This window comes from Phoenix dactylifera, chromosome 8 (assembly GCF_009389715.1).
Source record: "Phoenix dactylifera cultivar Barhee BC4 chromosome 8, palm_55x_up_171113_PBpolish2nd_filt_p, whole genome shotgun sequence".
NCBI classification, from domain to species: Eukaryota; Viridiplantae; Streptophyta; class Magnoliopsida; order Arecales; family Arecaceae; genus Phoenix; species Phoenix dactylifera.
Genome location: NC_052399.1, coordinates 29,200,896 through 29,488,188, shown reverse-complemented (window position 1 = coordinate 29,488,188; position 287,293 = coordinate 29,200,896). Strand labels below are relative to the sequence as shown.

Sequence of the window (287,293 nt, the reverse complement as noted above, 5' to 3'; positions counted from 1 at the left end):
TTTAAAACAGAAAGAAGCAGAACCAGCGGACTACAGGGATTAAGGCGTTCCTTGAGTATCATCTATTGGTCCAAATCGATTAGCCGGCCACCAGAATGAGACAAGTGGAATTAAGGAACATGGTGAATACGGATACGGCTAGGGTCACCGAGATCAATCTATCGGCGGAGATCGGCAGCCCTGGTATCCCGGAGGAGATTGGCATAAAGAAGTAGATCACCAGCAGGCCAAGGAAGAAGACTGTGAAATTGGCAATCAGAATCATCATCTGGAATATAAGCCTCGACTGAGCGCCCGCCAGCAAGAACCCTCCAAAGGCGACACAGAGGGCAAACATGGCGACCGCCACCAGCCTGCGGCGGATTGTATGCTCCGTCGGAGCTTGGCCGGGGAGGAGTCGTTGGGCGAGGTCGTAGGCGGCCATCGGACCCCCTGAAATGAAATGAAAGAAAATGAGAGAGAAAACAGACGGGAATACCAGAAGGTCTTGAATTGAGATTGCTCACGACCATCGCCTTCCCCTTCGAGAAGCTTATAATGGAGGAGAAGCCCAAAACCGAGGGGATGACGACTGCCCGTGACGACTGTCCCGTGACGACTGTCCTACAAAATGAATGTATATATTTCAATAAAACCCTTCACTCCTTCTCAGCCCATAACTTTGATTTTGGCCAAAATCGCGACTTTGAAAACCTTGCACCACGCACGTTCACGCCTGCATGAAGCCTGCTTCACAATGGAGCAAGCTTGGGCCTGTGGTTCTTTCTCAGGATAAAGCCGAAATGGGCTCAGCCCATGTGGCCCATTGACACTCCTCTTATGCATGAATTGCCATGAAAATGAAGGCACAGCTGCTGAAAACTACACATGCCTAAGTCCATACCTGCATTATAGTGTGCTAATTAACAAGCTTTTGTGTTACTCTCCCCTAGATTACTTCAACCATCATTCATATTACATCAAGCTAAGTCGAATAGACTCGTCTTAGGGTGGAAATAATATTCGATTAGCGATGCTTACTATTACAACACGAAAGATGCCCCAAAATTCACCTGCTTCACGTTTCGGGACACAGTTCCTAAAGGAATTTTCTTGTGGTTGGTTTTGACGAACAAACTTCACATAAAAAAACATTGGCCAAGAAAGGATAGAGAGTTGGCAATAGTTGCCTTTTATATGGTGCACGTTTAGAGATGCCTTTTATTTGCTCGAGCTGTTTGGTCGCCTCTTGTATCATGTCTCCATATTAGGGGTTTGTCTTACAATCTTCAGATTTTATAGTCATCATAATGGAGAAGAAACGTATAGTCTACCTTAGGGAAAGGATGAGATCATTTGTTCATGGCTCTAATGTGGCATATTTGGCATGAAAGGAATTTCAGGTTCTGTCATAAGCGTAAGTCTCCAGCTTCTTCTGTTCTTCATAAAACCCTTCACTCCTTCTCAATGTAGCATTACTTATGTTCAGCTGAATCATCTAGAAGTCACAAGACCCTTTCTATCGGATTGTCTTCCCTCCTTTAGTTACTCACTTTATGTTTCATTTTCCTATACTCTCTTGTAAAACATCACTATACTTTCTATTACTTTTAAAATACATTGGGGGAAGTCTCACTTCCTCCACTTGCTTTGGAGGCGCAAGAAGAATTATAAAAGCTCTTTAATCTACTAGCAGAATAACAAGAAGCACTCGAGTCCAATACCTACAAGTATGAGAAGAATAAGATTTAATCTGACATGAGTTGAGCTGATATGGCAAGTCAGACATCCTTTACAAATAATCAATGATGGAGAAACTGACTTTTTAGTAGTTTAGCATTGCAACTTGCAATCTTAGTTGCATTATACGCACACAAGATGAGGTTGCAAAGAAGCGCTCTAAAGTGGTCCAAGTAGGGATGGGGCAGTACCGACAACTACTCGAGCAAGAATTTTTCCAGGTAGTGTAAAAAAAAATTCCCACCTCGTAAAAGTTGGTTTGGGCCATGGGAGGTCTTCAATGAGGCACGATGCACCAGAGAAGAATCTGATAACAGAGAAGTCGAAGAAATAAAAAAGGACGGAGAAGGAAATGAGCCATTAAGAAACCTCATTAGATTATGACCATGAAGAATAGGAATAAGTTGGCATTATTGCTATAAAAAAGATACTTTTGCAATCAGGGTGAGTAATGTTGGGTCGTGAAAGGAGTAGAGATTGGGGTGGTCCAAAGTAGAAGTGGAAGATGATGCCATTAAGAAAAAAAGAGAGTAAGAGAGACATTGGTCAGAAGGCTCTAATACAATAAAATAACTAAGGATTTAGGAAGATCTCACTCTTTGACTTGAATTGCGAAGAGGATATCTGTATTTGTACTTGAGCTTGAGTAGTTACAAAATAAGGATAACATGGAATGTTATGAAAAAATGAGGGATGGGGAGTACGTTCCAACAAACTATAGTTTGAATCAAGATGATAGGAATGGGAGAGAAAGGAATAACACAGTGGATGCTAGAAGTCCAAAGCTCACCCTTCTCTCCTTGCATAAATAGTAGAGCTAAGAAATTAATTGCCAAAACCCTCCTAATAATCTCGCCCGTACGTTTCAATCTATATAATACAGGCAATTTTGACACAGCTGATCATTTTGATGGTCTGACAAAGCACACGGATCCTTCAACTATTTATCGAGATATATGCCGAGCGCATGAGGTTGAGCTAATGATGTTGGACTCAAGGATCCTTCCCCATGGATGTCGAGCTCATAATGTCGAGCTAATAATCCATACTTTCATGCATCTCGAGCATGATTCACAAGCCTATGTTATCAGTCCATCAGTTAATCTGATGGGTATCGTATCAAACCAGAATGAGTAAATACTGTAATAATCGATGCTTTAAATAGATAGAGGTGATGAAATATTACATTGATGTTTCATGATTTGGATCCAACAAAACAATAGGCCAACTGCTTTCAATATGTGCATGTCATATGCACAGGTTTGCAATATGTGCCCCACTGACTTGAAGGCGATTGTGTTTTAACTCATGGATTTAGAAGCAGCCAGCATGAATCTCAAAGCCTCATGGAAGGCACCTGTGTCTAGCAAGAGAGTCAATACCACTATTTATCATGTCCAACAGATATTCGTTGACTCTAGTAAATCCTTCTCAAACATTTCTACTAGATGCTTAAGATCTTGAGCTACGGTCTTTGTTAACAACTTAAACCACACAGAGATTACCCACGACTTGCTAATGTGTCAGCCAGAACCTTAAGATCTCTTTGAAAGCGTATAAAGTTGTGGGCTGGAGTTTAAAATGATCTTGTAGCGTAAACTACTTAGATACATCATAATCAAAGACAACGATGGAGCAGAAAAAAACAAAAAAGAACTAATCGTGGTTCAATTGCTACGCTGTTTCTCCTGATGTTATCAACGGTATAGCCTTTGATATCCTCGTCCCACTATTCGTGCTCTTTCATTGTTTGAGCACAAGCCTAGGATTTCTCCTCCATGGACAGGCCCTCATGGGAGAGGTCTGGTTTCTCATGATTTTGGACTAGACTGAGGCTAAGAAGCTACCACACTCCATATGAATCTATGTCCATTTTCTGTTTCAAAGTGGCATGGAGCGCACAGTGATTTGCCAATCACCTTATAGGTCGTCCCAACTTGTTGGTGAAACTTGAGAGAACACTTGTTTCCAGTAATTAGAGATTTTTTTAATGGAAGGGGAGGCAGAAGTCATCCAATCTATTAAAAAGAACTAAAAAGAATTACATGACAATCGATATGTTACAGATAAGAAGCAAATATATGAACAAAGAAAAGGAAAATAAATAAATAAATAAATAAGAGGAAGGACAGAATAGGGGAACAGCAAAGGGGAGTATCCAAATAGAAAAAGACTAGGATTAGAATAGCTTCACAGAAGGAACAATCTGATGCTTCGATCCCAGTTAAGCCCCTGACCATTCTACCTAAGGTTTCCAAAGTCCTAGAGCAGTCCAATCGCCTCTGGTTCAGACGACTTCAGAAAGATGACTTAAACTCAAGCCTGTTATTCTTGCCTTAGAGGTGATCAAATCCCTCAAAGTGCCCTCCATCTTTTTTCCATCAGATAAATCTCTTAGTACAGTCTTTAGCTTCGCTCAGACTTTGTTGTAACTAGGAAGGTCCTTTAGCTGAAGAAGAACCAGCCAATCATTAAACAGATTGAGCCCTCGCCAAGCAGTGGATGCTGCAGAGGAGACCTTAGAAAAGCCTAGACTTCCTCTCCTTCTAGCAGGACCAGGAGATTGCGGCAATAAGCATGAATACAGTTATCTGAATATCCTTTGCAAAATATTTCTGTTTCCAATCTATACAAAGATCTGAGAATTTAGATGGTGGATGTGGTACTTCCAACTGCTGACAAACAACAACCTAAATGGCCTTGGCCTAATCACACTGGAGGAAGAAATGATCCACTAGTTCTGTCGGTCAATGACTCCTACATATCTCTCTAGCTTCCTCTGAAGATTTTCCCTAGTACTGAGTTTATTCTTTAAGCACAAGAGAAAGCCCTTAACTACAGATACATTGTAATAAAAGTTGCATGCAACTGAAATTGCAGCAATTACATTTGCATACAGCTGAAATTTGTTTGTTTAGATGGATGAAACTTTAATAGCTCCAATTTAAATTTTTCTTTTGCAAAGTTGCAAATGATATTGCAATGGATTAACCAAATGAGGTGGGATCACCATTTAGCCGATACCGATATAGTACCAGGAAAGCATTATCTGTGTCCTCGAATTTCTAGTGCTTCTTGATGAGAGATGTGTCGATGAATATATAAAAACTGGCACCGTGGGTCTTGACCACACGCCATGGATGGCCTTGCAAATGCTCAACATGGAGATGGAAGCACAGGCCTTCGATGGCCATGGGTAAAGCAGTTGGGGCAGTTGTGGGGCAAGGAGCGGCGCGTATATGGTGGAAGAGATGAGAGGCTTTGGGCCATTGGTGGGTGCAGAGTGGGCCCACAGGATGGCACTCTAGAGAAAGGTGTTTGCATGAGGGATTTTATCAAGCAGCTTGCGAGCGGACTCGCGATGGACGAGTTGCCATAAGCTCAGTGAGCCAGGTAACGAAGAAGCAATGGGGATGACGAGGCCGGTTTCGGAGGATGGCACCGAGGATTAGTACCAAATATGGATATTTGTGACTGAGGGAGTTCTAGAAAAACAACTTCTTTTTCTTTACATGAATCACATATAGAACGTATTTGGTATTTGGATATTATCCATATCAATGACCTGGTGAATTATTCACGATGCGATGAGACTTATGAATAGAATAGAAATGATCTATAAATGATCAAGAGAGAAAAAAATTCATGAATTTTCATTCTGAAATGCTCATTGAAGTAGTGTAGTGGTTGAATCAACTGAGTAGTCAAAAATACATAATTCTAATCCACCTCTTCATCTCACCATCCGCCATATATTATGATTATAATACATAACAATTTAGATCCTTTCCCGCAAAGAAAAGGAAAGCAAGCAGCATTGCAGAATAAAGGGTGTACCATAGCAGGGCCAAAGTGATATCATTACTTTGGCATCTAACCCCGTGGAGTGCAACTTCAGGTATTGGAATATGACAGACGAAGGATGAAGGGAAGTAGTGGGGAACGGCCTGTTAAAAGGTAATTTGCAACAGGAGGAAAGATGACGCTGAAAGAAAGCAACAGGAGGATGTCATGGCATGGGAGGATGTAGTTAAGGATCCATCACGACTAATCTCTAGGTTTCTAGAAATTGAAGATGTAGCTAAGAGTGACAGAATTTCTTTTACTAATTACTCACAGGTTGTTGGAAGAAACATCTTATAGAGGCCGAATCCAAACTTACAATTAACTTTCTGTTGAACCCTCCATTATCCTTGTTGTTAATCACAATATTCCATCAATAACATGATTCACATATTAATAAATTAGAAGTTCTATAAGCGAACTTGGGCATTTCTAACAATTCATAAATGATAATTCATGTGGACAAAAGAACGAACAAATAGCAAATAGAACTTCAGCAAACAATTTATGAGCATATTGTTCTATCTCACAATTCCAAACTAAGCTTTGATAAAAAGAAAGAACCAAGGGAGAAAAAAAAGGCAGAGAGGCATAACAGAAAATGTAAGACTAAATATAAAACAGACAAAACATTAGAAAATAAATGTTAATCAATGAGTAATAGTGCTCTTACAACCGCAACATTAAGAACAATATTGGTCATGGAAGAGCATCATCCTAGAAGTGCATATTAGTTAATTCTACCTACAGTATTTTAGAGGCTTGCTAATAATTTCCAATGATGCTTTAAATCGCTTGACAGATTCAAGATTATGTTGTTCCTTCCTACATAAAGAGTAGTGTTTCCTCTGAAGAGAGGCCTATTTCCAGATTTTGTTTGTTCCTCTGGTATCTGGCATAACCGCATTTACTCATGAAAGTTGTGAGATAACCAGCAGGTATATCTTCACAAGGGTCCATAACTACATAGTGTAATTTAGCTTAGGCAAGAAAGCAATTCGTGTAGAACCTCGTCTCTCCAAGACTCAACAGTCTCTTAAGAGCACACAAGAAGAGGATCAGAAACCATAAGTAAAAGCTACTAGATGATCTGCAACGTTGGTGAAGATACATGATGCAGTTTACTGTGTATAACTTTCAAAGTCAGATTGTAGTCAAAACATCAATAGCAAGAAATACTGCATCAAAAAATAAGCAGAAGTATCAGAGTTCAGAAATATCAGGGGGGGCAAAATAGTGTTAAAAGAGTGTTTACCGAGTATGACAGGTTTGTTTCTCCAGACCAACAACCATGTCTACATGGATGTTTTCTCATTCTGACTGATTTAAAATAGTGTTATTTCAGTTAAATGTGATAGGAAGCATGGACACCAAAGAAGTTACTATCTTTAAAATTTAATTACCGCCCATTCAACTTCATAGATCTCTATTCATCATGCACCTCATACTTTGCCTTCAGAGCTTTAGCTACCCTAATCTTTCAAACTTGTTATAAAGCCATGCCAATCTTGCTACGAACTTTTTTGCAAATGATGTTCCTTCACTGCTGCTGCTGTTGTTAGTTTGCCTGGTTTAATTAATGGTGCCTCCAACTAATAGTAATTGCTTTTCTCCTACATCAATCATGCCAACACCTCGAATATAATCTAAATTGGGACAAGAATGCATCTCAATGCACAATTCAATATCTATTTTTCAGCTCATCCTACAATTATGGAACCTCTTTTCTTCTGTGAGAAAGTATAGTTCTGCAATCATAGTTATATATCTACATAGTTACGGATTCTTTCTAGTTTAATTATCATCACGAGATTATCCTTTGTCAAGGCTACATCTACAAAATAGCTTAACACTGGTCTGAATAATCCACCCACCACAGAAGAGAAAGTGGTCACAAGCAGATCAAGATACGGTCATCTCATCTACTTCAACTAGTCAAATGAGCACCATTGATGGAATCATCTCCATCAATTGGCCTGATCCAATTTTTGCTTTCAAACTGCTATCAGGGCTGGTTTCCATCCAAGTAGCGCGTGAAAGAAAAAAATAAAGACATGTGCCTACTAAAGTAAATTTGCTAAGAACGCAGGGCAACCATAATAATCTAGAAGGATCTCAGAGAAAAACTGAACTTCCCATAAAAACACAAAAATATACAAAGAAATACGATTTTTTTTTGTTACGATAACTGGATCCACGATAATCGGTATTTACATGATCTCGATACCACATGACCGATCATGGGGGTAGGATTTGGATTCCTAACTAAAAGAATAATCACAAAACCGGATCAACTTTAAAACGCCCCAAACCTTAATAAGATTAAATTAAAAGCGTTTTGGGCTTTTGAACAGATCTAAGACATGTGCAATCAAAGATGCGATAGAGGCAACTCACCGAGCCCCACGCAGTGCTCTCATCCGCGGATATTTGTGGGTTTTTGAAGGAAAACAGCGAGAACAGCCGCATCGGCGACGACGGCGGACTCGACGACCTAAGCTATCACGAAGTTCCGCCAACCCCTGCAGCCGAAGCTTGGGGGAAGGGACGCAAGGGCGGCAGCGGCCGCGGCCGCGGAACAGTGGGGGGTGGACGGCGAGAGTGAGAAACGGGCGTGGACGGGGGCAAGAGACCGGTGGCCTTCCTCATCTCGCGGCATGTGGGGTCCCAGACACACTCCTACGCCTCCTGGTCCCACTTAGGGAATCAATTGGTCACCGTTGGGCCACGCTAGTGACTGAGACAAATATTTTTGTGAGCAAAGAGGCCCCAAATTCTATGATCAGATGGTGGTTAAAAAAATAAATTTAGATTTGCCTGAAAGTTGGATGCTTTCTGAGATGGGACCGGGGTGTAGCTTTCTGAAATGCACCCTATTTTATTTAATTATATCACCTACGTACGCACGCTCTTTCTTATGATCAAAGAAAATCAACTCTCTTACTCCAGCATCACAGTCCCGCAAGAGCAACCCGGAACCGCACGCTCACCGCACACAACAGAGCACAAGCGCCCAAACATGGAACGCCGAAATTAAAGAACAAGCACAAGTTAAACTATACATTTATACATGACCAGGGAGGGCACTATTGACAAAGAGGTCCACGAAGCCCATTTCTCGACCAGCTCGAACGAAATTAAAGAACAAGCACAAGTCAAACTACACATTTATACATGCCCAGGGAGGGCACTATTGACAAAGAGGTCCATGAGTTCCATTTCTGGACCAGCTCGAAAGATTAGGCGGCCAGAAAACGGAGACGATGGCTGAGGAGCAGGGCTGTCAGCGACAGCGTGACACAGACCAAAAATTTGGCTGTGTTGGTGGAGACTAGGGGTGACGGTCCCCTTGTAGTAGCGCCAACCATCCAAAGGCATACCAGGAGGAGGCTGAGAGTGAAGAGGACAAAATCGATCGGAGCAAGTGGTGCGGTTGCGAGCATGAAATCGCCAGCGGCAACGGACATGGCGAATTCGCCGACTATGATGAGGTTCCGATCACGGCCCCCGTGGGCTCGGGCCATGGTGATGTCCTGTTCTGCTCCAGGGTTGTGCTCCATGGGGCTCGAATCAAGAGAAAATGAGGGAGGAGGGGAGGCCGGCTTGAGGAAGGAAAGGGCCGGTGAGGATAGATGATGATGAGGCCGCGAGAGACTGAGGAACGCCTTTATAGATTGGGCATGAGGACATACTGAGGACATTGTTTTGTTTGTTTCTGGCTAAGCACTGAAAGTTTTTTTGGCTAAGCTGTGAAGACGTAGTTCCAGACGTGTTCGACCCAACATAGTCAGCATCATTCCAAATTTTTTTCCCACCCGTCCGTCTCTTTCGGGCTCGGGTTGTATCTTTCGACCTCATTTTTTTATCCGTTTCCTTTAAGTCGCTAACGGCAGCGACGGGTGTGTGGCTTGGGAGTTAGCCTGAAAGTATGAACATGGAAAAGGGCCAGGCCGATTGAAATCCTAGGTATATGGCCATCTCTGTTGTGCACTGTTGATCGCCTATGCATTAGCTCAAAAATTGAATTTATTGGTTACCATTTCAGTCACTATTTAAGCTAAATCTGTGAGTTCGAATCTCCTCCTTTCTAATTATTTATTTAATTGTCTCGGTTATTATCATTATTGTTTCACTTCTTACTCATTAAATAAATTTTAAGCTCGAACTTTTTAATCATTCAATATCTTGCCATAGGATTCGGACCGAGATCAAAGCGCGGCTTGAACGGTCCTGGAGTCGGCTGAAGTCGAGCTGAGCAAGCTGGTTGAAGTGTCGGATATTGTCTTCTCTGTTGGTGGTCTGCAAGAAGTCCGCTTGCCGAAAAGTTTCAGCAAGAATTGATGTAGAACCGGAATCAACATTGTTTTAAAATTCTGGTTTGGTTGAGTCTAATTGGGTCCTTGTTAGGTTGAGTCTAATTGATTTCCAATTTAAGCTTGCTTAGGGTCTGTTGCTTAGGGTCTGAGTTAAGCCAAATTAAGAGTCTGTTTGATTAGGGATTTAGGGTTATTGGTGAAGTATAAAGGATGTAAAGAAGCAGAGGCCGCCTTCTCCTTCATTGTTTTCCCGAGAATAAAAAAAAAAAAAAGAAAACACCCAAAGCTCTGTTTGAGCCCAACTTCTCCCTGTTTCCCCTCTGTTTGGTTGTGGATTCAGCCGCAGAACAGAGGATTTTTTTTTTCTTCACCTCGCTTCCCCTCATCATTTGGTATCAGAGCGAGGATCTCTCTGGTTCGATGGCAGATGGCGGTGTGGCGAGTGCTCCTCCCGGTGATGGTGATCGTGGGATGCCGGCGTTGTGGGCGGCCGTCCGCGGCTTGGAAGGAGCCGTCCGTGACATCCAACAAGCCCTTCAAAGCATGCGCGTCGACATCAACCGGGAGCGACTGCAAGCCCGTGAGGATCTCCCTCACGGTCCACCGGTGCTGGCACGGGATCCACCCCACCGACATCGGCAACGGGTTCTTCCGGAGACGTCCGACGAGGAAGAAGAGGAAGCGGTCCACGGGGCGTTTGGTGGACCGCGACTGCATCCAGGTGACTTCGGTTCCGTTGGGGGCGAACGGGCCGGAGGACCCTTCGAGCGAGGCCTTCCCGACGGGGGAGCGGCTAACGACGGCGGCGGGGGGCAGCGCCCGCGGAGGAATCGGCCGGAGGCGTTCGACCACCGGCGAGCCCAGGTTGGGAACGGCGTCTTCAGCGAAGCCACTGAGTTCCGTGGGCAACGACCCTGGGGCAATCAAGGTCATGTGGACCGCAGGCTGATGGATTCGACCGAAGACTTCACCGTGGAGATTTGGCTTTTGACGCTTGGCCCCCTGATGAAGATGCAATCGCTGACGAAGTGCAGGAGCCATATCCACGGATGAACAGGGCCTATGCAGGAGGGAGAAATATGGAACCCATGAGAAATAGGTTCCCTTGTGGCGCTCGTGACAGGGGCTCCCCTGATTTCAGATTGAAAGTAGACCTCCCTGCATTCAACGGCAATCTCCACATTGAGGGATTTTTGGACTGGTTGGCCGAAGTAGAAAATTTTTTTGATTATATGGAGATCCCAGATCAGAAGAAAGTGAAGTTGGTCGCATATAAATTAAAGGGGGGAGCATCTGCATGGTGGGATCAACTGCAACATAACCGTCTACGGCAAGGGAAGATGCAGATCACCACCTGGCGCAAGATGAAGCAACACTTGCGTGGCCGTTTTCTCCCGCCTGACTACGAGCAGGCGCTCTACCATCAGTACCAGAACTGCCGACAGGGCCCCCGGACGGTGACCGAATACACTGACGAATTCAACCGCCTCAATGCCCGCAACAACTTGTCAGAAACAGAAAATCAGCAAGTGGCAAGGTACATTGGTGGGTTGAAGCCAGCCATCCGAGATCAGGTGGATTTATATCCGGTGTGGAGTCTGACGGAAGCTACAAGTTTGGCCTTAAAACTAGAGGCGCAGGCAACACGAAAGGCACACCAATTTCAGCCCATGACTAGAGCATCATCCTCGCGCTCCACCATGGCAAAGCAGAAGACTGTTGAAGAGGCGGCCACCTCGAGTCAACCACCACCGATATCCACATCGAGAGGAGCCGGAAATTTCAGCAGGCAGCAGGCGACCCCAAAAGGTAGTGGCAACCCCTACGAGAGACCCATGCCTATAAAATGTTACAGATGTCAGGAGGTTGGGCATCGGTCTAACGAGTGTCCGAGGCGACGGCCAGTCCATGTAGTCGAAGCTGAGGATGAAGAAGAAGTGCCGCAGGAGGAGGAGGATCATGAGGAGGGGCAGACCGACGATGAAGACGTCGAGGTGACGGCGCCGGATCAGGGAGTTCCGGCCTCCTTTGTAGTTCAGCGGATTTTATTTGCCCCGAAGAATGAAGAAGAATCGCAACGCCACAGCATCTTCAGAACTTGCTGCACTATCAACAAAACTGTGTGCAACGTGATTATTGACAGCGGCAGTAGCGAAAACATTGTTTCCTCCGCGTTGGTTCGTGCGATGGGATTGAAGACAGAAAAGCACCCGTCTCCTTATAAGATTGGATGGATTAAGAAAGGAGCTGAAACGAGGGTAGAAAATATATGCAGGGTGCCCTTGTCCATTGGGAGGTACTACAAGGATGAAGTGGTATGCGATGTGGTGGATATGGATGCATGTCATGTTCTACTCGGGCGTCCATGGCAGCATGACACAGATGTTACATTCAGGGGCCGAGACAACACATACTTGTTCCGATGGCAGGGTAGGAAAATTCTGTTGGTGCCCATGAAAGAGAAGCCTACCCCCAAAACTTCTCAAGTGGAGGGGAAGTCTTTCCTTGCAGTTTTTGGTGCGCAGTTCATGGCGGAACTCAAGGGGGCTGAAGAGGTTATGGTGTTGATTGTTAAGGGGACGGAGATGCCTATTCTGCAGCAGGTGCCCGAGGAGTTCAAAGAATTGTTGACAGAGTTCAAAGACATCACTCCTGCAGAGTTACCAAATGGACTGCCTCCCATGCGAGATATTCAGCACCATATTGATTTGGTGCCTGGTGCAAGTCTTCCCAATCTGCCTCATTACCGCATGAGTCCCAAGGAGAGCAAAATTCTGCAGCAACAAGTTGAAGATTTGATCAAGAAGGGGCTGATCCGGGAGAGCATGAGTCCGTGCGCGGTGCCTGCACTTTTGACGCCGAAGAAGGATGGGAGTTGGCGTATGTGTGTGGACAGCCGCGCGATCAACAGGATAACAGTAAAATACCGGTTTCCCATACCCCGTTTGAATGATATGCTCGACATGTTAGAAGGAGCCAAGGTCTTCTCCAAAATTGACTTACGAAGCGGCTACCATCAAATCCGGATTCGCCCTGGTGATGAGTGGAAGACGGCGTTCAAGACGAAGGATGGGTTATATGAGTGGATGGTCATGCCTTTTGGCCTATCCAATGCACCGAGCACCTTCATGAGAATAATGAATCAGGTACTAAAATCATTTATTGGGAAGTTCGTCGTCGTCTACTTTGATGATATTTTGATCTATAGTCGCAATGAAATTGAGCATAAGGAGCACTTGAGAGCAGTTTTGCTTGCTTTACGGGAGAATCAGTTGTTTGTTAATCTTAAGAAGTGTCATTTTGTTACAAAACGCTTGGTGTTCCTGGGATTTGTTGTTGGGGCTGATGGCATACAGGTTGATGAAGAGAAGGTAAAGGCAATACGGGAGTGGCCGATTCCTACAAATGTTAGCCAAGTCCGCAGCTTTCATGGGTTAGCGACATTCTATCGGCGTTTCATTCGGAACTTCAGTACCATCGTCGCTCCCATCACCGAATGTATGAAGAAGGGCCAATTTCAATGGAAGGAGCAGCAACAAGCAAGTTTTGAACTGATAAAAGAAAAGCTAACTTCTGCACCAGTACTAGCATTACCGAGTTTTGAGAAGCTATTTGAAGTGGAGTGTGATGCTTCTGTGGTCGGCATAGGGGCTGTTTTGACCCAAGAAGGACGGCCCGTGGAGTACTTCAGTGAAAAACTTAGTGAAGCACGGCAAAAATGGACAACCTACGAGCTAGAGTTCTATGCCATCATCCGGGCGTTGAAGCATTGGGAGCATTACCTTATTCAAAAAGAATTTGTTCTGTACAGCGACCATCAAGCCTTGAAGTACATCAATAATCAGAACAATTTGAACCGAATGCATGTTCGATGGGTAAGCTTCTTGCAGAAATTTTCCTTTGTGTTGAAGCATCGGTCCGGGCAGCAGAATCGGGTGGCAGATGCTTTGAGTCGACGCAATGCTTTATTGACTACTATGCAGGCAGAGGTCGTGGGGTTTGAAAATTTGAAAGAGTTGTATGCAGAGGATGAGGACTTCAAAGATGTATGGGCAAAGTGTACAAGTCATCAAGCAACTGGGGACTTCAACATTCAGGATGGTTATCTATTTCGCGGCAATTCCTTATGTATTCCCAGATCATCATTGCGAGAAAAGCTGATTAGAGATCTTCATGGTGGCGGTCTTAGTGGGCATATGGGTCGAGACAAGACCATTGCCAGTCTCACGGAAAGGTATCATTGGCCGCAGCTGAGAAGAGATGTTGGAAAATTTATTCAAAGGTGCTATACTTGCCAAACAGCGAAGGGACAGTCACAAAACACAGGATTATATATGCCTCTACCTGTGCCAAATGCTATTTGGGAGGATCTGTCGATGGATTTTGTGTTGGGACTTCCCCGAACACAAAGGGGTGTAGATTCAGTCTTCGTGGTGGTGGACAGGTTCTCCAAGATGGCACATTTCATTCCTTGCAAGAAGACATCAGATGCATCCCACATTGCAAGGCTGTTCTTTCGGGAGATTGTTCGTTTGCATGGGGTACCACAATCTATAACGTCAGATCGGGATTCCAAATTTTTGAGTCACTTCTGGCTTACTCTATGGAGGATGTTTGACACTTCATTAAATTTCAGCAGCACTGCGCATCCTCAGACTGATGGACAGACGGAAGTGGTTAACAGGACACTGGGCAATTTGATCCGTTGTATTTGTGGGAGCACCCCGAAACATTGGGATTATGCCTTAGCTCAAGCAGAGTTTGCTTACAACAATGCTGTCCATAGCGGGACCGGAAGATCACCTTTCTCCGTTGTTTATTCAAAGGCACCAAAGCATGCAGTGGATCTGGCGCGCCTACCGAAAACCTGTGGGAAGAGCGTGGCAGCGGAACATTTGGCAGAGGAGATTCAAACTATACAGTTGGAGGTGAAGAAGCGCCTAGAGGACACAAATGCTAAATACAAATCAACGGCAGATAGACGTCGAAGGCACAAAGAATTTCAAGAAGGTGACATGGTGATGGTTTTCCTACGCAAAGAAAGGTTTCCCGTGGGAACTTACAGCAAATGGAAGCCAAGAAAGTACGGCCCATACCGAATCTTGAAAAAGATCAATAACAACGCTTACGTTGTGGACCTGCCAGATGATATGAAAATTTCAAAGACTTTTAATGTCGCCGATATCTATGAATACCATAATCCTGAAGAGCATTTATATCCAAATGCGAACTCGAGGACGAGTTGAGTTCAAGTGGAGGGGACTGATGCAGAACCGGAATCAACATTGTTTTAAAATTCTGGTTTGGTTGAGTCTAATTGGGTCCTTGTTAGGTTGAGTCTAATTGATTTCCAATTTAAGCTTGCTTAGGGTTTGTTGCTTAGGGTCTGAGTTAAGCCAAATTAAGAGTCTGTTTGATTAGGGATTTAGGGTTATTGGTGAAGTATAAAGGATGTAAAGAAGCAGAGGCCGCCTTCTCCTTCATTGTTTTCCCGAGAATAAAAAAAAAAAGAAAACACCCAAAGCTCTGTTTGAGCCCAACTTCTCCCTGTTTCCCCTCTGTTTGGTTGTGGATTCAGCCGCAGAACAGAGGATTTTTTTTTTCTTCACCTCGCTTCCCCTCATCAAGAATCCTCCGATCCCTAAGTTAGAATAGAGAGGCAACAATATAAAAGAAAGAAAATGTACCAGAGTTTTGTTCTCTATGAATAATATGGCATGCATACCTCAGGTCTCTCGGGCTGCCCCTTTATATAGGAGAGTCGGATTTGTCGTTACCTAGGCTAACGTGGCGTGCACTAATGGCCTAATAACGGCCGGTAGTACGGCTGCGGCGTAGGGATCTATTTATTATTTTTTTTATCTTTGAATCATCCTAGTTGTAATCTCCAGTATATTCTCAATTATAAATATACATAATGGCTATTCATGAAGTAAGTAGAAAATGTTATCTGCAATATTTTCTTTACATATTTTTATTTTTCTACCGTGGCCAAGCCCTAGAGAGGGCCTACAAGCATGAGCCCTCCGGTGGCGATGAAGAGGGCGAAGATGCCCACAGTGATCAGCTTGGGGCCGCCAGTTTGGCCGGCCGCGGCTTGGCCCACGAGGAGCTGTTCGGCTGAGATTTTGATGACCATGGATTCGCCCGGAATCGAAAGAACGGGGGAGAGAAAACTATAGAATACTCTGCCCTCCTTCCAACCTGCGAGGGAGATCCAGTGACGCGGTTTCGTTTCCCAAACGAAATAGGTAACGAAAGTATGATGCCATCCACGTAAGCCGTACGAGAACGACGCCGTTTCTGGGCCCTGCGATGCATATGAAAGTATATCCAACGGCCACCCGTTAATTGAATCTCCCATGATAAAGTCATATAGTGTCATGTAGGGGAGTGCGGATTCTATTTTTTTTTGGCTCACCTCGTCCAAGATACCGACAAAGAGTGGACGCACATCGACGACTTCAAGGCTGTGAGCTTCACGCACGGCACTCCCCACTGCTGCAGCGGTGGCTAGGGCTGTTAACGAGCCGAGCCGAGCCCAAGCCTCCGCGGGCTCGGCTCGGCTCGTTCCAGAAAATTCCAAGCTCGGGCTCAGGCTCGGTACCGAGCCCTGTATTGAGCTCGGGCTCGGGCTCAGACTCGGGCTCGTAAGGCTCGTTTGCTCGAGCCCGCGCCCGCCCCATCCCCATCCCCATCGTTCGTCGGAGCCTCGGAGGAGAGAATAACGAAGGAAAGAAAGAAAGAAAGAAAGAAAGAAAAGAAGAAGAAGAGAAGAAAGAAGGGGGCGGCCGCGAGCACCGCCGGCACGGCCGTCGGCCACAAGCTGTTGGAGGACGTCTCTCGGCCCCGAGCCGCCACACCAAGTCTTGCACCTTGGCTCCTTGCGGATGCCTTAGAATCGTAGGAACGCGGGCCGAACGGGTAACGCCGGTTGTGATGCACTCCTTAGGACGGTCGCGGATACAAGTCAAGGGGCGGGCCTACTGGCTGCAGCTTGGCCCGGCCCTTAGCTTGTTGGGAATGGTGGACACGCTCCTTTGGATGGCCGTGGGAATCAAGACAAGGGGCGGGTCTACTGGTTGCAGCTTGGCCCGACCCTTGGCTTGAAGAGAAACAATCACTCACAAGAAGATATGTAGAGGAAAGCTTAAAGATTGATTCTATTCCCAAAATGAAGCTACAAGCAAAATATCTAGAGGAAACTATGATTGGTCTCCCCTAGCCCAAGTCCAAGAGCAAGCTCAAGGACCGAATACAATAGGGCAAAGCCCTCCCAAGCCCTAAGGCCGAATACAAGTGAAAACACTCACAAGACAATGGTTCAAAAGACTGTTCAAAAGATCCCATTCCCTCTCATTTATAATGCTCTCAAGTGGCCCAAGAGTGGCCAAGGCATAGGGGTCTTCATGGCACATGTAGGGCCAAAGGCTTGGCCAAGGCATGGCCAAGCCTTGGGCATAGGCTGCTGGCCCGGCTGGGGCCTTTGCAGGGGGCTGACAGGCCATTGGCAGGGCCTGGGCGCGGCTGGGCGCAGGGGCTAGTCGGCTGGGGCCTGGCCAGGGCGCTGGGCGCTGCTGGCAGGGCGCCTGGGCGCTGGCAGGGGCGCTAGGCGCGGCAGGCAGGGCGCCTGGGCGCTGGCAGGGGCGCTGGGGCGTGGCAGGGGCGCTGGGGCGCGGCAGGGGCGCAGGGGCGCGGCAGGGCATGGCAGGGCGCGGCAGGAGCGCTAGCAGGCCATCTGGGCGCGCGGCAGGGGGCGCTGGGGCGCTGGCAGGGCGCGGCACGGGCGCCGAGGCGCGGCAGGGTGCGGGCGGCGGGCGCAGGCGGCGCGCGCAGGCCGCTGTCGGGCGGGCGCGCGTGGGCGCGCAGACGGCGCGCGCAGGCGCCTGTCGGGCGCGCGTGGGCTCGCGCAGGCGGGCGCGGGGCGCGCGCTGTCGGGCGCGCCTGGGCGAGCGCGGGCGGGTGCGTGCGGCGAGGTTCGGGCGGCCGAACCTCGCCCGGGAGCGGGCGCGCGCAGTGCGGCGGCTGGCGAGGTTCGGGCGGCCGAACCTCGCCCGGCAGCGGGCGCGCGCGGGTGGGCGCGGCCAGCGCGCGCGGCCAGGGCCTGGGCGCGCGCAGGCGCGCATGGCCGCGGCTTGGGCGCGCACGAGCGCGTGCGGCGGGCGTGCACGGGCGCGGCTTGTGTCGCGCATGGGTGTGCCATGCCTTGGGCATGCTTGGCCGACTCTTGGCTGACCTTGGACATGCTTGGCCGAGCATTGGGAGCCTTGGCTTGGTCAAGGCTTGGCCAAGTATGTTGAGGCTTGGCCAAGGCTTGGCCAAGTACGAAGAGGCTTGGCCAAGGCTCGACCGCCCCTCCAAGCGAGGTAGTTGGCCCGGATCTTGAGTTGGGCCGTTGCACGACCCTCCTTTGGCATCATCCGGGCGCGGGCTCCTCCATGGTTGTGGGATCCGACGGTGGTGCATGAGGGGGGTCCGCAACACAAGCACGGCCGCGGGGGAGGGAGTACGGCGTCGTCATCGGGGGCGGAGAAGGGAGAGTTGGAGTCTGGAGAGGAGAAGAGAGAGCTGGATCGGGTGTACCGTATACGGCGTCGTCATCGGGGGTGGAGAAGGGAGAGGAGGAGGTGGTGGAGCTTCTCGGAGAGCTCGGGTGTATGGCATCGTCATCGTCGTCGTCCTCGTCATAGCCGTCATCGAGGAGAGGGGGGCATTGGCTTCGGGCTTGGGGGCGAGCCGGCGAGCGGCGAGGAGAACGAAGAAGAAAGGAGGGGTTGGAACTTGGAGGCAGGGAAGGTTCTGGGTGGAGCCGGGATTCGGGGGGGAGCGCCACCGTCGGGGAAGGGGATCGGGATTCGGGGGAGGGCTGGGAGAGACGGAGAGTGGGAGTGGGAGACTAGGGCAACGGGCAGCCAATGAGCCAAACAGCTCATTTGGCTCGTTTGAGCATTTGAGCGTGGACCCAAGTCAATCGCGATTCGGATTTCGGGAGGGGGCTGGGCCTGTGCGCTAGCCGGCTGGGAGACTTTATACTATGGCTCGTTTGGGCTCGTGAGCTGCTCGGGCTCGAGCTCGAGTATAAACGGGCCTCATGTTGGGCTCGGGCTCGGGCTCGTTTCACTAACGAGCCGAGCCTGAGCAACCCAACGGCCACCCGTTAATTGAATCTCCCATGATAAAGTCATATAGTGTCATGCAGGGGAGTGCGGATTCTATTTTTTTTTGGCTCGGCTCATCCAAGATACCGACAAAAAGTGGACGCACATCGACGACTTCAAGGCCGTGCGCTTCACGCACGGCACTCCCCACTACTGCAGCAGTGGCCCCAGGGCATGTGGCTGCATGTGCAAGGCCATGGACAAACCGCGCCTGGCAGTAAGATGGCACGTGCATCGCCCGAAGCCACAAACATAAGAAAAAATATTCTCCCGCAAGCCCACCAAGTGAGCTAAATGATACATTTAATTATAGATTTTTTTTTTTGCATAGATACCCTTCTAAATATCAAATTTTGCATGAATACCTTTTCAAAATTGATATTTGTATTCTCGTAAAACTCTGTTATTATACAAATGCTCATAATATAACGGTTGTTCTAACAGTATTAAAAAAATCATATTTATATTAATTAAAAATAAAATAAAATTTTAAAATTATGCTATTGCCTCCGTCATCTTCTTCTGCTATCAGAATCGCGATCTATTTACATGTCTACCCATTAAGGATATTTTAATTATTTTAATTTGCATGTCGTTATATAGCATGGATACATATGCAAAAATAAAAATGAAAAAAAGGGTAGAATGGCAAAACAAGTGTTTTACGAGAGGATACATGCAAATATTAATTTTGGAAGAATATTCATGTAAAATTTAGTATTTAGGAGAATATTCATCCAAAAAATTTTTTAATTATATCTCCATCAATGGTAATCCTAAGCAGTAGTGGTCGTCCTATAGTTACGTACGCAAACAATCCCAAAGAAATGGAGTCAACCTGTCTAGAGGATGATTTGTAATAATGGCTGTTATAATATTCTGATGCCTGCTATAACAAGGGAAAAAATGGGTTTTAATGCAATGACCATTACGTCACCGTTAGTCCGTTATATCTCCACTATAATATGAGTAATGGCTATTATTGAGCATTTTTCTGGTCACTAAGCAAAATAATTTTTAAATTCAACATTTACTCTAACCATCATTATTTAAAATCTAGAATATGTTTTCGTAAATATTGTTAGGCAAATAATCGTTGTTGTAATGTTATAGAAGTTCAAATGATGTAAAACAAATACATTATAATGGTTAAAGGTGCTACTGGAACCTTAGTCTTAAAATTCTATAAATTAGTGCCCCGATTAGCACATGATCATTCACCCCTAAGCGTAAGCACTTCAGTGCTACGTAATTCTTTCAAATCATTTTGAGGTTTCTATATTATTCTAGTATGTTTCTATTGATTTTCTATGTGATTTGCACCTATGGAATGTGACAAGCCATTTCTTGCTTGCGAGTTGCTTAGGTTGAAAGATTGTCAAATTTGTTCTATTTCCAGATCTAATTATCAAATGATGGGATGCTGTAAGATCTGGATACGAACCTCATTCCTAGTATGGATGAAGGAATGGCAGACCGGCAGCCCATTGAGGTATAGAGATGGCTTGATTTCTTTGGTTGATACAGCAATATGTCCAAAATTTTTACGAACTTGACATTGTGACCAATTTGAGGAACTTAGGGCAGGATGAAGAGAAATTATCTCTATCATGCCTTCCCCTTGTCCTTGATTTGAATTGGTATGAGATGTGGTGTTGGAGGTAGGACTAGAAGGATGTTGGCCAAGATGACAATGATACTGTCAAATAAATTTTTAATAGCAATATTAGCATTGGGCTGAATTCTATCAAGAGAACGATTTTGTTGTGATTGATAGCCATGGCTTAATAAAAAAGCTATTGTTGCAATCAAGGTGAGTAGGAATGAAGTTTGTGGTGAAAGAAGTAGAGCTTGGGGTGGTCCAAAGTACAAGTGGAGGATGATGCCATTAATATAAAAAAAATAGAGAGAGCCATTGGTCAGAAGGTTCCAATCAATAAAATAACTAAAGATTTAGGAAAATATCGCTTGAATTGCGAGGAGGATGAGGGGGCCTTCTTTTCTCTTTTATAATGCCTCGTGACGGCGTTTGCCGGAAGGGAACCTGCTGACGCCTGGGAGCACGGCGAATTCCTCCCGATCTGGGTCCGGCCTACAGGAGTCGAGTTCTCCCAGCCGCTGACGCCTGGGATCATGTTGTCTTTTTGCCGTTGGCTTTCGTGGAACGCCCTTCGGAGGGTTTCTTGTTTTTATAAAATAAAAGCTGATTACGGCAATGATGATGATGATGTTGACAATGGCTTTGGGACTGACATTATTTTGAAGCAAGCACTGAGAAATCACCGAGTACTTCCATGAGTGGTGTCATTCCTTGTCATTTTGGAGAAATAGGGAGGAATTCAATTTCTGTGGATAGAAAAACAAGGATTGGCTTCTCGTAATTAAAAAAAAAAAAAAACTAAAAGAGATTAAGGCCCCATTCAGAAAGCTGTTGTTGGCAGTAGAATTTTTGAAAGTAGAATTTTCTGAAGTAGAGTTTTATGAAGTAAAGCTTTTATAAAAAGTCGTTTGCCATTTAGTAATGCCACTTTAACATGTGTTTGGTAAACAAACTAATAATGTATTTTTGGTATGACAAAATGATTATAAAAAATATTGTATAGTATTATACAATAAAGCATAATAAAATATAATATATATTAATATATATTAGATAAAATGGAGCTTCTTCTAAAAAACTAAAACAGCTTTTCGAAATTTTTATCAAATACTTTTATTTGATCTAAAAGTGTTTTTGGAGGGCTGGAAAGTACTTTTTGACCCTCCAAAAGCTCCCCAAACGGGGCCCAAAAGAGATTTTGATTTTTTTGATTAAAAGGTGCCCTTCTACGTTTGAAATCGAGAAGGGTTTGAGTTCGACACAGCTGATCATTTTGATGATGTGACAAAGCACAAGGATCCTTCAACCATTTATCGAGATATATGTCGAGTTCATGAGGTTGAGCCCACGGATCATTCCCCATTGATGTTGAGCTCATAATGGTGAGCTAATAATCCATACTTTCATGCATCTTGAGCACGATTAACGGGCCTGTGTGATATCAGACTATCAGGTGATCTGATGTTCAGCTGCAATTGGTTTAGCATTATCTTCATACCTGGTCTGGCTAATGTTGCTTAGGCTTTAAGTGCTTTTCTATTGCCTTGTGGTGATTAACTTGAAACATAACCAATGAAGGCCATGATGTATGTCTCGAAATTGGGACCCTACGTAATTCCTTTTCTAACTAGGAGTGTGACTCTCCCTCCCCTCCCCCCTCCTCCGGTGCTTAATCCATAACCCTTTCTGCAGCCTTCGAAGCTAGCTGTTACAGCCAAGATGATGAAGAGAAAGCATACCTAAGCGGTATTGGTCCTTTCATTCCCAGGAGGCACTTGAAGGATCAAATGAAGCAAGAGCCTTGGAGCATTTTTAGGCACCATATTCTTCTTTTCCAACCTGCCACGCTTGGAAAAAGCTTTCCTTAGCTTTTCCCCTCTTACAAGGAAAAAAAAGGTGCATAAATTTGAAGCTTTATACTCATGCTGTCGATAGATCTTGTTGTCAAAATATTGGGCACAAATCCCAAATTTTGCCAAGCCCATATGTATCCCCACAACATAGGATGGCTCTGATAGATCACATCTAAGCCATGGCCAACTCTTTAAGAGCCATGAGGTCCACAATATGCCCAAACTTCAGGTCAACGTGCAGGCCTGAGTATTTGACCCAACAATTCAGATCAAAACAGCATCAGAGGATTAAGTGGATGGACCTCTGAGTTAGTCTTGGATACTTATATAAGATCAAAGAATCCGAATAGTATCAGAGCGGATTCCTTAGGACTGACCACAGGCCAATCGTGGTACTTGTGATTAGATTTGAATATATTTGAACTCTTAGTCTGACAAAAACGTCAGAGCTTAAATGGAAAGAGTATGTGAAGACTCTTATGGGCGTGTGTTTAGTCCCTATATCGGTTATTTGTTAGGTAGATCTTAGGTAATTATATAGAATCAAGAAACCTAAATAATATCTTCCAGCTAGTCTTTTTGGATGAGGTCCTGAGTTATTACATAAGATATGTGAGCTGGTTTTAGTTTGAGAAAGATGCAACTTTTTCTTTTTCATTCCAAGGAGTCTCTAGAGGAATCAAGTGAGATAGTTTTGGAGCATTTTTATGCTTGCCACCTTTGGAAAAAAGCTTTCCCTTATCTTTTACCCTCTCATGGGAAAAAGGTGCATAAATTTGAAGCTTTATACTTTTGTGAATATGACTCAACCCTCTGCCTAAATTACAGCCTCTCACTTTGTTTCGTTCTTCTTCTATGCCATTGCTTGAACTAAGACATCTGATTGGCCTGGCTTTCCAAAATGCCAATGGGGAGGGACACTATGGGATCTAATCAAACAAGAGGATCTATCAGTGTATACAAGGGAAGAAGCCCGTGGGCCCGGGCTGGCACCTTTAGTTTTCTTATCTAATCCAAAAAAACACACACACACTGAATTTGGAGTCCTTAATTAGTGTGTTTTTGGTGCTGCTTGTGCATTTAAAGAAAGAGAGAGAAGGAGAAGCTAGAAGAAGAGTTTTCTAGCTTCTCCTTTAGGTGATTTTTTGTATTATTTTCTTCCTGTAGAAACACTTTTTACATGATATTATCAAACACCTTTTTTTTTTAGGAAATACTTTTGACCTTAGAAGTTACACTATGCGCTAGTGTATCATATTTTTTCTTCGGGAAGGTTGTTAATTAGATATTTTCAGTCAAAATAGTTCTTTAATTATTTTATGGATATTTTCACAGGAAGCAAGACTAGAGTTGGTTATTATTGGAATATGTGGAGGCAAACTTTAAGCTTAATTAACACAATATGTTGACATAATCAAGGTTGTATATTAGACGGTGAGAACTGAAGTGGCAATGACAAGTTCGTTTCTCCATGCCAGCAACCATGTCTACATGGATGTTTCCTCAGCATAGGCAATTTAAAACAGTGTTATTTCAGTTCAATGTGATAGGAAGCAGGAACACCAAAGAAGTTCTGAATGAAAATCTACACCAAAGAAGTTCTGAATGAAAATCTACTATGGTTGCCAAAGTTACTATCTTTAAAATTTAATTACCGGCCATTCAACTTCATAGATCTCTATTCATCATGCACCTCATACTTCCCTTTCGGAGCTTGTTATGACACCTAAACTAACTTTACGATGAGCTTTAACTACCATGATCTTTCAAACTTGTTATAAAGGCATAGCGGTCTTGCTATGAACTTTTGCAACTGATGTTCCTTCACCATTGCTGCTGTCGTTGGTTTGCCTGGTTTAATTGATGGTGCCTCCAGCTAACAGTGATTTTTTTCTCCTACATCAATCATGCCGACACCTTGAATACAATCTAAATTGGGACAAGAATGCATCTCAATGCACCAATCAATATTTGTTTTTCAGCTCATCCTACAATTATGCAAGCTCTTTTCTTCTGTGAGAAAGTACAGTTCTGCAATTATAGTTCTTAACTACATAGTTACTGATTCTTTCTAGTTTAATTATCACCACGAGATGATCCTTTGTCGAGACTTAATCGACTGATAATGCATTCAATTATCACCACTACACTTCCTTATTTATTTTTTAGAGATTGGGGAAGGATCATTGTTAATGAGGTTGATGAACACCGGGTGAAGTTTGCTCAGGTACAAGTACAAAGATCATGTGCATCTCTCTCCTCTACTTTAACATTTATTGAAGTACCCCCCTGCCCCTCCGCCATTCCCCCCTCTTAAATCTCTCTAATAACCTTGGTCCTGTTCAATATGATAGATTGTTGTCCACCATGAGATGCTATAAATATATCTTGCTCATCTTCTTTTGCAATTTACTTGTCCATATAAAATAATGAATGGTTATCATTAGCATAATTCCGACAAGTTTCCTTGCGCTGGTCAACCTAAATTACCTTGTCCATATATTGGCATATAAGTCTCATTTGATGGCAAGACTTAACACCATTTCCTATGAATGGCCATTGTCTCTCCCTAGATAGTTTTATGCAACAATCATGCCATGCCACATCTCTTGTTCAAGTCTTCATTTTGAATCTCAATACTATGACTCTTGCTAAGGATTGGCAATGCCTGGAATTCCCCAATAGCAGCCCATAGATGTTCCAGATATCAGCTATTACAAGCCTGAACCATAGCGTATGCATGAAAAACAAAAGGCAGGCGCACCCAACTATGCACACATGCCATGCAGGACGCCAAACATAGAACCAACCAAAGTATATTCTATACTTCCGTTTATACAGAGAGAGAGAGAGATATTCTTAACTTCATTGGTGACGCTATATTATTCAAGAAAAAATACTTCATTGAAAAGGCAAACATTGAATATAATCAACTAATTCCTGTAGTTTTCATAGTTTATAAATCAGGCATATTAAACAAAGCCATCATCACAACAGCAAATCCCCAGCATCTTTGGGGCGAAATTAAAAAAAAAAAATTCATAACATTATAAATAACATGCAACTGTAAAAGAAACAAAGAAAAGGTAAACAAAAAGCCTAACCCTAGAAACCAAAATTGCAATCAAAGAAATGAAAAAAAAAAGTAAAATACAATAAAATAGAGAAAGGAAATGACAGGCAAAGCTCTTTGATCACATTTGTACCAAAAAAAAAAAAAAAAAGCTCTTCGATCACATCGAAAGATGCCCTTCCCTCTTTCCCTCTCCCCTCTGTTATCTGCCCTTCTCCTAATGAAATGGCTGCAGCAGTTGCCTTTGGCCGCCATCCGAGCTGCCTCCCCATCAATCCATTAGAATGGAAAACACCAAGAGAGGATTGAGGCTTAGGATTTTCCAAGCCCAGAAATCCAAGAACTAAGGTTTTAGAACACCAAGGAAACATAGGATTTAGGGTTCAGGGATAGAGGGTTTACCCACCAAGAATCTAAGAATTACAAGATTTAGGGTTCAGGGATTTAGAGGTTGACCCGTTCGCATATGACCATTGCTTAAAAGCTCAAATTGCATGATAGAGATGATGATCATCATCATCGTCACCCCAAAGAACTATAAATAAATAGAGAGAGAAAGAGAATAAGAGAGAGAAAGCAGAAGATGGAACAAATTAAAGAACGCAATAAAGAAAAAGAACGAAATTAAAAAATTACCTTCCCCTCTCTCCTTTCTTTCGAAACCTTCTCCTTAAGGGCTGCAGCGGTTGCCTTCGTGGCCATCCAAGCTGCCTCGCTATCAAATCATTAGGATAGAAAACAGGAAGAGAGAGATTGAGACCAAGGTTTTCAACATAACAGCAAATCCTTTTTCCCTCAAAATTTCAGAGAATATGGTTCAGATAAATGAAGGGGGCAAGAGGAAACGAACATAAAACAGAAGAAAGAGCGGGGCAGAAGCTCAGATTCACCTTTCATCATTAATTAAGATGCCCTTCCCCTCCTCTCTTTTGAACCCCTCTTCATCAAGGAATAGCTGTAGCGGTTGCCTTTTGGGACCATCCAAGCTACCTCACCATCAATCCATTAGGCTAGAAAACAAGAATAGATGGATCAAGGTTTACCTACCAAGCATCCGAGACCCCCATCACCCGCGACCGCCTCTTAGAAGCTCATCATCATCATTGCCCATGAAAACAAATAGATAGATATAAACGAGAAAGAGGAGCAAAGGAGGCAACCATATAATATGAGTTATTGTCACGTCTTTGCTCTAAGCTCTAAATTTAGCATATGATTTGTATAGCATTTCCATTTGGGGCAAGTAATCAACAGCAAATTCCAGCTTGTTGTAGTAGTATAACTTGGCAAAGAAAGATGCCCTACAAGACTATAGTACAGTGGTTGATGGAAAGTATCCTTTGTTAATACATGCTTGATTCTCTTGTACCCGTCACAAGGTGCTCCGATCCTCTACCATGCCAGTAAGTTGAATTAATTGCGCAAGTCTAGTAGTCGAGATTTAGTGAATGATAATTGTATAGGCCCTAAAATCGCCGCACAAGATGAACCCTCAATATTTTGCATCCAAGCATCACAATCTAGCATCAAAGACGAACAAACATGTCTAAGCTGGAAAAACACGAGTAGACAGGAAACAGATAACATAGACCACTATGACAGGAATAAAAGAACCACCATACATGCATGTCCAAAACTTTACTCCCATTAAAATACATCACCAACAGTCCAATGCATATTTTTTTTGCCTAAAAAAAGAAAAACATGACAACAAAACATTGACTTAAATTAAGTCTAAGCTGGAAAACCACAAGCAAATAGGACAGATGACATGAATCACCATGACAGCAAGAAAATCGTGCAAAAGGACTCACACCTTCCTTCGCACACATTCACAATGGCATCAAGCAATGGTCACTTTGAGATCTATATAGCAATAAATGGATATAATCCAATGTGCTTTGAGAGTCGGGTGCGATCCAACAGTTGACGTGGCAAAAGAGATCAATCACTCTTTCATGCAAAAGATACAACCCAAAACGCCATGCAAGCACGACCCAAACTCTCGTCACCTTAAAATACAGCAGTAATCATCCATTTGAAAAAAAAAGGAGAGAAAAAGAGAAAGAAAAGCATGGAAGAAGAACAAAATACCTAGCGAAGTATAGAACAATGGATAAATATTAAATGTGTCTACGTTGAAGAACCACAAGCAAACAACAAACTAATAATCATAACGGTAACTACGGTACAACGCCCTTCCACAGGAACAACAATCAAACTGATTTATCATATTCGATCTATCGATCCAGCAGAGTGCTTTATGCCAAAGTAAAGGGAGTTACACCCCAGCCAGCCCCTGGCAATAAAGAGAGTTGAAAACTTCTCACACAGGTCTTAGTTCGAAAAGTTCAAGATCAAATGTTTTGCAGCAACGTGACAAAAAAGAATAGACAGCCATGAGAATTGAGTTGAAACTAAGTAATAGTAGTGTACCTTCAAGATGACTAGACTACCATAATAATGGAGGATATCATGGTCTGTCTTGATAGGGCCTCTGTGAAAGGCATCAAACTGTAGCCTTTACGAACCAGATACCAACCATAATTGACAAGAAATTATCTCGATGTAATTCTTTCAGAAGCATGCTTCCAAGAAAAGATCAAACAACATATAAATCCCAAAACCTAAAATTCTAAATCTTTTAACAGTTCACAGCCATCAATGTCATGGCAAGGCAACTAATGTTCACGTGTTAATGAAATGGTAACCAAAAGAACATTGATAAAAGAATACAAAAAAAATAATTAAGGAGGGGCCAAAATAACCAACCTCGGAAAGAAACACCAAATAAATATTTTTGTAGCAATATACTAGACCCCACCTATCACAAAAGCAAACAATGTGTATGCTAGAATTCTTGCACAAACTACATTATATTCAATAGCATGAACCAAAAGGATATTCTGTGAACAAACTTCAATTTTTTTTTTTTTTTTTTTTTGGGGGGGGGGGGGGGGGGGGGGGGGGAAGGTGCGGAATAAGAACAAGATCACCTCAGTTACAAATTCAAAGTTTGCAATCTACCCTAAGAAAAAGGAATTTGTAGATTCTACATAAGTCAAATTGGATTACCATGACACGCTCTCAAGAGGCTGCAAAGAAACAGAAAACAATAATCAGCCTTGGTAAGAACACTACTAAATAAATGGCATTTAATAAAATATGCATACTAAACTTTAAGGTAAAACCTCCTTCATCAGAATTATAGCTTCAGCCAACCACTTCATATGACTGTATCAGTCAATATTGTCGCTGCAGAAATTTGCTGATTGATTTAGCGCACTAATTGAAGTGGATCACTTGGCAATAAAACGTGGACATATTAACCATAGTACATGATAAAAATAATGGAATTGATGATGCAATCTTGTTAACAGGTAACTTCAAAAAATCTAAAGAAAAAAGGAGAACCTTGACTCCAGGGGAAGACAAACAAAGCTCTTTGCAAATATCCAAACCCAGAATTTCCAAAAAATTAAAATTCCTAACAATACTCTTTAGATTGCAGCCCAAGGTGTGCATAAGGATCCACATCTGTTCCCGGATCAAAAGACGACATATATCACCAAACATTTAGATCACTGAAGCATTGAGATGATAGAGCCCAGCAGAGAAATAATACCAACATTCAGTAGCAAAAGGTCCCCCCAGTGAAAAGAATCTGCCACAGCAAAACCTCTGTGAAATTCGAACAAGGATATTAAATTCTGCCCGCCATAAAAACTGAGAAAAGTATTTTGATTGATCCGCACAACAAAGATAAGAAGCACCCTTAGTTGAAACATGAAACATAACATGAGCCAAGAAGGAAAAGGAAAATGGAAGGCGATGAATCGAGATGCCAACATGCTAATTAAAAGTGACTTACTAAACACTTGTATCCACCAACTTCCATGACAGCCATAGTTCTGGTAACACACTAATAGAAAAACACTATACCAATGTCCAGATCCCTGGAAACTGCCAACTACATTGCCCATATATCTAAGATAACTAAGAAGTAAAAGCTCAAATAGATGAGAGAGAATATAACCTAAAGATACTTCAAATACAGTCAAACAAAAGCAATATATCGATGATTCCCAAGATGCTCTGAAAGCACAGTGCCAAGAAGACTTTATCGATGTCCAAATCCCTGGAAACTGACATCTAGCTTGCCAAGATAATTTATTCTATCCTACAAACAGGTAAGATAACAAAGAAGTGAAAGCTTAGAGAAATGAGATAGAGAATACCTAAAGACAATTTAAGTACAGTCAATATCTCCAACATTGCATGATCTTCAGCAGGCAACAAAAAGCAATCCAAGAAGTCGATGCTCCCTTTTCCATTCCATCTTGACCAGCTACAGATTTCTAACAATGAATTACTTTCCAGTGAAACCTTGTCCTTACCCTTCCCTTTCTGTCTCCTGTATTAGTCCTTATCCTTTTGGCTGCATTCAGATACAAATGATACAATTCCAGACTCTCCATCAAGGTCAAGTCCTGTTCATAAAAAAGGAAACTCCTTTCAGACGAAAGGAGCCTGGAGGTTGAGAAGACATGAGGCTATTCCATCAAAAATCACCTCATAACGAGGAAGGATGCCCTAGATGAAAAGGCAGGAGTCTCTTAAACTATACTTATTATATGCCAGCCCAACAAAATCGACAGCTTTGTAGTATACAATTGGTGGTTTAATCAAGATACTTGTCAACGCACTAATATGAGTAAGAGCGCCATCTAGCAATCAAATCCCAAGGTATCATACATGAGTACCAGTTGGTAACTAAACCAAGGAGACTAAACACGAGAGTGATAAAACTAATGATGAAACCTTGGCAGCAGATGATTCTTTCGACTCCAATTTACTTCTCCAAATATCAGAGATGAGATGACCTATCGAATCATCATGACGATAAAATCATGGACATAAACTACATTCCAGCAAAAGAATCCCTTCAGCAAAATATGCAGTACTGATACTAAAGTAGAGACCAAATTTACATGATCCACAAAAATTAATAAAGCGATCCTGCTCTCTTAATTGTAGATGGCATCTTAACCTCACCCCCTTCTATGTTGTTACTCTACCATGTTGTACTGCTCTGGCAGGTCATAAACAAATCGAGCTTGCTGGTGAAACAGAAGGCTGCGCAGCCAAAAAAATATCCAACTTTAATGACAAATAAATGAACCATAACCTAGAGCATACTGCAAGTCAATGAAGATACCTAACTTAAACTGATTCGATCCAAATCACATATCAAACATCATGATTTGAAAGCCCAACTTATGTCCAAAATAAACATTCAACGTTATCTCAAAATAGAGTTTTCCTATCATAATCACATGATGCTCCTGCATCAAATAAACATTCCCTGTCACAACCCTGCCACTCGCCCCGACACAAAAAACACACTGACGAACCAAAAGAAAAATTAAAAGCATGCCAAAATTCCCACGCATACTGCATTATACAATGGCATAAGTCATAAACTAACATGAATGCCAAAAGCAATTCTTCAAGAACCTAAAAAGCTGACAACCATAAATGAGAACCATGAAAATTTGACAAGGTCCTGCCCCCTACAAAATATGTCTCCACCACTACAAGCCCAGGCAGGACTGGAACTGAAGAAACAGTGATCACTACATGCCCTGAGTAAGCAACCTGGGAAATATATCATTTCATATCTTCGCAGCAGGATGAAAAATGTCGCTCATGGAAAACATATACGAAGCCAATCCATCCACCAAAGCCATATCCTTTCATATCTTCTCTATAGGATGAAAAACCTCACTCATCAAAACCATGCATGAAGGCAACCCAAGCACCGTAGCATTATCACTAATGAAAACTGATGACTGGATCAGCATGCTGATGAAAGAAACAGAAGGAAAAGAGAACCTCATATATAAGAAAAGGAAATGAAGCTCGCTGCAACCATATCTCAAGCCTACCCATCCACGTAGCTGTACCACCAACGAGTGTGACTGGATCACAATTTTGATTACAGAAACAGAAGAAGAGGAGCAGTTGCCCGTCATATAAGAGAATGAAACTCATTACAATCAACCAAATCCAGACGTTCTGAAAATCTCCTTCAGCTGTGACCCAATATGTAAACTAAACACAAATTACTGCATCATTAGACAATCAAAGCTGGAACACAATAACCGCAACATACAAGATAACAAACATTCTTCAAAAAAGAATCCTCTTGAGCAAAACCTGGGATTCCCCGGAAAAAAAAAATCCTCTTCAGCAAAGCCTCCTGTGAAACTGCAATAAAAGCAATGATAATATTCTTGCCTGCTAATGGGACTCAAGAAAATGTACTACTTTATGTACATCAGTATCAAAGATAGGAAACCCCTGCATTGAAGATGAAATCTTGACACTAGCACCTATATATCATTGCTTTGGCTCATGGCACCAAATCAGTGTGTTATTCTTAAAAAAAGAAGGGGGAAGGGGGAGATACTGAGCAACAAACATCATTCCATTGCTAAACATAAAGCAACAAAGATGCTGATTAATATCATTTACCTAATACATAGATAGAGATTTCACCACAGGAAAAATAGAGAAGAAAAGCCTGAACAAAAGAAATTTGAAAAAGCAAGCCTCGAATATAATCAACTAATTCCTGTAGTTTTCATATTTTATAGATCAGTCGTATTAAGTAAAACCATCATCACAACAGCAAATCCCCCAGCATCTTTGGGGCGAAATTAAAAAAAAAAAATCATACATTATAAATAGCATGCTAATGCAAAAGAAACCAAGAAAAAGGAAAGCTGCAGTTAAAAGTAAACTCTTGTCATAACATCAAAAACCCTAACCCTAGAAACAAAATTGCCATCAAAGAAACCAAAAAAAAAGTAAAATAAAATAAAATAGAGGAAGGCAATGAGGGGCAAAGCTCAGATTCACCTTTCTTCGATCACATCCTACGATGCCCTTCCCTCTTTCCCCCTCCCCTCTATTTTGAGCCCTTCTCAAAGAAATGGCTGCAGCAGTTGCCTTTGGCTGCCATGCGAGCTGCCTCCCCATCAATCCATTAGAACGGAAAACACCAAGAGAGAATTGAGACTTAGGATTTTCCAAGCCCATGAATCTAAGAACTAAGGTTTCGAACCTCAAGGAAGCATAGGATTTAGGGTTCAGGGATATAGGGTTTGCCCGCCAAGAATCTAAGAATTACAAGATTTAGGGTTCGGGGATTTAGAGGTTGACGCCGTTCACATACGACCATTGCTTAAAAGCTCAAATCGCATGATAGAGATGATCATCATCATCATCGTCACCCCAAAGAACTATAAATAAATAGAGAGAGAAAGAAGACAACAAGAGAGAGGAAGCGGAAGATGGAACAAATTAAAGAACTCAATAAAGAACAAGAAAGAAATTAAAAAATTACCTTCCCCTCTCTCCTCTCTTCCGAAACCTTCTCCTAAAGGAAGGGCTGCTGCAGCGGTTGCCTTCGTGGCCATCCAAGCTGCCTCGCCATCACTTCATTAGGACGGAAAACAGGAAGAGAGGGATCGAGGCTAAGGTTTTCATGATAACAGCAAATCCTGAGAGTATGGTTCAGATAAATGAAGGAGGCAAAAGGAAACGAACATAAAACAGAGGGAGAACGGGGCAGAGGCGCAGATTCACCTTTCCTTGCCCTTCCCCTCCTCTCTTTTGAACCCCTTTTTCTAAAAGAATGGCTGTAGCGGTTGCCTTTGGGGACCATCCAAGCTACCTCACCATCAATCCATTAGACTAGAAAACAAGAAAAGATGGATCGAGACTTAGGGTTTCCTAAACCCAGGAATCCAAGCAGTTAGGGTTTAAAACCCCAGGAATCCGAGATCCCCATCACCTGCGACCGTCTCTTAAAAGCAAGAATCATCATCATTGCCTCTAAAACCTAAAAATACGTAGATATATAACAAGAAAGAGGAGAGCAGAGGAGGCAACCTTCCCAAAAAACCAATCCTCCGTCGCTCTCCCCCGGTCCTAAAAATAGAAAATCTCAGTTAAACAAATGAAGAGGAAAGAAAAGGAAAACATAAAAGGGAGGGAGAACAAGAAGGGCAGAGGCTCAAATTCGCCTTTCATCGATCACATTATAACATACCCTCTCTCCCCTCTCTTCGGAAACCTTCTCCTAAAGGAATGGCTGCAGCGGTGGCCTTCGGCGACCACACGAGCTGCCCCGCCATGATCAAAAACAACATCAACTGTCTATAGATGAGCTAGATCATTACTGGAAAAGGGAGGCCCGGGTCGAGTGAGTGCAATCCACCAACCAAGTCCATGACGTTCGATTCCGGCCTAGTCCAGAGCTGCACATCAATTTGCGAAGACGACGAGATAAGAGCCGAGGGCGAGGGTGACAGCAGACATGAACAGAGTCACCCACATCGTGATCTTGCCGCTGCGGGTAGTGGTAGAATCCGAAGGAGCCACAATTGAAACGTACATCAGCAAGAGCCCCAGAATGAAGGTGGTGAGATTTGCGGAGAGGTAGACCTGGAATGCCAGGTCCAGGTGGTGGTGGCGTCGTCGGCGGCGACCGGACCCCAGCATGAGACCACCAGCGCCCGCGAAGAGGGCGAACTTAGCCACCAGGTTTCGCTTGGGGCCCGTGGTCCTGGAGGTTTGGGGCTCGGCAGCAAGAAATTCTTCCAATGAGATTGGAGCCATGGATATGGACACGCTGAGAGAGAGAGAGCTGAGAATAGGTTTGAGAACAGTGCATAGAGAAAACGGTGGGGTGCGGGGGCCGGGGACTTTTATTAACCACCGAAGGTGCCAAAGTATGGATCTAGGTAGTATGCCGTGTCTGCACTAAACCCGGCACCTCACCCAGTCCAAAAGAAAAACGATAAGGCACAAAGGGCTGAAGTGACGAGGAGGGTGGGGCTTTCAAGGTCGCTCGGAAGGCTTGGCAGTTGGCTCAATGCTTATTTTTATTTGGAACAGTTCGGAAATTCGGAGAATCCGTTTGAAACTATCAACTTTGGTTCTAAAATTATCTCTAAATTAGCGAAATGTTCCTATAATTTATTCTTTATTTAATTATCTCACCCTTACGCACGCAGAAACACATCAGCACCCACGGTGAGAGAATATCGTGATGGATGCATACATAATGACAAACTAGTCTAGCACGACCCACCAATTGGTGGTAACGAAAAAATATTGGGAACTTCGGTCTCTCGCTTGGCTGACTTTTCTATCCTCAGATGAAATCGAGTCGAATAATTTTAGCTCGATGAACGACTTTAGCCCTAATAACCGATCATAGAGAACTCGCAGCGCTTCCATGCTTTGCAATGCCGCGCTCTAACCTTCCAAAGATCGTTGCAGAGCCTCGAACCTACTCCACCGAAGCAGCTTGCCATGCCTAGAGACAATGAGCGGTTCAAAGCGGTTCAACCTGCTCACTCAATAGGTGCGAGCATTGACCATGGCAGTCCGAGACCTGCAAACAGACAATGACGGGGCTAGTCCAACCAGAACCTAGCTAGCACAACTCCCATTCTCAATCACCATCACACTATGTGCCTCGGGATAGCTATCACTCTCAATATCGGGATCCTAAGCAGTAGTGTCAGAGTCGGCATACCCGATAAAGCGACCCCGCTTGACACAGGAGACGACACACTCCAAGCCTCCATTCCGATGTGGACTTCGTCCAGAACCTTTCACATGCTCATCCCATGGAGCCCTCGTCTCAGTGGGGAGTCAACCTCGATAGGAGGATCAAGAAAACAAGCCGCCAAATCTAGGCCCTCAAAGGGCAGGCTCCGAAAGCGGGCAATGATCTTAATTTCTCTTTAAAGCCTCCCTTCTCTCGGCAAATCATGAGAGTAGGACTGTGATTCAGATGCTGAAGCCTTGGAGCTACTCCTTAGAAGGTCCCTAGCAACTAGTCAAGGAAGCTAGAAAGCAAGAAGGCCAGTACAGAGAATATCATAAAATCAGTATGAGGTTTCCACTTTCCGAAGCGCAGATCTTCTGAACATTTGGACATTCTCAAGGCTCATGATCTGACTAAGAATATCAAAAAGTTAAGGAGTTGGTGTAAATTTGAAGTCTCGATATTTGTTTGATCAAGTGCTGATTGATCTTGTACTCTCTTTATTGCTATGTCCCTTTTAAACAAGCTCTTTATTCATGTAACTCAGTTTCGACATCATGACCATCAAGCAAGCGTCCATCATTCGCTCTTTTAACATGAATCTAATGCGAGCAAACACACACACTTCTACTATAATTATCTAAACTCTTTTATGAAGGATATCAGATCACACCTCATAGAGATGTGCAGGGAGCTTTGGCTCAATGACCGCCTCGAGCGGCACCTTCCTAGGTGTTGACAGCCCATAGATCTCCTCCATGCTCAGCTCCTCGACCTTCACCCCCTCCGGCAGCTTCCATGCAAACCCATGCAGCAGATTGGCGAGGCTCACCTGGATCACCTTGAGACCGAGGGCATACCCGGGGCACATCCGCCGCCCGGAGCCGAACGGCAGAAGCTCGAAGTCCTGCCCCTTGATGTCGACGCTGCTTCCTATGAACCGCTCCGGGCGGAACTCATCCGGTGCGTCCCATATCGCGGGGTCTCGTGCGATGGTCCACATGTTAACCAGCACGCGAGTCCCGGCAGGGATGTCGTAGCCGGCGACGGTGCAGTCCTCGCGGGCCAGCCGTGGGGGAAGTATGGGTGCAACAGGGTGCATTCTCATGGTCTCCTTCATGATGGCCTCGATGTAGGGGAGTTTGCGCATGTCTTTCTCCTCCACCCACCTGTCTCTCCCGATCACCCGGTCTAGCTCCTCGGTGGCCTTCTCGAGGAGTATGGGATGTTTCAAGAGCTCGGAAATAGCCCATTCTACGGTCATAGCCGAGCTTTCTGTTCCACCGGCGAGCAGGTCCTGGACCAAGTGCAGAAAGAGAAACTATTAGACATTGAGAGAAAAAAAAAAATTGATCAATCTATCTTCTTCTTCTATATTCAACTCAATTCCAGTTGAAATTAACCCATGAGAATTTACTTATATATTTAACTGTGGATTCTATAAGACTTACAAAGCTAGATCTAATAAAACTCATCCAACAAAGCAAAATCTTTTTGGAAAATGCTTCGGCCTTGTTCTTGCTGACAGCAGAAATTCACTGAATCCACAAATATTGACTTGGCAATTTCATAATCAACCGAATTTGGTGTTTGGCAATAAATCTCATGAGTTATGCTAATTTTCTTGTAATATATATCAAAAGAATTATTGGTGCACGCACAAAAATAGCTGTGAAATTCAATGACCACGGCATGAAAGAACTTGGGATATAATACCAGAGAGTAAGGATTAAGAAAACAATGGAGCAAGGGCAGCGAGTAAGTGCCTTGGAAGACCTCAAGCTCCTCGTCCACTTGTTTGAGAACAGGGAAAGTAGTGTTCTGGTTTACGATGAGTGAAACGACCACGTGGTGCGACGGATGCGGCGACACCTAACTCCTACGTAAAGCCCGCTTTCATGTATTAAATAAGGCTGGCCCCAGCGTGTCTCTGGGTCAATACTTTGATGATCCCACTCCTTTATTTTTTAAAGATTATAATACGATAACATGTGAGAAATAATTGGTATAGTCTTTTCTAAGATTAAACTTAACAAAGTCAACTACGCTCGTGGCTTGCAGTTGGAGCCATGTACATAAAACAAAAATAGATAAGTTTAGAATATAGTAATATATGAGAAATGCTAGGTATAGTTGCATGGGTAGGTCCACCATTTTAATAGTTTGCGGTGGGAGCTATATTATGAGCTGGATCTCGAATTTATTTTTAGTCTTATATAAAATTTGATATTTTTTTTACCTAAATTTGTTCAAAATAAGCTCCTAAATAGCCGAGACACAGGCAAATTGTCCCAAGAAGCTATTTCTAAATAGCTGTTTGTGGACAGAGAGTTTTCGATAAACATCTATACAGGCAGGCAAGTTAAATGTTATTCTTCCTAAAATACCGAGAAAAAAATGTTATCATCATAAACTGTATCTACTCCTCGTTGCCATGTTGAATGGATGAATTGACCGAATGTTGATTAGTAGAAATACTTTTAGAAAATATTATTTATTCACTGTCCGTAAATCAAGTTTTTTTCATCGTTAGTCAAATCTGTTGGATATTATGATTTTTTTATTTTTTAAATTTCATGAGAGGCACAGAAACCGACAAACTCTTCTTTTGGGCTAGGCCCTCTGAGCTGTGTGTCGTCGTGCCTCTTTTTTTTTTTTTTTTTCGTCGTGCCTCTTCCAAATGAGGGTGGCACGAGAGTACAGGCATGTTGGTAGGTAAGTTCGTTCCAAGACGCTGCTCCTCAAACGGTTAATTGGAAAAAAAAAGAAACAAGGGAAACCAAGAAAAAAAGAAAGGGAAAATTTTACCTGAGTGAAGGCCTTGACGCCATGCCTCTCGATCTTGACCTCCAAACTTGGATCCTCGGCTTGCTGCAAGAGCACATCTACCATGTCCTTGGCCACAAAACCCTCCCCCTCCCTCAGCCTCCTCTCATTATGCTCATCGAGTACGTGCTCGAGAAATATATCGAACTTCTTGCTAAGCTCCTTCATCCTCTTGATGTACCCTTGCAAGTCCAGGAAATCCAACCAGGGTATATAATCTCCAGTGTTCACCACCCCATTAAGCAAGAACAGCTCCTCTATCATCTTCCTGAACTCCTCCGCGGACTCTGAATCGTCCAAGTACTTCCTCCCTAGCACCATCCTGCTTATAACATCAAGACTAACAGTGGAGAGATAGTCTTTCAGGGTGATGGTCCTCCCCGAGGCCTGGTAGAGGTCGCGGAGGAGCAACCGCATCTCCTCGACTCTTACGTACTCATAGGAGTCGAGTCGTTTGGCACTGAAGAGCTCCATGAGGCATATCTTGCGAGCTTGGCGCCAGTAGGGGCCATAGGGGGACCAAGTGATGTCGGAGTAGTCGTAGGTGGTGTACTTGCCGGCGGCCAACTTGGGGCGGGAGGCGAAGTTTAGGTCATGGGTTTTTAAGAAGAGTTTGACCATGTCGACAGAGGAGCCGACGACGACGGGGACGGAACCGAAGCGGAGCTGCACGATGGGGCCGTACTTTCACTACCAGAAAACACGCGTATAGTGACGGGAAATTAGTGACGGACCGTTATCAGTTACTATTTGTGACGGATTAGTGACCGACAGAAATTTGGTCACCGTGATGTAAACTTAGTGACCGTTTAGTGACAGACCGGTCACAGAATGCGCGGGTAGGATGGGCGCCAAACCTTAGTGACCATCATAGTGACGGGGTATCTGTCAGCAATATGATAACCAAAATTGCAACCAGACAGTGACAAATGCAGCCGTCACAAATATAGTAACCCTAGTATTTATAAATTTTTAAAAGATTATTTTTGGCAGTAACAGATTATTGACAAAAATTTCTGTCACCAAATTTAATTTTTAATTCCAAAAATATTAAAAATATTATTTTTGAGTAAACCTAAATTAAAAGAAAAAATAAAAGGAGGAATATCCAAAATGAAACTAAGTGTGCCCGCCGTTCCGCCCAAATTTCTTCGATAATCCAAATTCCAATCGCTCTCTATAAAACTCAAATTTCTTCTTCTCATTTTAAAATCTCATGGTGTCGGCCATGACCCATTTGCACCCCTATTGCAAGTTTCCTGCTTTATAGAATTTTTTTACCATACTTTATAGTTCAAAAATATTTTTGCCTTGCAAGTCCCATCCAATCAGCCTTATAAATAAAAAAAAAATTTGATATGAAATTTGGCTTGCAAACCGATTTAGCCCAAATCACGATTTAGCCCAAATCAGCCTATATACAATTTGGCTTGCAAACCGACTTAAATACCAAAACCCTAACCTTTCCCTTCCCTTCCCTTCCCGTCCCTCGCTGAGAGCAGCCGCCGCCCCCCCCCCACTCCCTCGCCCCCCCTCCCTCGCTGAGAGCCGTCGCCGCACCCCCTCGCTGAGAGCCGCCGCCGCACCCCCCCCTCCCTCGCTGAGAGCCGCCGCTGCCACCCCTCCCTCGCTGAGAGCCGCCGCCGCCGGCCCCCTCGCTGAGAGCCGCCGCCGCCCTCCCTCGCTGAGAGCCGCCGCCGCACCTCCTCGCTGAGAGCCGCCGCCGCACCCCCCCTCCCTCGCTGAGAGCCGCCGCTGCCTCCCCTCCCTCGCTGAGAGCCGCCGCCGCCGGCCCCCCTCCCTCGCTGAGAGCCGCCGCCGCCGCCGCCCCCGCCCCCCCTTTTCCCTCGCTGAGAGCCTGATAGCCGCCTCCTCTCGGTGTCGTCGCCTCTTCAACGACCGGCCGGCGGCTCTTCGCGTCCTTCTCCCCCGGACGGCAACCTCTGCGGCTCCGGTCACCGACTCACAGTCACCGGTAAGAGTTTTCTCCTCCTCCTCCTCCTCTTCAAGCTCGATCCCGGTAGATTTTGCCCAAGCCCGGAGAGAGAAAGAGAGAGAGAGAGAGGTGGTGGGGCAGCGAGACAGCTCGGAACAGTGGGAGAGTGGGGAGTGGGGACAGTGGTTTTGTTTTGGGTGGAGACGGGAGACAGAGAAAGAGAGGAGGGATTTTTTTTTTTTTTGCTAAAATAGACGAAAGAAACTTTGATATATCTGAGTAGCTGCTTTTATTATGATACTTGGACACATCACTTGGTTGGGTAAATCATGATACGGGCACTGTGTCGAATTTACTGTTGCTAAAATAGACAAAAATAATGTTGTACTTGAGGAGCTCCTTAATATTATGCATTTTTATTCTGACACATTTGTTAGTCCTACCAATGGTTTGCATATATTTAGACTGCTTCACTGATTATTGTTGTAATTTTGAGGGTTGATGGGTTGGGATTATGTAAAGTTCATGGATTTTAATTTTTTCGTCATGTTATTCATTTTTACAATCATTGTTCATCTGCAAGAAATAATGGAAAGTGGTGGAAAGTGGTGTTGCTTCATGGTTGTGAGTTATTTCCAGTGTGCAATCAAGAAGCTGGTCAAAAAGCTTGCTAAGAAGTACCATGCTTTCCTAGCATCAGAGGCGATCATGTATATTCACATTTGTTCTATGTGAAGCAGATAGTATTCCATATGTAAATTTGGATGATTTGACTTGTATTCCTTGTCTTTGTAAAGATTAAATGCTTTTTGAATATTGCTGGTATTAGATGAATGAACAGATAACTTGTAAAGGTTAATTCCTTATGTTCAGCTTTTTGTAAAGATTGAATGCCTTCTTAATGTCAATGATGCTGGGACAAGATTGAATGACTTATTTTTGTCATGCTTATGATAACTTCTCATCTTCATAAATATCATACCAGTTTTTGTTTCTTTTACATTTTTTACGATCTTGCCTTTCGTGTTTTTAATGGTTCGGTTTTTCTTATGTTGTTTTCTTTTTTTATCATCTCTCTAATATTTTCTAGGCTTTCTTATGTTGTTTTATTTTTTTGATTTTTAGAGGAACTATGTCAGTTGATCGTAATTGTTTTATTTTTTTGATTTTTTAAATTGCAGGTTTCTTGATTATGAGGTCAGTCACAAAGCTGTTGCTATCATGCGCTAATTTTTTAATGGTCCGTGGTTGTCATGGAGGGAGGTCCCTACACATGCTAAAGTTGGAATGTGGAACAAATTTGAGGTGATGTAATTAATTTATATTTCTTATCATTAACTTTTGCCCTTAACAAATAGTAAGTCTGATTACTTGCGATCTATATATTGTTAGGAGATACACACAATTCTTCCAGGACAATTGCATCATGTGCATGAAGTTTGGAACAAGCATTGTCAGCGACGATTGACAACCTCATTAGGGAAGGTCAGAAGCCAAAAGCTTCTGGAAGCAAAAGGAGATTTAAACAAAGCCCGTGATAAACCCCCTAATTGGATCTCTAGAGAAAATTGGAATAAGCTAATTGATATTTGGATCTTCCCAAAATGGAAGAAGAAATCAGAAGCCAACAAAAATAATAGAAACACCATGAAGAACGGTAGCATCTCTAAACACTGTGGAGGATCAATCACATTTGTCAATCATGACGAACGATTGGTACATATCTTTATTCAATTAGATTTCTATAATAATTTTTATATTATTGTTCAGTCATCTTAAATTAGCCCATTATATGTTAATGAATTTTTTCTTTTCTCTTTTGTAGAAATTAAAGTTAGGCAGGGAGCCAACAATAGTTGAATCTTTTAATCGGACGCATAAGACAAAGCAAGGCATGGGAGGATATGTAGATAAGAGAAGTGAAGCTGTCATGGTAAGTATAATTTTTTTATGATTCATAAATATTATTGAGCTTGCTCATGTTTATCTCTTGTTTGATCCACCATAATGTTTTTCTCTTCTTTTAAATCAACTGGCAGGCAAAGTATTCAGCTGAATACTCCAAAAAATATGGTGATGCCTCCACCTCAGATGCTCCTCCACGTGATTATGACTTGTGGTTTGAGGCAACTGGTGTCCCAACTCATGGCCATGTCTATGGCTTTAGTCCCCTAGAGGATCTCACTGGAATTATTGGGCAATCATCATCTGCTTCCACCTCTACAAGTCAAGCTCCAGAGCTGTACACTCATGAAGACCTTCTACGTATTCTTGAGTAGGAAAAGAAAAAATGGCAAGAGGAGGTTCTTCAAAAGATGAGAGAAGAGATTGGCTTTGGACCAAGGCATGCAGATCGGGGGAGTAATGGTGATTCTGGTTCTGCTGATCATGCTTCATTATAATTGTTTTTGCCTTAGATGATAGGTCTTTGCATTCCTAGGAGGAATGAAATCTCTGTTGATCTTTATGACATATTTTTAGACTTTGATTTTGATGGATTCAGGACATGTTGATGCCAATTTTGAATGACATTTAAAATGACTTTTGCGTAATGTTGAATGCCTTTGCTATTAATGATATTATTGTTATTATTATTATGTGCCAATCAATGTACCAAATGTACCAGGTTATTAGATTGTGATCGGTGACCAAATTTTGGTTACTAAATTGTTTACCAACTATTGTGACGAGCAGTCATAAACTTAGTGACAGGATTTTGGTCAATAAAAATTGATTTTGCTCAGCGCGTTTGTAACCAATTAGTGACCGTAAACTTATCACTAGGTCAGTGACGGGATTAATGACAAATGTAGTGACAAAATGTGTGACCATATCTGTGACGACTAAATCTGTCACTAAAGGTCGTGATAGATTAGTGACCAAACTTGTGACCGCATTCTGTGACAAAATCAGTGACCAAGTTGCCTTCGTCACTAACTCCGCAACTGGATAGTGACGGGAAATACATAATTTCTTAAATATTTAATTCTTGAATTTGTAACGGCTTAGTGACGGCGGTTCTGTCACGGAGGTTAGTGACGGGAATCGCCGCCGTCACGGAGAATTTAGCGACGCGTGTTTTTGTAACGAAGTCAGTGACGGGAGCTCCGGTCACAAATTCCATATTAGTAACCGGAAACACGGTATAGTGACGGGAATCTCCATCACTATACGCGTGTTTTCTGGTAGTGTTTTGGGCGAGGGCGTGGATGGAGCGGTGGGGGAGGGCGCCGATGAGGTTGAGGTTGCCAATAATGGGCCATGGCTTTGGCCCTGGGGGAAGGTTTAGCCTACGTCGATGGCTGCGTAAAAGAGTTTTGAGGAGGAGGATGGATGCTAATATGGTTGCCAAGGATATGGCCCATGGGATTGCCTCCATTGCAATTGGAAATGGCAGCAGCAGAGTTTGAGGAGGAGAAGGTGGTGGTGGTTGGTTGGTTGTGGTGGAGATGGGAGCTTGGGTGTGCTAGTATTTATAGATGGAGAAAGCTGCCCTGTTGATCTAAGACTTTTAGTGTTGCTTCCTATGCACAAAAGCTCAATGAATGTGTTAGATTATTCTTAAAGAAGACTTGTAATTTGTTAGTTTTTGCATCGATAATAAAATTCTACACGTGCCTGTGTTTGCTTCTACAGTTGGGAAATTCAAAAGAAGTTCCCATCATAGTAGTTGGAATTTCTCGTCTTTTACGCTAGGGTAAAATATTTTATAGGAAGGGGACTCATCAAACAAAATAATTTATAGGAAGGGTTTCCTGGTTTCGCTGTCATACGTACAATTCAGGTACGTCAGCTGGGTGACGACTAGATATCTACAGTTTCTCAACGTCAGGGGAATTTTTTTTTAAAAAAAAACTAATGGTAGGGCGGGCGAAGTTGTGAAGGAGGGAGGCGGTGAGGGGTCGCGTCACCCGTCGAGAGGATTGGAGATGTATGATTCAAGATTTCAAATAATAATTTTATTATGAGAAACCACACATTAGATCCGCTATGTGCTGCATAAATTTTAAATTTATTTTATCTCGATACAAATGTAATTTTTTGAAGCTCAAAAGAGCAAAAGACGGTGGCATTATCGTCAGCTGAAGTCGAATACATAGCTACTACAGATGCTGTTTATAAAGCAGTATGGCTAAGAAAAATTCTCTCAGATTTGCATCAAGTTCAATCACAGCCAATTATAATTCATTGTGACAATATGTCGGCCATTGCAATAACAAAAAATTCGGTGTTTTATGCCAGGACAAAGCATATTGAACTTCGATATTATTTTATAAGAGACTTGGTCTGCAAAGAAGAAAAATACTTGAAGTTCATCAACACAAACTCCCAACTAGCAGATTTTCTTACTAAAGCTATTTCAAGTGAAAAATTTGAGAACTTTAAGAAGCAACTAAAAATTACAAATTAAGAGGGGGTGTTGGAAAATAATTTGTAATTTTTTGGAAGTATGAAAAATCATATGGAAGAACCTAGAAGATGATGGATCAGTCTCCAATGTATTTTGGATTAAGTGTCCATTGACAATAGTCAATAGTCAATAGTGAATTTACTATATGTATTTGAAACTTGAGTAAATATTGATTAAACTAATCTAGAAAATTAGTTTCTATAAGCCAAAAAATATAATCAAAAGTATACTTTGAGCAGCAGCTAAAGTATTCAACAAAAAATTCTCAAATTTTCTTACCAATCTTGCAACTCTACTGCATTTTCTGTCTATTTTAATCCACCATCTTTCGCTAACCCAACCAGAAGGTGGTATAAATGAAGAGTTTACAGCCGAACTCACCCCAAATCACTATGGATTCTCTCTCTCTAAGCTTCTCTAAAGAGAGAAGCTCTGAGAAATTCCTCCCCCTTCGCTTTTTCCTTCCCCACAGAGAGAAAGAAGTTCTGTGGGGCTCCGGTGAGAAATTTCATTTGCTCAACTAAGAAAGGGTAGCTGCATTTAGTGTAATATGTCATACATATACCCCTACTCTGGTTTGCCATTTGTCTCAACCTAATTCTTTCGATGTAATCGTTACAACCTTCTCATACAAAGGACTGTTGCCCTCATAAGCAATTTTTTTCACTTATATTTTTTGGGATATCTACGGCAACTCTTTCTGAGGGCACTTCGGTAAACAGAGTTTCTCTTGGGTAATTTCATCCAACTAATAAAAAGAGGACAGAAAATGTCAATTTTGTCTTAGATGATATTGGGAAGTAGGCAAGTGTCCCCAGCTGGGGCGAACCTGTTACTGAGAGTAGGACCGTGATTCAGATGCTGAAGCCTTGGAGCTATTCCTTAGAAGGTCCCTAGCAACTAGTCAAGGAATCTAGAAAGCAAGAAGGCCAGTACAGAGTATATCATAAAATCAGTATGAGGTTTCCACTTTCCGAAGCGCAGATCTTCTGAACATTTGGACATTCTCAAGGCTTATGATCTGACTAAGAATATCAAAAAGTTAAAGAGTTGGTGTAAATTTGAAGTCTCGATATTTGTTTATCAAGTGCTGATTGATCTTGTACTCCCTTTGTTGCTAGGCTCCTTTTAAACAAGCTCTTTATTCATGTAACTCAGTTTCGACATCATGACCATATAGCAAGCGTCCATCATTCACTCTTTTAACATGAACCTAATACGAGCAAACACACACACTTCTACTATAATTATCTAGACTGTTTTATGAAGGATATCAGATCACACCGCATAGAGATGTGCAGGGAGCTTTGGCTCAATGACCGCCTCGAGCGGCACCTTCCTAGGTGTTGACAGCCCATAGATCTCCTCCATGCTCAGCTCCTCGACCTTCACCCCCTCCGGCAGCTTCCATGCAAACCCATGCAGCAGATTGGCGAGGCTCACCTGGATCACCTTGAGACCGAGGGCATACCCGGGGCACATCCGCCGCCCGGAGCCGAACGGCAGAAGCTCGAAGTCCTGCCCCTTGATGTCGACGCTGCTTCCTATGAACCGCTCCGGGCGGAACTCATCCGGTGCGTCCCATATCGCGGGGTCTCGCGCGATGGTCCACATGTTAACCAGCACACGAGTCCCGGCAGGGATGTCGTAGCCGGCGACGGTGCAGTCCTCGCGGGCCAGCCGTGGGGGAAGTATGGGTGCAACAGGGTGCATTCTCATGGTCTCCTTCATGATGGCCTCGATGTAGGGGAGTTTGCGCATGTCTTTCTCCTCCACCCACCTGTCTCTCCCGATCTCCCGGTCTAGCTCCTCTGTGGCCTTCTCGAGGAGTTTGGGATGTTTCAAGAGCTCGGAAATAGCCCATTCTACGGTCACAGCAGAGCTTTCTGTTCCACCGGCGAGCAGGTCCTGGACCAAGTGGAGAAAGAGAAACTATTAGACATTGAGAGGAAAAAAAAAATGTCCAAAGAATTATTTGTGCACGCGCAAAAATAGCTGTGATATTCAATGACGACGGCATGAAAGAACTTAGGATATAATACCAGAGAGTAAGGAAACAATGGAGCAAGGGCAGCGAGTAAGTGCCTTGGAGAACCACAGCTCCTCGTCCACTGGTTTGAGAACAGGGGAAGAAGCGTTCTATTTTTTTTTTATCAAAATGGTATTTCATTTTCAATAAATTAAAATCGAGTATATCATGCCAAGTCAAAGAAAAGTAAACATTGCAATAATTGGGAAACACCAATTCGACTCGTCCAAATAACGTGTTCAGAGTGGCGAGCGATATATGAGACAATTGAGTCTCCAAAAATGTTCTGGTTTAAGGTTGGCCCCAGGGTCTCTGGGTCAATACTTTGGCCATCCCACCAGTTAAGACCACTATTGTGGAGCTGGTGGTGTGTCTTTTTGACTGAAAGGGAGGCAAGATTTTGTGGGTGGTTGTGTCGGTGATGCACACGCGTCTACATGGATTTTGCACCACGAGTTCACGCTATTGCGGGGTGGACACCACCGTACAGTCTTTTACGAACGAAAGTACGGAGTATGACTCCTACACTAACCAAACAAGAGTAATTTTCTGTAGGGAATTCAATCATGCGTGTGTGGACACCAGAGTGTCTCTGCACCTGCAAACGGCTATTATTACGTACTCACACCACCATGCGCGGGTTCCCAAAACCCGTGAAAAAGAGGCTTGGCACGAGATTGTCCCAAGCAACTCTTTCTAAATAGCCGTCTGTGGACAGAGAGTTCTCGATGGACATCTATACAGGCATGCAAGTTAAATATTATCCTCCTAAGTCACCGAAAAAAAAAATGTTATCATCGTAAACAGTAAACTGTATCGACTCCTCGTTGCCATGTTGGATGGATGAATTGACCGCTGAACGGATGTTGATAAGTAGAATGACTTTTAGAAAATATGATTTATTCACTGTCCATAAATCAAGTTTTTTTCATCGTTAGTCAAATCTTTTGGATATTATGATTATTTTTTAAATTTCAGGAGAGGCACAGAAACCGAGAAACCCTTTAGGGCTAGGCCCTCTGAGCTGTGTGTCGTCATGCCTCCTCCAAATGAGGGTGGCACGAGAGTACAGGCATGCTGGTTGGTACGTTCGTTCCAAGACGCTGCTCCTCAAACGGTTAGTCGGACTAAAACAAAAACAAGGGAAACCAAGAAAAAAAGAAAGGGAAAATTTTACCTGAGTGAAGGCCTTGACGCCATGCCTCTCGATCTTGACCTCCAAACTTGGATCCTCGGCTTGCTGCAAGAGCACATCTACCATGTCCTTGGCCACAAAACCCTCCCCTCCCTCAGCCTCCTCTCTTTATGCTCATCGAGTACGTGCTCGAGAAATATATCGAACTTCTTGCTAAGCTCCTTCATCCTCTTGATGTACCCTTGCAAGTCCAGGAAATCCAACCAGGGTATATAGTCTCCAATGTTCACCACCCCATTCAGCAAGAACAGCTCTTCTATCATCTTTCTGAACTCCTCCGCGGACTCCGAATCGTCCAAGTACTTCCTCCCGAGCACCATCCTGCTTATAACATCAAGACTAACAGTGGAGAGATAGTCTTTCAGGGTGATGGTCCTCCCCGAGGCCTGGTAGAGGTCGCGGAGGAGCAACCGCATCTCCTCGACTCTTATGTACTCATAGGAGTCGAGTCGTTTGGCACTGAAGAGCTCCATGAGGCACATCTTGCGAGCTTGGCGCCAGTAGGGGCCATAGGGGGACCAAGTGATGTCGGAGTAGTCGTAGGTGGTGTACTTGCCGGCGGCCAACTTGGGGCGGGAGGCGAGGTTGAGGTCATGGGTTTTTAAGAAGAGTTTGGCCATGGAGACCGAGGAGCCAACGACGACGGGGACGGAACCGAAGCGGAGCTGCACGATGGGGCCGTACTTTTGGGCGAGGGCGTGGATGGAGCGGTGGGGGAGGGCGCCGATGAGGTTGAGGTTGCCAATAATGGGCCATGGCCTTGGCCCTGGGGGAAGGTTTAGCCTACGTCGATGGCTGCGTAAAAGAGTTTTGAGGAGGAGGATGGATGCTAATATGGCTGCCAGGGATATGGCCCGTGGGATGGTCTCCATTGCAATTGGAAATGGCAGCAGCAGAGTATGAGGAGGAGGTGGTGGTAGTGGTTGGTTGGCTGTGGTGGAGATGGGAGCTTGGGTGTGCTAGTATTTATAGATGGAGAAAGCTGCCCTGTTGATCTAAGGCTTTTAATGTTTGCTTCCTATGCACAAAAGCTCAATGAATGTGTTCAGATTATTCTTAAAGAAGACTAGTAATTTGTTAGTTTTTGCATCGATAATAAAAAACTACACGCGCCTGTGTTTGCTTCTACATTTGGGAAATTCATTAGAAGTTCTCATCATAGTAGTGGGAATTTCTTGTCTCTTACGATAGGGTAAAATATTTTATAGGAAGGGGACTTTTATAAAACAAAATAACTTATAGGAAGGGTTCCCTGGTTTGGTTCTCATACATACAATTCAGGTACGTCAGCTGGGTGACGACTAGATATCCACAGTTTCTCAACGTCAGCAGAAATTTTAAAAAAAAAAAATAATGGTAGGGCGGGCGCAGTTGGTAAGGAGGGAGGTGGTAACGTACAACTCAAGATTTCAAATAATAATTATATTATCAGGAACCGCACAAACATGTATTAAGTTAGATCGGCTATGTAGCACGTAGATTTTAGATTTATTTATGCGGAACGAAAAACCCAAAAAGCAACCTCTAACTAGTCTATTTGAATGCAATTCTAGAATATTTGCTTCATTTATAGCATTATCATAACGGCTATAATAATTTCAAGCTTCCTGTAATCATAAGAAAATAAATATGGCCGTTATTGTAATGCATGATTGTATTGATTTTTTAGTATTTTTTCAATTATATCGATTCTCTCAATATGATAGTATTTGTTTTCAAAATTCAAACTTTTTTATTAGTTTGCTCTAAATATTTATATGTTCTTAAAAAATGCATTTTATCGGTATTAATTGAGAAAATAACATTATATTGTTTTTTATTATTTTCTGTTCTCACTAAATTCGGACCGAGGTCGGAGTGCGGCTTGAACTACTCTGAGGTCAGCTGGAGACAAACTGAGTAAGCTAGTAGGGGCATTAGTTGTCGGTCTCCTCGGGAGATGCCCTGCAAAAAATCTACTTGCCGAAGAATTTCCAGCAGAAGATCTTTTGATGCCTAAGTAAAAATAGAGAGGCAATAGTATAGAAGAAAAACAGATTTCAGCAGAGTGTGGTGCTTTGTGAATAATATCGGGTGCGTGTTATTGCATGTGATTGTATACTTGAGGTCCCTCAAGCTATCCCTTTATATAGGGGAGCATGTTTGTCATTACCCAGGCAGTCGTGCGTGTATTGATGACCAAGTATGAGCTGGTGGCCGCGGAATGCGAGTCAGTTCGCGAGGGCAACGCGCAATGCTGGTCGGGCGCAGAATATAGTGCTGTCACGACTGCGGGCTGCTAGGGTCATCAGTTGTTAGGAGTGTCAACCCCTATCGGCAAGTGTCGAATAGGCTTCTCGGTCAGAGGTGGAGTTGCTCACTTTGATCAGTTTACTCTTCGGTCGGAACCGAAGTTGCTCTTCTTGGTCGGGGCCAAAATTGTCAAGGTCAGTCAATCCGAGATTGTAATGTTCAATATTTTCTTCATCACTTGCTCACTACTTTTAAGACCTTGCCTTATCTTAGTTTGGGCGAAGTCGAGTCGTCACCTCGATCAAGGACAAGACCTTTGTTAGGGGTATTAAATGTGTTGACCGGCCTTTTCGAAGCATCGCCACATCCGGGGTGTCTCGAGATATCATCATTGCGGGGTTTTCTTCGAGGCATTATTACTACTTAAATCTTGGTGGATCACCATGCGAAGATTTAAAATAATTATTATATTACGAGGAACCACTCCAAATCGGCTATGTACTAAATAAATTTTAAATTTATTTATATAGATCGAAGAAACCCAAAAAGCAATCTCTAACTAATTTTTTTGAATGTAATACTAGAATAATTGTTCCATTTATAGTATTATCATAACTGCTATAATAATTTCAAGCTCCCTATTATATGTAACTATAAGAAAATAAACATGGTTGTCATTGTAATGCATAATCATATTAATTTTTCAGTGACTTTTTTTTTTCAATTGTATCAGTTCTCTCAATAAGATAGTATTTGTTTTCAAGATGCAAACTTTTTTGCATCAGTTTTCTCAAAAAAAAAAAAGAGTACATTTTTATCAATTAGCATTAATCGAGAAAATAACATTATAATTATTATTTTATTATTTTTATCATAGAAGGGAGTTAAACTTAATGTGTCGTTGACATTTTTATTTTCTATTTAAACTTTATGAGTTAGTTGGTTAGTCTATAGAAGGTCGACAAAATAATTATAATTTTTTGCTAAATACCCCCCTCTTTTATTTTGACATTTTCATGTATTACCCATTGTTTCGTAGCCCTTATCTTTAAAAATTACCATCAATGTTTATTTTAAGAAACCATTAATCTATAACCCGAATGTTGAATTTTAAAAGGCTGGGGTAGGTGTCTGCCACTCACACACCTCTCTTTTTCTATAGGTCTACATCACGAGTCTTCCGCGTGAGAAGTTCTTGTCGCCTTGGAGGAATCTTAGGACTCAGCCTGGCGTGCGTCCGGTGTGTACATGAAATAATTCTCAGGCCACATTATTTGAAAAGAAGTTTCACCGTTCAGAGAAATTGGTCTTGTACCCCTTCTTGCCCAGTTCAAAAGGGCTCTCCAAAGAGTGGAGAATCTCTCCAATATGCAACTGAAATGGAGAGTTCAACTAATCCATCTTAGGGCATTCGCATAAGATATGATCCTTGGTGATTGAGTGAGTTGGGATATACATGTGTTTTGAACCCTATGAATCACAATATCCTGCAATGCACGAAAAATTTATGATTGAGAATTGGACCTCACCTGTTTGAGTCATAAAGTACAAGAAATTCTTACTTACTTGCCAAAGCATATTGTTTTATCATGATAAATTTATTTAAGCTTGGATTACAATGGTATGAACTTGCTTGGATTAACGAGTGCATGTCAAAAAGCACTTGATTAGCCACTAAGTCTTGGTCCGCCACTACTGCAAAAAAAAAAAAAAGCACAAAATTTTACGACTGGGTCTTCCCCTTCTAGCTACTGCTAATATCTTTTCAAGCAACGCTCCAATGATGTGCGGATTTTGGTCCAACCGCTCTTTCCATTGCCATTCCCATACGTTGGAATGGGATGGGGCAGGATTCCCATGGCCCATTTTGTTTCTTTTCTTCCATTCACACAAGGTGTGATTCACACCTTTGTCGTCTTTTCTTCGCTCCTCAACTTTTTGTATAAATCCTTTTCATTCGTATGATGCCAAGATCAAAGATGGCAATTTATGACTCAAACCATCAACTTGACCCTGAAATGACTCATTTTAAGTAGGTTCGAGTTTGATATAAGTGGGTTTGAGTCACAAATGAGTCAACCTGTCTAGACCGATTTATCAAGCAGGTTGTTTTCAGATTTAGATCTTAAACCCATTTAACCTATTTTGATCCATTATGATCTAACTTATTTAATTTGTATAAGATTTTTTTAATATATTTAAAGCTTGCTTAATCTGTTTTCTGTCCCGTTTAACTTGACTCGCTTAATATAGTTAACTCGTTTAAATTCATTTAATTCGTCAAAAAACCTGCATAATCTATTTAATTTGATCCAACCTGTTTATAAATGGGCTATACAAGTTGGATTGCATGTTTAAAGAATAGGCCGGGTTCAAATCTAAATCTTTGACCTATATAATAAATAGGTCGGATTTGGGTTGATAAATTTTTGATCTAACCCACATTCGACCTGACTCAATTGCCAACCCTAACGGAGACCCATCCTTTTTATTAGGGGTAAAAAACAAGCCATTTTTAGATCTTATCTAGTAAAGTCAAAATTATAATAAGATAGTTTATATCTATTAAGTCCGACAAAAAGCTTGAACCTTGATGTTGCCTATGTTCTTGATGAGCTAAACCAGCCAAAACACATTGGGTCCATGAGTTATTAAATGGACTAACTTAAGAACCAAATTTATTTGTTAGTCCTACTAAATTCCTACTGAAGTATTTTCCTTGGCCCTAGCCTAATCAATTCTTACAGTTGAATCCTTACCCAGTCCCCTTTATGATGGCCTTGGAGGGAAATTGGTGTAATTTCTACACACACCGTTCTTTTAGATCTTCAATTTCTTTCCTTAAGGAAAATAATTGCTCGTAGTTTCTTTTTTTTTTTTTTTGTAGGTATACCCTCCTAAATATATAAAATTGCATGAATACCCTCGTAAAATTACTATTTACATGCATTTTCTTCTTTTTGTTTTGCATATGTACTCATATCATCTAACATTATTAAAAAATAAATGGTATGAGTATATATATAAAGAATGGTATACTTGCAAAATAAGTATTTTATGAGAATATACATGCAAATAAAAATTTTATGAGGGTATTCATATAATTTTGTATATTTTAGAGGGTATAGATGCAAAACTCTTCATGCATTTATGGGATATTATGAATAATCAATTTAATAAGAAGAAACTTGTATCCAACTTGTTTATGTTACATAAACCCTACATAATTCAACAGTCCAATTAGTGTTTCATTTGTCAATTAATACCTTAACATGTGTAATAGACAAGATCAGAAATAATCAGAAATAGGAGATCTAGGTTTGCACATCCAAACAAATGGAGAAAGTAGGGAGAAGAAATTTAACTGGGGAAGATATATACATTGATAAATCCTAAACAGGTTAGCTCTTCTTGCTATCAAATTTACTTGTAAGAAAAAAACACCTGCTAATTTTAATATCACCAGCGAGGAGTGGTCTTTTGTGGTCTCATCACCAGGAAGGAAGAGGTGGAACATCGTGAGGTTTTGGCAATGGATGGCTTCAGTAGGGACGGTTGTTAGGCTTGATATTCTTGCGGGATTGGGCCTGTTGGCCGATATTGCCCATATCTTCTCAGAGCCTACCATTTCCAACTTAAATCCCAACCTGTGAACTTGTTGGTCTCTTGAAAAAAAAAAGTTTGCATAGGAATCCTTTTTTATTTTTCTACCAACAGGATTCAGGCTAAGGGATGTTGGATTAGTAATGATCATGCTCAAATGGCCTTGAGAGTCTACGAATTTAAAAGAAAATTCAGTCCCAATTTTACAGGATTATCTAAATGGACTTGAGAGTCTATGGATATTGCGATTGTTGCTTGGGCCTCTTCTTTATTATATTTATCATTTTCTTTGCATGCTGTACATTTCTGGGGGTGGGGGGAGCTTGGTCCCCTAATTTAATCGACACCTGCGCGTTTCGAACCCGGGCAACTCGAGCGGAATTATCGCCCCCTTACCACCAGGCTACTATCTTGGTGGCATTCCATCTCTTTCGAAATCAAGGTGTTTCTCACCATTTTGCTTGAAAAATGTGAAATGTGGGTTTCTCAACTGCACCTGAAGTTCGAAGGTGTCCTGCTTGGTTAAGGTTTTGCATAATTAAAAGAACCAATTTAGAGACTAAGAACCTAGCTTGAAATAATTTCTAGCTAAGATTGAAAGTGGGCAGATTCTATTATGTCTAGTTAAACATGGCTAAGTATAAATAAGTTAAAGAAACTTGTTATTTATATTCAATTGTCCCTAATTGACGAAGGGTTTATTCATCAATAGAACTATTAATTATTAGATAGAGTCATACATGTACATAAAGCTCTCGTTGGAACTAAATAATCAAGTTAGGACTCGGACAGGGCTGGTACACTCAGGTTTAAGGATACCATTTGCCCGGGTTTGGTTTGGCTACTGCCCAACCTAAACACAGAATCATTAAGGTTCAGGTTTAGACTTTGATCTAAATATTACCCCTACAAAAATTAAGTCATGTCCGTGGATACGTAGAAACATTGAAGATATTTGGGAAAACCTATCGTCTCCATGGTTATATTTGGTTTCATATGAGTATTAATATTTCAAAATCTCAATTTTCTTTGTTCTGTTGAAGTATGTTCTTAATGACAAAATCTCAAAATATAACTAATAAATTTTGACAAAAAATGATGACAATATAACAGGGAGAACTCTACATTATTTGCTGGAAAAACTATCTAGGTATATATGATACAAGTCCAGGACGAGTCTGGCGTATTGAACCCCATCCATAATGTTTTCATGAGCCTATTTCTCGAACAATAGCTGACTCATTGGGATCTAAATTGATTTTAGGCTCTTTAATGATAATTTTTCAACCATTTGCCACAAACAAGATCATCGCTAATGTTTGCCTTTAACAGCCACTTGCGTTTCGTCGCTAAATATAATAGTTCTTTTGATGGCTTTATATTTTTATCACTAAAATATTTTGCGGCAGAGCTTTAGTGACCCCCTAGCGGTGAAATATTTTTGATTACTAAAATTTTAGCGCCGGAGGTAAAAAAAATTTAAATTATTTATTTGATTAGGACCCACATGTTAGTGAGAGTGTGATTTCAGACCTCGGAAAAGTATTCAAAATAATTTTTAATGAAAATATATTTTATGCTGAAAATGACAGTACGGTGAAACGTGATACAAGCCCACCAGTGGTCATCGAGATTGACGAATGCAATTGCTGACATATGATGACCACCAGTGATTATGATTGATATTTCCTGCAAGGTAGTAGGCGGGGAAACGTGATGCAAGTCCACCACCGGTCATCGTCATTGACGAACACTAATTTTGTGCAATTGCCGACATATGATGACCACTAGTGCTTATATGATTGATATTTCTTGCAAGATGGTATATACTACAGAAACTTCTAGTACTGATGAGTGATGGTGCTTTTCAATAAATTTGCCGACATGAAAAACTTCTTGCAAGATAGTATATACTATAGAAACTTCTAGTACTACAGAAACTTCTAGTTGCTACTGCATATTTTAATGATGCTTTAAAGCGTCGTCAGCATATTTTTTTTTATTTTTTTTTTAATTTTTAAAATTCTGTATACAAATATATGCACCAAACACATACAAGAAGCCACATAATAATACATGTAATATATATAGAAATAGTGAATATTCATATTATCAAATATGATTACATTTACATTATTAATTATGATTGAAAGTTAATTTTAAAACTCAATATATTTCGAAAAATATAAAAAATATCCACATAAAACTCTTTTAAAAAAATTCTAAGGGCTATCAGGGGTCGATGGTAGTATAATCATCATCTTTACGATTACTGGAAGTATCCAAAACCTATAAGAAAAGAAAAAAAACTTTAGAAGTTAAGAATACGAAAATCACAAGGTTTTATAAATCATTAAGCTCATAAATATATGATAATTATGTAAAATATTCAAATAGATGTAGTTATTTACTTGAGGAGGGATAAACCTAAAAAATAAAGATGCAATCTAGTTAAGCTGAGCCCTTAAAGATTGTATTTATGTATGATGGCTCTGCATCATCTCCTTCATCTCTGTCTGATGGCTCTGCCTCATCACCTCCAACTCTGTCTTCAGACTATGAATTTCTGCAGTGCTACTACTATGTCTGGCATCTTAGGTATATCAGTTCACTGTAGACAACTGAGTTGAGATAACTTCAATGCCATAACCCCTCATTGGACCATAATGCTTCGGTTTCATCAATTTGACGAACATCTGAGCTTCGACGTGACTGGTCTCACCAAATGATGATGACTCTCCGATACGCTTTGCAATAAGGAATATAGTCCTATCCTATATTTTAGAAAAAAGTTGTCACGTATTTCATACAATGAAAAAATGAACTACAAATCGTTGCATAAATCGATTATCAATACATACAACTATCTCTCTCGACTCCTTCCAAAAAAAGTTGCCATCTCAGTAGCTATGAGTTATCGTGTAGAACTCCATCTCACAAAGCTTCCTCTGATGCTCTTCAATCTCCAATAAAAAGTATATATTATATGATATATCATTCATGATACATGATATATGATAGAAGATATATGATTCATGGTATACATTATATGATTTATTATATGCATTATGATGCATGATACATAGTTTAATATAAAGATTAAAGTTTCAAGTTGTCGTAAAGAAGTCAGAGAGTTTTAGTAAGGCTCATAAGTATCATGATACATGGTATACGATGCATGATATATAGTTTTATTAAGAAGCATAAGTGTTTCAATATAAAACAAAGAATAATCGGCTAAGAAGAGTTTCAATATAAATATTTGATTGAATAGTTTGAAATATGACAAATAGTTTTAAAGAAACATATCGATTTATTTCTATGCCTTACATAATTCTATCCAAATTCTGAACTCCATCCAAATATTTTTTGCTGGACCTCAACTTTTTTATCTAACTTTTGTCCATCTATTGAAATACTAATTGAACTGTACCTTATCTAATAAAGATAAACAAAATTAAATATTTAATATTATATTTCATAAAAATTTATAAGAAAAAGAATTTAGCAACTGACATAGATTTTATAAACTTTGATTGTAGTATGTGTATTAAAATCTCAACGCATGACCCATTTAGTTGGTAAAAAATGAGAGGACAAAAATTTTCATTCTTACCGATGCATGCCAACCACATAATACAAGTATCCACTATTTAACAGTGGTTAGATTTATACAAGTCATAGATTTATGCAGCTTAGAGCAACAACATTTGTTGTTGACATGCAATTCACTAAATTGAGTTAAACTTAGACCTTGTATGGTACTTTTAAATAGTTGAAATAAGTCAAACAACAAGATCTTATTATTTTCAGAGTATTTATACCACCTTTTGCATTCACCAATTAATAGGCAAGTGCACCAATTATTTTTCACATCTCGTACACTTTTATTTGGCTATTCAATTATTATTATGAACTTATGATGAACTTCTATGTGTATATTTCCCCAGCTCTGTTTTAAAAGGAAAGTTGAACATAGGAAAAATGCATTAGAGAGAATCTGAATGATTTAAGTTACTTTATCTGACAAGCATTTATATGTCTGTGTTCTTCGCTTACCATTGTACTTTATGTTTTCTGTGCATTCTTGCTATTTCGGCTACTTTATGATGAAAATGATGGCGTCAGAAGTTATGTGAGATTTAAAATTACTTATCTACTGTTTAGCATCTCAGATTGAAGTGTAAACATTAATTTTGCTAACCCGGGGGATGTAGTTTTATTCTTATGATCTGTGTTTTGGGATAAAAACAGTTTGTAGATTTTATTCTTGTAGCAAAATATATCAACTTCTAGAGGTTTCTCGGGGCTAATACATTGGTTTCTCGGTTTGTACATCAACACTCTATTACCACGTAGAATCACAGCAATCAAGCTCTGGAAGTGTTTTAGACAGTATAGCCAGGTGACATTTTTATTCATTAGGGATTTATGTATGGTCCAATGAACAAGATGAATATATGAAGCCAAGACCCTATCAATTTGTGTAAATCTAGTAATTTTGCATAGAGCAAAGCTGAGGCAAATAGATTGCAAAAATGTGGCCACGAATAATTTATAGAGGAGTGAGTTACTTGAGATCTGTGGGGTGGCAATAGCGTCGTCGCCACCAAATGTTGATGGTCGGTCGGAGTTTCGAAGAAGACTGCAGAACGACGATGGCTACAAGCGAAAAGGAGGAGGAGAAGGAGGATGAGGAGAAGCTCCGGTGGCGGGCTCTCTAGAGGAGGAGGATGAGGAGAAGCCCCAGTGGAGGCCTCTCTAGAGGAGGAGGAGGATGAGGAGAAGCTCCGGTGGAGGGCTTGAAAGAAAATTTGGGCTCTCCAGTGGATAGGGATTTGGGAAATATATGGCTTCCGACGACGTTTATAACCATCGTTTTGTTATTGAATTCCAACGACGTTTAATCGTGTCATCTAATATCGCCGACGTTCATGTGTGCCGGCTAATTCTTGGCTTCCGACAATGCTTACCAAAAAGCGCTAAGAAAACCATGTGCTATATTACCAATGTTTTTAAGCGTCGTAATCTACCGACGCTAATAAAAGCATCGGCAAATGTTAGCGCAGTAGCCAAATTGCCGATGCTTCTTTCTAGCATCGGTAGATTAACCGTATCCCATTTTTCCTGTAGTGTATATGAAAATCAATTAGGGAGTGAAAACAATTAAACAAGCCATGGCACTTGCGCCATCTGTTGAGAACTGCAGGAAGTCGAACTCCAGAGATCTTGACATATAGTGAACCTAAATTTAAATATTTAGATTTTGAGCCCAATTATATATATTATTTTTGTTGTTTTGCTCTCTATTTGTTTCATGTAGAACTACACCTCAGATGTGTTTCTCAACAAACACACGCACCTCTCTTTCCTCGTCGATTTTATAATCCGTTTAGGGATGTGATGCCGGTGTCTAGGTGACATGTATTTATGATAAGATGGCAAATCTTGAGCATCCAACGGGATATGTCTTATTTGAAACATCCAACTAAATGGAAAACCGGTACATATATCATTGTGGCTATAAATCTTTAAGACTTGGAGCCTATCCTCTCTTCTTCTGTTTTAGCTTCTTATTAGATTCATCCAAAAGAATAATCAAATCAGAAAAGAAACAAGAGAAATAATAAGGAAAGACTTGGGAAAATATTTAAGCCAAAGATTTGCATAAGATAGATCCACTAAATTATCTAGCATACTGTCCATAATGGTACCAAAAATTAGCTACCAGGGAGTGTTCTGGTGCTGGGAAGCTTTTTCATAGAAATTTAGTCTATTTGGTGTGGTAGATAGATTGTCAAATGGGTAACACAAATAATGCAAGTAGTGAGGCATGAATTGGCGTGCGGTTGGATACTATACTCGTCGTCTTAATGCAAATTCTGGCTAGGTACGTATGAGGCTACACGCAATTTGCTGGTTAATACCGTGGCAATGCAGCCAAATTTTGAAGCCCATAAGTTTAAAACGCTATAGCCGGTGCTAGAGAATAGCATATGCTGTCGAAAAATCTCAAAATCAGCATGTTTGGCATTGCTTGTATTTTTTGAAATATTATTTTCTGAAAATATTAAATATTTTCGATATATTTATTATTTAGACTTATATTTTCATAGAAGAACTTTTGAATGATGTTACTAAATATTTATACTGTTCATTTTTTAAAAGAAAACATATTAAACAAAAAAAAACAAAACCAACTTCTCATAGGATCTATACGTTATGGCAATTTGCTCACTAATTAAGCAAAACTGCCCCACAGCAATAACTAGCAAACTAAGCCATATTTCCTAGTTGCTTATACCAAAAATAACAATTTTAATTAAAAGGAGGCTGGAATCAGATTCTTTTTTTTCTGGAATAATGGTCTCTTTTAATTCTACACCATTTGTCTATATGGGCCAAAATACTCTTGAGACAAAGCTATTCCTTCGAGGACCAAAGAAAGTAAGATTTAGAATAACTATCACAGCAGGAATAACTCTCTCTCCTCCACTTTTACATGTTCCCAAACAATGTGCAGCCCACGTAAATGTAGACCATAGTTTTATTTAACCTTTATTGTTGAAGAAAGAGAAGGCTTGTAAGTCATGCCGGGTCATGTAAAAAGAAAGAAAGGGAGACAATAGTTAGGGTTTGTTTGGAAAATCCAGCAGGATTAGGCTGGATTTTCTATAAGAATCGAGCATGTTTGTCTGCTCAGCCCATTTTTTCTTTTGAAGGCCTGTTCCAGTTTGGACCTAAATTCCATCAATGGTTCTATTGGACTACAAGATAAAAAAAAATCTATGAAGATTTTTTTTTGCTTTTTATACAATTTATGCTGGAGAGGGATTAGACTGATATGAGCCTTACTTAAATAGACTATTTGGGCCCTTACCTAAAAAGATTCTTAATTAATTTTCCAAACATGATCATAAACAAGCAAGCTCTTGTGCACGCATTTTAGTTCTAGGTCTTAATAAGTAATAAACTTGCTTCCCATCCCCCTACGCACGCTACTCGTTTCCATCCGAAAAAATAGCATTGACCATGTATCTTTAATTTTAAATTTCATTTTTAAGTAACAAACCTTCCTTCTATCAGCAATTCCAACACTCCGGTACATTAAAAAACAAACAAGGTTCACCACCCTCACTAATGACACGAGACTACACCATCAACCACAGACACCTTTATTTCTATTTGTAATTAACCTAACATATATATATTCTCCTAAAATCACACACCATAGAGATGAGCGGGAAGCTTGGGCTCGACAACTACTTCAAGTGGCACCTTCCTCGGTGTCGACAACCCGAAGATCTCCTCCATGCTCAGGTCCTCCAGCTTCGTCCCTTCCGGGAGCCTCCATGCAAAGCCATGCAGCAGGTTGGCCAGGCTCACCTGGATCACCTTGAGCCCAAGGCTGTACCCAGGGCACATCCGCCTCCCGGATCCGAATGGCAAAAGTTCGAAGTCGTGCCCCTTCACATCTATCTTGCTCCCGATGAACCGCTCCGGCCGGAACTCCTCCGGTGAATCCCATACCGTCGGGTCCCTCCCGATGGTCCACACGTTGACCAAAACACGGGTCCCGGCCGGGATGTCGTAGCCGGCGATGTTGCAGTCTTCGCGGGATAGCCGGGGAACGAGCATGGGAGCCACCGGGTGCATCCTCATGGTCTCCTTCACGATAGCCTCGATGTAGGGGAGGTTGTGCACCTCCTTCTCCTCGACCCACCGATCCCTTCCGATAACCCGGTCCAGCTCCTCGGTGGCCTTCTTGAAGATTTCCGGTCGTTTCAGGAGCTCGGAGATGGCCCATTCCACGGTCACAGCGGAGCTCTCTGTGCCACCGGCGATCAAGTCCTGGACCATAAGAGCGAGGAACTTTGTGTCAGGCCTTAACAAATCTTGAGAGCTCAATTGGACCGGTCTGGTTTTTATTCCGGTCTAAGTGTTGTCTACATCACCTACAGCCATTCTCTGGTTTGGGTCAAAGCCAAATTTTTTTTATACGATGTTGCGTGGTATGAAGTTATGAGATCTTAGCGGTCATAGTACAAGAAAAGTTTGCACCATTTCTTTGATGTGGACTTTACGTTAGTGGATGGGTTTTTGAGGAGGTCCCTCTGCCGTGCATCTCATGGTACCTCTACTTGGAAAACTTAATTATCCACCTATGGTGGTTAGTTAATTAATTGCCCATAAACAAGAAGCAGTAATGAAGAGAAACACACCTGAGTGAAGGCCTTGACACCGCGCCTCTCGAGCTTGACCTCCAAATTAGGATCGTCGGCGAGCTCCAGAAGAACATCAACCATGTCCACGGCCACGAAATTCTCCCCCTCCCTTCGCCGCCTCTCGTTGTGTTCGTCGAGCACATGCTCGAGGAACCTATCGAACTTCCTGCTGATCTTCTTCATCCTCTTGATGTACCCTTGCAAGTCCAAGAAATCCAGCCATGGTATCGAATCTCCGATGTTCATGACGCCGTTCAGCAAGAAGAGCTCGTCAAGCATTGCCTTGAACTCCTCAGGCGACACGATTGCCCCCTCGGACCTGTCCAAATACTTCTTTCCCAGCACCATTCGGCTTATGACATTGAGACTAACATTCGAGAGGTGGTCCTTGAGGCTGACGGGACTCCCCGAGGATTTGAAGAGATCCCGGAGGAGGTTCTTGACCTCCTCCACTCTTATGTACTCATAGGAGTCCAGCCTTCTCGCGCTGAAGAGCTCCATGATGCACATCTTGCGGGCCTGGCGCCAGTATGGCCCGTATTGGGACCAAGTGATGTCGGAGTAGTTGTAGGTGGTGTACTTGCCGGCGGCGATCTTGGGCCGGCCGCAGAAGGAGACATCATGGGTTTTGAGGACGAGCTTGGCCATGTCGACGGAGGCGGCGACGATGACCGGGAAGGAACCGAAGTAAAGATGAATGAGGGGGCCGTACTTTTGCGAGAGGGCGTGGAGGGAGCGGTGGGGGAGGGAGCTGATGAGGTTGAGGTTTCCGATGATGGGCCATGGCTTTGGGCCGGGGGGGAGGTTTAAGCTACGGCGGCGGCGACCGAAAAGGGATTTGAGGAAGAGGAGGATGGATGCTAGTATGGCTGCTAGAGATACGGCCAGCGATGGTGATTCCATTGGTGCTCAGAGATGAGGGGGAGGATGGTGTCTGGGAGAGATGGTGTCTTCTCGCTTGGCTAGAGGGGTATTTATAGCCGAGTAAGTCACCGAACTTCATATTTTTAATTATAAATGTCTTCCATAAGGCACTTTCGTGGGACCACCTAACTGCACCCACATATATAATTGATAGCACAAAAAAGTCCATGTTGGCTGATCCAGTCGGAAAGCTCTGCGGGCATGATTCATGTACTTAATTTTATGTTTATAGATAAGAAAATTACTTTTATATTTTAAATTTGTTATCTTTAAATTACAATACAGTAATTTTAATACCGTATGAAGCTCACCTTCGGTGCTATTTTATTGATGCCAGTGTTCCTTCTTTTTTACATGATTGGTGACAGGTGATGCATCCTTTACTTTTTATTGAAATATTATATATTTATCAAAAAATTAATAATGATGCAGATTAGATGGTAAATTATATAGCCAAATCACCCTCGATCTATGCTACTGAAATCTTGAACAGATTTTTCATACTGAATTTTAAATATTTTATTTTTGATTTTCATAAATGTATACATACTCGTCTTAGTTAATTAATTTATCGGTCTTATCAAGAAACAAAAAGTCTCGAAGTTTTCTTGCAGCGATTCTTGGTGGAAGGTGGCGGTTTGAACGTCTATGACGGTCAAAGTCACGCACTGACTTTCGCATTCAAATTACAGCGATGTCCTTGATCCCATGATCCACGAACTATGCTTCCATGGCTTATTTTCCGACGGCATTTTGGGCAACGAGAAAGGTGCGTGCAACTTCCTCTTGGTTGAAAGCTACGTTCAAAGCAAGAAGGAGAAAGGAAAACGAGGGGAAGGAGAATGAAAATTTTGTTCTAATGGAGAGTTTGACTCTTCGGTTTCATTCTTGTCTACACTTCTTGATCAGTAAATTGATTCATACTGCTTAAATCTTTGATTTCAAGTAGGAGGCTGCATGACTTGGGGTCAACTAAGCACACAGAGTGTTTTGATTTCTTAACGTCTAATTTGCGGCAGTTTTCATAGTAGGAAACCTTCTCTGTCATACTGGTTTTGGTGGGTGGTTTAACGTGAACTTCCTAGGGATTATGCTGCACTGGGCGGTCACCTGTTAAGAAATTTAACAAAAGACTGAAGTCTTCATTATGCTCCTTTGACTTGTATTCCACGTGCAACCTTAGTTTCTCGGAAGATTAGCTTATTGCGTAAGATGAGCGATATGGGACTTTAGTGGGTTGGGTAGATCTGGACTTGGCTAAGTCTAACTCTGGCCTTAGCTTAGTAATTGTGGATGGGCACAGATCCTTTGAGGTAGTGCCCATGCAATATTAGAGATTGCTATGCAGCCATGGATAGTTGCCATCAAAAAATGGATGGCCATCAAATTAACAAGATGGTCCACAAGCATGTGCGGTATTATACATAGACTTGATGGCCGTATATCTAAGGATGCATGACACTCTTCAGTGTGCGGACCACAATGTAGAAGATCCTGGTTGAATATTGTGGATTTGTAGAGGTTCTAGATCAAAGTATAGGTCTCATTTCTGATCGAGCCAATGCTAGCAATTTTTTCACAAAGGATGACAAGAGTTTCAAAGGATACCAATTGTTTTTAGGTCAAGCATAATTTATTAGGAACATGTTTAAAAGAACGGGGATTAAATTCTGAGTCCGGCCTCTCATAGCAAGGCCTCTCATAGAAAGTCTATCTCAAGTGGCAAGTCCTATTGCATGCTTGAGTTATATTTATGGGTCAAGCCTAACCTATATATATTTCCATGTTTATTTGGGTTATCCAACTTTTTATATTATATATTTGGATCAAGCCACCACATTATAAGTCCGCATGTTATGCAGGTCTTGATGTGGTCTAAATTTTATAGGTAGGTAGTTTTTCACTACACGTGCATCTTATTTTTTTTTATCTTTGCCTTTCTTTCTCTTTTTTTCTTTTTTGCATTGAGAAAAGATTTACAAGATGTTTATCGTGTTTAGCTTCCCTACTTTGCTCAATGCCATATTCCATGTTGATGGGAAAGGAGGGCCAATGAGTTCTAAAAAGAAAAACATTATCTCGGGTCGAACAAGTGCACAATGAGGATAGAAAATGATATTAGTGTATCAGCTTTCTTTTTGGGTTATGCAACTTTTTTTTTTTGTGCTACATTAGCTATCTAAGTTTTGAATAATGACAATGTTAACATTATTACTTTATTGCTTAATAAGGCTAATAAAAGGTTTAATAGCAAATACCGGCTTTTTTTCCTATTGTAATGTAAGTCTAGCTACTACTTTGCAAGTCATTGTCTGTTTTTCAATGGTAACATGCACATGACCTCTGCATTAAATAATTAGATTGCATGTGAATATATCTACATAGCTCACTCATGATACATCTTTATCAGCAAAAATTGCCAACAAATTGCGTGAACCACAATGCGATCAAATTAGTGCACATTGAGGATAGAGAATGATATTGGTGTTTCAGCTTTCTTTTTGGGTTATGCAACTTTTTTTTTTTGGCTACGTTAGCTATCCAAGTTTCGAATAATGATTATATTGAAATTATTATTTTATTTCTTAATAAACCTAATAAAAGGTTGAATAGCAAATACCGTTTTTTTATATTATAATCTGAGTCTAGCTACTGCTTCGCAAGTCATTCTTTGTTTCTCAATGGTAGCATACACATGACCTTTGAATTAAATAATTAGATTGCATATGAATATATCTAAATAGTTCACTCATGATTCGTCTTTATCAGCAAAAATTGCCAACAAATTGCGTGAACCACAATGCCACCACATTATAAGTCTACATGTTATGCAGGTCTTTATATTTAATGAATTTTATAGGTAGGCAGCTTTTCACTACACTTGTGTCTCGTTTTTTTCTTCTTCTTGCTTTTTTCTCTCTCTCTCTCCTTTTAGCATTGAGAAAAGATTTATAAGATGTGTCTCTTGTTTAGCTTCTCTATTTTGCTCAATAACATATGCCATGCTGATGGGAAAGGAAGGCCAATGAGTTCTACAAAAAAAAAAACTCTATCTCACGTTGAACTAATGCACATTGAGGATAGAAAATGATGTCGGTGTATATATACATCAGCTTTCCTTTTGGATTATCCAACTTTTTTTTTTTAGTACATCAGCTATCTAGGTTTTGAATAATGATTATTTTAACATTATTATTTTATTTTTTAATTAGGCTAATAAAAAGTTGAATAGCAAATGTCGGCTTTTTATCCCATTATATTATGAGTTTAGCTACTACTGGGCAAGTCATTCTTTGTTTCTTGATGGTAGCGCATGTATGACCTTTGCATTAAATAATTGAATTACATATAAATACATCTACATAGTTTGCTCATGGTGCAAACTTTATCTGCAAAAATTGCCAACAAATTGCATGAACCACAATGCCACCACACTATATGCCCACATATTATGCAGGTCTTGATATGCTATGAATTTTATAGTAAGGTAGCTTTTCACTGCACGTATATCTCATTTTTTCTTCTCCTTGCTTTTCTTTCTCTTTTTTTTTTTGCATTGAGAAAATATTTATAAGATGCGTCTCATGTTTAGCTTCCCTATTTTGCTCAATGCCATAGGCCATGGTGATGAAAAAAAGAGAGCCAATGAGTTCTAAAAAGATAAACTCTATCTTGGGTCGAACTAGTGCACATAGAGGATAGAGAATGATATTAGTGTATATACGTCAGCTTTCTTTTTGGGTTATCCAACCTTTTTTTTTGGTATATTAGCTATCCAAGTTTTGAATAATGATTGTTTTAACAATATAATGTTATTTCTTAACAAGCCTAATAAAAGATTGAATAGCAAATACAAGTTTTTTTTTCTCATTATAATTTGAGTCTAGCTACTACTTAGCAAGTTATTCTCCATTTCTCAGTGGTAGCACACGCATGACCTTTGCATTAAATAATTTGATTGTATGTGAATATATCTACATAGTTTTATCATGATACAATCTTTATCAACAAAAAATGCCAACAAATTGCGTGAACCACAATGCCACCATATTATAAGTCCACATGCTATGCAGGTCTTGATATAATATGAATTTTATAGGTAGGTAGCTTTTCACTACACGTGTATTTGGTTTTTCCTTCTCTTTGCTTTCTTTCTCTCTCTCTCTTTTTTTTTTGTTGTTGTGTTGAGAAAAGATTTACAAGATATGTCGCATATTTAGCTTCTCTATTTTGCTCAATGCCAGATGCCATGTTGATGGAAAAGGAGGGCCAATGAGTTCTAAAGAAAAAACTCTATCTTAGGTCGAACGTGTGCAAATTGAGGATGGAGAATGATATCAGTGTATATATACATCAGATTTCTTTTTGGCTTATCCAACTTTTTTTTTTTCCAGCACACCAGCTATCCAAGTTTTGAATAATGGCTATTTTAACATTATTATTTTATTTTTTAGTAAGCCTAATAAAAAGTTGAATAGCAAATACCAGCCTTGTTCTCGTTATAATGTGAGTCTATCTACTACTTTGCAAGTCATTCTCTATTTCTCAATGGTAGCGTACGCATGACCTTTGTATTAAATAATTAGATTGCATGTGAATATATCTACGTAGTTCACTCATATATCACCAAAATTTGTCAGCAAATTGCATGAACTGCAATGCCACATTATAATTCCACATGTTTTGTGGGTCTTGATATGTTTTGAAATTTATAGTAGACAGCTTTTCACTACATGTATATCACATTTTTTCTTCTTTTTGCTTTTTGTGTGTGTGTGTGTGTGGTGTGTGTTGAGGAAAGATTTACAAGATGTGTCTCATGTTTAGCTTTCCTATTTTGCTCAATTTCATATGCATATTGATAGGAATGGACGGGCAATAAGTTATAGAAAAAAACTCTATTTCATGTCAAACTAGTACACATTAAGGATAGAGAATGATATCCGTGTATATATACAGATGGATTTGTAAGCAAATTTGCAACAATCTGTAGATGTACTATTGACTTGGATTGTCATATGAACTAATTTATGAGTTACAAAATAAATTCTAGTAATGATATTTCCTAACCCTATCATTTCATTACTTTGGTGAATTACTGTCAGTCGTCAAATATTTCTTTCTCCTGATAAAAAATTAAATTAAAACTTATATTGACCAATAGGATAAGAATCACATTTATAACTTCACATATATGATGATGCGTATGATCACTAATCAAGAGCTTTGGCCACATGCATCTAGTAATTCAATCGTGCCATTGTCCTGCTATATGGCCTCCAATCTTCCATTTTTAGATGTTTTAACAAGTTTGATACCTACTTCTAGGCTACCAGGATTCAATGGGGTTGGATATTCTATAGAGTAGGTGGATCAACAGTAGTTTGTTCTTGAGATGCCTCTTTGCTAAGAGCCTTTGGCTACATCCTAAGCATATATTTTGAAGTTAGATGACTTTCTAGTACTATTGGTCTCCATGATTCTCTAGTCTGCTTGTTTGAGGGTTCATGGAGAATCAAATGTGAGCGTTGTACTTATCTACATCCAGCCTTCAATCCAAATAAGAGGGTAAACTAGATAACTTCTGTGCAGGCATTCATGATGCTTAACCATCTCATTGTGAATGTGGAAGCAGAATTTAACATTTGTACGTACGAGAGAGAGAGAGAGAGAGAGAGAGAGAGAGAGAGAGTTTGACAAACAATGCTCAACATCAGGGATGCAAATTGGGTCAAGCAAAGGGTCAATTTTATTTTATTGTTTGGCTTGGGCTGATTGGGCCTGCCATAGGAATCAAATTGAACGCCCAACCCAGTATATGGAGGCATTAATCCCAACAAAGGAAATTGAAAGAGAATTAATGTCCACCTAGTACGTTGAGGGGGGGGGGGGGTAGTATCTTTCCCGCGATGAAAGATACATCCTCTTTCACAACATCGGCCATTGGATCGTATTCTGCATAGATTTAAAATATTTCAAACTTGTTCATTTATCTACCTGAACTGTTCTTGAAGTGGCTATTGCATGATTCAACGATGGATTCGCATGAAGAAAGATGGATCCTCCTTTTGCATGAAAGATGCAACACCCGGAGTAAGCTCTTTGGTTGCAACCCTCGATATTTGATATGTCTGTGTTAGGTGGAGAATTCTTTTTCTTAATAATTAGATAATAAGTTTGTGCATGTTGATCGGAAATATGTTTTCGACTTTTATAGTTCTTGGGCTACTCTAAGTTGGTTTCCCTATTCCTTAAATAAGCTTTTAAGTCATGTACCAATAAAAGGATATATCTCTTATTCTTAGAAACATTATTATTATTATTTTTTAGGTATAATAAAGTTCGTTCTTTGGAATGCAACAGTCTTGGGCTCCTCCAAACGTTATTGCCGTCACTTATCCGTAGCCATCCAATTATTTAGGCAGTTTAGAAGGGGGATAAACATGTTTCATCTTGTTTATCTTGAGGATAGTTTCCAAACGCCTTTGGCTGCTGGGTGGATGCTTCAACCCATCTATCCGCCCAAACACTCATACAAGATTAAACCCAATATAAACCCCTCCGAAAATGATAAATTTAGTCCTTCAATAATAAAATATAATATTATAATATAATGCTCTGAATATTATAATATTATGATATCATGTTATATTCCATATTATTATAATATAATATTATATTTTGTTAAATATTACTGTAATTTTTTTTTGCAATATAATCCTACATAATATCACAATATTTAGTAAAATGTATAGTATAGTATCATAGTACAATATTCTAATTTATGATATATTATATAACATCACTATCATATTATTATAGTATATAATATATTTTATATTACAAAATAATAGAAATTTGAAGGGCAAACTTATCCACTTTCATAAAAAATCATCTTTTCATCCACTTATCTCCAAATAACATTCTGACATCATTTCTTATCCCTTATTCCTTGTCAGTATTCAAAGACAAAATGAGATCATTATAACATCATTTTTATCCAAACAGATAATAGGATTTATGCTTAATATCGATATAAATTAATATCTTTAATATAATTTTTCCTTACCTGAAGAAACCTATACCCGATTCATACGAAGTCTTGGTACTTAGGTGGGCCTTATTGCCTGTTTTGCCCTGACAAGCGTTTTCCTTATATATATATATATAGTCCACAACAATCTTGACCCCTCGTTCATGGTCAATTATATATTGACCAATACCCATGAAAAAAGAAGAAAAAAGGAAAAAAAAATCTGGTCACAGACCGAAAAATTCATGAAAAATTGAAACCATTAACTATTTTTACTTTATAAGTATTGAACAGTTCTTAAATTTGAATCTCATATTATATTTTTTTAATGATACAATAAAATCAAATTAACTTGTGGAAGGAAGCAGCTACATTACCCGTTTAGAAATTTATCTCAAACTATTGGATTTTAAGAGCAATATTGTCCACCTGTTGTTAAGCTCATCTTTGGACGTTGTCTTCGTTAAAAAGCATGTCTGAGAAAAAGCTATCAAGCAACTGCTTTCCCGCAACCCACTCACCTTAATAGATAGACAGCAAAAATTTCCATGTAAAAGCTTGCAGACAAGCCCAGTTATCACAAGGAACAACAACTCCAATCGCCAATGATCACAGATTAACCATTGCATTCAAATTGTAGTCCATCGAATCCTTCTAATTAATTCAGCACGCGCCTGTGGGTAAACAGCTAGTGATTCATGGCTTTAAGCAAATACGTAGAAATTTACATTAAAGTTAGCCTTGTAAGAAAGCAAAAGTGAATGAAGCATGCATGGAGATGCAAGTCATTCTTCTTGTCTTTCTTGACTTCTTACTCGAAGGAAAGAGAAGGACCCCTATCAACTAAATTAACAAGAGGGAACAGCAACAGATTTCTTCTCTCTCTCTCTTTCTCTCAAGAAAGCACAGCTAATTTCCTTTATCTCCTTCAGCACCTGGTGGACTCCCCATGTATGTTGTCAAGAATTGCAATCACCCCTACAACAAAGGCTTGGTCGTAGCCCGGCTGCACAACCACATAGTAGAAGTCCTTGCTGCCAATCAACTCGTTTACCTCCACCTATATCAAATCAAGGAGCACCACAGACGTTGCAACCATCCTATCAGTATAACAGTGTGCACGAGGCTTGTGTGCTTGCATGTGTCTATGGGTTTCGAGCATGTCATACCTGCGCCACAACGTTCCCTCTGCAATCTCTGATGGTGCAAGCTTTATCCACAAAGGACCCATTAACCTCAAACTCCAAATCTCTGTTGTGGCCCTTCGGATCAACTCGAATCCTAATTGCTTTCTTCATTGCAAGGCATGACTTCGGATCGGTCAAGCTAAAGATTAACTTGTTGGCTCCTTCGTACTCCATCGAGTATCCATTCCATTTGTTGCGAGTGCTTAAAGCTTGAACGATGCCTCCCTAATAGCAAAGAGAAGCTCATTGGATGCATACATGCATGGAAACCAGGATGCATGCAATATGTCACTAATGATCAAAGATTTACTTACCTTCCTACGAATGAAGAGAATAGGTTCTCCATCACCATCCTTCAACATCAACTCTCCCTTGGCACCAAGTGTGCCACAGCCATCTACCACGAAGGCCACATTCTGACTACAATCAGTGACCACAAAACCGCCTCCATGTACAACGTGAGGCCTCTTCCTAACCATCAAAGATGTGAGGGAAGAGGAACAAAAGATCTTGCTCACAATAGGCAAAGCATTGGTTGATCCACCCATAACTCAACCTCCCTTGGTACTAACGAGGTTTCTTTCTTTTCCTCAATCTAAGATTGTACTAAGCATGTTACTAATATAGATTTGAGTAAAAAGGTGGAGAGGGATCAAAAGAGAAGTGCATGCGACCATTAATTTCAACTACTAGAGAGCACATAGAGGCATAGGGGTTTGAAGAATCCTTTAGAGTGTGGAGAACTGAATGGACTACATTTCCAAGCGTGCAATATATGCAATTACTTTTCTCGTGTTAGTTGAGGAAGTTCCGCAAAAAGTAGAGGACTTTGTGGAAATTTATGGCTCCTAGCGGGGATACGTCAATTCTCTTAGAACAGCATCTTTGAACGAGATTGCTTTTTAGGTATCAACTTGCCCATTGGGTTTAGAGAATGCTTTGTGAATGTAGTTTCACTGCCCATCCATCCTTCTTTCTTTCTTTCTTTTTGCCCATTGTTATATCATATACTGCTCAGCAACCATCATCATCAACCTTCTTTCTCATGGAATCATGATGGAGTACAGTCATCACAAGATGACCTTTTCTTGAGGTTTTGTACTGCTTTATACAATGTACTTTTAATAATAAAGTCTCAATCATCGATTTTTACCTTTTAATTCTTTGCAACATATATTTGAATCACCTTTAGAGAAGTGTTTGGCTTTACAACTGCCTCTTGATTGGAAAATTAAGGAAGATTTGCACAACTTTTTCTAAGATACAACAACTAAAGTAACAGCCAAATAAAGTTTACTTTGGGGACCAATCTATCAATCATGGTAACCATCAAATAAAAAACCCAAACCTACTGCACCACAATTAGGTTCACTAACTTGATACCTTATTATCAAAACATAGTGTCGGTTTTTGAAAGACAAAAATGATTGCTTTATGTTTCAATTATTGACGACAAAATTGAAAAGCTAGGAGACAATTGGATCATCAAGAAAGTCTAACTTATGCTGAAAAATTCTGAATAGTGGGCAGATGGATGTAACTACTATTCTTGAATTTTGCTCGATTAAAGTCTTCTTATACATCGATAACTCTCGCCTCCCTCGATTTACATCACTTAACCTACATCCTTTAGTATTTCGACTTGAAATCTTGATGTTTTAACCTACTCCGACACTAAGTAGGAGGATAGCATGCAAGTTGGTTGGGTTGCTAGGCACAACTTCCACCTATTGGCCAAGTACTTTCTTCTAAGATTTTCAGTTTTGGTACTTGAAAATTGACATCCTTCCAAAACCTCCGCTTCACTTTTTCCAAGATGTCTCTTTCGAAGACTTGCCATTACTCGATTATACTAAATAACTTTCCGTGTTATTTATCGGTTTTTGAATTATAGATATTGGTCTAAATATGGTGCATACAGTAGGATTGATGCAATACATAAGAATCAGCTGGAAACCTCTCTAGTTCCCACTTGAACTAAAAAGTACAATCATATGTTATGCGTACCATATGGACGACCAGACCTCTCCAATTCAACCATGAATTTGAGAGGATCCCAACTTGGCAACTTGACAAGAAAAGATGGGTGTCCTGGGGTCACATAGGCTTCAGCGACTCCTGGAAACCAAGAGGGGAAAGGAGGAAGGAGAGAGTTCGCTTTTTCCCTAATGTCTTGCATGCTAGATTCTCTTTTTTGGAAAGAGAAAGGCAAGCACCAACTTTGGGAACGAGAATAATGATATCAGAAGCCTATAGGCGGGTTAAGGTAAGGTTAAAGTCCAGTTAGGTCGTTATTTTGGCCAACTTTTGGTATATAATTTTATGTGGCCATTTTCTGAAAAAGTTTTATCCAACCTATATGTCTCTTATGGACCGGACATAGGTCAAGTTATTCAGATGTTTCAGTTAGATATTCCAGTCCAGGTTCATCTATACCTAGCCTAAGGTGTAACAATGTTTAAATAGAGGTTAAAGATTAACTTTTTAGGTCATCTATGTCTCAAAAACTTTTCGGATTCAATTGCATCACTAACAAAAGAGAAAAATTGAAAAGGAGTATTAGTATAATTTTTTGATGCATGCTTAACTAGTATATTGTTAGTGGTTATTGGAGAGCTAGTGTGCTGCAAATTCAAGCCATTTGCCTAACCCAAATGACCATCAACCTAGGTACCTAACCCTAGAATTATCATCTTTCTGACAAGGGGAGAACTGTCAAGGTAAGCTACTAACTACTCTAGACCTTATGGAGGAAGCAAAGATGGTCTCAGATCCTTTTCCTTCCCTACTCTTTTTGACTGGCAGGATAGTCTAGTTCCCTCTGTGTGTGTAAGACTATATCTCTCTGAGAGATGTACGTCTATCTATGAAGAAGGTGAAATAGACTTATTCTCTCTTGCATCATAAATCCAATTACCATATTATCCCACTACTTTCTTAACCACTCTTAAATATACATTTAGAAAAAAAAGATAATTTTATCTTTGTGATAAAAAAAATAAATCATCATAAAATCCAAAGTACATTAAAATCATCCTATTTCATTCTCGATCCTCTCTCACTTATATTACTTTAACCAAACGCTAAAAGATACTTATCCCAGGGAATAGTCCATCCCTTATTTTTTTCATTTCTTTCAAACAAAGTGAAAATGACACGAAGATTAAAATTTTGAAATATTAGTAATATTAATGTAAATGATATAAATATTGAAATAGCGTTGCCATAAATAGAAGCCACCTTATGTCGGCCCTCTTGCTTCCACCACTCCGGCTCTTATATTTAAACCAGGCAATCATTCCCGCACGCTGAATTCCAAATATTGCCACTTGACCTCAAAATTCGACCATACCACCATAAATAGTAATATCTAAAAAATAACCAAGGCATCAGACGGCGGGACCAGCCATTTGGTCTGCTGTTGGGCACAGATCAGTAGAAAAACCAGTAGAACCAACCGTACCGCCCCTCACGTGGCACAACCTGCACTGCACCGGCTGACGTGGCACCTGTCAATTGGTTGGTAATAAAATCTTTAACTTTAATAAATCTTTAATTTGTTTTTTTTTTGCTTATGCAAAAAGAAAGAGAGGGGTGAGGTCCCTGCGTAGCAACCCCCACTGACCTCCTTTCCGCTGGAGAGTATTCGATGCAGGTAGAATATTTTTTACTCATATTTTTTCCATCCGTCGCAGAGCCCCACTAGTGTGGCAGCCCTATTCCGTGTGAGTACATCACATCAGCACTACCTATGTAACGGCAGATCAGAGAGCAACTCCACTGGATAAACCAGACGGAGAGTATCCGATCTTCGTATTTAATCAACACCTGGGCATTTCGAATTTGGGCTACTTCGATGGAATCAAAGCTCTGTTTCCACCGTGCTACCACTTCGATGGTAAATCTTTAATTTGTTATCGACGTATCCTAGTTTTTTTTTTGAAAAAAAAAGAAATAGTGAAAAAATTAGAGACCTCAAAGAATTTCGAACGGAAGCCGACCACCCCCATTTCAAGAAGAAGCTTACGTAATGGAAATAAATAATTAACTGAAGCAGGTAAAAAATAAGGTGCAGTAAATTTATTTATTTTCTTAGGCTTCGATGACGTAGGAGGCGAAGCCCTCGCGGGAGAACACGTGTCAGGAAGTGCCCTGGTCGACGTCTGTGGGTCCCGCTCGAAACTTTCGCTCTTTTCCGGTTTTGCCCCCTCGGGCGCCGTTCCTGGTGGGGCCCACGTTGCGACAACAAGGATCTCGACTGGCGTTCGTGCGATCCTGGCGCCAGGGACCACTAACGTCTCTTGCACCCGCCGCTCCCCGCGGTCGCTATCGAGGATGAGCGCGACTCTCGAGGCGTTCCGAAGGCGTGGGGGCCGGTGCGTAGAGTCTGCGCCCGGCTCAAGGAGTTTGGATTGCACGGACCCTTAGTCTATGATTGATCCCAATCCCAAATATGACCCAGGCTGGGATTGCATCGGTTAAAGATGGACAAGCTAATTTGGTGAATGCACGTCAAACTGATTATCGCACGCAGATCTATTCTCTATTTAGCGAACCAATTGTGTCGACCCAACTCAAGTTGCCAAATCAAAAGTATCCATCTAAATCTGAAGGTCAGATTTGAATTAAATTAGATTGATCAGATTTGGCCCACCTGCTTTTTCTAGGAGACTTTAAAGAAGAGCATTGGGGCCAATTTTGTGGGCAATCGTAGCCGTCAACGGCGTGCTGCTTTTCACATGGCCTGATGGCCGCATAAGAGAAGAGAGTAGTGTTTGTTGTTAAGAAACTTTCTTCCCGCTTGAATCTCCAAACTCCAAATCACTCCTCCGGTGACATCCACGTAATTCTAGCCAACTCCACGGGTAATTATAGCGTACCCACGCCGACCCCACTTCTTCGTAAACGGTACGTGCGCTGTCGTGCGGCTGCGCGCCCTCCCCGCCTTCCCCCCTCCCGCGGCGCGGCCCAACGCACCAGAGAGAGATAACAGAGAGAGAAATAATAGAGTGAGAAGCGCTCTGCAACGCCATCTGCCCGTTGGGACGACCTCCGTGCGACCGAACGCAGGCTTTTGCATTCCCTTTTCTTTCATCAATCCCTTTCCTCTCTCTCTCTCTCTCTCTCTCTATCGCATTCGCCACGCTAGTGTTATTTCAGCGAGGCCGGACAATGAGGACGGCTCGAGTTGGGGAAGGCGAAGAGATGGGGGCCTCTTTCCGCGGCGAGGGATGGGGCGGTGACCACATCGTTGCTGTTCCCCCTGTCCTCCGCCGCGTATCGCATTTGGATACCCCACCAGTCCACTCTCCGCCTCTGCCTCTGCCGCGCTCGCAGTCCCTGTCTTCCCCTGCCCCGCGCGCCAACTTACCGCGGCCCGCAGTAGTAACCCCCCTTTACCACTGCTTACCGCTCCTCCTCTGCTATAAAACTGCTGCCAGTTTGCTGCTGAGGCATTGGATCCGGTGACTCGCCAACGATAATGGCAGCCACGGATCAGCGAGAGGCGGCGACGACGACGCCGCCCAGTCCCAAGTCGCCGCCCAAGTACCCGGACCTCTGCGGCCGGCGGCGGCTGCAGCTCGAGGTGCAGATCTTGAACCGGGAGATAGGCTTCCTCGAGGTAATGAGATGCTCTTCCTAGCTCGTTTCTTGATCTCGCTCTCTGGGCGTTTGATTTGATTTCTTGGAGCAAGACAGGGTAGCTGACGACAAGTGGAGATCTTGAAGCCAGAGATGTTATATATTTGTAGTCCTTTTTGTGTGAGCTCTGCACCGATTCATGGCATCAGTTAGGAGATTACCGTAACTCGAGAAGTTGAGTTTCTTTGGTCGAGTGCTTTATATAGCGTCATGTAGTTCATGGAAAGAGATGAGATGAGGTCAGCATTTTCTACTGCTACGAAAACAAAACTAATTATCTAGCAGGGGGGGAAAGAGTTCAATCGTAGCTACTCGCATTCTTGGTCTTGGACATGGTTTCTTTGTTCAAAATCTTTCATAATCTCCCCAAATTGATCATTATATTATGCAGCGCAGGAAAAGAGAGCGAGTTTTGTTAGGTAGAGCAATTCCTTTTGGAGAGTGGTAAACTGAAGTGGTAGATCGAAGGTTTATAAGTGATGAGGGATTGTTATGGTTCCAACCAATTTGAGAAAAGAAAGTATTTTTGAACTTAACCTTTCCATTATCCCTGGAAAGTGATTTAGCATACAGTGCAGTAGAGGATATTGATACTTATTGATATGAGGAAAGAAAGCAAATTTGAGAATAAAGTTTGCTGCATAACGCTGTTCCTTTTTGGGCACAATGTTGATGATGCCATAACTATAAAGGTGCCTTTATAAATGTAAAAGAAACTGCCATAACTGTTGATAAAGGAAAAAGTTGAATGAAATTGATACTCTGTTATTATAGCTGTTATTCACTATATTCGTGCATTATGATTATTCTATTCAAAAGGTAGTGCTACAGGATTAGACAGTATAGACGCACAACCAACTTAATCACTTAAACTGTTGATTTCAAATGTGGCAAGTGTTCACACAGGGATGATTATGGCCATTATATAACGCTGTTGAAGTGGTTGGAAATACCTTAATGTCAGAGCAAGAAGGGATTATCTTTTCATGTTGAAGTAAAAGGAAAAAAGAGATATATTTGTTCATCATACATCCAGAAATTATTTTGAACAAGAATCCCTTTCTGCAAATTCAAGACATAGAGATGCTCATATTTGCAGAGATTTTGAAACATGTCTTCTCAAGGAATTAAGAGCTAAGTCTATAAGATTTTTGCTTTCATGATCTGTGTATGGTCTTGAGGAATAAAACTGTGGAAGAATTTTGTGAGCATATTATTAACAAAAGCATGTAAACTTCTGGGTCTTGAAGTAATTCTATGATTGACCAAAGAACTAGCCTAAGGTCATAAGCAAGAAAAATGTGCTTCCTGATTTTGTATGTCTTCCACATCTATACTGTTTTAAGCATCTCAATTCATTACTCAATAGTAGGATCAATCATTTTATGCTAACATTTCAAATTCGCTCCTACTTAACCTACTCCATTATCCTTAATGAGGAGGTTTCCAAGCTTTTCTTTACTTCAAGAAGACTCTTTTCTGTAACATTTTAATGAATTGTTTTTCTATTAAGAGGTAATTTCATTCCAAAGGATTACATTTTCAGGTTTGGTCTTAATAGGAAGGTTTGGATCTTAAACCCTAAAAAGTTCGAGATGAATGAAACTTATTATGATAAAAGAATTGATTTTTCTGGCTTGCCATGTGGAAGATTTCTAATTTAATTTTCAAATCAGGAGAAAGGTAACCAAATTTTAGATTTCCTAACTTTTGTTTTTGCAAATAATAATTTCAGCATTTATTCTCAGTACTTTGCTTTCAACCATGAAGACTTTTGTTGGCACCCAATGCTAAGCTTAATACAAAGATGTTTTGGCTCTCTGAAATAAAGTAGAATAAAGTCAATTACTATAGCTCAGCTGCAATCAAACAGATTTCCCTCAACACATTTAAAAGTTAGGCATGAACTTAAAGAACAACTAAACAACTTGTAAGGAGGATAATCTCAAGCTATCCCACTACAGTAGAGCAGAAATCAGCGTCCCGTAGAGGTGTGATTGGCCAAAAATTATTGAGTGTTGGTCTATTCAAGTTCAGCTTGAAATTAATTTTGAGCCCTATTTCCTATTTTATTCAAGCTTGATAGAGCCTTCCTTCAAACTGACCTAACCATGAACTTTTTCCTAATGTTTAATTACATTACGTTGCCCCAAACTCAAAATCACACTTAAAACAAACTTGAATCAATCACTGTTCAAGCTTGAATCAAGCCATTACCTTCATTTCAATGACTGTTCAAGCAAAATTATCATCTATACGTGACCCATTTATAAAAGAATATTCATTTTATCTGGACTCTTACCTGAGCCAATTATGATTCACTTGTTATCTAAAAACTTAACAAATCAAAATACAGTAAGGTCAAGTTCAGGGGACGGAAGATGGGATGTCCAAATAGAAGTGAGAGACGGGGAAATTAAAGTGAAGAAGAAAATGTAAGAAGACGGGGAAATACAGTCAGCTCCACTTTCCTCTTCAATATATTTTTTTAAAATCTTTTTCTTACTAACATGGTGTTTCTAATCATCCAAAAGAAGCCTCTCCCATGCTCTAACCTGAATTTAACACCAACTTTTTTGATCTTTCCAGAAACTAAAAGGAAAGTCGAAACAAAAAGAAAAAGAAAACCTAGCAAGCTACTAATTAAGTAGGGTTTCTAGATAGTTGCCCTGGTTTGTTGCCTTGTTGGACTCCTGCAGTGGAAACTGGTCATCTTGTCCCATTTCTTCTTTGTTTGGTCATCCACGAACGAAGAAATGGATGCATGGGTGTCAATTGTGAGAGTTATATATTTCACTTATTTTATGGAAGGTAGGATGAGAATGGCTCTAGTCATACCTTGCTATGACTTTTCAGTGAAGGAATCTTATGTTTCGATTAATCTCTTCTTTCTTTGACTGGAAATAGTAAATGACCTTTTTCTTAATTCCATTTTATGTTGGGAATCTAGTTGTTGGTAAGCTTTTCTTGTGCTCCTTTGTCTGTATATGATGCAAGAAGGTCCTAGCTGGCTGGACAGGCAACTGAAGGTCATTTACATGTCTAGTCACTTTTTCCAATGTATTCTTTTCTTTTTCTGAGAGTGAGCTTTATCAGTTCATAACTTTTTGGATAATTTAGAAAATTACAAGCTTCTCTATGTTGATCTTTTTGGATAATTTAGAAACTTACAAGCTTCTCTATGTTGATCTTGACTGTCCCTTGGTGGGTTTAATGATACAATAGCGGCCAGTAGTCTGAAAGTGAAGATTCTTCTGATCAGTGCTCTCCAGTTCATGTTCATCCTGATCTGTCTGATCGGTAGTCTTCAATTAAACTTCCTCCTGATCTGTGAACCCAATGTGATTGGATGTTTGAGTGGAATCGTATTTCCCCATTTTGTCATGTCCATTGATAGGATATCGAATTTTTCACTGCGGTTGCAGATTGCATCACCATTATATGTCAAGTAGAGAAGTAATTCTTGGAGATTCATCTGTTCTTTGAAAACTGCAGGATGATTTAGTTAATAAGAACACACTAGGTGTTTGAGCAACAAGCTGGCATGTTTTGTGATTTCTCTTTTGACAAAATACTGAGTGACTTATACAACCTTTTCTCTATCTTAATTTTCATTTTTTTAATTAATATTGTTTAGGGTGCTTGCTTGCTCACTCACTATATCTGTTGCATTTGAAATAAATATTTTATATTCTCTCTTGCTTGCTTTTTCATTTTATTATTTTAACATTTGGAAGCAGTTGCTACTTCCTAGCTTGTTTGCAATATCTTTCCCTTCTTATCATTTGTAATTTATTTCATGTAACATTTCTCAAGCATCTTAAAGGAATAAATATTTTGAAGTCCCCATGCTTGCTAGTTTTCTCATTTTATCTTTCTATTGCTGTTTTAACATTTCAAAGATCTTGCTAGCTTGGATGTAATTTCTACCCATTTTATGTTACTTGCATCATAAGCTTGTAAAGATCTTCATGGAAGAAATTGCCTGCACAATGCTTAGTTATTATGTATACCTGAAATCGAATTTCTTTAACTTTTTTGTATATTTTTTTCATTCTTGGTTTGTATGTATATGTGTTGGTGGGTCCTTGTGAGATGGTAGAAAGGGAGGGGGGTGCTGTATGTGGCAACATGGTTGATTGCAGTGGTAGAGCTCTTGTTTATAATACAGAAGATATATCAGCCTCAAATAGTTTTTTACAAACAAAACAGCAGGTAGACATTTGGTGTTTCATTCTCTTAATGCATTTCATTTTCTACCTTTCAAATTAGCTTTTCAGTGTAAATTTGGGCTATAGGCAGTAAGGAAAAACACTTCTCTTGGTAGATGAAGTTGGGGCTTGAAGGCATATGCATGTCATGAATTACAGCAAAGTAGAATCCACAGTCTTGCACTACTGTTTGTATTCAATGAAATTACAATACATCCATTGTTTCAGGTATTATCAGTCAATGTTGGATTTTTCATCTCCTCTTGTAGTAGTTACCTTGATTTAAGCCCTTCATTTGCACACAAACCATTTGCCGACCAAGAACAGTGTGATCTTCAACTTTCATCACTCCAGAAGTTTCCATTCATGTACACAAAGACATACTCTTTAAAGCACCTTCATGGTCTGCTTTTCAAACAAATCACAACTTTTAAATGAAATTTTATGATTTAAAGTGATACAATGTTATTCCCACGTTTGTTCTTTATATAAACAACAATGCTGTGGAATTAAAAGAAAAAAAAAACAGACAAATTAAAGGGCCAGCATATGGGCAGCTATATTCTCATCCTTGATCTTTGAATTTCAACTTCTGACTTTTCTAATATATTGATGAACAAAATGTTTTTCATCAATAAGTCATCTAAAGAAGCAATATCTATCTCCTCCAATTCTGATCTATATTATTTGGGATCATTAGTAAAATTGTGAATGAGCCCATAAAAGCCTCCTAGGAGCTAATGCAACTATGTTCTTTTTATTGTTTCTAATTTAGTTTACAAAAGAATAAAAACTCATGGAAATTTCATATTAAGCAGGAGGAGTTACAATCGCTTGAAGGACTTCAACCTGTCTCAAGATGCTGCAAGGAGTATGCTTCATTAACTTATTTCGTATTTATGCTGTTTCCTGCTTTTCTCTATCGCTTACTATCAGATGCCCTTTGATTTTTTGTTCTCGATAGTCTTTAGACCGCAAATGCCTGGTTAAATTATAAATGTGCAAACTGGAAAATGTATATACATCTACTGATAAAATGTGCTTGACAACATGGTGCGATGATAAAACTTCAAATCTGAAAAAGGAATGCAGCAAATACTTCACAGAAAAATTTTCTAGTTCATATGGGTTGAGTTGGCTCGTTTGAGTCTTCTTATAGACTTGACAAGTTCACTAAGTTCTAAACCAGGCTGTTAACTTTATAATTTTGCTGAAAACAGTTCTTTTCCTGTTAATAATGGAAATTAGCTTTCCTCTTCCTTAGAAATATTTGATATTTGCTTATTGATTTGATCTGTTGATAATTTGACAGGGTCAACGAATTTGTGGGGACAAAAACAGATCCACTAATACCTTTGTATAATTCTTCAACCTTGCACTTTATTTTTCGACCTTTATGAATATCTTATCCTTATGGATATTTTTCTGCTGAACAGAAATAAGAGGAGACGCAAGTCTTGTCACATTTGGAGGTGGCTTGGGTGTGTCCTAAAAATCCTTTGCCTTTCACTCATCTTGCACTCTGATGCCCTGTTTCATGCATGAATAAAACCTGAATAAGTGTCATAAATAAAGGGTTTATTTGGCCAAGTGTCATATAGTTATTCTTGCTTGATTCACATAGTTTTATTTTGGTCACCTCTCAGCAGGTATGACTGCTTTTTCACAAATAAAGATATTCACCGTTGTGCTCACATGTGCAACGGGGGTGTGTTTGAATAATTTATTTGTGTCTGAATGATTCACATCAGTGTTATTCCTCTCAGTTTCAGTTTATTCCATATTTCCAACCGACAAAGTTTCATACTTACTACTGGAAGAACAAGAAAAATCAGAATATAGAGGTTTTTAAAAACTTATTTGGGTTTCTTTATCCATGCACCAAACAGAGCCTGAAAACCCTGTTATAAAATCTCTATGTTAGTTACCTTCATGAATTCACAGAGATCTTACATTCATTGAGCTCGAATGAGAAGTACAATAAGAAAATCAATATTTTTGTAAAATACTAAAAACTTAGAGTTAAAATCCTAACTGAGGAAGATGCATTTATTTGAGATGTTCCTTTAACATTTGCAATGATGGTTGAACTTTTATATGAGCTGATATTTTTGCAACATCATGTAGGAGGGATTATTTTCCCACAGTTATTAATCTGATAGTAATTCTATTTTAGTCAATAATCAAACTCTGATCACATGGTTACCAATTTTGCACAACCTTGTAATTACCTTAGTAGATCTAATATCTGCTTAAACTGTGTTCTTTATTAATATTACTTACAATATTTTGGTTATTAGTATCTATCAAGATACTAGTGCTTGTTTTTAAAGCTAATATTTTGATTACGAACGTTGATTATAGGATAAAAATTCCTGGAAACTAGTCAGTATTAGCATATTGAGATGTTAAAATTGTCAGTTCATTGGGGATGACACCTACGAAAGGGCATGAGTGTTATGTAATCATAATCATCTAGTTTCTTTCAGCTATTGATGCTTGCTTTATGGCTCCTCCACCATTTCTGTGAGGGCTACATCTGTCATTTCTAGTTCTTCCAAATGCTTTGTTTGAAATGACTATCTTTACTACAGCTTCCTTAGATCACCATAACAAATGCTCATACATCTTATTAGATAGTTTTCCATTACATTGTCTTTGATTAGTGCAAGTTGTATGCGCTGTGGGACCACCAGGAGATATCCTATTTATGTGTGGCGGACCATCGAATTGGATTAATTTAGGCTTTGTTGGTTCGGGAATAAGAAAGCAAGAATAGAAAAGTTTATGCCTATGGAATAGTTATGCGTGAGTTGCTCCAATGCTTTTTTGGATACAATTTCTGGAATAACTTTTGGATGAGGGTTTTTTTGCCCATACAAAAAGGAACTACGGATAAATGATGGCTTTATGCATAAGCAAATTTGATGGGGACATCAGCTAGGTCCCCATTTTATTTGCATATTTGCTTATTGTTATTTCTGGGTTTATTTGTGTTTAGGGATTTATTTGTGGTTTATTCTATTCTGGGCTTATTTTCATTTTAGGGCTTATTTGTGGGGGATTATTTTATGTAAGGGGTTTATTTTAATTGTTCTTATGGGGCCCTATTTAAAGGGAACTTGTAAGCTGATTAGGGCTTAAGGCAGAATTAAAGAACTCTTTCCCCCACGTCTCCTCTTCTTCTCTTCTCCTCCCTTCTTCTTCTTCTCTTCTTCTTCCTCCTTCTCTTCTCCTCTTCTCCTGCTTTCATCTTAAAGTTAGTCCGGCATCAACTTGGTATCAGAGCAAGAGGCTTTGCCCCTGCTGCCAAAGCCCGATCCAGATCGTCCGAGCCTTCCTGTGAAATAGAAGAAGACTGTGTTGGGCACTTCCATCTCCCGGCTACTCCTCCAAACCGAGAGCCAAAAGAAAAAAAAAAAAAAAAAAAAGAGAGAACACTGCCGAGTCTGTGAAGGCCCAGATCGACAGCCATTCACCTCCGATTCCCCTCTCTCTCGGTCTGTGTTTTCACCAGAGCAAAAAAAAAAAAAAAAAAAAGAAAAGAAAAGAGGAAGCTTTCCCCTGACAGAGCAGTCCCACTGTGCCCTTTTCTCTGCAGCGCCGCCTCTGGCCCTCCACCGGAGCCTGCAACCGACGCCACCACCGTCACTGCCGCGCCGTTACTGTCGTGCCACCACCGGTGTATGGCCGAGCGTCGCCGGATTCCCGGTTTCCTGTGGGCGCACGAGATTTACGCCGTACGTCGACCACGGACACCGGAGCGCGTTGAAGGACCGCGTGTGACTCCCGCTGCCGGAAAGAAGAAGAGCGTCGCCGATCTGCTTGCCACCTTGTCCCTCGGCACTGTCGACGCACTCGCCGACCACCGCGCGCGAGATTCCGGCCGCCACCACGACCAGCCGCCGCCTGTCGCCGCCGACAACAGAGTCCCCGCCGCTGCCACGCCGTTCGGCCGCCCCGCAACCACCGCCGAAGCGGTCGGAACGCCCTCCCGAATCGATCGGGAGGTTGAAGAAGAAGTTACGGTAACGGGTCGGTTCTAAACCCGTTACCGCAAACCCGATAGCCCGGGTCCACCAGTAAGTAAAAAAAAAAAAAAAAAAAAAAATTGGCACGTGACCCGCACGTGCTGAGTTTTACTGTTATCGGAGCGGGTTTCATTCGAAACCCGAAACCGATAACCCGAACCCGTTAGGGTTCAAAAAAAAAAAAAAAAAAATCGGATCACGTGACCTGCACGTGTTTCCAACAAAAAAAAAAAAAAAACCTAACCTCTGTTCTGCCGAAGAGGAAACCCTAGGGTTTCCACCGCCTCCTTTGCCGCCGTCGCCGAGCTCCGCCTGCAGCGCCACCACCGACCGTCCGCCGTTTCCTCCTCGCCGCCTCTGCCGTGCCGTTTCTGCCGCCGACGCCATTTCCTCCGTCACCCGAGCCCGCGCCGTCCCTGTGCCCGTGCCGCTCGTGTCGCTGCGCCGTCGCCGCCCCCGCCCGTGCCGCTTCCTGCCGCCGCCGAGATCCGCCATCGCCTGAACCCCTCCGCTACGCCGCCCGAACCAGCTGCGACGCCGTTGGGCAGCTAACACACCACCCGAGTCCGCCCGCTTCCTCCGATTGTCATCGTCTCTCCCTCCACTGAGCCACGCCACCACGCCCCGCCGCTACGCCCGCCTCCGCTTGCCGCTGCACCAGACCACCGCCTCCACCTTTCCCCTTTTCTCTCCACTCCACCACGCCCCGCCGCTACGCCCACCTCCGCTTGCCGCTGCACCAGACCACCGCTTCCACCTTTCCCCCTTCTTTCCCCTCTTTTCCACTCCCCTTTCGGTCCCAGTTTCTCCTTCACTCGAGCTCCATCGCGCCCGATCCACTGAGCCACCTGCGGCCCAACTGACTGCAGGGCCCGCCACTGATTCCCGATCCACCGTAGCACCTGCGGCCCACTGACTGCAGGGCCCGCCACTGATTCAAGGATCAACTCACAAGCCTTCCTCATTTACAGGCCCGCTAGCCACACCATACAGTATACCCCAAAGTTGACAGGTTCAGCAGGCCCCCAGTTGCTGTAACGCGACCAGATTCACGCCATCCGACGACCCGACTCACTGCGTCCCGACCGTCGCCCCAGCCCACGAGTACCTGATTCTGATTGGCTGTATCCGCCACAGGTAATAGGTTCTTCCTCCCTTGGACTTGCTTATTTAAATATGTTCTAGTTCTCTTGCATGACATCCCTGTTTTGAAACTTATTTTATTGTCAAACTGCAAAACCTAGAACATTTTTCACCACACCTGTCCTACCTCCCAATTAAATCTAAATATTAAATTAGCACACCTTAGTGTCAGGACATCATCAACATCCATAGATCAGATTACTTTTAGACTTTGAATGACTGTAAAACGTGTTTGCAACCTAACTTCTTATAGTGACTAATTTTCTACTTTAATTCTGAAATAACCAAAGTACAAATTAGTAACATTTAATTTTAAGTTATTTTTGTGAAAAGTTGCTGATTTCCGAATTCATAGTAGGTTGCATTAGTGAGTTGCATCAGTAGGTTGTCCTGCATTACCTTTAGACAATTAGGGTTCATTAGTAGTATTGCATATCATATCACCAACTAGAGTAGCTCCTGTATGCCTACCCGTAGTGGTAGAGAGTACCTCCTCACTGACTCCCAGACCCCTTCATCCACCATGGACCCCAGAGTCATACAAGATATTCTAGAACAATTAGCTGCAATACGAGCTGATCACGACGAATTCAAACGTGAGGTCCGTGCTCAAATACAACACCTTAGGACTCCGGAACCATCATCCCCAATCGCAGCTTATCCCGAGTTTGGTTTGACCACACCGCCTGCAGCTTTCCCCCATCCCCCTAGGAACCAACATCATCCTGATCACCAGCGCGATCTTGACGAGCGACTACTTCGTACCGTGCGAGTAGAAGCCCCTACATTTGCTGGTCAATTAGAGCCGAGCGTGTACCTTGATTGGAGAGCAGCCATGGATAATTATTTTGAGTGGTACGATATGACTGAAGATAGAAAAGTACGGTTTGCCAAAATGAAGCTTATTGGGCAAGCTCACTGGTACTGGCATAACGTTGAACATCGGCGTGAGACCCAGAGGCTTCCACGCATCACCACTTGGGAGGATATGAAAGAGAAACTGAATGAGAAGTATCTGCCATTCTCTTACCGACAACGCCTCATGGATAGGTGGCAGAAACTAACCCAAGGAACTTCAACTGTTGCCGATTACATTGCACAATTTGAGGAGTTTCACATGAGGTGTGGTGTAATCGAAGAAGAGACTGTTACTCTTTCTAGGTTTCGGACAGGACTCCGTGAGGAGATCCAGAAAGAACTGATCCTCCGAGAGATTACTACCCTTGGCCAGGCATACCAATTGGCTCAAGACGTGGATAGTTTTTTACGAGTCCCTGTGGTGAGACGTACCGATTCTCGGTTCTTACCCCCAGGAGCCCGACCTAATCAAAGCCATCTCCCACAACCTAGACCACTCTCCAACCATCCTTCACAGCCTGGTTCTAGCCAAACACCGACTAGGACGTTCCCGGTGCCTGCTCAAAGTACATCCACTGATAAAGGAAAAGGCATATTAGGGTCCAACCCGCCCTTGAGAAACCAAACCCAGTGTTTCAGGTGCCAAAAGTTTGGCCATATTGCGTCTCAATGTAATGCCAAGACCTATTTGATGACTGAACTGGAAGCAGGAACCCAGGATACTGAATGTGTCGAAGAAGTCTATGAACCAAACATCGAGGATTTTGTAGATGACTTTGGAGACGAAAAGACCGGGTTAGAATTTGTTCAGACTGAATACCAAAATGAGCCCACTGATAGGAATGACCAAAACCATAGGCTCCATGTGGTTAGGTGCACACTAGCCCAAACAAAGACCGAACAAGACTGGCGAAGAACCTCCCTATTTTACACACTTATTAAGATCAATGGTAAAACATGCAAAATCTTATTTGATAGCGGAAGTTGCATCAATGCCATTGCATCTGGAGTTGTTTCTCGCCTTGGCCTAAAATCTACCCCTCATCCTAATCCATATAAAGTAGCCTGGGTAGATAAGACGTCCATTTCGGTTTCAGAAAGGTGCCTTGTCCCGATTCAATTCCTATCTTATAAAGACGAGATTTGGTGCGACTGCCTTCCGATGGACGTAGGTCAAGTCATCTTAGGAAGACCTTGGTTATACGATAGGGACGTCACACTTCATGGTCGGTCAAATTCGTGTAGTTTTATGTTCCAGGGTCGGAAAATTATATTGAATTCATTGCCTCCTAGAGAGCCCGTACCTGAGAAGAAGGGTGCTACACCACAAAAGGAAGAGTCACTCCACATCATTACTTCGAAAGAGGTAATGAAAGATATCGAAAGCCATTCACCTGTGTTCGCCCTTGTGGCCAGAGTTATTAATGTGGAGTCAAATGTCGAACATCCGGCCGCCGTAGTCCCTTTGTTGGAGGAGTTTCAATCTGTCTTTCCGACTGATCTTCCAGAGGCACTCCCTCCAATGCGTGATATTCAGCACGTAATTGATCTCATTCCTGGAGCGTCACTGCCAAATCTTCCCCACCATAGACTCAATCCAAACGAGCACACTGAACTGAAATGCCAAGTTGACGAACTCGTCACTCGAGGGTACATTCGTGAGAGCTTGAGTCCATGTGCTGTACCTGCACTCCTCACTCCCAAGAAAGATGGCTCTTGGAGGATGTGCGTCGATAGCCGTGCTATCAATAAAATCACGGTAAAGTATCGTTTTCCCATTCCTAGGCTGGACGACCTTTTAGACTACATGTCTCGTGCTACAGTTTTTTCCAAGATCGACCTAAAGAGTGGGTACCACCAGATTCGGATTCGTCCTGGGGATGAATGGAAAACAGCATTCAAAACCAAAGATGGACTCTACGAATGGTTAGTAATGCCTTTCGGATTAACAAATGCTCCAAGTACTTTTATGAGGGTGATGACACAGATCTTGCGACCTTTCTTGAACAAATTTGTCGTTGTATACTTTGATGACATCCTCATTTATAGTCAAACTCAAGAGCTCCATCTTTCACACCTAAGGCAGGTTTGTGAAGTCCTGCAGAGAGAAAGCTTCTTCGCAAACCCTAAGAAGTGTGCCTTCCTGACTGATCACGTCACTTTCTTAGGGTTCATAGTATCTTCCAAGGGTGTCTCCGCTGATCCAGAAAAAGTAAGCGCGATAGTCGATTGGCCTGAGCCCAAGACCTTAGTCGAAGTACGTAGTTTTCATGGTCTGGCTACTTTCTATCGTCGCTTCATTAGGAATTTTGGTTCCATAATGTCTCCTATCACAGATTGCATGAAGAAAGGAGATTTTATCTGGACTAAGTCGGCATCCCAAGCATTTAAAGATATTAAGCATAGGATGACCGAAGCACCTGTCTTGCGGCTCCCTGATTTCACTAAGGTATTCGAGGTCGCATGTGATGCCTCTGGCGTTGGCATAGGCGGTGTGTTAAGCCAAGAAGGTCACCCTGTCGCGTTCTTTAGCGAAAAGTTAAGTGACGGCAGGTTGCGTTATTCCACCTATGATAAGGAATTCTATGCGGTAGTGCAAACTTTGCGACATTGGCGACACTATTTGCTACCGCAAGAATTTGTCCTGTATTCAGACCATGAGGCTTTAAAGTATCTCAATTCTCAAAAGAAATTAAACTTTCGACATGGCCGATGGATTGAGTTTCTACAAGCCTATACTTTTGTGCTGAAACATAAAGCTGGAGTTGAGAATAAGGCTGCTGATGCGCTCAGTCGACGGATCTTCCTCCTATCCATGATGAGCACTGAAGTAATTGGTTTTGAAAGGATCAGGGAACAATATACCACCTGTCCCGATTTTAGTAATGTATACCTGACCTTACGAGATGGAGTAGAGAGAGAGCACGATGATTTCTTTTTACACGATGATTATCTCTTTCGCTCCGACCGATTGTGTATTCCTCGAACTTCTTTGCGAGATTTTCTAGTATGGGAAGTACACGCTGGAGGACTGTCTGGGCATTTCGGGAGAGACAAAACCATTGAGATGGCGGAAAGACGTTTCTTCTGGCCGAGTCTCAAGAGAGACGTGGCCAAGATCGTCGCTCAGTGCCGCACATGTCAATTAGCAAAACAACGTAAACAGAACACTGGGCTTTACACTCCATTACCAGTTCCTGATTGTCCGTGGCAAGATGTTAGCATGGATTTTGTGTTAGGGCTTCCACGTACCTCGACCAGACATGATTCCATTTTTGTAGTAGTGGACCGGTTCTCTAAAATGGCTCATTTTCTACCATGTTCTAAGACTTCTGATGCTTCTAGGATTGCGAAAATCTATTTTGACGAAGTCGTTAGACTCCATGGTATCCCTAAATCTATTGTGTCCGATAGGGATGTTAAATTTATGAGCTATTTTTGGAAAACTCTTTGGCACATGATGGGTACCAAATTAAAATTTTCCTCTGCCTATCATCCCCAAACTGATGGCCAGACCGAAGTTGTCAACCGAAGTCTAGGGAGTCTTCTCAGATGTCTGGTAGGTGAGCATACTAGGACTTGGGATCTCGTGTTACCAACTGCCGAGTTTGCATATAATAGTTCGGTCAATAGGACCATAGGCATGAGTCCTTTTGAAGTGGTGAATGGTTATAAACCTAGGCAACCTATAGACTTGATCCCCATGTCTCATCAGCATAGAGTCTCCGAGTCTGCACAATCATTTTCTTCACACCTGCATTCATTGCATCAGGAGATCAGCAAAATTATTCACTCTAATAACTTAAAATATAAATCCTTTGCTGATTTGCACCGCCGTTATAAAGAATTAAATGTAGGTGATTCAGTCATGGTAAGAATTAGACCTGAACAACTTCCTTCGGGGACGTTCAAAAAGTTGCAATCTCGTAGTGCGGGACCATTCAAAATCCTAAAGAAAATCAGTTCGAATGCGTATGTTGTAGATCTTCCTGAAGACTATGGGATTAGTGCGACATTTAATATTGAAGATTTAGTCCCATACAAGAAATCAACATTCATTCCTTCTGACCCTTTTGTTGATACATCCACTGTTGTTGATCACCCTGCTCTAGCACCTGCTAGTGAGCCTCCACCTCCCCAGTTTCATGCACGCAGAGAACACATAGAACATATATTAGATGAGCAGGTTATCTCTACCAGGAGAGGAAGCTACCAACGTTACCTTGTTCGGTGGAAAGGTCGACCCGAATCAGATGTGTCGTGGATTTCGCGAGCTGAGTTGCAGCGCCTTGACCCGGATCTTCTGGAGCAGTACGACAGCCGCCCCGATTTACACTCGACGGGGTCGAGTTTTTCTCACCCGGGAGGAGTTGATGGGGACATCAGCTAGGTCCCCATTTTATTTGCATATTTGCTTATTGTTATTTCTGGGTTTATTTGTGTTTAGGGATTTATTTGTGGTTTATTCTATTCTGGGCTTATTTTCATTTTAGGGCTTATTTGTGGGGGATTATTTTATGTAAGGGGTTTATTTTAATTGTTCTTATGGGGCCCTATTTAAAGGGAACTTGTAAGCTGATTAGGGCTTAAGGCAGAATTAAAGAACTCTTTCCCCCACGTCTCCTCTTCTTCTCTTCTCCTCCCTTCTTCCTCTTCTCTTCTTCTTCCTCCTTCTCTTCTCCTCTTCTCCTGCTTTCATCTTAAAGTTAGTCCGGCATCAAAATTTGACTGGCATAACTCTTCCCTGCTTATGCCTGTTTTTCTGAAAGCTGTTTGCTAGGCATAAGGCTTATTCCAAGTCTTTTGGCCGCTCTATTCCCAACCAATGATGCCTTAAGAGTTCCAGCCAAATTGGCCGCTTTCTGCCAGGAACCTGATGATAGGACAAAAGTGGACAGAATTAAAGATCATAAAAGATCAAAAGGCTTCAAAATCCTACTCCAAATGTTCAGAGAACAGGTATAGATACCAGGTAGGCTGATATGGAAGTATTAGGTAGGTTTAGTAAAGATTGGTCCATATGAGTCTTGTTAAATAAATTGAGATAATAATTTTTTTTGATCTTCAAATTCTTTTTTTACACTTTACACTTATCCTGTTCGTCACATAGCAGCCAATAAAATGCATGATACTTATATTTTGTGCTTAGTGACATCAGGCAAATTAGCATCTCTCCTTGAAGCATAGGTTTGAACTGCCGCAGAAAGACCCTCTAAAAAATAATCAACCTTTTACTGCAGTTTGACATCTTGTGTTTTTACATCATTAACTTGTGGATAGAGTATTCACATGTATGCTCATGTCTGAATGAAAGAATTTTTGCTTCTGCTCAGATCAAAACTTTGCTTCAGCTTCTCGTGGATGTTCTGCTCCGGTGGATGCTTGCTAGCGCTCGAAAGACTGATCTGCAAATGTCCATGCTTGAATTGCATATGTTGCCCAAGGAACTGCATCTGTTGCTCAGGAAACTGCAGCTGTTGCCCAAGAAACTGCGACTGTTGCAAAAGAAACTGTTACCATTGCACAAGAAACTTCGACTGTTGCCCAGTGAATTGCAGCTGCTTCCCAAGGAACTGTGACTGCTGCACAAAGAATTACAGCTGCTTCTCAAGGAGCTGCAGCTGCTGCCCCAAGAGCTGCGATTGTTGCCCCAAGAACTGCAGCTGTTGTCCCAAGAGCTGCGATTGCTGCCCCAAGAACTGCAGCTGCTGTCCCAAGAGCTGCAGGTGCAGCTGCTGCCCCAAGAGCTGCGATTGCTGCCCCAAGAACTGCAGCTGCTGTCCCAAGAGCTGCGATTGCTGCCCCAAGAACTGTAGCTGTTGTCCCAAGAGTTGCAGGTGCAGCTGCTGCCCCAAGAGCTGCGATTGCTGCCCCAAGAACTGCAGCTGCTGTCCCAAGAGCTGCGATTGCTGCCCCAAGAACTGTAGCTGCTGTCCCAAGAGTTGCAGGTGCAGCTGCTGCCCCAAGAGCTGCGATTGCTGCCCAGGGAGCTGCAGGTGCAGCTGCTTCCCAAAGAGCTGGGATTGTTGCACAGGGAGCTGCAGCTGCTGCCCAAAGAGCTGCAAGTGCTGCCCAGGGAGCTGCAGCTGCTGGCCAGAGAGCTGCAGTTGCTGCTGCCCAAAGAGCTGCAAGTGCTGCCCAGGGAGCTGCAGCTGCTGGCCAGAGAGCTGCAGTTGCTGCTGCCCAAAGAGCTGCAAGTGCTGCCCAGGGAGCTGCAGCTGCTGGCCAGAGAGCTGCAGTTGCTGCCCAAAAAATTGCAGTTGTTTCCCAAAAAATTGCAGCTGTTGCCGCTCTGAATGTGCATGCCCTTGCTGCAGTTGCTGTGAGTTCCCTTGCTGCAGACCAACCTGCAGCTGCTGTGAGGATTTATTCTGCAAACCACATTGCAGCTGTCCTGATGTTTCCTGCTACAGGCCGCGTTGCAATTGCTTGGAGCTTTCCTGCTTCAGTTTGTGTTGCTGCAATCAGGGTGTTTCATGCTTCAAACCACAATGTTGTAGCTGGGGATTCCCCTGCTCCAAACTACAATGTTGTGGCTGGGGGTTTCCTTTCTCCAGACCATGCTGTGTCCTTCCAAGCCTCTCCTGCCCTAAGTACTCCTGCGGCTGTATCTTATCCTGTCCAAGATGTACAGAGGTACGCCTGTGCCCAAGATGCACCAAACCTGGCTGTACTACCGGATGTCTATGTTAGGTTAGATCATGGCATTGTATTCCTTTTGTATCAGTCTGGTTCTTTAGCATGCCATATTATTATTCTATTGGAATTCTGAATCATAATATGTTCCAGATTAAAATTTTTGTCCAGTTATCAGTCTCACAAGTTTACTAGAATTTGTTGTTTTCCTTTCAGTTCAGTTTCGTTTCAGAAGCATCATCTATGACTACTAACAATTTTCAGTTTAGGGAGGATTTGTTTTTCTATGTGGATAACCTTTACAAGCTCTAGATTTCCAAGAAGATTAGCAATGAAAAAAAAAGAAGCTAGGACAATATTATCTACGCTATGAGGCTTGTGACAGATCCATAGCCCACCTGATCAATGTAAATGATCGAGTTGTCAATATCCTGCTTTAGACTTTATGTCTAGGTCTTTTTTGTCTCATCCTTCCCAGTTGTGACTGCGACAGAGGCAACTTCCTCTCCTTTTCTGAATCATGACAATATGATTGTTTTGCTTCCTATGCCACTGAGGATGGTTGTGCAGTACCTATTAGGATCTGCACTTAAGGAATCTAAGAAATTAAAAACAAATTATGATCCAGAGAAATCTTAAGAAAAGCTGGTAAAAATAAATCTAGAAAGCTGACCCCTTATGGCAAGGACGGGCTTGATGGTTATGAATACAATTAGGGGCATTACCAGAAGCTCAGCAGGTAAAAATAAATGCTTAATTCCTACAATTTACTGTTTTTAACAAAGTAGATTGTGAAATCTAATTTATATGCTGTAAAATTCTCTTTTTAATTAATTCAAGTTATATTGCAAATATATAATGTGCCTAAGAGTATAAGAGCAGTTGTCATCAGGTTCATTATGTGTGCTTGAAAGCTTGCTTATTTTTTCTTTCTTTCTTTTTTTTTTATTTATGAAATTTGAAAGCTCACTTATCAAGATTGTGAGGATTGCCGCCACTCAGAACAAGTAGATTGACATCGGATGAGATACGGATCGAATATTAATATATCCATATCTATATTTATTTTATTTGATGAATACAGATACGGATATGAATGTTAGTCGGATGCAAAAATTTATATCTATATTTATTTTAAACGAATACAAATACAAATTGAATGCCAAATATATAGATATAAATATAGATATAAATCGAATTTGTTTTGAGTTGCATTGTTTTAGATGCCCAATACGATGGACAAAAGCTTATATCTTAGTCCCTAGATTATTATTGATGAGTCGGATTATTGTCTTGCATTTCCATAGGAATTAAGCACCATGGATTGGCTGAGATTTGAAATAATTAATAATCCCATTATCATGGATCCTGATCGAAAGAGTTATTGGCCACTGTAATAGTCACAATGGTCATTATTTATCTTAGATGGTAACTTTTAATAAGATTAATATAATTATTAAAATAAATAGCTATTATAGTCATGTTATAATGGGAAATAATGGGCAAGGATATAAGAAAAAAAAAAGCAAAACTAAATCTTTCTTCACTTTATATTATATAAAATATATATATTTTTTTATGCGCAATCATTTTTGGAGAGAACTTTGTGGAAAATATTTGAATTTTAAAAACATTATTTTATTCGAAGAAGTAGGTCTGTTATTTATGTTGTCGTTTATAATGGAAAATAATAAAACATATCAGAAAATAACAGCCCATTACTTTTTTTTTCCTGCTATCCACCTCAGCAAAATAACGGAGCATGCCGGAAACCGTTATAACGGCCGTTATAACGGTTGTAGGACGGTTAATTATAACCCTTCCGCTGCCCCGCCTTGTACTGTTGTGACAGTTGGCACACGTTTTTCTCCTGACAGCGGGATCGGACAGCGTTTTTTTTTTTTTTTTTTTTTTTTTTTTTGCTGAAAACGGATATTTCATACAATACGTGTACGAATACATCCAAGAAAATCAAAATAAAGCAACTCGCGGAGCGCATGTGGCAGCTCCTCCTCCCCCGACCAAAGGGTATACCCTGAGTGATGAGCCGCATGGGCCGCCACCCAATCGGCTGCCCCATTAGCTTCTCTAAATCGGACAGCGTTTCGGATCCCCAGCATCATCCCACCCGTGGTGTTGCGCTACGTGGCAGAAGTCTATTTGCCACTGAGTCGATCCGTAGAAATTGGAAGCATAGCGCTCCGATTAGCGTCCCAAGAAAACGTGACATCTCACGTGGCCGATCTGCATCCACCCACAGCCCCCACGAACCAAACTTCCATCGGAAGCTCCCCCTAGAAAACGTTATGCGAAGCACTCCAGATAACAGCCACGCAAGCCGTCTTGCTTAATCTCAACCGTTAATGTACCTCGACGTGGAAAGTCCAATTAATCGAACGACCGTAACCCATGGAGTATCAACGTGGCAACAATCCATAAAGTCCCTATAGATGTTTCGAAACGGATGGTTTCTACCGGTCTTTCTCTTAAGTTATTGGATGCCATGGAATCTTTTCTGTCCTGCCACCTACCCAATGACAAAAGCCCCAATTCATCTCTTAACTACGAAACTACCATAGAACAACAAAGATATTTGCAGAAGCCGAAAGGACAAACCCGTAAGAAATGCGGAAAACTCAGGGCAATTACTCTTCCATCCTGTGCTCATTATAGTATATCGGACCCTCTCCACCATTGGCTTATCCGGTCTTCTCCTCCTCTCTCTCCTTTCTTCCGCCGTCTCGCCGGCCAAAAGACCAGCAACCATGGGGAAAGCGTTTCCCCTCCCATCTCCGGCTCTCCTCTCCCTCCTCCTCCTCCTCCTCCTGCTGTTGATCCCGGCGGACAGTAACACTGGCCGGCTGTCTACGTACATCGTCCACGTGTCCCCCGCCCACAAGCCAGCCTCCTCCCCGACTCTCCGCCAGTGGTACTGGTGCACCCTCCGCTCCCTCCCCCGCCACCTCCGGCGCGCCCCCGCTCCCGCTCCCCGCCTTCTCTACGCCTACTCCCGTGCTGCCGCCGGCTTCGCCGCCCGCCTCTCCCCCGCCCAGGCCGCCGCCGTCCGCTCCCTCCCCCACGTCCTCTCCGTCCTCCCCGACCGCGCCCGCCAGCCCCACATCACCCACTCCCCCACCTTCCTCCGCCTGTCCCCTTCCTCCGGCCTCTGGCCCTCCTCCTCCTTCGCCTCCGACGCCGTCGTCGCCGTCCTCGACACCGGTATCTTCCCCTCCCGCGCCTCCTTCTTCGACTCCTCCCTCTCCGCTCCCCCCTCCTCCTGGCGTGGCTCCTGCGACTCCGGCCCCGGATTCAACTCCTCCCAAGCCTGCAACCGCAAGCTCATCGGCGCTCGCTTCTTCTACAAGGGCTACGAGGCCGCCATGGGCCACCCCATCGACGAATCCCGGGAGTCCAAATCCCCCCTCGACACCGAGGGCCACGGCACCCACACCGCCTCTACCGCCGCCGGCGCCGCTGTCGACGATGCCGGCTTCTACCAGTACGCCCGCGGCGAGGCCCGTGGCATGGCCACCAAGGCGAGGATTGCCGCCTACAAGATCTGCTGGGCCTCCGGCTGCTTCGACTCCGACATCCTTGCCGCCATGGACGCCGCCATCGACGACGGCGCTGATGTCATCTCCCTCTCCGTCGGTGCCAACGGCTTCGCCCCAAGCTTCGACCGCGACTCGATCGCCATCGGCGCCTTTGGCGCCGCCCGCCACGGCGTCATCGTCTCGTGCTCCGCCGGGAACTCCGGCCCCGGGCCGTACACCGCCGTCAATATCGCTCCGTGGATCCTCACCGTCGGGGCGTCCACCATTGACCGAGAGTTCCCGGCTGATGTCATCCTCGGTGACGGCACCACCTACGGCGGCGTCTCGCTCTATGCCGGAGAGCTGTCGAACTCTACCGATCTCCCGTTGGTCGACGCCGGCGATTGCGGGTCCCGGCTGTGTATAACCGGGTACCTCGACTCGGCCAAGGTTGCTGGAAAGATCGTTCTTTGCGACAGGGGTGCCAATGCTCGGGTGGAGAAGGGGAGTGCCGTGAAATTGGCCGGCGGCGCTGGGATGATTCTGGCCAACACCGCCGAGAATGGGGAGGAGCTCATTGCCGACTCCCACCTCATTCCCGCCACAATGGTCGGTGAATCAGCCGGAGATAAGATCCGGGGCTACATCAAGTCACAGTCTTCTCCCACTGCCACCATTGTTTTCAAAGGAACGGTGATCAGCTCATCGCCACCCGCCCCCAAGGTGGCCGCTTTCTCGAGCCGGGGCCCTAATTACCGTGCTCCGGAGATCCTCAAGCCTGATGTGATCGCCCCTGGTGTCAATATTCTGGCGGCTTGGACGGGGGCGAGCAGCCCGACGGACCTTGACATCGATCCAAGACGGGTGGAGTTCAATATAATCTCAGGTACCTCCATGTCATGCCCGCATGTCAGCGGCATCGCTGCCTTGCTTCATAAGACCTACCCGGATTGGAGCCCAGCTGCCATCAAGTCCGCCCTCATGACGACAGCCTCTAATTTGGACAATTCCGGCGAGCTCATCAAAGATTTAGCTACCGGCAAAGAATCCACGCCATTTGTTCGCGGCGCCGGCCATGTAGACCCCAACAAGGCTCTTGATCCTGGTCTAGTTTATGACTCACAGGTCGAGGACTACCTCGCCTTCCTCTGCGCCATTGGATACAGTCCTCAACAGATTGCACTCTTCACCAGGGATGAGATCGCTGTGAATTGCTCTGCCCTGACATTGGCAAGCCCTGGCGACCTCAATTACCCAGCTTTCTCTGCTGTCTTCTCTTCAGCCAGCGACGTCGTTACATACAGCAGAGTAGTGCGAAATGTCGGAGGCCCAGACGACGCTGCGTATGAGGCTGAAGTCTCCTGCCCACCGGGTGTGAATGTCACGGTGACTCCGAGCAAGCTCGTGTTTGATGCCGTGGAGCAGAGCTTGTCCTATAAGATCACACTTGCTTCAATGGCTGATGCGGCGGTTGCAGGCTCGCGTAGCTTTGGGTGGATCTCATGGAGTGATGGCGCACATATTGTGAGGAGCCCCATTGCTGTGAGCTGGCGCGAGAGTCTCGTGTCCTCCATTTAAACTGCTGCTATGCTTTAGGGTCTCAGATTAAAGGGAGAAGTTTGAAAGGTTTGGATTTCTGATTAGTTAGCCATGGGATTTGTGGTCGAGCAGCATATGGAGGGTTGAAAATTCTCAGATAGGTCGTCATCAGATGGGAAGACCAGAATCTGTAACAATGTGAACATATTTGTTGATTGAAATAAGAAAAGCTCTGGTGTTTTAATTTTGCACAAACTTCGTCACCCTTTTTTCGTTATATTTTGGCTAATGTCCAGGGTAGACATTGGAACTGCACTTGTACAGATGCTTTGTAAAAATTATGAAAAAGCCTTGGGTTGTAATGTTATGCATTCTAATGTTGAAGTGAGATTTTGTTACCAACAAGGCTCCAAACATCCCCTTTTTTTTTCTATGTAGTAACGTTGTTGTTAATAAACTGGAGATGAGTGCAGAGAAAGTGAACCAAGCTTCTGAATCCCTACTTGAATACTAGCTAAATGGAGCTATCTTTCTCTGCAATCAATAGGTAGATGCATGGCAGTCAACTTCAGCAGAAAAATTTGGATTCCCTAATAAATTAGCATCTGGACTGTGGAGCAAGGAAAAACAATCTTGCAGGCCTGAGCAGCAGGAAGAAGTGTAGTATATATGGTCTCTATGGTGGACTGGTTTCCAAGAAACTACACTCATCTGCAAAGACACTAGCCTCTTTATAAATAGCAGGACCAGTATTCCGTGCACAGCTTGATACTTGTCAATCAATATGCTGACAAATACCTATGGATGGAGGGTGACCTTGGAATCAATTTCTGTTGCCCCACTGAGAAGCAACAATGTCCAATAACAAATGTCAAGATCTTCACAGGCATGGCTTTTTTTGTGTTCTGAGTGCGGCGGGATGCAATTTTTTGTCACCTGCTGGTAGATACATTGTCGCTAGCAGTTCATTAAGCTGCAAGTTGCAAGGCAGCGTATTGTGCTAAGCATATATTATAGAGAAAATTACAATAACCCCTCCTAAGATTAGGGGTAAATTACACCTATATGCTCGGTAGATTGAAAAGTTACGCTTACCCTCCTAAGGTTTATTTTTTTTCAATGCTTTAACCTATAACTTAACACAATATTAGTCGTTAATCTTAAATAGGACTTAAATACCATGTTAAAAATTTCAAAAATGACCAAATTAATCTTAGGTGACTTAACAATCATCCAAGGATATGAAAAAAAAATGCATGCATTCTCTTTCCCACTCAAGGACAATTTCAACTTTTTATATGAGGTAAGCGGTTTAATTAATTCCATTAATTTAACTAAATGTATGTCAGTATGTGTAAGTTTTACAAACTATTGGATGTAATTGTAAATAAATGTAAACTTTAGAAAGTTTTTTTGTAATTTACTCTATATTAATACCATATGGGTAGCTACAAATAAACAAACACAAAAATAAAATAAATATAACTATCCTGAGCGATCCAATACAGATAGAAGAGACCAGCTGTAGAATAAAACCACTGCAGGAACAAATGCTGTTAGCTCTTATGTATGTATTTATCATAGCTAATATAAAAAAGAAGCTTCAGCAATGAAAATCTCCCACCAACAAATAGAAATTTAGCAATTTGTAGTTACCCAATTCCTCGGTGTATGTAATTTTACTTGGAGCTCTGATTCAGAAGTAAATAACAATTCCCCAACCACGTACAGATCACTTTGGAGCTTAGACAGAGGAGCATGTGAGGAGATTTGTTTTTGTGGACAACTGGCAGCTTTAAATAATTGGTTTTTTATACCGATGATAGAGATATGTCTTGTGATTATTGACATCGTTGAATTGTAGAAGAGTGCAGAAAAGGCCTAATAAGAGATTATAAGTTAATCAAGATCTAAACACTAGTTAAATTAACATATCTTCAGGTAAGAAGTATAACTTTCTCTGAAAGATAGATGCATGGCAATCAACTTCATCAGCAAACTCAGTTTTTATTTCAACAAATAAATGAGCATCTAGACAGTTGCAGGGGTAAGGGAAATGATATTGCAGGGCTGAACAACAGAAAGTCATATGCCTTATGATCCCTGTGTTGGATGGGTTTCTAAGCAGCTACACTGACTACAGGTCATTAACCTCTTCTGTGCCAATAAATGTGAATTCAATTGAACAAATAAGAGTAACCCTAACCTCTCTGTCTCTTACCCCAGTGAGTAGCAGGATGCAATTGGTTGTCACCTGCTAGTAGGTTGGAAGACCAGATCACTAGCAGGTTAATAAACTGCAAGCTGCAAATCAGCATCTCTTGCTAGGCATCTGTCATATGGTTAGCTATAAATAAACAAGCATAAGAAAACCACAGCTTAATTTTTTTAACAAATCAAACTATTTTTAGTCATGGATCCAAATAGACAAGATTAATTGAGGCATAGAATCCATGCACATAAGCATGGATCTTGCTCAGGAGCATTTATTATACTGGATTTTCTCTTTTTTTTTGGAAAAAAAGAAGATTCAGTAACAAAAATCTCCCACCAACAGAGAGAAAATTACCAATTTGCAATTACCTGATTCGTTAACGCATGTTATTTTACATACTGCTCACAAACAGAAAGTAAATAACAATTCCCAAACTTAAGCTGATGAAAAACACTCTTTGAGTGTCTAGTCATCAGCTGTTGATGAAAATGGATATGCAGCATGTGGAGAAGAGCTTATAAGGATCTCGCAATAATCTGAAACCATAAACTATAATGAAGCAAGTCAAAGCCCCTTGACGTCATCTGTATTGAGCTTGTTGACTGAGGACCAACACAACTTGGAAACTCAAGAGAAAAAACAGCCTGGATCCATAATTCTTAGAGATTTGGCAATCTGAAGGGAAACATTTGGCATTCCCAGATTACCTTCTTGCACAAAGTAGTCTAATGATATTCAAACATGAACTTTTCTTTCGACTAGTAATCATGAGAAAGGCTGCCACTTTCATTACATTTGCCACATATATGAAATGGGACTTCGCACTTGGTGCTGCTCATTCTTCCATGAGATCCAACCAAATGCCATATCTGTTGGGTTTCCTTGCTTCTTTGATGTGAATGTAACAGTGTACTTCAGCTTCTCTCCCACCTGTTTAAAGACAAGCTTTGTTGGTCTAACAGTCACACTCACACTGGGAGGCCCACTATATGTCAGGTTGTAGACAGAACCTGAGAGGCCAACATTTGTGAGCTCCCGGCTGTACCTTACAATTCTACGTGACTTTCTACCAAATATGACTGAAAATGAGGGGTAGTTTAGGTTGCCCGGATCTGACAGCCTCCGTGAGCATGTGGTGTTGGGGCTTTGAGAAATGGCTAGGATGTGATTGGTTGAGTAGTCTAAAGAGCACAAGAAAGCAGTGTAGTCTTCGGCAGCGATGTCATAGACAAGGCCTGGGGAGAGGGCCTTCTGAGGATCTACATAACCAGAGCCATAAATCCATGGGTTTGCATTTGAGCCTCCAGCAGCATCACGGAGGAGGGATCCAGTGTTGTCGACAGTATATGCAGTGGTCATGAGGGCAGACTTGATGGCACTGGGGCTCCAGTCAGGGTGTGCAGCCTTGAGCAATGCTGCAACCCCACTGATGTGTGGGCATGACATGGATGTTCCTGAACATATAGTAAATGTATCATAAAACAAACAAAGCTAAATTAGATATGAAATAATTTTTTGATTGGAAATTGGATATGAACTAATAACAAACTAATGCCAACTAAAAAAAAAAAAGAAATTTCGCTTCATAGACAACATTAACACAAGATAATGCTGAAGGTATATTTGGCCATTAATAAATGCATTAAACATCATTAGTACCCCTTGTGTTTGATTGTTCTAGCAAACATAATGTGCCACTTAAATGACCAAAATAGAAAACATTCTTCTTTGTCTTAGTATTTGGGAATGAAAACAAGGTTATGTTATTGTCATGTGCAACCTCCCAATCAACCTTAGTGTGAAATTCTATGTGCGTTATCCACATAGATACCACTAAAAGTAATTATGCTCATCTCACCATGGTATAAGAAACTGAGCATGACTCCTGTTGTCTATCTGCATGTTTGTGTATCCTCTTCACATGACGAGGGAATATGCCATCTTCTTCACTTTTTAAGTTCATAGAGACTGACTATATACACATATGCACACACATATGTATGTACATATGTACGTATGTACATATGCATGTATGTACATATATGCATGTATGTATATTTGCGTGCAGCCACCCCTCTTATTTTGCCATCATTGCATCCATTGTTCTCATATGTCAATTTTAAGATGTCATCTCAGCTTGTTTTCGAATAGGACTATGTTCTTTGTCATTCACAACTTCTCAATGTGCTGCATGATTATGATACCGAAGCCATGTTGATAAGACTTATCTATAACTTCAAATTTATTTCCTTAAGAAAAGACTCTTAGTAACCCATCTGAACTAAGTCCCATCCCCACTTCTTGGCAGGAGCAGCCTCAGATTTTGCTTGAATAAATACTAATTGTTCTCAACAATAGTTGCTGTGGACTACTCATGCTGTATTGGTGATTCTCAAATATCAAATTGCTGTCTTCCACCTACTCTAAAGAAGTTAAACTACAGCTTTACCTTGAACTACAAGGATTATAGAAACACTCCTTTGTCTTTGACTAACATTAAAAAGTTAAATGACCAACCACAAAGAAGAGAAGCGAAATAAAACAAAATAAGACCAGAATACTGCTGGTAGTTTGTAGCATGGACATTTATCTGTTCCTCAATCATGTTACAGTGCTAGCCTGATAGGATCACTATTCACAGCATTTACGTACTCAGTGGGACTCTGCATTTTGATATTGCTGTCATTTTTGTAATCCAACCAAACACCATTTCTGTTATAATTTCCATTCCAGATGCAAGTCCATATGCAACTCTTATTACTGTAAACTGAAGCACTTCTTGATTCAGATAAGTTCTACATTCTGGGTGGCGTTGGTCCCGGATGTGCTAAGTTTGTCACATCAACCACCTCTCACAATGATGGAGTTGATATTGTTAGTCATTCTACATGCTTCACTTCCAAATGATGCTAGCTGAACTGGATAACATGTTTCCTATAGTACAAAACTATTATAACTGATGCTTCACCAAGTGTTGTGGATGTTCCAGATCCTAGGTGCAGTACCGAATGTGGACGTGGATATGATCACTCTACAGATCTCATTACCGGCTACAAAGCAAGCATGCCCAATGGAGTGGTGAAGTTCAGAAAAGCTTTGATTACCTTTTTAATGAGTTGTTGGCAAATGTTGACTCTTTTCTGTTCAATTGTCATGCAATGCATTAACCTATCTAACAATAACCTATCTCCAAATTCTGATGGCAATAAGTTAACTTGTTGACAAATCACTTCATCTTTGATTTTCATATTACTAGAGAACACGTTCTCGAACCCATTGTTTCTTTTTAATATGAACCATAGTGAAAATTAAAATGTTCATTTAAGGTTGTTTCACATCATGTTTTAGGCAAAAGAATGCTATTCTGAGTGAAATATAAGTATGTTTGCTATGAAACCCTTGAACTACATTCAAATAGTAGTTTTGAGGACCAGATTTGTTTGGGCCATTTGTTTAATTCGAAAAGTTATTGCTAGAGCTTTAATTCTTGAAGCTCACTCTTGTTCATTAGCCCTTGAGATTTAAGAATGGAACATTCCCCTAGATTTAAGAGGGTAATATTCCCTTGTTTTTGGCTTTAGCCCAATCCAATTACACTAGTGTAATATGCACAATCAATGAGATTCACATGATCTGCCTGCACATAAAAATCTCTTCATGTTTAAATTCTACATGCGCTAGGTCAAAATATTCATTCAAGGTCATATCAACCAAAAAAAGTGACCTTCCATCGGCAAAACAACACTGTTTTAACTGAAAAATAATATATCTTTGAATTGAAGCACTAAAAACTAAAAACTACCCTAAAAGAGCCAAATACTTGTATAATTTGAGTTTATGATTTTCATCTCATAGTGGAAGGCAAAAGCTATGTTCAAGGTTTAAAGTGCAGGTTCTGCCTACATTTTAATTGTTGTAGATCAGAAAAAAAAATTCTTCAGTTTCCACGAAGATCCTTTGTGATCAAAATCGAGGTTTCATTTAAGGTTGTGTCATCTCAAAGGATGGTTTCCTCAGCCAAACAATGCTAGTTCAAGTGAAAAAAATTATATCCTTCCATTGAAGTTTCTGAAACTAAGCTGAAGCAGTCCAAAACGTGTCGAGTTTGTTCTTCTGGTCTTGAGTCTCACATTGGGAAAAGCAAAGAACTATGTGGGTTCAGTTTTGACCTTTATTTTAATTAATTCTAAATCAAAAGATTCTTGTTCACTTCTAGCTGAAATCCTGTGTTGCCCAAATCGAAATGTCCATTTAAGGTAGCCCCCCGAAAGGTCACCTTTTTCACAAAACAACAATTTTCAAGTGAAAGATAATGCCTTTGACGAGTCCAATACTAGAATTGGGAATTTCAAAAACCTTCTTGGTGACTAAGACTAATCATATTATGTCATGAAATATAGAGAAGCACAATTGGATTGCAATAAAACTATGCAAGGAAAAAATAAAAAGGAAAAAGAAAATAAAGCATATGAACCTGCATTCAAACTTTTTCATTCTTGTTATAATTTAGCAAGACCAAAATAACACCAATTCCTTATGGCAGCAAGAGAATTTCTGGAAAGCATCATCTATTTATAAAAGCTAGCAATATAGTTACTGATTACCCAACAGACACTTCTGGTATCAAGAGAAAAGTCCAACAACATGCCATCTGTTTTGTAACTGAAAGGCTAGACTCAAAGACCACAATTTTGTCAACCAGGAGGAAAAAGCCAGTGGCTATTTGATAGAAATAAGTAAGAACTTAACAAATAATTTGTTGCCAAAATACAGAAAGGACTAATTCTACAGTTGGATAGTTAGAACTGTATAGTAAAGATGAGTTACAGAAAACTTTTAACATTTTCTTCCAATTTTTAAGAATAAATAAAGAATCATGAGCAGAAGGGATATCTATTAACCGGCAGATAGAGATTATAATCACCTGACATGATGTTGAACTCCGGTCTGCGCTCATCCTTCACCAATCCAGTAGGCCCAATCGCCCCGGACCAAGCAGCCAATATGTTTACCCCCGGTCCGATCACATCCGGCTTGAGCAACCGCGGCACCACCATGTTTGGCCCCCTCGAGCTGAACGCCGCAACCACCGGCGACGGGCGCACATCGAGCACAGTTCCTTCGAAGCTCAGCACCGCCATTGGGTCTGCGTCTGACTGCACATATTCTCTGATGAGATCCCCACTCTTCGCCCCCACCGCCACCGCAGGCAGCAAGTGGCTGTCTGCAACGAGCTCATCCCCATTGGCAGCTGCATTTGCCAGGATCATTCCCACCCCGCCGGCCTCCTTCACCACCTCACCCTTCTCCACCCGCGCATTGATCCCGCGGTCGCAGAACACCACCTTCCCCTTCACCTCCGCCGGGTTCAAGCTCCCCGGCAGGCAAAATTTGCTCGAATTGCTCCCCACCTGTACACCCTTCCCATACACAATGGGCACCATCTTCTTCCCCATCCCATCCCCACCGTAAAGCGACACCCCGGTGAACCGCTTGCCGTTACCCAGCTCGGCGTAGGCCGGGAAATCCCGGTCGAGAGTGCCCGCACCGATGGTGGCGATCCACGGGGCGGTGTTGGTGAGGGAGGAGCGGGAGGGGCCGCTGTTCCCCGCGGAGCAGGCGGCGAAGATGCCGCGCTGCACCGCGGAGAACGTTCCCACGGCGATCGGGTCCCGCGAGTACGGCGCGGACCCGCCGCCGAGGGAGAGGGAGAGGATGTCGACGCCATCTTCGATGGCCTGATCTATCCCGGCGAGGATGTCCGAGCCGTAGCATCCGCTGGTCCAGCAGACCTTGTAGGCTGCCACGCGGGCCCCGGGCGCCATGCCCCGGGCGGTGCCCGGAGCGTAGCCCAGCAGGCTGGCATTGGCCACGGGGGCGCCCGCGGCGGTGGATGCTGTGTGGGTCCCGTGGCCCTCCCGGTCCCGGGGGGAGGCGCGCTCCCCCTCCGCATCCCCTCGGGAGGCGCGGAAGCCGCGGGAGAAGCTGCGGGCGCCGACGAGCTTGCGGTTGCAGAGGGATGGGGTGAAGTCGGGGCCGGACTCGCAGGCGCCGCGCCAGCGGGAGGGGACCGGAGGGAGCCCGGCGTCGGAGAAGCTAGGGGACTCCGGCCAGACACCGGTATCGAGGACGCCGATGACGACGTCTCCGCCGCCGCCACCTTTAGTGGCAAAGGTGTGGTGGCGGGAAGAGGTGGGGGGCCAAGGGGGGAGGCCGAGGAAGAGTGGGGAGCGGGTGGTGTGGAGGCGATAGAGGGGGTCGGGTTGGAGGTCGAGAACAGCGGGGGAGCGGCGGAGGAGGGGGAGGTGGTGGGGGAGCAGTTGGGCGGCGAAGCCGTGGAAGGCGGCGGAGTAGGAGTAGAGGAGGTGGCGAGAGGGATCGATGGAGAGGGACTGGAGGTGGGCCTGGTACCACAGAGCGTGGGTTGGGTGGGCCGAGGGCTTGTGGGCCGGATTCATGTAGACGATGTAAGTCTGGTTACAGACAACCAGAGTTGGTGCCAAGGAAGTGACGAAGAGCAGAAGAGGAAGAAGAACGATGTGGAGCAGCTTGGAACCCATCAAGGTTGGACGAGAGGAGGAGGGAGGAAGGGGGAAAGAGAGGAGCGTTGTGTTATTTAGTTCAGAAGAAACTTTGTTTTGGTCAGTTAGAATAGGTTTGGGAGAAGGAATGTGTGGAATGAAATGGGTGTTGGTTCAAATATAAGGAGCTTGGGAGAGAGAGAGAGAGAGAGAAAGGAGAGAGTAGGGACTGGGTAACGCGTTCTTCATTTCAGATGTGGTTGCTAGGAGGAGGATGAGAAGAGGAAAGGTGGAGAAGAGCGGATGTACTCCAAAATATAAAGAAGTTGTCGACCGGGAGAAAGAGTGCGAGGATGAAATGGGTCCCTCTCGGAAAGGTTAAAGCGAAACTAATTGAGAGTGAGTAATTATGAGAATGCTCTGGAAATTTGAATTTGGAGTTTTGGAAACGTTTAGGACGGAATACCAGAATGGATTTGTAGTGTAGCAAAGATATTGAGAGAAAGCAGGGGAGGTAGAAACTGGGGAAGGGGAAAGAGGAATGTGTTGCCTTGAATTCATGAGCACTAACTAGTTCATGGTAATATTAAATTGAGCTAGTTTAGAGCAGAGGGAGACAACTGGATGCTTGTGTTTTGGCCTCATAATGTCATAATGTGCTCTCTCTCGAGTGGGGCGTCGACAACGGTCAAAAGAAAGCATATAAATGATAGGCGCTGGACCAGCACTAAACTAGTCGAAGACTAGTGTTGGCCCGAGAGAGGCCGTCTATGAACATTAACATTTAGATTTGTTATATTTGCATCAATGCCACTGCATTCTTTGTTATCCTCATGAGCATGAGAGATGAGACTATCAAACCTCTGGATTTAAATAGCTCTTGCTTACCATTAAAACAATTAGATTTGATTCATGTGATGCAAGTGATAATATCAAACTTGAACATATAGTAATTTTGTGAAAAAATGAAAAAAGGCATACGTAGAAATTGAAATTAATATAATAGTAGGGTTGCTTAAGGGTAAAGTCACATTCGAGCATTGACATTTATCCAGTATAGTTGAAGTTTGTGTACACCGAAACTATTAAATGACTTTTAACTGAAGAAAGATATCCAACACTAACTTAGATGTGAAGCAACTCCATATGGCTACAGAAAAAGACGCATGATATCAAATCCACAATTTGAAATTACTATAGAAGTGGGGCCACTTGGAGATTAAGACGGTATGGTTGAAATTAGTGCCACACTTCAAAACTTTTAAACGTATTAATAAGTCAAGAGAGCAAATGAGATGTGGATCCAATTTAATGTACTAAATTTGATCCAAAATCATCAAGATGTGGATCTAATGTTAGCTATCTATTTTTAAACACCCCAAGTCTTAGCCAAAAAAGTCTATATATTAACTGAAATAAATATGATAATAATATAAATATCAAAGACATAAATTGATTAACAAATTTCAAGAAAAGCACTGCTATGTAACATGTCTCCTTGTTATTGGGAAGAATAGCTCGCTTTGATTTTGATTCGCACGAGATAGTATACCAGCTTAACTTTTTGCTTCTCAATATTAAATCCAAAATATTATCTAGAATTTTTCACTTTTCATAAAATTTTGCTGGTAGAAGCAGTTGGATAAGCATCAAAGCGAATTTGCTATGTCGTTCCACATCATGTTTTTGTGTTTTTCATTATCAACAAAGTATCATTGATCTAATATTCCAATATAATTATATCAAAACTGAGGTCTAAAAAATTTTAAGATTGAAGGATAGAGATATAAAGATACAAACCAGTTGAGATATCTAACCAGCTAAAAGTTCGTTTGCATGCCACAACACATAAACTATAAATATTATTTGTCGAATGAGTTTGAAGAATTGGATGAGCTGTGGCCCTAGTAGATTATATTAAGGAATTATACATTTGAGTGCCCAAATAGGCCTTTAATATAGATATTAAGCATCGTGCCCTGAACCCAACACTCGGGTTTAGCACACGACATGGCCGCTCATCCCTAAGGCAAAGCCCCAGAGGATATGCTAGGTCTATAAATTTAATACAACCTCAATAACCGTAATTAATAATGATCTCAATTCATATCAAATAACAAAGTTGGTTCAATTATAAAATTTGATCATCCAACCAGTATTAGTAATATTCTATCTAATTATCCTTTCCAACTATGATCTCAACCATAGTCAAGTACTATGCAACCTGTAACTCTGAAAAAGAAAAAGAGGAAGGGGGTTGTAAGCTTTATAGCCCAGTAAAAATTTTGAATTGCCATACCATAAGTAAGAAAAAAATAATCAATTAGCAACATAAAATGAATCTCGTATCAATACTCGAAAAGCTTCTATAAATAACATGCACATAAATTCTCATTATCATCTTTTCAAAGAAGTATATATATATACATACACAAACATATATATCAAATGTAATCAATTGTTCAACAATAGTCATGTTATCTGTTTTCCATCAACTTGATTTCTGTTTCTTATTAATTAATTTTTAGCTTTGGACTAACCAAGATCATGACTCGGTCCAAGACTGACAAAATACCATGTATAAGCCTGTGGTGTCTATCCCCATGAGTTAGCCTATGGGTATTATTATATGACTAAGTTAGTCCAAGTCACATCTTGTTCGTCTGATTTACATATCACTCTTATCAAATCAGTTATCACTTATGTATTTCTCATATAATAACCATACGGATATATTTATACTGGAAATCATATCATCAGATGACAAACCAAATTTATCAATATAAATCTTACAATGCAAATCCAGCAGTACAAACCAATAAACATTATATATATGTATATATAATTAGTGTCAAGTATAGAGATTCTTATTTTTACCGAAGACTGACTAAATACAATGATCACTGATCCGTTTCACTGTCTACGAGCTAGAGTATAGAGTACTTTAATTAGAACCTTCTTGCGCAGATGATTCTCTCTCTACATAATCAAACTCAATGATAAAAAAAGTCAATCAGTGGATTAGGAACCTAAACTGCCTACCAGCGTCCACTAGAGGTCCATCACTAAGTCTCCCGAGACCGTGTTACCATCTAACCCAGTCAATTAGAGAGAGAGACCAAAAGATGACAGAGGTTATAGATCTGGATTATTACATTAAGTTTGCCATACCTTATTGAGATATTTAAATTATAAGACCTTTGTAAGGCTTCCATGTAAATGAAGTCTGTGATGGAGGCTCCTTTTTTTTGGGTATACATGACAAAGGCATTTGAGCTGTTGAAGGTGGTCACTTGTTCTTCCCCTTCCCCTCGTGACGTGCTCTTTGGAAGCAAGCGTCACGCGGACGATGGATGAGTTTTCTCGTTGCGACTGATCGAAACCATCAAAAAGCTCACATGGCAATTTGCGCGTGGTGGGCCCACCAAACACCACACCGGACCACACGGCCCACGAGAGCGGCACGTCATGGCACCGTTAGAAGAACATCTCGACCTTCAAAAAGAATATATTAATGGTCACCATAGAATATTGTAATGATACACCCTTCTCTCCATTTTAATGGCTATATATGGAGTCGCCCACTTTAGTCTTCCTTTCTTGGTTCAGTGGGCTCGAATAGGCCTAAATGTCTGAAGACTATAACTTGGATGTTGTGTCTAAAGTTTTACAGATTTAAACAAGGCATGGAATTTGAAATCTGAATTTCAAGACCATAAAAACCACTCTTGGGTATTGGGTACTTTTTTTGGGTCCTCTTTTTTAAATAAATTCTGTTAAAAGCTCGGACGAACTCTAGAAATGAAGAGATGGGTTGTGAATTTTTAATTAGATAACTTTTATGACGACCGTGTGGATTTATTGGCTTGGATGTTAACATAAAGATGAATTAGTCCCTTCAACAGTTCTTCATGGAATCAATAATAACAGTGGATGAGTTTGGACCATGTCCATTCCTCAGCTACTGCCGACACAAGTTGGCCTCGCGCAATTTATTTGATGGAATCCCAGATTAATTAGAACATGGTTTAGATGTTCATTACAGCAATAATCTTTGTCATAAAAGCGTGATGGATTTCAAGAGAACGTACCGCATAGTACAATCAGAAGTGATTAACCAAACCAAATCACAACAGCACAGGTAATTGCAGCAATAAGCAAGCTCAAAACCAAGTCCCAAGTATTTTGCTCTAAAGCCAGTCGGCCCACCTTACGTTTGAAAGCAACGGCTAGTTCGTCCAAGGGTAAAGCGGTCCCTATCGGAGAATGGTTATTATATAGGCACTAGGAAGTTGTTGAAGCTTCTTAAGCATTCAAAAGGCAAGATCGGACCATGCTGTGCCACGATATATGCAGATTTTTAGGAAGTGTGATTTTTTTTGGGCTACTTATGTCTATCAAAAGACGAATAGTGATGCTGACTGAGTTGCCTTCTACACGATTCATCACTCTCGAAGTTTTTTTTAAGAAGAATCTCCTACTTATTGCCGACTTTTTTTTAAAGAGAGAAAGAGAGAGGGGAAGACAAGACCGTATTAATAAATGTGGGCACAGAGGGCCATCAAAGAAACCATCACTTGTGCTCTCCCGGTGCGAGGGCAAAGCAAGTTGGTGCCATCGAGCGCCGCTTGAAGGATTATTGGTTGGTGGAGGCAAAGTCCTGGTCACCAACCACCAAAGCTCAGATTCCAATGCCCTCTTCTTCCTTTCCTTAAAAAAAGCTTGCTCGATCCAATGACATGCAACCCATGCGTTTGTGACATGTCCCCGTGACACGATCATGATGTTGGAATGACCTAATTCCAATGCCTCATGACTATCCTTTAGTGCACTCTTCCACTCAAATGAAATTATTAGGGGGCTTTAGCTCTTTTTGTTGGATACTTTGCATTTTCCACTTGCCACTAATGATGTTCTTTCTACTAGTACTCATGGGGCAGCTAAAGGTGATAGGAAAATGTCAGCATATGACATATACTCTCATTTTTTTTTTTTGAAATGGCATAATTCATGAGGTCTGTTGCCCGTTAGAAATTGAGTCCATCTTCTCTAGGTTTTGGGATAATATTTCTGATTTACCATGCGATGTCATACCATTGTCTTTTTGTCAATCGGTAATAGAGCAACTCCTATGGGATTTTCAGATGCTCCAAGGTGTGGTATCAAGTAGAGACCTTTTTATTTAGCATGAAAGATATATATTAAGTTTTTAATGTTAGAGGGGATACTTATGTGGTCGGCAATACACGACCAAAAAAATTTGGGGTTCTGCATTCAATGGCTGCTTCTTTCTTTCCTTCCACTTTCCAGCCCTTTGTCTGTGCTCCTTGACCGGATAAGTAACTTCAAGTTTTATTTCCTGCCATTTTAGAGAAATCATCCACAGAGAGTGAGTAGGACGTCCAAAGAAAACCAAATGCCAGTTGCTTCCATCATACCGCAAAACATATGCGCAGGGGTTTGACCGACAAATAGGATAACCACACATTAAATTCTTGATAATGGACACTAGGCAACTTAATAATCAATGTCATCATAAAGGTGGGCGCACTTCAAACTGTTTTCCTATTATAAATTAAGAAGCACAAGCGCAAGTATCTAGATGATATTTGTCGCTAGGAACCGGTCTGATCTAGGGCATCGAGTAGGTGATGGTCGCTGAAGTTCATGGTGTCACGCCCCGGATCCGGATCCGTGACACGGCCGTGCTATTGCCGACTACCGCCCACAATAGCACGCAGCCTCATACCTGGGTAACAGGGTAGTCAAACCAACCAAATCTTTTCATATGAAAGCATTCTTAGTACAACATGCTGGTCAGTACCCAAATACAGAGCTTCTATGTAGTTTATGTACATAATAGTATACTTGCTTTACCCCAAAAGAAAGAAGCCCTGATACCAAATTAACGTGTCTCTGGCAGCTATCAGTGGTAAGGATCTGAAAGAAAAAGTAAATGAACGGATATGAGCTACACGGCTCAGTAAGTAATCATACATAATCTTACCGGATCGAACATAACGGTAACCATATTTATGCAGGGTTTGAGAAGCTGACATGCATATTTATCTAATCATCATCATGGCATAATATGTATGCAATTTAAAGGAGATAGCTGTTATAGCAAAATACAACATTGCATAAGGATATATTCAAAAAAATCCGTTGTAAAACAATGTATGCTTTGGCCATGCACGTTCATAGATGTCACGGCCCGCCTGCGCAGGGCACGTGACTATCGGGCCCACATGAGGGGGAAACACGGGGCTCCCCTGCCAGATGTTGGCCGGTTCCGGGGCTTCACGCAAGCGTCCTTCACCCCTCACCGATTTTGCTTCTCCCCAAAAACACATCTGCAGGATTTGGAAGCACCCGCCTCATATACCCAGGCTCTGAAACGAGCCTCATGATCATGCTTCAAATATCATTTTCATAAAGTATGCATATGAAACCGTGCCCCCGGCATGCCGTGGTCGTGCTCTTAAATGCTACTGTGAAGTCATTCTTGGCCACTGGCGAGACCGGCTCAGTTATTAGGCGGCCACTGGCGGGGCTGGCTCAGTCATTCTCGGCCACTGGCAAGGCCGGCTCAGTTACATTGGGTCAGTAGCTCTTAAGAGTTCATAAATAATGCTTCGTATAGGTAGTACCTCATAGATGCTACGGCGAATTCATTATTGGTCACTGGCGGGGCCTGCTCAGTTATTAGTCGGCCACTGGCGGGGCTGGCTCAGTCATTATCGGCCACTGGCAAGGCCGGCTCAGTTGCATTCGGCCCGTAGCATTAGTAGTTCTTAGGTACCCCCTTACAAGCAATATGCAGCTAGAGCAAATCATCATCATTCTTTACACTCATGCTAAGAAAAATCATAACATGGAACTCCATTCATTTTGCATGTATCACAAGAGCTATGAAAACATAATATGTGCACATCCATTAATTATGTGACTGACATGTACCACCCATGTTCATATTTCATAACTCATATTTTAGCATGTAATGCAATCCCAGTATTTTGTAGGCATAACGGAATATAAAGCATATATCATCATATCTTGTGTAACTAGAGCATGTCAGATACACATATCGTTCTTAGCCTACAGTACATACACGATTCACAACAAGATTAAAACAAGTTACTTACCCTCTTCACAAATCATGTATACAATTCAAATTGTATGAAAAACTCTGGTTCATCTTATAAAACGTAATACAGGATCTACGATAAGATTAAGGCAGATTACTTACCTCAATTTGCTTTCCAAATTGCTCAAGTCCAGGTGACAAATCCTTAATCACCTAAAACAACATCATAGGAATTACATTATTTCCTATTTATTTATTATATAATTTCTCAGTTCATCACACTATGAACTTACTTGCCTGGATTCCATCCAAGGATCTAGCCAAGTCCAATTTACCCAATTTAGAGCCTTTGGGGCTCAGTTTAAAACCAGATTGGGCCCACATGGGTTGATTGGGTTTTTAATTGAAGGATTGGGCCTCGTTTATAATTGGGTCCAACCTTTTCTAGCCAATTGGGTCCTCTGTCAATTTACTAGGCCTAATTTAGTATTAATTGGGCCTGCTAGGATTAACTCCACTCAACTGGGTTCGGACCCAAATCAATTTGGGCCTAATTTGGTTCGGATTTGACCCAATTTGCAGTTTGGGCTCGTCCAGACTTAGCACAATCTGATTGAGCTCGGATTTAGACTTGCCCAGTCTAATTGGGCTTAGGTTAGTCAGATTTGGCTAAACCCCCCTTTTTATATATATATATTTTTTTCTTTCTTTCTTTTTCTTTTTCTTTCCCTTTTTCTTCTCTTCTCCTTCTTCTTTTCTTCTCCTTCCCGAAGCTTCCTCTCCTCCCTTCTCTTTCATCCCGATCTCCCCCTTCCTCTCTTCTCCGACGATGGGAGCACGACGAGCGGAAAGGGAGGACGGCGAGCGGAGGGGGACGGGCCACGACCGGCGGCGTCCGCAGCCAAGCCCCGCGGCATCCCCGGCCGAGCCTGCGGCACTCTCGGCCGCGCCTGCGTCGACGGTGCTCGCGGCCGAAGCCGGCGGCCGCCGCACACGACGACGAGGATGAGTCCCCTCTTCCTCTCTTCTTTTCCCTCTTCCTTTCTTTCTTTCATTCTTCGTCTTTTCTTCAACCTCCCTTCACCAACCCCCCATATTCTCTCTCTCACTCCCAAACCCTCTCTCTTCCTCTCTTCATTCTTCCCCTGTGAAGGAAGAAGGGGGGTTTGGAAGGGCCGAGCCACAGTCGGCGGTGCCACGGCCGAGCTCGCGGCGTCCACAGCCGCGCCTGCGGCTGAGCCCACGGCCGCGCCTGCGGCGGCCTTCTCTTCTCCCACGGGGAAGAGATGCCGGGAGAAGCCGGCGGCACTGCGGGATGCCCGCGGCCGCTCCCTTGGTCTGCCAGCAGTCCCCTTCCTCCCTTCTTTCTTTGTTTCTTTGTTGTCTTGCACAAAACAGGGGAAGAGAAGGCAGGGGGCTTACCTGGCTTTTTGCTGGTTACCGTTGGGCAGTTCTTCCCCCTGGTAGTCCCTCCTTCCTCTTGGAGCTTCAGGGCTCCTTCGCCTTCGGCTCCAGGGCTTCGGCTCTCTCTCTCGTTCAGTGTTCTTGGGGGTCTGTGACTTGGGGTTGCCGGCAGAGGCTTAAACAATTGTTTAGAGGATGAGACCCCCCTCTGAGAGGTCCCATCCGCTCCATTCCTCCCCTCTCCGGGACTGGCCGCCGCCGCCCCCCTGTCTCCGATGCGCCGGCATCGGCTGCCAGCAGGGGTGAGGGTCACCCTTCCCTGTCGGTCTTATCCCTTCGTTTTTTTTTTAAACATTATAACAGCACTGCCCACAGTGAAATTTGGGCCCAAACCCTTAACTGGGCCCATTTCTTATTGGGCCTAGTAGGTTGTGGGCCCGGACATTACACATGGCCAATCTGCCATTCGAAATGAAGGTTTGGATGGGATCACTGCACATCTCTATAGTGATGCTTTGGTAGAGTTGGAAGGTGGAGGAACGGTTTCAGATAGCTCTCACTTGAAATAGGGAAAAAAAAAAAGAAGTCCATTCGTTGGAGCGTGTCGGTCGACAGATCCTCCGATGCCTAAGTCAGATACAATTCTTAGAAAATAGAAAAAGGTACGAGATGGGCAAAAAAGCAACACAAAAGAGTCAAAATAGAGCTTACCTAGAGAGCCCTTGAAAATATAATATATAGACGACGGTCGGAATCTATCACCAGATAGTTTGGGAATTATAAACTGGTTGATAAAGAAACAAACCACATACCTCCCCCATAAATCTGTCCTGCATTTTTCAGTAGCAGAATTTGCTTAGGCATCATGTTTGTTATGACACAGTTAGCGATACGACCAAGTTGTTGCCATCTATGGAGAAAATCTGAGATGCAGAGGATTCTTTGCATATCCTTTAAGTGGCCAACATGGCCGGATTCGAATAGTTAGACACGGCTAAGTAGTGAGCTTTCATTGATTGGTTCGCCTTGTCAGCATAAGTCGGTTCCGAGATGTATACATATTAAACTATCAGGTGTTGCTGCATGTCCCCTTCATATAATCATGACAAAGGCATATCATTGTATAACAAAGTATTATAATACAAAGGCACCATATAAATCCCCAAAGATCAGAAATCAGTAGGAAACACATCAATTTGTTCTTTCTAGTCACGATTCACTCAATACCCATTCCATTTGGGTGAAGATTGCAAAATAGTTACAACTGTTCATGCAACCTAAATCTTATGTCCAGATTCAAAACAGCAAGTCATGTTGTTGCAGATGTTTGTTCCTCAACTTTTTTAACTCTGATCTGTCCATAGTGCCAACTCGCTGAACTTATTAGGTATTAGATATCTGTGACCTGGGTTCAATTCCACCCTCACCACAAATTTTGGCTGGATTTCCTTTCCTTCTAGTTCTCAACAACAATGTACGAAGAAGCATCTACAATGTACGAAGAATCACACCAATATGACAGCAAAGGTTGTTTCAAGAAACACAAAATTTCTAGAAAGAATATAATAGATGCAGATAAGACTCAATATTACACAACAAAGTTCATAATACACGAAAGATTTAAAAAAAAAAAAAAGGAAAAAACAATAATGCTCTCCATGAAATGATACATGTCCACTGATCTTCTGCATCTTCGTTTTCCAGGTAATCTCTGCCTCCGCCCTGTTACCATCTTCCTATATTTTTTCTAAAAACAACACCAATGATGAAACATCCTAGATACCCCGATGTTGAGGCAGACTACACAGTTTTCTTCTTTTCTTTGTTTTTTCTTTTCTTTTTTTTTTGCACTGACTGGGATCGAAATGCCACCCAAATTTATTACCAGTTATAAGTATTTACAATGAGTAATGTACAGATCTTCAGCAGATAAAAATAAGAGAAATCTGCTGAACAGAAACGAAAGAAGAGAAGGGCATAGGGATTAGAGACAGTGTCTCAAAGTCCGCTCTTCTGGTATCAAATTCTGTATCAATATCATTCTATTACAGTATTGATACATGATATAGTACGAGATGGTTAGACATATCAAGTATTGATATGGTATGAGACTGCATACTAATTCGGTACTATGGTATGGTATATTTGGTACAGCAATTCTTTCTATAGCTACTATTGAGCAGGGCAGGAGAATCCTACACCAATCCATGAAGGCCAGAGAGGATGCTGGATGCCCTTCACTCTTCTCATGCTTTCTTTGCATACCAACATCGGCAAAGCGGCAGACCACATAGAGTTGTATCCACAACTGCTGAGTCGATACTGTTAAGATAGAGGAGAAGAGAAGATGAAGATCTTTTCTTACTGAGTAGAAACCATCCATAGCCCACCTTTTATAAGAAGGTGGCTATTGTATACAGCTCATGTACAGATACAACGGCTATATTATCAAATCATGTCACTAGCTAAGCTAATATACAACTAAGCTAAAGCTAAGCTAACATCCTCCCTCAAACTCAAGATGGGAGTGAAGATGCCATCTTGAGTTTGTGAACCAAATCACGATGACGCCCCGGTGGATGTGCCTTCGTAAAGATATCAGCAAGCTGGTCCGCAGAAGCAACATATATCAACTGAAGAGTACCTTGCTTGATATGATGCCGAATGAAGTGACAATCTATCTCAATATGCTTCGTTCGCTCATAAAACACATCATTACGAGCAATTTGCATGGCACTTACATTATCACAATGAAGAGGAGAACAGCTTGTCAAAGGAACACCCATATCATGCAGCAGCCATCGAAGCCATAAGAACTCAGAGGTAGTATCTGCCAGTGCACGATACTCAGCCTCTGTACTGGAACGAGAGACAACCGTTTGCTTCTTACTTTTCCAAGAAATAAGAGATGACCCAAGTAAGAAACAATAGCCTGTGGTAGAACGGCGATCTGTAGGATCTCCAGCCCAATCAGCATCAGAATAGGCCTGTATATCTAAAGTGGAGTAGGCTGAGAAATGAAGGCCGTGAAACAATGTACCCTTAACGTATCGAAGAATACGTAGGACTGCTGCATAATGTGTAGAGCGTGGAGCATGCATAAACTGACTAACCAAGGTGACTGCATAAGAAATATCAGGGCGTGTCACAGTCAGGTAGATGAGACTGCCAACCAACTGCCGATATAGAGTCGCATCTGTCAATAATTCACCATCTGTGGGAAGAAGCTTAGCATTCATTTCCAGAGGACTATCTACGGCCTTATTATCTGTCAACCCAGCACGAGATATCAACTCGGAAGCATACTTAGCCTGTGAAAGATAGTAGCCATCTGAGCTGGATGTCACCTCGAGACCAAGAAAGTAGCTAAGGGATCCTAAATCCTTCATCTCAAACTGTTGTCCAAGAAACTGCTGAAGTGTATGTATCCCTGACATGTCATCTCCAGTAATAACCATATCATCCACATATAGCAAGAGAAGAATAATACCAGCCTCAGATCGGCGAAGAAATAGTGCAGAGTCATATGCACTAGGAGTGAAACCTTGTTGAGTGAGGACTGAACTGAACTTGGAAAACCAAGCTCGAGGAGATTGCTTGAGCCCATAGAGCGCCTTTCGAAGACGGCAAACCTTTCCCTGTGGATGAGCGAGACCTGGAGGAGGCTGTATGTACACTTCCTCGGCTAAATCACCATTGAGAAAAGCATTCTTAACATCCATCTGATGCATCTTCCATTGCTTGACAGTTGCAACTGCAAGTAAGGAACGAAAAGTGGTTAGACGTGCAACTGGAGAAAAAGTCTCCTCATAGTCAATACCATACTCCTGTGTGAATCCTCGAGCCACCAAACGAGCCTTGTAGCGTTCCACTGAACCATCAGCTCGAGTCTTGATCTTATACACCCACTTACATCCTACTGCAGTCTTTTCAGGAGGCAAGTCAGTCAGGTCCCATGTATGCGTATCATGAAGAGCTTGGAGTTCATCAGACATGGCCTTTTGCCAAAGAGGATTAGAACTGGCCTCGCGATAATTGCGAGGCTCATAGAGGGTAGCAAGAGCATAAAAACAGTGATAATCATTAAGATGAGATGGGATGGATCTTACCCTACTAGAGCGGCGAAGAGTAGGCTCGGATGATCCGGTTGTGATGATCGGATCAGTGGACGGTCCAGACCCAGTGGAGTCGGTCGTTGAGAGATTGCCTGATGAGCTCTCATCACCTGCAACTGGAAAGGGGTCTGGGAAGAGATCAATAGAGGGGTTATTGAAGACAGGAGAATATTGAGGAGGACCCATGGAGAGCGGAGAGATGCTAGTAAATATTTTGTGTTCCCAAAATTGAACATGTCGGGATATACGAAGTCGCTTGGCAATAGGATCATAACAACGATAACCTTTATGTTCAATACCATAACCAAGAAAACAGCAGAGACGTGAGCGTGGTTCAAGTTTAGTACGTTCATGTGAAGGAAGCAAAACAAAACAGACACAACCAAAAACTTTTAGGAAAGAGTAAACAGGAACCTTCTCATAAAGAACCTCATATGGTGATTTATTTGAGATTGTAGAAGAAGGTACCCGATTGATGGTATAGACTGCTGTAAGAGCAGCCTCTCCCCAGAAAGACTCGGGTAAGGCAGCAGAAAGAAGAAGGGATCTGACAGTGTCCAAGATGTGTCGATGCTTTCGTTCGGCACGACCATTCTGCTGAGAGGTGTAAGGGCAAGAACGATGGAATACTGTTCCATCTTGTTTAAGTAGTTTCATGAATGAGCACTACAAAAGAAATAGCATTTCCCGGCGCTTTCCAGAGCTTTTCCCGACGCTTATAAGCGTCAGTAATTTCTAATCCAACGCGTCCAAAAGCGTCACGAAACTGTCGGGCAGGTGGGCGTGGATAATTTTCGTTCCGACGCTTTTTGCCTGCGTCGGCATTACCTTACCTTTACCGACGCTTTAAAGCGTCGGCAAAGGCTTTATATCCGACGATTTTAAGCGTCGGCAAAGGATTGCCGGGATTACCGACGCTTTTATGCGTCGGCATTACCTTACCTTTACCGACGCTTTAAAGCGTCGGCAAAGGCTGGTTACCTTTACCGACGCTTTAAAGCGTCGGCAAAGGCTTAAAATCTTTTTATGCGTTTGTGCCGGGATAGTGTTATTGCCGACGCTTTTAAGCGTCGGCAATAGAGATTTTTTTAAAAAAAAATTCATAAAAAGAAATGTGAAACCTGTATACAAATATAGCTCTGTCATAAAAATTCAAAAAAATTCATAAAAATTCATAAAAATTCATAAAATAAAAAAATTCATAAAAATTCATGATTTTATTAGACGACTGAAAAACCACATTAAAAGGACAGATATATAGCTCTGTCAGAACCACTGCCATGACATCAATTACCATCTAACCGACCATTTGACTAGAGTAATTGATCATGGTGAGATAAAAGCTGTTAAATTTTTGACAAGTCTCCTGTTCGACACAGCCCTTATGATTGACCAAAATAAAATACATGCAATGACTTTTATATAGCTTGCAGATCCTGAGAGTAACTACTATATATTAACCAAGTGAAGACTTGTGTCACTATACACAGATACAAAGTTTAGTTTGTTCTTGCAATTCCGAAAAAGACTGAAGTAGACTGCAACGTGTAGCCAGATAACTGGTATTAAAGGTCCTCCCACTAGCTGTACACTAACATGGGTAAGAGGAAAAAACCTTAAACTTCGCAGGAGTCAAGCGAAACTGTTGCTTAAGCGTATCAACGGTGGAATATTTAGATGCAGCCTCAATCTGAAAAAAACAGCAATGAACATCAATTTGCATACAAATAAAAGCCATAAAAATATCAGCTAATGCTTGCAAAAAGCAAGTAAATGAAGAATGGAGGTGGCCAAACCTTTACAGGATTCATCCAACCATCAAACCTACGTATTTTGTCTAAAATCAAAATCCCTGTCTACATCAAACATCATTTGGACACATTAAAATTCCTGCCTTTCTACGGTACATAGAAGCCAACTCCAAAACTAATAACTCCTTTTGTTTGACTTTCACAACCAGATTCCAATCCCAAAATTATTCAAAGTCAGATCACTATTTCCTGCATAAGACAAAGAATATTATATGTTTATTGGGGAGAAAAAGAACAGCATGAAAATCAGCTAGATATATTCCTACAAAACAATTAATTGTTGGTCCCAGGCATTTCTTACTTTCAAGATAGAAAAACACTGAGAAAATATGATTTTCCTCCTTGTAATTAAAATTAAAAGCAATAAATTGAATTTTATATAGCTTAGAGGTGGTTTATGAGAAAGTTGACAACATACCCCTCCAAATCCCGTCCGGAAAGGTCCATGAGATGCAACAATATATGGCTGGAAGTAACTGGGCACGGATGAGTTTGCATTAGGAACAAGACCGTATTGCTGAAAGAAAACAGATGAGTTGCTTACACAACAAAGACCCTCAAACGTTGCATTAGGCAATACAAATTAGAGTAGCCAAGAGCTCTTCTGCTTCTGGGATAGCAGCAGAGCTTGGAATCCCACTGACCCACCGAGGTGTTGCAAATAATATTTAAATTCAGATGTAGCCAAGAGCTGAAACTGGAAGGAATCAATATGTAAATGAGAACCTAGTGAGTACCTTCAGCTTACGCAGAGACCCAGAGATTTCCTCTGTCAAAAGAACCTGAAGATGATCAAAGCACATATTAGAGGTTCTAAGCAAAACAGAGGGAAGGACCACAATACATAAGAGTTCCATATGTTTGGAGAACTTAAGAAGCTTCATTACCTTTCTGTCTTGAAAGGTAATGATTGTAAGGAATGGCACAGCCGGCAGAGTCCAACTGTTCTGCTGTGAGGGGCATTCGTAACAAAACATAAGAAAGGCAGCCGAGAGGACCAGTGTTGTGGATCCAAAATGACCTTCCTCCCTCCTCGTAGATGCTCTGCATGCCAACACAAGCTCACCATCATACCATATCTCAGAAACATCATCTGTTTTCAATCTATCCATACCTTTATCACCGACGAGAACTCGTTCAAAGCATTCGGGATGTAATCGTTTGCCGATATGTTAAGGAAAGAGAAGGCAGTGATGTCGTTCTGACCGATGTCGAATGTATACAGCGCTCGAGAGAAGTACTCCTTTCTGGGCATCAATTCCCTGTAAACTCCTCCTGCGGTTTGTTTCATATGCAACAAAAGTTTGATAAATTTAAGCAGCAGAACCCAACTGCTGAACTACAGTGGAGTGATGGTTTAGAATGACTAGAACTTGCCTCGTTCGTAGATCGTTTGAGACCGGGATTTGAACTGCAAGAACTCATCCAGCTGCACATCTAAAGAGAAGGGACTGTAGCCACCCTGAGAAAGGGTTACGTTCTGCGGCATAATTGTAGCTCCTGCAGATGCAAAATTAGCACCATGCCGGAAATTCGTGCCCAATGAATCAAGGTACGCACTGAGGTATGGCAGTCCAAAGCTCTCAGCTGGAAATTTGACAAAAAAACACGACCACAAATTCGATCAGATAATTTATAGTGGATCAGTACTAGGATTCTGTATTGGGTCTCCATGAGTGACCCCCATGGGCTTTAGTGATCTTTAATTCCCTGAAAACTACCCCTCAAATTCAACTGTTTGAAGTAAGAGTTCTAGATGGCGTTGATTAGCAGCTAATTTATATGGATAAAAGGGAGATAATTACCAATGAAGTCGATGATAAGGCGGCCATCTGAGTACCTGCCTGCGGGCATCCTGAAGAAGGTCTCACCGTACGGTGTGCGGACCGGCCCGAAGGCGGCTGAGAGACCACCTGTATCTGAATTTGAGTCGCCCAGATTGACAACGGCAGGGAAATGGCATGGCGAGGATGAGACTGGGACTGAGAGCAGCAGCAGAACTGATAGGAAACCAAGAAGAAGAGGAGAAAGCTTCATTGCTTGGATCTAAGAGGTGACAGAAAGGAGGCTACCTCTATCTCTTAAGGAGGTGACAGAGACCAGAGCTCCATCTTGATGCGGCCGGCTGGGATGGTGCCGATGGTGACGTCGAAGAAGACGATGGGGTTCTTGGGGTTGGGTGGCCGCTGGTGCCACTCCACCGCCACTAGAAGGCCTGTTCATGAAAGCGGCGGCGAGGGCGAGGAGGCAGGGGAGGGCCTCCGCGACATCGGAGGAGTTGGTGGTGGTGTTGGGGGTGAAGTCGGGGTTGGGAAGGCAGCAGGTGGCGAGGGAGGTGTTGGAGGGGGCAGCGGGGGAGGGGCAGGAGAAGGCAGGGTCGGCCAGGGAGAGGGAGGAGGGGAGGGGGGCGGCGGGGGGAGGGGAGCCTAAGAAGGTGCGGCCGATGGAGATCTGGGCGCGGATCTGGGAGGGATCGCCGGCGACCTCGATGGGGTACTTGAGGTCGGGGTTGGGGGAGCCGGAGAAGGAGGTGGCGGAGTCGTTGGGGGTGGAGTGGGGGAAGGAGGAGCCGTCGGGGAGGATGGCCGAGGAGGCGGAGACGAGGATCTCGCGGTGGCGGAAGCCGATGAGGAGCTCCCAGGCCTTGAGGTTGGTGGTGCCGGAGTTGAGGATGGTAGCGGTGGCGTTGAAGGCCCAGGCCTGGTCGTTGGGGTCGCGGACGAAGGGCCGGAGCCGCTGCCCCCGCTGCTTCTTGAATCTGGAGGGGGTTAGGGAGGGGGGGCGATGATGATGAGAGAGAGAGAGAGAAGACGAGGAATGGACGAGGAAAGGGAAGGGGGTTCCGTTTTCTCTTCGATCTCTGGAATGGGTTGAGGGTGGAGGGCGGTGGCCGGGAAAACGGAAAGAGAGAGGGCTCGGGTGATGGTGGGAATGTTGGCTTTCGACGACGCTTTTTTAGCGTCGTCTTAGGCCCAATACTACACCGACGCTTATTAGCGTCGTCTTTTGCGCGTCGGCAAATTTCGACGCTAGACCAAAAATTGCCGACGCTTGTGAAAAGCGTCGGCAAAAAAGCGTCGGTAAAACCGACTTTTCCTGTAGTGGAGGTAGAGGTATATTCCATGGCGTTGTCACCACGAAAAACTTTTATGGGTCGACCAAACTGGGTTTTAACCATCTGCTGAAAATCACGAAAAGTGTCAAGCAACTCGGAGCGATCACGTAAAAGATAAAGCCATGTATACCGTGAGTAATCATCAATAAACAACACAAAATATCGTGATCCTCCCTTAGTCGCAACAGGAGCAGGTCCCCAAATATTAGAGTGTATTAAATCAAAAGGTGCGGTGGAGAAAAAAATGCTTTTATTAAAGGGCAGAGCATTTTGTTTACCTAATTGACAGGAGATACAATCAAAAGGTTGAAAGTTAACTTTTCCCAAATAACCGCTCGAAGTCAAAGACTGGACACGAGACAATGAAGCATGCCCCAAACGAGAATGCCAAAGACTCGAGGAGACAGCAACAACTGATGGAATAGGACTAGAGCTAGGTACATGTAATGATGTGAGCTCAAACAGACGACCAACTTTACGCCCAGTCCCAACGAGCTGACCCGTTTTCTGATCCTGCACATCACAACCTTTATCAGTAAAGGTTACCTTAAGGCCATGTTCTACAAGTTGACCAACAGACAGCAAGTTAAGAGATAGTTTCGGAACAACATATGTATTTGGTAAAGATAAGGTAGAAGTAGAGACAGAACCCACGTGGCTAACAGTCATATGAGAGCCATTAGCAGTGTAAATAACGGGAACATGATTCAAGTTAGTTTCTACAGAAACTAAAGAGGGATCAGAGGTCATGTGATTACAACATGCAGAGTCAATGAACCAAGAGGAAGGTTTACCTGAGGTGGTAGAGAAGGTAGTGCGAGATAAAACCTGATGAACTATTGCCTCAATATCTGCTGTAGTAATGGATGAAGTAGATATAGAAGAAGAAGATGCAGACGCTGACGAACCAGTAGAAGCAACAGCTGCAGTCCAATGTGACGAGGCCATCTGAGCTTTCTAAGCTGCTTTCTTCTCAGCTTGTTTCTTCCTACACTTTAAAATTTTATGGCCTATTTTGCCACAATAAAAATACCGTCCCTGAAATTTACTAGACTTTTCTTCAGAAGAAAAAAAAGTGGGTAAAATACCAGCTGTTGTGGTCATAATTGGGACCTCAAACAAAACCTTACTTCCTTCTCTTTTTTTTTTCTTTTTTTTTTTTTTGATGTGACTGGAACTTTTCAACCTCTGTACCTGGCGCTAGGAGAAAGGTGACTTTGTGTCACGTCTCAGAGAGGGGGTGGCAGAGGCTTTTTGAATTTGCAAGTGCAAGGGGTCAGGGCCAAAACGGAGTGGCTTCCCTGGCTTTGTTCAGAGGGGGGGTTGGCTCGAGGAACTGAGGCAGGGGGAGCTCGGGAAGAAAGTGGAGAAGGCTCGGAAGAAGGAGATGAGCTCCACGGCTTCGACCAAGGGAGAAGAGCTCGGGATCTCAAGGGTCAGGAGGAGACCGGTGATGGTGACGGCGCTACACGCGACGACGGAAGAGAAGACAGCGTCGTATGAGAACTTGCAGCCAGCTCTCGCTCTCGAGCACTACGACGCCGAGGAAGGGAGATCCTTTTCTCCGGACGACGACGGCGACGAGGAAAGGAGGTCCTCTTCTCCGATTCCGGACTTGGCGCTCGGCGGCAAGCGACGGCGGTGGACGTCTCCTCCGGATCCGGCCCGATTGAGGGAAAAAAACTATAAGGAGAGCAAGAGACGGCGAGAGAGAGGCGAAGCGAGAGCGAGAGATCGTCGTGGTGTGCTAGCTTGGAATCGGAATCAATGGCGGAGCAGCTGACGGAGGAGCAGATCCCGGAGTTCAAGGAGGCCTTCAGCCTCTTCGACAAGGACGGAGATGGCTGCATAACTACCAAGGAACTGGGCACTGTGATGAGATCCTTGGGACAGAATCCCACTGAAGCTGAACTGCAGGATATGATTAATGAAGTTGATGCTGATCAAAATGGAACCATTGATTTTCCTGAGTTCTTGAATTTGATGGCACGCAAAATGAAAGACACTGATTCTGAAGAAGAACTCAAGGAAGCATTCAAAGTGTTTGACAAGGATCAGAATGGTTTTATATCTGCTGCCGAGCTCCGCCATGTGATGACAAACCTTGGAGAGAAGCTAACCGATGAGGAAGAAAGTGGAGAAGGCTCGGAAGAAGGAGATGAGCTCCACGGCTTCGACCAAGGGAGAAGAGCTCGGGATCTCAAGGGTCAGGAGGAGACCGGTGATGGTGACGGCGCTACACGCGACGACGGAAGAGAAGACAGCGTCGTATGAGAACTTGCAGCCAGCTCTCGCTCTCGAGCACTACGACGCCGAGGAAGGGAGATCCTTTTCTCCGGACGACGACGGCGACGAGGAAAGGAGGTCCTCTTCTCCGATTCCGGACTTGGCGCTCGGCGGCAAGCGACGGCGGTGGACGTCTCCTCCGGATCCGGCCCGATTGGCGACAGGAAAAGAGCGGGGTAGGCGGCGACGGACGGTGGATGATGGGTCTCCCCGGGGCCCTCAGGAACGTCTGCCTCAACTTGGACTGGACTTCCTCCGTCTTCTGGTCCAGCCGTCCTCGATCGTGATGCAGAGGAGGGAAACTGCTGCAAGGTGTGGGCTGGATGTTCGACGTGCTAGATTCCGACGATCCTGGCGAAAAAAAAAAAAGGTACGCTTCAGGTACACTTCCGTCGTGCCAGATCCCGACGATCCTGGCAATGCCTGCCGCCGCCGAAGAAGAAGTGGCCGGCGGTGGCCTACTAGAGGGAGGGAAAAAGAGACCAACGAGAAAGATTTTTATGGCTCTGATACCATGTTAAGATGTTAAGATAGAGGAGAAGAGAAGATGAAGATCTTTTCTTACTGAGTAGAAACCGCCCACCTTTTATAAGAAGGTGGCTATTGTATACAGCTCATGTACAGATACAACGGCTATATTATCAAATCATGTCACTAGCTAAGCTAATATACAGCTAAGCTAAAGCTAAGCTAACAGATACAATAATCGAACTGAATTCAGATGAGATATCTGCAGTGTACGGGCATTCAATCCATTTGCTCTTCAGAAGAATGGATGTATTTAGTGTGATAAATACAGGGACGCATGGCAGTTCTCTCAATCCATGTTCTTCTTCGGATTCCTTTGGATCCGTTCTCTATGAATTGGACAAGAAGATTGATGCCAAAATAAGGCAATACAAAGGACTACAAGAGCATCACCCTCTTGCTGGCCTTCAACCACCAGCGACACAAGCTCATATTCCTGCTGTTGACTCCGGGGTCTCAACCATACAGGACACGACTTCCAAAAATTCTCAGGTATCCACCTGACAAATTATGAAATACAGCATTCAGTCGACAAAATGGCCTGCTAGATAAATCAAGGTTGCGTTCAGGAAACCACAGATTAAAAACAACTCAAATGAAACAACAATAACAAGGTTAGTATCTTTACAAACGACAGCACTTCAGTAGTTCTTGAGCTGTGATTTGCATATCAATTCTTTCTCCAGTAGCTAGCCTCACAGAAAAGCCCAAAAGCTTTGAATTAAATAGCCCCTAAATCAGGAAGAAGTGTGAAATAATGAACTGGATATACTCTGAAGGATGAAATGACAATGTATATACGATGGCATCATTCCTAATTACTCTACTCAGATTGCAAGCTTATTGATTAGAATATTCTTGAACTGCTGTTCACACTGCAAGCCCTTTATTAGTGTGGAAAATTTAAAGGTCGTTGCTTCAATACGGTCCTATGCAAGTATTTCACTGTGTCCATTAGCTGTCTCAAGCACTGGATTAGGTTTGAAAGTACACAATTGATCCCTCACAAGACAGTGCATCTGATGCCAACTCATGGTTATAATTCTTATGCGAGGCAGCTTGGGAGGGGATTATCTAAACGAGGCAAGTGCTCGGGGCTGATAGCATCCACCTGGAATCGGCTACAGTGATTGAGTGAATCCGAGGGCAATGCACCTGTAACGATCAACACCCACTTCTTCGAGATATTTGTGGGCTCGCAGGGGGAGTGTGGCTTCTTTCTGACCTCTCATGTCTATCGCGAGGCAAATAATGCCGCGGACTGAGTCGCCTCCTATGCTGCGCATCATTCAGAAGTATCTTTGGGAGGATCATGACTCGATTCATTCTCTTCTCCGTAATTGTTTTTTTTTTTTTTTTGACTTTATTGTGCATCCACCCACGGCTGGTGAGGGAAACCACTGTATAAATAAAAAATAAACAAATAAATAATAACTCCATATCAGCATTCAAAATTTCGATCACATAAACGTATCGGCCCACGGGCTTGAATTGATGTTTCGTGTTTACCCATCGGATGGGACCAATCCGCAATTGCTTGATCTGGCCAGTCACAAATAATTTTCAGTTTATTTAGAAACTTGGTACTTACTATTTTAAATATGCTTCAGAAGTTCATACTGAGAATTGGAAGTAAGCCTGAAAACAATTTGAAGCTCCGTATGAGCCAGTTAAATAATTGTATGTCAATACGAGAAGTTTTCATTAACTTACTCTTTTTCTACTATTATAATGCAAAGAAACTTTAACTTTCGTCCTGAGGTTTCATCTGTAGAGCAAATTTATCCCTATAATGTCATATGCCCTTTTTTTGATGTTGGACTCGATTAGTTCATATTTTAAACAAAATAGAAGAAAAAGGGCAAGATTCATTGGTTTATTTGGAGGGCATCTTCAAGCAAAAATTGCTACAAAAAAATCTTCAAGCAGGCAGTGTTATTTCAATTATTAACTTTTTTGATTATAATATTTATTTATATTTATAATTAAAAACAATAGCAATAATTGGCATTATTACAATTCTATTGTCACAACATCAACACCTATGACCTCCGCTACCTTGACAAATATTGTTTTATAGCACCACCCATAAAAAGGCCCATACAATGTAATTTATCTTTAACTAAAATTATTGTTTAACTTGCCAATAGGGAACAATAATGCTGAATAAATAGATGAGAATCTTGTATATACAACTATATCTTTTGCTTATCACCATACATGCTATCTTTACCATTGGTGTTGGAGCAAAATATCACTATGTGGAAAAAAGTTCATACTCCCATTTGTCAAACTATGTAAAACTCTTCTTTGGCCTGCATGAAGGTATGTCACTCCCTACCAAACATAATCTCCAGCTGGAACTATAAAATTTCTCTTTGCTAATTATAATATTTATTTAATATTTAATATTTATTATAATAAAAAAAGTTTATCTGTGTTTGTAGGCATATCATGCAGCGGAATAATAATAATCAAATAAATTTTTACTGACCTTTGCCAATGCTGTTCAAGCATGTAGTTGTCACACCACAAAGAAAGAGGTCTAGGTGATGGATCCACAAGCTTATTTATACTACTAGGTTAGGGACCCCGATCGTTATCTTTAAAGTTTATCTCTAATTAGTTTCTATGCATCACAGAAACTACCAGATAAGATAAACTCCATATTACCTCTTTCTTGATTGGATTTAATCACCATTTAAACGAGGTTTATCTTGATGTGGGATAAGCTTGATTAAGTGGGCCACATCAAGTCTCCTAGAATTAGGCGACGTGCTAACAGTGTTTTCATAATCCCACCACATACTGCAGGTCAAAATTGATATTTCTTGGTTTACATCCGTAAATTATTTATAAAGTTTTTTAGAAAATCATCAAATATTACAATAGTGCTTATCATTGTAAACTCAGTTTCCTCCAGCATCTTAAGACATATATTGTAAAGTAAATAGTTCAAGCTATACAAATTTCAAAATAGTTCAAGCCAAAAATTCTGTAGCCAACTATAACCTTTATAAACTAGTGTCATTCAAAAAGAATGAGTCACTCACGCACAATTCTAGTGATATCAATTTTTTAAAAGGAGAAATGCCTTACAGTTTGCAAGTCCTAATATTGCTATTGTTATTAGTTAACCATTGGCTTGATTATCATGTTAAGTTGCTTTTGTCCAAGCCCCGGCATGAGGAATAAAAAGCATCATGCTCATGCAAAAGCCATGCCATGTACATATATATTCTTTTCCCTGAATCGTAGTAAAGAGTATTTTTTTTCATTTCCAAAATATACAATGCCAAAATATTGCTACATACTAGAGGATCTCCTCTGATTAATACGTGATCTACCTCAATGGCTCTGAATGCTTGTAAAAGTTGAGATCAGATACAAACTAAGTTAAACAGTAGGGAACATATCCATCTTTTCCCTAAAATAGTATCTAGGCCCAGGGAGGCCAACTAAAGGATTCCATGGAATGAAATAAAATGAAAAAAAGAATTACTTTAAACTAAGTTTAGTTATGTTACTTATGTAATGTTTCTTGATGCTATGGGTTTACAAGTTAGAACAAAGCTTCAATTTAAAACTTAATTTGCTGAGAACATCCAATAGTAGCTCATTATATGCTTCACTTGAGTTTCTTTAGGGCTCGTTTGGTTCGCGGGAAAAGAAAGGGGAAAGTGTGGTCAACGGGAAAGTAATGAGATGCCTCTTGTTTGGTTGGAGTTTTCAAAGGAGAGAAATGGGAAAGTTGTATTCCCATAGGAATATGATTCCCACATTTCATTGGAAAGTCTTTCCCATGAGAAATATGGGAAAGTTATTTTTCCATGAGGCGGGAATCACTCCATTTTTATTTTTTCCATAAAGACCCTTCAGTATTAAAGAAGCATTAAAGAGGCATTAAAAACCTAATTTTTATTAAGGGTATAATAGGAATTATACATAACTTTCCCAAGAAAGTAGATAGTCGACCAAACATAAACACTTTGGAAATCTGTCACTTTCCTAGGCATTCTCTTCCTAAGAATCTGCTTTCCAGGAATTATATTTCTAGGAGGAAAAATACTTTCCGCGAACCAAACGAGCCCTTAGGGTATAAATACAACTTCTCCTCCATTATGAAAATTGAGGTCCCGTGTAGCATTGCTTTTATTTTCTATTTTTGTTTCCAAAACCCTAGAAAAAAGGAAACTAGATTAAACAACATGTATGATGAAAAACTTTTATTATTTAAAATTATTTATAAAACCTTTAGAAATTTTGGTAGTAAAAATGTATTGCTTTTTAAAAATAGTGGGAAGGGGGGGGGGGGGGGGGGGGGGGGAATGCAAAGGATAGCATAACTTTTGCGCAGATGCTATCTTCAACATTAATCTCTATTTGATATTTTACTAATTTATAGAGAAACAGAGTTTACATGCACATATAATCAAATGGACCATTAATTATTCTTCGTGATCATGTTAATTAATCCACCGAGAGATGGTAGGGTACTCTTTTTCATTTTCCCTCTTGCTCGTAGCATGGGGAAGAAGTGGACTCTAATGGTACTATTGATCAAATAATTGATTGAGTGATCGAATTGTATCAATCATTTAACATCAAAAGAGAGGAAATCTAGTTGCAGGTTTTTGATGAGTAGAACAAATTGTCTATACTCCCTTGTTATTGTGCAAACAGGTTGTGTTTTGAGGGAAGTGCAAGCAGCTTGTGTGTGTTGGTAGGAAAAAAAGAGGAGATGGCTAAATTTAGGCTTGTGCCAGCCTGCCAGTTGGCAACCCTCCTCGAAAGGAGGTCCTGAGCGTGAACAAGATAGCAGTGATCTATAACGATATTTATATAAAAGAATAAGACTCCATTGGCAGAGCTTTTGGAAGGCCAAAAAGCACTTTCTGGCCCTCCAAAAGTATTTTTAGATAAAATAGGGATGTTTGGTAAAAAATTTAAAAAGTTGTTTTAGCTTTGCTAGAAAACTAAAAACAGCTTTTCTGGAGAAGCACTTTTAGGCTCCATCGGAAAGCTGTTTTGATTTATAATATTTTTTTCTTTTTAAACCAAAATATCCATAATAAAATATAACAATTACACAAAATATCTTTTTATAATTATGAAAATCTGAAGGAGTCCCAACAAAAAATATAATATAATATTATACCATAAATATTTTATAATTATAAAAATATTATATTATGCTATAAATATAATATTATATTACATTATATCATAATACATTAATATGTTGTATTAAATAATTTAATATTATGTTATATTATGGAAATTTAATTTACGCTAATAATTACAATATTTATACCTTTATTATTGTATTATACTATAAATATAATATTATATTACATTATATCATAATACATTAATATGTTATATTAAATAATTTAGTATTATGTTATATTGTGGAAAATTAATTTACATTAATAATTATAATATTTTATACATTCATTATTGTATTATACTATAAATATAATATTATATTACATTATATCATAATATATTAATATATTATGTTAAATAATTTAATATTATGTTATATTATGAAAAATTAATTATTTACGCTAATAATTATAATATTTTATGTCTTTATTATTGTATTATACTATAAATATAATATTATATTACATTATATCATAATATATTGATATGCCATGTTAAATAATTTAATATTATATTGAACTATTATGCTATAGTATACAATATTATATTATAATAATATTATATTACATTACAATAATATTATACTATATCATATATTTATGTATTAATATATATTATATTTTATTATGTTCTGTTGTATAATATTATACAATGTCCTTTTTGTCATACTAAAAATACTTTCTCAGTTTATTTACCAAACACATGTTAAAGTTTCACAATATTTTAGAAATATAATTATCAAATAGCAAATAGATTTTTATAAAAGCTTTACTTCAAAAAGCTCTACTTCCAAAAGCTCTATTGCCACCAGCTTTGCCAAACAGGGCCTAATGCTTCTTAACCCAGACTAAATGGCGGGATAGTTGCAATGTAAAAATATATTATTATCATATGATAATTATAAAATAATATATTATTATACTTTTATCCAGTTCATCCGGTTTCAAGAAAATATCTTCTTTTTCATCCGTTATTTTCAAATACTATTCGAACAACATTTCTTCACCCCCCAACTGCAAGTCTGTAACCTTGACATAACATCATTTTTCTCCAAACAAAAAATTTATTCTCATTTATATGGATATGAATGAATATTTTTTGTATAAGTTTTTCTTATATCAAAAAATCCATGCCCGATGAAAAAGATGCCCGTACTGGAGATAGCCATGTCCTGGATGGGTGAATAAACGAAGAAAGGAGGTCAGCAGACCGCAACAGTCTGGTTTGAGGCACCCGGCAATTAGCTGTCAAAAAGGAGCTTACGTTGCCTAAAGATTAAGAAACAATTGGATATTCATTGTAAATGGCCAGAGCAACGCATGACAAACCATATTTTTTTCTCAAAAAAAAAGAAAGAAAAAAAGAAGACCTTAGAAACCTTTCCTTGGTTCAGAAGATCAACCATATCTAGCATTCCATTTGCTAATTATTTAAGCATATCGCCCTTGGGAGTTTGATTGATTAATTATTAAATTTTGACTCATGTTATTTAGATGCCCTTAGCTCTTATGTAACCAATGACTATGTTAGTAGCAAGAATAGATGGAAGAAAATTATTCACTTGTAGCCATAGCTATGTTGTGAGAATTTCACCCGCTATGACCATGAAGACCTCCATTTTTTTTTCCTTTTTTTCTTTTCATTTTTCTTAAGAAACAAACCGGGGGAAGAGCCTTGAAAGCTCTCAAACGCAATATGAAACCATGGGCTTGTGTGAGAACCCATGTGGGCTCAAGGATACCATTTATAATAACTTAGGACCTCAGCCAAAAAAACTTGTCCAAAAATTTTAGTTGGATCTTTAACCTTGTACAAGTATCCAAGATCAATATAGTACATAGCCGATAGGGGATTAAACATATATTTGCACGGATCCTCAGACACTTTCCTTGTTTAAGCCCTAGTATCCTCGTCAAGCTAAAAGCCCATATCTAATTAAATTCAATCAAATCCAATTACAAACATCATGCATGATAGATCCCAAAAGGATTCATGCTGCATTATCTCTTAAGCATACACAGGTCATGGATTGAGTTTAGTTCTCCCTAGGTCATTGCAACCAAAATTAGAGCAATCTCGGTCCATGGCTTATTTGGAGTTGAGCATGAGCCAATGGTGGTATTTATGATTAGATTTTATTGGATTTGGATTCTTAATCTGGCGAGAATGCCAAGGCTTAAACGGAAGGAGTGTGTGAGAATCCGTTTGAGTATGTATCATTTGAATACTAAAGAAATCTTAGATATTTAAACAAGTCCAAAAACTTAAATAATACTTTTCAGCTTGCTTTTCTGTGTAAGATTTTGACAACTTAGAATCCTATTCCAATGGACTATGCAAGAGCAAACTAATTCGTTCTTACAATTTGCAATACATGGTTGTTGAGAACATCCACCTCAAATATTGGATTTGGAAAAAAGGATCATATTCATCTTTGCTGCAAAATTGTTTGAACTTTACTGGGATCTTTGAAGGCTTACCTCGAGAGCTACGTATAGGAACATTTTTTAAGTGTGGATCAACTTGTCTTATACGTGTATCCATTACTAATGCATGAATATCTGCTGGAAATTTTTGTATATTCTTCTGAGAATATAATGGTCCAGTGAAATATTTTTTTTTACAAGTTTAAAAGTAGTGAAATTTTCTACAAAATTCCCTAAAATAAAATTAATTGATGTAATGCTTCTGGATAGAATGATTACAAAAGTAACAACTACCAAATTTTGTTGGCTATGTTATAATAATAAAAGACAGGACAACTTTAACAAGTAATAGAAGAGAGGAGAGGGCCCTCTAAAAGCCGTACTGCTGCTGTTGTTTCTATACGCTGCTGCAACTCCTTCTTTTATCTTTTCCCTTCACAGCCCCAGATCGACTTATAAGTCATCTTTGCTTTCCTTTGACTAAGGGATAATTGAGATCTAATAGGTAAACTTTAGGGAGATTTTTCATTCCATCTATTATCATCCTACAAAGATTAATTGTTTACTATTTAAGTACTATATCCTCTTTTGCAAATCCTATTTTTCCTCCTCCTTATGTTGAGTACACAAAATACAAGTTTATGCAATAAATTCATTCTTCCTCCTCGTCCTTAATGCATCTGTACAAAGTAAGAATGTATATTTATACACATCACCATGTTCTCTGAAACTTGTCTCATTAAGGTTGTGCATAAGCATCATATTGCTAGTTTTACCAATGTTTGACAGTGGACAAGCTGCAATGTTTCTTGGAGTAGGTCAACCAATCACATTTTGCATTGGGCCAATAACTTGTAGAGCAGCACATTACGTGGAGTAGATCGACCGTGCCGTCCTAAAATCTAAAACAAACACTAAACAAAAAACAAAAAAGAAAAGAATGATAACTCTCTCTCTCTCTCTCTCTCCCTCTCTTTCTTTTCCATGCCACACTAAAGGATATACCAAAAGTCTTTTTAAATAGAGTTCATATGGGTGGATATTTAATTTCCACTCAAATTTAAAAACAAACATCCACCGAAAAATAAGACTTGATAACTACTAAAGAATAAGAAGAACTATTTTGTAAGAAATAACTAAGTAGAATAAAACTATGAATAGAATCCTAAAATTATTAAAACTAATGACCAATTAAATAAAAATTCTAATAGAATTAGAACTTGTCAATGAATCGCAATATAACTAACCACTAAAATAGTGTCAAACTCCAGCCTCGATTAATTGATTCTCTAACTTGACAGCAGTTCACCAACTTGCTGGTCAAATGGCTGGAGACAATAACACTTCCATAATTCTTTTATAATTGGCTAAGTTTGAGGTACATGGGAGCACTCTAGTCCACCCATGGCATTAGTTCCAACCTTTACATAAACACATGCCACGTGTTGTTCGTTCAACGTCCACTTCTATGCTGCATGTTTATTAACATTTTTTTTAGAAAAAAAAATTGCATCGAATACTTGTGATCAATGGAATATATGTAAGAGACCACCATGCGGCTAATAGAAAATGCTATCATGAGATCGCAGGATTGCAGCCATTCATAGTATATATTGCTTTGCTCGTCAGGCGTGACGTAGCCATCTATATATTAATTATTTTAAGTTGATATATTTCTTTTGAACCAACTCTGCCTCTGTTTGACAGAATTTGATAAAAAATATTGCAGAACTCGTAATAGGATATTGTTAATTTCCTTACCCCTTGTGATTTTCTTTTTAACTTTTCTTTTATCCAATCATTTGGCAGTTCAGCTTGGTAGGTAGTATTAAGAATGAGCAGATGGAGTTTTATGGAATGCCAACTAGCCAACCAAGTTCATATAGCCTCTTTAGGTGATAAAAGATTCCCATTCTAGTACTTGATTAGGTTCCACAATTTCTTAAATAATAAATAAAAATCTAAGTGGAGCTTCATGGAGCTCAAAGAAAACTACTTGCACAACCAACTATTGGAAATAACCCTATGGAGATGCCTCCAATTGTCTCCGACTTGATATTAAGTTTTTTTTTGGTAAACTAGAATTATTAAATCAATCTAGAATGAATACATTCACGAGCATCTCACAGTCATCTAGAGAGTAGATTCTATATGATCAGCAACATATGCTGCCAATTAATCTACAGCTCTATTAGCTTTTCTATAAATATTTTTTACTTCAAAAGAGTGAAAGAATGGTACCATCCTGGACACAAAGTTATATTTAAAAAATTTAAATGCATTCTAGTAATTTAAGATGTCACCCTCAGGCGACCTCATTTTGTTAGGATTTAGGAGAAATCTTATCTACTTTCATTAATTTATATCATGTGGCGCCCACATGATTCTTACCGAAATATTCCATGCCTTGGAGGATGGTATCAATTGTCCCATGCACTAATAATGGCCAGACCTGGGTCCATCTAGAGAAGGTGACATGCACTTGATGCCACGTAGCTTTATTATATATTAGTTCTATTTCCACCCTACGATGGGTTCCACTACTTCGCATGCAAGTTTTGCCCGGTTCCTTACAACTGTAGGGCAGCCGCATCACGAGGGCCGCGCCCTAAAGCAACCTTGGGCCCGCTCCCGCGCAAAAAGGCTCACGCTGCCCGTTCGTCAACTCTCCCGTCCCACCTGTCTCCCCGCCGCTGACTCGCGGCACAACTTAAGCGACTCCTGAAGCCTCCCCTCAACCCTCACCCACCTACGTTGCGGGGAGGAGCGTTAGGAATGATGTTGTTGCGGGGTTTCACCCCGGCAGCAGTTGGCGCTAGAGGAAGGGCCCCGGCCACGCACAGATCTTCCCGCTGGGGGGGCTGTGTTGTGGAATGGGGTTTCCAGTTTAGTCCCACATCGACTAATCAGCGGAAAGGTCTGTGCCTTATAATGAGGAGGTGCAAACCTTTCCTCACGAGGGCCCTTTTGTAGGACAAAACCGTGAGGGTAGGGGTAGTACCTCCGCGGACCCCCGCGCCGTTAGGGCTCGGGACTGTCATTGGGCAAAGACCCTGGGCGACCTCCCGGAGACCCGAAGCGGCAATCCCAGAGCGGATAATACCTCGGGAGGGACGCAGATGCTTTTCCTGCTCGCTGGTGTGTGGGCTGCTGCCGGGGTGAAACCCCCGGCAGCAGATGTCATCCTCAGATGAACACCAAATCTCCAGATTCAAGTACAATCCGACTTCAAGTGGTGCTTTCTCTAAAAGACGTGATAGATATCTTCCATACTTCTTTCGTATGTAAGAAAGCGAAGACACTTTTATACCTCAACGCACCCTAGCCAAGTTATCATGGAAGAGGAATTTAGTACGAAAGTAATCTGTGTGGCAGAGTAAGGAAGGTGGTTACACGCTCTAAAATACAATGGCGCTTTTAGTGATTAAATAAAGAAACAAAGAAATAAATATGTTCTAATTAAATCAAAGATTTTGTAGTTGCCTTATGAATCTTTACTTGTGAATCTGTTATTATCCTTCGATCTTACTCTAAATGTGATGAGGCTTAAGATGGGGTCGACTCCTAAGAACAGCAAGGATTTTATTGGCTTGCTAATTGGCTATGATTTTGGGGTACCCAACCAACTATATTCACCTCGAATATTTGATTCTATTTTTTCACTTGTTGTATATGAAGTGTTATAAGTTTCTTTTCTCATTTTCTCTTCTCATAAATTGGGTAACTTACATCTCTCTTTTCATAAAAAAAATAAATAAATAAATTGGAGAGCTATTTTAAAAACTGCAAAGACTTCCACTGCATTATCATATTTACATCATCAACATGTATAATTCTTTTCACATGACATTCTTCATTTCATTAACTTTTCCTTCTTACATTGATAGTTCTCAAACTTTAAAAAAATTGTGTCTCTATTGTAATTTTTTGTACCATAATACTATTACTTCTGAACACTCTTCTTATGAAGTAACCTTTTTATTTTGTTGTTATCATCTGAATTTTTTATCATAATATCTAACAACAAAAATTCCAAAATCTACTATTTTATTTCAAAGATTCGATTAAAAGGCTATGTTCGAGATATAATGATTGTTATTTCTATTTTGTAAACTAGTGAGGATGTGTTTCATTATATGAAAGTGGCAAAATTTAGTGGCCTGCTTCAGAAGATTTCTATTAAAGCCAAACTCCTACGTACTCGCCTCCTTTCTTAGGTTTACCCGCGGCTAAGCAGAACCAGATCCTCTCATTTAAAAGCCCATCATCCCATCATCTCCTCTCCGTGCCTCCAAAAGACTTAACTAAATTCTCCCCAGCCGCAACCACCACCACCACCAATGGCAGCGCCGGACGACGACCGCCCCCGCCGGCCCCCCCTGCTGTTTCGCCTCCCGCGCCGCCCGTCCCCGCCGGCGCTGCCTCTTCGGCGTAGAAAGATGGCGGTGGTCCGGCTGGGAGACCGTCGGGGGTGGCGCAGCGGCCGGAGGCTCTTCGTGGGCTTCCTCCGGCGGGTTCGGTGGAGGTGGCTGGTGGCGCAGTACCGGAAGGCGTTGAACCGGGCGAGGGCGTGCTACGTGGAGCTGATGCGAGATCTGATGGATGGGGCGGCGACGATCGAGGCCGTCCGTTCGCAGATGCTAATGGAGCCCTACTTCGCGGTCTCCATGGTGCCCATCACCGTCGCCAATTGCCCCAACTACTATAAATTCTGAAACAGAGATTATAATTCTCTCCCTCCCTCCCTCGCACGAAAGGATGTTAGTATATGGTGTAAGAAAACCGGAACGAAATTAATAGGAGAGAAATATTTTTTCTCTCTTTTTTTTCTTTTTTTTGTGATTTTATGTGTATTTTCTTGTAAAAAGTATAATATATTAGATGGTTCTGCTTGATCTTTTCCAATTCTTATGATTCAAAAATCATCATATTCAGACATGATAGCCGTACCGTACCGTACCAAATAGTACCGAACATACCGTACTATACCGAACCGGTACCGATATAGGTGGTGTACCGACTCTTGATACATCCAAAAAAAATCGTAACGTACTGATACATGCTAGTGTGGCACTGGTACGGAATTCGGTATCGGTATGGCGAATCTTATGTTCAGAATCATGTGTTGGGGACTAATCGAGCCATTTTCGTTTCGTGAGATGGAATTTAGTTGAAGCTTTAAGCGGTGCTTGAAAAATTACTGTAAAGACACGACTATTATGGCTCAAATTTTAAACCATCTCTCTCTCGCTAATTTATAGCTTCCATTAATTATCATCTACATAGTTTTTAAGCCATGAATTATCATATTAATGTTGTTCATTGCAATAAACTTGAGATCCATTTGAAGATTAAACCACATGATTTTTTAGTTGACGTTTTGTTGAAACAAATTTGGTTTATAGCAAAGTAAAGCCTGTGTTTAAAACGTTCATTTGTTCCTCTCTTGCTTTTTCTTTTTAAATTTTCTCCTACCTCTTTATTAGAGAAATCATTTATGGAAGTTGTGGCTAATGCCTACTGTACAGAAGGAAGGGGTATGTTGACATTGTCATTGTCATAATTTGTTGCTCAGTGACAACGTAGTATAATATTACATTGTTATTGAATTAATTGTGCAAGCTAATGGATTATTATATGCTCTCTCCGACAAGATAATATATCAAATTTTTCTGCCGGTGTTTTTGAAATCCTATTGGATGATAGGCAATTCTCTCTACTTAGAAACTTTATATGCCTTCCGTTCTTTTAATAATAAGATAATTTACTATAATTTTGCTATCACACCGGACATATTTGATTGACGAAAAGAATTTTTTCTCTCTCGAATACTTTTTAAAAAACTGATACTTGGATATATAATTTTAGAAAAGTAGTTTTGCATATTTAATTAACTATAAAAAATAACATATTTCAAAATGACTTATATTTATATTTAGTTGAGTATCTATATTTTTTAAAAAAAATTACATAAAATATATATTATATCTTTAATAAAAGAAAACATCATATCCATTCTATCTAATAGTTTAAGAGCATTTTTTTTAAAAAAAATAACCCAATTTTCAGCCGGTAAGAATTGAACTTTTTCATATTCCACATAGATTTTTTTCATAAATATAAAATTTTTATTTCTATAAAAAATATTTTTGATTTTTTTAAAAAAATTTTAACTAAATATGAGGTATTCTACTGTTTTTTTATTGGTTTCACTTTTTCTTCTTCTCCTTTGGAACCAAACGAGTTTGTATGCTGTGGCTATTATTATATAACCATAATCTCATTTTAAAAATCAAAAGGCTGGAAAGCTTCCACCAGGCAATTGCACGATTAAGAAACGACCCAAAAAAAAGTTTGTCATTTGTGGAGTGCAGATGCCATGCAAAGCAAGCCTTGGATGCGTGAAGGACGAGCAACTTTTTCTTGGCTGCATCGAAAGTTGCGAGCGTGGATTCCAAGAACAATCGTGCAGTTCGATCCAGCTCAGGCTTATCTCCCCCACCCCAGCTACGACTTCCAGCGATGAATTGGATTGGCTCCGGCTCTCCAAAGCTTGCAGATTGCACGCAATTCTCCACTTGATGGTTTAGAAGATTCTCCAACACTATTATGAGATAAGCAGTACCATGGGCACAGTTCAATTGTGCACTCAATTTTTTTATGAGATGGCATCAGAGAATTTTCAGATACCTTTATCATGCCAGCCCAATGGTTAATTTGTAGCCTGATTAAAGTACAATTTATGTTGAGATTGGACGACTTAGGTGGCATGGGTGAGACTTGGGGCTCACCTGCACTTACTACTTGGCCATGTCAAAATTTAGCTTGCAGTCACTAGTTTTATGGGAATTGGGATCCTCTCCAATTTGAGGTTGAGGTGGAGAGATGGCCTTCCAATCGCAATTATCCATCAATTATGTAACAAATTATCCTTGAGTAGGCTCCACATGATAACATGCAATATACTATGTATCACATAGGATTCACAAAATCACAGGCATCGCAAAGCAATCAAATAATCGTGATTGGCAGATAGATGACAACCTTTTAGTTCAACCTCGAGCCTAAGAGGATTCGAACTAAATTTGTGGTTCCAAATTATGGAAGAGAAAAAAAAATGAGCGAGGCTTTTGGATGGGGGTAGTTAAATAATATCTAGATTTTTTTAGACCAGCATAGGTTAACCCTCATCCATGTCCTGTAGAGGCTCCATCCGAAAGCAATGGCTTACATTAGCAAAAAAAAAAAAAAGCAATGGCTTTCTAGAAGCATGTACATCTTCACCATATAAGCATGTTGTTCAACCATAGCTGCCTCCTTAAATTCCATTTTTTTTGGAATCATGCCACTTCTCTTATAGTACAATAAAAAGATTAGGTTATGTGGACAAGATCCCAGCACTTTTTGCTTTTTAAGTAGTATTTATTAAAATCCAACTCAAAAAGCTAAAGCTAGGAGATAGACAGGAGCCCAAGAAAAATGAGAATAGGAAAAGCTACATCATAGCTATGCTAGAGGTTTATACTAAATTTGGTTTAACTATTAAAATTTTTAGAATAAGCTACACTGAGAAATCTAAAAACCAAGCGAATGATAAGCAAATCTTTCAGAATTCTAATGTTATTAATTCATAGCCTGACGGACACCCGAACCATCTCGGCGTGGAGCACATTAGGAGTGAAAATCTGACCCGATAATTCATACTTCAGTATCAATACAGCTCCGATATCACATTCCAGCAGCCTTCTTAACAAGCGACATGTACACTTGGTTTGCTGCTAGAAGTTGCAGGGATCATGGCTAGGGCTGTCAACTTGTCGAGCTGCTGGAGCTCGGCTCGGTAAAAATCCAGCTCGAGCTCGGTTCATTAGTCACACGAGCCCGAGCCCAAAATAAGGCCCGTTTAAATTTGAGCCTGAGCCCGAGCCCGAGCTCGAGCCCGAGTAGCTCACGAACCCAAACGAGCCCAAATGAGGGCTCAGTCCAATTAACAATTTAATTGGGTCCCAATTAAATTTGGACTCAACCCAATTAAATTTTATTTGGCTTAATCAATTTAAATCCCAATTTGATTGAACTCAGTTGGATTTAGATCAGACCCAACCCGAGCTAACACAAATTCATTTAATTTCTTTAAATCGAATTGGATTGGTTTGGGTTCGGACTCAACCCGTTAACCCGAACCCAACCCGTTAATCCATTTTTCTTTTCTTAATTTCTTCTCCTTTCTTCTTGGTTTCTCCAGAACCTTCCCTGCTTCCCAAACCCTCCTTTCTTCTCGGTTTCTTCTCCGTTCTCCTTGCTGGCTTGCCCCCAAGCCCGAAGCCGATGCCCCCCTCCCCTCTAACGACGGGTACGATGACGAGGACGATGACGATGACGACGCTGTATACCCGACCCTAGCTCTTCGAGAAGCTCCGCCGCCGCCTCCTCTCCCTTCTCCGCCCCCGATGATGACGCCGTACACCCGATCCCAACTCTCCCTTCTCCTGTCCCTTCTCCGCCCCCGATGACGACGCCGTACACCCGATCCCAGCTCTTCCTTCTCCACCCCCGATGATGACGCCGTACACCCCATCCCAGCTCTCCTTTCTCCTCTCCCTTCTCTGCCCCCGATGACGATGCCGTACTCCCTCCTCTGCGGCCGAGCCCGCGGCGCCGCGGCCGACGCCCATGCTGGCGGTGCGCCCCCTTCTTTCTTCTCTTCTTCTTCCTTTCTTTCTTTCTTTTCTTCGATCTTCTGTCCTCTGAGGCTCCAACAAATGATGGGGATGGGGATGGGGCGGGCTCGGGCAAACGAGCCTTGCGAGCCCGAGCTCAATGCAGGGCTCGGTACCGAGCCTAAGCCCGAAATTTTATGGAATGAGCCCCAATCATGGCGTGTTTGATCACAATGCCAGCACACATGGTCAAACTGCTTTAGATATGAAAGAAGACATCATCGATAAAGACCTAGGCACCCAACAGGCCTCTTGTGACAAACAAAGAGATCGTGGTCTACAAGTTCAGAAAATGAGCTTAAAAGCAACCTTGGATCCACATGATAATGCACTGGGAATAACCCAATCACCTAGAAGCTGAGCGGAAAAAAAAAGAAGCAAATTTTATTACTATAAGATTCATATGTGCATGTATTTAGTCCAACATCAGCTGTGTAGATCTTAAGTACTTATATATACAACTACCAGGTGAGTATGCAAGAGGATTTTTACTTTCTGATTTGTCTTTTTGAGTAAGATCAAGAGTTGTTAAAAATGAAATGATATCAAAATGAACCTGATCCATAGCCCATAATCTATGTAGATTAGGAAAAATTATAGTACAGATCTATATAGGCTGACTACGGACCATCATGGTATTTGTTATTGGATTTGTAGTACTTGTGAATGGTTTTGATCCCTTAGCCTAGCGAGGTGCTAAAGCTCAAACAAGAGGAACATGTAAAAACCGATTCGAACATGTATTTAGTCCTCCACAACTATGCACTGGGTAGATTTATACCAACATTTAAAGCATTCTAAAAAAACAAAACAACCAAAGAGCATCATGCCGCCGTCCTCACCAATAAACCAAGTAATCTTCTTAGGAATATATATATATATATATATATATATATATATATATATATATATATATATATATATATATAATATTTTATGTGTTTAATTATTGAGAAAAAATATGATAAAAATAAAAAAAAATTTTGCATGAATATCCTTCCAAAATTAATATTTATTTGTATATCCTCGTAAAACACTTGTTTTACTATTCTACCTTTTTTTATTCTTATTTTTGCATATATATACCCACGCTATTTAACACCGTTAAAAAATTAATGATTTCAAATTAAAATGACTAAAATATCTTTAACATGTAGTTGATGTGTAAAAAGCAACATTTATAAAATGATCGCAATAGACAAAAAAACAAATAATTTTAAAATTTTATTTTATTTTTAATTAAAATAAATATGATTTTTAACCATTGTATTAAGGGCATTACAAAAATAGTGTTTTTTAAGGTATAGAAATAAATATAAATTTTAAAAGAATATTCATGCAAATTTAAATTTTTAGAAAAATATTTATATAAAAAAACCTAAAAATAAAGATGAATCCCCATGTGAATTCCTCCATTTTTTTTATTTTTTTTTCTCAGTTGATTTAGCTGACACAAAACCCCCATCACGAAACCAGAACCGATTAAATCAATTTTCAAGCACATAAAAATTTGATTTTTATTTTTTCACATCAACACGAGAGCTCAGGAACAAGAACATAATTAACAACCCCCCAATATTCCTAACTCGAATCCTTCAATCGCCAAACCAGATCACCAGAACCATTTACATAACCAAACACACAACAATTTAATCTTTTTTTCATCACGCATGAGCTCGATGATCAGGGAACAATATACACGATTTCTATTTATAAAATCCAAAGGGACCGTAAGAAAAAGTACAGCTGAGGGCAATACCAAACGATTAGGGTTCCGATCAGGCGGAAGCACAGCGGTTCTCCAAGGCAAAGCGTTCCTCCTCCCCTCCGCTCCTAAACAACAGATACCCGGCGGCAAGCCCAACGACGACGGCGATGAAGACGCCGCCGTTGAAGGACATCACGGCAAGCATAATGAGGTACCCGATGGCCGAGTTGAGCCCGAAGAGGAGGGAGGAGGCGAGCCTCGCCGGAGCCCACGGCCGGGCGGCGGCCGCGGGGAGGAGGAGTGCGGTCTCGATGGACGGCGGCGATGAAGAGGGCTTGGATCGGGCGAAAATCTTAAGGCGGATCCGACGGTCCTCCATGTACTGGTAGAAGGCGGCGGCGAGGAAGAGGGCGAGGAGGCTGAGAGCGTAACCTAGCCACGACTCGGTGCGCCATGAGTCGAAGAGTATAGTTACGTTTTTACCCCAGTAGAAGGTCATGTGCATCATCTCGGCGTAGGGGAAAGTGGAGGGGCAAAGTGGAAGAGTAGAGGGGAAGAAGAAGCAATCTGGAAGCTGAGACCTGGAAACTCGGAAGAATCTGACCGCCGCGAGGGGAAGTAGAGAGACGGAACTCGGAAGTCGATAGATTTCCTGAAGGGACGGGGGGTTTTGCGGTGGGGGCGTTATCTTTGTTTAATTTTGTGTCCTTGACATTTATCATAATTACACATTTGGTTTAATGATTTTTATTGTATAACATGATAATTTGCAGGGGTTTTAGTCTTTTAGATTAGTACCTGAAAATTTTGATGGTGGCTATTGATTCCTGTCTTTTCTATATTTTTGTTTTGATTCTTCAAATCTGCAACGTAGGACTTGTTTGGTTAAAAAAATTTTCTTACCAGAATGTTTGAAGATGATTTCTAGAGATATGATGCTTGGAGAAATAGTTTGGATATGTTTAAGTAGCACATTTCAGATTAGCGTATGTTTGGTTGGGCATTTATGTTTCTAAAAAAATTATATGAAATATCTATTGTACCCATAGTAAAGAAAAAAATTTACTTATAAATTTTAATTACTCAAAAGTATTTTTAGAAAAAAAAATTCTAATTTTCTACCATGTGGAAATTTTTATATGAAATATTACTTTTTCATCTCTCTCCTTCGGAAACTCCGACCAAACAAAAAACATTTATTTATTTTTTCATTGACCATATTTTTCTCTCTTCTTTTTTCGCAAACCAAACGAGATCCCGTAGTTTAAACAATAAAAATAGAATATTTTGATTATATTCTTCAAACAATATTAACTTTATATTTTTTTAAAATATTTTTACATCAACTCTCGTACTTAAATTATCTCTTAACTAGTGCCTCTTCAACATTAATTCCCGTAGCAGTTAAAATCCAAGCAAGAGGAGGGCAAAATGAGAGGAGAGGCCAATCTTAAGCCTCATTAACAAACCAAAGATATTTTTATCCTTTTATAAATTTGGTTAACTTAATCAGGGTTCGGGAAATAAAAACCAGTGGTGTAATACATACATATAAGAAGTGTCAAGGACTAATCCACAAAAAAACCCTTACTTTATAAGATTCACCTTCTGCCCTCGTTATTTCGTATTAAATAAGTTCATTAATCCATTATCTTTTGCTCGGTAGTGTTTTTTATGCAATCATTGTAACTTGTTGTCGAACTAACTCAAAGTGTATTTGGTATCTAATTTACATTTGATCGTCCTACCTTTTCCTCCCACATGTTATAACTTCTAGTGAAAATTTTGATGCATGTTTCCACAAGGACGGTAGCACTCTCGAGAATGGAAAATTTTTGTTCATAGTTGGCAGAACCTGAACCGCTCAGTTCGGGGTATACCAAATTGTACTAGCGGCAGACTAGAACAATTTCAACAACCAAAACAAAAAACCGGTGATGGAAAAGAAAAAGAAGAAGGAAAGAGATAAAAAGAGAGAGAAAGAGCAAGGGAGGGAAAAAAAAGGAAGAGGAAGGAAGAGAGAGAGGCTGATGGCTGGCCGACGAAGGGCTATGGAGCCACACGAAGGGGCAGAGAAGGGGCTCCGCATTCGGGACCCCCTGTTTCAAACAAAATAGGAGAACCGGAGGCAGAGACCTTTCTTTGCCCCTCCGTGCAACTTCGCTGGCCCTCTACCGGACTCTGCTGGATGTCCGCCACCCTCCTCTCTCCCTCCCTCTCTCTCTCTCTCTCTTTTCTTCAAAACAGGGAAACTAGAGGAACCCCTTCTTTCATCGGATATCCGCCACCCTCCTCTCTCCCTCTCTCTCCTCCTTCTCTCTTTTTTTTCCTCTCTCTCTCGTTCTCTCTCTCCTCCACCCTCTCTACTATGTCAGTATGAGCCTGACACAAAACGATATGGGAGCATACTGACCCCTGCCATCGGGCAACTAATTCAAGTCCAAGTTTCGGTACAGCAATTCTTGCTTTTATTGTTAGCATAGCAATTCTTGCTTTTATTGTTAGCTGCTTGCTACTTGGCAATGTCAGTGTACTTTCTTTGGCCAACTGATCTGTTGATCCCTATCAATTTATATTTTACTAATTCTTATATAATATTTATTCTATTATTAAACTTAAATTCATAAAACTTCCGTGGTAATTAAAAAGAAAATAAACTTCGCGCAGTTTTTAATGATTTATAAAGCCAACTAGTATATATTTCATTGTGGACCCTGGCATCCATGGAAAAAATGGAGAATTGGGTTCTTAGCTTCCTGCTACTTAGCAAAAACAATAGGCTCTATAGTTCATTTATTACTTGTTCTCTATCAATTAATGTTTTACTAATGCTTGTTTAATGTTTATTCTACTGTTAAACTCAAAGTACTCCTTTTTGCATGGTGAGATGTTATCTATCTCCATGCAATTTTCGATATTACACTCGTAGTATGCAAAGAATTTCATGCTGCTCCTGAGCTGACCCAAAGAGGCAATAAGAAAGCAACATGTTCGCCATAAATTTTCTTGTGATCAGAGCTTCGCAATAGCAGGTTATTTTATGTCAGTATTTAGTTCCAGGTTTGAATAAAACGAGGATAGAAGATCACAAAAATAAAATAACTTGTACATTTCAAATATCATTTTCTCTTCGTTGCTTAGTATCTCAATGCAAATAAATTTTTTAAAAGGGTTACATGAGGTTGGATTACCTATCCAATATCATATTATAAGGTTGGATTGAAATCATTAACCTATTTATTAGATGAGTTGGTTTCCAATTGATAATTTTCTTAGATTACCTATATCTCAACTTCATATTTGATTGGAACTTGACCCAACTAGACCTCTTGCTAATTACATGAGGTTGGATTACCTATCCAATATCATATTAGGTTGGATTGAAATCATTAACCTATTTATGAGATGAGTTTGTTTCCAATTGATAATTTTCTTAGATTACCTATAACTAAACTTCAAATTTGATTGGAACTTGACCCAACTAGACCTCTTGCTAATCCAATGGTGGCCCAATGTATAAAAGGGCCTGAAAAGTCTACCGAAAATGGTAACTTAACACAAAGAATTTAATTAAAAAAGAGAGAAATTAATTGATAGAATTCCAAAAAAATGATTATAGAATGGCACCATGTTTTCCTTGACCTACGTATACCTGATGCTTAACCTTGGGAGGTCTCAATGTTCCAAGTACGATGATGATTAAGGCATCGATCGCTGAAATCAGTATCAGACAATTCAAATCCATCCCAATAGTTATCTGCAGAAGTTTCCCCCATGTAATTAGACGACATCTTTTTGGAGACGCGACTGTGTATTTCTACGCTCTGTGTAATCAGCTTGACTAGGTATGGGTTTCTTAATTTGTAGCTAGATTTTTGAACGTAGCTTGTAAGTTGTAACCTATTCCCTTGGGCCTCACCGAGACCTCCTATTTTGGGGGTGGCCCATTTGCTCAAAAAATAATAATTATTAGGCATGCTCTAAACCAATTCAGTGCTAAATTGGCCTAACTTGAATTCGCATAAAATCGAATCAGGTTGGCCAAAAGAATCTAATCCAAGGTCAGATTGGATTAGAGTTGGCAGATATACAAAAATCGAGCCAGGTTAAGGTTCGCCCTCAATCCAACCCAACCATCTCCCTCGGGCTTGGATAGGGGTTATGTGTATTTTTTGGTTTATTATAAATTTTGAAGCAATCAAAGTATGGGACTAGTAGAGAAATTTTAGATTAAAGGCCTAGAAACCTAAACGTAAAAGTGCCCCATAAGTGAAATATCATAATCGCATAACGTATTCCCGATAGCATAAACTTTGTATGGAATGTACAACTGTACAAGTGAAAGGCTGAATTCTGAAACTGTTCCTAGATGCTTTAGTTTAATACAAAAGATAAATGCAAGGGGACAGATATATAATCAAATTTTGGATTAGATGCGTAGAGGCCAGACTCTATCCATTATCAACAAGTATAGAAAATGACATGAAGATATCCCAGATAAATTCAGTTTGGGATAAGGCCACAACGTAAGAAGGTCTTGTCCTGACTAGAAAATCTGGAATATGACCTGGAAGACGGATAGATATCCGCTCTCTTATCTTGCTTGCTTCTCTTATTGCCCCCCGCTCCAAACCACACAAAGCCTTCCACGTTCCACCCTGCCGTCACGTCCAGATCGCGCTGTAAGAAAATTTTAACACGTCTCTTTGTCGATGGCTCCCTGTACCGAACTGGGTTCAATGACACACCGACACGTACCGGTTGCTCCCTTGGAATCCTTCGTATTGTCAAAGAATAATATAAGGTTACAGGCCTTGTGAAAAGACCAAGGATTAGCTGCCGCGTGGAAAAACGGCTTCACGTCACATGAGACGGAGACGTACCATGTCGAGATGAGATCAAATCCACGATCACCGGGCCTGCACGGGACCTTATCATTGTCCCGCACGCACGCACGCCAAATTGGGCCAATCTAAACTTTGTGATCGTGTAAAGTGAAAATTTAGACATACTAAGTAGAGATTAGAGGGTTTACGGTATTCCTGCCCTCTATTTTTCTTAAAAAATAAGAATCTATTTGGATTTTGCTATTGAATTAGATTAAAACTTATATAAATTTTATAGATTGGACCAATATAATCAGCAAATCATAGGCTACATGCCGGGCAACGCTTGTATTCATAAAATACCTAGAAATAGTTTTGAAATGTGCTGATCTGAAAGTTATATTGAGGAAGAAAAAAAAAGATCTGTTAAGATTTTTTTTCATATAGAATTCAGATCAGCTCTGCAAAGCTATTTCTAGATAATTTGCAACTTGACCGTTTATAAAAATCCACCTGTGCCCCAGCATGGTGATAAAGCCCACCCCATTCCATGGGAACATCACCAAGGCCACTAGTCACCTCACGAGCTCCACCACCACGGGCCATTGACCACGAACACAACTCACTATTGTGTAGCTACTGCACCACCATTGTAGACCATCACGGACGACACTCACAAGTCACACCATGCGGCCATCTCTTCGCCATCATTTCCCATTACTCCACCACCAGAAGCCATAGGTTAGAGATGGTGGCTATTTTTTTTTTTTTGTTGCTGGAGCGGATGTATCATACATGACGGATATGGATACACTCAAAAAAGTCAAAAGACAACAATTTTCGGAGCGCTCCGGGTAAGTCCTCCTCCCCCAGCCAGAAGGTCTCCCCATAATGGTTAGCCACGTAAGAAGGTACCTAATTTGCTGTCCTGTTAGCCTCACGGTACACATATTTTGCCTGGACGGCCAACCCTCCACATACCATAGCTCGAATGTCCCTGAGCAGCAAGTGCCTATCGCCCACACCATCCGCACTTCTCTGGATCCAACCGGCGACTGCCGTCGAATCGCCCTCTAATACTAAGCATATGCAAGGAAGGTGCATCGGACATAACTCAAGCCGGACCAGGCTACCCTCAACTCTGCATCCGAAACCGAAGTGTCGAAGATCTGGCAATCCCTAGCTGCAATCACCCTGGAGTTCGGCCCTCTGATGATGAATTCCGCCCCTTTCCTGCTCCCGCCATCCATTACACATCCATCGAAATTAAGCTTGAAGAAACTTGGGGGTGGGGGCTTCCATGTGAAGAACACCGTACGAAACACTCCATGAGCGGAAGAGGAGCCCCAGGTGTCTGGAGCTATCAAGGGTCCATCCGACAAATGCGACTGAATATCCTCAGCTGCCTGGCTCCAAGACTGCTCAACCACAAGCTGGGGGGGACAGCTCTCGTCAAACATCCAGGCACTCTTAGATAGCCAGATTTGATACGCCATATAGGTCACCACTGAGGCCGCCTGTCTAGAGTGTAGAGATGGTGGCTATTGGTCGAAAAATTTTATTGAACAGTTAGTGTTCTCACCACTGTGGCCTTCACTCACTATTGTTCACTATAGCTACTACCACTTGTAATTGGGATTGCTTTATCGCCATGACGGCCTCTTGCTAGAGTTAAAAGGCTCATCCCCACCAAGGAAAGAAGAAGAAAAGGGGGAGGAAAAAGACGAGGAAGGGAGAGAAATCCACACCATTAATGACCAGATCCAACTAGTGATGGCAGGATTTGGCCATTGGCAGTGTTGAAAGCCAGACGGAGGGAAGAAGAAGAGGGGGGAGGGAGAGGGAGGGAGGGAGGGAGGGAGGGAGAGAGAGAGAGAGAGAGAGAGAGAGGAAGAGGGAGAGAGAGCGAGAAAGGAAGAAAAAGAGGGGAGCCAGCGGTTGGCCAATGGAAAAGGTGAGAGTTGAGGGGTTGGCAACTAAAGTCTCTAAGGGTGGAAAAAAATTTCTCAAGATTTTAAGGTATTGTAGTCTATTATTTGAAGAAATTATATTTTGCATCATACACGATGCCAATCATATATCTTAATTTCTATAGGCCTCATATATCATGCGAGCTCTTCAACGGCCATCCCACGCTCGTCACATAATAGACCTTCTCCAAATTATATTCGACTATAACCTCAATTCCCAATTTTCTTGTGGCAAGTCTTTCTCAATTACCTCTTCTTGATGTGCAACTGGTGCCATTGGATCATAATCCTTCCACATGTTGTCAATCTTAAAATCTGGAAAAGGACCATCCTTATTAGTTTTTAATACATTTCAAAAAAAGAGAGAGAAACATTTAGCTCTTAGATAATATAAAAGATCTATAAGTATGTCTAAAATTGGTGGAAGATAGGTCTGAATACGATGCTGCAAAGTAGTGCTTTATGATTATAATTCAGTTACTCCATATTCATTTAATGCTCATGTATTTTGAGATAGTTATCTATCACTTCTTTTTTTGCTGGATCGTCTGAAAAATTTTAAAAAAAGAATATTTAGGAATTGAGAGGAACATATGTTAACAATATATATCTATGTATGGTAGGTCACCCAGTACACATTCTTTTTTTCGGAGGAAAATCAAGTAAATTTCTAAATTTTTTTTGAAAATAAGAGAGAAATAAAAGTCCAAAAAATTAGAAGTGATGAAAATTGATTAGTATTCTCCTCTCTTTTTTTCTTCTTTCTCTTCTCTTTTCTTCTCCTTCTCCTTCTCCTCCTTTTCTTTCCTCTTCTTCCTGAATCTCTTTTTTTTTTTTGAAATTTTATATCCCCAAATCTCATCCCTTTTCTTCTCAAAAATTTCATAATGCAAAATAAATATTTTTTTCTTCTCCTCCTTCCTCCTATCCTCTAATTTCTTTTTTTTTTGGTATTTCATACCATAGCAAAAAATTATTTTGTTTTTCCAAATGTTCATCAGGGAAAGAGACAATTTTTTTAGCTCTCCTCTTCTTTTTCTTCTCCTTCCTTCTTCCTCTTCCTCCTACCCTCCTCCTTCCTTTTTTTTTTTTTTTCTTCCCAACAGAAATATGAAAAATACTCATCCCTTTTTCTTTCTTTCATACTGCAAGGAAAAATAGAACATTTTTTTCAAATCCTCATTGATGATAAAAAAAAAAAAGATTTTTTTTTGACTCCTCTTTCTTTTCTTCCGGTTTCTTCTTTCTCTTTTTTCTTATTTTTGTGCTTCTTTCTGACGTCAACGGAAGAAAAAACACACACTTCTCTTCTTTTCTTCTTTTCTTTCCCTTCTTCTTCCTATCAAATCCTACAGTTTAGAGAACTCTTCATGTTCTTTGTCCCCTACCTCCCTCTTTTCTGTTTTTTCTACTCCCTCTTAGGATGTGAAAGGCTACGACGACGGGCAACAACTGATCATTGACAATCTTTTTTCTAGCCCTTCCTTGGAGGTGGATGACTGCTACAATCGGCAACAACCCTTGGTTGTTACCAAAAAAATGCGAAGAATGGCAACAAGCCAACTACCATAGTTCCACATCTGGACCCGACTGCCACTTGGCTCCGCGTCCAGACACATCGATCTAATTGAGTTATTCACTTAATCTCTAAGATGAGTATATTCCTCTCTCGGCTAGATCCATAATTAAATCTTTTTTTACCTTTTTTTAAAAATCTTGCTAATAAATTGGGGGGGGGGGGGGGGGGTGTGATTTGTGAAACTTTTCTTTTCCTTTTTTGAATCTATCAGCAAATCTGGAATAGAAGTTTTTTTTGGAATAAGTTATTTCTATCTAAAGCATTTTTTATACAGATCTTTGTATATGCATCATGTTAGCTAATTTTTCTCCAAAAAAAAATAGCTCTTTCTGATAATATTTTAGAAAATAGAAAAAGTTATTTTTTTTAAAAAAATCTTCTTCACATGTCTGAGATTTTTCCCCCACATGGCAGCCACATGCTGATGTGGTTTGCCTAGGGACTCGAGAGGAGAGCAAATTTCCATGCTTGAGTGCCCCTTTATAGAGGCTTTCTTTTGCACTCCTTTTTTTTCTTATGTAGAGCTTTCCTCATCATGTGGGATGTAGAAGGAGGCTACTATCCGGCAGCACCCCAATATATATATATATATATATATATATATACACACACACACACACACACACACACACACACACACACACACACACACACACACACACACACATATATATATATATATATATATACATATATATGTATATATGTATATGTATAGATGTATGTATATATATAGATAGATAGATAGATATATGTATATATACGTACGTATATGGATATATATATATACACACACACATATATATGCATATATACGTATATGGATATATATATATATACACACATATATATGCATATATGTACATACCTCTCTTTCTCTCTCTCCTGATATATATATATATATATATATATATATATATATATATATATATATATATATATATATATATAAAAGGAGAGAGAGAAAGATAGAGAGTATTAATTGGAAGGTTAAGAGGGTGAATTAATGTGGAATTGTAAAAAAACATAAAATACTCTTAAGAGTCATAAAAAATAAAAGTATTTTTTATCTAATAAAAAATAGGTAGATTGATAACCTACCATAATAGAGAGCAGATTATCAATCCCCATCATTATTATTATTTTTTTCTGATCCAACGGTATATATATATATATATCAGGAGAGAGAGAAAGAGAGAGAGTATTAATTGGAAGGTTAAGAGGGTGAGTTAATGTGGAATTGTAAAAAAAACATAAAATACTCTTAAGTGTTATAAAAAATAAAATTATTTTTTATCTAATAAAAAATGAGTAGATTGATAACTTATCATAATAGGGAGGAGATTATCGATCCCCATCATTATTATTATTTTTTTTCTGATCCAACGGACTGCGACCGGTATGTGACCGTGGGCTGGACACGCCTGGCCCGCAGGCGTTCTTTGATCGCCTTTTTAACGGATAGGATAGATTATTAGTCACCTCCGCACACTTTCGTCTCTCCCCTTCCCTCCCGGCCCAACCCCACCTCCTCTCTCTCTCCCCCTCTCCCCCCTCCATCCTCTTTTCGATCTTCTCCCGTATCCTTGGACTTCACTTCTCCTTCTCTGTCCTCTAAAAATCAAAATCTTTGCTTTGGCTGGATCGATCGATCTATCGATCGATGGGGGTGTTCTCGAAACGGGAGTATCAGTTTCTCTCCGAGCTCGGCCTCGGTCCTCGCAACCCCGGCTGCTGCGTGAATGGCTCGTGGAAAGGCAGCGGCCCCGTGGTCGCCTCCCACAACCCCGCCAACAACCAGGCCAGCTCTCGATCCCTCTCTTTCTCTCTCCGGGATGATCGGATCAAGATCCGTGTGAATCTTGATCCTTCTCTATTCGAGCCATTTGTTTGGTTTATATGTATAATGGGGGCTCGGATCTTTGGTTTCTTGATGTAGGTCATTGCCGAGGTGGTGGAGGCATCGATGCAAGAGTACGAGACGGGGATGCAGGCTTGCATGGATGCTGCCAAGATATGGATGCAGGTTAGGTGCTTTCCATTGATCTATTTCTTTACACTTCAGAAAATCTTCCCGTGTTTCATAGGTTTTGATCGATTTTCTCGATTACGATAGACAGGCTGATTAGCGAAAGCGGGGGAAAAAAAAACACCCATAGATGGCCAGGACGACAGCCGGTGGGAAAGCATTTGTGAATCATAGATGGATTCTAGCGGTGTAAATGTCCATGTCTTGTCTGATGGAAAATGATATCTTGATTGATTTAATAAGTTGACACCGATGATTTGAAAATTCCTTTTAATTATTTTTTCTAATCAGTAATTGCCGGTGTTGCGGCATCTCTTCTTTGTAATTTGAAGAGCCATCTCTCGCTTTCTCTTTCAGAGGCACACAAACACCCACACATACATTCATTCTCTCTCACACACAAATCGCTTGTGGGTTCCTTTCTTTTTCTCAGAAAAAGGAAGCTTTTAAAGAATTAATGATGTCACTATAATTAGTTTTACTGTGGATTTTTATGGCTGGAAGCTTTATAGGCTTGGCTTTCCTATACCGGTAGCTCTACTGATTCTTCTAGTTATATCTTAGTTTTCACTATCAAAAGGGATTTCATCTGGTAAAGATCACCCGCAATATATCTTTTATGTAATGCATCAGTTATCAGGTTAGTTGCTAATGTGCTCTATCAAATACTTCCCCAGATTTCAGCTCCAAAGAGGGGAGAAATTGTTCGACAAATTGGTGAAGCATTGAGAGCAAAACTCCAACTTCTTGGTAGGCTTGTGTCACTTGAGATGGGAAAAATACTTCCTGAAGGGATAGGGGAAGTTCAGGTAAGAATCTTATAAATGCTAATAACTTTTGAACTCTTAGTTTGTCTGGCATTGCTACCTGAAGAGAAAACTAGTACTGCATCTGCTATGATATCTTATCTTTTCTTTCTTTTTTAAAATATTATTCTATAGTCTCGTACGTTAATTGGATCAAGTTTGGTATAATTTTTATTTGTTATAGTGCTTCGTTTATTAATCACGAAAATGCTTCTTTTCTTTTTCTTCCTTCCTTCCTTCTCCCCACATTATTTTTTATACTTACAAGTCTATTTGATATGTATTAAATAAAGACATGCCGTTGGAGATGCTCACATACAATTCATGTGAAATTGTTAGTTACCCTTTTGGTAATTAGGCACATACGCATGAAGATGAGTAAACAGTATTATCTTTTTCTTTTCTAGTGTACCAAAAAGAAACAACAAATCATGTTTCTTTACGTTTCAGATACTGATATCACAAGAAATGTGGACATCATATTATAATGCAAATCTTTGAGATGACCTAAATAGGCTAATAGAATTCACTACATTGAAATGCTGATTAGTTATGTTCAATTGTAATGGTGACAATGGCTTCATTTCCTCCAGCTTACTATTTTAATTAATTTATTTTCAGGAAGTCATTGACATGTGTGATTATGCTGTTGGGTTAAGCCGTCAGCTAAATGGATCAATCATACCATCCGAACGTGAGATCGTATTTCCTACTTTTATTTGATTAGTTAAAAGATACACATTTGCATCATGCCTATGTGAATATTTTGGCTTGTATAAAATGTTTCATTTTACTCTTCTGTTTGATGGCTTTTAAGAAAGCCAAATGATTAGAAGACAAAACAGTTAATTTGTCTCACTAGTTATGATATGATTAGTGTTCAACTCCCTGATTTATAGATCTATCATGGGTGTACCGTTATTGGCAATTCTCTATACGCAAAACTTGTTAGCACTCCACTGGTGTTTACTTTAAAATATCGCGAACTCATTTAATTGCATATTCTTAGGACACATTCGTTGATTTAATTCATTGTCCTCTAGAGGAGAGTGACCTAGCATCTAACTTGTCATGAACTTTCACCATTATTTGTTGTTGGCATTTCAAATGAGTTGGCCTATTTGAATATTTTAGCTTTTATAAAATGTTTCATTTTAGTCTTCTGTTTGATGGCTTTTAAGAAAGCCAAATTTATTAGAAAACAAAACAGTGAATTTGTCTCACTAGTTATGATATGATTAGTGTTCAACTCCCTGATTTATAGATCTGTCATGGGGGCACCGTTATTTGGCAATTCTCTATATGCAAAACTAGTTAGTACTCCACTGGTGTTTACTATTTAAAATATCATGAACTCATTTAATTGCATATTCTTAGGACACATTCGTTGATTTAATTCATTGTCCTCTAGAGGAGGGTGACCTAGCATCTAACTTATCATGAACTTTCACCATTATTTGTTGTTGGCATTTCAAATGAGTTGGCATTTTTTTGTTAAAAGATGTGTTTTCAATGTTTATAGGTGTGCACTGAACACAAAATTTACAAATAGACAACTGATCCACCTAAATTTACAAATATTATTTTAGTGCACTTACATTTACAGAGGCATTGTTGAGAATTCAAGCCACATGCTTGTAAATCCCTGGAATCCAAGGGAGCCATGGTGGGGATTCGAGAGGGGGAGGGAGCTGCAGCGTGGGATGGGTGTGTGTGAGAGAGAGAGAGAGAGAGAGAGAGAGAGGGGGGGGCAGAGGATTAGCAATATGAAATAACTCATTGCAATAATATGTGGCAAATAGCTGAAATGCGATGGCCATTTTGTCAAGGATTATAGTTAATTATAATCACATCTTCAAGTCTTTGATCACGACCTTGAGAATTATCTCAACAAGCCATCGAAATACTTATAAGGCATCTTTGATGTGCTGTCATCTAGTATTGTGCTGTCATTTTTCTTCGTAATCTGTTTGAATATTTTCCTTTTAGGGTTTGGTTGTTAAGCAGTTCTCTTGTCTTCATCATTTTTCCAGGTCCGAATCATATGATGATGGAGGTGGGGAGTATGCTAGTGCTTTTGGACTGGCATTGTTAATTCTCTGTTCACCAGATGACAATATATGACTATGTGATATTCATGATTGTTGGGTACATTCTTCAGGTGTGGAATCCTCTTGGAGTAGTAGGTGTCATTACAGCTTTCAACTTTCCTTGTGCAGTCCTTGGTAAGTTTGTACATGTTTACCTTTTACAAGTGCCGATACTTTGATTGTTTTAAAATAGGGAAGTAGGGTTGTCTTTTTAAACTAAATTTTATGGAATATAATGTCTAAGAGGGATGATGTGGATTTTGGAGACTAGTCTTGTTCATTAGGAAACTTTGTATGACGAGGTTTGCAGTCACGGTACCGGACCCCGTACTGGTACCATGTTGATACAGTATTGATGTCTGGTAGGGGAGTCAGTTCGGTACTAGTATGGTATGGTATATCCGGTACAAGATGGTACATATTGGTATGGGAACCCTATTTTGTGATTTGACAATTTGGTGACACCGACAATTTTAAACCAATGCAGAAGCGATGGCTTTGGTTTCTAGTCCATATGCATAGACTTTTGAAGCTTCATGGTTATTCCGATACAAAATATTGGATGCTATCATCAATATTTCAATATTTCAAAGCAATTCAAGTTCACAATTGGCATTTCCCTTGGGTTCTAGCTTTAGACACTTAGACCAACATATTGAACAAGATCCTTCATGTGGTAATGTGGCACCCATGGCTTAAAATACTGAGGCACAGGCCTGTACCAGTCTCTGACTGGTATGATAAGTATTGCTCTTGCAAACTGACACAGGGTACCAGCTAGCATGGAATGCTCCCTATAGCGGTAGCTACCAAGTGGTGCACCCTCTTTGCCTACTAGTACTCGAATTCATGGTTGCACTTGCTATAAATAATTAAATAGAATCTTGTTAATCACTATTTCAATAATTTAATCTGACTTGTTCCTTTACAGAGGAAAAAGAGACTGTTTTAGGCTAGGTAACATGAGATGGTTGGTTTGAATCATGATTGACCCCACCTTTCTGCTTGTCTGGCATATATACTTTGATTTGCCAGTAACAGCTTAATTATTGATTTTCATTGTTTTTTATCCAGGGTTCAGGCCATTGTAATAGTTCAGATGCACATGTTTAACTTCAATAAATACAAAATTCTAACCAAATAACTGGATGAGACATGTACAAATAGATTGAAAGAAGTGAAAGAACATTGGGACATCCTCATAAGATTAGATTGTCATGTCATTCATTCTAGTGCTGGAAATTCTTTCTGGTATAATACCTTGCACTTTGAATTTATATGAAATTTATTGATATAAGCGTTTTCCAAGGAATTAGATGAAACTTGCCACCTTAAGCTTGTAGATAAGTATTTGTGCACATATGGTTGCTTACTTATTCTCCTTTTATATGATTGAGTGACATCATGCTTGGTGAATAGTATAAGATCCATATAAAAGTCTTAATGCTATGTGGGGCCTTAAAATTTGTTGAGAGTCCAGCAACATCTATCTTGCATGCATTAGTCCACTATTACGAATGCATGAGTTAGATACAGGCAAGTCATATTTCAACATTGACTCTGACTGGTTATTATTCCTGTCTTTTACCTATTGGAATACGAGTTTCAAAAGAAAAAAATTGAAGAAGTTTTCTGGAGCGCCACCAAGATTTGGTGTTTATCTAGTATGTAGTAATATAAGTTTATTGAATTTTTTGTACTTGTTATACATGCTTTAAAGTTCATGATGATTATTTCCTTATGTTTCTTCAGCACATTTTATATTATTTCTGCTTTCTTTAAATTGCTCTTTTCTATTTTACTTGAGGTGTACTAAGTGCCCTAATGTAAGCAACTTTTCAGCATGTGATACAGTTTGTTGGCAATATTTTTAATCTGCCATAACTATTTTTTCTGAAAAATTTGGTGTTATAGGTTGGAACGCCTGCATTGCACTAGTCTGTGGAAACTGTGTTGTTTGGTGAGTTATTGAACCTTCTCTGCAGTAATGTATTGCCCTGGCCTAGCACTGATTTTATTATGTATCAGTCTTAGTAACTAAAACCGCTTTCTTTCTGAATTAACAAGTGATGTAGTTTAAAGTATAACCTGTTCTGTATGTTGTGTGGATATATTTGCTTTTTGTTGCTGTAAGTGCTGATCTCTGATATTTCTGTACTTGATATTTAAGCTCTTGCCTGATTTAATTGGACAAAGCACTGTCTTTTAACTTTGTTCATGTTAAATAACTACTTTGGCGTACCTTATTTCATTTAGTTGTTGCAGGATTATGCCCATGATTAGTTTCATCAGAGGGAAGGTTCATGTCATAATTGTCCCAATTTTCTATCTCATCATTCAGTTTTAGTGATACAGGCGGTGAGCCTTGCTCCTGTTCTACTGGAAGGCATCATCTGCAATGTTAATCGTCTTCTGATCTTTCATATGAAACAGGATGGTCTATGGATTTAATGTCATTGGTTATATTGTGTGCTTCTGATATTTCATATCATGATAAGGCTCTAACATATAATTCAATTTGTATGTTCTCTTTTACCAATATTATAATAATTCTACATCTCAGCTCATATTTTACAATTGGAAAGTTAAGGCACTGGAAGAAAGATCATCCAGACAATCTTGTTAATTGTCTGATTGCCTAACTCAAGTATGGAAAAATACTTGTTTACTTTCTCCGAGTTCTGACCCATTCATAACATTATGTTATGCTTCTATGATGATAAGTCAGTTGTCTTAATTTGTGGTTGGCTGGTTCCTCCCATCAATAGAATAATCAATTTTACACGAGGTTAAGACACTGAGAACAACTTTTTGAATGAATGTACAATCATTAAGGGCTTGAATCAAATATATGCAGACAATAAGGATTGCAACCCTCTTACCGTGATGCAGCACCAAGGGTTGGATGCATAGAACCCATTGAGATAACGGCATATAAACTTTTTAGTGTAGAGGAGGTTACAAGCAACATGTGAACCATGAGTTTCCCTTAGCATATAAAGGAGGCTATAAGCATCTTCTAGCTTTTTTAAGGGGAAAAACACCCTCTAGCTTACAGTGGATCTTAAAAATTAAAGTTTGTCGCAAGAAAGACCGAGTATTTAGTGGATGCATATTTACAGTGACAGGATATAGCTGTTTACAATCCATGGTCCCAAGGTTGGAGGAACAGGTACCGGGCATCGTACCGGTTCTCCGGTGGGATGACTTGGTACGGGCTATGCCGGGCCTATACCGAGAAAGATTATCGGTACTGTGGGAGAGAGAAAAAGAGAAGGGGGAGAGATGCCGACGGAGGGCCACGGGGGGGCCGGCGGAGGCTGCAGTCGGTTTCTCTGTTTTGAACGAAACAGAAGTCCAGCCATGGTTAAAATATTTTAGGATTTTTAAGTGAAGTCGGCAAATCGCTTAATTTCGAAATTTTTAAGTGAAGTCGGCGCGCGATTTGCTGACTTCACTTAAAAATTTTGAAATTTTTTAGCCACGGCCGGACCTCTGTTTCATTCGAAACAGGAGAACAAGCTGCGACGTCGCCTGCCGCGGCCACCACCGGCCCCCCGCGGCCGTCGCTGGCCCTCCGCCGACATCCGCTTCCTCTCCCTCCCTCCCCTGCTCGCTCTCTCTTTTCTTCTCCTTCTCCGGCTCCGGCAATAGGTCTCGTTTCTGTTGCTGGAACCATACCGGTGAGCCACTGATACAGCTTAAGTCGGTCGGAACGGTCCGGTTCGGGACGGTTCCGCCAACCTTGCATGGTCCCTTGATCAAACATATAAAAGTTATATCTTGTAATTTTTAGTTTTAATATGGTAAGAATAGGATGAGGCTTCAACCAAGCTTGAAACTTACTCACAATCAGCTTTACATGTAAATGCTTGACCCAGCTTTCTTAGCTGTCAGGACCTGACTCAACATAGGCAACTGAAGCATGTTGGCAGGTCTTGGCCCCACTGATATGTCATCTCGTACATGTAAATGTTAGCAGAAAAAATGCAGACACACTATCTTATAAGTGTCTTATGACTTAGGTCTCCATTGGTGAGAAGCATTCATAAAAGTCTCAAAGAACAAGTAAAATATACAAATACAAATCTTAATTACAAAAACAGCCAATTCTTATCTTTCACTTAATTACAAACCAAATTTTCTATCCCCAAAAAAATGACAAAATATTTATTTGAATTTGGCCCAAGATATTGCTCAACTCTATCCCTCCAAATTGACACTTTCCTCCTCAACCACCACTACCTCAGTCACTTCCTAATGTGCTTAGTTTCCAACTTGTCATCATCTCTATATGGTACCTCTCTCATAGCTAACCTTTCAGCACCTTCTTTGGCCTTGCTAGCTCCCCATTCCTTAAACTCCCATGCTATCCCCTTATATCTCTGTTCAGAGCCCTTCTGTCTCTGATCTTTGTTGCGCTCCTTCTTGCAAGCTTGGATTGATTCGATGTATCCTAGGCTACTGTAAGTATTTTCCTTCCTAATGGTGTTGCAATATACCAATCAAAAGAAAAAAAGAAAGAAAGAAAACTAACTTGCAAGATGCATTTACAGACTTTGCTGTGTTCGTGAGCCTTAGACTATTGGCTCTCACTACGGGCATGCTGTTGCAATGCCCACCCTAAAGCCCTCTCATGTTGTAATTGTTAGTTGGATCTAAGAAGTGGAATAATGGAGGTTTGTGCCAAACACTCAATTGGTGCCTTGTCCTTGTCAAAGGGTAGTTTGAAAAGGCATTGGCTATGTGGGTCCTGGCCTCCGCATGTATGGACTTGTAGACATCATCTTGGTGTGGGGCTCAGTTGGAGCTTCAGATTTTGTTGATAGCATCTAAGTTCTTGAATGAGTTATTGACATTGATCCTGGTGATTTATTGCTGGGGAAAGGTGGAGAGAAACCTTTGAAAGCGGTCATGCAATTCATGCTTTTCTTGGTGACACATTGAAAGGGGATTTAGGATTGTTTTCTCCTCTTTAAAAGAATGGCTGCCATTCAGCTTTTTTACAGTATCCCAGTCTAATAATTTGATGAATCATGATTACTGGATTGCTGGTTTTGCAGTTTTCTGAGTTCAGGTTGATGAGTTTGGAGGTATATACTGCTAATAGATTGTATTGGGCATAGAAAGAAGAGTCTTTATAATACTCTAATTGCAATTGCCCTTGAGAACTTCTTGTGGTTTTGTTTGGATCATTGGATGTTTTAAGCTCCTATTGGATGTTTAAGTGGAAGGTGTGTTTGTCCACCACTATGGATGATTCCTTATCTTCAACATTTAATTATTTTGTTCCATGTGAAGCTGCAATGACGATCATGTAATAATAGGTGAGTGCTGAGAGTGTTGCTTCACCTTCATATGGGCATCTTGGCTGAACAATTTCCACTGAAAACTCAAATTGATTACTTTCAACCTTTTGCTCATATTAAATGAGTAAATACGTTTAACAATATGCATATCCAACTTCCAAATTTTGGAGTTGTCAAAAGTAATATCATAGATTTGGATTCTTGTCACTAACATGTTATCTTAGTCATTAGATAATAACAAGTCAAGATCTTATGATTGAGTGCAGTAAATACAAAGGAGGTCTAGCAGGCAATGGGGGCCTCTGAATTTTTTTATTTAGGTTGGAACTTGGATATGTGGATGGTGAGACCTCAATAAACTTGGATCACAGTTGAGTAACTATAGAGACAAACCTCATTCCATTTTGGATGCAAATTTAAAATTTTCAAAAAGACTTAGTGTTTCAAAGTAAAATGACCCTCAATAGGCATGGTTGCAGATTTATAAAGTCTATTATGGATTAACACTTACTTGAAACTATTTCTTGAGTATTATAAGTTTTTCTTTGGATAGGCTTTTTTGGGAAGAATTCTTATCTGAAAAAAGTGAAAACTTGGTTCTAATAAAACTATAGATCAACATCCACAATCTTGGTATTGGGTACCATACCTATACCTTATCGGTTCGGTACGGTACAATACGCATCTTGTACTAAAACATCATTCTAACTAAGGATTGCCAAACCGGTATCGGTAGGCGTACCGGTTGGCCACCAGACCGGTTTGGTACCGGTTCAGGCTGGTACAAACCGGTACCACTGGTTCGGCTTGGTTCACGCATTCAAAAGTCCAAATCGGTACGGACCTGTTTGGGCCAGTATGGTTCGGCCGGTTCAGGCTGGTACGGGCCAGTACTGCCCGGTACCATTTTTTAACGCCAAACTAGAGTACGGGCTGAACTGACTGGTACGGGCCGGTTCAGCATTCTTTGATTCTAACCATTTTTCTTACTTTTTATCTCGGTATGCCTTGATACAGGTTGTTACACGCCTCGATACACCTCAGTATATCTCAGTACGGGTCTGGTATGGATCCGAACTTGAGTTTTGTACATGTTCCCACCCAGCATGGTACAACACGCCCTATATCAGATGGCATGGGGCGATACGGCTAACCATGCTAGAGATATAATATGGGCTTGAACTATAGGTTTTCTCAAGGGATAACAATTTTTATAGTCTTGATAAATAAATGTCGAAAATTTCTCAATGCATATTTCAAGATATACTCTTAACCATAAATGACTTACCTAATAACCTACTATTTTTAATGTGGGTTAGGAAAATGACTAAGTTGCAAAAAATTAAAACTGCTATTATCTTGATGAAAATGGAAAACCATATTGTTACCTGGTTCTTGTGGATTTTATAATAGTTATCTTAACTCCTTGTATTGCCATGCTCATAAAACAAGATGCTGCCTTTATTTCTGTTGTAATTTGAAAAATTAAACAGTAATGCTTTGATTAATGATGCCACTTTCGTGCAATGCAGGAAAGGTGCACCAACAACCCCATTAATAACGATTGCAATGACTGAAATAGTTGCTGGAGTTTTGAAGAAGAACGATTTGCCAGGTGCAATTTTCACAGCATTTTGTGGAGGCGCTGAAATTGGTCAAGCAATAGCTTGTGATACGAGGATACCGCTTGTCTCATTTACTGGAAGTACAAAGGTACTATTGCAAGCTGGCATTCTTTCTTCTGGAAAAATCTATAATATTCCTTAAATTTTAATATATTCTAACTTCCATTCTAATAAGTAATAATAAAAGCACTCCTAGAGTTTTGCAGTGTCTAGAAAAACATTTTTGCTGATTTACTAGCTTGCATGGATTTGGCTTAATTCAGTAATCAAGCATCAAACAATGGCATTGATCAGTGTTTGCTTTTCAGAGTCTTCTTCGTTGACAGTAGGCCAGTATCATCTATAAAACATGTAGAGCCTGAATATTTCTAGTTTATGATGCAGGTAAAACTTATTTACTGGTATGAAGAATATGTATAGAAGAGCTTGGTTGCTTATAGGAATATATTATGGACCATATATATGAGGAAGTGTTTCCTCTTCAGACATTGTCTTTGGAAAACATGTGTTGGAAATTAAGTTGCTTTGTTTTTCGAGAAAATAATAAACAATTAAACAACATGGGTGGAAATGCCATTTGTAGCACTATCTTTATTTTTTTAATTTTTTTTATTTTTTCTAGAAGACAACTTATGAAATTCTATGTGTACAAATAATTTAACCTTATTCTCTATATGTTGGGCAGTTTTTCAACTCTTACCGTTCACGCATCATTTCCCACCATAGTGCTTATCTGTAATTGCATTTTTTTTACATTGCATTACCTATAAGAAATATTCTGGCTGTTATGAAGGGGAAAAAGAAAGAAGCACTGTGAGCCACTGAGCCACTCATCAGTGCATCTGACTCTTAAATTAAAAGTGAATGAAAGGCAGAAACAAGAGAGAAGGTTTACAATAGACCATGCCTTGCTGCTCAGCATCCCAATTTTATCTGCTTTTGTCGACTGGGTCAATTGGTCCTTCCTCTCTAGGTAAATAACCTATCTGGCAAATACTTCTTGTTGTGATTCAGCCATTTATCAGATACTTCCTCCTCTTGAATGAGTCGCAGACATTGCACATGTAGTAACATTATCACCCGTCAACGGCATCACATGTGCCTGTAAATTGCACAGCTGTCCATCAAATACTGTTGGACTTGTCTATTGCATGTGCTTCCTACATTTCAATTGTTGATGTGATCAGATATATCCATCCTTGTTGGTTGATTGGATGCATGCCAAAATATTTTCGTCCTTTTGATTGGTTCATGGGATAAGTTGCTTCCTCTTGAATAATTCTCATGTTAGCTTGCATCATATGTGTTGGTAGAATTTCATCAAGTAATGGGGCTTCATTATTTGATGAAGCTATAGGCACTCATGAAATCGTGCGCCTGACATAATAACGAACACCTCATGTCTAAGGTAAGTTGATGGGTTCTTGACCATCCATCAAATATGTTTTTCTCTTGTTTTATTGATGAAAGACAAAATAAATTTTGAATTGGACATTGGTAATCATGTGTCAAGCATAGCGACACTTTGCCATTTAGTGGGATCTCATTATCTAGCAGTTGCATTCGTCCATCTTATATTCTTCCACCTGATTAGCTGATGAAATTATAGTTGTTTGTCAGATCTCTTTCTCATGACTCATTCATGTGTTATAATGCATCATGTGCCAAGATCCTTTGATGGTGATGTGATTTCATTGTATGGTGGGTTCACAATCACATATTACATAGCAAGGTACGTGGTACCGACCGAACCGACGTACTAGTGGGGATCGAAACTGGTTCGGTACCGGTTGGAACCAGTACTGGTTCGAAAAAAAAAGAAAAAGAAAGAAAACGTGCGGACGCGCACGCGTCCACGTTATGCTAAATGCCACTCTATAGCATTAAAAGCCTATGCGGGCTGCCCCGCATGCTCGCCACGCAGGAAACTGCGCGCGTGCGGTTCCCTGCGCATGGACACGCGGTTCGTACTGCATGGAACGCTCGCAGGCGCGAGTCGGGGATGCGTTTCCCCACTCGCACCTGCGCCTCCGCGCGAGGGCGCACTGCCCCGCATGCGGGCGCTATTCGCCCGGCCTCTCTTTTTTTCTTTTCTTTTTTTTCCTTCTCTTTTTCTTTCCGAGCCGTTCTCTTTTCTTTCCATCTCTCCTTCTCTCTTCTTCTCTCTTTCCCCCTTGTCTCGCGAGCAAGGGAGGTCTTCTTCCCCGTGAGGTGCTCGGAAGGAAGAAAGAGGCCCAGTAGTCTTCTTCCCCATAAGAGAGGTCTTCTTCTCCCCTTCAACAGGTAGTCTTCTCCTCTTTCTCTTCTTCTTCCTCTTCTTCCTCGTCTTCTTCCTCTTCTTTCCTCTTCTTCTTCCCCGTGTGTACCGGTGAGAACCGCACCGGCTCGCACCAGTACGGGCAAGAAACCGAATTGTATGGTTGTACCATATCGGTGCTGGCTGGTACCAGTATGGTACAGGCTGAACCAGTCACTTCTGACCGGTTCAGTAGACCTTGTTACATAGTCTTTCTCTTAATTAATTGATGGCTTCACGGATGTCCATCAATATCCTTTTTTGAATCAGTCAGGTGCATTTGATGTGCCACATGCTAATAGCCATTAGCAGAATCTTTACTAGCAAACTTTATTTATGCATAGTTACAAGGTTTGGGGTCTCGATATTGAACTTTATACTTATACTTTACTGGTACAATTTTCGTTGGTATTGCACACTCCTTTAAGATTCACAGTCTGCTGTTGGAGATGTCACAACAACTATACCATGGGTTAGTGTGGGGGCTAATTAGGCCCTAGTACCATAATAGTACCATTTTGGGTTGGTACGTACTCCTCCTATCAGCTTGGATGACTTGGTACCAAAAACCTTTTCTACAGCTTTTGGCTGCCTGGTTTATATGTTTCCTTCATCTATTGATTACTCATATTGATCATCTTCCTTTATAAGAGTTGCTCATATTAGTGATGCGAACAATTTTAGTGAGATAGAATACATCAAGTCAACGGCATTTCTAGCAAGGATCCCTGTGCCAGTACCGGTTGCCTGGTGCCCCGTGCCATTCCGTGTCGGGTCCGTACTGACATAGCAGAGAGTGCAGGAGAGGAGAATGGGAGAGAGGAAAAAATAAAGAGAAGGGGGAGGGAGGGAGAGGAAGGGAGAGAGAGGGAGAGGGGGGGAGGCGGTTGGCCAAAGGATGTCGGAGAGGGGTGGAGGAGGGGCTCTGCCCTTCGGTTCTCTTTTTTCATTCAAAACATGGCACCCCCTTTTTATCTTGAAGAAAGTAAGTGAAGTTGGCAAGCTTATTTCATTTGAAACAGGGGAACCGAAGGGCGAAGCCCTTCCTCCTCTCCTTCATGTCCCTTCCCGTCCCTCCACGGCCCTCCGCCAGCATCCTCCGACCATTCACCTCCCCCTCTCCCTCCCTTCCTCCCTTTTCCACTCCCTCCCCCCTCTTTGCCTCTCTCTTGTTCTCCCTCTCCCCCGCTTTCGCGAGTATCTCGGACAAAGGGGCAGAATTGTGCCGGTCCGCCCCCAGTACGATATAACATGATCCGTGTCGGGCGGTTCAGAGCGGCACAACGAACCTTGATTTCGAGTATTCTGATCCCTGTCTTCAATAGATCATTTTGACATGTTTCTGTAAATAAAAGTTTGTTTTGTTTCTTTATATATATTTATATGCTGCGGTCACTTTTCTTTATTGTTTACGGTGAAGATTTTGATGGTATGTTCATTTTCATTTTTTGATTGAGCAGCACAATCAATTCTATTTTGTTACACTTGTTCTGCACTGTCTTCTTTGTTTACAGTAAGATTTTGACAGTATGCTCGTCTAATTATTTTAGTTGAGCAGGGGAACCAATTATTTTTTATGATAATACATCTCATACTGCCACATCTTTAAATACAGGTTGGTATTGCAGTTCAACAGAAAGTTTATGAGAGATTTGGTAAATGTCTGCTTGAACTTAGTGGAAATAATGCTATAATTGTCATGGACGATGCCGACATCCAGCTTGCTGTTCGTTCTGTTCTGTTTGCTGCTGTTGGTACAGCTGGACAACGCTGCACTACATGTCGTAGGCTGGTAAAATTATAATGCCCCTGTATATTATTATCTTTTAGTGGCTGCACATGTCCAATCTTTGCTAAATCTGGTCTCTTCCCTTTGGATACAGCTTCTTCATGAACGTATATATCAAACTGTACTTGATCAACTGGTGGAAGTATACAAACAAGTGAAAATTGGGGATCCATTAGAGAAAGGCACCTTACTGGGGCCGTTACATACTCCTGCTTCAAAGGAGAACTTTGTGAAAGGCATTGAAGTGATCAAAGCTCAGGTTGGTTTCGTCTCTTATATTTGGCTACAGAGCTATGCCGTTCTTTTTGTTATCAAATTCTTTGTCAAAGTATTGTGCTGATGGCTTGAGTGGATATGTTCTAATTTCTCACTGCACAGTATGTTTTATCCAGAATTATTCCTGATTGAGTCATTCAAACAATTTCCAATTACTTATGGCTAACATGACAATAACTTTACCAAAACTATATGTTAAAGTGCATTTAGTTTCTATCAAATATCCATGTCTCAGCTATGTAAACATGAATGTCAAATAATTTCTAGGTGAAGCTCTATGGAACATTTTACTGCCACAGCTACCTCAATGTTGCAATTTAGCTGGTCAACTAAGAAAGTTCTCTACTTAAAAAATATTTAATATATTTTTTATATATTTATCTATTTCCATTCTTTAAATTTGGTGCTTTTTTGTGTTTTCATTTAAGCTTCTTTCATTATGCTCATATGTTTCAAGCGCTTGACATGAATCATATTTTACATGAAATGAGAAGCACTGTATGCAGTCAATATTTACATACACCATTTGGCTTGCAAGTTCTGCTCATGCGTGGCTTAGATGCAGAACCTTTTGCAACTACAAATCCAAAAACTTGCTCTATCTAGGGCATAATGGACAAATAATAGCTTATATAAAAAATATGGATTAAAATAAACAAAATCATCTACAGTATTTTTCCAAGCATGATGAATTACTGTTAGATAGCACTAATTCTTGACTTGGGGCCCAGAAGACTTAGATGACTTGGAAAACTAAACCAAGCCATAAGGAAATGTACGAAATTTGTCCAGTTTTTTTGGATTTAACAAATCCCTTGTTCTCTCTAAATTCTTGAAAGTTGCTTGTTTCTTTTGACAAATTTTAATAGATTTCCACGTTGGTTCTTTGTCTCTAAGAGGTCATGATCTTACTGGCATTCAGTTGTCAAGAGGGGGAATATGAACTTCAGACTGGTCATGTGCGTTGCCACAGTCAGCTTATGCTTTTAGACCAAATTATTTAAAAGCTTCATCTACCGTTGGAGGGAAGCATCTTTTTGTATCTATTATCCTATATTTCTAGCGGCACTATTTGTGCGCCTTGTTATAGCATGCTTTTATTTTAAAAAGATAGTCTATAAACTAAGATGGTTGCAGATTTGCCTAGGTGCAATGGGAAGGTTGCTTCACTGTGAACTAAGTGTCGCAGGTTCGAAATACGGAAGCAGCCTCTCTGCATGCAGGGGTAAGGCTGTGTATATTTGACCCTCTCCAAACTCTGCAGTTGTGGGAGCCATGTGCACTAGACTGTCCTTTTTCTCAGTCTATAAACTAAGATGGTAGCAGATTTGCATGATATTCTTCCACTGCTTACTCCAATTATAATCTTCAAATAAACAAATTTTCACTAGTCTCATGGCCTGAAAAAAATGACATTCCATAATGCCCATGGCTTGGTTACCTGATGGTTCTTTGGAAAAGTACCCAAAATGGTATTCGACCATGTCTGAAAATTCTTCGTCTCTATAGCCCCCAAGCTGTAGGCTTCAGATGGATGGTTTAATACATGAGGCTAATGGCATGAAAAAATGTCATTTACCTTGCTTAACTTATGTATTCATCACAGTATGAGCTAAATCTTAGTTTGCTTCTTGAAATTTTTGGAATGCATCGTAGACCTTGGATTGTCCATCCTTGTAGCAGTTGAGTGCAGAGACTGATGTCTGATTATAGTGTCCATGTCCTTGCTTTGGAGCCATGAGGTCATGGTAGCACAAGGTATATTTTTACTGCACTGTTTTGTAAACATATTTATTCATTATGCATAACAGAGTGTCCCATTATTTGGGCGTCATTGTCTTCATTGAAGAGATGACATGCTCTTATATGTAATTTTATTTTTCATAGGTCCATGCTATCTTCTAATGTTCATTAAATGTCCCATATTTATTTCCATAAGAATAGCTTATCTGGCTAATTAGTATCTTTAAAGACAGAAATCACCATCCAGCTTCTACTGGCTTTTTCTTATATGGACTTGTTAATAAAATTATGTACTTGCTTATAGGAAGGTTATATTAGAGTTTAAACTTGAAAACCTTTATAAAATTTCTTGCTCTCTTGTGCTCTCTTGTTCACTGGCAAATATTTGCTTACCAACTCTAATATGGTGAATAAAAATTAATCGCGATAGAAATCTGAAATAATCATCTGTCAGATGAAAAGATACTTTTGTCTCAAATTTTATTTTTCCATGACCGTTCATTTTGATTCCACTTTGTACCAAAATCTGTGCAGGGAGGAAAGATTCTTACTGGAGGATCTGTCATAGAATCTGTGGGAAACTTTGTGCAACCAACTATTGTTGAGATTTCTCCAAGTGCACAAGTTGTTAAAGAGGAGTTGTTTGGTCCTGTCCTATATGTGATGAAGTTTCAGGTAGAAAATTTGCATTTTACCTCTCAACTATAATTTGCTTTGCTTTTTTAAACTCCTCTTTCATGTATTCTCATCCAGTTCTGACTATAATCAAATGAACTCTTCATGTGACCACCAACCAAATCTGAGTTCTTTGAATGCTCTCCGCTTCATGCAGACTCTAAAAGAAGCAATTGAAATAAACAACTCTGTACGTCAAGGGTTAAGCAGCTCTATATTCACACGCCGACCAGAAGTTATTTTTAAGTGGATTGGGTAAGTTCCAGTATCAGTTTATGGGAAATGTTGGAATCTGCAGAACCCTAGCTTCTTTTAACACAGAGTTTGATGCTCAATAAGCATTGGTTTAATAATACAATTCTGTTTAAATGATTTTGTTGCTAGTAATTGGATAATAGAAGATCACGCTTAAAAGAAATATGGTTGATCTTGCTAGCTTATAGTCATATGCCTGTGTCTTTTTATTTTATTTTTATTTTCTCAGGAGTTGGCCAATATAGGAAATCCAAGATAACACGGAGAGATGACCTACATGGGATGCACAGCTTATATCTTGCGACTTTGTATATAGAACACAAAGCCCCAAGTGACAATATTCATTCACTTTATTATATTATACTCTAACCTCAAGTGACAATATTTTGTGTGTAAAATGGACAATGACCTTCATTGTAAAAAGAATTTTGGACAATGACCTTCATTGAAAAAAGAATTTACAAGGACAGAGCCCAAAGCCCCAAATGAGGGAAACCACCCAACACAGACAACAAAAGGTTGAGCAACTGATGGAGGTGGTCTAGAGACAACCCTAACATCATTGGGCAACATTAACATCTAATCTCATCAGCCAAAATGGACCAAATGCAGTAGACAATAGGGGCATCAAGAAAATAGCATGTTTGACACAAATCCTCCCACAATGAGAGCGGCAACACAGTCAAAACCAAGAAAACGAGCACAACAATGATAGGGCATCCTAAACCTACAACAAACAGACTGGCCTAAACTCTCAACCAGCAATTCAAAATTCAAACTAGAGTCCAAGTGCGTCTGGAGCCACAATCCCCAACTCCGTGAGTCGTGTGCAGAAACTGTCATCCCATCCAATCTAGCAGAGGTAGAACCATACCTGAATACCATCATCTTAAGTTCAATTGGCTAGGAAGTAAGATACTAGTTTTGAAACCAATAATGAAGGGAGGTGGAAAAACCATACCTGAATACTATCATCATCTTAACTTCAATTGTCGCCACTATTACTTGCCCTTAAAAGAAAATAAAACACCAAAAAATGAAAGAAGAAAGGGAAGAAGAGAGGAGAGAAAGTAGAGAGAGAGATGGATAAGGAAGAAAAAGAAAGAAAGGAAAAAGGAAACGATAGGGAGGGGCGGCCGACCAAGATCTGACTGCCGGCTAGCCAAATCTAACTGCTGGCCAACCTTCCATGGCAGCTGAATGCTGGGATAGGCAAAGAAGGGAGGATGAATAAGGAAGAAAAGGAGGGAGAAAATGGAGAGGGAAGAGGGGAGAAAAAAAGGAAAGGAGGTGAAGAGAGGAGGCAGGAGAAGAGAAGAGGGGAAGGAAGGCCGCGAGCCTGCCACTGGCAAACAGCATGCTAGGAGGAGGGACTAGAGGAGAAAAAAGGGGGCACTACAAGAATACTAGAGCTCCTCTCTAGATAAAAGCTAGAGAGAGAAGCTCGAGAAAATAAGGTGGCTAAATATTTTATCAGTGCAAGCCCTTCCACATATTGTTAGTTTCTTTTCTTTTGTCTATCCATCTTTTGAGAACTTATTTAGTAGGTCTCTTATATCCACCCTTCCTCCTATTCTTTTCCAATTATTCGTTGGTTGGATATTCCATCTAGCATTTATTTGGTATACTACTTAACGCTTTCTCCAATAAATTCTCAAATCTCTGGATATACCAAAGTGGCTTGTTTGCTTAGATGGAGCTTTTTATTAGTTATTCTAGAATTTCATTTCATATTTAAAAATTAATTGGAAAGGACAAATTGGGAACACATTTGGTCAAGTCAAAGTTCTTGTGGTGCTTCAGTTCCATATGCAGGTAAGATCATGATAATGGATGTATCTTCCATGGTGGTAGTATTAATACTCTTCTCGCAGGGGCTTAGTAATCTGTATTTATGATATCTTTTGTATAAATTCACTATATGGTTAACCTTAGAACTTATTTGATGTGTACCTGCATGATCGCATGCATGCGTGCTTGGTTAATGTATAATATTTCTGTCCAATAATCTGTTTTCTCCTCTGGTTGTCCTATTGGTTTGATTATTCATATAATACTTTCTAAGGTTACATTTTGGAGCATGTTTATATGTTTGATTGTTGTATGCAGGCCACATGGCAGTGACTGTGGGATAGTGAATGTAAATATACCTACCAATGGTGCTGAAATTGGCGGAGCTTTTGGTGGTGAAAAGGCCACTGGTGGTGGCCGAGAAGCAGGAAGTGATTCCTGGAAGCAGTACATGCGGCGTGCCACTTGGTAAGTTTTTCATGCTTAGCAACAGAACTCAATTTCAGGCCTTTGTCAGTTTATATCTGATAAATTTATTTGCTTGATGGCCTTGCACACAAATTCAAAATTGGAACCTTGAGGATTCTGCTGCAAATGATGTTTTGGATCCACATCTGAAGTGTATTAAAATATATACTGCATAAGAAGAGGCTTGCATGAGACCTATGAGAGCACCGAACAAGCATGATTTGGATTGTTTTCAAATGATATTGCTCACTCTATTTGATCCCATAATCCAAAATCTAAAACCTAATGCAATTAAACTTTATGTAGATAAAGAAATATTGTTTCAGTTTGGTCAATGTGCTTTATCTGCTCTCAAGAGATTTGTTTATGGAAGATGCCAGCTAGTCTGCCCGTAAAGTCTCATGGGGATTGTGAGAGACCTGAAATCAAATCCTGCCTTCGTAAAAGGCAGGGTGTTTTAGGGGTTTTGGGGTGTGCTATCATCCTTCGTGTTGCCTGAACTTTGAAGGTTCTCATCCTTTCAAAATTGTGGTCCTACCCTTGGATTGACTGCAAATTAACGTTTAGGCACTGTGAACCATGCAAACCGCAGCCCTTATTTTCAGTCCATGGTCCTCTCTCTACACAAAAATGTGTATGAGACAGGAATGACTATGAAGCATAACTTTGTGTAAGAACAAGGTAAATTGTGCACCAGGGTGGAAAAAGTCAAATCACAAAATGGCAGCCAAATAAAGGACTTGGAATCACGTTGCAGACAAGGAGAAGGAGAAGCTCTAACAAAGCAACTCCTTGAGACTTTCTTTCACCTTGAAGGGATTGTTGCAAACTAATAAGCAATATTAAATGTTTGTAATTGGGAAAGGTTTTTGAGAGTATCTGCACCTTTTAGCCTTATTTCTTTTGGTCCAATGACGTATTTATCAGTAAAAAGAGAATATTATGCATGAAAAGCTTGTCGAATTTGAATAGAAGTAGGATTTAAGTGAGGGTTTCCAGCAGGTTAACTTTCACTTATCTAGACTGAATTATCTTGAAACCAAACAGCACTTAATGTTCTTGGAAAGATTGCAGTGTCTTCCGTGATTGCTGTCTTTTATAGTTGGTCAATAAGAAACATACTGAAAATAGTGCAGGAATATGAGATATGATTTGTAACCACTTTGATTCTTCAATAAAAAAAAGATTCTCAATCACTTTTGCTACTGATTCTATATAAGTTCTTTCTGTTTGTAGCCTCTCCTCGATGCCCTTTTTTTTACTTGGAGCACTGACTTGTTTTCTATTCTCTCTTTATGTATCGAATTGAAGTCCATTTGATTGCCTAATGTATTGATCTGATTAGCATTTGTTGTCTTATAGCACAATCAACTATGGGAGTGAATTGCCTCTAGCGCAAGGAATAAATTTTGGCTAGTTTCTAACATGGTGAGTCTTCTCTTGTTTCCTTGTCTTTTTTTGAAGGGTGTTTCCTTGTCTTTTCAAATGCTTAATCCTTGTCTTTTCCTCAGGTATTCTCTTATCTTTTTGCTTTCACCTGGAAGAAGTATTTCAGTTTCAGTTGTCAGATCAAACTTCTTCTTTTCAACTGCAGCAAAATCTCCATTATATATGTAAAGCTTTGATGCTGAAACTGGGATTGATAAAATAGCATCAAAACCCATAAATAAGAAGTTTAGTTTTCTGCTGGCAGTACCCTTGCTCTAGATTAAGCACCTCTTGCGCCAGTTGTTTGACAGCCTTCTTAGCTGTTACCAAGTGAATTCATTAATGTTTTTCTGTTGCTGGGTGCACGGGATTAGTGTCAAGCTTCCTAATTCTAAATTGTGAATCTGCGATCCTTTTGCTTGTGTGCCTGAGAAATTATGGGTGTCATGGAGGGATAAGCTCTAGTTTATCAGTCTCTTTTATATCATTTAAAACGATACAATCTTACAGTCTACGTCAGGCAGGCAGTATCTCTCACTTTTGATACGTCAATACCTACCTGCTCCAGATTAAAGAATACACAAGTTAGGGTGTTTTCTGTTGCTTGCTTTAAAATTAAAAAAGAGGTTTAAGTTGTCCAAAATTTCAACCCTCTAGGGAAGCCAGAAATCTTCATACTAAAGAGGTTTGAGTGTGTACAAAAAAAAAAAGAAAGAAAAGGAGGTTTAAGTCTCTTTTATTTGAAATTAAATATAAGCTGAAAATCAATCTTCACCTGCCTGCAATGTGAGGCCCCTCGTCCAAAAGAAGAAGAAAAACCAAAGGCAGCTTAAGCTCTGCCTCCATCTCTAGGTGTTATGGGCATGAATCATGGTCATCATCACAGCCATGCAAAAGGCATGCATGCACATTCTACTTAAACCGTTAGTGGGCTCCCATGCTCTTAGATCAATCATCGACATGGTATGTTTGAAATGCTATCTTTGTTAATAAAAGCAGCAGCATACGGAACAGCATACGCTGTGGTCAGTACTTAAAACTATGCATGGTGAGCATTTATGAAATTAAGAGCTTGATGCTGAGGTATATTTTATTAATTTAACCCCAAGACAGAATATCATAATAGCGACCAAAACGATGCATGGGAAGCAAATGGATTCAAAAACTATAGTAACATCCACTCAATTTTAAAAAGTTTTAAATAGACACTGGCTTCTAAAGTTGAGATAGGGTGAAAAATATCCAAAGTTGAAGGCGTGTCACGATAATTTTTAACAATAAAAACACGCACGAGATTGGCGGCGCTGCTGGTTCAATCCATACTCACCACAAAAACGTAAAAAATTTATATATATATATATATTATTTTTTTTTGATACTACTGGTTGTACTCATGCTTGTTTGACGTGGACTATCGTTTTACTAAAAATAATAATAAAAAAAAAAAAGAGAAGAGAGAGAGAGAGAGAGGTGGCGCTGCTTGTTTGAGTTGTTTCATAGCAACTGTTCTCTTCCAGATCCAATTCCAATAAATAGGAAAGCTTTGCTGCTTGGCCCATCTTGACCGGAAGGGCCAGTCGCGCTGACCCGCACAACGTTCTCTCTCTCCGGTCTTTCTCCTTGTCTCGAGCGGGCTCTCACCCCCATCCAATCGAGTCTCTGGAGCCGGCGCTTTCCGATCCTCGATTCCTTGATTCTTGGCTCGGCTCTTCTATCCTCCAGGCGACTCGATCTCGTCCCAGCACCTGGATCTCGGTGAGTTCCCTTCTCATCTTGTATCCCCTTTCTCTCCCCCTCCCGAGCTCTCATCCCCATTTCTGATCCAATCTATTATCCGGCACCGGCGATGTTCGAGCCATTTGGCCCCCCGACGTCTCCGATTTTTTGCTTCGGCTTGCCTTTTTAAGGCCCGCTTGCTGTTCTGATAGCTTTTTAAATATAGATCGATAGTTTCTCTTTTTCTTGCCTTCTGGTTTTGCTTCACTCTTGTTTCGTAGTGGTTGCGTCTTAAATGATTCTGAATTTATAGCTTGTTCTTTGTCTTTCATTTGTATCGCCTCAGAAAAAGAAGGCCTTAATGCCAGGAGTTTAAGAAAGATTTGATTCGTATATTAATACTATGTATATTGCTTATTTTCTCCGTATTATTATCTATTTGTTTGCCTAATTTATCTAACTAAAATATTCATTGCTTAGCGGGTTGTCTACTTCATTATACGATTTCTTACTATTTTAATAGATCTGAAGAATTAGCTCAAATTAGAAATTTATTATGGAAGAGCGATTAGAGACAAAATTTTGACATATTTATTTAGACTAATTTTGTAATAATTTTAATTTTGTTATTTAATTAGAATTTGAACGCTACTATTTAAATTATTTCTGTTGCATGTTTATGATATCATGATGAGATATTTTGCATGCTTATGGAGAGAGTTTCCTATGAATATGCGATGTTTGCAGCAACCCCGGCTTGCGATCTTGAGTCGGGGCGTGACATCTACAACAAGGGCTACCATGCATAAGTGCAAATCCTATCTTGCTATTCCTAAACACCTCACGTTGAGAGATTAAAAAAAATCAAGGAAAGTCAATTGAGGATTGAAGCCACAACAAGTAAAAGTATATAAAGTCATGTCTTTATTGTTTTTAGTATGGGTAACGAATACAAATAATTTATTTGGGAGTGCAACTATAAAAGCTTCTCCCATTATACATAACTAGCATCATACATGTGCTCAATGAATGAGGACAAGAGTGTGGACAAGGAATAAAAAAAGGGATCTGAAAGCATTTGCTTTTCTTTTTCTCTAAAAGAAAAGAAAACTCCCTTATTCCGAAGACAAATAGCGATAAACTCCATTTATCCCCAATCCAAATGTTGTCTTAGACTTCTATGTTTATCCTAGAAAATCCAAGCAATACTTCCTGAAGTACAGCGCACATATCCGAGATTAGTCACTTTAAATATAGAAGACATGATCAAAGATTTCAATCCATCTAAAGATTAACAAAATCATTATTAGATCTTGATTTAATAAGGGAGTATTGCTATTAAACGAATATAGTTTAGTACAAATATATTCTAGATATTTGAGAAAGTAAATTCTATTAGTATTCTCCAAAGATCATGGTGTTTCTTTCATTAGTCAATACCTATCTATCAAAAACATAAAAATATTTATGAGTATAAGAATCACTGTGCAGTATTATTTTAATTGGTAAGAAAAAGATTTGAAGGTCATCAAATAGATTACATTACATACCTAGACTGGTACAAAAAGGTAAAAGATTATGAGGTATACAGTAGAAAGAAGCGTGGGGTAAGGAGCTTGAAAAGAGGGAATGCTATATGGATTGTTATGAGACGAGAGAATAACATATGGAATGGATAGAGATATATTTTAGTTTTAGAAAAAAAAAGCAAAAAATGAGGTGTAATGGAATATGTGGGTGCATAGAATGGGGGTGAGAGAGATAGATAGAGTGAGAGTAGGATTTTCTGTCCATGTTTTTCTCTATTTCAAATTGATGTACATGTACATACACACATACATGCATGCATGCATATATATATATATATATATATAAAGAAGACCACAAAGATGTAAAAAGTAATATGCAGGGATATGTTTCACCTTTTCAATTTTTAAAAACTATAAAATTTTAATAGATAGAATAAATTTGGCAAAACACTTTTGAAACTTTTAGAATTAAGGAAAGAGAATGGGCTAATTACAGGAGGGGGGTGGAGAAGATGTCAAATATAGGGAGAAAGAGGAAGTTACTAATTAGAGAAGTAGAGAGGAAGCCTAAATATTTAGTTTCTAATAAAAAAAATATATTGTAGGCATGAGATGCGAAAAATAATCGCAACGAAGGAAACTCTTTAAAAAAATCACATGATTTTAGAATTCATGGGATTTTGTCCTTTTTATTTTCTAAGAAAAAAGGAATTCAATTCTTTACATGAACCATATCCCTTCAAATGACTTTTCCTCAATTTCCATCTTATCTTAATTTTGAAGTTTTTTTGTTCATAAATAGAGCCGCCTACTATATTACTTTTATACAATAACTATTTAAATAACAATTTTATTTACTATATTTTTGTAGTTGTCGGTTTATAGAAGTTTGAATTTATTTTTTCTATGGATGTTAAATTTTTTTTGTTAATGAGACATTGGAACCAAAATTTTCTAAATGTTATTGAAATTTGAATTTGAGCATCCAACGCATTTCATTCCTCATATAAAGAATTTGAAATATATTTGAAATAAATTTCATCAAAAAAGAAAAAAATGTTCAATAAAAAAATATCACTCACCAAAAAAAATCCTAAATCATGTAAAAAAGAAAAAAAAATTGTGGGGTAGGTTGGTAAATAAGGTGCATGTTTCAATGAGAGAAATCTATACTTACATGATGCAGATTTATGCATCCAAAGAAAAAATACTTCTGCAAGGTGGTCAGCTCTTCCAATAATATGTTGTCGATGGTTATACTGCCATTGAAAAAGATAGACTGCAATGGATGTGACACAACCAAACGAAACTTCATGTGGAATTATATCAAGATATGCAAAATACTATAACCATTGATGAAACTATTACTGCAGCCGTCGAAAGATGATATATTTTGCCTTTTTCTTTTAATGATAGCTTTTGGAACATGCATCAAAATTATCGGGATGCTATGGATGTCTTCCATTCTATAGGTCCACCAGATTTTTTTACCACATTCACTTGCAATCTAATTAGATCGAAATAAAAGAAGCATTGCAGCAAATTACTTGACAAAGAGTCGAGGATAGACCGGATATTATGGCTAGAGTGTTTCACATCAAAATGAAGCAATTTTTAAAGGATGTGAATAAATTATTCAAAAGAATACTAACAAATATGGAACTAAAAATATATCTTACTATTCTTAATTTCAAAAATCTTAAATATATGTATATAAATATTATTCTCAAATCCTAACAATTATTTATAATAATTACATATAGTTGAATTCCTAAAGAGTGGATTGCCCCATATATATATTTATTAACGGTTTTATCAGATCGGAAAAAGATAAACGTATGAATAATGGATATATCCAATATTGAAGGAGAAACAATAGTCATGCAACAATCAAAAATAATATGACTACCAATAACCTCTAGGTGGTACTATATAATCCGGACCTTCTTCTTTGGTATCATACGCATATAACTATAAAAATTATTGCTCAATCAAAAGTAATAAAATAGATTTACAAATATGTCTAGGAAGGTCCTGGCAAAATAATTATTATTTTTGAAAATAATAGTGTCTCCCAACAAATGGACAACCATAACATCAAGAGATTGATGAGATTAAATAGTACCTTGATTATATATATATATATTTATATATCATCAATAGAAGCTTACTGGGGAACTTGTGAGTTTGAAATTCATGGAAATTATCTTATCATCTACGGGTCTCTCTCACTCGCCATGATTCTGGTGGCCCCGCCCCTCTTAAGATCATTTTCCTCCCCTCCTACGTCATCTTCGGCGGCATCGGCCTCGTCACCACGGCGGCAGGAGATGGGAGATAAAAATTTTAAAGTCGTGCGACGTTGGGCCTATTGTTATTTTGAATTTAAGAAAGCATGCTTATCATGCGAGCTTATAGTTTAAAGTTAAAACCAATCAAGAATGAGCACCGGTCAAAACTTCATTATTTGGTGGGGTCCTCCAAGAGCATGGAAGGTCTTTCGTAGCTGGTGACGTCACGTACTCCACAATAGGACAGGCCTTGCCTTTAGCTGGGTGTCTTACTTAATTGAAAGCCAAGGAAAACGGTGTTCTTATTAACCCTTTTTAAGATCATAATTGGATGCCAGATGAGCCGCAAAACCCACACGACCATCGGAGATAAGCTACTGTAATTCAATTGCAAAAATGTTACACAAGAACTGCTTGCCAATTATAAAAAAAAAAAAATAGTTTTGAAAATAATCCGTTAGAGCAAGTTAGAAGGAGCGCGTTGCCATGATCACAATGACACATCATTGGGTGCCAACAAATTGACTTAGACTCCATTTGGTAGAGTTTTTGGTAGGCTAGAAAGTATTTTCTGATCCTTCAAAAGTACTTTTAGATAGTACAGTGATGTTTGGTAAAAAAAATCAAAAAGTTATTTTAACTTTACCAGAAAGATGAAAACTACTTGGAGAAGCTCCATTTTGGAGCTTTTTTTTAAAAAGTACTTAGCACGCATCGAAAAGTTATTTTAGATTTATATTTTTTTTCTTTTTACACCAAATATTTATGATAAAATTATATAATTACAATAACTGCCCCTTAATATGCGAAGAAAGAAATCTATAACAAGTCTTAGTTTCTAAAAATATTATATTAATAAAATATCAATATATAATGACAATAACTAAAATATTTTATATTAAAATATTATATTATACTATAAATATAATATTATGTTACATTATCTTATAATACATTGATATGTTATGTTATATAATATAAATTATATTATATTATTATGCTACAACATACAAATTACATTAACTATATTAGAATAATATTATATTACATTACAGTAATATTATACTATATTATATATTTATATATTAATATATATTATATTTTAGTATGTTTTGTTGTATAATTCTATACAATATTTTTTAAGTACATACTAAATTTTATGACACTTTAAAAATATAATTATTAAATAATAATAATTTTTTATAAAAATACTATTTCAAAAGGGCTCCGCCAAGCTGGTAAAATCTTCCTACCTGCGTAGAAAACAGGTAGTGGTGGGGCCAGGTTCAGACTAGTGGATAACAGCTGGCAGCGTCCACAAAGGCCGCAACGTACGCCAACGCAGCATGATAACGTGGACCATCTCCCTGCCTCGTGTCACGGTCCGCCCACCCTCTGGCGGGCCCCACCCCCACTACGTGACAAAAAGGCAATAAATGCCCCTCTCCTCTCCCCTCCCCTCTTCCCTCCGCGACCAATAAAAACCAACTCGGACCCCGGCTCGAGACCATATGAGCGAGAGGGAGAGAGAAGACTCGGAGACCGGAGACTCCGGAAGAAAGGGAGGAGATTATCAAAAAAAAAAAAAAACACAGAGAGAGAGAGAGAGAGAGAGAGAGAGGAGATTCGGAGACTCTCCAAATAAATCGCCTCCTGTGGACGCTATTCTGAGTCGGTGAGGGAGATCGATCTGAGAGAGGGGCTTTGGATCCTGAGATGTCTCTCGCCGGAGACGCTGGTCTCGAGAAGAATCGGGCGGCGACGACGGTGGTGCTGATCGGAGAAGAGAAGGATACCTTCATCGTCTGGGAGAAGGAGAGATAGCCCAATAGCGAGAAAGACTCCTCTATTCGAATCGTCGGCGTTTAGGACACTAAATAGCCGTCCCGTCGGTGCCCGTATCCGTTTACCGGAAGAATCGGGGCGGATATAGATAGGCTATTTGATAGGGATTGGTTCTGATTTGGGGCTTTGTTAGGTTTCCTTCGGATTCGAGGAAATGTCTGCGAGGGTGCGGAGCGGCGGCGACGTGGTGGCGATCACGGCGGCGTCCGAGGGCAAGGGCGAGGGGCAGATCGAGGTGGAGTTGGCCAAGTGCGAGTGCTGCGGGCTGACGGAGGAGTGCACGCCGGCGTACATCGCGCGGGTGCGCGAGCGGTACAGCGGGCGGTGGGTCTGCGGCCTCTGCGGCGAGGCAGTCAAGGAAGAGATCGGCCGCGCCGGGCGGCGGATCTCCACGGAGGAGGCGCTCCACCGCCACATGAGCTTCTCACGGGACTTCCGCTCGGCGTCGCCGCCATCCAACCCGGCGGAGGACCTCATCGCCGCCATGCGCCACCTCCTCCGCCGGAGCCTCAGCTCACCAAGGGCTCTCCGGTCCACACCCGCCAGTCCCCGCGGGGAGGAGGACAACGACGGCGGTCGCCGCCGCCGCTCGCTCGCCCGCTCCGAGAGCTGCTTTGCGTCTCTGCCTGCCCCGTGAACGGCGTTGGGCGAAGCCCGCACCGCCAAAAGCCACGGGCAAACTCCAAGCGACCCGACCCAAACACCATTTTAGGAAAAGAAGCTCTCTATCTCCCTCTTTTGCACACTAGTTAGGGTCTCAATTCTCCAGAGAATTTGAATAATTATGCTATAATATTAATCTTTTTGTTTTATTTAGGCCTTTTTGATTTCAATCGAATCGATGGTATGTAGAAAGAAAGAAAATGGAAGTTAATTTTCCATTTCCAGAACCTTATTATTCTCCAATAATAAATTCCTTTCAAGTATTGCGAAAAAACACACGTTTTTTTAATCACGTTTTTATTTTATTTGGAAGGGCCAACGTGGCGTGTTTCCTGGGGGAAGCGCTTCGTAGAAAAGAGGCGAGGTGATTGGCGCAGTGCATGCCGACGTGGTGCACCCAGTATTTTGGGTATGGTTTTTGGTGGAACTGTCGCGCCTGGCGTGAGTGACGTGATCCGAACCGTTACGTTTTGGGTTCATGCATGGGAACGTTTATTGATATTTGCACCCATGTTTTTTGTTTTTGTGCTCTTACACGCATTTAGTGTGCTTGGACTGCATTCGCTCGGGACAGGCCGACAGGTGGAATATTTTAGAAATATTTGATGCCGTTAGCAGCTTGATGAGGCCACGTAGGGTATGATGGGTGGAAACATAATTTTTTTATTCACTAACGTTGACGATATCGTGTTGTGGGAGCAAGGGAGTGGTTCTATATACACCCCCCCTATTGCTCAGGACACCCCCCAAAAATTAAAAAAAAATTAAATACTCTCTACACCCCTCATTTGCTAAGGACACCCCTAAAAAATTAAAAATTCCTAAATTACCCCCCACCCTCCCCACCCCCTCACCTAAATTGCTCTCTACACCCCCAAACCCCCCCCACCCCGCTCTTCCCCTCCAAAACACCTCGCCAACGCCCAAAACCCCCCCGTTCCCCCTTCTCCCTCTCGTCGCCGGCATTCTTCCGATCTCCGACCACCTCGCCGGCTTCTCCCGGAACCACCTCGCCGGCTTCTCCCGAAATTTTTTTTTTTTACGGTTCGTGCTCCGTTCGGCACTGGATCGCCGAACAAAAGGCTTCTGTTCGGCACTGTGCAGCCGAACAGATCTGTTCGGTTGAGGGTTGCCGAACAGAAGGCTTCTGTTCGGCACTGTTCAGCCGAACAGAAGCCTTTTGTTCGGCGATCCAGTGCCGAACGGAGCACGAACCGTGAAAAAAAAAAATTTCGGGAGAAGCCAGCGAGGTGGTTCCGGGAGAAGCCGGCGAGGTGGTCGGAGATCGGGAGAATGCCGGCGACGAGAGGGAGAAGGGGGAACGGGGGAGGAGGGGTTTAAGGGGGGTTTGAGGGGTGTTTTTTTTTTTTCTTTTCAAAACGAAACGGAGGAGGAGGAAGGGGGGGTGTATGAGAAAATTTCAAGGGCAATATGGTAATTACACTAAAGGTTAATTTGGGTATTTTATTTTTGGTTTTTGGGGGGTGTCCTGGGCAATAGGGGGGGTGTATATAGAACTACCCGTAGCAAGGTGGGTAAGCGCGTCAGATTGGCAGGTTGTGGTCGCCCAAACCGGACAACATGATAGAGGCTTTAAAAAGTTTTTTTATTCCCTAAAAATTTGTTTGAATATTTCTATAATGTTAAACTGAAAGCCCTATAAAAATAAAATTTATTAGCTCATCTAATTTGTATTTTGTAGAAATCTATCCAAGTTCATCTCAGATACTAATATTTGCTTTCCAGCAAAAAAAAAAGCAGTCTATGAAGAATTTTTGTGCCGTTTTGTAGGATTTGGATTGAATGGAGTTTAGTTGGTATAAGATCTTACTTAAATGAATCGTCCAAATTTACGAATTTTATATAATTTTTGGCTTAATTTTTAAAAAAATAGCCAAAGAAGGAAAGCAATATCCGGTCCCATGCATGGACGTCGTGAATTTTCCGAGCAGGTCAAATGAAATGACACTCCTGTGTGGGTTTTTAAATCACGTTCTCAATCTGGAACTGGGACTATCCTGTTTGCAATTCGTAATCACGGTTATTCACATATTACGCAATGAATATAATATATCAAACTATATTACATAATCTACTGTCCCATCTGATATGTGAGCCTTTCTGTGCCATTACTGTTGCTGGATTCATGGGCAAGTATGATCGGAGAACAAGACAGTCAAAGTCCCATCCTCAAATTTGAAAAGATCCAATTCGTACCGCATCCAGATTGGCGAAGAAGGTGTAGGCTGAAATATTATAAGAATTAAATCGAATGAAAATGATGCAGGCACAAAGAAGTAAAATTCATCAATAATAGTTATACCAATCTTGCACTATTCAAAATATAAAAATAGTATAATAATTATTCTATCTTACCATAAAGAAGTGAAATAGTAGTACCTATTTTACCACTATCCATGCCTAAAATTGCTGAATAATTTTTGAAATAAAAAATTATAACTATCACCAAAAAAATCGCAAAATTGAAAATTGCCTCTCTTCATGCTAAGGTTTGTGGCAATGTAGCTATGGATGGTCTAGATTGAGTAGGATAGAGGACTAGGATTATTTGATGTCTATTCTTATAGAGTTAGTAATTTGAGTTTACACTAAATATAAAAGGTATTAAATATCAGGTGTGTTTGATTTCGGGTTCGATTTCAGGTTGGGGAATCCCAAAAAAAATTGAAATTGAAATCGAACGGTTTTAAATGTTTAAACTCATCACCAAAACCATCCCTATTTAATTTTGACTAAAATAGTCACGTTCAATTCGAGGACGGATAAAATATTTGAGTATCCATCCTTGTTGACATCCTTAAGCTTACCACTATCTAAAACATAAAACAAGTGGTACAACTACTTGGAATATAGGAGTAGTGGACGGAAGATAACTATAATGCACGACAATAATGACTCATGTGGTGCAAACCAATGAGAACAAGTATCAACAGTTAAGTGGTAACACCTATCCCAACAATCTGCAGAGGCCACTTATAAATATTATATTATATTATTGAAACAAGAAATCTTTCGCTAATCAATGAATCAACTTATTTTTTAATTTATTTTTGTATTTATCTTACTTTTAAATTTCTTGCTTTTAGCTTACTACTAGGATTTTTATTCATTTTTATCTTTATCTTATCTTTAAACTTCTTTCTTTTACTTTACCAATAAAACTTTTATTCACCAACAGGAGTATCAGTAGAGTATTTTGATTGTAGCCCTGGCTATATCCTATCTTCTTCTATCCTTCTTCCGAACAGATAGTGTGATAATAGCGAAAGTCTTTAAAGATCAAGACATCTGAACCATGCTACTTTTATTATCATCCTTTGATCAATCATATTGCTTGCTAATCCAACGCTTGTTGTATAGCTTGCTTATCACCCATCTTTCCCCTCCGGACAATCGAAGCGAATCCAAACTCCCAATTCTCACCTTAATTGTAGCTAAAAGTTACCCTTGCAATTTACAACAAATTGAACCATTTATTGGATGCCATAAATAAATAGATTACCAAGTTACGCATAAAAAAAAAAAAACATAATTGTTATATTGGGTTTTGTAAAGCGTCAAATTGGACTGCAGTCAAGTTTTACTAAGACTGCCAAAATGATCTACCGATCGGCATATGAACTGCACCATGTCCAGAAAGTGGAAAGGTTTAAGTCACAGTGAGATGTATTGGGCCGCTGCAAAAATCATACCAACCAGCATTTGCTTGAACTGAACCGTGCTGACTTGTTGAGCCATTGATGGGTTTACAAGCTGCACATATCCTCTGCTACAGAGATGGTACAAAAACAATTATAGTTTGCAACTTTTTTGACAGGAATTTATCGTGTGCAAGTGCAACTTGGGCTGTGCTTTTTTTAACAAAAAAAAAGGCTTCATTAAATCATAAAAAAGCTTACAGTAATTGGCATTGTGACTGTGTCTTGCTACCCTTTTTCTGAACACGGCGGAGGTAGACTCCTTGCATCTTCTGTCCTTCTTTTGCCTTTTCCCCCTTCTCCCAGTTTTCTTTTGTTTGCATTGCTCAGAGTTCATTTGGAATTTTCAGAAAACATGGGGGACCCAGTGGGAGACAAAAGGTCCCATGAAACATAAGACGTGCTTTTATAGATACGGGAGTCCTGCCAGAAAGTTACCTGTAAAACTGTTCGTCACGTCATGTCATAGCAGAATTTTTTTTGGGTATGGTACAATCAAGTCCAGCCAAATGAAATAGCCAGGGTATATTCGGACTTGAACTCAACTCAAAATCGTTGGAATCTTAATATTCTAGATCAAATGTAACTTAATAAAAAAAAAAAGTTAATAATAATACTTAGGATCGATATTTTATGAGATGCCACGAATGAGAAAGCTGGCTGTATAATTTTAGTTTTATCTCCATATGACTCCCAGGAGAACTCTAAGGGCTCTCCCAAAGTTGAAAAATCGCACAAGAAATAAAATACTTAATATCTTTCAAAATATAGCGCGACTTAAATATTGCAACCCTGGCCCTGAATTCCAGACAACTTCACCCAGTATAAAACAAATAACAAAGCTCAAATTTAGTTGATTCCAAAACCCAAAAGCACATAAAAGCTTTTGACATGATTCTATTGGGGTTTCTTGAACAAGTAGTAATCAGGAGAATACTTCCTTTCAGTATGTTTATTGCATTGATTTATTTATGTAAAGCTTGCGTTTATTGAGATGCAAATATAGGTGATTTTAGGTACAATAAATATATGCTTGCCTATAGACTATGGTGTAGAGAAAAGCTCTCTCGAAGTAAAGAATAAGTGTAAAGACCGACTATTTTATATACTTAGGGCTTCTGAGCTGCCGTTAGATGTATGCATGAAGGCCAAGGTAGACCATAAAAGAAAAATCGCACCAATGGTTTTGCTGAACATTTTGCTTCCATAACCACTCCAAACAAAAAAAAGTTTCTCCCATTCTTTTTCCCAGATGCTGATACCAATAGTTTTTGTTATCATTTTTTTAAATAACTTATAGATACAAACACTTCTATCATCTCTATAACTGTCATATCATAGCTTTAACACCTGATTGCATCTTCCTGCTCTTTGAGCATTGTAGATTTCTTGTATAGATATTACGTATTCTTTTTTTTTTCTTTTTTGCTTTTATTTTTATGAACTAGGGTAGGAGGAAGCCTTACCAAAGAGCCCAGGTCGCTAGTACTCAATCCCTATTGACCAATTGAACTAGTTGGCACCCTCATTATGGATGCATTTTATTTGAGAAAATTGTTGTGCTAGGATAGGAGGAAGCCTTGCCAAAGAGCCCGGGTCACTGGTACTCAATCTCTAGTGACTTGACCAACTGAACTAGTTGGCACCTTCATTGTGGATGCATTTTATTTCAGAAAATTGTTGTGCTTGCTGCAGTTGTAAGAAATATGTCAAACTATGAAATGGTTCCAATTTGTTGTGGTTATGACTGTTGAGATAGCTGGATTACTTTTTGATTTCATTTGTATTTTTATTTTTTACTTTTTTTTAACCGTACTCATTCACTAAATATGCATATTACTTTTGTTCGCTTGCAGGATAGTGGGCAATGATTCCAAAGCAAAGAGCAATATTGATGACTTTGCAGAGTTTGAAGAAGCAAATATTGGAAGAAAAATTAAGATTAGTGAGTTTGATCTTTTTTTGTCTTCATGCAAAGTCCCAAATACTGATAAGTTAATGTGCCCAAAAAATGTACTCCCGATCTCTGACTCCATTCTTGTAGAGAAGGTGAAAATGGCTGGAAAGATTAAAAAGAAAGGCCTCCATGTACATGCAGAAGAGAGCAAATTAGAAGAGAATCACGACGAAATAGATCCAGCAAAGTTTGATGAAGTCTGATCATTCGATGAAGATTGTTCGAGACGAATGAAAAGAAGAGGAGTGCTTTTCATTTTCCTATATGGCATATTATGCCATTTCTTTTTCCTATTATAATTATAATTGGACCATATTATGCCATATCTATGCTAATTCTATTCTATAATCCCATGAAACATGTACATCAGGTTCAGATGTATGAATTAGCAGCAACATGGCATATCTTATGAAAACATTAATTGTTTTTAAGATGTATTATTAAAAAGAGCGCTTACAAAAACTATTTATAAAGAATTTGTAAGAAAGAAAAGCACAAAAGAGCAATAGAACTCTTTTACAAAATGGATAAAATGGCCAAAAAGAAAAGTAAAGAAGTTGCTCTAGTTTTTTACAGATTCCGAAGGCGGGAAGCCCAAAGGAATGGTACATCAATTTTACTGAAAGGTCTGCTTTTTTTTTCTAATTTTATTCATTTACATGTGTATGAATGATATTACATTATTGCGCAAAATATGCACCCACATGCACCATTGGGCTAATGTTGATAATGTTTTCTACAACTGCTTATTGTGAGATGTTAATAGTTACGTAAATCTTCAATTAAACCTTATGAACATTTACATACTTTGTATGATTCTTCCTCCTTAGTTGGGCATTGTTCTTTTAATTCTTGTCGATTGTTTATCCCAAACATTTTGTCCCCCTTCTTTGAATTGTTGCGATTCCCTTTGACCCTTTTTGGTAGCTAGCAACCCTTACCCTATCAGTCAAGTAAAGAGTGCATGTCATGAATGGTTGAGAATATAATTATTATTTACAAGTAGTAGAACCTTTTAGGGCACCCTTTTTGAAATACAACTGAATGTGTAAGTCTCGGAGAAGAGGGAGTCTACTAGGAGGAAAGAAAGAAAAGAAAAAAGAAAAAAGGAAAAATTTTCCTGTAAGTCTCTCTGCCTTTTCTCCACCTTCACCCATAAACATGTCTTGCAACTGGTGCAAAACAAAGTTTCACGCTTTTAAGTCTGATGGAATAGGATGCTGACAAAGGATTTTTTTTCCCTTTTTTTTGGTATTTCTCTCCTCTCGTACATGTTCTGAACTGAAACCATATGTATCTCAGTGTATAGCAATAAGCTGGGTGGAGACATGTTGAATTTTGGTTTGCGTGGTTTCATATTCCTCTGAAAATATTCAGAAGTTGGAGGGAAGGGGTTGGCTGGAAACAATGAGGAGAGGGCAAGTGGAACGTTTTGCTTGGAATTTTTTACTTTTCATGCATCATCGGTGAATGAGGATCTAGAAAAAAACAAAAAGTTTTCTTGAACTCTGCGGAAGTATTTGCCAGAAGTCTAGTTTTCTTACAATCCAAACAAATGGAAATGTAGTTTTCCAGCGGGAACAGTTAATTTGCCATGGTTTTTTATCTTATTTTATTTTATTTTTGTGATCAAACACATCTCAATGTAAATACGGTATCAACTAATTCCAAGGCTTAGCAGATGCAGTTGAGCGCTTAGCTTCTATCTCAGATTTACTATATCTAAGAATGGAATAACTTAAGGCCTTTCTCCTAGAACTATTGAACGGTGGATGACGCATAGATGCTTTTGTACAGTGGTGCTCTCACTACATAATAGTTTGATCCAGAGAGGAATTTTAAAGTGCAGTTTGGGACATGGTAATTCACAACAATTGATAGAGAACGTGGAAAGATGATTATGGTAAAAATAAGAAATAAATAGTTAGAAATATGTACAAGAAAATATATAAATAAAGTTGTTGAATATTAAGTCCATATTACAAGGAAATATAAGTATGTCATTTTGGATAAGGTCCTGGGTTGTTATGCTAAGTCTATATCTCAATTTCCTTGTTGATAAAGAAATTAAAGTGGTAAACCTTCAGGCAACAGGCCCATCTTTTTTCATAATTCCGTCGCTCGAGCTGGAATGCTTTGTGAAATCTACAAGAGTATTGGACATGGTCTGGATTTAAATTGATCGCTTGTTACTTTATATTGTTTTCTTTGGTTGGAGTTAAGGATACATTGTTAGGATGCATCGAAGGGTTCATTGTAAACATCATTCTTGCACACCTTGAGCATTGCATGGCTTTGGGAGTTTAATAATATTGGTTCATGTTACCACATTATGGTTTTGTGAACTGTGTTGATTTGAGATTTTGAAGACCTTAAAACAAGCAACAAACTTTTTTCGATCTATATTTGGTATCATTTTTCATTTTTTTTTGTGCAACCTTTCTTTCAGGACGAGATCCTTTAAAATCAAATGGCTCAGATATTCTTCTCACTTTCTTATGGAAATATTCTTTAGATATTCTTACAGGTTATTTAGCTTGATCTACTACATAAAACTAACTCCAGTAGAGGGCATCTACTGAATGTGCCATTTTAGCATTCTCTTTGATGTTGCAGGCCTGTTAAAACATTATGGGACATGTACGTGAATCCACTCGGCAGTGAGTTGAGGACTGAATTGGATTTAAGAACAGCATGAAGTGATCTTTGGATGTTTCAGATGGTCCAACTGATGGGAGATATCTAGACGACAAAAAAAGCTTAGTCCACTTAACATGATTCTTATTATGTCTTCAGTACTGATCAACCCAGCCAAAGTTGAATGACATATGGATTAAATTTACATTTGTTGGGCCAAGGCGTCAATCCATGCAAAAGTTGGAGCTAGTTTGGCATGGCTTTTTATGTCTTGTTTTCTCTTGAAATAAAATGCAGAAATTGAGACAGAAAACATATTTGATATGTATTGTTTTTATTTTTTATTTCTCAAAATCACTTGCAGTATTTTCAGAAAAATAAAAGAAACTTTTTACTTTCAATATTTTCAAAAAAAAAATCTAATGTTTTTTCTATCAATACTATCAAAATTGTTGTCTCCACCACCATCACCGTCTCTACCACTAATACTGCAGCATTCATTATCGCTGCCATTGCTACCCTCATCGCCATCGATACTGCCACCGTCATCGTGTATTATTGATGCCTCCACCATCACTACTATTGCTATTATTGCTATTGTTGTCTATATCTCTACATCACAATTGTTGCCATTGTCATCACTTTTGTCATATCGTTGATGCCCTTGTCATCATTAGCATTATTGATACCACCATTGCCATTGCCTCTGCAGTCCCACTGCTACCATCATCGTCATCTCTAACATATCACCGTTGTGTATCTTTGCTATAGGTACTACCATTTCTATTACCATCATTATTTTTATTTTTACAAAGTAATTAACTACACCAAACATATTTATATTTTAAACATAAAAATGGGAATAAAAAGAACATAAAGACGATGACAAATGGCATCTTAAAGTTACAAGTGGCAAAAGTTTGACCCAACCAAAAAAAAAAAAAAAAAAAAAATCTAACTTGCCCTTATTTCATCCGGGTTCGAGTTAAGAGTTCTTTATTTAGGGTAGGTAAGATTTTTTAACCTGAATTTTAAATAAATCGACTATGGCTCAAAGCTTTGGCCTGATTTGCATCATGAGATAGAGTTCTATTTTTGAATTGGAACAATGATTCATGATTTAAATTAATGTGAGTAATAATAGAGGGACGTATGGGGGCTATTAACATGTCTTTTTAATTGTGGTTGAATAAATTCCCACCACATTTCTGAGATTTCTCTTGGATGGATAAGTTCAGCTGTATTCAGACCAGAACCTCACAATTTTTTTTTTAGTGAAAATAATAATGAGTGGAAATGGTAAGGATAGGGAACCATCAACACTATAATCAAGGCATGATTGACTTGACACATAGTACTGTTTTTAGATGACCCTTGCTGGAATTGTCTCGACATTTGAACTGGTAATCCTTAAGCTCCATAAACCACATATCAATGAGGAACCATCCATTTCAACATGATGTAATTTATCACCTCAGAGGTTAGCAGAATCAAAATCGATATGAACTGAGACCAAATCTAGTTGAGAGATATGATACTCATTTTATGGAGATGCTCTTGCTACATGCATAATATTTAAAGTCAGGGTGGTAGTTGTGAACCCAATTAGCTCCTTAAATAAAAAAGAACCAGTTAGGATAGTGGACAAGGTCTTTTTCTTTTTCTAAACCAACAAACACTAATGCATATTTGGTTCGTGACAGAAATCAAAATTTAAATATCAAATAAAATTAAAATAAAAATTAAATAGTTGGAATAGGAACCATTTGTTTTTTTTTAACTTTTTCGACCAAACATACTCACAAAAACACATGAAACAATGAGTGTTGTGTCACGGTCGCTTTTGAAGACATCTAGCCTTAAATCGACTTGTGGAAATTAGTCACCTTTGATAATAAGATGGAGGTCAGACCACCACATCTTATTCGGTGCAATAAAAATCCAAAGTTGTAATGATGGGCCCTACTTTACACTTACGTGATTTTGGAAATAAGAAAGCATGCAAAGCATGTGAGCTTATCATCTAGAGTTTGAGCAAAGCAAGAATCGGCACCGTCAAATTGTCATTATTTACGGATGTAGTCCTCCAAGGGCAACTCCGGCTGGTTGTGGGGACGGTGTCTCCCGGCACGTCACACCACGTCCTTCGCAATAGGGACAGGTCTTGCCTCTACATAGCCGTCCTATTAAGAATTCGTTTGGTTCACAAAAATTTTTTATTTTTCATGAAAATAGTTTTTTTAAGAAAAAGGAATACCTAAATATATAATATATAAAAAATAATCTTGAAAATATTTGATTTGTTATAAAAAAATAATATATTTTTTTAAAAATAAATTATATTTAGTTGAGTATCTATTTTTTTTAGTAAAAATTATATAAAATATCTACTATATCTTTAATAAACGAAACAAATATTATCCTATTTTATTTAAAAAATTAAAAGTATTTTTGGAAAAAAATAATCTCAATATTCCATTGATGAAAATTAGACTTTTCATATTCCATATAGATTTTTATTTCTCATAAAATATTAAAATCTTATTTTTTAAAAAAAATATATTTCCATTTTATCTTTTTGAAAAACTTCAATCAAATATAAAATATTTTTTTATTTTTTTTAAAGACCACACTTATCTCCTCTTCTCTTTCTTCGTATCAAACTAGTCCTAAATGAGAGCTAAAGAAAATAGCGTCCTTCTCCATCCTTTTTAAGATCATAATTAGATGCCAAATGAGCCACAAACCACATGAGACATGACCAATGAGCATAAGCTACTCTAATTCAACAGCAAAAAATGTTGCAAAAGAACTGCTTACCAAGAAAAAGAAAGTTGCAAAATAATTCATCAGAAAAAGGCTATTTGGAGCATTACTAAGCAAGGCACGGTTGGATCAAAATAAGATAACCGTAAGCGCTCTCTAATTCAACAAAGGGTTGGGTAATAGTGAGCTGAGATCAAGGCTTATCTCTCCCACTTTTTCATTTATTATCTCAATCAATTTGATGGAAATTGGAAACCCCTCCCTCATAAGTCCAAAAATAAATAAATAAAAGAGTAAATAACTAATAACATATTTGAATTCCAACGGTTCCATGGATTCGTGATATTCTTACTACGAGATATACGTACTGATATTTTTAGAATTTAGACAATTCCTGTAACTTTTAAGATTGCTTCTTGTATAATTCTAATCAACCATTACCCTACGTACAGATTATCTTTTTTAGACTTCCAAGCATCCTAATGTCATCCACACGATTGTTGTTGCAATGAAGCTTTCTTGGCACAGTCTGCAACTTGTTCCACTTCATGCCTTTTCTTTTCAGACAGATGGCATTCAATGTATTATTCTACCATTTTTTTTCTTATTAATTTTTGAACATTGCATGCATAAATGACAAGCCTCACATCTCAATTTAGGTGAACCATATATTGCCGGTCAAGATGGTCAGTAGACCAATACTACTCAAGCTTGCATGGGAGAACAGCGGCATGTTGGGCTATGGTCAATTGCATTCTTTTGACTTCTTTAATGCAACCCGGGATATTAAAAAGATGATGCAGAAATTAAAGGGAACTTTTTTGATGAATTTGATATTCCCTTTGTAAATGTTTACTTGTTCAATCAACCATTTGGCTAGGGAGAGATAAAGTAAATTTTCTTACAAAGTTAACTTTTTGTTATATGTGATAATGACTATTACTAGCTTCTCTAACGGAACAAGCATGCTCTTTGATCATGTAATGTTCAGCATCTGCACCTCCTCTTAAAAAAAAAAATCAATATACATAATATAATATGCTAAATTTGAGGGATAAAATTTTGATTTTACCATTCTTATTTTTAATTATGATTTTTGTTTTTTTTAAAAAAAATTATGTGAGGATCCGTATGGATGGGTGTTTAGTCCCATATTAGCTATACTGATAAATCTTAGGTACAAATGGTATCAAAGAAGATGTGGCCTATGATTTATATGGACTAGGAGATACTACTGCACGGGGGTTATTACGAGTTTTCTAGATAATACATTAGACGATAGGAGATAGTCCTTCACTATATACTTCTAATAAAGATAAGACTTGGACACATAACCATCAATGCTACCAGTAAATAATTTTATAAATCAGCATCTTTCTAATCCATGGTTCTTTTGCTTCAGGACTTGTATACTATAAAACTTGAGCCTTTAAGTGAATTGGACCTAGTCCATTTGACCGACCCAGCTAAGTTTGGCTTAAGAACAAAAAAAAGGAGAGAGAGAAATCGGCACATGCCGCTTAAGTGCTTGGGGAGAAGAGGACTCCCGATGGGAGACATCTTCCTTCCGATCTCGCAGGATGGAATCGGACTCCAGGTCGGATTCCGGTTATGGCTGAGTCTATTTAGAGACTTTTTGAGTCCTCTCTCTCACCCCATCGGAGTTGTTTTCCTCTCCAAACGATGATCACTTTCTTAATGTTGTCGCGGCCAATTCTCGCCAAAAAACTAGGTAAAGATCCAGCCTCCCTTGAGCTACCCTCTCTCCCTTTCTCTGGATTCTTTGGAGCCACGATGACCGGCCGGTGGTTGCCGTAATTTGGCCAAGAAGGGAAGCCCTATTTTTCCCTATTTTTAGAAGCCCAAGCTTTTTTCTCTTTGATCTTTATCCGTTGTCAACGCTCGTCGTCGGGGCCTTCCTCTAGTTCCTCATAGTGGCAGAAGGCTATGGCTAAGGTTTCGACCGCCAGGGTCAGAAACCACTGTTAGTGCTACCGGTCGCCAGTTGCCAGTCGCCATCGGCCAACCGTGGGGCCCTTGACCCCAGGCACCACTGCAACCCCCATTCTTTCCCTTGAATCTAGCCGATAAATCGCCAAATTAATCATGAGCAAAATCTCCCCTGTTTTGATATCTCCTTCCATTTCGATGGTCATCGTCGGGCGTGGCACGCTGCCGACATTGTCGTGGGTCATCGGCTGCTGCCTACTGGGGTTTGCCGACCACGACCGCCATCGAGGGCTTACCTCTATTTTGAGAAAGAGAGAGAGAGAGAGAGAGAGAGAGAGAGAGGGAAGGAGAGAGGGCCTCATAGCTCTCTTCTTCTTTTTTCCTTATTTTCTCTCTTCTCACTCTAGCTCTTCTCTTTCTTGCTCTCTCTATTGTTACTCTTTTTCTCTCTACATGTTTTAGTGGACCAATGGCGGATCTAGGTACTTTGTGAAGTCTAGTTGACCCTTAGAGGAGTCTTAGCTAGTATTGTGCGACTTGAAGCTTCGAGCTGGTATTGGTCTTGGATCGGCGTTATGCAGCTGTAGGAAGGGTCCCAAGTCGGCATTATGCGACCGTAAGAGGGGTCTCGGATTTTCGGAGTAACTTCTCTCTCTATCTCGGTATTTTCTCTCTCTAATTGATTCGAAGAAATTCTTGGTTAAAGAGCTAGTGGGTAGTCCTAGGTTACTACATGATGGTGGACCTTTAGTAGATTAGTAGGAGGTTTTGGGTTGTCCGATACCTCGGATTATTTTTGATGTTGATATGATTCTGTTGGAGAACAATCTTTAGAAAAAAAGAACGTCGAGGAGAGTTCTGCACACCCCAGTCCGTAGATCGCAATATGGGCAGGTGATTAGTTTGTTTGGGTTGTCAACAAAGAGGTAAAAATCCTTACACACTCGCTTGCTTGATTATAGATATTTTGTACACGTATGTATGATATGCTACCGAGTAACATGTAAGAATTCTTTTATGTTGGTTTCTGTATTAAACCTTATTCTAATCATGTATGCTTATAATTGATAGTATGATGGATGCATATATGAGTATTATTTACAATTGCATATTTGGACTAATAGATGTGATGCTCTGAACTAACAATGTTATTTTGATTGCCCCGTCACGGGCAAAAAATATGATACTTATCGATTACTCCGTCATAAGCCGAAAATGTGATACTTATCGATTGCCCCGTCATAGGCGGAAAGCGTGACCATAGTTAGTTTAACACTGAAAATAAAAATAACCAGTGTATGGATGTGAACTTGATTGAATGGAGAAGGACTCTAGGCTAATCTCATTATCATTGATTGTCCCATCACAGGCTAGAAATGTGACACTATTGATTGCCCATCACAGGCGGAAAATGTGACACCTTTTGATTGCTCCATCACGGGTGAAAAATGTGACTGGGATTTGGCCCAAAATCGAAAAGATAATTGATCTTGAATTCATATTGAGTTAAAAAAGAACGGGATGAAAAATTATTTGAAAACACTATTGAAGATTTTTGAGATATCGTATGATATATTACTCTTGAGTAGTTAGATTTCTATTGATATTTGATATACATGTATATACTATTATTCAAGTATTTTTGATAGTCGGCTTGTGATTTCAGTAACAATTTTTTGCTATTTTCAAACTTATATTATTGTATTAGTATGGATATATGGGCACTCTTACTAGGTTGTAAAGCTCACACTACTTTTTTTTTCTTTCAGTATTGCAGGCTGCTTGGTACTTGGCTACAATTGAAATCACGGATAAAAGAATGAGCAGATAGATCGTCGCTGATACTGATTATATAATTAAATTTTGTAATTGTACCAATTTTATTAATTATTATGAACTGAGATTATTATTGTTCAATAATATTGAGGTTATAATAAAATTTTAGATCTTGCATATTTTTTAGAACTTTGCTCTGAACAATATGCGGCTAAATTAAGTAATCGATTTGGATGTTGGGTTCGGGGCGTGACACATACATTCAGTTCTGAGACGGTTGATAGCGACCATACACTCTTGGACGTCTTTCATGGCCCAACATGTCATATGGCTCGCAGCGCACAGGCACATGCACCTCCTATCGGAGCTCACTGCGAAGCTCACGGGGGCTTTTCAGTGCATCAGTTCTCGGCAAGGTATCAATCACTACTCGACAAGGCTTCGCGTTTGGGTACGTCTTTGCTTCCTATCCCTGCTGCATGCCGAAAAGGACTTGGGAGAGGCCAAGTTTGTTGCTTTCTGGTGAGGTATCATGTGAGATACCGTTCTCAAGTCTGAGAAATATACTACTAGTTAGTTTTCAAGGGCAGGAAAAGTTGGTATCCCCACAAGGAGAATTTGGGATGTGCCTTCTGCATGAAGAGCAGAAGCATTGGGAGATTTTGTATTAGCATGTTGCTGACCTTGACTTTGGTGTCTTTGGGCTAGCTTTGATTACTAATAACTTCTGGAAATTCAGAAGAAACAGCATCTAAACTCTTTTTTAATTTCTTCTGAACTGTAAGGGATCGAAAAAAGAAGCTTATGCAAAGACAAAGTGGCTATGATTTATGAAATAAATCATAAATCTGATTTATGTTAGTTCAAAGATAATTTTCCTACCCCTTTCCTACACCTGTTTGCACTGGCGTGAACTCTAGGATGCAGAGGTTTCTTATAAATGATTCAAGTACTCTTTTGCAAATTATAAGAGAACGAAATATGTCAATTAGTGTTGCGCATTCTCTCTAATTGAAACTTACAAAGTGATTTTTCGAATATTATTTGTCTTGATTTAAATCCCTACAAAGCAAGACACATGCTTCATGCTACTATCCTTTTGAGAGTTCTCACACTTGTAAAAAGGCAAAAATTGATGCATGTTATTTGTATAGAGTGGTACATATAATCGTATAAGAAGTTCCTATGGAAAACTCATCCATGTGCTCCACACAATCTTTTTTGTATTTTGTTGGACCAGCTACTTTACAAAGCCTTAATATATGCAACCACTCGCATCGGTTACTATGATGTCCTAAAATAAGTGGGTAAAGTCGAGGAGATTTCTATAGTATTGAGCCACCATGATCAACCAACTATATAAGAAGTCATCCAGTCTGTCACTCCATTTACCTGTTAGGGAATTTCACATATCGAGCTTAAAAAAAACCTACAAAATTAGAAATTAATTTGGGCTAAATATATCACTCAGGATGCTTTATTAAAGATAATTATTTTTCCACTATGCAAATGGTTTTGTGAAAATATTATTACTAAAATAAAAGGCCCGTATTTCCTACACCTTAAGTTGCACCTCAAGTATAGTATACCGATATCCATACGCTTGCTAATCTGTAAAAGAATGAGAATGGTTGTAAAAATGAAAAAAAAAATATTGTTGTATGTGGAAATGTAGAAGTAAAAGGAAAGATACCCGATTTTTTGTCAAAAAATGCAACTGGTTAAAATTATAAACTTTCTTCTAAAAAGATAAAAAGAAAAAAAAAATGAAGAAAGAGAAAACAAGGTATCTCTTTGGCTCCTCCAAATCATTATCTACTTTAATGAACTTCCTCTTATGAAGCAGCCTCAGGATAGTGTATTAATAAAAACAAAAACGGTTTAAAAAAATAATCAGTCAAAATTTTAACATAAAATTATTTCTAATGAAGAAAAATAAAAATATGCGATTTTGAAAATAAGAAAACTCTAGCATTTACTGCTGTGAAGTCCCCTTGCAGGGCCTTTTTCAATTACAACCATAACTACATCTCACCACAAAACAACAACAAAAAAGAAAAAAAAATCACAGCTTTTCAGAAAAATGAAGTTCACGAGAACTTTCTCACCGAACGAATATGCGTACATGGTTTTGTCCCACATGAATACCCAAGAAAAATTTTAAATCAGCCCGGTCACAGCATATGAACACGTTTCCATCGACCACTCGCTTCTTTCCATGCCCCGCTGTTCTGCCGCACCAGGCCAGCCCAACCGGGCGAATCTGGAAACATGGGAGAGGGGCAGGGGTTGCACCAGTGGATGACAGCTGGCAGAATCAACATCCGGCCCCACCCCGGGTAACCAATCATTAGTGCGGGCCCCACCATCGCTACGTTACGAAAAGGCAATAAATGCCCCTCCCCTCCTTCCTCTCATTCCGACCAACAAAAACCGCTTGGAGCTCCTTCTCGTGGGCGAGAGAGAGAGAGAGAGAGAGAGAGAGGGGGAGGGAGCGAGAGCAGATTCGGAGACACCCCAAAGAAAGAAAGAGAAGATTCGGAGACTCCTATACTGAGTCGGTGAGAGAGATCGATATAGAGAGAGGGGGGGGGCTTTGGATCCTGAGATGTCTCTCGCCGGAGACGCTGGTCTCGAGAAGGATCGGGCGGCGGCGGCGGCGGTGCTGATCGGAGAAGAGAAGGATAGCTTCATCGTCTGGGAGAAGGAGAGGTAGCCCAATCGCGAGAAAGACTCCTCCTTTACCTGAATCGTCAGGGATTAGGACACTGAATAGCCGCCCGTCGGTGTCGGTGCCCGTTTCCCGGAAGAATCGGGGCGGAGAGATAGGCTATTAAATAGGGATCTGTTCTGATTTGGGGCTTTATTTGTTTTTTTCGTATCCGAGGATATGTCGGCGAAGGTGCGGAGCGGCGGCGGCGACGCGGTGGCGATGACGGCAGCGACGGAGGGGAAGGGCGGGGGGCAGATCGAGGTGGAGTTCGCAAAGTGCGAGTGCTGCGGGCTGACGGAGGAGTGCACGCCGGCGTACATCGCGCGGGTGCGGGAGAGGTACAGCGGGCGGTGGGTCTGCGGCCTCTGCAGCGAGGCCGTCAAGGAAGAGATCTGCCGCGCCGGGCGGCGGATTTCCACGGAGGAGGCGCTCCACCGTCACATGAGCTTTTCACGGGACTTCCGGTCGGCGTCTCCGCCGGCCAATCCGGCGGAGGATCTCATCGCCGCCATGCGCCACCTCCTCCGACGGAGCCTCGACTCACCGAGGGCTCTCCGGTCGACTCCCGCCAGTCCCCGCGGGAAGGATGACGACGACGACGATGACGATGGCGGTCGCCGCCGCTCGCTCACCCGCTCCGAGAGCTGCTTTTCATCGCTGCCTCGTTGAAGGCGTCGGCAAAGCCCGCACCGCCAAGAGGTAAGAGTTCAGACTCCAAACGATCCACTAAATCTCACTCTTTTGTGAAATAGTTAGGGTAATTCTCGGAAAAATTAGAATAATTCTGCCAGAGTATCCATCTTTTTTTGTTGTTTCATTTTGGCCTTTTCTTTTCCGTTAATAAATTCCTTCCATGTTTCCATTTGTTTCCATTAATAAATTCCTTCCGAGTATTGAAATAAAAAAAAAAATCTTCTTATAAATCATTTTACTGGCTCTCGTTTTTTTGGGATAGAACGCGACATGACTGGAACCGTCATGTTTCGGTTTAACCCGGGGGGGGTACCTTTATTCATATTTGCCTCCGTTTTTATCTTCTTACACGCATGTCATGGGCTTTGGCTGCTTTCAGTCGGTCGGGACTCAGGTGGAATTTATTAGAAACACTTGGTTCTAATAAATTTATTAGAAATTTATTAGTAGTCCATGGGTAGTAATAAGGTAACACTATCGCCACTCGGGTATATTATTATTTTTTTGTACATTAGCTGTTTAGACTCATCTTGCATAGGCCCGTTAATGAGCCGAGCTGCTCGGGCTCGGCTCGGGCTTGGCTCGGTAAAAGCTCGGCTCGGGCTCGGCTCGTTAGTCAAACGAGCCCGAGCCCGAGCCGAACATGAGGCCCGTTTACATCCGAGCCCGAGCCCGAGCTCGAGCCCGAGCAGCTCACGAGCCCAAACGAGCTCTAGTCTGAAGTCTCCCAAGCCCCAGCTAGCTAGCGGCCCAGCCCAAATGGAATTACCAATTACTGATTCGGTATTTGGTAAGCATGAGTTGCCCTAGTCTCCCAAGTCCCAAACTCCCACTCCCAGTCCCAGCCCTCCCCCAAATCCCGATCCCCTTCCCTGACTTGCTGCGGCGCAGCTCTGCCCTAGCCCCTAGCTCCTTCTCCATTCTCTCGACGCAGCTCCTTCTCCATTCTCATTTCTCTGAGTTCTCTCGATGGTTCGAAGGCTTGAAGACTGAAGCCCCTGAGCCCTCTGCCTCCTCCTTTCACCACCGCCGTCTCTCCGCCCCTCTTCAGTCTTTCTTTCGCCACAGTTCACTCGATCCCCCGACCACCTCACCTCCCCGACTTCGCGGCTCCACCGACTGCACCACAGCAACAAACCCCCCCCTCCTCGAGCCCCCGACCCCTCCGCCTCTCGCCCTCCTTTCTCGCCGTTCTCGGTTTCTTCTCCGTTCTCCTCGCCGGCTCGCCCCCAAGCCCGAAGCCAATGCCCCCTCTCCTCTGACAACGGCTACGACGACGAGGACGACGCCGTACACCCGATCCCAGCTCTCCGAGAAGCTTCGCCGCCTCCTCCTCTCCCTTCTCCGCCCCCGGCGAGGGAGGCAACAAGCGTGAAGCGCCGCCGCCGCATCCGGCCGTTCCCGCATCGAGGTCCCCCCTACCCCCCTGCTTTCACAGCGAAAGTTTCACTCCCCCCCCCCCCCCCCCGCGGCCGAGCCCCCGGGGCCTGCGGCCGACGCCCGTGCCGGCGGTGCTCGCGGCCGCCCCCTTCTTTCTTCTCTTCTTCTTCTTTTCTTTATTTATTTATTTATTTCCTTCGTTCTGGCCGGATGGGGTGCTGGCTGCCGGGGCGGGCTCGGATGGGGCGCTGGGGCGAACGATGGGGATGGCCGGATGGGGCGCTGGCCGCCGGGGCGGGCTCGGGCTCGGGCAAACGATACGAGCCCGAGCCCGAGCCCGGCTGTGCCAAGCGAGCCCGAGCCCGAGCCTAGTCCCGGGCTCGGTACCGAGCCCGAGCTTAGAGTTTTATGGAACGAGCCGAGCCGAGCCTGCGGTGGCTCGGGCTCGGCTCGGCTCGTTGACAGCCCTAATCTTGCATGAGCACAGCTAACTACATAACTACATCACCAGAAAGAAGACTACACAAATAAGAATAAGAAGGAACAGAGGCCAAGCCTCATGCAGTCATGCTTGTCCTGATTTTTTTACCCAAGACATTGGACATTCGCGTGAGATAACACTCTTACATCCTGTCTTTCCACTGCTGTGGGTTCTCTCATCCATATCCTGTATTCACATGTTAGGGGATGAATATGATATATGGGACTATATTGCAGGAACTGCTCTCCTATATGATATGTGTGCCTTTCTCTACCATGACAGTTGCTCAATTCATGGGCAATCATGATTGCGAAACCAGACCATCAAGTTCCTCAACCGCTTGAAAAGATCCATACTCTCAAATCTCACGAGGGGATTGGTACAATTTACAGCAAATTGAATCATCTGTTGCATGCCATGAATAAATAGATCACGTAGTCGCGCAGGAGATTGAACTCCAATCATGTTTTGCTGAGATTGCCAAAATGATCTAACGATTGGCATGCACTGTCACCATATATATCCGGCAGATATATTGCGCCGCTGCAAAAATCATACAAACCAGCATTTGTTGAGCCATGAGGGGTTCAAATGCTGCACATATTCTCAGTTAGAGCGATTGTGCTAACACAATTACCTTGTACAACCTTTTTGAGAATAAATTGTCTTTTGCAATTTAGGCCGTTCTTGAATCTTAAAAATTGTTTACAATAATTGATGTTCTGACCTTATTTTGTACATTTTTTCTGAACAGGTTCGGGTTGCTGTCTTCACGCAAAGTAACGATTGATCTTTCTTTCATGATACCATCTATTGGATCATGCAACAGGTCTCAAAGTACTCCAAAACTCTTCTATCATCCATCTGCATAGATCTCAAAGCCACCGTTGCATAATGTGACGGTGGACTCGCTGCGAAAGATACAAACCCTGTCCTTCCCGAACATGGTGGAGATAGATTCATGCATCTTCTGTTTTTTTTTTTTGTCACTTTTTCTCTTTCTCCTGTTTACTTCTATTTGCATTGCTCAGAGTTCCGTTTGGAATTTTCAGAACCCAATAGGAGATTAGAGGTTCCATGAAACCAAAGCTGATTGTGTCCTTTTCAGTGTTGATTTATTAACTTTTATCTCTATTGATTTTCTCACTCTCGGCCTATCTAGAGTTCTCTGTTGTTGTGCTATCAGAGATCTGAGAGTCCTGCTAGGAAGTTACCTGTAAAGTTGTTCGCCATGTTACAGTGGTTGGAGGGTGATTCGACTACAGTAGTTGATTGGATCAGGAGTGGTACTAGGTTAGAACTACGCCCACTTGTCTGGGATATTGGTTACCTCTTGGAGGACCTCGACTCATTTGGAGTCACACATATATTATGCGAGGCGAACAGTATGGCGGACTGGGTCGCTTCTTTTGCAACACATCATACCGGGACCTCTTTATGGGAGGGCGACACCCTCATTCTGCAGGGCCTAGCCCGTATTTTGTATTTTGATGCCTCAGAGTATACTTGCAATATATAGTGAGATGCCGATTTACCAAAAAAAAAATAAAATTACAGCGGAACTATTTACTTGGGTATTGATGTTAAGATGAACCATCTACATCTACCGTTAAAGCCGTAAAGCTGCCCCTCCTCTCGTGTACATGAAAAGGTCCCCTCTTACGACTCAAAGGAATTAATCGGCGTGATACCGAGTGTCGTCAGGCGGTGGGTTGCCAAGTTAGCATCCTGTGATCCTGATGAGAACTTTTAGTGTGCACCTACAGGATCTAACAAGGGCTGGTTGTTTATTATTGTCTTGTTTAGAAAAGAAAAGGAAAAGGGATTGTTTGGCTTTTTGGTACCTCTTTGTTTGGCATGGGGTTTAAGGCTCATGAGGTTGTTCTGTTTCAATAAAATATTCCAAGAAGGGAGCACTGAGAAAAGGCTACCAAATATATCTGATTTAAGCCTAGGATGTTGATACTTTTGGATTGGCATTGCTAGGAGAGAAATAAACCGTTAGTCTCCACAATCATAATAGTGAAGAGAAAGACCTTTTTTCTATATATATATATATATATATATATATATTTTTTTTTTTTTTTTTTTTTTTTGCTAAACCGGGCGATCTATACAACACGTGTACGGATACACCCAATAAAATCGGAAAACAGGACATCCCGGAACTCCCGAGGCAGCTCCCCGTCCCCAGTCCATAAGGTGCTCCCGGCATGGTTGGCCACATAAGTGGCCACCCAATCCGCAGCCCCATTGGCTTCTCGAAACACATGCTTCGCCTGGACCACCCATCCGTCCCTCATCATCAACCCGATATCGCGAACTAAGGGATGGTCGGTAGCACCGGCTCTCAGACCCTCCTGGATCCAACTAATGACCGTAGCCGAGTCACCCTCCAAGATGACAGATCTAGCTGAGAGCACATGCTGAGCGTGTCGAAGACCCGCCCAGGCAGCTCTCAGCTCCGCTCCAGGGACCGTACAGTCAAATACCTGACAGCCTCCTGCCGCCACAACCCTAGAGGTAGGGTCCCGAATAACAAAACCCGCTCCACCTATCGTGCCACCATACAGCACGGACCCATCAAAATTGACTTTGAGGAAGCTTGGGGGTGGGGGCTCCCAGGTGAAAAACACTGTGTGAGAAGCTGCCGAGGCAGAAGGGGAACCCCAGATATCCCGAGCTATCAAAAGTCCGTCTAAGGAGAAGGGACAACTAAACTCTGCCGCCTGCGCCCGGGCGCTCTCCGCCACAAGCCTTGGCGACTTGCTCTGCTCACCAAAGGTTCGAGCATTCCTAGCCAGCCATATCTGGTATGCTGTGCAGGTCGCTCTAACCGCCTCTTGGCGAGTCAATGGGTTACCCGACCACCAGCGGATAGTTCGTAAGAACTGGTCCCCCTGGGTCCAACCATCCCCTGGCAGCCCCGCCGTGCACCATGCTGCCCTCGCCCATCTGCACTGAAACAGGACATGGTCCACCGACTCCTCAGCTCCGCATGCCACGCACTCTGGGGACAACCTCAAGCCCCGCTCACTCAATACTGCTCTTGTCGGAAGCCGAACCCAAGCGACCTTCCATAAGAACAGTGCGACCCTCGGATGGAGGCCTAGGCGCCAGACCCAAGCACAGTCCGGCCCTGGCTCATGCCCTGGCCGGAGCACACGGGAGAGGTCCCCCACCCTCACTCCAGACCTGCACGACATGCTCCACACCCGGGTATCCGGACCCGCATGCCCCGGGATCGGAAGGGACGTAACCCTCTCAGCCAAGTGTGCCCCAAACATGTAACCCACCCTCTCCTCATCCCAGGCAACCCCGCCCGGGACAAGGAGGTCACAAACCCGCAGTCCCTCCACTGCCTCGGTGTCAACCATAGTCGGCCAACGTCTCAAGGGTAGGGTACCCACCCATGAGTCACCGACCACATCAATACTCTGCCCATCTCCTATCAGCCATCTAGTGTTCTCCTCAACCATGGGAAGGTATCTGGCAATCTCTCGCCACATGAAAGAGCAGCGACGCCCACTGCGGATCGCCCCTGCAGTGCCAGTACGGCCATATCTGGTAGCCATAGTCTGACTCCAGAATCCCTGTGGCTCCAGCGTGAATCGAGCTGCATGTCGGGCAATCAGCGCCTCACGTCGCTCCACCAGAGACGAGACCCCGAGGCCACCCTCTCTCACTGGTAGGCAAACGTTCTCCCAAGCCACTAGATGCACCCCGTGACCCCCTCCGTACGACCCCCACAGGAAGCTCCGAAGTAGCCGCTCAATCCTCATAAGCACTGTTCTCGGAACTACTGTGTTGGCCATAAGGTAGACAGGCATGGAAGCTAGCACTGACCTAATCAGCGTCAATCTACCCATCATGGAAAGTGAAGATGCCCTCCACCCCTCCAGTCTGCTCTGGATCCTCTGCACCAACCCTGAACACTCCGCCACCCGTAACCTTCGACCCGTGATGGGTACTCCCAGGTAACTCCAGATCCCGTCCTGAGCCGGCATCCCAAGTAACCCCCGAATCTCCTGTCTGACCCTATGCTCAGTGCTAGGGCTGAAGGAGATTGTCGACTTCTGAAGGTTAACCTTCTGGCCCGACATAGCACAGTACTCCGCCAAAACTCTCATGAGTACACGTGCATCCTCTACCTGCGCCCTGGCCAGGAGTAGGCAGTCGTCTGCGAATAGTAGATGCGATATAGGCCGAGACCCTGGGGCGGGAACAAACGCCTCCAACTCCCGGTTAGCACAAGCATCCCGCAGAGCCCGAGACAGGACATCTGAACAGATGATAAACAAGTATGGGGATAACGGACACCCCTGTCTAAGCCCCATCGTAGACCTAAAGAAAGGGGAGGGCGTACCGTTGATCAAGATGGAGAATCTCGACCCCTGGACACACCCCAACACCCACTCAATCCAGGTCTCATGGAAACCGAAGCACTCCAGAGCGCATCGTAAGAAGCTCCACCGAATCCTATCATAAGCTCGTTCCATATCCAGCTTGACAGCCATTAAGCTTCTTCGCTTAGAGGCCCGTCGCAAATCCCACATCATTTCTTGGGCCAACATGACGTTATCAGAGATATTCCTACCCCCCACAAAAGCACCTTGCTCCTGGCAAATGAGGCCGGGCAGCAGATGCTTCATCCTACCCACCATTATCCTTGCCACCACCTTATAAAGGGTTGTGCACAGGCTAATGGGCCTGAAGTGGCTGGGCTCCCTCGCATCCTGGCGTTTAGGTATCAGCGCGACATAGGTAGCTCTCCAATCATCAGGCATCACTGCCTGACTGAAGAAGCACTGTACTGCCTCCACCACTGCAACCCGGATGACACCCCAATATCTCCTAAAGAAGAAGGGTGGAAAGCCGTCCGGCCCTGGGGCCTTGTCCCCTGCCAGGGCCCAGACCGCCTCCTGCACTTCCTTCCCTGTCACATGTCGAACCAGAAGTGCATTTTCCGACATTCCAATTTGCGTATCCGCCCTCGGGAGCTGGTCGACATCCCCGGGATCTCTATCCTCCGTCCATCTGGACCGAAAGAAATCAAGCAGTACCTGACTAACCTCAGCCTCCCCCTCCACCTGACGACCCGTCCCATCTCGCAGGGAACGAATCATGTTCCTCTGCCTCCTGATGACCGTCGTCCGGTGGAAGAAACTGGTATTCCGATCTCCCTCTCTGATCCACTGGACCCTGGACTTCTGTCTCCAGAAGACCTCATGTTGCCGTAGCAACGAGTGATGATCAGCAAGTAGCCCCCGTAGGCTTCTCATGTCTGCCTCCGGAAGCTCACCTTCCTGATCTTCCCTGTTTTGAAGATTGCTAATGGCAGCCTCTACCACTTCCATCTTCCTAAAAATATCTCCCACAACCTCGCGGTTCCAACGACGGAGCCGCCTCTTAGTTAGTTCCAATTTCCGTGATACCCTCTGCATGGCATTGCCATGTACCGGCAAGGACCATGCCTCCCGAACGATATCCCAGGACTGAGGGTAGGACAGCCACACCTTCTCAAAGCGGAACGGGCTGTGATGGCCAGTATCCGAAATTGTTGATAACAACAGTGGACAATGGTCAGAGGCAATACGGGATAAATGTCTGACCTGGTAGGTGGGAAAACGGATGATCCAATCGGGGCTCGCCATGGCCCTGTCTATCCGCTCCCAAACCCTAGTCATACCAGACTGGTTGTTACACCACGTGAATCGAGGTCCCGAGAAACCCAGATCCACTAAGCCATTCTGAGATACAAAATCCCGGAACTCTCTACGGTCTACTGTATCAGTGAAGGGTCGTCCCCCTCTCTTCTCACTCGCACTTAAGATACAGTTAAAGTCACCTATCACCGTGGTCGGAAGCCCCTGGGCCACCAGACTAGCAATCTCGTCCCAGAGAACCCTCCGATTCCTATAATCAGTACTCGCATACACCCCACACAAAACCCATGGAGCCGCATCAGGCTCGGTAATGATCATGATAACCTGTTGGGGGCAGTTGTGGAAGACATCCACAGACGCCACCCCCCGCTTCCATAATACCAAAATGCCCCCTGAAAGCCCTTGGGAGTCTATCGCATAGGACACCCAATCGGCCTCCAGACGACGCTGCACACAACGAAGTCCGTTACCAGATAATCGCGTCTCGCAGAGGAAGCAGATCTCTGGGCTATGGACCTGCACTAATCTCCTGAACGACGTTCTAAAGGACGGCTTACCTGCCCCTCTGCAATTCCAAGCTAGGATCCTCATGGAGAAAAGTCTGAGAGGTCGGCCGCAGGCTCATCCACCCCCTGGGCCATCGGGTCCAGCACTACCTCGGAGTGCATCCCCCCTAGCTGACCGTCATCCTCACTCACTCCGGAGACAGCCCGCATAACAGCCGCTCGGACTCTCTGCACCACCGTCGGATGATCCATCGTCAGTGTACTGGTAGTCCCTGCGACCGCTACCCGGTCATCTCTGGTCTCCCTACTATCCCCTCGAGCCATCCCCTCCCGGCCGGCCTGAGCCAGCTGCTCAGCCTCAGGGTGGCTGACTAAAACCCGACCCCCTGCCCCGTGGGCCCCACCGCCTAGGTCGCGCTCGCCCGGGCTAGACTCCTGCGGGGGGTAAACTATGACTCCAGTGCCTGCCAGAGAGGTCTCCGGCCGGGGTCTCTCCTCCACCTGGGGTGGAGAACCAAACCGGAAAACTGTAGCTGCCCCCCGTGCTGGACCCTCGATGGTGTCCATCAGTCCAGGCCCACTCAATGCTCCTGATGGGCCGAACCTCTCTCCAACAATCTCCGGCTCTATCACACCATGACTACTCGCCAGACCCATACCCTCGGCCATAAGGCCAAACTGGAAAGGACCAAACCCTGAAAAGACAGCCCCGGGGTCAACCTGCCCACAAACAGGCTCTCTCGGAGCCACCCGCTCACAGGGCCTAGCCAGGATGGACGGCCCACCAGGCAGGCCCGGCCCACTAGGCGCACACGGCCCAGCAGGCGCACCCGGCCCGCCAGGCTCGCGCGGCCCGCCAGGCGAGCGCGGCCCGCCAGGCGCGCGCGGCCCGCCAGGCGCTCGCACCCCGCAGGCCCCACGCAACCCACCGAGCCCGCGCGTGACGTGGTTTTTGGGCGCGCGGGATCCCCTGGGAGCACGCGACCCATTTGAATCGCGCGCTCCCTTGGGCGCCAACGACACCCGGACGACACGCGCGCGCGCACGTGCCGTGCGCACCACGCGCAGCGCACGTGCGCGCGCCTTTCCCATCCCAAAGGACCCCCATGGGCCCTTATCGAGTCGCGGCCCATCATCCCTGGGCCGCTTGCTCGACGGGCCCATGGTCCCACCCGCGTCGATCAGCGGGCCACCCATCCCGACCAGACCAGCCCAAAGCCCATCCGGCCTAGGCTTACCAGGCCCACCGTCCGGGTCAACCAGGCCAACTCGGGGTTGAAGCGCCGAGTCGGCTCGGTTGCTACCGCGGTAGGGTTCCGGTACTCCGTTGCCCTCCCCCTCCGTCGGTGATTTCAACGGCGAGTGGCGACGGGCGATCTTGGTCGGTTTCTGCCAACCGTCGCGGTCCTGAGCGGGTATGGCCGGTGGGCTAGCCCGGATTTCCGGAGTCAGCGGCCGAGGCGAGGGGCTGCCACCGCACCCTCGTCTTCCCCCGAAAACCTGCAAACCTGCACAGGGGAGGGGCTCGGCTCCGGCGAAAACCTGCACACAGTCCGGCACACAGAGAGTTAGAAGTAAATGTCAAGGAAGAGAACGATGGCACCTCCTCAGCCCGCAGAAGACTCCCGTGCCCCCCACGGAGGAGGACCTCGCCGAAGGCCGTCGGTGACCTCGCCGGAGAAGCAGGTGGCCGTGAGGACTAGCCGTTAGGCTGCAGAACAACTAGGGACAGTAGCCGTTGGGTGGCTTCTCTCTCTAGAACCAGAGTTTCTCTCTCTGGACAGTAGCCGTTAGTCGAGCGTTGAGGCTGCAGAACCACCTTTTTTCTATATTACTAAGGCAAAAGGAAAGAGAATATCCGACATTTCAAGAGGAGACTTACGAGGGTTTGGTTTCAGCCTCCTTTTTTTTTGTATATTGTTACCAACAAGTTCCCAATATTGTATATTAAACCTCCCCTTATTCCTATCCTGAATCAACTCAGATAATGCTATATTCCTTTATAAAAGATTATTGGGTTAATGTAGCTCTAATGGATGAGTGGATGGTCATTTTCTTCATACTTTAGTAATGAAATTACCCTTTTCTATCTTAAAAGTGATCTCCTTGTATTGCTCTCCTATGTCCTTATGTTTGAGCACTATCTTAATCATAAGAGTATAGATTTTTCTCGACGCTGCTGCTTGAGGTTGAGCGCCACCAACGCCCCGACAACACCTCCACTTCAAAATGTGGAGCCTTGTATATCAAAAATCAAAACTAACTCATATATGTATGCTTGTATGCGCATATATATATATATATATATATATATATATATATATATATATATATATATATATATATATATATATATATATATATATGCGCGCGCGCGCGCTCAGAAATCCAAAAAAGAATTTCATAGGGACTAGTCTCAAAATTCAAAAGGATCGCAATGCAAGGCTATTTCAACATAGCTGTGTTAGCCTCAGTAGTTTAATCATGGAATGATGGTGATCAGACCGGTAAATTTTAGTATCGGAGCCAAAATTACCAACGCTTCTATCTAGTATCGGCATGTATATGTCGGCATACTCAGCTTTTCCTATAGTGAAGCATGTCCTGGCTTATCTAGTGAGTAATTGCACTGGGCCTCTCCAGTGGCAGCAGTGTACTTAAATTCCTAACAAACTGTAACCCTATCTAACAAGGTTCTCTGTCTTTCTTCTTCCTTGTATCTTTAACCTCGCTTGAAGATACCTTACATGACATTCGTATGAGCAAGTTTTATGCTATCCTAAAGCTTCAATGTATACGTTTTTTATTTTTGAATACATGAATTATCTTGATAGTTTCTACAAAAAAAAATGACACAGATGCTGATAGGGAAGGATGATAAAGCTGAAAAAGTTAGGAAGTAATTTTAGATTCATTTCTAGGGGTCTAATCCTTGATATCCCAAACAATGCCAGATTCATAATTCATAATTCCAAGAAGTTCCTTAGCTGATGCGGCTGAAATGATGATGCTGTGACTCTCCGAGCCATCTTATTTTTCCTTTCATGAATGCGTGTCAGTTCCTTTATCCACCACCCTGGGGCTAAACTCTACAAGAAAGGAAAAACAGTTTTAGCTCCATGGGATTAGTTTTAAAGACACAAGGCAATAATAAAAATAATATCTCTAAATTATTGCCTTTCTTTAATATCAGATAACAATGAACATATTGACAGGCATTTTGCTTATATATGAAATAACAGTACTCAAAATTTTAAGTTCTTAAAAAATGTTGTCTTTTTCTGGTAGATAAAATGTTGTTTAACATTGAGCAGCATGATAGCTAGATTTTGGAAGAAAATATTTTAAAGAAAAAGAAAACTAGGATGACACTGAGTTTTGCATTCATTATCCAAAAAGACACTCCCAAAATATGACCATCCTTGGGACTTCTATCTATCTTGAGACGACATGATCATGAAGGCGAAGAAAATCTCAAAACAACCTTGTAAAAGTATGTTATAATTAAAATCTCTAGATGCAGCTGATATGATTAATGAAATAGAGGAAGACAAATATAGCAAATAGACCCAAAAGTTTTAATCCTCTAGTAATCCTTTCCCTTTCTCTTCTCAACCCCAAAACCAGCACAAATCAAAGTAACGAAAAATAATATCTTACTATTTGATGAACCCATGCAATTCTTTCTGAGAACAAAAGGAGGGAGAGTCTTAAATCTTAATGATCATGTGTGATTAGAGCTTAATCCTTGCTCTAATACCAACGACTAGAAATATTTTATGTTTTCTAGATTGAAAGCTGAGGATGCTGTTCTCCTTGTGCTTCTCTTCATTTATGAACTCAGGTCTTCCAAACCCCTTATACACCAAGCTTAATGGGAAGCTAATACTTCGAGTATATATAATTGGAGACCAGTCACATCTTTGTAAAGGGAACTCGAAAGGATTCTACCCCATGAAGAAGTCCTATTGAGTTCCTTCAGTTGAAGGATTTTACTTAAAAGAAGCTTGTCCTCTTCCAAGACTACACCTTTATCATGGAAGTGTGGTTTCAAAAATTACTAATATATGCAAAAATTAATAATTTCAAAAAATATAACATATAATTTATTAAAATCAAATGAAAGAAGATGTGTTCGGATCAATGCATGTGAAAATACTGCCTTAAGAACGAAATTCATCCTCTCATATGGGTCTGTGGCGAGATTATTCTTAAGGTACAATGAACCCTAACTCACTACAAATCATCCAATCACGAGCATGAACACTTGGGAGGCTTAACCCAATTAACTCTTCAGCTGCCCAAAAGGATTTTAAAAGAAAGAGCTGTGAAGTTGAGAAAAGAATGAAAATTTGGTGGAAAATTGAAGGAAAAATTCAAAGGAGAAAAATGCTAAAGGGGCTCTCTCATAGTAACAGCACAAGGTCTAATATAGGTCTAGATGTGATGCACCGAGACCCAAGATCTAAAGTCATTTTATAGGCTTGATTTAGATAATCGCTCGAGAGGTCCATAAAGGCTTCAGCGGCTCTCACAATGGGGCTTTATTGTGATAATATCTGCAAATCATTCGAAAATTTACTCTAATGAACATGATATTTTTAAATGTAAGAGTGCTACATTTAATCATCCAATATGGGACTATTAAGAATCAAACTTTAAATCTATTCAAAAAGGAAAGGATTAAAATTTCATTTAAAAATTTGAATCTTTTTAAAAAAGATAATTTAAAATTTCCAAGACTTTCTATCCCACAAACTTTATCATATAGACTAATAAAATGGACGGCTACGATTGGCTTAGCTTAGTTTGAGGATTAAAATCCAACAAAGTACACTTCTCTGGAGCAAAAGTATCTTGAGCAGACTATATCAAAAAATAAAAGTAAAACTAGAATATGGTAATCATACCTTTTTTTCCTAAGGGTGCTATTTTACTTCTTACTGCATATATTATTTTTATATTCAATCAGAAAGCCTTTTGTAGGGACCTCTTTTTTTTTGTAGATAAGATGCCCATTGTAACCCGGCTTTTAAGACTTTACTCTCAAATAGCTGTTTTTTCCCAAAATTTTCGAATTATGCTTAAAAACCCACCTTGAGATCAATTCAACGTCTCTTACATGACTTGACCCCATCTTCTTTTTTCTTTAGGGAAAAAGAAAATGGAAATACCTTCCTGCTTTCTCGCTTGTCCACCCTCTCACGCATGATGATGGTTATGCATACGGGGAGAAGCTTTTATAGTGGGACTCCCAAATAAATTATTTTTAATTTATGACACAAGTATAAAAATGTAATATGGAGTTTTTATTTATTTTTTTAGATTTTTATTATTTCAATAGTTTTTTATAAGCACTTTGTAATAACTCAAAATCTTACCGATAATAACTAGCCGAAATATATTATTTGGGAGCGATTAATAAGTCCTGACGAAGACCCTAGTTCACTAGGTCCACTTTTACTATTTATAGCAATTCAGAATCTTACTTAAAATGATTAGCCGGAAAAAAAATTATTTAGGTTTTTTAATAAGTACCCAATATCTACTCAGCGAATAATTGATTTGGAACTAAACACACGTTGCCAGGAGTCTGCTATACTCAATGGTTATGCTACAACACAAAATAGAAACTCCCAAATGACTACAACTATACTAATAGAATCTCGTTATCAGTGGTATGTGTGATTAATTATTCAAAAGAGGATATTCAAGGAATGGTCTTGATTGCATGTCTCTCTGGTTCTTCATATTATGAAGGGTTCTGGTTTGTATTCATTACCCATACTAAAATAATAAAAATTAATTATTTGTATTTTAAATTCTTGTGGCTTTAGTCCTCACCCAATTGTCCTTTTTTTTTATAGTATGAAGCGTTAAAGGGAAGATGGGGTTTTAGTTTTTGGTGGTTTGCTGCATAATGTTAGCGCCTCCATTTTTTCAAAATTATATGTACCAAAGTAGAATTTGTATCTTTTTTTGCACTTCAGTAACCAAAAAAGCTTGTCTGTTGGACTCTCTAAATAGTCTTTTTTTTGCACTTCACATGTTGGACTCCCATTGCATGAAACCCTCTTGCATCTTAAATAGTCTTGTTTTCAGAGAATCTATATTGAATCTGACGTTATTTATCTTCAATAATGTCATACATACTCATATTTAAGTAAATACATCCTCTGAGGTTATAATTAATATCTTTACTAAGAAAAACAAAAAAGTGCCATGTCAAAGTAGGGAAGTTTTGATTGAGTCCATATGTTCTATCATGTCCATTGCATTTGCTTATTATATCAATATGCAGACACTCCTACGTTGATATACAAACATTATAAGAGGGAAATAAATGTAGTGTTTTACTTAATTTATTTGCATAAAACAACAAAATCTTCTTTTATATGACGAAAAAGTCTTGGCAAGCTAATTATATATACATACATATACATACATATATATATATATACACACACACTACTATATACATATATATATATATATATATATACGTGTATGTATAAATGGATTGATGTATGTATATATGTGTATCTATATATATATATATATATTTATCCTCATCGTGTTTTAACCATATTTTATGCTTTTCGCAGCATTTTTTAATATTTTCTACATCCTTCTAAATTTTTTTCTACTTTTCGTGTGCATTATACATAAAAGGTCTAGTAGAATTTAAGATAGAAGATTATATCCATCTTTGATCTGGATTAATGTATTGCACAAACAGAACAATTTATGGCTATCTTCATCGTCTACCAAAAATAAATTAAAAAAATAAAATTTTTGTATTAATATTCTTTTAAATATCGAATTTTGCATAAATACTCTTTCAAAATTGATATTTGCATGTATACCCTCATGACACACTTGCTTTTGCTATTTTATTCTTTTTTATTTAACGGTTTTAAATTAAAATGATTAAAATATTCTTAATAGATAGATGCGTAAAAAAAATATTTATAAAAAATTTCCGAGGGGACAAAAAAATAATTTTAAAATTTTATTTTACTTTTAATTAAAATAAATATAATTTTTATTAGCGGATTGTTGTATTATATGATAGGTATTTGTATAAAAATAATATTTTATGAGAATATAAAAATAAATATAAATTTAAAAAAAATATTTACGCAAAATTGAATTTGCAGAAGGGAAAAAAAGACTCGGGTCGAGGACCTAACCGTCAATTCCGTAAGCATGAGGACATTTCCGTCACGCAAATCTCTCAATGGAGAAATAAAAGCTTCACCCTTAAGCGATTTCCATCGAGAAGAGGCGAGTGCGGGTGGGGATTCCGCTGCGACGCTTCGCGGTCGCCGCGACCGGAGGAGTAGGTTAAAAAAGAAAAAAAGAAAAAAAGAAAAAAAAAACGAGGGTTTCAGAGCTCCCTATAAAACCCTCGCCGGAATTTCTGTCCAGAATATTCAAATCCGAATCTCTAACAGTAGAAGAAGAGAAGCAGCATCGGCGGCGGCCTTGCCCCTAGCCTTTTCGTCTCGTTCGTTTTACCTATGTGTCGATCTCCTTCTTTGTACCCTCATATCGATCTACGGAAAGGTAACGAGGAATTCCTCCCTATTTCTCTCTCCCTTTTGTTTCAGATCTCTCTTCTTCTGTTCTTGCTGTGGTTCTTTTCTTTTCTTTTCGACTCTTGCGGGTTATAGTGCGTGCTTCTGTAGCTGATGCTGTAATCTTGGGCTTGTGGTACTGGATTTTAAGTGTTGGGTTGTTAGCTCACTTGCGAGTATCTCCAGGAGGTCAGATTTGTGGAGTTTGGATGATAATTGTGGGATATAGTTGTTGATTCTAGGGTTTTATGCTTTCTGTCTTTAGAGGTCCTGCAGTTTTGTGCTTTTTTGTTTTTTACTTGTTTCTGCTTTGTTTTGAATCTATCCGGGCTGTTTTTATAACTCGTTTATGACCATGTTTCCTCAAATTTACCAGGGAGTTCTTTTAGAATGATGAGTTAAACTGCACTATAGGATCCAACTATAGAAGGAAATCGGAACAAGTAAGTTCAAAAATATTTTTTTAATACAAATTTATAGAGTACTACTCCTTGGACTTTATAGAAAAAATGGTATCGAGGATAGTGATGTGAGACCGTTCTGGAGTGCTGGAAAATCTGTAAAGTGGAAGTACTGATGGGGGAGTGTTATGTTTGTTGGTCAAGGGAAGCAGTGAGGAAAGGATCACGCAGCCAAAGTGAATATAATGGAATAGCAGTAACTAGCTGTGTTATCTGTAAGGGCAAACAGTGTTGAGTTTAGATCATTAACAGAAAGACCAACTGTCTCCGGTCCAGGAATCATATGGAGTAATGAGGTGTTATCAACGCATGTACATCTATTTTTGTCCGGTGGAAATGACATCTGTGACTGGTTGCTTTTACTATTTGATGATGTTCAAGTATCATAAAAGTTGCTAACTGGGTGCTACTTCTTTCAGGCATACAAATTGGTGATAGATGATGCTATTTTGTTGTAGTTTAGAAGCTTGAATCAATGGAGGATGTGATGCGTTTGCATGTTTTCCTACTCATATACTGTCTTCTTATGTGAATAATATGTATTTTATTTTCTTGTATGTGGATATTAGTGATAAGAGGACTGCCCGTGCATCTTTAGTATGAAGATTTCTGGCTTCCCTAGAGGGCTGAAAATTTTGGACAACTTTCAGCTCGGATATTTTTTTTTTGAGTTGGTCTTCACATATCAAGAAAATGTCAGAAGATCAGATGACCAAATGTACATCATTAATGTTGAAATATCTGTATCCAAATCTGCTACGTAGTGTATGCCAGATTTCCAGTGTCTGAGATAGATAGAGTCCTTTTCTTAGAAAAACTCGACCATCTGAGGAGGAGAAGACCGGTCAATGAGTTTTATTCAAATCAATGTGACTATATGAGACATGTGACTTCATCAAATGCATAATAACCTTCCTTCACAATTAGAAGTAAAATGCTGATAACCTTCATGATTAGTAGACCACCTTATTAGTTTTGAACGTGATTGCCTATTTTTGATTCATAAGTCGATGGTCTTAGCTCAATCATTTTGGGATATGTTACTTAGTATTCCAAATTCTAATCAGTCTATGGGCACAGGTCAGTTTTGAGAGTATGTGATTTCATAAAATGCTAAATAACCCTCACAATTTAAAAGGCCACCTAATTGGTCCTAAATGAGATTGCCTATTTTTAATTGATTAGTTTGATAGTCTTAGCTTAATCATTTTGGGATACATCTATAGTAGTTATTTCTTTCCTGCTTGAAGATAGTGTTTGTTAAGAAACCTGAGAAACCTAATATTTATCTATCATGTTTAAATTCTTATAGATAAAATGGAGAAGAGGGTGCTTGGAATTATTTTGCTATTCATGTGTTTTTACTTGTACAAAAAAGAGTAACAGATAACCATAATCCAATACCATTAAACTGTGGCTAAACCATAATTACTCCTTTATCTCTCGACATTCTCTGAAAGAGCCTTGGCCGTATGATACATCAACTTGTCAAAAATTAGTTCAAAGCTGAATAGGACCGGGTTCAGGGAACTTTGTCTATTAGGCACACAGGAGCCAACTCAAAACTAAGTTCAAAACCTTGTTTGTAGGGGTTATGTGAGGTTAATTTATTTGGAGGTAAAGAATATTTGGGTCATGTCGTGGGCTAGGCATCGTCTTCCCTTTTAATAGGGCCTTGGCTGTGTGGCACATCAACTATTTGGACAGGTCAACCTGTCAAAAATTAGTTCAAAGCCGAATAGGATTGGGTTCAGGGAACTTCATCTATCAGGGACCATCTGCCTCTGCAATAGGGATCCTAGTTGCATAGTATGTTGGCTATCAATGAGATTCACCAGCCACTAGTTCAAGACCTAATCCAAAAGAAGGGAAGTGGAGTACAGTTGCCTTGCAAAAGATAGCTAAGAAGGTTCTTCGAAGAGGATTCCCAATGGTAGTGAGTGTCTATTCCTTGGTCATTTCTCCTATTTAGCTATGTTGAAAATCAAAAGGAATGATGCATGGACCTAAAAGAGAAAGGAACTTTAAAGTTCGCAAAATTTAGGAATCTGTTGAAAATTATTGTTTTGAAGATGGCATTAACTTTGGAAACCTAGCGAGCCCTATCCTTTTTTTTAGAGGAAACTCTTGTTCCCATGCCACTTCCAGAGAGGTTTGTTGAAAGTTATTTTTTACCCTTTTTCCCCTTTTTTGTCTACTCTGGACAGTGAATTGCTATCATTGATGTTGAAAGGCAGAATATTGCCATTGAAGTATCCTAGAGGTGGTTATATTTTCAGTTATCTGACGATAAAAGGTTGTTGTTCAAAGTTTTAGATGACACAAAATTGCCATCCATGTGCTCAGATGTTTGAATTCAGTTGGGATTGACCTCATCCTTTCTTAATTTAAATGGGACTCATCGCCCGTAGACTTATAAATATGGTATAGGTTGCTGTCTTCAATCATCACTACATGTGATTGCCTCCTTTCGGGATGCTTCTTTCTTTTGGAGTGCATTCTTTTTTATGATGTTTCGTCCTTGCCTAGGCAACTTTGAGCTCCTGCTAGGTTTCCCCTTGAAAGGTCAAACCTGGGAAGGATGCTAGTATGAAGCTGTCTTCCGCCGTGGCCCCTCATCTCAGTTGGTTTCTCCATGGGACCACACGGTCCATGTTGCATATGGGCTACTCCAGGTGTTTTTTTTTCAATTTTTTGTTTCTTGCTGGAGATGTTGAAAATACCTGGCATCAATCACTTCAGTCTCCCTAACTAGGTAAGGGATTTCCTTAGCCTCCCATTCTCCTTACATCCAACTGATGGATCAGGTTGGGCTGCTAATGTTAGTGAAATCCCGGAAAGGCATTCTTTCATCCATCAACTGCCCTCCCGTTCTCCTTACATCCAACTGATGGAGCAGGTTGGGCTGCTAATGTTAGTGAAATTGAAGAAAGGCATTCTTTCATCCATCAACTGCCCTCTAATAGGAGCAACAATTGAACTGTGGAATGCCCACCTTCAAACAGAAATATTCTTCTTCGTTGTGAGCAAGATGACCATCCACCTGGAGAAGAGTAACACTTTGGGAGTGCATGCTTATCCTGGGAATGACCTGGCATTGGTGACACTGTCCAGGATACCTTGTCAAGTTGGTTTGTTGATGTCAGTCCTCATTAGTTGATGTTTATTGTTGGATCTTTGGAGCTTTATCGAAGGAAGAAAGAAAAAAAAACTGCTTTTTTCATTGGAATTATTTATTTTTCCTTTGCTTTAAGCTTGAATTTGTATTAGCCAATGATCATGAGAAGTTATAACACATGCTAAGAACTTGGGTCTTATATTTGCCATCTATGTTCATTCTTTGGACAACCTTTCCTTCTGCACTTTATTCTCTTATTATGTACTGGACCCCAGGATATTTAATCTCACCATTAAAAATGTAATATTTAAGAAGATATGAATCTGCATGGCAAATCAAAAGATGCAGTAGTTTATCTCCAAAAAAGTTCTGGGACAATATTATATACTCTTTTTTAGCTATTGGGTTTGTTATGAATCTTATACCTTGATGGCATAACAAATGTAGTAGTCGATTCTAACATGAGAAGCATGCTGACTGTCAAATTCAATGTGCAGGTTTAGGATAAATCCCAGGTGGAAATTTTCTTTGGACGTTTTGTATGTAAAATCATATATTTATACCTTAAAATAAAGATGAGTTTGCCCATAAAAGTTTTTTCAAATAACAAGGATGCAAGATCGAATATTCCAAACAAGATGACGGCATTAAATCCCAATGCAGCAGAATTTGTTCCTTCGGCACTTAGATCTAAATTTGGGATTAGCAAAAGTGCAGATGCAACCAAGGTTGATGTTCCTGGGCCTTCTGGAAAAGAAGTCCTAAATCGTTCGGAGTCCAATGTTTCTAATAATTCAGATGATGAGGCACATCAGTTTTGGTGTCACCAGCTTCCTGATGATATTACTCCTGACTTTAAGGTCATGGGAGAAGATGAGTTGCAGTCACCTGGACAGCTGTCACTTGCTGGTTTGTCCATACATGATGGTATTGAATCATCACAATTCTCTGCATCAACATCTAGCTGGTTATTGGGTACACAACATGATGTATCTTCCTTTGCTATTGATAATATCAACTCGAGTGAAAAGACGGGATCTTCTGGCTCTAGCTATGCTGAAACTCAACCATTAGCTTCTTTCATGGCATTAGATACCAAGAACTGGAACGAATCATTTATAAATGGTGATCAACATTTTACCAGTGGAAGGCATGGGCATCACTACAATGGGGACTACAGTACTGGCTTTCTGACAAACTCATCTGAGGATGCAGTTTTAGAGGATGGTACCATGGACCCTTTGGGTTTTTTGGCTTCACAATTTCCTGGTTTTGCTGCTGAGAGCCTTGCAGATGTGTACTATGCAAATGGTTGTGATCTGAACTCGACCATTGAGATACTCACTCAACTTGAGGTATGTTTAATTTATTTGTACTGCTATATTACAGGTCAATAGAAGGATCCTAATGATGTACGGTACATGAGGACTATTGTATCTAAAGAAAGCCATTTATTAGTCTGACTTGCATTAAATTTTGAACTACTGATGTTTGCTGTTGCTAAAAACCTTAGGCATGCAATTAAGAGATTCTGCTTGCTAGCTTACTAAAATTACATATTCTGAAAAGCTGATTGACAATTTTTGGCAGGTATGTTGAATGTTGAGTCTGCTTGATTTGAGATTCTGAAGAAAGGGTATACTGTTAAAAAGTAAGATTAACCACATTTAAGAAATAGTCATAACTGAAGATGCAACTAAGATGTGAACATAATTTATTCAAGGCCCTGAAAGGGTGTCTTGGATAGTTGAATTAGCTACATGTTCTGAATTATAATCATTAATGCACTTCTCATAAACATTACAACTCGATATGAATAGGAGTATTGATGTCCATCCTAAAAGATAGCAATGGATACAAATATGCTTGGTACATCCATAATATTGTTTGATGACAATAATGACTGCAGGGTTACTTGTATCTAGCTTCATTACTTAAACTAGTATATGTACATGGAAATTATAAATGTAGCAAAGCAGATAAATTCCAGCCATTGACTCCCATGAATAAATATGAGTATTGCAATTATTAATTTTTCACTGATCATACTATCATAGAATTAGAAAATATGAAATCTTAGAAAGAAATAGGTGACATTTGTAGCAATGCAGGTCATATCTGTGCACCTTTTTTCAAGGAAATGTAAATGGCATCTTTTAATGCTAAGACAAGGCCATCTATATTGGATGTAGGTCATATCTGTGCACCTTTTTTCTTGACAAAAAGACTTCTTTCTGAGTATGATATATTCGGATGATAATTATGCAGAGTTTAGGACTTCTGGATATTCTTATATTTCTTGCTTTTGTTGGATTTGAGAAGCAATTTGAAGAAAATAATTGAGTTGGTAGATTGCAGGCAGAGGAAACTTATATTTAGTGGATTAATTGATAAGGTAGGTTGTCATGGAAAGTAAAAGAAAGGAATTATAGTGGGAGTGATCAAATTTATTTGAAAATGGTGATTATAACATTTATGTGGAATCTTCTTCTTTTATTTTGAGTAGAATGGGTTGGCGGAGAGGGAAAAGTTGAGGTTTGTAGTCCCTGTCCCATGGCTTTCGCAACTTTTAGCTATTTTTCTAGTGGATTTTCGGTAAACTAGCCATCAGAAGATGGGCTTAAATTCAAAGTATTCATTAGACCATTTAGATGGTGAATATATGACTAATTAAGGAGGAGACTTCAGCTGGCCTTTATATGTGTTAGACTTGGGCATGCATCATTATGCTTTGATTTACTGACATATTAGGAGGATTCATATGTTGAGGGTAATGTTTAGGAGTTTAATGGTTAGGATATTATATCAAATTCTAATAGGATTAGGCTTGTAATTTGTTGGATATGAACTTGAAAGCATGAACGATATCTGATGCACTTTAGGAACATGATTGATGTCTGTCTTAAGATTGAGATTTTTATTCTTTATACAAACATTGGATGATGATGGCTCTCTCAATATTTTCTACTACACATTATAGAGGAAAGTGATAGGTCAAGATGGTTTCATTTAGCTAAGTTACATATTTATTGTAATGCCTATATGATAGTTGGGGACTGAGCAATAGGGCTGTTGAACTAGTGAGCTGTTTGTGAGCAGCTTGTGTTTGGCTCGGAATTTGGCTCCATAAGGGCTTGCCAATCAGAGAACGAGCTAAGCTTGATCCCAAGATCTTAGCTCAAAATATATACAAATTGATGAGATTGACCTAGCTCACTTGAATCCGATTCAATTAAGCTTGAAATACAGGTCTCTCTTATCTAATGGAGAGACTTTTGGAGCTGGACTCCCTCTTTGTAATTGGACTTTTGTATTGGAAAAGCACGTGTAGAGTCCCAATGCAATTAAAAGAGAGTGTGGACAAAAAAGAAAAGCCTACATAGTTGATGAAGCATTCCAAGTAGGGTTGGCAGAACTGGTACTGGGCACCGTACCGGTTCTTTGACGGTACGAGTAGGTAAGGGCCCGTGCTGTGCCTCGCCTCTCCCTCCCTCCCTCCCTCGATCGCTTTCTCTTTTCCTCTCTTTTCTTTTCCTTCTCCGCTTTTGGCAACAGTTTTCATTTTCGTTGCCAGAACTGTATTGGTGAACTGCCGGTATGGCTCGGAATGGCCGGAACCGTCCGAACCGGACGGTTCCATCGACCCTAATCTCAAGTATTGGTGGTGGTGGTTGGGGGGGGGGGGGGGGGCATAGAAAGAGAGTCATCATGGGGTTCTCTCTTTTTCTCTTTTACTTTTTGTTTCCTTCTTATCCAAGCCATCTGTTCAACATTCTCTTACCATCTACCTCATGTTCTCTTAGCTGAAGTAAGTTACATTCAGAAATATGGTCAGTCATAAAAAATTTAAGTTGGTTATTACTACTGTCCATGCTTAACCTCATGCGCATTTCATGTGGTCATTGCTTGTAAATATTAATAGCATTGATATAAACACAAAAATACATAAATTAATCATTGTTTGTTTAACTAAAATAAACTTTAATATTTATTTTCAGATATCAAGATAAATATTTTAAAATTTATTTGCCAGAAAGATACTAAAATACTGTTTGTTATTAATGAGCATCTCAACCTCAAGCTAGTGGCCGGAATTTCTATATATATTTCAACTGTTAGATTCATATTTGGCATATAAAGTTAATGCAATAGAAAATTTAGTTTTAGAAAAAGGTTTCCAAAAGAGGACGGGTGGGGATTGTGATATGGAAAGAAGTGGAGGGAGGAGATGCAGGATTATTGTGCATGGAGGAGAGACTGATGGGAAAAGATAATAATGAGATTAGATTATATTTTCGTATTTGCTAGATATTTTCTTTCGTTATTTTTTAACAGTGGGAAGATGGCTGATAGATATGGAATAGAAATAAAGTCCTTGGAAACCTGAAGAAATAAATGGCATTTTGAGAGTAAAAACTGGTATACAGTATCTTTCTAGGATATTTTCAAAATTCAATACTCATATATACATATATACACATATATGCATGCATACATGTAGACATACATTTATTTGTATGTGTGTATATACATATATTCTTGTAATGGGTTTGCTGAAGATGTATTAAAAATGCATGATGTTCTTGCTTAGTTATTTTGACTATTCAAGTGGAGTGAATTAATTAATGTGATTATTATTTTCTTAAAGCACATTGTAGGTGTCAATATTAGGAGACTGCATGTTCTAGTAAATCAGCATGGGAATTATTATTTCTATTCAAACTCGGAATTTTGTCAGTGCAAGCTTTCAGATAGGTATAAGTTTGCACTTTCTGAATCATAGTTGTGCGATGATTCAGCTTTTACTTTATACAAGGGTTTCTTGTAATGTTCTTCTACTTGTACTTGCAGATGCAAGTTGATTGTAATTTTGGTCAGAACCTGAATTCAAAGTCTTCACCAGCTCCGAGCCTTAGCATGCTGGATTTTCCAGCACTTCCCATGGCAGAGTCAAAGTACAACGAGGAAGGGCTTCAACAAACTCCAAACTCATATAGATCTCCTTCCAGTATAACTTGCGGCACTGTGGATTTTGCTTCAGCTGTTCGAAAATTCATTTCTCAGGATTCTGGTCATTGGAAGTATGAAAGAAGTGGTTCTGCAGATGGCAGTGTCGGCTCAAGTAGAGGTCCGCAACTTTTAACCAACCAATACAATGGTAACAGAAAATCAGCCTTTGGGGATAAGTTGCATAATGCTGGTGCAGCTCGGGCAGCTCCAGCTTGGCTTGAGACTGGGGAAGCAGTGGGTAATACTCTTGTGGTTTTATCTTTAATTCATTAATATTTGTTTTCTTTTTCCTTGAATTGAGCTCTCTTTTTCTTATCATATAACAAATATCTGTCTTATCATATAACATGTATCTTCGTCTCTGGTAGCAAATATGTATTCAGAATTAAGGGAAGAAGCTCGTGATTTTGCACGCCTTCGAAATGCATGCTTTGAACAGGTAAATTCTTATGGGTGTAATTCGTTTGCTTGACCATCCAAGTTCAGCTCATACATATATATCTGTTGGCATAGTCAAGTGTATATCTTCAGCAATAATAGAGTGTATTGGTAGTGTTGCATCGATATAATGCCGCCTTCCTTTTGCCTAAATTTATTCTCTCTGGTTTCCTTTTCATTTCTTCTAGTAATTATGTTGGTAAAATTACAATTTTCATGCTTATGCTACTAGGAAATGATTCAGCTTTTTTTATTGTTAAAATATGATGTTGCTTCTCTGAAAGCAGCTAAATCATAATGGGAATAAATGTAACATTTCCTATAGTCAGTGACAATACTCATTGTTAATACATGACAGCATTTCCCTTACTTGTTATGTTCACCAAAAAGAATGAGATTTCAGCAGATTTCCATTATCCATCATTGTTTCTAAACTAAGGGAAATGATAAAGGTTTTGGGTTAAAAGGGGCCTGGAAGTCTTGAAAGAACGGGATAGGCAGGCGAAAAGAATTCAAAGATGCATCAGTGACTGAGCACGTCACATTATTTATGAATGAGTGGCTAAGAAGGATCCTTAAGGGCCTGTAACAAATACTTATGGATCAAAACGTAAATATTTGCTTGTGCATAGCTATTCTTCTATTTATGATAGTTCATATATGGTGGTAGAAATGTTTCTTTTATTACAAAATAAACTGTCAAATCACCTCTTAGCTGATTTTAAAGATGAATAACTGTATTTCTGTTTAACATAAATTTGTTTAATTGTGGTTTCAGTGGCCTTGTACAGACTTCTAAATTATTCTGGCCATCAAGTGCATCAGAAATGTCATAGTGAATGGTACAAGGATAAGTAACAAGTTGTGATGATGGAGGAAACCCACAGTTTTAATAACTTGCCCTGCATAATGCTTTTGGTGATTTGTCATCTCTTTTGGGTCAAAAAACAATGTGCTTTATTTCTGTAAATTTTAGTTTATCATATTCACTCAAATTGAACTTTGGCGGATTTTCATTTGCTGAAGCATACCAGAGTTTTTGTGGATCATTGTCATCAGACTTTGGAGTCAGCTTTTATCAACGTTTCAAAATATTGACATTGGTTGCAGTTTTTCATTAAAAAAAAGACTTTGGTTACAGTTTTTGGATAATAGCAGTTGCCTGTATTGTCTCCTTCATCATTAATTATGTTGGAATTACATGTCTGGACCACCTGGCAGCCAGCATTTTTTTAAATTTGTCGATTAGTCATGAAGATTGTTGTATTTTTGTTAGGCTGGCTCCTTTTTTTAATTTTTGAAGCTTAGATCCTAGTTTATTTGATTATACATATCTACTTTATTCTGTTTCAAAAGCATTACCTATTGCAATTGATTCCTAACAGGCAAGGCAGGCTTATCTGGTTGGTAACAAGGCTCTGGCAAAGGAACTAAGTGTAAAGGGGCAGTTATACAACATGCAGATGAAAGCAGCTCATGCCAAAGCTAGGGAAAAGATCTTTCGACAGAGGTTCGTTGTTTCTTGGCTGTTAATTTGTTTTGTATGCCAGCAATGTGTCATGGATTCTTGTTCTTTCAAATTACATGAGCACTCGAATCTATGTTTGGTTTTTCATGTAAAAGTGATAGTAGCAAGAACTCGGTGATAAGCGATCTAACATTTCAGGCCTTCTAATCTCATAGTACATCTTCTTTTCTTCATGTTGTTTGGCTTGTAAGAGTGTGAAGCATTGGTTTATAGAGCTGAGACAAATTTTTGGACTAGTCTTCTTGGGCTAATTTACACATGCATGATAATAAATTTGTTTTATTGGTTTGTGAAATTTTGGATCAGACCTTTTAAGGCTCATGGTTAATTGTAATAGCGGACTTCTAAGGACTTTCTTGGTAAGTGAACTAGCTGGGGCTTATGTTTCTTTGGATGAGGTTATGCGTTTGTATGCAACAAATATTGTTGGCCCTTTGTGGGATATATCAGAGGCCCTGGTTGGGAAGAGACTGTTGGTCTATTGTAGTGTTATAGCAGAGGCAGGAAATTAGGTCTCACTAACTGAAAACTGAGGTGCATTGGAGGAAGAAACGTAGGCCAGCGTGTAAGCTACCATCTCTCTTGACTGGCAGTGATTTCCATGATGACATTACTGAGCTAAAGATCGTTGAAGTTCTAATGTGAGGATTAGGGTTTGACATTATGATTTGGTAGTTCTTGCCTCAAATCTGTCACAGAAGCTTGCCATGATTTATATATGAGAATGTACAGTGTGCATCAACTAAGCAAAGCTGGAAGTGATGATTAATATTCATTTGGTATTTGATTGGTTGGCTGTGTTTTGGATCAATTCTAATGCATTATTCCATGTTCGTCCACCTGCATAAGGTTTATATGCTGTGCTTGAGAGAGATCTAGGTGCCACTAAAAGTTATGTTTGACTGTAGTTGCAACAGGCATGGGGTATTTGTGTTAATTATTGTTAGCTTATAATTACTGAATATATCGTATTGAACCTCATTAAAAGAGAATCCCATTAAGAATTCTTACATATCGATGTGAGGTCTATATGCTGTGCTTGGTTGAAACATCATTTTTCTCAAGGTAGAACATATTTATGTATTCTGATGACTTATGTTCCTTGTTTCACTTTGTTATTGTAGAAATCCAGTTGCTCCTCAGCTCCAGGGCCAAGCTCAAGATTGTATGATCGACTTGCATGGCCTTCATGTGAGTGAAGCCATTCATATTTTAAAGCAAGAACTGAGCATCCTGAGGAGTACTGCAAGGTCTGCTGGGCAACAACTTCAGGTCATGATATGTGTTGGGACAGGCCACCATACCAAGGGATCACGGACCCCAGCAAGGTTGCCGGTTGCAGTTGAACAGTACCTTATAGAAGAAGGCCTTCACTATACCCAGCCCCAACCAGGCCTTCTCCGGGTTGTGATATATTGACAATGTAACGTATACAAAAGAAAAAGAAAAGAAAAGAAAAAACAGACACCATTTTTGTATCTATGTATATGGGAGGAGGAAGAGGATCAAAGTCTCTGGCAAGAAAAGAGCAGTGTAATATTATCAGGAGTAGCATTCAATTCTCATTTTGTAAATTTTTTGGCTGATTTCAGTGAAATTCTCTTTTTCCAGCAATCCTTTTTAGTGTCGTTCTTTTTACCTCAATGCTTTCTTGAAAGACATGTCATGCATGAGACCCAGACGACACTCCTGATCAGAAGCATGCACCACCTGACTTTGGTGAAATCAAACATTAATAAGTTGGAAATTGCTGTGAATCAGAAGCTCTGCATTTTTTATCATCCATTTTTGCAATTTGAGTTTCTGCTTTTCTTTCCGATTGGTTCAGAGTCAGTCTAGGACAATCTGGTGTTCAGGTTGTTTGTGCTTTCTGTTGGTTTTCATTTGCCACATAGTAATGGGTGGAAGGGGCTTCCCTAAATAACTGACAACTGCCAGGTTGATGAATTCACAACTCGAGCAGGTGGGATCTGTTCGATCATGATCAGAAGACACAACAAGGCACCAAATTGGTAATGGATTTTGACTAATTGATGCCAATGGCTATTGATCTGAAATAAATGATATTGTCTAGCTTCTTAGGAGCATCGTGTCAGGATGTTACCAACTTTGAGGGTGCTGATCATTTCTGGTGAATTTGTGTTTCAGTTATGATGCATTTCACTGTAAGCGAACAATGGGCTATAAAACTCTCAGACTTTACTTGAGATCCAAGTATTTCTGGCATCAAGGTGACTTCAAATGGCTGGTTGAGAATTGCATTGTCCAATATACCATCAAATCACATTAACGGACATGTTTACCAAATTATATGGTATAACTAACCGCATGGGTTTGTTCATCGCAAGTGAAAGGTTTGTGTGAAATTATAATTTGCAATTGTTTTTTTTTCTGAACTAAATGGTAGTTGGGACATGTCAAAATGGTTGGGATTTTTCTGTTGGAATCACGAAATGTAGATTGCTTGAACCACACCGAAATTAAGTTGGAATCATATGACGTTGATGGCAGAACAGCCAAAGCGGATATGTGCAGTAGGATTTTTTTTTTTTGGTTAGAACGTAAAGTAGTATGTTTCGTTCACCAACTTCATCAGCGATACCCCTCGCTGGTCTCAGTTGGGTTACATGAGCTCTTTTATATATTGAAAAGGGTTATGATAGTATCGTGAAAGGATAGTTTTAAGATGAAGTTAACACAAAAAAAAAAAAAAAAAAAAAAAGTTGATGGAAAGACCAGGGAAGGGATTGATGGTGGCGTAAAGGACTAAAGAAACTGTACTGAAAAGAAATAGGTATCAAAGCTCCCCTTTCGAGTTCTCTTTCCCATGGGCTTCCAGTATAATGGAGTTCGACGTTTTATGAAGTTTAATTTTGTGGGAAAATGACTGCAACCGTGCAGCTGGTATCAATATTCTCATCAATTATTGTCCATGCTGCCATAGGTAAATGTAATACCAGGTATATATTCTCTTGAATCAAGCAAGTTATACTTTCAATTGGTATGCCTTTGGTTCGACAAAATGTCAATATCATTGCTTTCAAAAAGGCTAGTCTGAAAGCTTGAAAAAAAAAAAAAAGCCAACTATTGTACCAAAAAAAAAAATTCTTCATATAAATTATTAGCTAGTGCAATTCATTTCTCCTTAAAAAACATAAATATGAGTGTATTTTTTCAAAAAAAAATAAAATTACATTTTTATATGAATTTATTTGTTCTAGCCAATGAGGCAACTTTTTGATTCATCTATTTTCACTACATAAAATGAAGTTAAACTCCACCCTCTAGATAATTATCATAGCTAAAAGTTTTATCTTCAAAAATAAATATCTCAGGAGCCCATGTCATTAAAGTGAGAGAAGAATTCACACATAATAACTCTTCATTTTTTTTATCGTTCTCTTTTCCCCCTACTTTTATAAAAAAGATATATGCGCATAAAGTATGAACCATATATGCGCCTTGGTTCAACTGGTTAAAATTCATCTTTATTTGAGAGAGGTTTGGGTTTCAATTCTAGTGGTCCAAGATTTTCAAAACAAATCAAACATAACTTTATAGATATTCCTATCTTAATTTATCTTCATAAATATATATATTGATAATGTATAATAATGTATATATATTAATAATGTTGAGTTATCCGTCCCAATTTTCGACCCGCATTTGTTACTGGAATTATTTATTAATAATGTATAAATTAAGGAACACATATTACAGGAAAAACATTTTTAAAATATTATTTTTTTTTAAAAAATCATATTTTTAAGGCAGTTGAGCCGCCGGTTCTGATGAGATAGATTTGGGATGTTACTGTGACATCTGCCCCGAACCGGATTCAGAAACCGTCCGGCAAATCTAACCCCACCGCCAGAGCGGCTTCTGTTTGCCGTTGACCGCCGGTTCTCGTTCTCGCCCGGTCTAGTAGGCCCCGCGTTGAATGACGCGAGGGATCTCGCTGAAGGTACCCGGGTCCCGGAACCGCTGCCCGGAAAAGGGAAAGCAAGGATTACGAAAGGAACCTCTCTTGCGATTTTTAGAAGCAAAAAAAAGAGAGAGAAAAAAACGATATACATAAATATATAAATCCTCTCGCCGATTCTTTCTTTCTTTCTTCTTCTTCTTCTTCTTCTTTTTCTTCTTCAGTAGATCTCCTCAATCCTTTGAGTGCCGCCGAAGTTGATCTCAGGTACGTGTCGAACCTCTTCCCTTCTTTTTTTAGGGTTTCTGCGGACATTTTGATGCGTGAAGGTCAGATTATTGTTAGGGTTTGGCCGGGTTCGATCCTTGAGAGTTGTCGAGGTCGGGGTTTTCGTTGATAATTTTTCGTTTCCGGGTATTTTTATTTTGGTGGAATTTGGTGTGATTACGTTTGATACGGTAGAGAATCGTGTCTGGTAATCGAGAAAGATTTTTTTGTTTTTTAATAAAAGAGTCATAATCTGCATTTTTCTTGGATAAAAGTGGTTTCCTGCATTCCATTACTATTAGTTTTTCAAATTATGTGAAAATATAGAGAGTATCATCGTCCTTGCTCCGAGAAATCAATTTGTCACCAAATATTGTCCTTCATGACAGAATTTGGGAGATTTGGTGGATAAAGATCTATTTTTGCTCCTCTTGTCCGCTAATTGTTATGCTGAAATGATGGCTCGTAGATCGCTTTGTACTGATTCTTGAACAAGATGGCGACGGCGACCATGGCAACTGCAGCGGGTGCTGCTGCTCTTCTTTACTACACATTGAGTCGGAGATTACAGGCTGAACGGTCTCAAGATGATGGTGAATGTGAAAATGGTGGTGATGGGTCCAAATCTACTCTCCTCAAAAGGAATCGGTTGTCTCATAGGCCGGCACAGGCCCCTGCAACGTGGTTGGAGACTATATCAACCTTGTCAGAGACACTTAGGTTCACTTACTCTGAGACCTTGGGTAAATGGCCTATAGGAGATCTGGCTTTTGGCATCAGTTTTCTCTTAAAGAGGCAGGTAATCATTAGTACATCTGTTTGTGTTGTGCAAAGAAAGTTTATTGAGAACTTATGAACTGTTTTATTCGATTAAATGGAATTTAATCTGAGACAGATGATGCTACTTCAGTATTTTGCTTTACAGTTGTTGCCCTTATTTTATTTGAAGAAATTTAATTATAAGCTGTATAGGAAAATTTTGTTAGTGTACTCTGCTGAGTTGATTACAACTTTTAGATGAGTCTGATGAAAGTTCCCCATGTTGCATGAAGAATTGCAAGAAGATAATAGGACAGAATTTTATACCATAATTGTTTCTGAAGTAAGAAATAAGCCACTGAAAGTACATTACACGGGGTATGAAATTCACTTTCCCTTAGATAATAGGACAGAATTTTATACCATAATTGTGTTTATAAGCTATGTTGAACATTCACTTTCCCTTAGATGCATTTTGATATACCAAGGTATTCTCGGTGGTTATTCAATATTTTTAACTAATTGTTCCTCTGATCTTCGTGTTATTTTCTTTCTTTTTATAGTTTGAAATATGAACCATATACTTGGGTTCTGGCTTACCATTATGAAGAAGAATGCCAAGATGATTATTTACTTGATTAAATCCTTTTTAATTTAAACTTGTAAAGTGATGGTTCCCAACTTTATGGAGCACTCCTTTTATTTTGGGTTGTAAACAAGCTGAGCGAAGTTTAGCTTTGGTTTGCTCAGGTTTGGCTTGTTGTATTTTGAACTTATCTCAACTCTATAAAACATTCCTATTGTAGTTTTATCTGATAGCATATAATATATTTATGAATAATTATGTGTTGTTTCTCATGAAAGAGTGATGTACCAATTGAGAGTGCTAGGTATCTGTGGTAGGAGCAAACTATGAGCAAGTTATTATGAAAATTAACTTTATATATATTCTGAAAAACATCATAACTTATATATTTTTCTTTTGCCATGTTTGTCATGCTTTTTTCCTACTATCTCTCTCTTTTTTTTTTTGGTTAATTAAAGAAAAGAAGGTTACTTTAAGCTTGTTTTGTAGCTTATTTATTAGGCTAAGGCTCAGGAGGACTGAGTCCTGTTTTCTATACATTCTGTTATGAGAAAAGAGAAGTGAGAATGTTATCTTGAAACTTGAAAGAGAAAAATAAGCAGGAGACTTCTTCCTTTATGATGGGTGGGAAAAGAGGGTACTTATTGAAGGTATAATTAGTTTGCAAGACCTTAAACATCCTCCATGCATGAAGCAGAAGAAATCCCCTGCCATAGAGAATGTTCAGTGTTTCTTAAAAGGAAAAAAGTTCCAAGGGATGATTTCACTTGAATTACCTTTCTCTTAAGTCATCTTAAATTCAGTAAATTTGGTTTTAAAGGATAAGAAAAATATTCGTCATGAGAACTTAAATGTTGGAAGGGCCTATGCAGTCTTTGTAGTTCCCATGAAAATCAATTGTCTATTCTCTTTTCAACTGTTGCCTCCAGATGGTTCTAGGAAAGGAAGTCAAGAATCGAAGGCCTGAAATGACACCAATTAGTGCACTGACTTTAACTGATAAATTGGGTTTTGAGAAAGAGGAAAGTACTTTATGAGATAAAATGTAATCCCTCTATAACTTTCTTCAGTTCGAAACTTATCTTTTGAATTTTCATATCTATCTTATTTGACAGAAAACAGATATGTAAGATTATTACCAAGATCTAGCGAGTTCTGATTCTGTAGCTGAAATGACAACAAACACCATAGGTCACGTTACAATGGCTGAGGGATTGTTTGACAGTCTTATCAGTGCTTTTAACCATAAGGCTAATATTTGTGCTAATAATTGTTTGGCATAAATATATTCTACAAGGATATCTGTCAACCATCTTTTTAGCTGCATGCATCCATTGTAGGAGTCACCTCATAAGTTCTTTTGTACCCTGGACTGCATATTGTCATTAACTGACATACTGTTGTAGAGTTGTATGATTTGGTAGATATTTGTGGAAAGTATTTATCTGTTATGTTCAGTAGGAGGATAAGGCATCAAAAGAGAAAAAGCAAATTGGGGATCTATTCTTTTGCACAGATGTTAATTCATAAATGGGTTCGCTGTACCATCCTTTGGTTGAGTATATGCCTGCAAGAAGCACCTGTTCTTAAACAGATTAACTCCAAACTTCATAGACTAGGAAGGCCTTTAAGAGATACATCATTGATTAGGCATTCCATAACATGACTGTCTCTGTTTATAATATTGAACATAACCTTTCTTCTAATTATTTAGATTCTTTTCACAAAGTAGAAGCGACACATATCGAACTTATATTTGCAAAGACTAGCTCCTATTTACTCCTCATTACTCCTTGTTATTCTCTCAAATAACTTGCACAGAACACATGCCAAATTTTTTTGTAGCCGTTTGACAAGAAAAATACTTATTCCTTCATCAAGTTTTCGTATATCAGGCCCATTGTTTGTGACTAGCAAATGTGGCTTGCACCAGATGCTACTTGTGCTGAATTTTGACCTAATACATTCCCCAAAGTTTTTATGTCCAGTTGGCAAATACATATACATTTCTTTTATTATTTGATATGCCATGCCTATCACCCCTATTTACAGTAGGAATATAATTTGCACCAGATAGTGCTTTGTAACACTAGCCATATATTTATGAAATGAAGCTGCATTGCAAATTTTTTTATTGTCGTGCACATTTGGTAAGGACAATTACAAGTTTGAGGTTGGATAATATAGATTTTATGAGCATGAAAAGTGCACTATCTGGGTGGTGCATTTGCTTCTGACCTGATATATTTGCAAATCCTCTCAATATTGGGCTTTTGGTCTCATTCTCAAGAAGCTCAAGAGGAAGTAGGTCATTGATAGGTTTTCTGTTAATGTTATTCTCGACATTAAAGTATCCAGGTGCACTTATGTGCCAGGTATCAACCATGCTTATCCTCATGCTAAACAGAAAACTGAATTTATGGTTTTGGAGTGTTTGTCATGTTCTTTTTGCGAGCAAAACATTCTTCATTGTGTAGCTTATGTTGTATTTTGTAACCAGGTTTTGTGAACATTTTTACACCTCAACCTTATATATATATCTTGCAGGGAAGCTTACATGTAGCTAGGATATATGCTGGAAAGGAGAGTATACAGCTTCAAGGAGCATCAGTTATTGCTGAACTAAAATATCTTTTAAATTTGTTGACTCTTTGCTGGCATTTTTCAAAAAAGCCATTCCCAACATTCTTGGAGGTCACTGGTTACTCTCAAGAAGATGTTCTATTCCAGGAGCCTAAAGCAGGAGTGAGTAATGACCAGCTCTTACTTTTGAAGTTTGGAAAGTTTTTTCTCCCCTGTTATTCGATGCAATGAATTGTCATTTTTAAAAAATGGAATATATATGTATATTCGCATGTATGTATGTATGTTTGTTGGCATATACGTATATATATGTATCTATGATTCTCTATATTTTTAAGAAGTAACTTCTCCTGACTTCATATTTATAGTTTGTTTTGTTTTATATTTTTGCAGATATTGAAGCCAGCATTTACAATTTTAGTTGACAAAAGTACAAAATGTATTCTGCTGTTGATTAGGGGAACCCATAGCATCAGAGATACTTTGACAGCTGCAACTGGTGCAGTTGTACCATTCCATCATACCGTTGTACATCAAGGTGGTGTCAGTGATGTAGTTTTAGGCTATGCACACTGTGGAATGGTTGCAGCTGCCCGGTGGATTGCAAAACTTGCAACTCCTTGTCTTGCGCAAGCACTACATGAATATCCTGATTACAAACTAAAAGTAAGCTATGATCTAGAGTTTCTGCTGTCCCTGCTTCTGTTTTTCTTTTACTTTCCTTTGTAGCATGACATCTTTGAGGAAATCTTTAATTTAATTTGATGTTAAATATCTGAAGTAGTGGTTCAGAGTCTGGCACGGAAAACTTGTTAAGCATGTAATTATATATGCAATTTCATGTTTTTATTTACTGTATTTTTCTTTTCTATTATCTGTAGCAATTTTTACCTACTTTACTATTTTTATGAGTCTGCAAACGCTCCCATTTTTGAATTCTACCATAAATCTGAACTAATATCATTCTGCAATATTTTGATTAATAGACTGTTACTGGAGATGCTGTTGTACCTTATTGTTCTTTCTCTGATTTGTTTTTATGAAAATCTGCTTAGATTGTTGGGCACTCACTTGGTGGAGGCACAGCAGCCATTTTAACATATGTTTTGCGGGAGCAGCAGGAGTTTGCCACCACTACTTGTGTTACATTTGCTCCAGGTTTGTCCTGAGGCTCTTTCAGCATTTTGTTCAGCTTACATTTCCCAAATCATTAATTCTATAACTTAAAAGTTAAAAGCTTTATTTCAGCCACAAGGATTAACATTATGAAACCTATAGTATTTTTATTATTACATGATAGATGGCTATGGCTGTAATCTGAATACAACTAATTTGCAAAGGATTTATATTTTATTTTGTTTAGCTATATGCTATTTGCTAAGTACAGTTCTTATATAGATCATTGGGCATTCTTTTCTTAATTATTTTTGTTATTTGCCTCTCAGCTATCTTCCTTGATAGTTCTTTGAACTTGAATTAACCATGGTGTCCTTGTTCCATCTCTTTAGTTGCATTATTTGACTTTAAAGAGTTATAATTAATGGACATAAGTAGTTGAAGCATCTTACATAATTTAACTAAAAAATAAAAAAAGAAAGAAACCTATGGCTACTAGGACGTATATTCATTTCCCTTTTGTCCACTATAAGCATGATAACAACTAATTCAATACATCCCTTCTTTTTATTTCATCAAATTTATTTTTGATGGACCATATGGTTGTAGACAATTTACGTAAAACAATCACTAGGAAGAAACTTACGTTTCTTTCTGGAATTTATATATTAGCCATAACAGAAGGTTTTTAAGTGACAACCACCATAAAATTAGCTCTTTACATTTAATGTGCTTTAAACATCTGTTGAATGATAAATGAGTAATATATGATAATTAGGTGGACTTTATATGCAAAGGTGCATTCAAATAGGCATCAATATGAGTACATCATATGGGCTGGGATCTGTTGACCACTTCATACAGTCGAACCAACAAATCAAATGCACTGTCAGATCAGCACTACATTTTGTGCATGCTCATAGAGATGCTATGTCTGCGTAAAGTTTTGTATCTGGTTATCTTGAGATGACAATAGTTTTGGTTTAATGGTTTGATAGCGTAGGCTTCTGAAACCATTGTCATGTCACAGGTTTGTTACCGAGCCACTTCATTTTTAAGATCTGTGGATTTACAACACTGGATGCCTGAGCATATCATCATGGTATTTGGTACCCAGAAAATAGACCATCCTTATTTCAATAGTTGTCACAGAATGTCCTGTAAAGAGTTTTTTATGCATGTGATAATACTTAAGTTTGCACTTATTTTTCTAGTACTAAAAATATTTAAGCACCAAAGTGACACATCTGTCTTTTTTAATTGTAATATTTGCGTGGGGGCAAGCCAACTAATTAGTAATCAATTTGATTTGATGTTTTATTATCTTAATGGTTTCATATATTTGTATTGGATGGAATTGTCACCATGTTAGATCTCTTGGAAGTTGGTGTAAAACACTTTGGAATACTTGGACTCTTGGTGCTAGTACCAAATATCTGGGTAAGACTGACTTTGGTCCATTGAGTTGGCTGACAAAGCCATATTTTATGCCCTGTTTTAAATTAGAGGGTGCAGTATTGTGCCTCTAGTTACAAGTCGAAGGTGGATGAAACCTTTGCCTTTGAGAATTAGTGCTACTAAGTATCTAAGCCTGTTTTGGTTTGGTCTTTTATCTATAAGCAGTAGGCAAGAGATTCCCTTGTAAAGGTGGTGCCTCTAGTTTTAGCTGAGAGCCAGGCCAAGGTCAAGAAGAAAACTTTCATTTTAGTATCTCAATATTTAATATAACAAGGTCCAAACCTCTACATTCTATACTGAAGAAGTTATATGGCTAAAGAGAAGCCTAAGAAGAGCAAACTTATTGATACAAGTCCTATCTAGAAGGAAGGTAAAGAGCCCTTTCTCAGCAAGTAGAATAGCTAGCTTGAAGCATATCTTGTAAGAGAAAAGGAGAAAATTAATTTTTCTTTTTTCTCTCCTTTTTTCTGCCTGTGCATTATCATTTTTATTTTGTGTGCTTTCTGTTTACTCTTGTGCATAGAATGTAAGACAACTGCTCTCACATGGATGTCACATCTTTCCGCCTCTCACGAAGGTTTGCCATTTATCAAATGAGTTATATGCAATCCACATTCTTTCATCTATTAGATTGGTATGCCTCTATCCGGCACAAGACAACCTTCCACCTAGTTGTGCCCTTTTCACATGGTGAATCTGATGGTTCTCAGTCTTCTAGGGGAAAAATTCCATATCATCCTCCAAAGTATGGTGAATACCTATCCTTCACTCATATTAGCTCCCTCTATAGTTAATAAACATTGAGGGTTACAGGCCCTAGACACATGAAGTCATACAAGAAACACAAGTTAAGGAGAATAAAAGAAAGCATCTTTGAAGCGAGTCCAGGGACTTCATCAATTCATGGCATTGGGTATGTCCAGAATGTCATCTTTTTTGAGAGAATTGTTTTAACTATATTTAAATGTAATTTTGCATCGCTCTGTGTCTCTCTCCTTGTGCCTTCAGAAGTCCTCCTATCAAGTTAAGGAGGTAACTGATAACGACCTCCACAAATTCCATCAAGGAAGTGTTGTTGTCCACATAAAGTCAACCTTCACATGTGGTCTTGACAAATTTAATCACATGTGGTTCAGGACCAACCTTGTACTGGCATAATCAACTTTCTCACCTCTTGTTACCATCATTCATGATGTTCTATAAACTTGCAGATTACAACATTTGGGGGTGACATTTCTTCTTTCTGGATATTATTTCTGAACTTATTGTCAATTACAATGATACAATCATACAACTGTTACACAAGGCTGGCTTGATTCCTGTATGCCGACTATTAGTGTTTGATGTTTTCTGATTCTCCTCTCTGAGGCTGTGTCACACTTAAATGGTGGTTAGTGTCAGCACTAGTGCCAATGTGCTTGGAAGATAAGTGGGAGAGATTGTGCATGAAACTAGGAGGGTCCAAATCTTAGTTTTCCTCTAAAGAAGCTGTCTCCAGTTATTGCATCTTTCACAGATGACGATGTAGGCCCTGTTTGGGGGAGCTTTTGGAGGGCCAGAAAGCACTTTCTGGCCCTCCAAAAGTACTTTTAGATGAAAAACTGTGTTTGGTAAATTTTTCAAAAAGCTGTTTCAGCTTTTGCGGGAAGCTGAAAACAGCTTTTGGGAGGAAGCTCCAATTTGGAGCTTTTGGGAGGAAGCTGTTTCAGCTTTTTCGGAAAGTTGTATTTTTGACAAAAATGCCCATATTAAAATAACATAATTACATAGTTTATCCCTATATAAACCTAAAAATCTGCTGGAGCCAAGAACCCAAGCCGTCAGACTCCCTTCCGTAAAAAAAGGTATTATATTACATTACATTATAATACATTAATATGTTATTTTAAATAATTTAATATTATGTTATATTATGGAAAATTAATTTATAATATTAATTATAATATTTTATACCTTTATTATTGTATTATACTATAAATATTGTATTATATTACATTACATTATAATACATTAATATGTTATTTTAAATAATTTAATATTATGTTATATTATGAGAAATTAATTTATACTAATAATTATATTATTTTATACTTTTATTATTGTATTATACTATAAATATAATATATATTACATTATATCATAATACATTAATATGTTATGTTAAATAATTTATTATTATGTTATATTACCAAATATTAATCTACTCTAATAATTATATTACTATTATGCTATATTAACATAATATTATTTTATATTACAATAATATTATACTATATCGTATATTTATGTATTAATTTATGTTATGTTTTATTATGTTGTGTTGTATAATACTATGCAATGTCCTTTAAGGTAATTTTGTCATATAAAAGTACTTTCTCAGTTTGTTTACCAAACACAAAACAAAGTACCACAACACTTTACGAATGTAGTTACCAAACAGCAAACAGCTTTTTATAACAGCTCTACTTCAGACAGCTCTACTTCCAACAGCTCTACTTCCAACAGCTCTACTGCCAACAGCTCCCCCAAACAGGGCCGTAATCTCTTCGTGTGACACTAGTTCTTTGCTATTCATAGAACTTGTAATCATGCTTGTGGTCATAGGAATTGGGCAGTCGGATATGCATATCTAAGTGTCATAATAATTTGGTCTATCAGAATGCAAAGTTTATATCTGTATTTACTTGCATATTACCAAGAAACTACCTTGTGTGATCTACTGCTTGCTTATAGTGGCCTACTATAACAAAGAGATCACTAGCATTTTTGGTGTAGTATATACACCATATCATGCTAATCCTAGAACAGAAGCATAATGTTGAAAATACTTTTTTTTTTCAATATCATCTTTAGAATGATGACAGTATTATCCAAGTTCGAAACATTATAGACTGATTCTTGGTTTTCTCCTTGGCCAAATGATTCTGTGTTATACTCTGTAAACAAATCAAACCAGAACCATTCAATTATCCACAAATTATGCACAAGTTTATGATTTATTCACAAGTTATTCAAGGCTAATTTGAGAAATCTTTGTATTACGAACTATTCATGCCATATAATGATGCTGGTAGTGTATTTTTTTGTTCTATTCCCTATTTTTTGGTTATATGTACACTCCTGATTTTTCAACAAATTTGCTGGATTTTTTTTGAACTCCAAATATTCACCTCTAACCAAATGTTCATGACCTCTGAATTTGTGATTATGATCTTAACAACTAATTACTTTCATTGCACATGCAGCTGCTTGTATGACATGGGAGTTGGCTGAGTCGGGCACACACTTTATTACTTCAGTTATTAATGGTGCTGATTTGGTGCCAACATTTTCAGCTGCTTCAGTAGACGATCTGCGAACTGAGGTGATATTTAGATATAACTTTTTTTATTCTAATTAATCTATGTTTTGTAATAAGAGAAGAATAGATTTTCTTTCACAGCAGGCCTGTTTAGTCAATAAGGATATTTGCAACTTTCAGGACATGGCCCATAACCCAGCAGTAAAATATAAAAAATAAACAAAATAAAATAAAATAAAAAATTAAGCTTTTTAAAATGAGAAAGTGTGTTAGGCCAATTTGTTGTTCTGCGATTTGATATGTTTTGAAAGAATTTAAAGCAGTGCATTTATTGTATTTTTAACCTGATTAAACATTTTTATATAACAAAGAGTCTTTTAGACATGGAGGGTTCTGCTGCGCACATTAGTTATAATTGGAAAAGAGGATTTTTTCCTATAAAAAAGTGGATTTTGCGTAATTGCATGTGAATTATTTTTGGGGCAGAACCATTAAGGGTTGCATTATAACTTGGAGGAATATTTTATAATGCTTATCTACATGCATATTTTTGTGTAAAGGCAAGAATTTACATCCAGTGGAAAAATTAGTTATATAAATTGTGCAAAAAAAATCATATGTTTTTGGTTAAGGTGCACAAAATGAACACTATGTACAAAAAGCCTAAACAATGTATGTGATCTCCAAGGTCTAAAATGCCTAAAAATCATATCTTTTGAAGACCCCTACACCTGTGAATAGTGCACCAAAATCAGCACCATGTGTTGTGCCACTAGAACTATATGTGGGATAACTTGATCTATAGGCTAAGGGTCTTTAAAACATATGATATTTTGTACATAGGCATTTTAGACTTTATAGATCACATTAAATAGTTTAGGATTTTTTTTTTCAACTTGGATCGTTGATTTTGCACATATTGCAAAATCCTCCTTTTACATTTGATGTGTATTATAAAAACATATGATATTTTACAAATAGGCATTGTATACCTTGTATATCTTATTTTGATGGTTTACATTTTTTTCTTCCAACTTGGATCATTGATTTTGCAATGGGCATAAAGTCCTCTTTTTACATCTTGGGTGTATTATAATTTATAATTGCACATCTGCATGCAGGGCACCCATGGACATGTATGCCCCTGAGTGTAATCCAGGATGATGCCATTCAATTTCATGGGTTTAAACTTTAGAGTGAGGAGGTAGCATACTAGGTGCCTCAAAATACTGGAAGATTTGATAAAAAAATATTGACCAAGTATGCAATCCGAAGTGTGTGTTAACATTTATGAAGCTTTTCATTCAAAAAAGGCCAGAGGTTCATCTTATTCGTCATTCGTTATGATCTCATTTACAGATGGGGTGATGTTTTGTAGGTGACTAGCTAGAGAATCCATAACTTTGGCTAGTCTTTGGCTACAACCAAAACTCTACCAATTATTAATTGTAGCAAGGGGCCTTTAATGAGATGGTCCAGTGCTAGGTCCTGAGTATGGTTCCGAGGATTGGTGGTTGTTCATGGTCAAACTTACGCATGTTTGTATGACATCATCCTCTGATAGGTATCTTAATGTGACTTAAAATAGGTTTGAGGTGAAATCATATTTGCCATATGCTTGAAGAAGAATGATGGTACATTTTTGGTTTGTAAATTGAGTGAGATTGAACTAAAGAGTACAATTGTACGCAAGTGCTAAAGATGCACTTAAACAAACAGAGTCAACTAAGGGGGTAGGCTTGTCTATACCAAAAAATTGGTCATGCAGTGACCTCCATTCCATTTGCCTTGCTTTAACCTAGACCTCTACAACTTGGGCGGCAACATTAAATCTCTAGGCTTGAGTGCGACCTAGTTCGGCTTAACCTCCATGCCCTAGGTTTGCCGCTCTAGTGGAAATGGTGGAAAGAAGGATGGGGTCATGCCTCATGATGGTTCTGTCAGAGGGGGAGGGGGGAGAGGGAGGTGGGGTTGGAGTGGATGTACTTGGAGGGCCTGCTCTGTCTGGTTGCAGTGCTGAGAGAGAAGGGGCAAAGGAGGGAGAAATCAGGAGAAAGGGTGGAGGGAGGGAGGAGGGGGGGGGGAGACAATGGTTGCTAACCTCTCGCCTCTCCTCAATGAGATTAGAATGGGATAAATAAAAATATATCAATTAAAAGATCTGGCTGGGTCAAGCTGAGTGTATTTAATTTTGATCTTGCTCGGGCCAGGCCCAAATTCTGGTCAGGCCTCAATGTTTGGGCCCATGACCACCAAGCCAGAAGTGCCTGCACCTGACCAAAATTGGGCTTTTTAAACATTCACAGAGATTTTAATGTGTCTCTTATTTCCCTATAGGCTACATACAACTAGTGAATTATGCTTTCTTGGGAGAATATCATGCCCTAAAATTTGAAACACTAACTACTTGATTTGATCCATATTCCTATAAAGATTGCAGTTTGTGTTTTTTCTTTTAATCTGATTAATTTTTGAATCTAAGTACTTTTGCCATCCTTTTCATAATTGAAATAGTGTTTGTTGCGACATTATTTTCGTCAACTAGTACTTTGTCTTTTGTGCAAAACATGCCCAATAAGTCTCATTGTAGTTATGAGCATTTAGAGAATTGCTAGCGAAAGTATAGGGTCCTAAAGCTGGCTTTCAGAGTGTGTCCTGAGTCTACCTATTGCTAGTTTGACAACCATCCTTGCCATGGATCCAAGTTTCAGCTGTGCCAACCGGCACATATTGCACCAGGCTAGTATCAGCATTCGACGCAGCATCTATAAATTTTTCTTAAATATCTCTTAACTGAAATTATTTTTATTTTTATTTTATTTTTATTTTTTGTTTTGGCACAAAACTGGTATTTGCACTGGCACAGCATGTGCTATGCACTGGCCAGCACACCTGTGCCACTGGCACTTAAACATTGGTCCATGCTTCTGCATACTTGTTCTCATCCGTGCCCTTCTGTTCAAATCTGCCACTGTACTATATTTCTTTCTCTGTTATCATATGTTCTACAATGTCTTTAATAATCATTTGCATGCTTTTTTTTTTTTGTCTTCATAAGCAGTATCTGGCAGACTAAATCCAGATATGCACAACTTTGATTATTCATGTTGGTTTGACCAAATATTTTCTGAAATGCTTGCTTGTGGATTTAGAAAATCTAAGTGACATGTTTTTGTATTGTTGTGATTAACTACACCCATTTAAACAAGAAAACTTGTTATCATATATCAATCCAAATATCAGAATGTGTGGCTACTGCAGTGGTATCATGGGGTTTTAGAACATAAACATTAGCAGGGGTTATAAAATACAATAATCTGAGTGGAATTTTGATCCCTTTACCATTCTTGTCCTGTCAATCAGATGTCTATATTTTATCAACTGTGTTTTAACAATTAGTGGTGTTATCTGGAAATTCTTTTAGTAATTAAATTTTGTTTATTCAAGATATTTATGTTGGACAGGTGACAACATCAGCTTGGCTGAACGACCTTCGAAGTCAAATTGAGCAGACAAGAATACTGAGTACGGTTTATCGTTCTGCTACTGCCCTCGGGTCAAGACTTCCATCAATTGCCAGTGCTAGAGCAAGAGTAGCTGGGGCTGGTGCTATCCTACGCCCAGTTTCTAGTGGAACACAGGTTTGCTTCTTCAATTTCTTAATCTATTGGTGCCTTGTTCTTTATTCTGGGACCACTGGACCATCTATCCTTTACTTTTTTCCAAGCACTATGCAATTTTTCATGTTTTTGACATTTATGTTTGCAATGAAGAATGGAATTGTTGGTTAGAAAATGTTCAACAGTAGTTGATCCACATTCAGATTACCTTCTGCTTGATTGTAATGTGGATGATGCCAGTTGGTATTGCACGATCAAACAAAAGAACAAATGTAGCTTATGGGAAAGTTGAGCGTCCATGTTCAAGAATAGCACCGTTTTGGCTATGTTGGCTTCCTACCAGTGGATTGTTGCCCCTTTATGAATCATGATCCAGCTTTTTTATGTGTTGTCCAGGTCGTGATGAGGAGTGCTCGGCATGTGGCTCAGGCTGCATGGACTCGACAACCACTCCGCCTATCATCATGGTCATGTATTGGGCCCCGTCGTCGCAACAAATTGTCTGTCTCAGGTATAAGATTAGAAGAAAACGGCAGAGAATCCTCCACTTCAACTGAAACTATTGAACCTCTGGCGACATTAACTGGGACCACCACTGTGGAAACCACAGAGGTCATCACATCCGAGGGTGTAGGATGGACTTCAGAAATTGAGTGCTCTCGTACCTGTGAAACATCCCATGCTGCTGATGTGGAGGATGATGACAATGACAGTGATGGTGAAGATCTCATGGGTCATGGTAGGAAGGAGGAAAGCATGACTGAGGTTGAGCTGTGGCAACAACTTGAGAATGAGTTGTACAGGCCAAGGGAGAACGGGGAAGCTGAAGTGGAGAAAGAAATACAGGAGGAGGAGATTGCTGCTGCTGCTGAGGTAGCTGAGAGCACATCAAATGGTGTGCTCCCTGAAACGAAGGAAGTTCATAGGTTCTACCCTGCCGGAAAAATCATGCACATAGTGACCATCCTTCCGGACGAGACAGCAGACGAAGATGTAAATGCCGACCATGATGATGAAAGCCCAGAACCAGAGCCTAAGATTGGGATTTTCTTGACACCAAGGTCATTGTATGGTAAATTGAGACTCTCGCAGACAATGATCAACGACCATTACATGCCAAGTTACAAAAGGAATATCGAGCTTGTGATCGACGAACTTGAGAAAGAAATCTCTGTCGACGGATCCCTTCATGATGAAGTTACTTTGTAGTAAATGAATTCATTCAAGTGACTTGAGCTGGCTCTTGGCGAATGCTACCTGTTGCTGCAGTGAACGGTACAGGCTGTAGGTTTCTGAACTTTTGTATAGTGCTGAAGTAATTTTTCTTCTAGTGTTTATGATTTTGATTTCGTTTTGTAACCTCTGTTTTTCCACCTTTTCTTTCTTTCTTTCTTTCTTGTTTTTCCATTTTGCTTCCATTTTCTGTAACTTGTATCCAATTAAACACAGAATAGATAACTGAAATTGAAGGAAATGGAATACGCATTTGATACAAGGCAAGAACTCAGTGGCTAGGTCCATCCTTTCCTTCTACGAGTGCTGAGTATTGTGATATGCTGTTCAGTTGCTGCATGGGATGTCGAACATGTGGAAGTTTGTTTCAGTGGTCCGAGATTAGGAGTTTGCTTGTCAAAAGGTTCAAGCTGGTTTTACTTCGTGCGGTTTTGATTTGAATGACAATGAAAATTCAATTAAATGATGGATCATGAGGAATGCTTGCTTTAAAAAAAAAAGAAGATAAAAAACAAGGGAAATGGATCGGAATGATGACTCTGATCGAATCATGTTAACCAAATACGCTGGATGTTTTGTTGGTAGACTTGATATGTATATGATTGATCGAAGAGCCAGAGGCATTTCCGAAGGTTAATGTAAGAGGATAACAGGTATTGGCAATTAAATCTCAGATACATTAGAACATAATGGTAGGGGTCTGAAATTGCAATGACGAAGTTTATTGTTCTTTTGACCGTTAATTTGGTGATGCACGGTGTTCGTTCTGCAATGCCCGCCAAAAACTTAATGTTCGTTTATTCATGGCGTTATGCTTAGGCATATCTTGAACGGCATTGCAGGTTCAACTGAATAGCCTGCATGGAATTTTCTGTTCGTAGGTTATGAGTAGGGGGTAATCTATTGGTCCATTCCCTTGAGAATAACCCTTTTTTTCTTGTTTATCAGCACAATCATATTAGCTTTAGACATCAAGACGAACAAAAAAAAGAGAGGAAATGTGAGTATACTTGGAACACAGTCAGGAAACAATCTCTCTGCATGTACGGATAAAATAAGAGCCCCATGCACCCAGCCTTTTTCAGAACATAGCCATTCATTTGCGTATTTGAGATTGAAATCAAATGTTACTAAGCTCTGCACTCCATATTTATAAATATGTCAATACATACACTTCTCTTGGTTCATTTCTTAATCTCTATAAATTATAAGGTAGGGAAACAAAAAGAATAACCAGGCAAAAGATCAAGTCAATACATAAAAAAGAAAAATCTTTCATTAGATGGGGTTCATGGTCATCCCTTAATATTGGGCATGGCTTGTGCTCAATACAATATAGAGGAGGTTTCCTACTGGGCATACAATTGGCAGGTTATTGCCAATTTCTTAAGAAATCTTATGCCGACATCCAATTGTCTCCACTTTCCATATGCCTCATACATACTATCTAAATTAATAATTTTTACTTTTTTCCTTCAAGTTTTGTTTTATTAAAGAATTAAAACCAAGGAAGCAACTGCTAAAAGTGAAATAGAACTTATCAATGGACATAAATCTGAGCAGTATTTATCTTATAAAATGCTTAACATCTGGTGAAACAGAAGAGGCATTCTACACAAAAGAAACATGCCATCCACCTGCAACTCTCATTTCCAGCACTGGTAATAGGATACGAAATGGCTCCCAATCACGTGTATGGCACGTGGGCGCTAGCACTTTGCATAAACTAGGCACTTGATTGCCGACTTTACATGCAGCACCATAAAATTACTGTATTACCCCTCCATTTGTTTCCGGTCTTTATAATTCCTTTCCTCGCTGCCGATGTCGAATACTCTCGTCGGCACTCCTTTCCCGCCCTCTTCTTCCCCTTCTCTCGGCCGTCCTCCTCAGGTCTCCCCTCCATATCCCTGCCTCGTTCCAATGTTATGAGCGAATCTTTTCCACAATATCCATTTAGATCGTTATGTTATATATTTATGGATCTTTTGTTTCCTTTTCGCTTTGAATTTTAGGTATTCGAATGATGGCCTGTGAATTTTTTAACCTTTTATTCTAATCCAATGGTCTTTTTCTTTAGTTTCCGTTTTATATTTGCATTTTAGGGCCCCTTCTTTTATATATTGCTGCATCTAATTTATGCATGCCGATGCTCATGCTTATTTTTATCGGTAAATATAGAAATTTTAGGTATTTTAAATGAACTTTAGTACTAAATCCTTTTGTCTGGAATTGAAGCTTATGGTTGAGCATGTTGTAATGAAAATTTACTGATTGAATTGACAAGTAAATACCCAAAGCAAGTAAAAAAAAAAAAAGAAGAAGAAGCGCGTGCACACATACACACACCAAGAGAGAATAGTATCAATGGCTGCCCATCACGCATTTTTATCATAATTCGTGAGGTTTAACCATCAAGTCATCTATTCTATGTCCACATTTTTGCTGAGAAAACCTGGGTCTAGCTTGATGCATTTGTTATATATTCATGTATATAAAGATTAACACAAAAATGGTTGAATAAGGTTAGAAAAAACTGGTGGATATCTTGTTGACCGGAGTGGTGTTCCAGCAGTTCAACATGAATTTTAAGTGCTTTAGCACATTGTACGGGAAAGCCATGCCATCTTGTTAGCTTTTAGTCAATTTTCAGCTTGGCATGCAAGTTGCATATTTAGGAAAGGGGGATGGTGGAAACAAGGAGTGAGAGGGGTCAGAGAGGACGTCAATGCTGCAATTCATAAAATTTTTGGTATACCATGAACACCTTAAATGAGATTGCAATAAACTCATTCAAGTATGTGGTTGGATAATAATGCTCCTACTAAATGGCATGTATATGGAACCCTACCTCCATAGATTCAGTTTAAGATTGGATTCTCTAGCACTGCTATCCTTGTAGAGCACTCCAGGCATTTGAATACCCCTGTAAGCTTCTCTTTGACACACACAGCCTGAAAAACTGATGCATGTCATCGGACCCTTTCATATTATAGTCGGGTTGGTTCTGTGCTCCATGCGGCCATTGTTTTTGATGTATTGAGGTAAATTTAATTCCTTTCAAGAGTTCTTACAGTTAATATTTGTGATTCATCATTACTTCCTTAAAATACCAAATCCTGCATGGTTCTCCCAGTTTTGTTATTAGTGCACTGTTTAAATGATTGAAATGCTTCTAGTTTTCTACTTCCAATTGGTTTCTTGTTATAAAGTTCAGGTTTGGTATTACCAATTGGCAATTAGCTGTGCTGATGTCTTTGTTTGGTGTGCCTGATGCAGTTAAGCAGTGATAGACATACAAATTCTAGTTTCATGAGTACTCAAAAACTATATTGTAAGTTAGTGCTCTTATATATATTGCATTACTTTTGTTTATACAGATCGTGATGAAGAAATCACTTCTTCCTGTGAAAAATATGTCTGCTTCTGAAAAGCATAGTGTCGGAAAGGAAGATTTAGTGAGGCTTCTGAAACAATATTTTGGGCATGCTGAATTCAGGGGAAAGCAGTCGGAGGCTATTGAAGCTGTTTTGGCAGGTTTTATCCTGTTCTCTGGCTATCTGCTAATTTGGATATATGCTGATTGATAAGAGAATGCTGTGCCTATATTATTTTTTCTGTGATCATTTTTCTTATCATTCATGTTATGTCATGGACTGTTTGGATTTTTGAATGGAACGTCTCTCTTAATGAGCATCCTCGAATCTGGATATCATGTTAGCAATTCCTTTACAGGAAGAGATTGTTTTTGTCTTATGCCAACTGGAGGAGGAAAATCTATGTGTTATCAGATTCCAGCAGTAGCAAAGCCCGGCATTGTGCTTGTCATCTCTCCCTTGATTGGTGAATGCTTTCTGTCCTGTTCAATTTTTAACATGATTTGCTGGTAGTTTGGAGAAAAAGTTCTAGATCTGCTTATTTAGACTATTCTGACAGTTTTTACTTGTCCATTTAAATTCTTTTGACCAGCACTGATGGTAAGTTTAAGTGCTATTCAGATTATTTTCTTTAATACAATCTTTTTCTGTAAGGTCATGCTGGTTTTCTTTTTACATCCATGATTAGGAAAACCAAGTTGCAGCACTGAGGATGAAAGGAATTCCTGCTGAGTTTCTCTCTTCAACACAGACTGCACAAACTAAAGAGAAGGTAAAATTTGAGATTACAAATTTTCTTAGCAAGGTGATGGTAGATCTATACCAATATTTACTTTCTTTGTAATTACCTTTGTGTAAGATTTTGGTATATTTTCTTAAGAGTGGATACATGTCATCTACAAGAGTGTAATAGAACTGTGTTACATGAACAATTAAGTGAGCCCCTTGTTCTCACTATATAGCTAGAATTAATGATCAGGGAAAGATCTTACAGAGCTACACTTCAGCTTGGAATTTTTTAGCTTAATAAGTTTTACTTGTCCAAACAGTGTCTCTGACCAGTTGGTCAGTTGTAAAAGATGACTCGCTGATCAGGAAGGCTGGATTTTATTCTCACTGCAGGCAGGTGAGTGAGGACAGTCTTGCAGTATTCAAAATTTTGGTTTTGGTGGGGGTGTGGGGTGTGTGTGGGGGGGGGTGGGGGTGGAGGAATACTAAATCCATCCAATTGTACACGTCAACTAATCTGGATTGATTCTAACTTCTATATTATATTATAGCATTCAGATAAAACCTCAGCATCATTAAACTTTTGCTGCTATATGTATTCTATTTCCATCAATAATCACATGTAGGATTTTTTTTCTTTTCTTTCCTCCTTTGCATATGGATTTATTAAGAAGATTTTGTCATAACTTATAATGGAGGCAAAATAGTTGCTGCGCATGAAGGCTGATGATTTTTAATCCGACTGTTCATGAGTGAAGTCAAAAGGAGGAATCTGCACCCTAGATAATCCTGTAGTGGAATTTTTGCTTCATTAGAATCTGAAATAAGGAATGTTAGATCATGAGTAGGGGACTTCGATGTATTATTAAGGTTTTTGTTCACTTGATTGTGAAGAAGCTTGAATGATTGAACAAAGAGCTGATTAAGGTCCCACCATGCCTGTTCACTTGATTGTCCAAGCTTGGCTGTTATACTGAAGGGATGTTCAAGCTTCACCAAAGCTCAGCTATGAGTGTTTCAATCTTGAGTTGTTTCTTAATTGAGCTATGTTGAACAAGACTGTCATGGACCTGAACATCAGCTTTCATTTTGCAAGCCCAAAATAGTTTAATCTCATTTGTAAGCTGAGCCTGTTAATATGAGGTTTGAGCCCCAGTTGTTTACTTATTAAATAAGCCTGAATGGGCCTTCTATCTTTCCGAGCTGTGGCTGTTCATGAATGTTTTGGTTCATTTGCACTCATACTACTGCAAGCACCTCCAGTTGTTTGTTCCATGAGCATTGCTATCATTGGTAATTTGGTATAGCTGTAATTCCATGTGAATTCCATTTTTCTTTGTGCTCTTATTCGTAACAGTAAAGATAATGATGTAGATGTAAGCAGATTGCTGAACCACATATCTATGATGTTGAGCTTGTTTCATAGCATCTTGTTTTTGTCTTTGTTACTTTCTTTTGCATATATCTTATGTTGAGTCCAACAGGGGACTCAGCTAGCTAGTATACCTCTCCAGTAGATCATCTTGTGTCACATGTTAGGCTACAAGGATCAGGAATAAGAAGCTTTGATTAGGGAGAACAGGCCAATATAGACTTGGAGTTTCTATGGAGACCATTAGTGAAGTTGTCAACTCAATGCTAAAGCTTGCTAATTTGGGCCTTCTCAGCATCCTCTCAGTTGGTTCTAGATGAGTCATCCCGACAATTACTTTGATACTGTAAGCTTATACATAATGCTGTTAAGCATCAGTTTTGTTTTGACACTTAAGAACACATTGAGGTTCTTCAACTTAATTGTGTTTCTGGTCTCTATGCTGAATTAATGCACCGGGTTTCTTAATGTGCTCAGTCCTTGAAATTATTAGCTATGAGCAAATTCAACATACCATTCCCTTGAATTCATTAACCATCAACTATATATATTCTGTAACACCACAGTTGTTATATGGATATATCTCTGCCATTAGTTAGAGGAAGAAGAAGAAGAAGCAACAGCTACACCAGTATGTACATGATAGGGCCTAGTTAAAGATTATTTATATGGAATTCTAGCTTCTTGTGATAATTTTCAACTTTCTAATGGATAAAAATAACCAGCAAGCATTATCTAATCTTTTTAGGTCACTTTAGGATTCCTGATGTTCTAAGTGATGTTCTCTAGAATGAACTTGCTAATTTTATGAGTGAGAGAGAGAGAGAGAGAGAGAGAGACAGTAAATCCTTTATGTCCAAGGGATCATGGTTGGTAACAGCAAGTGATGTCAGTCAGGTTACTGTCTGATAAGAATTGACTAATGTAGCTAAATTAAGGGGAAAGTATTGAAAGATTCAAGCCTGTACTACCTATTAAGTCAAACTAAATTGAAAAGATGAATGTCAAGTGGTCTTATTAATTGCTTGCAATGGGTTATAAGTTTGCACATCATGACCGCCCTTTGATTTTTTTTTTTTCTTTTCTTTTTTATTCAATTTCTGTGAGCTCCCAGTGTGGCCATTGGATCAATAATCTGGCCAGTTGGTTCAAGTCTGATGTCAACATGGTATAGTTGTAACATATTTTCAATATCCAGAAAAGGAGATGACTTATGTATTATCAACTGCCTATTGTTAATGCTGGGGTGAGATGTCCTTAGAGGCTCTTCCAGATTGTTCTTTGCACATGTTCATAAGTCCATGTTGTGAGCAGGCTATGCAAATTAAGAAAGTTAAAAAGTAAGAAGCAAAATGCTGCTAATGTTTGAAAACTGGTGAAAGATATTGGTTATGCTTGCTGGATGGGCAATTGATTTTAGAGCACACAAGATTTACAAACATCTCAATTTGGTTATGCTTGCAGGAAGGGAAATTGACTTTTACAGCACACAAGATTTACAAACATCTCAATTTAGTTCATATCATTGCCAGTCTCATCACAATGTTGGTAATTCAATTTCAGTTTTATCTTTTCTTAACTCCCAAGAAGACAATGTTCATGAAGAACAAACAACCGAGCCTTCATTGCTATCTTTTCCTCAATGATTCGTTTGAGCATTATGCTTATTTAATTACTGGGGCACTTAGAACATCCTTTGAAAATTAGGATTTTTTTTTGTGTGTGTATACATGTTTCCTCAAGTTGAAGGGGGATTCTATCATGTCTTTTGATTTTGTGGAGTGATGGTCCCATGCTGAAGTTACAAGAATCTCACATTTCCAAGTCTCATTTCATCAACGGATTTTAATAAAAAGAGCATTTTGCTTCATCCAAATTATAGTGTATGTTTGCGGTCACAGCTTTGAGTTTGGATAGGGAATATGCTAAGCAGAAACATCCCACATTTATTTTCTACCTTGAATTTACTGAATATTTTAATTTACTTTAAAAATGCATTTCCTATTTCTTTTCTCCAGATCCATGAAGACCTCAATTCTGGAAAGCCATCCATTAAATTGTTGTATGTGACTCCAGAGTTGGTTGCACTATTTGGATTCATGACAAAGCTAACAAAGCTTTATAACAGAGGGTTACTGAGCCTAATTGCCATTGATGAGGTTTACAAGTTGTTCATATTCCAGCTATATATTGCTTTTATGATTGTAGCCATATTATACTTTCAGACCCTCATCTTTCCACTTCACTTCTTAGTACTTAACACCTGTATTTCAGGCTCACTGCATTTCAACTTGGGGCCACGACTTCAGGTTTGTCTCAAATGTTTTCCATCGGGACTGCTAGGCAACAATTGCTCTTCATTTGGACAAAGTTTAGGTTTAGTGATGAAGAAGGATATACTATGTTTTAACGACTCTGTATTTTCTATGTTGTCTCTGCTTTGCTTGTAATGTAGGCCTAGCTACCGCAAACTATCATCTTTAAGGAGACACCTTCCGGATGTGCCAATATTAGCTTTGACTGCTACAGCTGTTCCGAAGTGAGCTGTATTTATTTTTTAACTTTGATTCCATTTTCTTATTTCTTTGCTGATTGGTAAAAAGTAATACAGATGTTTAATTTGAACAAGGTCCCATACGTGGAAAGAAAATTGAATGTAAGTTAATTGTTGCAGCAATTTAACTAAAAATAGCAGTCCACGTGAGGGTGACATTCCAGTGTAAACTAGTGATGTTATTTTGATATAAAAAAAATCCAGTTGAAAGTGGCAACAAATTAAATGACAAGACTTGACCCACCTGTTTGGTTGGCTTCGTGGATCCTGCTTTATACTTAGTTACTATCCAAACTCCAAAGTCAAATCCATCAAAAGGAAACCATGTTATTTTGCTGTTTCCAAGTCTCGTTGGGCCTTCCCTCATCTTTAATGATATCTCAACCTACATCTAAGAGCCCACTCATTATTGTGGTTATCTCTAGCCTCTAACTTCTATAGACAGACTACTCTAAATGGTTTTCCTGATCATACCCATTACTGATCCTACATATCTGCTGCGTAGTGTTCTGAACTCTAATTTTGTTCTTACTAGGTATTCACACCAACATCGTGATTGTGTTTCTTATCTTTTTGCTTATGTGACCTAACCTCTTCTAGTATGAAACATTTTAAATCCTACAAGAAAGCTGATCTTGTGACCATCTCACAAAATTTCTGCCTCAACAATATATGATGATTCATTCCTGCAATTTCCTTGCCCTTCAGCACGACATAGCTAAGATAGTAAATTTTATCCGAAAGACTTTTCTTTTATCAGTTTACTTCACCTGCTGTTCTGTATTTGCACTTTATATTCTATATTTGGTTTGAATTACTTTTAATCCAGTCATCCAATGTTCACCTCTTCCTTGTCTCATGAACGAAGACCAATATCATCTGTGAGCAACATGGAACATGAGATTGCTTTTAAAATTGATAATTAAGCCAAAGGCCAAGTCCAGTAAAGTAACTCAAATGTTGCCTTTTATTTTCAAGTTTGTAGTTGTACTGTTTCCTTGTGATATATATTTTCTGTCTATGTTATAAAATTTCTTGAAAGTACTAAGAACCAGCTTTTGTTGTGACACAGAGTTCAAAAAGATGTGATAGAATCACTGTGCCTGCAGCACCCATTAATCCTAAGGGCATCATTTAATCGTCCTAACATATTTTATGAAGGTAATGCCATTAGATCAACTTGGTGCAATCAGTGATTTTATGTTCTGGATTGTGTAATTATTCTATTCTTTTTGGTTAAGTAAGCTGGTGTTTCATCTAACTTTCTTTGACTGAATTCTTTGTTGTATTGATCAGTACCTTTATATATGATGGAAAAATGGGACAACGTAACTGTACAATTATATGTAATTTTAATTTGGACCCCTTGCCTAGTTTCAGGTCCTTGGCTTTTGAGCACTGTTTGTGTAAATGGAGTCCAAATATTAATGCTTGTATCTAAAAGCTCTTCTATTTTTCCCACTGCTCTATTGTAAATCTTTTCTGGTGTTACCAAAACATGTGAACTTACATGAGAAGTATCACTTCATGCAGTTCGCTATAAAGATCTTCTGGCTGATGCTTACCGTGATGTATCACATCTACTCAAGTCTGCTGGAAATGCTTGCTCAATTGTTTATTGTTTTGAACGTTCTATCTGTGATGACTTGTCTGGTTACCTATGCAAGAATGGCATCTCCTCTGCTGGTATGTGAATGTACAGTTTGACGACATTACCTATTCACAGTCTTCCTTGTGTTTCTATATATTTCCTCTCTTCCATTTTAGCTTATCATGCGGGGCTAAACAGCAAATTCCGCAGCGCTGTAGTGGATGATTGGCTTTCTTCCAGAATACAAGTTATTGTTGCAACAGTGGCTTTCGGGTATCTATATCCCTGATATCATGCAATTGTGTAGTCTGTATATTTTGAGCTGTTTTTATTTTCCATGCTCTCATTTTTTTTTGCTTAATACAACCTGGAGCTCATATCTCTGATTTAATTTTCCTGTTTATGTTAATGTGTATACGTCAGCGACAAAGTCAATGCCAAGTTTTGTCAATATTTATGTGAGAATTGGTTCCCTACTGCATCTCCAACCTAGGAGCTCTATAGTCAGAACTGAATTTTACACCAATTAAATAAACATAAATCAAGAAAAAATGATTTATTCAAGATTTGTGCATGGCTGGCATGATTCTTCAGATGTCTCCCACATAAAACATAACTTTTCCCATTAAATGAAACTAGTCAGGTGAAATGGTGGTGGCAGTCATTGAAGGGTCAATCAATCATATCCTTGCATGATAGATACGATAGTTACATTCTCATCTAAATCTTCAGGGGTTCCAGTTTTATTCACCTATCAGCTTGTTCAAATAGCAAGCTACACCTCTAATAAGCTAGCCAATAAACATATCTCCTGTGCTATAACCTGTACATGCACTCAGAGTCTGGCAGAATTCTACATCATATCAACATGTCTTTTGAGCTCGACACCTGCCTCTTGTCTAAGACTCGTAAGTCAAGCTGTTAACTTGGTTGAGACGCCATACTCATTGCATACGTTGTACATGGAAATCATATTAATTGAATGGAATTCCTCATGTAAGCTGAAATCATATTATATTACTCACGAGCTTGAAGAAAGATCCTTTTATAAGCTATATGTTGTACACATCATCAAGCCTTAAATCATGTGATGTAATGAAGATAATGTTGCTAAACTTTTAAATTGTAAGCATGGCAAATAGTGGAATAAAAAAAATCATGGGAGTTTTACTAGTACTAATAAATTAATGAGCATTTGAAATAAGGCTTCCATCTATCTCTTTTCTTCTCTCTCTTTTTTTTTCTTACCTGTTTTGTCTAGATGATCCACTTGATTCTTTTGTAATGAAACATACTCTTTCTAGATTTATTATCAGCAAAAATATTCAGTTTGAAACCTTGCTTCTAGGGCTGCAAATGAGCCGAGCTGCTCATGAGTAGCTTGGGCTCAGTTGAAAAATTAGCTGAGCTCAAACAAATTTTTAGAGCTTGGCTCCATGAACTAGCCGAGCCAGAAGATCAACTCTGTTCAGTTTTAGTAGAAAAGCTCAGCTCAGCTCGAAACTTGGCTCAGAACTTAGTGTAGCTGAGCTTGAGCACTTAATGTGAAGCTTGGCTCTAGCTCGAATTGAGTTCAAGCAGCTAATCTGATGTACTGAACGAACCGAGCAGCCTGATACTCGGGTCAACTCAGCTCATTTGTACCTCTGCTTGCTTCTCTCTCTGAGTATTCTTTATGTGTTTTTTTTTATCTGAATATATCAGCATGTTATATATTTTTAGCTGATGGAAAATCTACCAAAGTGCCTATGTAACACATAATAATAAAAGACATGGGATAATGCATTGCAAAATAATATTCTGCTTTTTAATTTTCTATCACCAGATTTGTAATCACGAACTTATTGATGCATGTCTTCATCCTTAAACCTGTGGCTGAACTAGAATTTCACTAAGCTAGAATTTGTTACTCAATTTTTTTTCTTGCTTCAACAAAACTTGCCTTCTCTTTATTGCTATGTTGTTTGATAACGAATCTGAAAATCTGCTTTATCATTTATTTGGCCTGCTGCTGAGTTTACTTGGATACTTTCACAAAAGCTGAGATATTCATTTCGGCCGCCGCAGGATGGTAAGACTGCTTCATTTTTTTGATGTTCATACAATCTGCTCGTGTCATAGTTCTGGAAGAAATACCTTATTGCAAAGTGTTTATACTTTGTAACAGATGACTTTGTTCCATTCGTTCGTGTTTACAGGGTATAGATAAAAAGGATGTTCGTATTGTTTGTCACTTTAATATCCCAAAGTCAATGGAAGGCTTTTACCAAGAGTCTGGAAGAGCTGGCCGTGATCAGTTGCCTTCAAGAAGTGTTTTGTATTATGGCATGGATGACCGCAAAAGAATGGTGGTTATAGCAATATATAATATATTTCACAGGTTTAACACATTTGTTGAATTAATAAATGGAACTATACTTCGTGGTAGGAATTTATTTTGAGAAATGCTACCAATAAAAAATCAGGGTCTTCACCATCCTCAAATAGTTTGCCAGAGAAGTCCCTAGAAGCCTTCAGTCAGGTGTTTCTATTGTTTTGAATAAGACACTTGCGAAAAAATAGAGTTGCTTAGAGAATAATGATTCCTCACTATATGCAGATGGTGGAATATTGTGAAGGTTCTAGCTGCCGCCGGAAAAGAATCCTCGACAGTTTCGGAGAAGAGGTTTCAGCTCTGGCTTATCCATATTCCTGTTTACCTGCTTAATCAATTATTTGTTTCTGCATAAGCTGGGATAGATTCTTGATACTTCCTGACATGTATGACATCGGTATTGTTCCATTATCACAATAGGTACCTGCATCTCTATGTCGAAAATCATGTGATGCATGCAAACATCCAGACCTGGTATCCAAAAAGCTGGAGGATCTTCGCCATGTATCTGACAGTCACAAAAAGGATCGATTCTTTCCAATCATTATTAAAAGGTGCTTTTCTTTTTTCATGCATGGAAGGTTATGAATTTTTGGCATCATAAATGTTCTCTTGTTGGATTTGCTCTTTCATAAATTTGAGGAGCAAGTGTTGGAAATGCACAAGTGTAGTTGGGGTACAAATCCAGCTACTTGCAATTAGATAAGAAATGCACTATCACTGGATCACAACATGTAGGAAATGTTTGCAGAACCCACTTGTTCGCACACTCTGAATCATCAATCCATATATTCTATACAGTGAATAAATCAGTACATATATAGACAACCAACTCTGCATAAGCTCTATAGTTTTTAAATGAGATGTATGGATGGTCATTCATGACTGCCAGAAGTCGCAGAAAATATAGTTTAGATTCGAAAGGAAACTTCAAATGACAATAAAACAACTCAACAAACCTTTTGAATACTGTCCTTAACGAGGTAAAATCAAGATCTAAGTCTCAATTGGATGGCGGGGCATCCTATTGTCCTGAGTGTCAAGATAGGGCACTATCCTGTGTATCGGACAAGATTGAGATAGGATGGGGATGAATGGGACAGGACATCCACCATCTTGAGTGTCAGAATGCAGCACGTCCCGTTCCATGGAAAAATTGGGATGGCCCCGTCCTTAGGGATTTTGGATCCTTATGTAGAGTTGTAGGCCAATGAACATGGTAATGTAGGCTTTTAGAAAAAGTGAACTAGCTAACCCATTCTACTGGTGGCATAGCAGGTCAGATGACAATTTCTTTAAGCAAAGTTCATCTATTATTGGATACCGAGCAACATACAATTTGGCAGGAAGATGATGACAATAATTTGAATGTAGATGATGTGAAAGAGAGATGAGTCACCAATACATGCTCAAATGTTTTATGGATTAGTTGTAGGCTAGACCTAGTAACTGAAGTTCTGCTGACCAGTCCCTAGACTTCCTAGTGGAGATGTGTCCCGTGATAGCCAAGGATTTCATGGAAAACAAGATCCTGTTACATCAATGACCATTAAGAAAGGAAATTATAGATTTGAAGTCCAATTTATTGCAAAGTTTCCCGGTGTTCTGTGTGTCCTTTAGTTTACTTTTGTGCAATCTTTCTCAAATAACATCTAATTCCAGGGTTATGATATTATGCTAGGCTACCTCATTCCTTCTTTAGTAGAACACAAATAGCCTGCTTCCAGTTGACAGCTTTTGATGCATCCATATTCACTTTGATTTATCCACTTGGAGGTGGTTTTCTTTGAATCAATTTGTCCTCTTTGGGTATGTCCCTGTTATGTACTTTGCATTGGTACATGAACAAATTTAAATGTATGCCTTTGAACAAGGTTGACGATTTCCTCCTATAGAAAATTCACAGCCAAAAGATAATATATACTCCTTTCTTTCTACAATTGCTACAAAGCAGACTCTATCATTGATTATTCATTTCCTACATCAACTCTTTCGGTCTTTGTTGCATCTACTTGATAGTTTAAATTATCCACCATAGAAGCCTGTTGTCCCACAATCAACCTTGAGCAATGCCATTTAATTTGAAGGCAGTCAATCTCGTAATCTGTTGACACTTTGCCCCTTGCTATGGACCATTTAAGCCCTAGCTATCTAATAATAAAAAAGATATCGATTCAAAATGGCCATGTAATTCACCCTTCACTGATTGAGAAGGGAGGAACCATTAAATGTCTATTGGCTTCTTTTACTTTGGAAATCTTGGATAAAAAAAAACCAAAGCCCTGGGATATAGGTGGACTTGGCAACTTTTCCAATGATTGTCAACAATCATTTTGCTAGAATCTATTGATAATTTTGCAAAATTAATCATCAAGGGTACAATGATGAATGCAATGTCAGTGATCCAATCAAACCATGAAGGCCTTCCAGATGGCTGAGCCTACACGGTCTGTCTTGAAAGTATGTGCTGCACATTAAGCATTTATAGTGTTTGTATAGTACTACGCTCTAACATTTTCTCTAAATGCAACATCATGTTGATTCAATCCAACATTGAAGATAATTCAGATGACAGCATCTTACATGATGCAACGTTGAAGTATGTAGGAAGCACATAATTTTCTATAAAAGTTGTGCTGGTAGTTTATATTGCTTGTACTTTTCATCTCCTTTTCCTCTGCTTGTAAGAATAAATATGAGCTCGAATATGAGCTTGTAAGTGGGCAACACATTTCTAAAATCCACAGAGAGAATCATGAAGAAATGTGGTACCAAGACGTGGGCAACACATTTAGGGCCTCTTTGGATGTTTGAACAGGCTATTCTTTGGAGTTAACCAAAATCAAGTTGACCAATGGAAGGCCCTCGTGGGGAGTGAGAGTTGCCTACCAGCTAATAAAACGTTTAATGATAAAGAAAATCACTGCATAGATAATCCCCAAAATCAGGATGCTGTATCACCTTTCTGAAGGAATTTGATATCCCTATTTTTTCAGGCTGGTTGGTTCCTGTGTTGCCACAGTTGAGTTTCCTCTCTCCCTGCAGCTACCTCTTTGTTTGCCATTGACCTTATTTGGTTTATCCAGTGGATAAGTTATCTAAACATCCAAACAGCCTCATAGTATCCAATATGCATTATGATATCACAGAGTGTGCTGTTTCTCAAATATGCTGGTAGCTCATGTGTTTGTCTTATTTTTATTTCTTGTTTCACTAACCCCACAAGAACAAAGAAAACCTGGTATTCTGCCTTCAGATCCACTTCTTTTTTTAGATAATAGATCATAGAGAAATTTTCTCCTTAAAGAATACTGTAAAAAGAATGCTGAGAATGAAAACTCTAACACAGACTTGATTCCTACTGATCAGCTTGTAGAAACTGAGTTACCAGAGTCACTTCTAACAACTATTCTACAATTATTTCGCCACATAAATCATCAAAGTACATGATATTTAACTGTAGACATCACTATTTATGTACAATGATATTCTGTCAGTTGAGATGCATTGGATGCTTCCAAGTATGGTCTGTCGTACCGGCCCATGCTGGGACTGGTACCGGATCAGTGTGGAATCTGGTACTGGTAGTTTGTCGTTGGAGAACTGGTATGGAACCGGTACGGACCGGTACGAGACCGGTACATACCGGTCCGGGCCGCCACCGATACGCCGACCTGTACCGGTACAGTGGATCTTGCTTTCAAGTTTTCTCAATAATATTATACCTATGATAATAAATTCAAATTACTCTAAGGATAACCTGATCTATAGCAGTTCTCTTTCTATTATTGATATAATTGAAACAAGTTAAACCTTTTTGGTTGAAGTGTATCTTTCTGAGCTCTTTTCCTTGATGCATCACAAGAGTTGTGTTACCTAGCTTTATTGGTACTTTTGCTCTATTAGGGCTAGCTTTGCCTTGTGAATCTCTTACAATACTATATTGCAAAATGAACTAATCTTATATCAGAACAATTTTACACAAACAATCTCATTTTGAAATTTAATTACTTGGTTGGTTATGCATATTTGTCTTCTATATGTTAATCTTTTGCAGCTCAAAAGATGCTTTTTTAGAAGGCCGAGGCCAAGACACTGAATTTTGGAATCGAGAGGATGAGGGAAGTTTTTCCAGTGAAGACATATCAGATTCTGATGGTAAGAGATCAATTTGCAGTCAAAATGTTATAATGTTGCTTCTGTCAAGTACACGGGTGCTTTGTATAGTTTTCTTACCACTTATAATCCTATGCATATTGGAATATTAGCGATAGAAATAGCAGATGAGATGAGTTGTACAATTGAATGCTTTTACAGACTTGGGTAAAACCCAGGTCTGCAATATCACTCGGTCCAACAGTTATTGATATGTACCATATCGACACCTTGGTGATACAACAGAGCCATGGCCAAGCAAATACTGCTTGAACTGCGCCCAAAGTGCTTGAACTGACCTCAGGTCAAGCGGTTCAGAGGTGGATTGAGGTCAATCTGACCCTCCTCAGACTTGAATAACATGATACCATCTAGTATCACTCAGGATGAGTAAAACTGACCTGCTTGCAATCGTTCTTCATAGTTTGAAGGTGGGAACAGAGTGAGCCAGAAGGAAAGACTGCCTAGGGAGATTGTCTTGCAGGCCAAAGTTCGTTTTTGATTGTTGAGGTTAGAAATCATTCTAGCTAGGTAAATCTTCTTGCTCCCTTTTTTAATTTCTTCAGAAATTCGAGTGAAATTTGTGTTAAATGGAAAGATAAGAATTGAATGTTGTTTGATTGCTGCATTCATGCAAGTTTAAATTCATTGATTATTGAGGTTTTGGATTGAATCTCCAAACCTACCTTTAAAAAATGTGTATTTGAAAAAAATCTGTAACAGGTCAAGGGTGTACCAACTGCATCTATGCATACTCATTAATATCCTGCGTCCGCATGATCCCTACATGGTGGATGCACAACCCAATCTATGCACCCCTTGATATTTCTAGCCTTGGGTAGGACAAAATAAAAGATAAGCAGGCAGCGCTTGGAAGGAAACTCAGGAGTAAAACCATTTTAGGACATCGATTGTAATATAGGAGGCCAAGAGGCTACTAGAGGCCCCTCATAGGAGCAGGCTGCAGTTTTTTGTGGTAGTTTCAGAAAAGGAGAGTATAAAAGTGAACCAAGAAAAGAAAGCTGATCTAGGAATTAACTTTTGATGGGTATAAATAGTGAGGGAGGAAGTTGATTGCAGAATGTGGTTAATTATAAATATGATATCATTTGGTGCAAGGCTGTAAGAATGAGCAGATCTAACTATTTCAATAAGGCGGGCTCAACAATGTAACTTGAATGTTGTAAAACCAAACCAAGACGGTCCTGCTGCTACATGCTTGTTGATAGATATAGTCTAAGCCTGAACATTGGTCGAGCTAGGCCAAGTTCTGGCTAGGCCTAAGTTTGATATTAAGGGCTTCTATCCTAGCCCTATCCTTACCCAACCTAGGGCTTACAATCTTTAACCTGAGCCCGGCCTGCATATGGTAATCCAAGCTCTAGTCCGACTTGGCTTGACCCGATAAAGCTAGCGCACCAGTCGGTCCCTTTTTCATTGTTGAGGTGCTGAGAGAGAAAGGAGGGAGGGAAGGCAAAGACGGAAGGAACCATGATAGGGTGCTATTAGTGGTGAGGCAAAGAAGAGATGGAGGCAAAGGTGGTGGTGGACTTGTGGTATGTGAGCCATAGAGGTGACAGTCATATCCAATCTGACAAAGGTGAGGCAGGAGAAATGAAGAAAGCGGCGGTGCAAAAGTCATACTCTATCTGATGCTGGCACTTCCATCTTTGTTGATGCTCTAGTGCCTTGGTGTGCCATTGATCTACATATTTTAAGTGAGGAGGGTGGGGGTGTAGGTGAGAGATAAAGGAAGAGGCCACACTTCCATGTTGTGATGAAGATGGGTAGTGGGCAGAGGTCAAGCAACACAAATGGTGGGGAAGGAAAGAGCAAAATCTTTCATAAAGGAAAAGGGGGAGACTGTGTTATTATATAATGACTTATCATATTCTATAGTTATATATTACTTTAGGGCAGGCTAAGCCAGGCTAAGCCAGGCTAGTATAAATTCCCAACAACCTAGGCCTACACAATTTTGTTGGGCCTCAACTTATAGGTCCTGCCTGACCGAACAAGCCAAAAGTCTCTGCCCAAGCCTGCCCAAAGTTGGGCCAGGTCGAGTATTTATATGGCACAATAACTGTTGAAGATTTTCTGTTCATTTATGATTATGCATGTGTTTTTCCCAAATATGTTTCTGGGTGAAACATTTGTGGGAAAACAGATGGGTTGCTGGGGGCTGCCATCATTTTCTTTAGGGGGCAGATGCGCTATAGTGGCACAAACCCTCATGAACAGCACCGAAGTACAATACAAAATAAAATTAGAATGCTGATATTACATGTATGTAGAGTCTACCTCTTTAGTTGGCTTTTACATTTTAAACTGCTATCGTTGTTCTATACCAACTTGAATAATGGAAAAGATAAACTATCAAACTGGTATGTCTTTAACTTCAGCGGGTTGTGTGTGTGAGTTTGTCAATTAACATTCATGCTGACTCTTATTTATTACCTTCATAATGGCAGATGGAGCAGAGGTCATAAGCAGTTTAACTAGGTCAAAGATTTCAACAAAAGCAGTACTAGATGAAAAATTTGAGGTTTTGCAACACGCAGAAGAGGTTTATTATCAAAACCAAGGCCAGAGAAAGCAGGTTTGTTGTTTTTTTTCTTCCTGCTCCATTATCTACTATTATTGGTTGTATGACTCATGGAGGAGACCAAATTTACCCTTGGTTGGGTCTGTATGCCATTTTCATCTATTGTTCATTGGGCAGAGTATCCTTTGAAAAATTTAATTTCCAAAGACAGTTTCTACTGCTTATCAATATCTTGAGTTATACTTGCACTTTTAGCAATTTGAAGGAGGTCCATCGGGATGGGAGAAGGCTGTGAATCCATATAATTTATGGATAAATAAGCATCCTTAGACAGCTGCAAACAGATTTATGTTTTTTGTTTTTTTTTTGGGGGGGGGGGGGGGTGTTAAGTTTGAAGGATGTGCATTGAGATGGGAAGAGGTTGTGAATCCATATAATTTAAGGATAAATAAAATGACCTTGTTATTCCAGTTATCCTGATTTTTGAGAGAAAAGGGGGGAAGTCCACCCACACTTGTTTACCCAACCCCGAATACTTGGGGATGTGCCATCCAAGATTCAAACCCGGTTCTGGTTGCTAAATAGAAGGGCATGACCATTGCGGCAATCCCCAATTCACAATTCAATATCCTAATTTTTTAGAATTCTTTTTTCCTAAAACTTCCCCTAATCCCTTCAAACTCTCCTCCCACCATGTCAGCTGCTACCAAACTCACTCCCATGTGCAGTCTGCTTCAAAAAAAGGAACTTAAGATAAAACAGATATTCAGATGTTTTTAAAGATTTCTTATTCATTGGGTGGTCACAAAATGGATGGTCTTCAGAAGATAAATGTTTAGATTTAATTTGTGGTTAGATCATCCAATCAAATAAAATTGCACCCTAGTTTAAATTCATAGTAGTCCCAGGACTTACTGAATTACTACTACATTGGTACTCCCCTGTTGCTTTTGCAGTATCAGATGCTTGTATCCTTGCAAAAATTACTCTTATATTTATGTAAAAACGTTTTGTGGATTAACAGGAGAGCAGCCTTACTGACAAGAAGGCCATATCTGAGACATTGAGAGAAGCAAGCAAAAAGAGGTTGTTCAATGCTCTCACACAGGCTCAAGGGAGGCTTGGAGACCTATCGTAAGCGTGCTTCCAATTCTCACTGCATCAATTTATCATACATTCTTTTGTAAGTTAATGAATATTTGGTAAGTGATGCAACACGAACAAAGAATCCAGATTTGTCCTTCCAAGGGGATAAATTATTATTATTTCTGAGTTCTGAAATAATTTAGAGTATTGTTCATGCAACCACTGTCAATTTCATTGTCTCATTATGTGCAGATATTCTCTTTAATTTTGTATTCCAGCAGGCAGTGTCTCGTTATTATTTTATCTGATCCATGAGACCACCATGCTAGCTGGGCTTCTCCTGTTAATCTTTTGATCAAACACCAGAAGGATTATTGTGCAGTGAATACATTTGTTCTCTTCCTTCTAAAAGTGCCTCATGACCGATTCTTATCCTATACAACTTTGCAGGTTAGACTTCGAGGGTTCTGCTATCTTCCTTGAAATGGACTGCTTCAAAAAGTATGAGAAGGTTGGGAAAACATTCTATAACTCACAAGTTGCTGCTACAGTCAGGTGGTTGTCATCTTCGAGCCATGAGCAGATACTTGACCGGCTTAATGCCAATTCTACTACTCCAGCTAGCACCAACTGCAAAGCTGACAATCTCCCAACTGTTACCCCACCACCAGATCCTATCATTCAGGATCATGTGCCAGAAGAAGCTTCTGCTGGAGAAAACCAGGACAATATTAACTTAGAGCATTCTAATGAATCAGTAGATATGAGAGCCCCTGGAGAAAAGATAGAGCTTCCTCAAATCCCATCCTTCTTAGAATTTATTAATCAGAAAAGGCGGGAGGGTCAGATGGGCTCCTCAGTGGTGTCAAGCCAGCATCCCTCTAGAGGTGTCCAGAAGAGGATTCTGGATTCTCAAAAACATGGAGCAAACAATGCAAGCAAGAGGATTAGGTAGCAATGAAGTTTTGACATATGGTTTGTTTATTATCATCTCACTGAATTCTTCCGTCCTCCTTTCAGAGTTTTGGAACTTTTGTTCAATTTTAATTTAGTCAACCGTCTTCTTTTCTCCAGTGTGCATCACTGCTCAACTCACAAAAAGAATATATTGTGGTTTTTGCAAATAAATGATTGCAGGCTGTCAACAGCAAATATGCTTGGAAACTACATGACTTTGTTCTCCATTCTGATTGTGACTTGTGAACAAGCCGAGCATTTGGATTGTTAGAATTGTATATTCAGGGCCCAGGCTGCATATAAGATTTTGATGGTTGTACATATTTCAGTCATTTTTGGGCCTAATACATGACAAGGAGGATCATATTGCATTGAGTCTGAAGATTATAATTTATCGACTTAGTGACTAAAGTAACCATATTGCAGCACTTTCTAGAACAGCAAAAGGGTTACAATAATGACTGTTTGAAGGGTAAGGATCCACAATAATCACTTCACCAAATCAAAGTCGAATGTCGCCAAATGCACATGACATTTGTAATATAATTATTGATGCTGATTTATTAATTAGCTAGTTCGAGATAACTTATTCAATCAGTTTTAAGTACAATCTGAGTTAATTGGTTGATCTCATATTAGAACTAAATTTGTATGCATAGGATAGTTTCCTCATTGAACCTCCTTTTATTTTTTGCTTAGAATTTTAAATTGGGGAGCAACAATCGGCTTCATTAACCTAGGAAATTAAAACATGATTTTATGGAACCACTGATGCTAACCATTTTGGAAAGAGAAAAAAATTAATGGAAAGTGTTGGTTAAATAAAAACATCCATTTCCATCAAAACTCCTGAATTGGATGGCAGATTAGAGCAGGGGAAGCAGCACTATTATTTGAAATTTCCTGTTGAACTGAACTGGATAGCTGATTGCTCCAAATCCATACAATTGTCAATCCCGATTCAAAGGAAATGCGGGCATGCCATAACATAAGATGATGCAAGAAAATGTTGAGGAATCCCTCTCAAACTATAAAACAACAAAATAATACTTGCATTCTTTTTATTCTATTATCTGAATAAAAAAGATTAGATAATTCAATCGCAAGATGTTTCTGCCATTGCAATGGGATGACCGTGGTTGGTCAGTCTGATCCCTCATAAACAACAGTACCTACCACTGATCTAAAAACAGCACCCGTTAAAGTAGTAGTTTTAACAGCCAACGACACATACAAACACACCACATGCACAAAACCAAGTACGTATATTCACCAAAAAATTTGTAGACTTCATGAATAAATGAACGATTTTTAATGTCTTCAATTTCTAAGGAATAATTGGGAGTATGTTTGACCAAAGATGTCATAAATAATTTGAGAATTTTGCATTGATACAGAGGGTACTGTTACTATGAACATAGATACAAGAATAAAGTCATATGGCGTGCCTTCTGCACGTTAAATTATTGTTTTACCATGCAACAAATAATGGTAAAGACCAAACTACCGTGGAGCATCTAGCTATACTCATCGCTAGCTCCGACAAAGCTAGGGCACAAGGGCAGCATAATTTTCCGTGGTTGATCATTATTCATATGAATTCCAACACATACAACAGTTTTGAAGTGAGCTTTTGAAAAAGAAACCAAATCAAATAGAAGCCAGTGGTTGCAATTAAAGCAAAAACTCATGCTCTGATCAAGAGCTCATATACATTGTTGTTATTCTCCCCACTGACTCGCTTCAGTGCCTCGAAGCTCCTTCGACTTCCCAAGAAATCAATTCGCTTGAATGGCACAAAACCTTGTTCCATTGATTGTTTGCTGGCATAGAGAGACCGGAGCCGGTCAGCATACCTTGAGTCAGTGTGAATTGCTACAGCTATTTCATTTTCTGACATGTTCTCCTGAAAACAAAAGGAATAAACAAGATCTAGGTCCGCTTCAATCTTCGATAATTCGGAGATAGGTTATTGGAAAAAAAAAAGAAAAAGAAAAGAAAAGCAATGCATGCCATGATACAAGCTTCTTATTTTGTGAATCAGTAAACAAGAAAATTTTGTGAATAAATAAACACAGGTTTTAAATGACATGATTGCAATTTTACAATTCGAGTAGGATTTATCAAATTTCAGAAAACTTCTACCACTGACTCTAAACCTAATATCCGCCTTCAATGAATTAATCAATTCATGAGGAACGATCAGGCAAGATAATGGCACACCCAGAAACCTGGAAGAACACTTGGCTAGAAGGGAAACCACCCTAACTCAATAGGTGTTTTAGAGACACTAGATTCAAAGATGGAGAACCCTGGTTCAGAAGCTGAAAGTTCAAATAGTATAGAAAGGTTGGGCTTGTGAGTAATAATATACTCATTAGCTATCTTTTTAACTATTTTCACATTTTTCCTTGAATGCGTCATATCTTACAATGGCAATCAACAAAAACTAGCTAACAACCTTGGGTATCTAAAGGCACAAGTGCACTTTTTTGACTTGCACTATGGAAGAAAGGGCACTCAAGATAAATGAAAATATATAAATGTTTATGCACTAAACTGTTAAATAAAATCTTAAATCCACAATGCTTTCAGTATATACCTGGTAGAAGTTGTAAATATGCTCCAGAACTTGTACACATGTAAAACCACCTTCACTGAAAAATGTTCTTGAAGAAGGGCCCAACTCACCAAAACGATCACATGGAAAGAGTATGGTAAGGAAGTGATTCTTAAAGATCATCTCCCTCTTTTCACTGCACAAGGATGAGAGCGCGGGCTTTAGCTAATAGCAATCCAATGGATCTGACCACTAAAATTTCGAAAAGGAAAAGGTGGTAGAAAGAATTCCTCAATAATTCAAATACCTTTCTCTAAGTGGGCGTGAGAAGTTGTCAAATGATGCTTCAGATTCCCTCCCATCACCCCTTGCATCAAAGAATACAGAAGTATGTGGCTCACCAGCATCATCTACAACAGAGGATTCTGTGTAGATACATGCAGATGAAACTGGCTCAGAGATCGACCAGCAGATTGACTCCAGAAGGCTGCTAGGAGTAATTGGATGAATTGGAATTTGGCATGACTGGCTTCCAATAAGAGAGTAACAACATCCGTCAATGCAAATATCTCTGAATGGTTCTCATAAGGAGTTTTAATACAACGAGAATAAATGAATGCATTGAGAAAAATGTAGTCAGAAAATTACAAAATGTATCTACTGCTGTGGTGCACAGCCAAAATTGTGACATGATGTACTATAGGTAGGGCTGCAAATGAACCGACCTGCTCATGAGTTGCTTAGGCTCATCTCAACAAAAGCTCATTTGAGCTCGGCTCTACCAGGAAGCTCAAACAGCTTCTTAAGCTGGGCTCATAAACAAGTCAAGCCTGAACGTGAGCACTCTGAAAGCATAAGGTAAAGCTCACCTTGAGTCCATAAAAATTAGGTCCGAGCATATACAGTTTGAAGTTTTGAACATTATATGGTAAGCTCAGCTCGAGCTTGAGCTGGGCTTGAACAGCTTGTTGAAGTAATGAGCTGAGCCCAAGCAACAGCAACCTGATACTCAGCTCGACTTGGCTCCTTTGCACCCCTAATGAGTTGAGCTTTCCTATACCCTAATAGGTTCTCTTCCATAGATTGACCTATATTTGCTGTCCCTACAGCAAAAGGTTCTCTCATACAAGTAAATATAACTGTAACCATACAATAACTTCCATTCTTTTTGAGAAGAGAAATAACTTATTCATCAAAAACAAAAACAATAACACAAATCTAATGAAAACATAAATAATGTTCAAATGTTTCCATTCCCCATTTGGTCTAAAGGTAGCAATGAGCCCCATCACCCCCTTCACCAATCACCCCGCTCCCACCTCCTGCCCCCTTTATTGTCACACTCCCTACCCCTTCCTCCACCACTCCATCTTTCACATTCCCTGTTTCCACCTTGGCCGCCCTCCAAAACTCCGCCTCCACCACCTAACCTTCATCTTTCCTAGCTCCACTGCCATCCCTTCTAAACATCTTCCCTTGCCTACCTGCCTTAGCCCCATTACCATGTTCTTACCACTGCTCTAGTCTTCCGTCCGGCCATGCTTCTGCACCGACCTCAAGCTAGATCTTCATCTTTGACTCAGCACTACTTTTTATTGGAAGAAAAGTTGGATTTCTCAAAAGCTGCTCTCTTGGGATGAAGTAGTGAGTAGCTCCTCGTGCTCACTTCCCTCTTGCCCCTCCAGCACATTCTATACATGAGAGGGTGCATGTTCAGACTTCAGATGTGCAAATTTTAGGCACACCAAATGGTAGCACACAAACACCATCCTCACCTTGAGGGCCTCTTTGTCCTTGAGCTCTCTTTGACCTTGTCGACCTCCCCTCCTCAGTCAAATCTCCCTCTGCTTCTTCCTCTTCTACCTCCTGCCACTGCAACTTTTGGCCACCTCCACTCCCTCTCTTGCCACTTTGTCATGCCAACTATGCCACCCCCCTCTCTAGTCTCCCTTCATCTATGGCCTTGACTGCTCCTCCGCCCCTCCCCCCTCACTTCCAGCCTTCACACCACATTTTCTCTCCAATGTGCCTCGATCTTCATTGCTACCACTTAGGAAATCATTGGCAGATTCCACAAACTCTCTAGAGCTACCATCATCAAGATCGAATAAGCGCAAGTTAGCATGACGATTTCGCCAGCCGACATCAACACTGTGATCACTGAGGTCACTCATAACCTTGGCTTTGCTTGGGAGATAAAGCAGCTTTCCAATGGAAAGTTTTTAGCTGCATCCAAAGAAGATATCTTTAACCTCTTCGACCATGGGATGATCTCAGGAAGCTTTCTTTTCCTTCTCCTTTCGACCATTGCATTTGCAAGGTAATAGTCGAGGAGCACAATCTTAATATTCAAGCTACTTGTTGCATTAGCAAGACTCCTTTGGTACAAGTCAGCCATCCTAAAAAGTAAAAACTATCAGCACATTTGATTTGTTGTATGGAACTAATGAAGCCTGTGCTGATGGACACCATCCTCTTTGCCAAAATCAGGCCATCTCTCTATCACCAAGTCAAAGGACAGAGTCAGAGGAACAAAGCTGCCAGTCAAGAAGTTGGCATAGCCTTCTAAGGAGACGGGTTCCACCTCCTCTTCCAACTCAATGATTAAAGGCACAAGTCCTGAGGATTTAAAAAGATGGATATTCGAAACTTTGACTACCATCGACAACAAAGGAGGTCAACTTCTTGAAAAGGCTGACAACAAAGATCTAAAAGTCCTATCCTCCCATATTACTAGCTATAGTTCAAATACCATTCAAAAATGCAACTACTAAAGCTTAAACTATTGTCCTACCCTCTAATCCTCACTATTGTTGCTCTTTCCTTTCCTATGCTAAATCTTGCTTTAGATTTTTGAGTCCATCATTGTTACCAAACTTCCCCTTAACCTCCCCCTATGTCTCTACCAACTCCTCTTCCCACCCCTCTCCTCTTCGTTTCTCCCTTGCCCCCCCCCCCCCCCCCTCTTTCTCCGGTGCCTCATCTATCTATCCCAACATGAAGCTTGTAACATGGAACATTCAAGAACTTGAACAACTACATAATAAGAGAGCAGTTAGAGAACTGGTTATCAAGTCCTAGTGGGATCTCATTTGTATAGAGGAACCCACAATCTTATATCCTCACTGTCAACTACTTGCTCTCAGTGGCAAAAGAATTGACTCATGGTGCCATTTAAATGCCATAGGGACTGTTGGAAGAATCATTATAGGCTAGAATTGCCTGCTCTTCAAGGCTATAAGATGCCACCCTAGTTTTTTTCCCATCTTCATCGAGTTGGAAGATTTAGCCTTGAAATGGATGATTTTTGCAATACGAGCCAGAAACAGTAGATCATCTACTGCTTTCCTATCCTTGGTCAAGAGATTAGGGAAACTTAACTACCCACTCATCAAGCTTCCACCACTATCGAGTTCTTTTCATGCTCTCTAGTCAGACCGGAAGAGTATCAGGATTCCCAAGTAGTAGAGAGCCGTCTAGATGCAATGGTCGATGATAGTCTCCTGGGCAAACAAAATCGGTGAGCATTCCTTTAGTGTGTGGGATTTACTCGCAAAGAAGCAAAAAAGGCATCCACAGAATCGTGAAAGATGCCCAATCAAATCACTTTTGACTTGTATATTGATTGTTTGATTGATGCGAAGGCCTTAGAGCCTAGGCTTGTGTATCTTCAATGATCCGAGGAATTGTCTCATCCCACTTACCCATTGTTATTTTTCTCCCTTTTGTTTCACCGTCGCTAACATGCTATAATACTTCTCCAATGTAAGGTTTCACTATGAAAACAAAAATGGGTCATTCCCTCCTATTCTCGCAAAAAAAAAACTATGAAGTAAAGATGAATTCTGCAAATATATATATATATATATAATAACCACTCATCAATGAGAGAAATATACTAAATGTAAAACACAAGTAGATTTATATGGGCATAAACAATAAGTAAAAGCCATCCACTCCGTGAAATCAATTAAAATTTTCAAGCAAGATCAGGATGCAAAAGATGGATGATCAACTTACTTGCATACGCCGACAACGACGACGTCTAACGTCCAATTTTGCAAAATCAACAGTTTTTTGTCTCTCTTCAAGACTTTCTTTGTTTTTGCCATCAGTTCTCTTAGAATTTAAAGCAATGAGCTGGCCACTTTCTCCATATGTATCCTGAAAGAAAAAAAAAAAAGATTAAATCAAATATCAACTATAAAAGAATCCGAGTCAACTACATACATAGCAGGTGATAAAGTGTACATACATATGTATGTGCGGATATACATACTTCAATACATACACATGTATAAGTATGTGTTTGTGTAGAAAAAGATACAGATATCCGTGCACTGCTTCAAATTCATCGTCAATAGCTGAGCATTGTATTGGCAACTTAGGGTACCATAAATGACAGATGAAAATACCACGCCTCAATGCTATAGACCTTCAGGCTGATTTAAGGTTTTCCTGTGTTCACTGGAAGTGAGAGTATCATCTCGCACTAACTAGATCATGGTAATAGTGACCACTCTAGCCTAATGGAATTTTGGATGTTCTTTAATAAGTCAGACATGAATGGAAAGCAAAATGGAACGAGTGCTAGGCAATGAGAAAACAAGTGCAAGATGAGAGAAAACGGCAGTACAGAAAGAAGCCAATGCCCATGACAAAAACGAAAAAGAGACTGCACCATTAAGTTACAGATACAAAAGAACCACCACATCTTCCACATGAGAGCCCTTCGACCTAGCACTGCAGATTCTCCGACAAGGTTTACTTTGTATTCTTTGCAACTGAAAAAAAAGAGCATCTGTGGCAGAATAGACGAGAGTACCATTGATGTCGTTAGGATCAGGTACACGTCTGCTTTTTCTCGCTTGAATCCCTAACTAGCAGCACTTTTCTTTGCAATTGCTTCTTATGCGCCAAGGACAAGAATAATAAAACGCGGGAGAATCCTGACTCAGTCCTTACACCCTATCTTGTATAGTCATAAGTCCAACATGAACTTTGACTTGCCCCTTTCAGAAAAGTAGGGATGTCACTAGTAGCCTATCTTGCACATTTTTAACCTGTATCATAGATACGTAGCAACACTAGAAGGAGCAGCCATGCAGTAAATCTTCTCCTGCTAAAATTTCAAAACCATGATTCTTGGCAAATAAAAGATAACTTGTACTAATAAAAGTTCCATTATATAGCTCTAGGAAATATATCTGAATCCACCCATGCAGAAATTGGCAAGATGGGCAAAAAAAGAGATGTTATTTAACCCTGCTATGCTATAGCCTTATTATATGACTTTGTTGGCAAACCAAAAGTAGCTTGATTGCCGTAACTAGCACAGCATAGCTCATGTCAAATACTGACACTATGCACAGGTCTGAGCTGTCAAAAATCACAAAAATGGAATCCACCATTGTGTTGAGTTAAAATGAGGTACTTGGCAGCATGAGCCCTAGTGACTAGAATAATTCTTTTGCAATTTTACATGATTAGAAAGTTAGATCAGATGGTGAACATCAATAAAGGTTAAACAGGGGCAAGGTCGCTCCAAATTAAATACATTTGCTATAACTTCTAATCTGGTAAGGGCATCTTAGCTACTTGAAAGAGAGCAGTATTTTGTTGTTTTAAGATGTCTGGTTGGTAATAAGTTCAGACTTGTGTTATAGTGCTCCATTTTTGTTTTGAGACCCACAATCTGGGAGACTGTTCATCTAAGTGGTCAGCCATGTAAACTGCAGATCCTATTCACATGAGAAACAAGAGTAGTTAAGATGACCTAATAAGGGAACAGCTTGAGATTTTGATAGACGCGTATTTATTAATATTTTGTCAGCCAAATAGATCCATGATAGTTAGCCTGCCACTCTTATAGGGGGAACTTTTCTCTCTTTCTGTTTTATTCCTTTCGCATCTCATGCTATCTGCTTTCTGCATTTTTTTTTGATAGAGCTTCAATGGAATCCAATACCAGTCATGACGCTTAAACAAGTAACTAAGAGGATTTTTTGGTTTTCTAAAAGAAAAACAAATGCTGCTGAAAGTTTGGACATTATCTTATATCCATAACTATCAAACTTTGTTCGGACTATCGCGATCGGCTATAAGGATCCTCCTTCACCCAAACTAAGATAACCTTTGCTATTATTTCAAGCTTTTTGATATCCTTTCTCGCAACTTCCATCCATGTTACCTTATATGCTGCCCTCTTTTACCTAGTACCTACAACACAGATTAAGTAACCCTCTTTTTAGGTTCCCCCTAAAATCTTTGTTGATCATATACATACCATCTAAACTGATTCTCCAACACTTTGCCCTTCATTTATGCAACTCCTCCAGCTCCAATAGTATACTGCAATTTTCACTTACCATTCTCATTTACCACATATCCATCTCAACATTTTCATTTCTACACAACCATCTAAAATCAGTTCTCCATCACTTTACCTTGGACACTCTTTATTGCCAAATATTCTGATCCACAACATTATGATGTAAACCTATAAACCTTTGTTGCTTCTATTTATGCCTTAGTTTAATCGCTTTCTTCAAGGTTGGGCTCAAAAATCTTTACAGGCTGTCAACTTAACCCATGCAAATTATCTGGAAATAATGAAAGAATTTAAGGATAAACCTTTCATTTTCAGATGGGAACCAGATCAGGTACGAAATTAATTGAAGAACTTAAAGGAAGACCAGTCTTTATCACTAATATATATGTTATGTGTCCTTTTCTTTTACTCAACAATTCATATCTCATTAAATTACCATTAGATGTCTTGACATTACGGGTGCCTCCAACATCCATTAAAACCCACTTGAGAAATAACAATTGGGCACAGCATAGTAACAACTACCATTTCATCATTTCAGACATTTTCATTCTCTAAACAAGCATTTAAACTATCCTAACTAACAGTTTTTGTGCAAAAATGTTCCTTCTGAGCATTTTTTTAGATAAGACTTTTTGATTGATTAATCAGTAGTTTATTTTGATAATTCAACTAGAAAGATGAAAGTGACAGTATGTTAGCCAAGATGAAGAGAGCAGTGTATAAGTTTTATGGGAGAATAAACTGAACGACCCTTATAAAACGATATAATATCAGTAGTCCATAGCAGTATGAGTTCTACAAGAACTCAAAAATTGAAAGACAGAAGTATGTAAAATTGTTAAAAGAGGGAACTAGAAGTACCTCTCCTGCTATCTGAGCATTTTCAAGAATTATGGCAACCTGCCTGGCAAGATCAGAAGATAAGTGCACGAGCCGCTGCAAGCACTTCTCCTTTGCTGTTTTAAGGACCCACAGTGGCTGGATCATTTCAAAAATGAATAAAGCTACACAACAACTTGAAGATATAACATTTAAAAGAAAAATAAGTAAGACAGATCACAATAATAGAGACATGATGCAGCAGTTCTTACAGTTACAAGGTTATTGGTATGGCCAATGTATCTTTGGACAAAAGGTCCTTCACAAACAACATGACTTGCATGGCAACCAACAAACCAGTGATCCAACAACGCTGCACCTTCCCTAGTAGCAGCTTCAACGACCTGTGGAAGTAATGTTAGACAAGTAATGTCAGAGAGATTCATTCTGTCAACAATCAAACAGACAGAATTTTCACCATATATGTTCTAAGGATAAATCCAAGAATATCTACATATCATAGCAAGCATAAACACCCATTACAAAAACAAGTGAACACCAAGGAGCCTAGCACGAGACCAAGCACGCTAAAAGAACTCTGGTTTGCACTGCTAGTGACTAGCTGTCTATATTTTAGTAGCCAGAATCTTCTAACTAGCGTAACACACCTGGTTCAGAATCTTCTATGAATCTCAAGCACCAACCTGTTTCCTAAAGGCTTCCTCATTTCAGGTGTTTCTAAAATATTCATTTTCCCACACCCACATCTCTGGCAACTAAGGTCTATATGCATAGCTCAAGCAAAAACATTCATGGAATACAAGAAACTGATGCCCAAACCTCAAAGCATCCATTAGCTAAACCTAATCATGTACACAAATTATGGATAACCTCTTAGGGACTTATTTTCAGTTTGGAATAGCAAAGGGATGATTGCTATTTAATAGCTGATTAAATAAACACAGTACAACTATACTAGAAGCAACTTGCTGTTGTCCCCATGAACTAGAATAAGCCAAAACAAGGCCTTTCACATGAAGTCGCGGGTGTTGCTTAAGGGGGTAGTAATGCCATGGCCATTCACATGAAAAAGGAGCTTTAGCAAAAGAACATCCATCAAAAACTTGATGACTTCAGCATAGCAAGCTTTCTCACCACAACTAACTGTTCAAAAGCTTCGCTTCTCCCCTCTATAATATCCACCCTAATCAATGTACGTCGAACAACCCCGAACTGCTGTGCACTATACCGGAGGGGGACTTAACCGAGATGGTTCAGGCTTCCAAAGGGGCACAGTGAGATGAACCAGGCCAAATTGGGCTAAACCAAATGGTTTCGCCCAATTTGGAATCATATTAATCAACATCTCCAGGCTCACCCAAATGTCTCAGCTCCCAAGCCCCGTCAAATAAAAAGAGCTTCCTGACCCTTTTTCGCCTTCTTCAATGATGGTTGGTAGGAGAATAGGGGGAGAGATAAGGGGAGGGAGAGAGGGAGAGAAGAGTGGGAGGCATCATGGTTGTGGATAGAGCTAGCATGAATGATGCATGCAGTGGATTGTTGGCTCCGAATCTTGTTGGTTCCAGATCTATCCTCGGCGTTCAGGAGGGGTGCTGACTCCCCATTAGGGGAGGCTATCATGTGCAGAGGACCTGTGGTGCATGAAGCGCTTCACCAAGGACCGGATCAAGGCACCATCGTGGTTGTTCATCTTCAATGAACCCTAGAGCATTTTGATCTTGTGCCCCACCTCTATCCGATAGTTAGAAATTGTTAGTATTTCATTTTTTCCCTCTTTCTGTAAGAAAGATCTTTTTTTTCTAGAATTCAAAGAGTAAGACAAGCTAGAATATCTGAAATTTGCGATTATTTGGTTGAAAAATTTTTGGTACCTGCAAACTGATAAACTGCTACGTACACATGTGTCGGTATGACAAGGTATTGTAATATACCAACTTGCTACCTGGTACGAGTCAAAGTACGAATCCCGAAAACCTTGACCTTAATCAAAAGCATTAGTTTTCAGAAACTTATATGGCCCATGTATCGCTTAATACATACCACGCCAGTTGGGAACTAGTACATGACATCTCTTCGGATGGTTTTGCAAATAAATTTTGGCCTTATGTCGACCCATAGTACCATACCACTCAGTACAATTTTTCCTAGGTCATTTGAACCAATAGGTTCTACCCCATGCCAACCCCATATCTTGGTACATATGATCGCAGCCTGTGACCAGTACAGGTTCCTAACCAGATTTTAAGTCCTTGCTTAGAAGTTACAAAATAGAATGTCGACTACATATCATGGTCAAGACCTTAATGCCACATTAGTCTATCTATAGACCCCCAAGCTTTTAACCCACCAAAGCAAGTTACCTAGCCACCTAAGCCCCAAGCACCTAAGCAAATAAAGCACCTTGCACATCTAAGTTAATGCCATGCGCGAAGTACAAAATGCACCTAAAGTGCCCTTGTGGCTTGTAATGACAAATTTTTAGCAGAAGCCTAAGCTCATGCTCGAGGCCTATGAGGTTTATTTAACTATTTAAACTAAAAGATGAAGGGACTAGGACTCAAACTTGAATATTCCACATAACTGTTGTTAGGAATGCACCCATTCACTCACCTTAATATGAGTTCTCAAATCCACTGCTTTTAGACATCTAAGACAAACTTCATATGAAAAAGTGGGGGGAAACACTGGTGGGTATAGTAAAATTGAAGTTTGTCTTAACTAATATGGATGATATTTTGCTTACATTGTACACCGAGTTTTTTCAAATAAACACCTCCAACACTCAATTGTTTATAGTCTCAAAATCATAGTATACCATACCATACCAAATTGAACGATATGGGCAGCGTACCAATACTCCGTACGCCGAACCGGCCTCCATACCGAGTGTACTAATATAATGATAGGATGGCACCAGTACAGAGCCCAATAACGAGTCAGCGTACCTTGCTCAAAATATTATCATTTATATCTTAAATACATAGTTTGTTTTCTTATAATGCCAGTTGCCAAAACTGCAACATGGTTCATCAAAATGGATGACTATATAGACACAAACAAAATCAAAGTCAATGGTCAAAGAACACATTGAAGGTCTTACAAAACAGACATATCATATTCCTTATGCAGTAAAGAAGTTCAGCATAAAGATCCATTCAAATGAATAATGTAAAAAAGAAAAGAATGATTTGAATGCAGATAGATCCATCTAAAATGAATGGAAAATAAAAATTGTAACACGATCCACTACAATATAATAGGAATAAAGTAATACTTCATACAAGTCAAATTCTACCTTCTTCTTCAGTTCATATGATACTCCTGAATCAATGTAGATGCAATCGTTCGATAAAACAGATCCACCAGCCCTTAGCTCTTTTACAGAAGAAGGTAGATGAGGTTGCCCAGCTGTGTTGGAAGACCTTTCATCCCCAAAGGCTATGGCAGGAAGGCAGGATTTTTCACTGCCAGGGAGCTCAACAAGTCGGTTGAACTCCCCTAATGGTAAGCCACTCTCGCCAACACTTTTAATGCTATAGAGAGATTCGTTTAGCCTCACTGTTGCAAACGGAACCAACAAACAAATATAGATCAATATGAACAGACAAGCTTACAAGAATTAAAAGTAGTTTGCTTGTTCATATTTCAACTCCACATTTTGACAGCCATAATTCACCATATAATGCTTTAGACCGTAAATGGCTGAAAGATATATCCACTATGTCCAAATCAATAGAGATGCTAGAAATCAAATCAAACTTTTATGAACTCCATAGTTACAGTGTAAGCAATGCTAAATAATTGCATGCTCTTTCTGCAATTACATCAGCACAAAGAAAGTCGAAACAATATCATTTAATTAATACTCACTGTTCCTCCGAACACTGTCAACAAACCAGCCCAGTCTAACAACTAATAGCCCATTTTTCGATCCATACTTCAATGCATGTTCAAACTTGCGTCCACCAAAGCTGTAGAATTGTTAAGGGCCCATAGAGTCCAATATTTGCATTCTAATACAATGTTAACAAGTAAAAAATAAAAAATGTTTCAATTATATTTGAGATTTTGAAAAATCAGATCCACCAAAAATAGAAACAGATATTTTTGCTATTATATAGGATATCTGGACCACAAGATGAGTACACTGAGGATGCAAACTGGCACTATATTGGCCACCGAGTCTCTCTGTTGCAGCCATGACTTGGTTTCTTGTTTCTGTCACCCAAAAAAAAAAAGTTTTATCAAATGTTTAAATGAAGAGGCATCACGGTCAAGAGAACTGTAATATGATAAAGTCAAAATGAACTGCGTACAAATCCTGGACAGAAAAAAAAGCTGCAAGAAAGTGGTTCAGTCATAGTGATCTAACAGAAAGTAAACATGATGAAGTGGGAACTTTGACCGACCCACACAAATACTTATGCAGATGATTTTAGCAGAAAATGAAGTTACAAAGAACACCCTATTAACAGACCTCTATAACGCACTCCAACTCTATAGTGGTTGTAATGCATCATCATTTGCTTGAGACTCTATAATGGTTGTGATTCATTCTCAGTTGCTTGAGTACAAGCCCAGAGCACACTTAGGTCAAAAGTATATTTACAACTTCTAATTCTAAAATCAAAACCCAGCAAAGGTATCATGGATGGGAAAAGAAAGAATCACAACATCGCTTTTTTGTTTGTCTTTTGATAGAAATAAGTATGACATCTATTGTCCCCGACATTCCTATGCTGTGGTTTTAGTTGTGTCAAGGACAAGACAGGATACAGCAATCAACGAGCAATGCATCTAAAAGAGTAAATGTAAGGCATTGATACTTTCTGATTGTCACAGAAAATGCTTTAGAGAGATTATTATGTTTAACCTTTTAAAAAAAATACAAGTACAATGACCAGATTGTCCTGCAACATGCTAGACCAGCCTGTTTGACTAAAAGGCACAAGTTATCATGGTGAGTCAGGTTAACATCAAAATATAGTTCCAGTTGCATAAAGAGATGTTCATAACCACATGAAGCAAACTTTGTGCATAGACTCACCATGAGATCAGTCATGCAATTCTGGTTTTCACAATATGAAAGCAATTATAGAATAGCCATTATGTAATGGTCTTGAACAAATAATGATTGCAAGCAATTCCATTCACAAGTTACAACCCAAAAACAAAATCAAAAGGGTACTATTGCATCTATGCATGGTCAGCACTTCAAATGATAAATTAAGTTACTTTTAAGAACATGTGCAAACATTACAGACCAGCCCTCAATCTGAAATGAGCCTTCTACAAAATAAGCAGAATCTTTATCCAAGAAAACTTTGAACAAGAGGATAGCCTACCATGAACCTAGAAGGTCGATTGACAAGTAGGAAAGAGCATGCTAGTATTGTCACCTATGAGCACTTAACACATAGAAGCTTTCGGGATTTGGGGTTAGACAGAAGGTGCATAATATATCAGTTGGCTACTAAGAGGTTGTGACACATTGGACTAAGTGACAGCACAAGTTAGCTATGCACTGAACAACTTTGTGGAGAGCTACTTGCTTTTTGCCCCCAAGGCCTAGCAACTATCCATCAGGCCTCATAAAATGCCAAATTTTTGTTGGGAGATCATTTGAAAACTGTGAACAAAATGACTCGAGGCATAAAGGTCATTATTTCCCAAACTTGTTCCTCGAGGTAACTATCTTGAAGATCCCTTCAACCAATAGATTTCTAGGGTTGAAGAACCTAGTCCACTATCAGTGCTCTCGGCATGTCAAGTGGTCAGTGAACATAGAAGGACAATCTTACAGTATTCTACAGGCAAAAACCATCCATATACCTTAAATGGTGATGGCACATTGCTTCCAATGTAAGTGACTCAAAATTGACCAGTAGTTGATGGATCCACTGATCCACAAACTGATCTTACTATGGTAAGATCGTAACTTTGTTTGGACTAAGCTTCACGACCATGGTTTTCTAAAGACACGGGAAACTTCTAAGTCAATTGGAACCAACACATTGGACGCAAAAAGTAGCATATAGAACAGTGCTCTTGGTGTGATGCACCATAAGAACAGGCTTACAGTAATCTAGAGGCAACTGTAGGATCTATGCATCATGTGGCATGTAGTCACTCTATGAATTGAACCACCTGTTAAAAGTTGAACTTCCAAAGGTAGACTACCCTTCATCCAGACCATTTTTGCACTACTGGTACTTCTAGATGTTCCGTAATGCACAAAGACAAACATCCGTTGGATAAAGACAGAAAAACAGCTAAGTGGGTAATCAAACAATATTTTTTTTTTTCTTCAGAGGCAGTTATAGTGATGCGCTTATGGAACTTACAGGGGAGGGGGACAATAGGAAAAAAGAGAGCAAAATAGAAGGGAAATTAGCACATATAGATGGGAGGTGCAATCTGTAATTACCTTTAGAGAGCCCCGTGACGCATATGACAAGACCAGTAAAAGGGCCCACAACTGACGGAACTCTAGGTTCAGACTCCGGGGGGGCTGAAGAAGCCGGGGACATCATCTCAGTGGGTCTCAGAAAATTCAGTGAGGGAATGGAAGTGGAGGAACCAACAAAGAACCTTGAACAGCCAGTGCTGGTGACCACTTCCACTCTACCACCACTCATAATAATAACAATCACCTCCCTAACATGAGTCAAAAAGTTCAACTTGGAGCAGAATAGGAATCATATAACCTCGCAAAGCCATGCAAAAGCCTCTCTTCTCAACGTATTCCCGAAGCTGTGAAGTGACTCAAATACCAAACTATCCCTTCACATGTAGTGAGTCTGACTGCAGCAAAAGAAACTGCAAAGTTTAATTCAAACTTTCAGTATTGAGTGCAATTCCAACCAAAAAAAAAAAACCTAATTTAAACTAACTAACAAAGAAAAAGATGAAAGAAAGAAACTTTGTGGAGTCTTCAGCATGTCCTATCAATAAGAGAAGCTGTGAAACTACTATTTTGGATCAAAACAGAAGAAAAAAGAGTTCCAAAAAAAAAAATTCAAGAAAGCATATATTTCCGAACCAGAGAAAAATCGATATTGAACTTAAAAGTCCCGCCACAAGAAGAGACCATGCGAATCCTAACTTCTACGAAAGGGGAAAACGAGTGCTAATAGTTACAGATATAAGAAATGGATATCTAAACGAAATCACAGCAAGAAGACTAACATCTCCAAACATAAAACGAATCCTCACCTGAAGAACAACGAAATCCCCGATGACTTCTCGGGCCAAACCTTCCAAACCACCAAACAAACACACTAGAATCACGCGTATAAACTCCTCCACAACCCTAGCTTAAGAGAACCGACCAAAGAGCCTCGGGACATCGAAAAAGAGCAATTCGAAACAATACCCACCATCAATTACTCGACGAAATGACGAAAGGAGGATCTTTCAAAATTCTATGAGATCCAGATCGAGGATTAAATGCCGATTGGATTGCGATCTCTAAGGAGACTAAGAAGGGACGGATTTGTTGCTTTCGAGGGGCGGAGGATTAGAAGTGAAGAGTATCGAGGGACGAGGAATCACCCCCCTCCACTTGCGGTTGCTACGGGGAAAGCGAAAGCACGAGACTCACCGGGCATCCGTTGGGCTTAGAATTAGCAGGGTTTTTCGGGTAGTTCTAAATACACCCCCCCTATTGCTCAGGACACCCCCCAAAAATTAAAAAAAAATTAAATACTCTCTACACCCCCCTATTTGCTAAGGACACCCCTAAAAAATTAAAAATTCCTAAATTACCCCCACCCTCCCCACCCCCCGCCTCTGCCTCCTCCTCCTCCACCCCTCTCCTCATCCTCCTCCTCCCCCTCCCCCTCTTCCCGCCCACCTCTGCCTCCCCCTCATCCCTCTCCCCTCCTCCTCCGCCCCGCCTCTGCCTCCTCCTCCTCCCCCTCCTCCTCTTCCCGCCCACCTCTGCCTCCCCCTCATCCCTCTCCCCTCCTCCTCCGCCCCGCCTCTGCCTCCTCCTCCTCCCCCCTCCTCATCCTCCTCCTCCCCCTCCCCCTCTTCCCGCCCACCTCTGCCTCCCCCTCATCCCTCTCCCCTCCTCCTCCGCCTATTCACCCTCCTCCTCCTCCTCCCTCCTCCCTCCTCCTACTCCTCCACCCCTCTACCTCCGCCTCCCATCCCCATCCCCTCTTACTCTGCATCCCCCTCCGCCTTCTCCCCCTTCTTTGCCTCCTCCTCCACCCCCTATTCCTCCCTGCTCCCATTCCTCCTCCTCCTCCTACCCCTCCTCCCCCTTCTCCTCCACCTCCCCCTCCTCCTCCTCCTCCTCCACCTCCCCCTCCTCCAACTACCCCTCCCCCCTCCGCCGCCTCCTCCCCACCCTCCTACCCCTCCTCCCCTCCCCTCCGCCAAACAGAAGGATTCTGTTCGGTTGAGGGTTGCCGAACAGAAGGTCTGTTCGGCACTGGATCGCCGAACAGAAGCCTTCTGTTCGGCACCGTTCAGCCGAACAGAAGTATTTTGTTCGGCGATCCAGTGCCGAACGGAGCACGAAACGGAGGAGGAGGAAGGGGGGTGTACTGAAAAAATTTCAAGGGCAATATGGTAATTACACTAAAGGTTAGTTTGGATATTTTTTTTTTAATTTTTGGGGGGTGTCCTGAGCAATAGGGGGGGTGTATTTAGAACTACCCGGGTTTTTCTAATGGGAGTAAAGGGTATTGGGGATAAATGGACGATTATGCTCCAAGATTTACGCAAGGATACCATTGGTCATGACTCATGATTCATGAAACACATGATAAGGTTATTATTATTATTATTATTTTGGTATATCGGCTGCTCATACTAATCTCACATGAGCATTACCATTAGAGTTATGAGAAAAAAGACGGCACAGCAGTGGAGAAACAAATGCAAGTCGAATCTAAAGAATCTCTTCGAAATAATAATGACCGATGATTATTATTTTCATAGGGGTTTTACTTGAGAAAGTTCTATCTCATAGATCGTGTACATCCGCTTCTAATGGATGGAGAAAAGGTTGTCAATGGATAGGGAAATGCAATGGCGGTCCACTATTCCTTCTTTGTTTACCAGCATTGATTGTGTACCAGCTTTACATATTGCA

At 40.2% G+C, this 287,293-nt stretch overlaps 18 protein-coding genes and 3 long non-coding RNA genes across 48 annotated transcripts in view; 10 read left to right on the top strand and 11 right to left on the bottom strand.

Moving 5' to 3' along the window:
* Nucleotides 1-8,198, bottom strand: part of LOC103721101 — an 8,342-nt gene extending 144 nt beyond the window's left edge. Inside the window, exons 1-4 of one of the 6 annotated variants that reach the window (XM_008811153.4) lie at nt 7,960-8,198; nt 694-883; nt 507-603; nt 1-432 (exon numbers count right to left, since the gene is read on the bottom strand). The exon at nt 1-432 is cut by the window's left edge and continues 144 nt beyond it. In XM_008811153.4, the coding sequence (XP_008809375.2) occupies nt 80-432; nt 507-603; nt 694-825 (582 nt within the window). In that variant the 5' untranslated portion in view covers nt 826-883; nt 7,960-8,198 and the 3' untranslated portion in view covers nt 1-79. The remainder of the gene's footprint in view (nt 433-506; nt 604-693; nt 884-7,959) is intronic. The other 5 variants (XM_017846177.3, XM_008811155.4, XM_008811157.4 and 2 more) reach the window with 5 other exon arrangements.
* Nucleotides 8,199-25,378: 17,180 nt separating this feature from the next.
* LOC103721103 lies at nt 25,379-34,377 on the bottom strand. 11 transcript variants are annotated; one of them, XR_005513140.1, is made up of 4 exons: nt 30,135-34,377; nt 26,453-30,052; nt 26,199-26,277; nt 25,379-26,097 (listed from the first exon to the last, which is right to left on the bottom strand). It is a non-coding gene; the product is annotated as an uncharacterized LOC103721103 (long non-coding RNA). The 11 variants fall into 11 exon arrangements; XR_005513137.1 differs by having other exon boundaries at nt 26,453-30,289; nt 30,384-34,377; XR_005513138.1 differs by having other exon boundaries at nt 26,453-30,698; nt 30,781-34,377.
* Nucleotides 34,378-35,705: 1,328 nt separating this feature from the next.
* On the bottom strand, nt 35,706-43,383 carry LOC103709374 (trimethyltridecatetraene synthase-like). Its single transcript, XM_039129479.1, has 3 exons — nt 43,147-43,383; nt 37,999-38,704; nt 35,706-36,487 (listed from the first exon to the last, which is right to left on the bottom strand). Exons 1-3 carry the CDS (start codon nt 43,329-43,331, stop codon nt 35,858-35,860), a joined length of 1,521 nt encoding a protein of 506 aa, XP_038985407.1. The 5' UTR covers nt 43,332-43,383; the 3' UTR covers nt 35,706-35,857.
* Nucleotides 43,384-45,489: 2,106 nt separating this feature from the next.
* LOC103709348 (trimethyltridecatetraene synthase-like) lies at nt 45,490-48,521 on the bottom strand. The gene is given in 3 exon segments (XM_039129478.1): nt 45,490-46,271; nt 47,570-47,676; nt 47,679-48,521. Coding segments are annotated over 3 exon segments (1,518 nt in total). The 5' UTR covers nt 48,460-48,521; the 3' UTR covers nt 45,490-45,641.
* Nucleotides 48,522-60,448: 11,927 nt separating this feature from the next.
* Nucleotides 60,449-62,579, bottom strand: LOC103709347 (trimethyltridecatetraene synthase-like). The gene is made up of 2 exons (XM_008794648.4): nt 61,645-62,579; nt 60,449-61,273 (listed from the first exon to the last, which is right to left on the bottom strand). Exons 1-2 carry the CDS (start codon nt 62,548-62,550, stop codon nt 60,644-60,646), a joined length of 1,536 nt encoding a protein of 511 aa, XP_008792870.2. The 5' UTR covers nt 62,551-62,579; the 3' UTR covers nt 60,449-60,643.
* A 7,768-nt stretch (nt 62,580-70,347) lies between these two features.
* On the bottom strand, nt 70,348-71,385 carry LOC103709373 (protein LURP-one-related 6-like). The gene is made up of 3 exons (XM_008794672.3): nt 71,106-71,385; nt 70,774-71,016; nt 70,348-70,664 (listed from the first exon to the last, which is right to left on the bottom strand). Exons 1-3 carry the CDS (start codon nt 71,337-71,339, stop codon nt 70,533-70,535), a joined length of 609 nt encoding a protein of 202 aa, XP_008792894.2. The 5' UTR covers nt 71,340-71,385; the 3' UTR covers nt 70,348-70,532.
* A 4,888-nt stretch (nt 71,386-76,273) lies between these two features.
* LOC103709372 (cilia- and flagella-associated protein 54-like) lies at nt 76,274-93,625 on the top strand. Its single transcript, XM_008794671.4, has 5 exons — nt 76,274-76,414; nt 80,874-81,048; nt 81,421-81,516; nt 92,236-93,386; nt 93,530-93,625. Exons 1-5 carry the CDS (start codon nt 76,274-76,276, stop codon nt 93,623-93,625), a joined length of 1,659 nt encoding a protein of 552 aa, XP_008792893.2.
* Nucleotides 93,626-95,991: 2,366 nt separating this feature from the next.
* Nucleotides 95,992-98,773, top strand: LOC103709346 (subtilisin-like protease SBT1.4). Its single transcript, XM_008794647.4, has one exon. The coding sequence runs from the start codon at nt 96,079-96,081 to the stop codon at nt 98,422-98,424; it is 2,346 nt and encodes a 781-aa protein (XP_008792869.2). The 5' UTR covers nt 95,992-96,078; the 3' UTR covers nt 98,425-98,773.
* Nucleotides 98,774-100,919: 2,146 nt separating this feature from the next.
* LOC103709345 (subtilisin-like protease SBT1.8) lies at nt 100,920-107,466 on the bottom strand. The gene is made up of 2 exons (XM_008794646.4): nt 105,525-107,466; nt 100,920-102,054 (listed from the first exon to the last, which is right to left on the bottom strand). The coding sequence occupies exons 1-2, from the start codon at nt 107,158-107,160 to the stop codon at nt 101,390-101,392; spliced, it is 2,301 nt and encodes a 766-aa protein (XP_008792868.2). The 5' UTR covers nt 107,161-107,466; the 3' UTR covers nt 100,920-101,389.
* A 13,593-nt stretch (nt 107,467-121,059) lies between these two features.
* LOC120111683 (GDSL esterase/lipase At3g26430-like) lies at nt 121,060-124,478 on the bottom strand. Of its 7 annotated transcripts, none has more exons than XM_039129470.1 (8): nt 123,611-124,478; nt 123,344-123,538; nt 122,916-123,125; nt 122,653-122,813; nt 122,426-122,582; nt 121,957-122,320; nt 121,524-121,727; nt 121,060-121,417 (listed from the first exon to the last, which is right to left on the bottom strand). In XM_039129470.1, the coding sequence occupies exons 1-6, from the start codon at nt 123,759-123,761 to the stop codon at nt 122,283-122,285; spliced, it is 912 nt and encodes a 303-aa protein (XP_038985398.1). In that variant the 5' UTR covers nt 123,762-124,478; the 3' UTR covers nt 121,060-121,417; nt 121,524-121,727; nt 121,957-122,282. The 7 variants fall into 7 exon arrangements, with proteins under 7 accessions (XP_038985398.1, XP_038985397.1, XP_038985396.1 ...); XM_039129469.1 differs by having other exon boundaries at nt 121,060-121,727; nt 121,957-122,177; nt 122,276-122,320; XM_039129468.1 differs by having other exon boundaries at nt 121,060-121,727.
* A 1,846-nt stretch (nt 124,479-126,324) lies between these two features.
* Nucleotides 126,325-126,942, top strand: LOC120111684 (calmodulin-like). The gene has a single exon (XM_039129475.1). The coding sequence runs from the start codon at nt 126,421-126,423 to the stop codon at nt 126,925-126,927; it is 507 nt and encodes a 168-aa protein (XP_038985403.1). The 5' UTR covers nt 126,325-126,420; the 3' UTR covers nt 126,928-126,942.
* Nucleotides 126,943-145,285: 18,343 nt separating this feature from the next.
* LOC103709343 (copper transporter 5.1-like) lies at nt 145,286-146,164 on the bottom strand. The gene has a single exon (XM_008794644.4). The coding sequence runs from the start codon at nt 145,996-145,998 to the stop codon at nt 145,561-145,563; it is 438 nt and encodes a 145-aa protein (XP_008792866.1). The 5' UTR covers nt 145,999-146,164; the 3' UTR covers nt 145,286-145,560.
* A 5,378-nt stretch (nt 146,165-151,542) lies between these two features.
* On the top strand, nt 151,543-152,842 carry LOC113461870. Its single transcript, XR_003384138.2, has 2 exons — nt 151,543-152,335; nt 152,412-152,842. It is a non-coding gene; the product is annotated as an uncharacterized LOC113461870 (long non-coding RNA).
* Nucleotides 152,843-155,336: 2,494 nt separating this feature from the next.
* Nucleotides 155,337-176,858, top strand: LOC103709342 (aldehyde dehydrogenase family 7 member A1). Of its 3 annotated transcripts, none has more exons than XM_008794642.4 (15): nt 155,337-155,666; nt 155,805-155,891; nt 156,572-156,703; nt 157,322-157,394; nt 158,734-158,756; nt 158,862-158,925; nt 160,705-160,750; nt 165,632-165,812; nt 169,636-169,812; nt 169,904-170,068; nt 172,363-172,503; nt 172,661-172,758; nt 174,868-175,017; nt 176,380-176,445; nt 176,529-176,858. In XM_008794642.4, exons 1-14 carry the CDS (start codon nt 155,529-155,531, stop codon nt 176,432-176,434), a joined length of 1,530 nt encoding a protein of 509 aa, XP_008792864.2. In that variant the 5' UTR covers nt 155,337-155,528; the 3' UTR covers nt 176,435-176,445; nt 176,529-176,858. The 3 variants fall into 3 exon arrangements, with proteins under 3 accessions (XP_008792864.2, XP_026661325.2, XP_026661326.2); XM_026805524.2 differs by lacking the exon at nt 155,337-155,666 and adding an exon at nt 155,982-156,083 and having other exon boundaries at nt 155,801-155,891; XM_026805525.2 differs by lacking the exon at nt 155,337-155,666 and adding an exon at nt 155,986-156,083 and having other exon boundaries at nt 155,810-155,891.
* A 6,614-nt stretch (nt 176,859-183,472) lies between these two features.
* Nucleotides 183,473-184,756, top strand: LOC103709341. The gene has a single exon (XM_008794641.4). The coding sequence runs from the start codon at nt 183,981-183,983 to the stop codon at nt 184,461-184,463; it is 483 nt and encodes a 160-aa protein (XP_008792863.2). The 5' UTR covers nt 183,473-183,980; the 3' UTR covers nt 184,464-184,756.
* A 16,979-nt stretch (nt 184,757-201,735) lies between these two features.
* Nucleotides 201,736-205,707, top strand: LOC103709340. Its single transcript, XM_008794640.4, has 2 exons — nt 201,736-202,706; nt 205,316-205,707. The coding sequence occupies exon 1, from the start codon at nt 202,185-202,187 to the stop codon at nt 202,674-202,676; it is 492 nt and encodes a 163-aa protein (XP_008792862.1). The 5' UTR covers nt 201,736-202,184; the 3' UTR covers nt 202,677-202,706; nt 205,316-205,707.
* Nucleotides 205,535-212,868, bottom strand: LOC120111682. The gene is made up of 2 exons (XR_005513134.1): nt 212,553-212,868; nt 205,535-206,597 (listed from the first exon to the last, which is right to left on the bottom strand). It is a non-coding gene; the product is annotated as an uncharacterized LOC120111682 (long non-coding RNA).
* Nucleotides 212,869-218,015: 5,147 nt separating this feature from the next.
* On the top strand, nt 218,016-230,482 carry LOC103709339 (polyadenylate-binding protein-interacting protein 7-like). The gene is made up of 6 exons (XM_008794639.3): nt 218,016-218,302; nt 222,390-223,247; nt 226,744-227,140; nt 227,271-227,341; nt 228,726-228,850; nt 229,993-230,482. Exons 2-6 carry the CDS (start codon nt 222,468-222,470, stop codon nt 230,285-230,287), a joined length of 1,668 nt encoding a protein of 555 aa, XP_008792861.2. The 5' UTR covers nt 218,016-218,302; nt 222,390-222,467; the 3' UTR covers nt 230,288-230,482.
* A 2,378-nt stretch (nt 230,483-232,860) lies between these two features.
* LOC103709338 lies at nt 232,861-247,980 on the top strand. Of its 2 annotated transcripts, none has more exons than XM_008794638.4 (8): nt 232,861-233,057; nt 233,527-233,856; nt 236,950-237,147; nt 237,379-237,651; nt 238,041-238,143; nt 242,805-242,923; nt 246,325-246,501; nt 246,877-247,980. In XM_008794638.4, exons 2-8 carry the CDS (start codon nt 233,554-233,556, stop codon nt 247,687-247,689), a joined length of 1,986 nt encoding a protein of 661 aa, XP_008792860.2. In that variant the 5' UTR covers nt 232,861-233,057; nt 233,527-233,553; the 3' UTR covers nt 247,690-247,980. The 2 variants fall into 2 exon arrangements, with proteins under 2 accessions (XP_008792860.2, XP_008792859.2); XM_008794637.4 differs by having other exon boundaries at nt 233,447-233,856.
* A 1,521-nt stretch (nt 247,981-249,501) lies between these two features.
* On the top strand, nt 249,502-268,663 carry LOC103709371 (ATP-dependent DNA helicase Q-like 3). 2 transcript variants are annotated; one of them, XM_039129466.1, is made up of 20 exons: nt 249,502-249,606; nt 251,094-251,250; nt 251,449-251,556; nt 251,683-251,690; nt 251,779-251,862; nt 255,210-255,350; nt 255,466-255,500; nt 255,647-255,730; nt 256,818-256,906; nt 257,279-257,431; nt 257,513-257,609; nt 259,404-259,407; nt 259,535-259,684; nt 259,765-259,857; nt 259,936-260,001; nt 260,131-260,264; nt 263,768-263,868; nt 266,337-266,464; nt 267,435-267,544; nt 267,947-268,663. In XM_039129466.1, the coding sequence occupies exons 1-20, from the start codon at nt 249,538-249,540 to the stop codon at nt 268,449-268,451; spliced, it is 2,316 nt and encodes a 771-aa protein (XP_038985394.1). In that variant the 5' UTR covers nt 249,502-249,537; the 3' UTR covers nt 268,452-268,663. The 2 variants fall into 2 exon arrangements, with proteins under 2 accessions (XP_038985394.1, XP_038985395.1); XM_039129467.1 differs by lacking the exons at nt 249,502-249,606; nt 251,094-251,250; nt 251,683-251,690 and having other exon boundaries at nt 251,538-251,556.
* A 1,142-nt stretch (nt 268,664-269,805) lies between these two features.
* LOC103709336 lies at nt 269,806-285,815 on the bottom strand. Of its 3 annotated transcripts, none has more exons than XM_008794635.4 (11): nt 285,403-285,814; nt 284,615-284,991; nt 282,314-282,405; nt 282,058-282,160; nt 281,483-281,745; nt 278,439-278,570; nt 278,209-278,325; nt 275,034-275,177; nt 271,321-271,538; nt 271,056-271,209; nt 269,806-270,359 (listed from the first exon to the last, which is right to left on the bottom strand). In XM_008794635.4, exons 2-11 carry the CDS (start codon nt 284,823-284,825, stop codon nt 270,141-270,143), a joined length of 1,653 nt encoding a protein of 550 aa, XP_008792857.1. In that variant the 5' UTR covers nt 284,826-284,991; nt 285,403-285,814; the 3' UTR covers nt 269,806-270,140. The 3 variants fall into 3 exon arrangements, with proteins under 3 accessions (XP_008792857.1, XP_008792855.1, XP_008792858.1); XM_008794633.4 differs by having other exon boundaries at nt 284,615-285,006; nt 285,403-285,813; XM_008794636.4 differs by having other exon boundaries at nt 269,820-270,385; nt 284,615-285,006; nt 285,403-285,815.
* Nucleotides 285,816-287,293: the final 1,478 nt, after the last annotated feature.

What these genes read in the sequence shown, in the direction of transcription:
- LOC103709339 (XM_008794639.3), top strand. Translation starts at nt 222,468, where the DNA reads ATGAGTTTGCCCATAAAAGTTTTTTCAAATAACAAGGATGCAAGATCG. An exon ending in TGAGACTGGGGAAGCAGTGG is followed by an intron (nt 227,141 to 227,270) that starts GTAATACTCTTG and finishes CGTCTCTGGTAG; the next exon opens with CAAATATGTATTCAGAATTA. An exon ending in GAAATGCATGCTTTGAACAG is followed by an intron (nt 227,342 to 228,725) that starts GTAAATTCTTAT and finishes GATTCCTAACAG; the next exon opens with GCAAGGCAGGCTTATCTGGT.
- LOC120111683 (XM_039129468.1), bottom strand. Translation starts at nt 123,761, where the DNA reads ATGAACAGGCCTTCTAGTGGCGGTGGAGTGGCACCAGCGGCCACCCAA. An exon ending in CACCTCCTTAAGAGATAGAG is followed by an intron (nt 123,539 to 123,610) that starts GTAGCCTCCTTT and finishes GTTTCCTATCAG; the next exon opens with TTCTGCTGCTGCTCTCAGTC. An exon ending in CCTTATCATCGACTTCATTG is followed by an intron (nt 123,126 to 123,343) that starts GTAATTATCTCC and finishes TCAAATTTCCAG; the next exon opens with CTGAGAGCTTTGGACTGCCA.
- LOC103709346 (XM_008794647.4), top strand. Translation starts at nt 96,079, where the DNA reads ATGGGGAAAGCGTTTCCCCTCCCATCTCCGGCTCTCCTCTCCCTCCTC.
- LOC103709340 (XM_008794640.4), top strand. Translation starts at nt 202,185, where the DNA reads ATGTCGGCGAAGGTGCGGAGCGGCGGCGGCGACGCGGTGGCGATGACG.
- LOC103709345 (XM_008794646.4), bottom strand. Translation starts at nt 107,160, where the DNA reads ATGGGTTCCAAGCTGCTCCACATCGTTCTTCTTCCTCTTCTGCTCTTC. An exon ending in GGAGTTCAACATCATGTCAG is followed by an intron (nt 102,055 to 105,524) that starts GTGATTATAATC and finishes CTATATGTTCAG; the next exon opens with GAACATCCATGTCATGCCCA.
- LOC103709343 (XM_008794644.4), bottom strand. Translation starts at nt 145,998, where the DNA reads ATGATGCACATGACCTTCTACTGGGGTAAAAACGTAACTATACTCTTC.
- LOC103709336 (XM_008794635.4), bottom strand. Translation starts at nt 284,825, where the DNA reads ATGAGTGGTGGTAGAGTGGAAGTGGTCACCAGCACTGGCTGTTCAAGG. An exon ending in CGTCACGGGGCTCTCTAAAG is followed by an intron (nt 282,406 to 284,614) that starts GTAATTACAGAT and finishes TTTGGGTGACAG; the next exon opens with AAACAAGAAACCAAGTCATG. An exon ending in ATGCTCAGATAGCAGGAGAG is followed by an intron (nt 275,178 to 278,208) that starts GTACTTCTAGTT and finishes TTTTTCTTTCAG; the next exon opens with GATACATATGGAGAAAGTGG.
- LOC103709341 (XM_008794641.4), top strand. Translation starts at nt 183,981, where the DNA reads ATGTCTGCGAGGGTGCGGAGCGGCGGCGACGTGGTGGCGATCACGGCG.
- LOC103709372 (XM_008794671.4), top strand. Translation starts at nt 76,274, where the DNA reads ATGGCAGCCACGGATCAGCGAGAGGCGGCGACGACGACGCCGCCCAGT. An exon ending in GGGAGATAGGCTTCCTCGAG is followed by an intron (nt 76,415 to 80,873) that starts GTAATGAGATGC and finishes CCATTGTTTCAG; the next exon opens with GTATTATCAGTCAATGTTGG. An exon ending in GTCTCAAGATGCTGCAAGGA is followed by an intron (nt 81,517 to 92,235) that starts GTATGCTTCATT and finishes AGTGAATTGCAG; the next exon opens with CTGCTTCCCAAGGAACTGTG.
- LOC103709347 (XM_008794648.4), bottom strand. Translation starts at nt 62,550, where the DNA reads ATGGAATCACCATCGCTGGCCGTATCTCTAGCAGCCATACTAGCATCC. An exon ending in GTGTCAAGGCCTTCACTCAG is followed by an intron (nt 61,274 to 61,644) that starts GTGTGTTTCTCT and finishes CTTATGGTCCAG; the next exon opens with GACTTGATCGCCGGTGGCAC.
- LOC103709371 (XM_039129466.1), top strand. Translation starts at nt 249,538, where the DNA reads ATGTCGAATACTCTCGTCGGCACTCCTTTCCCGCCCTCTTCTTCCCCT. An exon ending in CTGCACAAACTAAAGAGAAG is followed by an intron (nt 251,863 to 255,209) that starts GTAAAATTTGAG and finishes TCTTTTCTCCAG; the next exon opens with ATCCATGAAGACCTCAATTC. An exon ending in TTTCCAATCATTATTAAAAG is followed by an intron (nt 260,265 to 263,767) that starts GTGCTTTTCTTT and finishes AATCTTTTGCAG; the next exon opens with CTCAAAAGATGCTTTTTTAG.
- LOC120111684 (XM_039129475.1), top strand. Translation starts at nt 126,421, where the DNA reads ATGGCGGAGCAGCTGACGGAGGAGCAGATCCCGGAGTTCAAGGAGGCC.
- LOC103709373 (XM_008794672.3), bottom strand. Translation starts at nt 71,339, where the DNA reads ATGGGTGGATCAACCAATGCTTTGCCTATTGTGAGCAAGATCTTTTGT. An exon ending in TTCTCTTCATTCGTAGGAAG is followed by an intron (nt 71,017 to 71,105) that starts GTAAGTAAATCT and finishes CTTTGCTATTAG; the next exon opens with GGAGGCATCGTTCAAGCTTT. An exon ending in GAGGGAACGTTGTGGCGCAG is followed by an intron (nt 70,665 to 70,773) that starts GTATGACATGCT and finishes GATTTGATATAG; the next exon opens with GTGGAGGTAAACGAGTTGAT.
- LOC103709374 (XM_039129479.1), bottom strand. Translation starts at nt 43,331, where the DNA reads ATGGAGGCAATCCCATGGGCCATATCCTTGGCAACCATATTAGCATCC. An exon ending in TCCATCCACGCCCTCGCCCA is followed by an intron (nt 38,705 to 43,146) that starts AAACACTACCAG and finishes TTTCTGGTAGTG; the next exon opens with AAAGTACGGCCCCATCGTGC. An exon ending in GCGTCAAGGCCTTCACTCAG is followed by an intron (nt 36,488 to 37,998) that starts GTAAAATTTTCC and finishes CACTTGGTCCAG; the next exon opens with GACCTGCTCGCCGGTGGAAC.
- LOC103709338 (XM_008794638.4), top strand. Translation starts at nt 233,554, where the DNA reads ATGGCGACGGCGACCATGGCAACTGCAGCGGGTGCTGCTGCTCTTCTT. An exon ending in GTTTTCTCTTAAAGAGGCAG is followed by an intron (nt 233,857 to 236,949) that starts GTAATCATTAGT and finishes TATATCTTGCAG; the next exon opens with GGAAGCTTACATGTAGCTAG. An exon ending in TTGTGTTACATTTGCTCCAG is followed by an intron (nt 238,144 to 242,804) that starts GTTTGTCCTGAG and finishes TTGCACATGCAG; the next exon opens with CTGCTTGTATGACATGGGAG.
- LOC103709342 (XM_008794642.4), top strand. Translation starts at nt 155,529, where the DNA reads ATGGGGGTGTTCTCGAAACGGGAGTATCAGTTTCTCTCCGAGCTCGGC. An exon ending in AAGGGATAGGGGAAGTTCAG is followed by an intron (nt 156,704 to 157,321) that starts GTAAGAATCTTA and finishes ATTTATTTTCAG; the next exon opens with GAAGTCATTGACATGTGTGA. An exon ending in GCACTACATGTCGTAGGCTG is followed by an intron (nt 169,813 to 169,903) that starts GTAAAATTATAA and finishes CTTTGGATACAG; the next exon opens with CTTCTTCATGAACGTATATA.